The 226,183-nt window shown below is 50.5% G+C and overlaps 20 protein-coding genes, 1 long non-coding RNA gene and 1 other non-coding gene across 31 annotated transcripts; 11 read left to right on the forward strand and 11 right to left on the reverse strand.

Moving 5' to 3' along the window:
* Positions 1–5,294: 5,294 nt before the first annotated feature.
* Kirrel2 (kirre like nephrin family adhesion molecule 2) lies at positions 5,295–13,288 on the forward strand. Its single transcript, XM_042667772.1, has 15 exons — positions 5,295–5,346; positions 5,529–5,678; positions 6,486–6,635; positions 6,822–6,982; positions 7,458–7,608; positions 8,379–8,484; positions 8,587–8,735; positions 9,022–9,149; positions 9,230–9,362; positions 9,882–9,982; positions 10,117–10,336; positions 11,204–11,302; positions 11,592–11,692; positions 11,978–12,043; positions 12,943–13,288. Exons 1-15 carry the CDS (start codon positions 5,295–5,297, stop codon positions 13,276–13,278), a joined length of 2,103 nt encoding a protein of 700 aa, XP_042523706.1. The 3' UTR covers positions 13,279–13,288.
* Positions 13,289–16,284: 2,996 nt separating this feature from the next.
* Positions 16,285–27,414, forward strand: Aplp1 (amyloid beta precursor like protein 1). Of its 2 annotated transcripts, none has more exons than XM_042668001.1 (17): positions 16,285–16,420; positions 17,448–17,591; positions 19,182–19,314; positions 19,520–19,632; positions 19,908–20,041; positions 20,161–20,345; positions 20,958–21,088; positions 21,455–21,529; positions 23,203–23,361; positions 23,447–23,575; positions 24,089–24,188; positions 25,751–25,858; positions 26,033–26,059; positions 26,216–26,286; positions 26,524–26,586; positions 26,733–26,876; positions 26,989–27,414. In XM_042668001.1, exons 1-17 carry the CDS (start codon positions 16,298–16,300, stop codon positions 27,085–27,087), a joined length of 1,938 nt encoding a protein of 645 aa, XP_042523935.1. In that variant the 5' UTR covers positions 16,285–16,297; the 3' UTR covers positions 27,088–27,414. The 2 variants fall into 2 exon arrangements, with proteins under 2 accessions (XP_042523935.1, XP_042523936.1); XM_042668002.1 differs by having other exon boundaries at positions 26,036–26,059.
* A 3,103-nt stretch (positions 27,415–30,517) lies between these two features.
* On the reverse strand, positions 30,518–38,377 carry Nfkbid (NFKB inhibitor delta). The gene is made up of 12 exons (XM_042668039.1): positions 38,265–38,377; positions 36,387–36,487; positions 36,157–36,226; positions 35,633–35,847; positions 34,704–34,891; positions 34,501–34,606; positions 33,794–33,940; positions 33,618–33,669; positions 33,379–33,527; positions 32,281–32,397; positions 31,951–32,115; positions 30,518–31,116 (listed from the first exon to the last, which is right to left on the reverse strand). The coding sequence occupies exons 1-12, from the start codon at positions 38,281–38,283 to the stop codon at positions 31,039–31,041; spliced, it is 1,407 nt and encodes a 468-aa protein (XP_042523973.1). The 5' UTR covers positions 38,284–38,377; the 3' UTR covers positions 30,518–31,038.
* A 2,500-nt stretch (positions 38,378–40,877) lies between these two features.
* Positions 40,878–42,233, forward strand: Hcst (hematopoietic cell signal transducer). 2 transcript variants are annotated; one of them, XM_042668087.1, is made up of 4 exons: positions 40,878–40,969; positions 41,306–41,329; positions 41,753–41,887; positions 42,129–42,233. In XM_042668087.1, exons 1-4 carry the CDS (start codon positions 40,927–40,929, stop codon positions 42,167–42,169), a joined length of 243 nt encoding a protein of 80 aa, XP_042524021.1. In that variant the 5' UTR covers positions 40,878–40,926; the 3' UTR covers positions 42,170–42,233. The 2 variants fall into 2 exon arrangements, with proteins under 2 accessions (XP_042524021.1, XP_042524022.1); XM_042668088.1 differs by having other exon boundaries at positions 42,132–42,233.
* A 181-nt stretch (positions 42,234–42,414) lies between these two features.
* On the reverse strand, positions 42,415–43,595 carry LOC122097519 (transmembrane immune signaling adaptor TYROBP). Its single transcript, XM_042668079.1, has 5 exons — positions 43,454–43,595; positions 43,101–43,127; positions 42,817–42,951; positions 42,681–42,724; positions 42,415–42,597 (listed from the first exon to the last, which is right to left on the reverse strand). The coding sequence occupies exons 1-5, from the start codon at positions 43,512–43,514 to the stop codon at positions 42,532–42,534; spliced, it is 333 nt and encodes a 110-aa protein (XP_042524013.1). The 5' UTR covers positions 43,515–43,595; the 3' UTR covers positions 42,415–42,531.
* A 14,998-nt stretch (positions 43,596–58,593) lies between these two features.
* On the forward strand, positions 58,594–67,081 carry Lrfn3 (leucine rich repeat and fibronectin type III domain containing 3). The gene is made up of 3 exons (XM_042668010.1): positions 58,594–59,694; positions 61,031–62,461; positions 66,446–67,081. Exons 2-3 carry the CDS (start codon positions 61,047–61,049, stop codon positions 66,909–66,911), a joined length of 1,881 nt encoding a protein of 626 aa, XP_042523944.1. The 5' UTR covers positions 58,594–59,694; positions 61,031–61,046; the 3' UTR covers positions 66,912–67,081.
* Positions 67,082–80,600: 13,519 nt separating this feature from the next.
* Positions 80,601–84,471, forward strand: Sdhaf1 (succinate dehydrogenase complex assembly factor 1). Of its 3 annotated transcripts, none has more exons than XR_006145539.1 (3): positions 80,601–81,079; positions 81,870–82,007; positions 84,211–84,471. XR_006145539.1 is itself a non-coding variant. In XM_042668075.1 (2 exons), the coding sequence occupies exon 1, from the start codon at positions 80,653–80,655 to the stop codon at positions 81,040–81,042; it is 390 nt and encodes a 129-aa protein (XP_042524009.1). In that variant the 5' UTR covers positions 80,601–80,652; the 3' UTR covers positions 81,043–81,079; positions 84,211–84,471. The 3 variants fall into 3 exon arrangements, 1 of the variants encoding a protein (XP_042524009.1); XR_006145538.1 differs by having other exon boundaries at positions 81,906–82,007; XM_042668075.1 differs by lacking the exon at positions 81,870–82,007.
* A 1,585-nt stretch (positions 84,472–86,056) lies between these two features.
* On the reverse strand, positions 86,057–89,556 carry Syne4 (spectrin repeat containing nuclear envelope family member 4). Its single transcript, XM_042667773.1, has 8 exons — positions 89,412–89,556; positions 89,127–89,319; positions 88,378–88,521; positions 87,990–88,184; positions 87,668–87,916; positions 86,897–87,010; positions 86,322–86,380; positions 86,057–86,228 (listed from the first exon to the last, which is right to left on the reverse strand). Exons 1-8 carry the CDS (start codon positions 89,537–89,539, stop codon positions 86,057–86,059), a joined length of 1,254 nt encoding a protein of 417 aa, XP_042523707.1. The 5' UTR covers positions 89,540–89,556.
* Positions 89,557–90,928: 1,372 nt separating this feature from the next.
* Positions 90,929–95,890, reverse strand: Alkbh6 (alkB homolog 6). Of its 6 annotated transcripts, none has more exons than XM_042668063.1 (7): positions 95,830–95,890; positions 95,192–95,251; positions 94,799–94,867; positions 93,193–93,253; positions 92,752–92,903; positions 92,467–92,583; positions 90,929–91,278 (listed from the first exon to the last, which is right to left on the reverse strand). In XM_042668063.1, the coding sequence occupies exons 2-7, from the start codon at positions 95,240–95,242 to the stop codon at positions 91,009–91,011; spliced, it is 720 nt and encodes a 239-aa protein (XP_042523997.1). In that variant the 5' UTR covers positions 95,243–95,251; positions 95,830–95,890; the 3' UTR covers positions 90,929–91,008. The 6 variants fall into 6 exon arrangements, with proteins under 6 accessions (XP_042523997.1, XP_042523999.1, XP_042523996.1 ...); XM_042668065.1 differs by having other exon boundaries at positions 95,770–95,890; XM_042668062.1 differs by having other exon boundaries at positions 95,661–95,890.
* An 803-nt stretch (positions 95,891–96,693) lies between these two features.
* Positions 96,694–113,544, reverse strand: Clip3 (CAP-Gly domain containing linker protein 3). Its single transcript, XM_042668022.1, has 14 exons — positions 113,484–113,544; positions 112,922–113,101; positions 108,706–108,845; positions 108,526–108,619; positions 108,197–108,358; positions 107,328–107,446; positions 106,234–106,470; positions 104,711–104,846; positions 104,436–104,564; positions 100,215–100,358; positions 100,007–100,130; positions 99,751–99,815; positions 98,960–99,032; positions 96,694–97,918 (listed from the first exon to the last, which is right to left on the reverse strand). Exons 2-14 carry the CDS (start codon positions 113,085–113,087, stop codon positions 97,864–97,866), a joined length of 1,644 nt encoding a protein of 547 aa, XP_042523956.1. The 5' UTR covers positions 113,088–113,101; positions 113,484–113,544; the 3' UTR covers positions 96,694–97,863.
* A 2,273-nt stretch (positions 113,545–115,817) lies between these two features.
* On the reverse strand, positions 115,818–121,675 carry Thap8 (THAP domain containing 8). The gene is given in 8 exon segments (XM_042667774.1): positions 115,818–115,844; positions 115,954–116,109; positions 116,111–116,176; positions 118,243–118,297; positions 118,629–118,747; positions 118,894–119,009; positions 119,012–119,049; positions 121,593–121,675. Coding segments are annotated over 8 exon segments (660 nt in total).
* A 700-nt stretch (positions 121,676–122,375) lies between these two features.
* Wdr62 (WD repeat domain 62) lies at positions 122,376–155,046 on the forward strand. The gene is made up of 31 exons (XM_042668090.1): positions 122,376–122,591; positions 125,499–125,590; positions 126,114–126,176; positions 126,466–126,523; positions 127,277–127,447; positions 128,213–128,350; positions 128,648–128,830; positions 130,241–130,401; positions 132,543–132,732; positions 133,448–133,588; positions 135,037–135,215; positions 135,958–136,049; positions 138,682–138,807; positions 140,312–140,379; positions 140,459–140,580; positions 141,583–141,658; positions 143,085–143,196; positions 143,297–143,360; positions 144,379–144,510; positions 145,174–145,325; positions 147,735–147,787; positions 148,417–148,638; positions 149,678–149,805; positions 150,018–150,121; positions 151,200–151,334; positions 151,823–151,937; positions 152,043–152,181; positions 152,258–152,309; positions 152,464–153,087; positions 154,485–154,642; positions 154,729–155,046. The coding sequence occupies exons 1-31, from the start codon at positions 122,415–122,417 to the stop codon at positions 154,984–154,986; spliced, it is 4,485 nt and encodes a 1,494-aa protein (XP_042524024.1). The 5' UTR covers positions 122,376–122,414; the 3' UTR covers positions 154,987–155,046.
* A 3,944-nt stretch (positions 155,047–158,990) lies between these two features.
* Positions 158,991–161,798, forward strand: Ovol3 (ovo like zinc finger 3). Its single transcript, XM_042668073.1, has 4 exons — positions 158,991–159,084; positions 159,163–159,227; positions 160,588–160,789; positions 161,531–161,798. Exons 1-4 carry the CDS (start codon positions 158,991–158,993, stop codon positions 161,734–161,736), a joined length of 567 nt encoding a protein of 188 aa, XP_042524007.1. The 3' UTR covers positions 161,737–161,798.
* On the reverse strand, positions 161,772–163,228 carry Polr2i (RNA polymerase II subunit I). Its single transcript, XM_042668076.1, has 6 exons — positions 163,119–163,228; positions 162,986–163,040; positions 162,650–162,723; positions 162,482–162,556; positions 162,327–162,378; positions 161,772–161,889 (listed from the first exon to the last, which is right to left on the reverse strand). Exons 1-6 carry the CDS (start codon positions 163,175–163,177, stop codon positions 161,827–161,829), a joined length of 378 nt encoding a protein of 125 aa, XP_042524010.1. The 5' UTR covers positions 163,178–163,228; the 3' UTR covers positions 161,772–161,826.
* A 74-nt stretch (positions 163,229–163,302) lies between these two features.
* Tbcb (tubulin folding cofactor B) lies at positions 163,303–167,553 on the forward strand. The gene is made up of 6 exons (XM_042668061.1): positions 163,303–163,961; positions 164,302–164,445; positions 165,163–165,259; positions 165,657–165,848; positions 167,066–167,138; positions 167,275–167,553. The coding sequence occupies exons 1-6, from the start codon at positions 163,848–163,850 to the stop codon at positions 167,387–167,389; spliced, it is 735 nt and encodes a 244-aa protein (XP_042523995.1). The 5' UTR covers positions 163,303–163,847; the 3' UTR covers positions 167,390–167,553.
* Positions 167,554–171,782: 4,229 nt separating this feature from the next.
* Positions 171,783–180,523, forward strand: Capns1 (calpain small subunit 1). The gene is made up of 11 exons (XM_042668052.1): positions 171,783–171,867; positions 172,872–173,113; positions 174,717–174,750; positions 175,031–175,120; positions 175,532–175,589; positions 175,695–175,759; positions 178,969–179,037; positions 179,135–179,213; positions 179,312–179,428; positions 179,812–179,870; positions 180,011–180,523. Exons 2-11 carry the CDS (start codon positions 172,890–172,892, stop codon positions 180,035–180,037), a joined length of 822 nt encoding a protein of 273 aa, XP_042523986.1. The 5' UTR covers positions 171,783–171,867; positions 172,872–172,889; the 3' UTR covers positions 180,038–180,523.
* A 5,851-nt stretch (positions 180,524–186,374) lies between these two features.
* Positions 186,375–188,328, reverse strand: LOC122097524 (cytochrome c oxidase subunit 7A1, mitochondrial). The gene is made up of 4 exons (XM_042668086.1): positions 187,634–188,328; positions 187,157–187,246; positions 186,886–186,970; positions 186,375–186,482 (listed from the first exon to the last, which is right to left on the reverse strand). Exons 1-4 carry the CDS (start codon positions 187,646–187,648, stop codon positions 186,427–186,429), a joined length of 246 nt encoding a protein of 81 aa, XP_042524020.1. The 5' UTR covers positions 187,649–188,328; the 3' UTR covers positions 186,375–186,426.
* Positions 188,329–188,419: 91 nt separating this feature from the next.
* Positions 188,420–198,201, reverse strand: Znf565 (zinc finger protein 565). Its single transcript, XM_042668032.1, has 5 exons — positions 198,153–198,201; positions 194,743–194,814; positions 192,740–192,866; positions 191,659–191,754; positions 188,420–189,762 (listed from the first exon to the last, which is right to left on the reverse strand). The coding sequence occupies exons 2-5, from the start codon at positions 194,752–194,754 to the stop codon at positions 188,510–188,512; spliced, it is 1,488 nt and encodes a 495-aa protein (XP_042523966.1). The 5' UTR covers positions 194,755–194,814; positions 198,153–198,201; the 3' UTR covers positions 188,420–188,509.
* A 417-nt stretch (positions 198,202–198,618) lies between these two features.
* Positions 198,619–209,406, forward strand: LOC122097530. Its single transcript, XR_006145540.1, has 3 exons — positions 198,619–198,720; positions 201,478–201,685; positions 208,907–209,406. It is a non-coding gene; the product is annotated as an uncharacterized LOC122097530 (long non-coding RNA).
* On the reverse strand, positions 205,198–205,299 carry LOC122097632. The gene has a single exon (XR_006145553.1). It is a non-coding gene; the product is annotated as a U6 spliceosomal RNA (small nuclear RNA).
* Positions 209,407–209,982: 576 nt separating the features above from the next.
* Znf146 (zinc finger protein 146) lies at positions 209,983–212,252 on the forward strand. The gene has a single exon (XM_042668049.1). It carries the CDS (start codon positions 210,678–210,680, stop codon positions 211,551–211,553), a length of 876 nt encoding a protein of 291 aa, XP_042523983.1. The 5' UTR covers positions 209,983–210,677; the 3' UTR covers positions 211,554–212,252.
* Positions 212,253–217,752: 5,500 nt separating this feature from the next.
* Znf567 (zinc finger protein 567) lies at positions 217,753–225,457 on the reverse strand. Its single transcript, XM_042668003.1, has 4 exons — positions 225,383–225,457; positions 223,873–223,999; positions 222,153–222,239; positions 217,753–219,524 (listed from the first exon to the last, which is right to left on the reverse strand). Exons 1-4 carry the CDS (start codon positions 225,389–225,391, stop codon positions 217,831–217,833), a joined length of 1,917 nt encoding a protein of 638 aa, XP_042523937.1. The 5' UTR covers positions 225,392–225,457; the 3' UTR covers positions 217,753–217,830.
* Between the last annotated feature and the right edge of the window lie 726 nt (positions 225,458–226,183).

The raw sequence follows: 226,183 nt of genomic DNA on the forward strand, positions 1-226,183 counted from the left end.
TCTGCTTCTCTTCTCTGACTTTCTCCTTTCTTTCTCTCTCCCCCCCCCCACTTTCCTCTGGCCCCCAGGAATGTTTCTTTGTCTTTCTCTCCCTCCCAGTTTATCTACCTGTGAATCCCTTTCTATTCTTTCCCCGAGGCTCTTTCTGTCTGAGCATCTACCTTGGTCCCCACCCCTCCCCTCTCTCCTATAACCTCTTTCTGCACGCCTGTCACCCCCTGCCCCCGCTCCTGTCTTACCACCCTGAGCTGCCTCAAAGGAAAACCACTTGCCAAGAGTGCAGCAGGCCACAAAAACCCAGGAGAGAAGAGGCTGATGTGGTCCGTGGCAAGCCTTGAGCCAATCCTCAGACCCAGCTTGAGTTCACCCTCGGTCTACCGCCTCCCCCAGATCCCTCCTGCAGCTCCAGCCCCACCTCTGCCCAGCAGGCTCCTCCCCACCCAGCTGGAGTCTGAAATCCCCTGTCAGCACATGCCAGGCACATTCCTGGGTGCCTCCCCAGTCCCCAGGACCTCAAGGGCCCCCAGGGTGGAGGTGGGGAGCCCAGTCTCCCCCCCCCCAGGCCTATCTCCAAGCTCAGCTTGCGGACCAGCAACCTGGGCCTCTGCGGGCAAGAAGGGCCTCCCCTGGTCCTCTCAACCCAAATGTAAGACATTTGGCAAGTCCCTCCCTTCCCTCAGTGATGGAGGACAGCGCTTCAGGAGAGTGTGCAAGGCTGGGTGTGAAACTGGAAGGGTACAGGCAGCTATCAGTGTGTGTGAGAGCAGGTGTAAGCTGTAAACGCTCACATCTGTTATCCTTAGCTACTCAGGAGGCTGAGATCTGAGGATCAGGGTTCAAAGCCAGCCTGGCCAGGAAGGTCTGTGAGACCCACATCTCCAATGAAGCACAGTCAATCAATCAATCAATCAAGTTGTGGCTCAACAGGTAGAGCACCAGCTTTGAGCAAATAAGCTAAGGGACAATGCCAATGCCTGAGCCCTGAGTTCAAATCCCAGCACCAACACAAAAACAACACAATTTCTACAAAGAGGCTTGGCATGAGTGTCCATACGAGGCAGGCACTGGGAGGATCAAAGTTTTTGAGGGAAAAAGTTGATGAGATCCCATCTCAATACAGTCAGCAGGGTGGCACCCACCTATAATCCAAGCTACTTGAGTAGTATAGGTAGGAGGCTCTACTATCCAGTCTGGCCCTGCCCAACAAAGAGCTAAAGTAATCAGGGCTGGAGGCATGGCTTAGGTGATTCAATACTTGCCTTGCAAGCCTGTGGCCCTGAGTCCAAATGCCAGAACTGCAAAGCCAAGGGAAGGAGGGAAGGAAGGGAGGGAGGGATGGAGGGAGGGAGGAGGAAGGAAAAGCGGAATAGTTGGAGTGTGTACGAGAGTCTTCAGTGAGAGGGTGCAGGTTATGAGACAGGCACGGGTAGGAGTGAAAAACAGGGCCCAAGCTCTCCAGCCCTCATGTGTATATAATGGTGAGTCCAGCATGGAGGTCCATTAGTAAAAGCCTCTCTCATTGTTTCTACCATCTTCCATTCTTATATGTCTGTCCCCTTTCCATCTACCCAGCATCAACCAACCTGACTTATCTTTCTATACTTCTCCATCTCTTTTTGGCCTCTCTCATCTCTGTGCATTACATGTTTGAACCTCAGCCAGCCTTTCGCTAGTTCTCTCTCTCTCTCTCCCTCTCTCTCTCTCTCTGTCAATCATGGGCTTGAGGTCTGGGCCTGGGCACTGTCCCTGAGCTCTTCATCTCAAGGCTAGTGCTCTACCACTTGAGCCACAGCACCACTGCTAGTTTTCTGGTGGTTCATTGGAGATAAGAGTCTCACAGACTTTTCTGCCCAGGCTGGCTTTGAACCACAATCCTCAGATTTCAGTCTCCTGAGTAGCTAGGATTACAGGCATGAGCCACCTCTCCCTCTTTGTACACATAGCTCTGCTCTTTCTTAAAAGTTTTTATTTATTTATTTATTGGCCAGTCCTGAGGCTTGAACTCTGTCCCCGAGCTTCTTTTGCTCAAGGCTACCATTTGAACCACAACACCACTTCTGGTTTTGTTTTGTTTTTATTTTATTATTTTAATTTATTAGAGATAAGAGTCTTACCAACTTTCCTGCCTGGGCTGGCTTCAAAACGTGAGTAGCTAGGATTACAGGTGTGAGCCATCAGCATCCAGCTGCTTTTCAAATTTTGGGGGTCTCTTTTCATTTCTCTCACTCCTGCTACCTCACCTTCTGTCTCTCATATACCCGGAGATCAATAAATATTCATTTCTCAGTCATCCTCTGCCTGTGTCTTTTTCTCATTAGTTTCTCTAGCTCTGAATCCTGACTCTGATCCCTGAATTTTAGAACCATATGCTGGCTGGCCTCCTCATCCCAGTGTGTGTACATGCACACACACACACACACACACACATTCACATGGGATAAGCTCTTTGGGCCTGCTTATCTCCTGTGGGACTTGCACCTGTTCATTTGCTCCCCCTTTCCTGCTGTCCCCCCACCTGGTCTTTCTCCCTCAACGTCCATTATTAACTTCTTAGGGCCCCCCCCCATATTTCCTTTCCCAAATGTTCTGCCCAACTCTTGGGAAATGGGCGGATACAGACCTGGGGAAAGAGAGTGTTTGTCATGGGGCCTGAACCAGATGGTGTCTCTGGGGAGCAGGGTGTAAAGCTGCGGTTGCTGAGACCTTTAATTAGCACAAACCTATTCTCTACCTTGGCTGTTTTCCTGCTCAGCATGCTCCTGGGACCACAGGCTCTCTCTTTCTCTCTCTCTTTTTCCATACCCCTGGCCCCAGAGAGCAGGAAGGGGAAGTCTGTCAGGTATCTGGAAAAACAACTCCATCACCTGACTTCCTCCCCCAAACCCAGGAGTCTTAAACCCATGGCCATCTTATTTATTTATTTATTTTCAGTCATGGGGCTTGAACTCAGGGCCTGGGCGCTGTCCCTGAACTTTTTCACTCAAGGCTAGTACTCTACTACTCTGAGTCACAGACCACTTCTGATTTTCTGGGGAGTAATTAGAGATAAAGAGTCTTGTGTCCTTTCTTTTTTTTTTTTTTTTCTGCCGTTCCTGGGGTGTGAACTCAGGGCCTGGGCATGGTCCTTAAGCTTCTGTTGCTCAAAGACAGCACTCTGCCACTTGAACCACAGCTCCCTTTCTGGCTTTTTCTGTGTGTGTGGTACTGAGGAATCAAACACAGGGCTTCATGCATGTGAGGCAAGCACTCTACCACTAAAAGATATTCCCAGCCCCTAGCCCTTCTCTTTAGAGACCCAGATCTTGAGCTGGGCACCAGTGGCTCACACCTCACACCTGTCATCCTAGATACTCAGGAGACTGAGATCTGAGGATTGCAGTTCAAAGCCAACCCCAGTCAGGAAAGTCCATGAGACTCTTATGTCCAATTAACCACACAATACACACACACATACACACACACACACACACACACACACACACACACACACACACACACACAGCCAGAAGTAGAGGTATGACTCAGGTGGTAGAAGGTCAGTTTTGATGGAAAGGCCCAAGGGAGAGTAACCAGGCCCTGAATTCAAGCCCCTGAATAGCAGCACACACAAAAGAAGAAGAAGAAGAAGAAGAAGAGAGAGAGAGAGAGACCCAGATCTCCAATCCTCTCCCTTCCTCCCACTGGATTTAGGGCAGATGTTCACTGTTTGTTGATTTTTCAAATCCTCCTGGGTCTGTGTGGGGGTGGGAGGGAGATTGGTGATTAAATCCACTAATACTTAAGACTAGATTTTCTAACCCTTTTCCAACTGGACTAGAGGCAGCCCTTCCAGGCACCCAGACTTGAGGTGATCACAGCCAGCAGAGATCTCTCTGAACCTCCAGTATTTCACAATCCTGGAAAGCCAATCCTCTGAGAATTAGGGATGCACAAGTCTGAACCCAAGAACTACTGAAAGTCTTGAGTGTGGACCCACAATCCTTACAGGTCCAGGAATGCCAGACCGAGGGTGCCAACTCCCTATCCCCACCGCCCCTTTTCAAGAAACTCAGCATCCCTCCCACCTGCTTGGCCAGCTGCTGTTGCTGCTGCTGCGTGGGAACCGCCCCGGCTGGAGCCGTCAGAACAAGCTGCCAGGTTCCCAGCCTCCCGGCCTGAGCCCTGAACTCCAACGCTGCCGCCTCCCAGCCGTCGCTGGGCAACCATGGGATGGGACGAGGGGCCCCAGCCGGCAGAATGGGGAGAGGGGCTGAGGGGGTCCTGGGAAAGGGAAAGGCTGGGGGTGGGGGCTGGGAAGGGGCCTGGATTCGTAGATCTTAGGACGTGATCGAGCAAAAAACAGAAAGAAGGAAGGAAGGAAGGAAAGAAAGAAAAAGAGAGAAAGAAAGAAAGAAAAAGAGAAAGAATGAAAGAAAGAAAAAGAGGAAGAAAGAAAGAAAGGAAGGAAGGAAGGAGCTGTAGGGAGCTGAGTCCCTTTTTTTCTTTTTAGGACTCTTAGCTGATGGCTGGGGTTACTCAGATGCCCTCTCCCCGACCCTGCCAGACCCGGGGGAGTGCTGGGCCCCGCCTCCCCAGGGCAAGGAAGCTGGTGAGGCCCCAAGGACTCCCATTTATAGCTTGGTTTCCACTCAGTGCCAATCCCTCCAGGACCTGAGCTGAGCAAGTTTCTTCCACTCTCTTTCCTCCTCCTCTGCCTCCTCCTCCATCTCCTCCTTTTCTTCTTCTTCTTCCTCCTCCTCCTCCTCCTTCTTCTCCTCCCTTATCTCTTCTTCCTCCTTCATCTATTTTCTTCTCCTTCTCCCCCCCCTCGCCCCAGCAGGGTGCAGGTGTCCAACCCAGACGAGACCCGCCCCACACCCCCTCTCTAGACCCAGGTGTTGCAACTCCCACACCCCCAATTGGGCTGAGGGGGCGCGCCCGCTGCGAAGACCCAGGGCCTTTGTGGCCCTCATTCATTCGGGCCGTGGGAGTTTCTCAATGGGAAAGGGGCGTGTCTTGAGGGAAGTGGGGCGTGTCCCGAGCTGTTGGTGGGCGTGGCTATTATAATCAGACCACGCCCGGCGCCCCTAGCCAACCTGCTGGAGTTTCAAAGCATCACCGGAGCTGCAGAGAAGCAGACTCGGAGGACTTCAAGCCACAGACAAGGGGTGCTTCCAGGACTGAAGAGTGGGTGGGGGGCGTAATGAAAGGGGGTTCTGCTCTCACGTGGTGAGCAGTGTGCTGCCAAGAGCAGTTGGAGCGAAGCCAGAACCACCGCAGAGTTTGGGAACCTTGGGGGTTCCCACACATTCAGCATGCTGGTCCCTGTCTTCCTTGTCCTTCTCTTCTGCTTCCAGGGGCACACAGGTACCTGAGGGGGATGTGTGTGTGTGTGGGGGGGGGGGGGGTTGATGGCTAGTTACCGCTTTACTGGGGAAAAGGAGATTGAAAGGGCTTGGATGGGAACTCCAGAAGCCTTGAGTTTCTGGGGTCCTGAATAAAGGATTTCTCAGCTCTGCTCTTCTCTCCCCGACTCCTTATTCTCCTAGGCCCTGCTCCCCATTTCGTGCAACAGCCGGAGGACCTGGTGGTGGTGCTGGGAGAGGAAGCCCGGCTGCCCTGTGCGCTGGGCGCATACAGGGGGCTTGTTCAGTGGACTAAGGATGGGCTGGCTCTTGGGGGTGAAAGGGATCTTCCAGGTGAGGTTACCTACCCGGCCCCCCCACCACCCCCGCGGCTCCCCAGCGGAGGGGCTGGGCACTGGAATGGGGCTGCTAACTGTCTTGTCTCCGAAGTTTCTCTGGGCGACATTTTCAACTTCTGAGAATTGGTGGATGCAGAAACTTTGAAAGTGACTCCATTTGAGGATTATTACTTTTATTGTAAAATAGTCTCTGCCTAAAGCATAGTAAACATACAAGTGGACAAGTAATTATAAAGTAGAGCGCTAGGTGGTTGGTGGGGCTCGCTCCTATAATCCTAGCTACTCAGGAGACTGAGATCTGAGGGTGCAGATGGGAGCTACTCAGGAGACTGAGATCTGAGGGTGCAGATGGGAAGTCAGCGAGAGCAGAAAAATCCATTAGACACTTCTCTCTAATTAACCAGCAAATTGCCAGAAGTGGAAGTGTGGCTCAAGTGGTAGAGCCATGAGAAAATGAGGCCCCAAGTTCAAGCTTCAGTACTTGGCACAAAAATAACAAAGTAACCAATACTCAGGTCATTGTTAACTTTCCAGAATCCTCAGTTGCCTCCATTCCACCCCTAACCTCATAACCAGGAGGTTAGTATCTAACCTATGTTATGACAGTCATTTTTTTATTATCCTTTCTGACTTTATCAACCCAAGTTTGTAGTGACTCTATATTGGACCTGGCATATGTTTCATAATGATGTCTTATTATAGAATGAATGAATGGACCCGTTTTCTAGTTCTGGATGTCAGGAATGAAGACTCGAAGCCAGGAACTCACAGCTATGTTGTGACTTCTTTTCCTTGGCTCTAGGGTGGTCTCGATACTGGATTTCAGGGAAAACCACCATGGGTCAGCATGACCTCCACATCAGGCCAGTGGAGCTAGAGGATGAAGCATCATATGAATGTCAGGCTACACAAGCCGGCCTCCGATCACGGCCAGCCCGACTGCACATATTGGGTGAGGACTTAATCTACTTGTCTCTTGTTAGCCCAAGGTAGGGGATTGTGGGGGGGGGGGGACAGTTTACAGCCAGCATGAGCTTGGAATATCAGAGACCACAGAGCCCAAGGGAGTGGTTGGTTGGTTCTGAAATCAGGGTCTCGGCACTCAGAATTTACTTCTGATCCAAGATCTACCTTGCAGTACCCCCAGAAGCTCCCCAGGTACTGGGAGGCCCCTCAGTGTCTCTGGTGGCTGGAGTTCCTGCAAATCTGACCTGTCGGAGCCGTGGGAATGCCCGTCCCACCCCTGAGCTGCTGTGGTTTCGAGATGGGATCCGGCTGGATGGGACCCCCTTACACCAGGTCAGGATAGTATACCTTTGTCAGTCCTTAACCATTCAGTGGGGTCCAGTCTAATCACAGGCTCAGCTAGAGAAGAGACAAGGAGGTGGGAGGGGAGGTTGAGCATTGGGACCCTTAGAATGGGATCCAGGATAAAGACTCCAGGGCCAGACCACCTGGGTTCCCATCTTGGCTCAATCTATTTGTGAATTGATCTTAAGGATTCTATTTCACTTCTGTCCCTCGGGGAACACGTATTCCCCCATTCACTCAGGATGTAAACCTCCTGAGTGCTTCTCCTTAGTTGTCCCCATTTCCCCATCCAGGCCCTTTTCATCCATTAGATCTCTCACTGGCCATATCACCCCCTGTCTGTCACAGGTTAAGAAGTCAATGGGGGTAATGGTGGACTGAACAATACATATAATGTTTAGGAGAGTGTCTAACTACTGGATCTATGGAGCTGATGGAGTCATTAGTGTGCTATGTCCCTCAGACGTTGTTGAAGGAAGAGACCACTGGGTTTGTGGAGAGCACCCTATTCCTGACCCCTTCTAGCCATGATGATGGAGCCACTTTGATCTGCAGAGCCCGGAGCCAGGCTCTGCCTACAGGGAGGGACACGGCTGTCACACTGAATCTGCAGTGTGAGTACAGTTGGTCCTGGGGTGGGGTGGGGAGGAAAATGGGGCAGCAGGGGTAGGGGGGGAGGGAGCCCAGATTCTTAGGTCTAAGAAAGGAGGGATGCTCCTAAGTAGTGCAGAAGCTGGAGCTGGGACTCCTGGATTTGAAAAATGGGTTACTTGCCAGGCACTAGTGGCTCACGCCTGTAATCCTAGCTACTCAGGAGGCTGAGATCTGAGGATTGAGGTTCAAAGCCAGCTCAGGCAGGAAAGTCCGTGAAACTCTTATCTCTAATAAACCACCCGAAAACCAGAAGTGGCACTGTAGCTCAAGTGGTAGAGCGCTCGCCTTGAGCTGAAAAGCTGAGGGACAGTGTTCAGGCCCAGAGTTCAAGGCCCAAGACTGACCAAAAAAAAGAAAAATGGGTTACTTGAGGAATTAGGAAGATAGGAATAGTAAACCCAGACTCCCTGGCTCAAAGAGAGGAGGGAGTTGGGCACAAGTGGCTCATGCCTATAATTCTATCTACTCAAAAGGCTGAGATCTGAAGATCATGGTTTAAAGCCAGTCCTGGCAAGAAAGTGTGTGAGACTTTCAATTAAACCAACCAAAAAGCCCAAAGTGGAGGTGTGGCTCAAGTTGATAGAGCACTAGCTTTGAGCAAAAATGCCCAACGGCAGTGCCCAGGCCCTGAGTTCAAGCCCTTGGAGGAGAACTGGAGATCAGGTTCCTAGAGACTCTGAATGAAGGTGTTCAGATCTTGCCCATGCTAACAATTACCTCACCCCTACAGACCCCCCAGTGGTGACTCTCTCTGTTGAGCCCCAGACCGTGCAGGAGGGAGAGAAAGTAGCGTTCCTGTGTCAGGCCACGGCCCAGCCTCCTGTCACTGGCTACAGGTGAGAAGGAAAGTCACCTTTCTCCAGCCAAGAAAGGAGCAGCCATGACCTTGGTTAGGGAGGATTGGGATCACATTAACAACACCACCTATACTTTTGCAGGTGGGCAAAGGGGGGCTCCCCGGTGCTCGGGGCTCGTGGGCCGAGATTAGAAGTCGTGGCAGATGCCTCGTTCCTGACTGAGCCTGTGTCCTGCGAAGTTAGCAACGACGTGGGCAATGCCAACCGCAGCACCGTGCTGGAAGTGCTGTGTGAGCAGGGGTGGGGCGGTGGGCGGGGCTGGCGTGGGCGTGACCGGCGTGGGCGTGGCTTTTGTGGGCTTGGCTTCTTGCCCAGGGGAAGGAGGTGGGGCCCCAATAGAATGTACAGGCAAAGTTTGGCGGTGCCAAAATGGGTCTAAGGTGTAGTGGACCCAGTGTTGTGGACTGGGATCCTGTACCTACCCCCCACACACTTGGAAAATGTTTCTGAGAGGCTGATGGCGGGGTGGTGGAGGGGAAGGGGTGATTCATGTGAGCCCTTCTCTCCATCCTCCAGTTGGACCCATTCTCCAGGCAAAGCCAGAGTCCATGTCGGTGGATGTAGGGGAAGATGCCTTCTTCAGCTGTGCCTGGCGTGGGAATCCATCCCCACGGATAACTTGGATCCATCGGGGTGGGACACAGGTGAAGCTTACTCTGGGGCCTGTAGCCATCGCTGGTATAGCTTCCAGAATCCCACTGCTGATGTCCTTTCTCTGTCCTAGGTGCTGAGCTCAGGACCCACACTGCGTCTTCGGTCGGTGGGACCCGAGGATGCAGGCGACTATGTGTGCAGGGCTGAGCCTGGGCGCTCAGGTCTGGGAGGTGGCATGGCAGAAGCTAGGCTGACAGTGAATGGTGAGAAAATGGGGTTTTGCAGAGTAGGTAGAGGGCAGAAGATGGGAGTGGCAAGGGTTGAAAAGAACCCCTGTGTGTGTGTGTGTGTGTGTGTGTGTGTGTGTGTGTGTGTGTACATGTGTCAGTTCTGGGGCTTGAACTCAAGGCCTGGGCACTGTCTCTAAGCTTCTTCACTCAAGGCTGGTGCTCTACCATTTGAGCCATGCTTGACTTTTGGCATTTTAGTGGTTCATTGGAGATAAGAGGCTCATGGACTTTCCTGCCTGGGTTAGCTTTGAACCTTGATCCTCAGATCCCAGCTTCTTGAGTAGGTAGGATTACAAGCATGAGCCACCTGCGCCAGGCTTCAAAAGGAACTTTATAGAGAGTGGGTTTGGTGATTGGAGCAAAACTTGTTAAAACAAGGGTGTGGCCTGGTTGATTGGAGTCCACAGAGTGTTGCCAGGTTTGGCCTGTCTTTATCCAAACCGCCTTTGTAGAGGTCAAGACCTCCCCTGAGTGGCCACAATCTCCATCCAGCTCCCCCAATAGTGACTGCCCTGCACTCCGCGCCTGCCTTGCTGAGGGGACCCGCCAGTCTTCAGTGTCTAGTGTTGGCCTCACCTCCTCCAGAAGCAGTGGTAAGTAAAAGTCCCCTCTACCATGACCCCCCTAATGGAGATCTCTGACCTCTAACCTGGACCCCTGAAATCGTAACTTCTTGCCTCTTCCACTCTCCACATTGATATCCCACCTTCTTTCTTCTTGCTCTCAGGTCTGGTCTTGGGATGAAGGCTTCCTGGAAACAGGGTCCCAAGGCAGGTTCCTGGTGGAGACTTTCCCAGCTCCTGAGGTCCATGGGGGACAGAGTCCAGGCCTGATCTCTGTGCTACACATTTCGGGGACCCAGGAGTCTGACTTCAACAGAGGCTTCAACTGCAGTGCCCGGAACCGATTGGGTGAAGGAGGCACCCGGATCCTTCTGGGCCGTAGAGGTGAGATACTGGACCAAACACCCCAAATCTGAAGATTTTCAAACCCCACAAACCCAGGAATTCCTAGATTGAAATTGATTAACTTTAAGGCTCTCAAATGCAAGACACCCCCACCCCCAAGCAAACCCTTGGCTCCTTAAATCGTAAACTATGGGCTCCTTAAATCGCAACACATACCCCCAAACAATAAATTCCCTCAGATAAAAAAAACTAAACTGCTCACACATCAGAAAGAAACACAAATATGGAAAATTGTAGAGCAAAAGACCTTCAAAAACTTATTCTCAAAACTAAACTTCAGCCGGGTGCCAGTGGCTCCTAGCTACTCAGGAGGCTGAGATCTGAGGATCACAGTTCAAAGCTAGCCCGGGCAGGAAAGTCCATGAGACTCTTATCTCCAGTAAACCACCAGAAAACCGGAAGTGAGCTGTGGCTCACCTTGAGCTGAAGAACTGAGGGGCAGTGCGCAGGCCCAGAGTTCAAGCCCCACGACCAACAAAAAACAAAAACAAAAACATAAAAACAACTAAACTCCATGGGCTGGGGAAGTGGCCTAGTGGTACAGTGTTTGCCTAGCATGCACAAAGCCCTGGGTTCGATTCCTCAGTACCATAAACACAGAAAAATACGGAAGTGGCTCTGTGGCCCAAGTGGTAGAGTGCTAGCTAGAGTGCTAGAAGCTCAGGGACAGTGCACAGGCTCTGAGTTCAAGACCTAGGACTGGCAAAAACCAAAACAAAACAAAAAAACCTAAACTAGAAGACTACAAATCTTTGGAATTCCCCCAACTTGGTGATCTTTGAACCCAGGAATCCCAAACCCTAATCCCCTAGTTCCACAGTTGGTCCTCCTCTCTACTCCCTGCAGACTTGCTGCCCACTCTGCGGATTGTGGCTGGAATAGTGGCCTCTGTCACGACTGTCCTTATGGTCATCATTGGTGTGGCCCTTTGCTGCTGGCGTCACAGCAAGGGTCAGTGCTTTGAGCCCCACCTCAGCCTCTGAACTCCTATCCTCCTTCCTCCGCCCCACCTCCACCCCCATGCCCAGTTCATATCTATGGCCTCGGACCGGACTCGGTCCCCAGTCTGGTCTCCAATCCTGAGCAGAAACCACGCCCTTCCTATGCGAAGATTCTCATTGGTTCTTAGCCTCCCCATCTTCCCTCTTTCCAATTGGTCTCCACAAACGGAGGCCCCGCCCACCACTTAATCCCACCTCCCACTGACCCCCGCCCCACTGACCCCGCCCCTTAGCCTCTTTCTCCAAGCAAAAGAACCTGGTGCGGATCCCTGGAAGCAGCGATGGCTCCAGTTCTCGAGGCCCTGAGGAGGAGACGGGCAGTAGCGAGGATCGGGTAAGATGCCAGGGTCCCTAGATGCAACTGTGCCTCAAGATTCAAGTAACCTAGTCACACTTTAATATTGCCCCATCCTAACAGTGACACCAGATTCAAATGTCTCCCCTACCCGCATACATATCCCTTACCCAATCATGTTCCCACCCCTCTTTCATTGTACTCAGTACAAGGACCTCACTTCTAGGTGCTCCCAGGCCATCCCTCCTGCCTGAAAGTCAGGGTGCAGGGGGTGGGGGGCGATTATTCCCTGGCCACCCCCTCTCACTTTACTTCCTGCCCTAGGGTCCCATGATACACACCAACTGCAGTGATCTAATTCTGGATAAGAAAGGGGCTTTGGACACTAAAGTAAGTGTTGAGTCTCCAACTCCTGGCTGTCTCCTCCGTTTTCATCCTGTCCTTCCTCCCTAGACCTGAGACCTACCCCAGCCTCCTGGGCCATCTGACCCAGCACTACAGCCTTTTTTCATCTCCAGTTGTGTCCATAAATGGGTCTCGGCCTTGGGTTCCAGCTGGAGTCCTTGGCCCAGCATTCTTCCTCCATCCATGTATGTCCTAGGCCTCCTGGTGCTTCTTCTTGGTTGTCCCCTGCACCCCAGCCATGAGCCCTCCCCTTTCTGTCCTCTTGTTTTGTGGCTGTCCTGGGGCTTGAACTCAGGGACTCAGCACTATCCCTGAGCTTCTTTTTGCTCAAGGCTAGCACTCGACCAAGTACTTGAGCCCCAGCTCCACTTCAGGCCTTTTTTTTTTTGGGGGGGGGGGTTAATTGGAGATGAAATTCTCACAAACTTTCTTGCCCAGGCTGTTTTGGAACCACAGTCTTCAGATCTCAGCCTCCTGAGTAATTAGGATTATTGGTGTGAGTCACCTGGCTCTGTCTTGTCTTTTTTTGTGTGTATTTTGGTCCGTTGTGGGGCTTGAAATCAGAGCCTGGTTGCTGTGCCTGAGCTTTTTTTCACTCAAGGTTAGCCGTCTACGACTTTGAGCCACAACTCCACTTCTGGTTTTCTGGTGGTTCATTGGAGATGAGTTTCACAGTTTTTTCTGCCCAGCCTGGCTACAGACTTCAGTCCTCAGATCTCAGCCTCCTGAGTAGCTAGGATTACAGGCAAGAGCCACCAGCACCCAGCTTATTTTGCCTTTAAATGTTGTTGTCATTTTCTAGGTCTATCATAATGCATCTCTCCACCCATGATCCTCACCTTTGCCCATTCACATACCTTACCAAGTTCCATTTGTCCCCTCAGGACCCAACCAATGGTTACTACAAGGTGCGAGGGGTCAGTGTGAGCCTGAGCCTCGGTGAAGCCCCTGGAGGAGGCCTTTTCCTACCACCCTCCTCCCCACTTGGACTTCCAGGGACCCCAACCTACTACGACTTCAACCCCCAGCTGGACATGATCCCCCCATGCAGACTGTACAGAGCCCGGGCAGGTTATCTCACCACCCCTCATCCTCGAGCCTTTACCAGCTACATCAAACCGACATCCTTCGGACACCCAGACTTGGGTCCTGGGACGCCTCCTTTCTCCTATGCTGCCTTCTCTGCACCTAGTCACCAACGGCTCCAGACTCATGTGTGACATCTCTCTGGCTGAAGAGTCCTGGGGTCTTCATAAAAGGTTGTCCAGGTTTCTGAGGAATCAGAACAAGATAACAACCTTGCTTCTCCCAGACTGGACACCGAAGGAGAGAACAAGAATTAACAATTGTCAGGATTGTTTACATATATACATATACATATATATACACATCTATACACACACGTATAGATGTGTATATATATAGTCAATTTAGCCAAGTGGGAGCAATATGGTCTCTATGCCCACCTATTCTCCTGTATAAAAGGTATTCAAGATGGCAGATAGGCCCCATTGCGAGGGATGAAGACAAGAGGTGATGGGGGTAAGAGGTGGAAGTAATTACTAGCCAACTGAGTAAAGGTATTTCAAGATGAACCACCATCATCTTGACAAAGGGAATATAGAGAAAAATCAAGATGAAAGACCTGTCAGGCACAGGTGGCTCACACCTGTAACCCTAGCTACTCAGAAGGCTGAGATCTGAGGATGGAGGTTCAAGGCCAGCTCAGGCACTAAAGTCCATGAACTCTTATGTCCAAAGTGGAGCTGTGGCTCAAGTGGTAGAGTACTAGCCTTGAGAAAAAAAAAACTCAGGGGCAGCACCCAGGCCCTGAGTTCAAGCCCCAGGACGAACACACACACACACACACACACACACACACACACACACACACACACACACAAGATGAAAGGAAGAACAGGCCCCACCCTGTTTTGTCTTTGAGATGCTCCATGGCTAATGGAAGTGCAGCCAAGATGCCTGTTCACTCCCTGGGAACAGAGATGGCCACCATCTTGATTCCTTCAACCTTCTTAAGATACTCAAAAGAATTGGACCCATGGAGTGTGGATGGGATTGGAACTATCACTGTGGAGGTAAAAGGGAGTATGTTGATAAGAATATTTATGTTTAATAATAATAATAAAAGCCAAAGAGGCAAATATACCTTGGGGATTCATCTGGCATTATTTGGGAGCAGTGTGGTTTTGAACACAGGGCTTCAGACTTGGCTTCCCACTTGAGCCACATCTCCAGCCCTTTTTGCTTTAGTTTAGTTTTCACATAGGGTTTCTTGCCTTTTTTTTTTTTTTTCCCTCAGGTCCTGGGGCTTTCACTCAGGGCCAAGGTACTGTTCCTGAGCTCTTTCTTTTTGCTCAAAGCTCTGGCTCCTGCTCTACCACTTAAGCCACTTCTCAACATCCAGGTTTTTTTCTGTGATTAATTGGAGATAAGAGTCTCACAGACTTTCCTGCCCAAGCTGGCTTGAAAACGATCCTTAGATCCCAGCTTCCTGAGTAGCTAGGATTACAGGTGTGAGCCACTGGTGCCTGGCAGTTTCCTGCCTTTTTTCCCAGTGCCTCAGAATGAGACCCTTCTACCTTTGCCTCCTCAGTAGCTGGGATTCTAGGCATGAACCTACTTAACCATCTTCCTTAACCTTTGAGGTACAGTAGAGGCAAAGCACTAGTCTACCTCTTTGCCCCTTGCTACTTGTTTAGCACATTCTGCACATATGTACACACAGTTAAAAACAAGCATAGACGTGTACACACAAGACACATATGGAAGTTTGTACAGATTTACACATAGGGCAGAGGTATACCAGTTGGCTAGGGAAAATAGAATTGAATATTCTTATTATTCTTATTAGAGGAGACAAACCAGTGAGCACTAAAGGAGAAGAGAGACTTGGCGTAGCCTTTAATCTTTAGTCAGAATGGGGATTCAGCGCCCCCCCCTCTTGCCACTGGGGCTTGAACTTGGAGCCTGAGTGCTGCCCTTAGCTTTGTCACTCAAGGGTGGCTCTCTTAATACTTGAGCCACAGCTTCACTTCCAACTTTTTTGCTGATCAACTGGACGTAAGGGTCTTGTGGACTTTCCTGTCCAGGCTGGCCTCGAAACTTGAGCCTCAGATCTTAGCTTCCTGAGTAGGTAGGATTATAAGTGTGAGCCACCAGCACCTGGATAGACTTTGGTCTTGAGGGTAAGATAGTGAGCCATTCTTAAAAAGAAAGGGAGGAGGGCAAAGGGGGAGGATTTGATTTCTGGATCCTTACACTAGGGAGTTAAAAGTCCAGAAAGGACAAGAATACTTGAATGCTAGATCTGAGAGAAAAAGCGTATGTGTGTGTGTGTGTGTGTGTGTGTGTGTGCACACGCACATGATCTCGTGCAGGGGAGGGGTGTGTGCCTTGGTTTCTGCTTCTGAGAGCAGGGGTCTGAAGCTCAGGCTACTATAGCTGATCGAGAAAGGACGGGAGGGGGGAAATGTATCTCCAATGTCAAATTCCTGATTATGAGGAAAATCTGGAGAAAGAAACTTACTAAGAAGGATCCCCCCCAAATGTTGGTCCCTACCCCCACCATCTCCCCACTTCCTGGCCTGGCCAGGAAGACAAAGCTAATTGTGTGGCTCTGTCCCAGCTTTGATGCAGCCAAGTTCCCAAAGGGAAGATTGGAAATCCAAGCCCTGTCCCTAATAGAGTCTTGGAGAGAGGGTGGGCAGAGGGTTGGATATCTAGGTGGATCCTAGGAGGTACAGGAGCAGGTGATTCATATACTAAAGTTCGCCCCTCCCCATCCCTACACACACACACACACACACTCGGCCCTTAGCATGGGGATGGGAGGCCTGGCATCTCCAGGAGAGGAGTGGAGGGGGCTGGAATTGGGGGCGGGGGTCCTGGCCCAGGCTCTACCCCCTCCATGCCCCCTCCCCGTGGGTGCCCAAGCCGCCGCGCGCTCTCTGGCTCTGGCCGTCTCGCTCGCTCGCTCGCTCTGCGCAGAGCTCCGCGCTATTGTCCTGGCGCGGGGCGGGGCCGGCGCGGGGCGGGGCCGGCGCGGGGCGGGGCCGGGGCGGGGCGGGGCCGGCGGCCTCGGCGGCGGCGGCGGTGGTGGCGGCGGTGGTGGCGCCGGGAGCTCCTGTCACCGCTGGGGCTGGGGCTGGGCCCGGACCAAGCCAGGGGCGGGGTGGGGTGGAGAGTGCTGGGGACCTGACGGGAGGTGAGGGCCGGGATATGGGGCCCTGCAACCCCGTGGATCGCGGTCGGGGCCCGCCGCCACCTTTACCTCTGCTGCTGTCTCTCTTGCTGCTCCTCCTGCGCGCGCAGCTGGCCATCGGGAGCCCCGGTGGGGCCGAGGTGAGGCCTGGGGGGGAGGGCGCGGGTGGGGGAAGGGACGGGGGAGAAGGGGATGGGGAAGGGGTGGGACCTGACCTCTGGACACCCTCCTCTCCCTATTCCCGGACTTGTCCAAGGGCAGAAAGCACAGGTGTTGTTGTTGTTTATAATGATTATTTTTCCAGACAGATGTGTTATTTGTGAAACCACCCCCCTCCCCAAGATTTCAGGCCTCAGTCCTTCCATCATCTGTCTGTCAGTTCCCCGGGCCTTCTTATCGGTTGCAATGTTAGGGATTGGTCTTCAGCAACCCTCCCCGCCTCCAGACCCTCTCTCCAGACCCCAGCCCCTCAACACCTGAACATACGATTCACCCCTCTTTCCCTCCACCCCCTCCCCCCACCAGCAGCCAGGGTACACGGATCCCAGAATCCAGGCCAGGATCTTACACCCTCTCCATCCCTAGTCCAGCTTCTAGAACCCAGTGATCCAGGCCTCCCAACAGTACTCCCAACCCCCAACCTTCAACCGGGAGGGAGCTTTCTGGTCGGCAAAGGCCTGTTATGCAGGCCTCCGGGAGAACCAGGCCCTGTGTGTCATCTTTGCACCCCTCTGCTATGGGAGCCTGATCTAGGGATGGAAGGAGGAGGAGGGGGCCGGGACACCTGGGTTCTGGGGCCTCCTCCCCCACCCCCATCGCACGATTCAGATTTAACCCCTTCCTGAGGGGGAGGTGCTCCAGATCCGCTGCTCTGGGGGTGGAGGTGGAGCCTGTCTCCGCAGCAACAAGGCCGCAAGAAACCCGGGAGAGGGGGGGAGGGAGGGAGGAAGGGGGACCTGGGTTGCCATAGCAACGGGAGAGCCGGGGGCGCCCCCGCCCTAAAGAGAGCTGTTTCCCCGGGAACGAACCCTTCACCCAGGTCCTTAGAGGAAGAGGGCTCTGGTGCTGATGGGCAGAGGTCTGAATATCTGGGGCCTCGGGGGTACAAGAGCAGGTGCTTCACTTGCCTCACTGGGTCCTCAATGCCCTGTCTGCCTCCACTTCCAGGCTCCAGGGTCTGCCCAGGTGGCTGGATTATGTGGGCACCTAACCCTTCACCGAGATCTGCGCACGGGCCGCTGGGAACCAGATTCTCAGCACTCACAGCGCTGTCTCCGGGACCCCCAGCGTGCGCTGGAGTACTGCAGACAGGTGGGTGGGGACAGATCAGCGGCCGGGGTGGGGGGGAGTGGCGGCTGGTCAGCGGTTAAGCGGGACCCAAATGCGACGAGAAGCTAGACGGGCAAAAGGCAGCAGGGTCTGGCTGGAGATGTTAAGAAGGCTGGGGAACTAAGGGGAGGGGAAGGGGGTGTGTGGCTCCAGGAGCAGCTAAGCCAAAACTATTTGGATAAACAATCTGGAGAGAAGAGAAGGGAGCAAAGATGTCAGCTAATCAAGACAATTAGTTAAGTGGTGGTGGGGGGGGGGGTGGAGAGGGTTGAAAGCTAGTGGGATTTGTAAAAGATTGAAAGTGGGCGTGGCCAAAGGAGAGGTGGGGCTAAGACAAAAAAGAGGCTAGTGGACCTGCAAAGTGGGGGTGGGGGGAGTGATAGAGGCCAGTGAGAGATTGGCTAGCTGGGAGGCGTGGCCAGGAATGGACAGGTCTAATGCAAAATGAGCAAGGACTCAGAGGCCAGAGAAAGGGGAGGGGCATGAAAGAGCATGATGGGGTCCAGGGTAGATGGTAGGGGACACTTGTCTCCTGACCGGTGGCCTTAGATTAGTTTATGGACAGGTAAAAGAGAAAGATGCTGAACAGGAGACTGAGGTGTGGCTCAAGGGCAAAGAGCACAAGCCTAGCAAACTAGAGGCGGCCCTGTGATGAAACCCCAGGACCAGCCAGGCACTGGTGGCTGATGCCTGTAATCCAAGCTACTCAGGAGGCTGAAATATGATGATTGAGGTTTGAAGCCAGCCTGAGCAGAAAAGTGTGAGACTTTTGTGTCTAATTAACTATTGAAAAGTTGGAATTGAGCCAGGCGCCTGTGGCTCATGCTTGTCATTCTAGCTATTCAGGAGGCTGAGATCTGAGGATGGCAGTTCAGAGCCAGCCAAGGCAGGAAAGTCTGTGAGACTCTTATCTCCAGTGAAGCACCAGAAAGCTGGAAATGGCACTGTAGCTCAAAGTGGTATAGCACTAGCCTTGAACACAAAAGCTCAAGGACAGTCCCCAGACCCTGAATTCAAGCCCCATCACAAACAAAAACAAAAAATAAGCTGGAAGTGGAGGTGTGACTCGAGTTGATAGGGCAACTAGACAAGCCTATACTGGACAAGATGAAGGAACTTTTTTTGTTGTTGTTGTTAGGCGTGGGGCTTGAACTCTGGGCCTGGGCACTGTCCCTGAGCTCTTCAGCTCAAGATGAGTACTCTATCACTTAAGCCACAGCGCCACTTCTGGTTTTCTGGTGGTCAATTGGAGACAAGAGTCTCATGGAGTTTCTTGCCTGGGCTGGCTTTGAATCATGATCTTCAGAACTCAGCCTCCTGAGTAGCTAGGATTACAAGCATGAGCCACTGGCACCTGGCTAAGATGAAGGAACTTTTAAGAGGGTGGGGTGGAAGGGTGTCCAGTGAGTACCAAGGCTTAGATATCTAAGGATGGTTCAATGGAGAAGCAAGGCCCAAAGGATGGAGAAGTTCTTTGGAATACAGAACCTAGAAAAGGAAACAGCCAGTGAAGAGCTCGAATGACTAGCAAGCAAGGGTAGTGGGCTGATCTCCCCTTTCTGATATCTGCAGATGTATCCGGAGCTACACATTGCTCGTGTGGAGCAGGCTGAACAGGCTATCCCCATGGAAAGCTGGTGCGGGGGCACCCGGGACGGCCGCTGTGCCCACCCCCATCCCCACGTTGTGCCCTTCCTCTGCCTGCGTGAGTCACAGACTGGGGGTGGGGACCTGAGACCAGGTTCGGAGTCTCTCTCTCTGTCTCTGGCCCACATTAGAGGGCCAAGTGGCCTGCATTTCTGGTCAGGCAGAGGCGCCTGAGGATAAGCTATTTGAATTCTGAGGAGGGCGGACTTGTAGCCTGTGGGTGCATCTCATTCCGGTACCTTCCACATACCCACATTCCCCAGCTGGTGAATTTGTCAGCGAGGCCCTGCTAGTGCCAGAAGGCTGCCGGTTCCTGCACCAGGAGCGCATGGACCAGTGTGAGAGTTCAACTCGGAGACATCAGGAGGCTCAAGAGGTCAGAACCCTGCTCCACCTACCCCTGCATCCCCTCCACACACCACGGACCAGAGCCCAAAGCCCTTGACCACCTTTTTCACCAGAAAGCAGGAGTTTTGGCCAACAACCCTGCTTTTCCCACTAACATATAGGAATTCCATCCCTCAGCCCCCTCCATACCCCATCCCCCCCCCAAATAAAACCAGAAAACCAGCCCAAGACCCAGTTATCAGACTCTCCATTTATCCCCTTCCTGCTTCACAATCTTGGCCTCTGGGCCTCTTTTTCCCACAGGCCTGCGCCTCCCAGGGCTTCATCCTCCACGGCTCGGGCATGCTTTTGCCCTGTGGTGCAGATCGGTTCCGAGGTGTGGAGTATGTCTGCTGTCCTCCTCCAGCCACCCCCGATCCTTCTAGGACAGCAGTTGGGTGAGTGGGCTGGGAACACTCCCTTCCCACCCCCCTCCCCAACCCCACCCCCCTCTCCCACCAAGAGGTACCAAGAGGTAAAGGATGGATCTTACTTCCTGAGTCTTCTGCTTTCTCAGTGACCCTTCTACCCGGTCCTGGCCCCTGAGTGCCAAAACAGAAGGGGGTGAGAATGAAGAAGAGGAGGAGTCTCTCCTACAACCAGTGGATGATTACTTCGTAGAGCCGCCCCAAGCTGAAGAGGAAGAGGAGGAAGAAAGAGGCCCACCCCCAAGTTCCCATACCCCAGGATTGACCAGCAAAGGTGAGGGCAGAAGTAGCCATCTTCCTAGTCCTCTTTCACCATGTGAGGGAGGCCCAATGGAGGTGATGTAAGAGAAAGGAGTAGCTTTGGAAGCACTAGCCTGCAATAAATGCAGAGGGACTGGTAGGTTTGGAGGCACTAGGAAGTGGAGAAACCATTTGATAGGTCCCCGGGGTCATTGGAAATAAAGATGGTATTAAAGGATTTTGTGCCAGGTGCCAATGGCTCACACCTGTCATCCTAGCTACTCAGGAGGTTGAGATCTGAGGTTCGTGGTTCAAAACCAGCCCCAGAAAGTAAAGTCCATGAGCCTCTTATGTCCAATGAACCACCAAAAAGCTGGACATGGAGCTGTGGCACAAGTAGTGGTAGAGTGCTTAGCCTTGGGGGGGGGGCGCGGGGGAGCTCAGGGACAGCACTCAGTCCTTGAGTTCAACCTCTAAGACCAGAACAAAAAAAAGGGGGGGGAGGCGTTCTGAGCTTTGTGAATAGAGGCAAGGGGCCAGAAATACATTTCCACAGTGCCAGCTTGGTAATTGCTGTGGTTGAACTGCATGGGTGATGGTCGTACTCAAGGACATGATTCTTCAGCCTGATCCTTGGTTTTTGCAGTCACCCCCACCCCCAGGCCCACCGACGGTGTGGATGTTTACTTCGGCATGCCTGGGGAAGTCAGTGAGCATGAAGGCTTCCTGAGAGCCAAGATGGACTTGGAGGAGCGCAGAATGCGCCAGATTAATGAGGTGACAGCCCCCCATCCTATAACAACCACAGAGCCCCCCCAAATACCAAGAACACATGGAGATTACCTTCAAACGCTACCCCAGCCTCCTTCAACCCTAAAAACCCTCAACATCACTTCCAAAGCTTCCACTCCCCCACCTGGAGACCCACTGAGATGCCACCACATGCTATGGAAACTCTGGTCCATGGCACTGTCCCCTCTGAATTCTTTTTGGGTGTTCTCTCTTTGGGAAGCCAAAAGCAAGTAAGACTAAGAATTTTAGATCCTCCCGTGTTTTTGAATGATTGGCTCACTCACCATGTGAATGTGGAGTGGGGGACGGGGGTGGATTCCTGGATCCAAAAGCTCCCCTTCCCCCTCCCAGGTGATGCGTGAATGGGCCATGGCTGACAACCAGTCCAAGAACCTGCCTAAGGCCGACAGGCAGGCCCTGAATGAGGTAGGTCAGCATCCCATGATCCTTTTCATGTCCACCTCCCCTATCCTGTACATTCTCTCAGCCTAGACCTGCCCCCATGTTTTTCCTAATTTCCCTTGGCCTTTGCAGGCCCCACCCCCTTGACCTGTCATTGCTCTCTTCTGATTGGCCATCTATAGCCCTATTTACATTGACTCCTCCCCCCATCTCTGGCGTCTTCACACAAGCCAAGCCCCAAGACCCTTTTAGACCCTGGCCCCTGGCTCTGGCCCCGCCCCTCTGATCTCACTGAGTTGATTCAGTTCCACCCCAGCAAGCTGCGCCATCTAACTCTGGATCCACTTCCTTCATCCTGGCCTTGGTGCAGCCCTATCCCATGCACACCCCACTCATGTCAGCCTCCAACTCAACCCTGGGTCCCCGCCATGACTATCATGAAGACCTGTATGACGGCCCTGCCTTCTCTGCAAGACTTGGTTCCCATCATATTAACATTGATCCATTCTGGTCTCAGATGGTTTCCACCCTAAGATTGGCTCCCAGCAGGCTGAGCCCTTACTCCCACTTTACCTGGCCTTATAAGCCCACCCTTTCCAGCCAAGACCCACTTGTACCATAGCCCTGCCTATCCAGACTCCCTTTAACTTAATTTTCACTTTTTGTTATTTACTTTTTGTTTTGTTTTGTTTTGTGATGGTACTAGGGCTTAAACTCAGACCCTGGTCACACTGTCCCTTTGCTTTTTTGCTCAAAGCTGATGCTCTACCATTTGAGCCAAAGCTCCACTTCCTGTTTTTGGGTGGCTAATTGTCGATAAGAGTCTCCAAGAGCCCAGAGCTGGCTGAGATCTTAGTATCAAGGTTCAAAGCCAGCCTAGACAGGAAAGTCCAGGAGACTTTTTTTTTTTTTTTTTTTGTCGGTCGTGGGGCTTGAACTCTGGGCCTGGGCGCTGTCCCTCAGCTCTTCAGCTCAAAGCGAGCGCTCTACCACTTGAACTACAGTGCCACTTCTGATTTTCTGGTGGTTTATTGGAGATAGGAGTTTCACGGTCTCTTCTGCCCGGGCTGGCTTTGAACTGCGATCCTCAGATCTCAGCCTCCTGAGTAGCTAGGATTACAGGCGTGAGCCACCAGCGCCCGGCTCCAGGAGACTTTTATCTCCAGTTAACCACCGGAAAACTGGAAGGGGCTCAACATGGTAGAGTGCTATCCTTGAGCAAAAGGAGCTCAGGTACAATGCCCAGGCTCTGAGTTCAAGCCCTATGACCAACTCAACAAAAAGAAAGTCTCCTAGACGATCCTGTCCCAGGGCTGCTTTTAAAGCAGGATTCTCAGATCTCTCCTTAGTTGCTGGGATTACAAACATGAACCACCAACTTCCTGGGCTCTTTCAACTCTTTTTTTTTCTTTTTTTGTCAGTTGTGGGGCTTGAACTCTGGGCCTGGGCACTGTCCCTGAGCTCTTCAGCTCAAGGCTAGCACTCTACCACTTTGAGCCACAGCACCACTTCTGGTTTTCTGGTGGTTCATTGGAGATAAGAGTCTCATGGACTTTCCTGCCCGGGCTGGCTTGGAACTGCGATCCTCAGATCTCCGCCTTCTGAGTAGCTAGGATTACAGGCATGAGCCACTGGTATCCTGCTTAACTCATTTTGAGTCCCCCATTCCTGTTCTCAACCCCCTCCCCCACCACCAGCACTTCCAGTCCATTCTTCAGACCCTGGAGGAGCAGGTGTCTGGTGAGCGCCAACGTCTGGTGGAGACCCATGCCACCCGGGTCATCGCTCTTATCAATGACCAGCGCCGAGCTGCCCTGGAGGGCTTCCTGGCAGCACTACAGGGAGATCCACCTCAGGTATGGCGGTGATGGGGGGGGGGGACAGAGAGTAGAAGGTGACAAGGGTTAGGGTAGGCCTTGGCAGCCTTCATCCTTCCCACAGGCAGAGCGTGTACTGATGGCCCTGCGGCGCTACCTGCGTGCTGAGCAGAAGGAGCAAAGGCACACATTGCGCCACTACCAGCATGTAGCCGCTGTGGATCCGGAGAAGGCCCAGCAGATGCGTTTCCAGGTGCTCACACACCTCCAGACCTTAGCTGTCCTGTTCACCCCACCCCTCAGACCTCTCTTCCTTCTCTTTTCTTTTTCTCTTGGCTGTGGGGCTGGAACTCAGGGTCTGGGCCCTGTCCCTAAGCTCTTCAGCTCAAGGCAAGTGCTCTACCACTTAAGCCACAGCACCACTTCCATTTTTTTTTTCTGGTGGTTAATTGGAAATCAGAGTCTCATGGACTTTCCTGCCCAGGCTGGCTTTGAGCCTTGATCTTCAGATCTGAGCTCTTGAGTAGCCAGGATGACAGATATGAGCCACTGGCACCCAGCTTCTCCCTTCTCTTTGTATCCTGTTTCTTCTGCACTTCCTTTATCCTGTGGCTGTTCCTGACCTTTTATATCCTACATTCTCTCTGTGGTGGACTGGATGAGCTTTTTCCTTGCAATCTGTTGAAATTCCCCCTTCATCTTGACTCACTTTCTTCTTCTCAGGCCTGTATGGCCCAGTTCAGCCTTTATTTTCTATTATCCACAGGTACAGACACACCTTCAGGTAATTGAGGAAAGGATGAATCAAAGCCTGGGGCTGCTGGACCAGAACCCACACCTAGCTCAGGAGCTGCGACCCCAGATCCGTGAGTGCCCCTTCGGCCCCCATTCCAGATCTCTGAAGGGAGACCTTGAACCCCAGCCCTCAACACCTCCCTCCTCCCCCCTACATACACACATGCCTTTTCAATGATCTAGGCTTTGTAGCCCTAGAATTTAGTGGTGCAATTCAACAGCCCTGTTTCTTCATTCATGATAGTGCCATGTGGTCTGGGTTGGGTAGAGTGGTTCTTCCAGTGGTCTTGCCAATAGTCAGGTGTGCAGCTGTAGTTAAACTGGTGGATCATTTGGAGGCTGGGACTGTGGCAAAAGTGCCTCTTTCCCTCTCCAAGTAGGGCATCTCTTTCCATGGAGCCTCTTCATGTGGTCTCCAGCAGGATAGCCATGAACTCAGGGCCTGGGCACTGTCCCTGAACTTTTTTGCTCAAGGTGGGTGCTCTACCACTTGAGCTACATTCCACTTCTGTCTTTTTGGTGATTCATTGGAGATAAGAATCTAATGGAAGCCGAGCGCTAGTGGCTTACACCTGTAATTCTAGCTACTCAGGAAGCTGAGATTTGAGGATCTCGGTTCAAAGCCAGCCTGGGCAGGAAACTCATGAGACTCTTATGTCCAATTAACCACCAGAAAGCTGGAAGTGGTGCTGTGGCTTAAGTGATAGAGTGTTTGCCATGAGTTGAAGAGCTGAGGGACAGTGCCCAGGCCCAGAGTTCAGGCCCCATGACTGACCAAAAAAAAAAAAAGGAATCTCATGGACTTTGCTGCAGGTTCTGTTTTGAAACATGATTGTCAGATCTCAGCCTCCTGAGTAGCTAGGGTGACTAGCACCCACCGATTTTTGTTTGGCTGGGCTTTTTGTTTTGTTTTCAGTGCTCAGGATAGAACCTGGGGACTTGCATGCTTTAGGCAAATGCTTTACCACTGAGCTACATCATCAGCTCCTCTCAGTCTTCTTAAGGATTGGGCTTATGTTCCCTTAGTTAGAACAAGTGATAAAATGCAAGGGGAGGAGCCTACATAAAAGCACGAATCCAGCCAGGTACTGGTGGCTCACGCCTGTAATCCTAGCTACTCAGGAGGCTGAGATCTGAGAATTGTGGTTCAAAGACAGCCTGGGCAGAAAACTCTGTGAGACTCTTATCTCCAATTAACCACCAGAAAGCAGGAAGTGGCACTGTGGCTCAAGTGGTAGAGCGCTTGCCTTGAGCTGAAGAGCTGAGTGACAATACCCAAGCCCAGAGTTCAAGCCCCTCGTCTGACCAAAAAAAAAAAAAGCACAAATCCCAGAAAGCATGACCTTACACAGCCCCCAGATCAATTGTGCCCTCCTCCTAGATGTCCCACGCCTGACCCCAAATCTCCTGATATTTAAGTAAGTCAGACTCTTGAAACTTCATCCTCCATCCTGCCTGCCAAAGGGATGCCCCATCCACCTCCCCACTTTTCCATGTCACAGTGCTAACACCACACTTGATCTCTCTACCACTGGACAAAGAGGGCACTATTCACTCACCCCATTTTGTTTGTGGAATCCCTATACTCAGCCACCCCTCTACATGTTCCCACCTTCCCCCACCCCTTCCACAGAGGAACTCCTCCACTCTGAACACCTGGGCCCCAATGAATTGGAAGCCACTGTGCCTGGGAGCAGCATTGAGGATAAGGATGGGCCTCAGCCATCAGATCCAAAGGACGGTGAGTGAGTCTAAGAGAGACGACCCCAGACTTCAGGGGATAAGCCCTCAGTCTCATTCCTGATCTCCCCAAAGTCTGCTGGTTATCAGCCCGGGGAAGAAGTTTCTCCACTATTTCTATGACAATGGCCTCCTCTCTTTACTCTTCCTCCTGCCTTGTCCCTCCGGCTGCCAGCAGACAGCCCCAAGACCCTTCCAAAAGGTGAGTGTCAACCAGAGCAGACCCCAGCCACTAAAGCCTACTGAATTCTAAACCCCAAACGGAGAAGGGTCCATAACTTGGGAACCCCAGGCTTCCAGGGGGTGAAATCCACCACTGGACCCTCAAGAGTGAGATGGAACTTGGGGGGAGGGGTAGGGTCCACAGAACAAGATGTTCCATCCCCTGGGAAAGAGAAGATACTCCCCTTGGAGCAGAATGAGCAGAAGGTAAGCATGTTGGGCCTGGGCGGGGAGGGGGGCTAAAGGGGAGGCATCTGAGGGAAGGTGGGAAGGAGGGGCCTGGACTCCTGGTCCTGAGAGAGGGAGGTGCTATAGGTTCCTAAGACCAGGGCTGGAGGGCATGGACTTCTGGGTACTGGGAAAGGAGAGGGATCCCTCCTAAGCTGGGATGAGGGGGGGGCATGTTAGGTCCTATGACTCTTCCTGTTCTCCCTTCCGCCCCAGGTCAATGCGTCTGCCCCAAGGGGTTTTCCATTCCACTCTTCAGAGATCCAGAGAGATGAACTGGTAAGAGACAGACGCAGGGGACATTTAGGGGAAGGTTAGAGGTTAGTCTGTTTAGTGAGACCTCAAAGCACACACAGAATCCAAGGTGAGCCTCAAAGATGCCTTTGCCTCCCTTCCCCCCCCCCCCATCCTTCTCTTCCCCACAGGCACCGGCTGGGACAGGCGTGTCCCGCGAAGCTGTGTCTGGTCTGCTGATTGTGGGAGCTGGAGGGGGCTCCCTCATCGTCCTGTCCCTGCTGCTCCTGCGCAGGAAGAAGCCCTATGGGACTATCAGCCACGGAGTGGTGGAGGTGAGGAGAGGGGGATGTGGTATGGGCATGGATGGACCACCAGCTCCCGGAGCTCAAAGCATGACACCCTCCTTCCATTCCTCTTCCCCGCCCACCCCCATCCTTGCTGTAGGTGGACCCCATGCTAACCCTGGAGGAGCAGCAGCTTCGAGCACTGCAGCAGCATGGCTATGAAAATCCCACCTATCGCTTCCTGGAGGAACGACCCTGAACCTGCCCCCTTGCCACTGTCAGACCACCCCTCTAGGTCCTGGATCCCCTAAGACCGCCCCCCCCCAACTCCCAGCCTAGGGGTGGGGGAGGGAAGTCCCGACAAGTTCATTCTTCTTTCCCCTTTCCCAGTTCCAAAATTCCATCCCTAAAAAAAATAAAATCCCCAGGTATCCCCAGCTGCTGCCCTTTCCCCCTTGGGACAACTCCGCTTCCCTCACCTTAATTTATTTTAAGTTAATTTATTGCTTCTTAAGGTGACCACTACTTTGGTCCCAGTGTCTGTGGCCTCCCTGGATTTCCTCTTCCCACGTTTGTCCAACTAACATACCAATAAAGTCCTCTTCCCCCACTAGACCATCTTGTGTCTCTCTGGGAGGATCGGGGTGTAAGGACAGTTAGCACAGCTGCTTGTGCGGTTGCACCCGCACCTCCCTTCCCCCCTTCCCCCCCCCCCAGCCCCTCATCGCCTCCTTTAAGTCTTTGACTGGTTAATGGCCCTTTAAATGTGGGCGGGGCTATGGGAGGGGTGCTAGTGCTTGCGGAGGGGCGTGGTCTTGGTTGGACGTTCTGCGCCGGCGCAGGAGCTTTCTATGGTGCTGAACCGCGGAGTCTCCCACGTGTGTCTGCCAGATCCCCAAGTCCGGGGTCCCAGAGAGGGTCATGGCAGGTCTACAGGGGCCTGTTGAGAGATGGCCCCTGCACGTGTCCGGCTGTGTAACCTTTGGGGTTAACCTTCTCCAGATGTTGCTGCCTGCCCCAAGATAAGTTATTAGGAGAACTGAGAGGGTTGGTGTTGGCCCATAGAAACGGAACTCATCTAACCCCATCTACGTAGATTAGGAGATGGAGGCCGAGAGAAGTTACAGCGTGAACCTAAGGTTGCATCTGGGCATAGTGGGAATAGGAATTCAGCCCAGGAAGGTTGTCTCCCAGCATGTAGATGCTTGACCATTTTGCTAAGCTGTTGGCTAATTCACTACAGAATTCAACTTGTGCACTGTAGGCCGAGTGTGGTTGACGCATGACTGTAATCCTTCCCATACTGGAGGCAAAGGGGAGGAGGTCTCAGTTTCAAGGCCAGCCTGAGGATAAATAAGGAGAGGAAAGAAAGAGAGAGAGAGAAAGAAAGAAAGAAAGGGAGGGAGGGAGAGAGAAAGAAAGAGAAAAAGAAAAGAAAAGAAAGACGGATACTGGTGGCTCATGCCTGTAATCCTAGCTACTTAGGAAGATGAGAAATGAGGATTGCAGTTCAAAGCCAGCCTGGGCAGAAAAGTCCATGAGACATCTCTAGAAAAATCCGGACGTGGTGCTGTGGCTCAAGTAGTAGATTGCTAATAAGCTTTGAACAAAAAAAGCTCAGGGACAGTGCTCAAACCCTGAGTTCAAACTCCAGGACCTGCAAATTAATTAATTAAATACATTTTCTTTTCTTTTCTTTTTTTGCCAGTCCTGGGGCTTGAACTCAGGGCCTGGGCACTGTCCCTGAGCTTCTTTTGCTCAAGGCTAGCACTCTACCACTTGAGCCATAGCACCACTTCTGGCTTTTTCTGTTTTTGTGATACTGAGGAATCGAACCCAAGGCTTCATATGTGTTAAGCAAGCACTCTACCACTAAACCACACTCTTCAGCCCCTTATTTTCAAATTTTTAATTTAATTTTTTCAGTCAAGGGGCCTGAACTCTGGACCTGGGCGCTGTCCCTCAGCTCTTCAGTTCAAGACTAACACTCTACCACTTGAGCCACAGTGCCACTTCCAGCTTTTTCTGTTTATGTGGCACTCAGGAATCAAACCTAGGGCCTCATGCGTGCAAGGCAAGCACTCTACCACTGAGCCACCTTCCCAGCCTCTCAAATATTTGAAGAAAAAAAAAAGTTAAGGCCAGGTGCCTGTAATCCTAGCTACTCAGGAGGCTGAGATCTGAGGATGATCACGGTTCAAAGCCAGCCCAGGCAAGAAACTCCATGAGACTCTTATCTCCAATAAACAACTCAGAAGACTGAAGTGGCACTGTGGCTCAAGTGGTAGAGTGCTTGACTTGGGCTGAAGAGCTGAGGGACAGCACCCAGGCCCAGAGTTCAAGCCCCATAACCAAAAAAAAAAAAAAAAAAAATGTTGAGGTGCCAGTGGCTCACATCTGTAATCCTAGTTACTCAGGAGCCTGTGATCTGAGGATTACAGTTCAAAGCCAGCCTGAACAGAGAAGTACATGGTCCTTATCTCTAATTAACTATCAAAAAGCCAGAATTGGAGGTGTGGCTCAACTGGTAGAGCACTAGTCTTGAGTGAAAAAGCTAAAGGACAGCAGCTAGGCCCTGAATTCAAGCTCCAGGTCCTCACATAAACAGATAAAAGCCCTTTACACTAGACATGGTAGATTTGCCCCTTTTTAAAAATCACAATGGGCCAGCAGATGGCAGTATCTTGCCACAGTCTAACATAATTAAAATCACCATTTTTCCAACAGATGGTTTGGGGAGGGAGGACTGGATTTCTATCTCTCCCAAAGGGCCCATGAGCTGATAAAAGCTCTTCATAATATACCCATGTAAACACAGGTCATGTATATTAAACACACACCTGGAAGGCAGAAGATGCTTTGTAATACAAGGTGGAGACAGTGTGAATAGTTCTCTAAGGATGCCTGGGCTTGTGACCATTGGTTCTATTTTCAGTTGTCCTGAGCCTTCCACTAATGCCACAGGTCAGAGGAAAGCTACCTCTGTGCTTCCATGGCCGTGAGACAGCTACAGACTAACAGGTAAGGACTTTCCAGCCGTGAGACTAGAAATAAAGCACCTCTTTTTCTCAATAGAATCAGTGTGCGATTCCTTAATGAAGTATTCCTTAACAAATGCGGTGATTTGGTAATGAACTATGGGCACTTTAACTAGAACAATGTGTTTTTTAAATGCTGCTATTACTAAAACATTATTTTGCCATTGTTTACTTAATACCCTTTTGCTCCCAATTGCTCTTTTTCCTTTTTTTTTTTTAATCTCTGGGCCTCTTGAAATAGATCTGATTTTTCCATTCGTGACAGGCTTTCTTTATAACTCGAATCATGCCTCTAGTTCTAGTTTGTTGCCCCTTCCTTGGAGATAAGAGTCTCCAGAACATTCCTGCCTAGGTCCTCTGATCTTAGCCTATGGAGTAGCTAGACTCACAGGCATGAGCCACCGGTACCTGCCCTGAAAAAAGCCACAAAAGGAAGGCAGCCATCTGCCAACCTGGAAAAGGCCCACAGCAGACAGGAGGCTCTGGGAATCCCTTGCTCTTGAACTTCCCAGCCCGCAAGAAGCAAAATTTGACAAGAGCTGGCTGTAAAGAGTGTCCCTTGTGTCAGCTACATGCACCATCCAAGCCACATGTGGGGTACTGCAGCTACCTCCCACAACCAACACCCCCAAAGACAAGATGACAACATCACTGGCTCTCACAAGAGTTTAATAGGGAGACTCAGGATGGACTAGCAGAGGGTTTGTTGGGGTCTCTGCAGTCTGGGGCAGGGACTCCCTAGCTCTCTGTGTAGGAAAGGTCTTGACACCTCAGGGGTGTAGGTCTAGGGTCATCAGAAGAAACCCACTGGGCTAGAATCATGATTCTCTGAGTCCCAGGAAAGGGGCTTATATTTAAGGTGTTTGGATATGAAGGGCTGTTAGGGCAAGAATCCTGAAGGATCCAAGTAGATGGAAGGTTCCATGGTTCCGGGGTGTTTCACAGAAACAATCAAGGGGCCTCGATTTCACAGAAATCATTAAAAAATAGCCTTTGTGAGGGAAGGAGGGATCACACCACCCCAAATATTGGGGACTGTTCACCCCCCCACCCCCAGCAGCCACTTGGGGGTTTTAATGTAAGACCCCAATGGCAAGACACTCCACACACATCACGGATCTGCAACATTAGCATACGCTGGCTGTCCCACGGGACGGTGGGGACTGGAAAAATCAGTCCAGGTTCTGGGTTTGAGTCCTAAGAGGACAAACCTGGGGGGCCACACGGCTCCTCTTCAACAGCTGCCGGAGCTGTGGACAAACAGGAGAGGTGAGAAGGGGAAATGAGGGAGTTTGCCATGCTCAGTTAAAGACTGACTGGTTGAAGCTCAGTCAAAATCTGAGGTTGGGGCTGGGTGCTGCAGCTCACACCTATAAGCCCAGCTACTCCAGAAGTGAGGACAATGGCCGTTGAAGCACAAGCTGGACAAATACATTAGCAAGATTCCAATCTCAACCACCAAGTAGGCGTGGTGGTGCATACCTGTCATCCCACCTACATGGAAGGAAGGGGCAGGAGGATGGAGTCAGCCCAGGGGGAACCCTATCTGAAAATTAAGTTAAAGCCATGGAGGCCTGGCTCAAGGGGTTGAGCACTTGTGCTTACTACCCAGTGCAAGGCCCTGAGTCCAGACCCTAGAACTGCAAACAAATAAATAAAGACTAGGCCAGGGGCCGGTGGCTCACGCCTTTAATCCTGGCTACTCAGGAGCTGAGATCTGAGGATCACCAGTTTGAAGCCAGCCAGGCAGGAAAATCCATGAGACTCTTATATCCAATTAAGTATTTAAAAAAAAAAAAAAGCTGGGAATGGAGCTGTGGCTCAAGTGGTAGAATGGCCCCAGGGACAGTGCCTAGGTCCTGAGTTCAAGCCCCAGGAGTAACACTTAAAATGGAAAAAAAAATCTGGGATTAGAAGTATTCAAGATATGAGTTTGACCACTGAGCAAAAGTCTGAAGCCAGAATGGAGAGAATGATGGACTGACAGGAGTGGGGGCCAACCACATCCACATCCACACACACACACACACACACACTTAGCTCGGAAGCCACGCCCCCTCCATCCGCCCAGGTACAATGCTCACCCCTTCAGGGCCCGGACCAGGCCGCAGCAAGTGGATAGGCTGCTCGTTCTCCAGGTTACGCAGTGTTGGGTCAGCACCAGCTGCCAACAGGTGCCGCACAATGGCCTCCTGGGGGGGTCCAGGGGGCAGGGCAGCCGCCATGTGGAGGGCTGTGTTCCCATGAGCCTGCAACAGGGGTCATGGTGTGCTGGGCCCCGCTGTCCTGGCCCTACGGCCCTCTGCCTCTGCATTCTCCCCATCTCTCCCCACCCCATACCTCTCTGTGCCCAGCCCCACTGCCCTAGGCTACCCCCATCTCACACCATCTGCCCGGTCCCAGCCAGGCCACACCTTCATGTTGACGAAGGCTTGCAGGTCTACCCTTGGCAGTGCCAGCAGCAGCTGAACCAAGGTGGGATTGGCAGCCTGCACGGCCAGGTGCAGAGCGGTCTTGTTGCTCTTGATCTCCTGTGGGAAGAGGTGGTGAGTCAGGAGGGTCCTGCACTCCAACCCCCAACTCCAAAAAACTAGGACCAAGCTGGTAGCTCAGCCCTGTAATCCCTAGCTTCTCAGGAGGTTGAGATCTGAGGATCCTAGGTCAAAGCAAGCCAAAATAGGAAAGTCCCTGAGAATCTTATCTCCAATTACCCAGCAAAAAGTTGGAAGTGGCTGGGTACCAGTGGCTCACGCCTATAATCCTAGCTACTCAGGAGGCTGAGATCTTGAGGATCACGGGTTCCAAGCCAGCCTGAGTAGAATAATCCTTGAGACTCTTCTATGAACCACCAAAAAGCTGAAAATGGCTTGGAGCTGGTGGCTCACACCTGTAATCCTAGCTACTCAGGAGGCTGAAATCTGAGGATCGTGGTTCAAAGCCAGCGTGGACAGGAAACTCCTTGAGACTCTTATCTCCAATAAACCATCAGAAAACCGGAAGTGGTACTGTGGCTCAGGTGGTAGAGCATTAGCCCTGAGCTGAAGAGCTGAGGGACAGCGTCCAGGCCCAGAGTTCAAGCCCCACAACCGGAAAAAAAAAAAAAGCTGGAAATGGAACTGTGGCTCAAATGATAGAACACAAAAGCTAAGGGACAGTGACCTGAGTTCAAGCCTTTGGACTAGCAAAAAAACAGTTGGAAGTGGAGGTATGGCTCAAGTGGTAGAGCACCAGCCTTGAGGGAAAAAAGAAGAACTCTAAAGAACCATCCCAAGCCCTGAATTCAAGTCCCAATGAGGATGTGTGTGTGTGTACATGTGTATGTGTGTGCACGCGCGTGTGTGTGAAATCTAAAAAACTCAGTGCCTGCTGAATCAAAACTAAGATCAATAATACTGCTCCAGGTTGAAAAGACGCTGAACAGATAAGGAAAGTAATGTGCTCAAAGCCACACAGCTCGGAAGAACAAAGTCTGTGTTTGAACATCCAGGAGGCCCCAGCTCCCACAGCCTTACCTGGCTGGCATGGTTGGCACCCATGTGAAGCAACATCTGGACACAGGTCAACCTGTCCCGGGCCTGGGCACTCAGCACCCGAGGACAGAGGCTGGGTGGACGCATAGCAGCATTGAGAGCCAGGACAGCTGTGTGGAGGGGGGTGAGGCCTGCAGAGTGGAGATAGTGAGGGGCTCACTGGGGATCCCCAAATCCACCCCATCTGCCTGCCACACCAGTCCTGCCCAGACTCAACTTACCCTCAAAATCTCTGGCTTCCAGGTCCACCTGCACGCCTGACTTAAACACAGCCTGGAAGGGGGTGAAAGAGGAGAAAAATATGTCCTATCGAAGTCTCTCGCAAAAATCTCATCATAGAAACCACAATCCAGGCAACCCATCTACCCCAGACAGCCCGCCTGCCCATTGGGCATACCGAAAGGACTCCTGGGAGTCCATACGTAGCAGCCACATGCAAGACAGAACGGCCCTGGTAGTCAGCAGCATTAGGCCCGGCTCCCAGGTTCAAGAGATCCTCCACAATCAGAGGCTGATTGGCAGCAGCAGCCACAAGGAGAGGAGTCTGCAGGGGACAGAAAATATCAGCCTTGGGGCTGGGGATGTGGCTTAGTGGTAGAGTGCTTGCCTCACATGCAGGAAGCCCTGGGTTCAATTCCTCAGTACCACAAAAACAGAAAAAGCCAGAAGTGGCACTGTGGCTCAAGTGGAAGAGTGTTAGCCTTGAGCAAAAGAAGCTCAGGACCATGCCCAGGCCCTGAGTTCAAGCCCTAGGACTGGCAAAAAAAAAAGAGAGAGAGAAAGAAAGAATGAAAGAGAGAAAGAAGGAAAGAAAGAAAGAAAATATCACTTTCCTAGCCCTCAGGAGGCTGAGGTCTGAGGATTGAGGTTCAAAGCCAGCCTGGGTAGGAAAGTCCAGGAGACTCTTTATCTTCAGTAAACTATCAAAAAGCTAGGAAGTGGAGGTGTGGCTCACATGCAAGACTGCTCACCTTGAGTGGAAAAAGCTAAGGGACAGTGCCTAGGTCCTGAGTTCAAACCCCAATACTGGCACAAAAGAAAACATTAGCCTGAAGAACCTCCCATACCACTCTGATGTCAAGGAGTCCAGACCCCCAGCCTCACCTTGCCCTTATGTTCCCGGATGTCGAGGTTCCTGTACATCTGGAAAATCTCTGCTGCAGCATAGGCTGCCCAGCGCAGGCCTCGAGCAGCAAACAGGTGCAGGAGTCTGAGGACAGGTTGGGGGAGGGGGGGCAGCCGTGAGAACAGGCCCTGGCAGGGCCCGAGCCTGCAAATCACCCCTATCCCCCTTTCTACAGACTCACGTGTCTCCCTCCTCATCCTGAGCCAGAAGCTGCTCAGGTCCCAAAGCCAGTAGGTGAGCTCGTGCGGTATCCAGGGAGGGCCCCGTGGAAGGGGGCAACTGTGGGGGTCCTGAGGGGAGCCCAGATACTCGCCAGGATCCTGCCTGTGGCAGGGAAGGTTCTGCATAGAGCCGAGTATCCAGGGGGTCCTGATAGATCCAAGTGAAGGGAAGAGAGATCATCAGCTGAGAGCCCCGCCCCCTTCCCAGCCTACCACGTATACTGTGTATTCGAATATACAAACACAGGCCAAGGATCCGGGGGTCTGGGAAACAAAGGGATTTTGAAGATATGGGCTTCAGTTTTAACAATCTGAGGGATGGAATCTTTTTTGGTTTATGTGCCAGTACTAGGACTTGAACTCAGGGCCTGGACACTATTCTTGAGCTTTTTTGCTCAAGGTTGATGCTCTACCACTTGAGCCATACTTCCATTTCCAGCTTTTTGATAACTTATTGAAGATAAGACTCTCATGGACTTTCCTACCCCAGGCTGGTTTGAACTGATTCTTGAATAGCTAGGATAACAGGAATGAGCCGTCTGTGCCTAGCTAAAAATTAAATCTGAACCCAGCCTGGAATCTAAGAATACTGCATAAGAATCATGAGGATATTTTTTTTTTTTTTTGGTCAGTAGTGAGGCCTGGGTACTGTCTCTGAACCCTTTTGCTCAAGGCTAGCACTCTTATTACTTTGAGCCACAGCTCTACTTCCAGTTTTCACTAGAAATATGAGTCTCACAAACTTTCCTACCCAGGGCTGGCTTTGAACCAAGATCCTCAGATCTCAGCCTCCGGAATAGCTAGGATGACAGATGTGAGCCACTGGTGCCTGGCATGTCATGGGGAATCTTTAGAAGCCCTCCAATAGCCTGTCCCCATTGTGTCTCACCTCCATCACCAGGGGAACTGGGCCTGGCCTTGCTGGGTCAGGTGGTGGGTAGAAATCAGACATCAGGAAGTTATCAGACGCAGAGTAAGAGCAGGAGCTGTCTGTGTAGGCCCCATGCATGGCAGTAGGGTCCCAGACTGGAAAGCCTGTAGAGGGAGCCAGGCTGCCAATTCCAGAATTCGCAGTTTCCTGGAAGGCTGGGAAGTGAGTAGGGCCTGTGTGGATGAGGAAGGGTGAGGACAAGCCTGGTTACCAGAGCTATTAAGGCTGGCACTCTACCACTTGAGCCACAGCTCCACTTCTAGCTTTTTGGTGGCTCACTGGAGATAAGTCTCATGGACTTTCCTGCTCAGGCTGGCTTTAATCCATGATCCTCAGATCTCAGCCTCCTGAGTAGCTAGGATGACAGGTGTGAGCCACCAGATCCTTGCTCCTCCCTCCTCCCCCCCCCCTCAATTCTGAGTTGAGATGTTTGAGTGCCTGAGGCTGGGAGCTGAGGAAAACAGGTGAATTTCCAGACTTACCAGCCTCAGCCTCATTCACTGCGTTCACGGCGGGGGTCAGGGGCTGGGCCAGGGGAGGAGAGAAAGGTCCCTACAGACATAAGCAAAAAGAACCAAGGTTACTCATGCATCTAGAAGATTCCTCAACAACCATTGCCCAGCTACGGGACACCAGAGTCAGCACCTCTGAGCGTCTCCTGCACCAGGTTGTACGAGGATCATTGCTTAACAGGGTTACCCCTGAACCTCACCTGTACCCCACCAGCATCAGGCTGCTGCTGGCGGCGCCTCTGTTCTTCCAGAAGCTTCTTTACTGTCTGGGTTGGGCAATGGCTGCGCTCATTCCGATTCACTGTGAGGGGGAGGAGGAAGGAAGGAAGTCATCACAGGTCCTTTAAGTCACCCAAGTACACCTCGGGGTGGGGGGGGGGGAGGAGAGGAAATGGGGGAGCAAGCGGAGGTGGGAGCCTTTCTTGCTCTCCCGCATGGAAAAAGTAGCACATCAATACTGCCTGAGAACCCCAAAACCAACAGCCAGATTTTAAGAGCAGGGCCCGCCTTTTTCCTTCCTTTGAGCGACTGAACTTTCCACCACTCTGATGGAAACTGAGGAAGAGTGTGTGTGTGGGGGGGGGTCCTGTGCCTCTCGACAGCAGCATCCCACCCACAGTCCTCTCAGTCCTGATTTCAGGGATGTTGGGGTGTATGAGAAGACGGGGTGTGGAGAGGGGGTGTCTCCTGAAGAAATCTATCCAGGGTCTCAACATCTCTGGGCTCAAGGTCTCTCTGGAGCTCCCAGCTGACCAGCCAGGTGTTCAAGTCCCAAGCCCTCCACGAGCTCATCAAAACTCCAGGGGTGCAGAACCCCTTCCCTCGCCCCCCTCTCCCACACACCCCACTCTCCAGATTTGGGAGCCCAGGACCCCCGGGGCCGGAAGGCACCTCAGCCCCCTCCTCTTTAGAACCTGCGAGTCCAAGTCTCCCCCTTTCCCACGGACCCAGCATCACCCCGACGGCTCCTCATCCTCATCCCCAAATTCTCAGTCTTGGGAGCCTGGCTTCCAGGCAAAAAGGGGTGAAGGGGAGGGGCTGCCGCAGGCGACGCGCTGACGTCACGGCGCGCGCTCGCTCACGCAAGGGAATCTTCCACCTCCGGCTTCCGCTGCCCCCCCCCCCAGCCCCGCGCTGCAGGTGTCCCGCTGCGGGGCGGGGCTCGCAGCCCCAGCGTGGAGCGCGTGGAATCCCCCGCAGGCGGGGGAATTCCCGCGCCGCCCGGGCACGTCAATCACGGCGGGAGGGAGGGGTGTGTCCCGGGAAGTCCCAGAGCTTGGGACAAGGTCACTCGTGGTCAGCGTGGGCCCTCGGGGTCCAGCCTCAGACGCTCTGCACCCTAGGAATGAAGGCACCCCGGGACCTCCAGATTCCAGATCCCCTGGGCCGGGAATCCAGGACCCCACCGCTCCTCTGTCTCGATCTGGATGGGGTGGGGGGGAGTGGGGCTCTCTGCTCCCCCCCTTCACAAATAGTGGGGTACCCTCACTTTCAGACCCCCCTTCACACTTGGTACTCCAATGCTGTTTCTCTGGGACCCAAAAGCCCAACCCTCCGCCTGTCATTAGTTTTCAAGAATTGGGCAGGAGCCGGGCGCGGGTTGCTCACGCCTGTCATCCTAGCTACCCAGGAGGCTGAGATCTGAGGATCGAGGTTCAAAGCCAGCCTGGGCAGGAGAGACCGTGAGACTCCTATCTCCAATAAACCACCAGAAAACCAGAAGTGGCGCTGTAGCTCAAGCGGTAGAGCGCTCGCCTTGAGCTGAAGAGCTGAGGGACAGCGCCCAGGCCCAGAGTTCAGGCCCCACGACCGACAGAAGAAGAAGAATGGGGCAGGAGCCCCGGCACTAGAGATCTCGTCTGTCATCCCAGCTACCGCGGGAGGCTGAGCTCTGGAGGATGACCGTTCGAAGCCAGCCTGGGCAGAAAGTCTGTGAGATACTTAATCCCCAAATTACCTCCCAAAAGGCAGAAGTGGCGCTGTGGCTCAAGTGGAAAAGCGCTCGCCTTGAACTAAAGAGAAGGGCTCTAAAAATTAAAGAGCAGACCCCCGCCTGGCCATCCCCGCTCCCCTCTTACCTCGGGGGTTCCTGGGCATGGACTGTGGGCCCCCAGGGCCACGGGCCCCCCGGCGCTGCGCCAGCCTCCTCGTGTCCTCCCCACCCTGGCCCCAGCAGAGCCGCCTCGCCGGGTCCCCGATCTAGGGGTTCGGGTTTCCCGGCCTTGAGTTTTTAAAAAATGAGGTGGTGGCCCCGCCCATCCGTGGGCCGGGTTCCGCCCACAGGCCTGGGAGTCCCCGCGCTCCGCTCCAGCGAATTCGGTGTCTGAATGAGCAGTGGGCGGGGCTCCCAGAAAGAGGAAGTTGGGGTGGGGGTAGGGGTGCGGGGAGGGGGGTCACAGTCTTTGGTTTTAGGGACCTAAGGTACCATCCTCCAGAAACCAGAGGGGGGGGGGGGAGGGGAGCCTGATGTTGCTGCTTAAGGGAGATGAGGCTAAAGGCCCTGAGTAAGGGTAGCAGCTTAACTGGGATCCTAGGAGAAAGAAGGGGACCCCAGGGGCCGAACCCCTGGCCTCTAGGGAGGAAAAAGACCCAAAAGTAAGGAAAGGTGCGGTAAGAGGTTCAGATCTCTCCTGCCATAACCCAGATCTTCTTTTCACATATTAAATTACTTTTCTTTTCGCAGGTGGGGCTTGAACTCAGGGCCTAGGCACTGTTCCTGAGCCTCTTTGTGCTCAAGACTAGTGCTCTACCACTTGAGCCACAGCACCACCTCTGGCTTTTTTCTGAGTGGTTTATTGGAGATAAGAGTCTCACAGACTTTTCTGCCCAGGCTGGCCTCAAACCCTGATCCTCAGATCTCAGCCTCCTGAGTAGCTAGGATGATAGGCATGAGCCACGGGCCCCAGGCTACCTTTCTTTCTTTTTAATTAATCCCTCTGTTCAGAGAGCCTTTTTTTTTTTTTTTTTTCATTTTTGCCAGTCCTGGAGTTTGAACTCATGGCTGAGGGCTGTTCCTGAGCTTTTGTGTTCAAGGCTAGTGCTCAACCACTTGAGTTACAGCTCCATTTCTTCTGGCTTTTTATAATTCATTGGAGATAAGAGTCTTATAGACTCTCAAACCCAGCCTGGCTTTGAACTGCAATCCTCAAATCACAGCCTCCTGAGTAGCTAGGATTACTGGTGTGAACCCCTGGTGCCTGACTGGACTTTGCTTTCCTTTTTTCTCTTTCTTTTCTTTTCTTGTTTTGTTTTTGTTTTTGATACCAGTCCTGGGATTTGAACTCAGGGCCTGCTTATTGTCTCTGAGCTTCTTTTGCTCAAGGCTAGCATTCTATCACTTGAGCCACAACTCCACTTCTAGTTTTTTGGTGGCTCATTGGAGATAAGAGTCTCATGGACTTTCCTGCTCAGGCTGGCCTTGAACCATGATCCTCAGATCTCCACCTCCTGAGTAGCTAAGATGATGCGCATGAGCCACCAGCACCTAGCATCTCTTTTTCACTCTTTTTCAGTCTTTTTCACTCGACTGGCATTCTACCACTTGTGCCACACCTCCTGGCTCTTTGCCGGTTAATTGAAGAGTTTCTTGGATCTGTTTTCCCTGACTTTGAATCTCAATCCTCAGATCTCAACTTCTTGAGTAGCTAGGGTTACAAGGAGTGAGCCACCAATGCCCAACACTGTTTATTTATCATTTAAAATAATCCGCATGCCAGGCACTGGTGGCTCATGCCTATAATCCTAGCTACTCAGGAGGCTGAGATCTGAGGATTGCCATTCAAAGCCAGCCTGGGGAAGAAAGTCTGTGAGACTCTCATCTCCAATAAACCACCAGAAAACCGGAAGTGGCGCTGTGGTTCAAGTGGTAGAGCCCTAACCTTGAACTGAAGAGCTGAGGGACAGAGTTCAAGCCCCACAGCTGACAAAAATAAAAATAAAATGAAATAATACACTGACTACTTTGCTGTGTGTTATGGGGAACGGCTGGTAGGAATTCCCAGCCCCAAAGCAGGGTGGTTCTCTGTTCCTATTTGGTGACCTTCCTCAGCACTAACTTTCCAGCCCACATTGCTCTTGGGTCAAAACTTTCCCAGGTCTCCTCCTTCACTGACTGCTTCCTCCTCTTTTCTGAGTGTGTGTGTGTGTGTGTGTACGCGCACATGCGCGTGCGTGCGTATGCACATGTGTACGCACATTGCCCATGCAAAAATGGAATGTCCTCTGTACACACTTCTTTGATGATCACACCCAGTCTTTTGGCTTTAGGTACCAGCCTTAAGCCGTCAGCCCTCGGATTTGCATCTGAGGATGGCAGTTCGAAGCCAGCCGGGGCAGGAAAGTCTACGAGACTCTTATCTCCAGTGAACCAGCAAAAAGCCAGAAGTAGATCTATGGCTTAAGTGGTCAGTAAAGCATGCCAGCCTTGAGTGACAAAGCAAAGGACCGCACCCAGGCTCTGAGTTCAAGCCCAAGAACTGGCACAAAATTAAAAAGGAAAGCAAGCAGGCAGGCAGGCAGGCAGGAAGGGAGGGAGGGAGGGAAAGGAAAAGAAGGAAGGAACTCCAGCATCTTCCTGGTGCCATACCCTGGCCCTGTCAACTTCTACCCAGATAATCACAGTGTCCCTGGGTGTCATAAGACACCACACACACACCGGAAATAGGTGGCCTTACCCCTTCTAGGGTGACATATGCTTAGTTCTGACTTCTGGACCACAGGTTCTTCAGGCCGCAGCCCACCATGGTGTATCGGGGCTACTTCTTGCTCCTGTTTTTGCTCCCAGGTAAAGCCAGTGGGATGAGGGTGTCGGGCTAGGGATGTGTGGGGGGGGAAGGGGTGTCCTCTGAAGGCTTGGGGTGCTAAGGGTTAGTCCTTCCCCGCTGGGGTCCTTCCCCTTCTTGAGGATCCATTGGGCCTGGGCTTTGAGGGGTGTGGGAGGGGAGCCGTGGAGCCCTGTCTCCCAAGCCAGTCATGACTGGGTCACAGCCCCACTTCCTGTTTTCTACTCACTCCTGTGTCCCTGGGAGCGTCCCATCTCATGTCACCTGGCCCCCTCTATGCTGCCAGCTGTGGGGACCACCTCCTCCCTCACCCCCCCTTTTCTTGTGTCTTCCCACAGTGGCTGCAGCTCAGACACCCCCAGGTAAGAGACGCTGGTGTCCTTCCTTCAGGACTTTGCCTTTCATCCAGGTACTATTCCCATCCCTAAGGCCGCCGTGAAGGGCCCAGAGCACCCCAGATGTCACGGCTCACCTCCTGTCCATCAGTCAAAGCCCCCAGAGGACCTACATCTCTTCCCACTTCCCATCTGGCCATCTGTGGGCCCATACTGCCCGTACCCCCCATTTGCTCAGTGCCTAGTGTCCCCCCTCCCCCTGGAGTTTGCTGACACCTCCAGAATCTCCCAGGATCCATCTCTCCTTTCATTCCCCAATCCTAGAAAACCTAGGTTCCATCGGTCTCCCAGGGAGATGGCCCACCCCAGCCCTCTCCCTCTCCCAGGAGACAACTCCCCCCCTCAGCGGCTCCTGGCTTGGTTCCCCCCCCTTTACCCCCCCTCCCTCAGGCTCCTGCTCCGGATGTGGTCCCCTGTCCCTGCCGCTGCTGGCCAGCCTCGTGGCTGCAGAGGCCGCCATGTCCCTGGTCATGGTGGGGGTGGTGTTTGCCTGCGCTCGCTCACCTCGCCGCGGTTCCCCCCAAGGTGAGGGGAGGGGTGGGGTGAGGCCTGAAGAACAGATGGTGTCCCTTGGGAGGAGGAGGTGGGGTCCCGATGGAGGGAGACCCTGGGGGAAGCCCTGGAGGAGGGACTGGGGAAACCCTTAAGGAGGTGCCTGGGGAACTTCCCACCTCACGCTGAGGAAGCCCCTGAAGCAGGGGGTCCCCGCAGCAAGGCGGAGAGTGGGTGGTGGTCAGGCTTTATGCTTTTGTTCCCCACACGCCAGGAGATGGCACCGTCTACATCAACATGCCTAGCCGGGGATGATCAACCTCTGACCTCTGATCTCTGACCTTCTCATCCTGGACCACAGAGCTGGCCTAAGAACATACAACACACACACACACACACACACACACACACACACACACTTCTTTTGCATTGAAATAAAGCAATGAAAATATCTCTTATTTTCTTCTTCGCCAAGATTCCCATCCACGTAGCTGTTTTAGGTTCAAGACTTCTCTCTTAAGAACTCACACATCCCCAATTCCTCATCCCAGGAGACAATACTTTTTGCGATCCATTGTTTATTTGGGCACCCAATGGAGCCATAGGTGTAGGAAGGCTTTGCTGGGTGGATGGGCGTCGGGGATGGCTGGATCCAGGCATCAGGGTGTGGATTATGCTCATTTGTAATACTGCCTCTGTGTGTTGAGATCGCTGTAGACATCTGGCCTCTGACCTTGAAGCTCCTAAAGGGGAAAAATCATCAGAGGAAGGAGCTCACCAAATGGAATGTAGTGCCTTAAGGTGACAGAGAGTTGGGTTTTCTTACCTGATAAGGTGACTCAGTCTCAGCCATGCGCTGTTTGCGGGATGCTGCAGGGGAGGATGCAAAATGGATGAAGCTAGGTGATTATGCCCCCCCCACCTCCCACCTTCTCCTCCCTCCTCCCAGCCAGCTCACTCACGGTCTGCAGCCCCTCGTCCCCGAGGGACCAGGCGACCCAGGGAATACACGGCCAGGGCGATGAGCAAGGTCAGCACTAGGTCCCCCAACACAATGCCAGCCAGCACGCCGGGGCTCACGGGAGAACAGTTGCATTCTGGGAATGGGTACAGGAGTCAGGGGAGACCAGTGGAAGCCAGAGGGGAGGATTTGGGGAAGCAAGGAGGGAGCGGAAGTTGAGGCGGGGAGAGAAAGTTGTAGGGGGTAGGAAGATCTTTGGGAGGTCTTTATAGGATCTATACCTACCACTCTGGGCTTGGACAGGAATGAGACCTAAGGAGAGAGAAAGAGGTAAACTGAGGCACAGAGCTCTGACTGGAGGTAAGTAAAGATGCAGGGGAAGGTGGAGAGACCTAGGAAGCTGGCACTGAGGCTGTGTGACTCCTATACTTGCTTGTGGGGTGAAGGACACCCCTATGTGTCCCGTTGGCCTGCTTCGTCCAGGAGCCAAGTCTTGGGGGCGCCTCAGGATTGGGGGGGAACCTGCTCTGTAGCCCAGCCCTTCCCTCTGGTTTTCTGTTCTTACTCCATATCCTGACGCAACCCCTAACCGAACCCAAGGGATCCAGGGGGACTACGGTAGAAGCCCCCCAACTCACCATCCATAGTCAGAAGGACAGAAAGGCACAAGAGCCACCAGGAGGGTTTGGAGGCCTCCATGTTGTCGGGGCGCTGCTGGACACCCCAGTCCAGGGACCAGTGGGATGTAACGTGGCGTCGAAGGAGAAGGAGGAAGTCTGAGATGGGTGGTGGCAGGAGGAGGAGGGGACGGGCCTGGAGGAGGAGGGACAGACAGACACCATCAGAATCAGACCTGCGAGGTGCCCCGTGGCTCACTCCTGTCATCCTAGCTACTCAGGAGGCTGAGATTTGATGATCACGGTTCAAAACCAGCCCAAGCAGGAAAGCCCACGAGACTCTCATCTCTAATACCAGAAGTGGCGCTGTGGCTCAAGTGGTAGAGTGCTAGCCTTGAGCACAAATAGGCTCAGGGACAGAGTCCAGGCCCTGAGTTCTAGAGTTAGGGGACCAGAAAAAAAATCAGATCCAGAGGGCCTAATGGCTAGAAAGGTTAGAGGTCAAATATATTAATGTTCCTAGCATGTGGTCTGCTATTTGTCAGCTTTTTCAAAGAATCTGCTGTAATTATTGGTGTGTGTGTGTGTGTGTGTGTGTGTGTGTGTGTGTGTGTGTGTGTGTGTGTGTGTGTGTGTGTGTGTTGGTATACTAGGGTTTGAACTCAAAATCTTAAGCTCTCAGTTGGCTTTTTCTGCTCAAGGCTGGTGCTCTACCACCTGAGCCACAGCTCCACGGTTGGCTTTTTGCTGGTTCACTGGAAATAATAGTCTCATGAACTTTCCTTCCCAGGCTGGCTTTCAACTACAACCCTCAGATCACAGCCTCCTAGTAGCTAGGATGACAAGTGTGAGCCACCAGCGTGTTACAATAATCATCCTTCTGTAATCAAAAACTTTGTGATATCCATGGCTCCTGAGGGAACCATCGGCTTGGGGCATCACATGCCAGATGCTGCCCCAAATATTAAATCACATCATCCCCAAACCTTCATCTGAGGTAGATGCTCTTATTCCCAGTTAACAGAGAGGTAAAGACACTTACCCAAGGTCACACAGCAAATGAAGGTAGAAATGGAACCCAGACCCCCCACCCCGAAAAAAATAATAAAAAAAAACCACCAGATGTTTAATTCTTAGAAAGAAAGCAAGGAAGATAGAAGAGAAAATGGAGGAGAAGAGGGTGGTGAGAGTTTAGCTTCACACAAGATCCCTCCTCCCCTGCAGAGAGGCCAGGGCAGTGTGGGTGACCCCTGGGCAGGGGTGGGATGGGCAGGGCGGGGCTGCCAGATGAGGAAGCAGCTGGGAGGAGACAAGGACGCCTCACCCCAATGGCTGCCTAGGCCCAGGCTGGAGAAGGAGGAACCTGAGGTCAGGGTGCAGGCGGAGAGCCAGCTGCAGGAAGCCCCTCCCCCATCCGCCCCATCACAGCCCCCTCCCCCATCCGCCCCATCACAGCCCCCTCCCCCAGCCCCAGCTCCGGAGACAAAGGGGAAGTTGGACACTGGTCACAGGACAGCAGAAGTGGGGTGTCAGCGGGGAAAGGGAGGGCTGTGAGGTCTGCAAGGAGCCTCAGAGCCAGGCTTCTCCCGCAATGTGGACAGTCCTAACTTTGGGCAACATGAGAACCCAAGGTCCTGAGTTCAAGCCCCAGTATCTACTCCTGTGGGCCTCCAAGGCCTCTCCAGCAACCCAGAACAGAGCCTCTACCAGGGATGGCCACTCAGGCCAGGACCTGACAGGTGTTCACAGGTATCAGGTAAGGCGAGTCTCATGGACTATCCTGCCTGGGCTGGCTTTGAACCTGTGACCTGCAGCTCTCTGAGCAGCTAGGATGACAGGTATGACTCACCAATTCCCATTAGAAGTGACACGTTTGACTTTTTTTTTTTTTTTGGTTGGTTGTGGAGGCTGAACTCTGGGCCTGGGCGCTGTCCCTCAGCTCTTCAGCTCAAGGCTAGCGCTCTACCACTTGAGCCACAGCGCCACTTCCTGCTTTTTCTGCTCATGTGGTGCTGAGGAATCGAACCCAGGGCCTCATGCATGCAAGGCAAGCACTCTACCACTGAGCCACCTTCCCAGCCCATGTTTGGCTTTTATAACTGATAAAACTGATAGTTGGGACCACAGAAGAAAGGCCTGAGCTATTCTTTGGTCCAGTGTGTGTGTGTGTGTGTGTGTGTGTGTGTGTGTGTGTGTGTGTGTGTGTGTGTGTGCGTGTGCGAGCAACACACAGCCTTTGGATGAAGGAAAAGGATGAAAAGGAGGAACCTAGGTTGTTCCAGGTTGGGCCCTCCACAGGAGACTTGCAAAATACCTCAGCCTCTCCCTGCCACAGGCCAAGGGCTGGGCTGGGGTGAGGCAGTGTGGAAGGGTGACAAAGCTGGCTCATAGTAGCTGCACCCACCAGCAACCTAAAGAAACTCTTTTAAAAAAGAAAGAAAGAAAAGAGAAGAAAAAGAACAAACCTCAGCCAGCCAAGTTTGGATCTCACGCTTGTAAGTAATCCTAACTACTAAGGAGGCTGAGTTCTGGAGGATCAAGGTTTGAAGCCAGCCTTGGAAGGAAACTCTGTGAGACTCTTATCTCCAATTAACCAGCAAAAACAGCCAGAAGTGGAGGCCTGGCTTAAGAGGCAGAGCACCAGTCTTTAGAAAAAAAAAAACAAAAAAACAAAACAAAATAAGGGGGCAGGGGCTGGGAAGGTGGCTCAGTGGTAGAGCACTTGCCTTGCATGCATGAGGCCCTGGGTTTGATTCCTCAGCACCACATAAGCAAAGAGAAAAAAGCCGGAAGTGGCGCTGTGGCTCAAGTGGTAGAGCGCTAGCCTTGAGCTGAAGAGCTGAGGGACAGCGCCCAGGCCCAGAGTTCAGGTCCCACACCCCCCCAAAAAAAAAACAACAACAACAATAAAACAATAAAACAAAAAACCAAATGAGATCCTGAGGCTGTGAGTTCAAGCCCCACCCAAAGTAGATCCCCTTCTAAAAGAAAAAAAAATCCAGACAAATAGCTGCTGGGGATGTAATTCAGAGATAAAACATTCACCTAAGATGTGCAAGGCCCCGGACTGAACTCTAGCACTGCAAAAACTAAAAGTGAAATAGATAGCAGATGAATAACCTAATTTTTAAAATGGTCATGGGATTTGAGAGCAGACACTATGCAAAAGAGACGCTAATGGTCGATAATAAGCATGTGAAGGTATTTTCAACACTATTAGTCATTAGGGAAATATAAGCCACAATGAAATACCACTACATACCCACCATAGCCACTGAAATTAAAAGGCTGACCCCAGCCAGGGACAGGTGGTTCACACCTGTAATCCTAGCTACTCAGGAAGCTGAAACCAAGAAGATTGTGGTTTGAAGCCAGCCTGGGCAGGAAAGTCCGTACAACTCTTAACTCTTTAGTAACCATCAAAAAGCCAGAAGTGGAGTGTGGCTCAAGTGGTCAAGAGCCAGACTTGAGCAAAATAAGGTAAGCAAGACCCCAAGGCCCTGAGTTCAAGCCCCCAGTAGTTAGGATTACAAGAATGAGCTACCAGCACCTGCTTTTGGGGTTTCTTTAGTTAATAATAGCTAGTTATTTTCCTTACTTAAGACACTCCATGAAGGGGGTCTGGTGGTCAGGGTAAAAATGGCTCTGATTTTTTCACCCCTCCCTGCTTCCTTGTCTTTTGCCATCAGACTTCATAATTATCCTCGCTAAAGGGAAGATTCAGCCGGGTGACAACTGTCATCCTAGCTACTCAGGAGGCTAAGCTCTGAGGTTCGTGGTTCAAAGCCAGCTCAGGCAGGAAAGTCCATGATCTCCAATGAACCATCAGAAAACCGGAAGTGATGGCTCAATGAGGTAGAGCGCTAGCCTTGAGCAAAAGAGCTCAGGGACAGCACCCAGGTCCTGGCCCCCATGTCAGCAAGGAAAAAGAAAAGTTTCCCCACAATCAAGATGGCTTGGAGGGATTGAGAGAGCTATTCACCATGACTGGGAGGGAAATAGGAATGAACTTTCTAGAAAGGACTAGGCAGTCTGACTATTAACCCAAACTGCTGATCCAAGCATATGTTTCCAGGAAGTTAAACTCTGGAATTGATCCAGCAAGTAGGAAAACATTTCACTCCCAGGATCATCACGATAGCATTTTTGAACACTAGCAAAGAAAATAAAAGTCCAAAAGGAAATTGGTAATTACCAGGCATGCTACCAGCATTTGAAAAGATCCATGGCATGTTAATGGGTCCTTGAAGATAAAAGAGCTCTTAGCTAAATGAAATGGGAGGAAAGCGGGCGGTAATTAGGTTAGAGACGCTGATGGAACTTTCATTTACAGAGCTTCAGCCCACAACAAAGAAGGAACTTTCTAGCTGAGTGTCTTTCCTCCTGTCTGTCATCTCAGCTACTCAGGAGGCTGAAATCTGAGGACTGAAGTTCAAAGCCAGGCAGAAAAGTCTGAAAAGACTCTATTTTATTCTGTTTTTTGTCAATTGTGGGGCTTGAACTCTGGGCCTGGGTGCTGTTCCTCAGCTCTTCAGCTCAAGGAGAGTACTCTACCACTTGAGCCACAGCACCACTTCCAGCTTTCTGGTATTTAGTACAGACTTTCCCACCCAGGCTGGCTTTGAACCACAATCCTCAGATCTCAGCCTCTTGAATAGCTAGGATTACAGGCGTGAGCCACCAGTGCCCTGCTTGTAAGACTCGTATCCCCTATGAACCACCAAAAAGCTGGAAGTGAAGGTGTGGCTCAAGTGGTAGGGTGCTAGCCTTGAGTGAAAAAGCTCAGGGTCAGCACCCAAGCTGAGTTCAAGCTCCAGTATTGGCACTTTAAGAAAAAGAAGGAAGGCTGGGAAGGTGGCTCAGTGGTAGAGTGAGGCTCTGGGTTTGATTCCTCAGCAGAAAAAGCTGGAAGTGGTGCTGTTGCTCCAGTGGTAGAGCGCTAGCCTTGAGCTGAAGAGCTGAGGAATAGCGCCCAGGCCCTGAGTTGAGGCCCCATAACAGAAGGAAAGAAAGAAAGAAGGAAAGAGAGAAAGAAAGAAAGAAAGAGGGGCTGGGAAGTTGGCCCAGTGGTAGAGCTCTTGCCTTGTATGCCTGAGGCCCTGGGTTCGATTCCTCAGCACCACATAAGCAAAAAGAAAAAAGCCGGAAGTGGTGCTGTGGCTCAAGTGGTAGAGTGCTAGCCTTGAGCTGAAAGAGCTGAGGGACAGCGCCCAGGCCCAGAGTTCAGGCCCCACAACCGGACCAAAAAAAAAAAAAGAAGAAGAAAGAAAGAAAAAGGAGGGGAGGGGAGGGGAAGGAAAGGGAAGGGAAGAAAAGAAAAGAGAAGGAAAAGGGCACCAGTGGCTCATGCCTGTAGCCTAGCTACTCAGGAGGAGGAGATTTGAGGATTGTGGTTCAAAGCCAGCCAGGGCAGGAAGTATGTGAGATTCTTATCTCCAATTAACTACTCAAAAAAAGCCAAAAGTGGCACTGAGGCTTAAGTGATGCAGTACTAGCCTTGAGTGAAAAGAAACTCAGGGACACTGCCCTAGGCACTGAGTTCAAGCCCAGAACTGGCCAAAAAAAGTGTGTGTGGGGGGGAGAACCTTTTACACCTTAATTTCTGGCTTGATTTAGTTAAGAAAGTTGTCTCCCTGAGCTATTGGCAAATTCCCACCATTCCTTGTATCTCATTCTTTTAGCCAAATCCAGTCCCAAGACTCACTCAGATTCTAAAGAAATGGAGTCTTCCATTTGTTTGTTTGGTTATTTTTATTTTTATTTTATTTTATTTTTTTGTCGGCCGTGGGGCTTGAACTCTGGGCCTGGGCGCTGTCCCTCAGCTCTTCAGCTCCAGGCGAGCACTCTACCACTTGAGCTAAGCGCCACTTCCGGTTTTCTGGTGGTTTATTGGAGATAGGAGTCTCACGGTCTCTCCTGCCCGGGCTGGCTTTGAACCGCGATCCTCAGATCTCAGCCTCCTGAGTAGCTAGGATTACAGGCGTGAGTCACCAGTGCCCGGCTTGGTTAGTTTTATTTTAATGGAAGTTGGTACTGGAATTTGAACTTAGAGCTTTATGCACAGGCCCTTTGAAAGCTCAAGGTGCATTTTCTACTTGAATGCCTCTCTATGCACAGTCAAGTGTCCTATAGCCAGCGGCATGACCGGGGGCTGCCACACTGGGCAGCATTGGGCAGCACTGGAATGGAAGCTTCAACCCAGGACCTATACATTGAGGATGGAGACTTGTTTCTGAGTTTAGTGACAAGGATGAGCTTTAGTTTCATTTCTAGCCAGGCACCCGCTGTTCACGCCTGTCATCCTGGCTGCTCAGGAAGCTGAGATCTGAGGGTCGTGGTTCAAAGCCAGCCTGGGCAGAAAAGTCCATGAAACGCTGATCTCCAATGAATCACTGAAAAGCTAGAAATGGAGCTGGGCCTTGGATGGAAAAAGCCAAGTGAGTTCAAGCACCAGGACTGGTGCGTGTGCACACGCGCATGTACACACACACATACACACACATACACGAAATTTCATTTCTATGAAGCAAAGACCCTAAGGAGAGTCTGTAGACCTTTCCTTCCTGAAGTTTGACTGGTTGGTTTTTTTTGGGGGGGGGAGGATGGTGTGTGTGTGTGTGTGTGTGTGTGTGTGTGTGTGTGTGTGTGTGTGTGTGTGTAAAAGCCAAGGGCCCTCGCTTGGCTTTTTCTACTCAGAGTTGGTGCTCTACCACTTGAGATATAACTCCAGTCTGGCCTTTTGCTGGCTAAATGGAGAAAAGAATCTCCCAGACTTTTCTGCTTAGGCTGATTTCTGGCCAGATCTGTTTCCTGACTATCTAGGATTATAAGCATGAGCCATGGCACCAGGGTTGACTGTGGTTTTTGTGAACCATGAGGTAAGCAGATGAGCTTCAGAGCTAACATTGGATGTTACAATCCAGACAGCATTGTCCCTCCTGATAGATGACTATCTGGATCCTCATTTGACAAGAGTTATAAAGGACATTTATTGGACAATCAGGGAAATTTGGAGAGAGGTTTGTGGTTTGAGACAAGGTTTCTCTATGTAGACCTTTGAACTTCCCATCTTCCTGCCTCAGCTTCCAGAGCAATATTAGGTTCTATTAAGGAATTATGGTTAGTGTCTAGATCATTACATGTTTTTTAAGAATGCACTATTTTAGAGATACATATTTATGGATGAAATCATAGGATGTCTGGGATTTGCTTTAAACTAATTCGGGGAAAGGCAGAATAAATAAAACAAGATTGGTCATATGTTGGCACTAATTGAAGCTGGGTGATGGGTACTTGGAGGATCATTATGTAATTCTATTTTTGTGGATGGCTAAACAGCACCCTAAGAAGATTTTAAAGTAGGAAAGAGGATTTTCCTTTTCCTTTTTTTTTTTTTTCTCCTTTCAAGATCTGAACTCCATGAACGGATGGGCAGCTGCTCTTCTCACTCTGTCAGTCTCATTTTTGCTTGAATAATAAAGGAAAGCCTTGCCGGGCGCTGGTGGCTCCCGCCTGTCACCCTAGCTACTCAGGAGGCTGAGATCTGAGGATCATGGTTCAAAGCTGGACCGGGCAGGAAAGTCCCTGAGACTCTTACCTTCAATTAACCACCAGAAAAACCAGAAAGTGGCTCAAAGTGGTATAGTGCTCACCTTGAGCAAAAGAGCTCAGGAACAGTGCCCACGTCCCGAATTCAAGCTCCACAACCGACAAAATAAATAAGTAAAAATAAAAAAAAAAAAAGGGGGGGGGGGCGGAATGTGGCTCAGTGATAGAGTGCTCCCTTAGCATGCATGAAGCATGGGTTCGATTCCTCAGTACCACATACACAGAAAAAGCTGGAAGTGGCGCTGTGGCTCAAGTGGTAGAGTGCTAGCCTTGAGCAAAAGAAGGTCTGGGACAGTGCCCAGTACCTGAGGCAAGCCCCAGGACTGGCAATAAAATAAACAAACAAAGGGGAGCCATTAGCCTCTTCCTTATCCCTTCCCTGCAGGGGAAGTGGCCACAGCGCCACTTGCGGCTTTTTCTGCTTCTGTGGTGCTGAGGAATCCAACCCAGGGCCTCATTCATTGCAAGACAAGCGCTCTACCACTGAGCCACCTTTCCAGCCCCTTCCCTGCAGTTCTGACAAGCTGCAGACCCCAGACCTGAACACACCAGTCCCTGCCTGTACAGCTAAGAATCAGGAAACTAACAAGCCTCCTGCGCATGCGCAGCACCTCCCTCCTCCCAAAACTGAGTTCGTCTCTACATCCTATTACCCCCCCCCCCCCCCCCCCACACACACACCCCCTACTCGATGCATACTGAGAGCATACTGAGAGGGGCAAAAGCCCTCTGCCTTCCAACCAGAGCAAGGCGAGGCTAAGGGTGTTGCGTGGCTTTCTGGGAAATGCAGTTCTCTCATCAGGCCGAAGCCACCGCTTTCTCAGCCATTAAGAACTACATCCCCCACAAAGCACCGTAAAGGCCTCGGCTCTGCGGTGTGTTGCTGCCCCCAAGTGGCGGAGGAAGGACTAGTCCATGGTTTGAGAATTGTGCAGTGAAGCGTGTGGGCGGGGTGGAATGGGGTGGGATGGCCTGGGTTTGCTAGGACCTCCGAGGGTGGCCTTGGATCTCCAGAAAGCTATTTCAGAGGTTGAGGCTTCCAGCCTGGGCCATCGAAGAGTAATGAAATTGGAGGAAGGCCCAATAGTAAGGATTAGATGAAATCAGGACAGTAGCTGTTGGCTGCCTAGTTATTACATCTAGTACTTAGACTAAGCACTTCCTGGCTCCCAGGGCTTTATATGCATTAGCTCATTTAATCCTCTCAGCACTCATTTGAGTTATAATCAAACCCTTTCTTAGGAATGAAATTGAAACCCACAGAAGGGGACTAACACCTAAAGTCATTCCAGCTGGTCAATGGCCTAGGTGGGATTTGAACTTGGATTCTGCTTTCTTTCTTTCTTTCTTTTTTAAACTCTTAATATCACCCTTTAAAATGGTCTTGGGGTGGCAATTAGCACATGAATCAACTCAAGGTGAACCTCTCTGAGTGGGTGATTATCAGTTGTCTGTTCCTTTTCAAATTAGTGATTTTGCCCTGCTCCTGGACAAAGTTTACAATCAACATGGGCTTATAATTAGTACATGAATCAGCTCATGTTTCTGTTCACAGGGATTAGATTTCTGATTAGCACTTGAGTCACCAGTGGTTTGTGTCAGGAGCTGGAGTCTGGGATTTTGGTTCCCAACAGAATCAGCACACAATTTTAGTCTGGCCTAAAGGGCCTATTCTTTCATGATCCAGAATGCTGAACTGAACCAGGCACCTATGAATCACGCCTGTCCTCCTAGCTACTGAGGGAAACGGAGATCTGAGGATTGAAGTTGGGAGCCAGTTTGGGCAGGAAAGTCTGTGAGACTTTTATCTACAAAAACAAAACAAAAAGCAACAACAACTACTACTACTACCAAAAAGCCTGAAGTGGAGCTGTGGGCTTAAGTGGTAGAACACCAGCCTTGAGGGGGAAAAAAACCTCAGGGACAGTACCCATAGTATCTAGGCACTGAGTTCAAGCCCCAGGACTGGCATAAAAAGACAGACAAACAGACAGATTACCAAATCAAGCCAGGTTCACTTGGCCCTCAAAGTGATCAAATTTGTGGTCAATGACTCTAATGGCATGAGCTCAGAGTAATTGAATGAGTGGTCAGGATGGTTCCATGAACTTCTTTCTGAAGCAGGATTTGATGTAGTAGATAAAAGACCAACCCACACTTCTCCCAGGTCACAGAAGCGGTTGTGGCTAGTGCTAGGACCATAATAATTCATATTCCCTTTGTGTAGCTGTGGCTGGAAGGGAGCTGCCAGCCTAGGAATATATTCTCAGCCTCCTAGGAGACTAGATAATGATACAACTAGTTGTCTCTGATTTGAACAGAAGGGTTGGATGCCAGTGGCTCACACTTTGTAATCCTAGCTACTTGATAGGCTGAGATCTGAGGATCGTGGTTCAAAGCCAGCCTGGGCAGGAAAATCTGTGCGACTCTAATCTCCAATTAACTACCAGAAAACTGGAAGTGGCACTCAATGGGTGCAATGGAGCACAGAAAGGAAGTCAGTAGAGCCACTTCTGGAATTTATTTTTTATTTTTATTTTTGCCAGTCCTGGGGCTTGAAATCAGGGTCTGGGCACTGTCCCTGAGCTTCTTTTGCTCAAGGCTACCACTCTACCACTTAACCACAGCACCACTTCTAGATTTTCCTGTTTTTGTGGTACTGAGGAATCGAACCCAGGGCTTCATGCATGCTAGACAAGCACTCTACCACTAAGCCATATTCCTGAACTACTTTTCATAAGAAGAAAGTAAATCTCCATCCTACTCTCCCTATTTGATCGGCAGAGCCGATAATCCTGAGCCCCAGGAAACAACAGACTGACAATATTAATAAATCTGGTGTGTGAATCACCAGATGCAAGGTCAGTTGCCAACCAACTAGGACACCTGTGAGAAATAAAAGCCTGTTTGAAGTCCTTGAAATCCAGGGAGGGGGCATAGTTGTTACAGCAGCTGGCATTATGCTAATACGTGGATGTTGCTCTTTGGGCAGATGCTAACCAGAAGGCTGGAGCAGAGGTCTGTCTATGAAATGAGCCTCTAATCTCCAGTTGTGGCATGTGAGCTTTTACACGGCAGGTTTGTACAGTGTCCCAAAGCCTCTTCGATTGCTAGTTTAAAAGTCTTAGCATCTCCAGGCACTAGTAGCTCATGCCTATCATTCTAGCTACTCAGGAGGCTGAGATCTGAGGATCAAGATTCAAAGCCAGCCTGGGCAGGAATGTCCATTTGACTCTTATCTCCAGTTAACTACTGAAGTCTTAACGTGTTCCTTCCTTCCGTGTGTGTGTGTGTGTGTGTGTGTGTGTGTGTGTGTGTGTGTGTGTGTGTGACCTTGGGGCTTGAACTCAGGACCTGAGCACTGTCCCTGAGTTCTTTTGCTTAAGGCTAGTGCTCTACCACTTTGAGCCACAGTTCCACTTTTGTTTTTTCCTGGTGACTCTTTAGAAATAGTTTCATAGACTTTCTTGCCCAGGCTGGCTTTGAACCATGAGCCTCCGATCTCAGTTTCCTGAGTAGCTGGGATTATACACAGGAGCCACTGATGTGGGCTGAGGTTTTTGTTGTTAGTCTATCAGAGAGGTCTCAAACATTTACCTGGTTTAAGCTTAGATCTATATCTTCCTATCTCTGAGTAGCTGAGTTGGACTAAAGTGACCCCCTTTTTTACTTCATTTATTTGGTACACCTGCATATATGTATATGCATAGGCTTGTCTGTGTGCACATGGGGTCCGCATCTCTGTGAGTGTTTGAAACGAATCTTGTTTCTTGTACAGGGGTAGGGGGTACAAAGAGGAGCTGCATGGAAAGCATTGCTTCCATAGATATGATCACTCATGCCTGGTGCCATGTTTCAGAGGTGTGTCCCTGTCCCTGCCTACGAGTCCTCGTGCCCTTGTGTGCATGCCCGTGTGTGTGCAAAGGAGCCGTCTTCTTCTCCACAAGGCCTTCTCAGCTCTCAGACAGTTTAACCTCATTCTTTCTGTGGTTTCCATTGCTTCTGTCCTCCTCGCCAGATGTTGCAATTAAGCAAATGCAGCAATTAAGCTGAGTCCTACAGCTATCCCACCAGGACCCTTTCCAAGAGCTAATGAGGAGTTCTGGCATCTGCAGGGCCACATAGCACAGTCCAGGCACGCAGGGACCCCTGGCGGCACAGTGCTGAATGCAGGAAGCCTGGGCAAGTTACCCATGAGGAGCCTAGGGGCCTTGGTGCACCTGCTCACCCCTCCTCTCCTTCAGGTCTCAGCATCTCTACTCCAGAAAGCTTCCCAAACTCAGGGCAGAGACTGTACCTGGGGAGGGGAGTTTTTGGCCCTTTGCTGCCTCCATCAAAGTTGGGACCACCCTGGCTTTATTGTCACAGACCTGTTTTGCGTTTGATTCGTTTTGTGCTGGATGGTATTGGGACTTAAACTCAGGACCTGGATGTTGGCCCTTAGCTTTTTCACTCGAGGCTGATGCTCTACCATTTGAACCACAACTCCACTTCTGGCTTTTTTGTTGCTGGTGGTGATGGTGGCAGGACCTGGACCTGGACACTATCCCCTGGGTATTTTTGCTCAAGACAAGCGCTTTACCACTTTGAGCCACAACACCACTTCTGGTTTTCTGGTGGTTCATTGGAGAAAAGACTCACAGACATTATCTTGCATGAGTTGGCTTTGAACCATGATTCTCAGATCTCAGCCTCCTGAGTAGCTAGAAAGACAAGCGTGAGCCACCAGTGCCTGGTTATCTACTTCTGGCTCTTTCCACTAGTTCATTGGAGATTCAGAGTCTCACAGACTTTGCTGCCTCGGCTGGCTTTGAACCGTGATTCTCAGATCTTGGCCTCCTGAGTAGCTAGGATGACAGATACGAGCTATCAGTGCCTGGGCTTAAAGTACTTACTTTTACTTGAGTCCATGAATTAACAAAAGGCAGGATAGAATCTAATCGTTCCTACCTCCATTTTGTATCGATGCCTCTGTGGCTAGCACTGTGCAGCCATCTTGGAAGTCAGGAAGACCCAAATCACCAGCCAAGTGTCAATCCTGAGACATTGAGCTGTCAGACCACACGTGACTGGGACTGTTTTAACTCAGCAGGCCTCTGTCCCCAGTCCTTTGTCTATTTAAACCTACAGTTCATGTCTGTACCCTGAAGATGGCTGAAGATGTACTGAAGTGCTATCTTCCCATGGCTGCTATGGAATGAATCTCCTTTCTCTGCCCTTTACCATTCTCGTCCTCCCCATCCCCACCCCACCCCCCCCCCCTTTTTTTTTTTTTTGCCAGTCCTGGGGCTTGGACTCAAGGCCTGAGCACCGTCTCTAAATCTCTTTTTGCTTAAGGCTAGCACTTTATCACTTGAACCACAGTGCCACTTCTGGTCTTTTCTGTGTATGTGGTACTGAGGAATTGGACCCAGGGCTTCATGCATGCTAGGCGAGCATGCTACCACTAAGCCACATTCCCAGTCCTAGCTGCAATTTTTCAATACACACAAGTGGGAAGAGCCTAAAGTTTATTTTGGAAGTTTCAGCAAAGCTAGGGAGATGCCAGCCAGGGTGATGCATGTCCCCACCCTCACCCCCAGGTGGGATTCCTGGGGGAAAGGGGGGCTCCAGGATCCCTAGGGTTAGAGGAATAGGGCTCTGCCCACACAGGCCACCCTTGCCAAGACTCCCAGAAGATTGCTGCTCCAAGTTCTCAAGCCAGAGGTGTAACCATCACCACGGTCCTTTCTGTGTGTGTGTGTGTGTGTGTGTGTGTGTGTGTTCTGATACTGGGACTTGATCTCAAGCCTTGAGCTCTTGTTTGGATTTTTCAAGCCACACCTCCACTTGGGCTTTTTGGTGGTTAGCTGGGATAATAGTCTCTCTCCCAGACTTTCCTGCCCCAGGGCTGGCTTCAAAGGGATCCTCTTGAGTAGCTAGGATTAGGCATGAGCTACTGGCCTAACTTACCCCACCTCTTCTGAGACACACGCGCACGCGCGCACACACACACACGCGCGCACACACACACACAAACACACACACACGTCATGGTCAGTTGTGGGGTTTGAACTCAGGGCCTAGGCCTTGTCCTTGAGCTCTTTTGATCAAAGCTAGTGCTCTACCACCTTGAGCTACAGTATCACTTCCAGTTTCCTGGTGGTTCATTTGAGATTAGAGTTGTGGACTTTCTTGCCCAGGCTGGCTTTGAACTGTGATCCTCAGATCTCAGCCTCCTGAGTAGCTAGATGACAGGTGTGAGCCACCAGCACCTAGCTCTGATGATTCCTGTCTTAACACAATTCAAATCACAGTCTTAGGTGGACAGACAATGGGGCTGTCAGGGGCAGGGGTGGGGGGAGAGACAAGAACACACTGAGACCACCTGACTCCTTATCTTCCCTCCCCACCCTTGGACACCTGAAGTGTGTCCCGAGGTCTGTCCCTCATCCCACAGTGAACAGGGGCTTGGAGCCAATGTTTCCCCATGGCAGCCAGGGGAAAAGAATCCCTCTCACCTAAAAGGTCAGGCCTGTTGCGGGACAGAGCCCAGGTAGGAAGACTTCCCCTGTGGGCAGGACCCCCCCCCCAAGGAGGACGGGCTGAGATACAAGGGCAAGAGACTGAGAAAAAAGGGACACCATAGGCTCACACTTGTCATCCCACCTACTCAGGAGGCTGAGACCTGAGGATCGCTGTTCAAAGCCAGGCCAGACAGGAAAGTCCATGACACTCTTATCTCCAATGGAGCACCAAAAAGCCAGAAGTGGAGCTGTGGTTCAAGTGGTAGAGCGCCCACCTTGTGGGGGGGGAATCACAGGGACAAAGACCCAGGCCCTGAGTTGAAGCCCTAGGACTGGCAGAGAGGAGGGGAGGGGGAAAGGGGGGGAGCTGGATGCAGAGTATTATTTGGAGTACCCCAAGTACTGTGTCTCCATGTGTGCCTCTGAGCCGCCCTGCCTGTGGTCTCGCTCAGAGGCTCTCTCTGTCTCTGTCTTCCGGTCTCTCTCTGCATCTCTGTCCCCATCTGTCTCTCGATCTAGGCCCACCTTTTTCCCTTTTCTTTTTTTGTCTCTGTCTCTTTGTCTCAGTCTCTCTGGATCTGCAGGGATCCAGGCTCAGCCCAGTGCCAGGGCGATTGCAGGGGGGATCGGGGTGAGGAGTGGAGCCAGGGCGCCGCCTTTCCGAGGGAAGAGGGTGGGTGGTGGGGGCGGCGGCCGCGGCCGCCTGCGCCTTTAAGCGCGGGCGCGCGCTCCGGAGCCGGCGCCTTTAAGCGCGGGCGCGCGCGCCGGCGCGGCGCGTGCGCGCACGCGCGTGGCCCAGGGTTCCCGGCGAGGAGGCCGCGGGAGCACCGGCGCCCGGTCCGCCCGCCCCGGCTCCCGGCCCGCCCCGGCTTCCCCGCCCCGGCCCCGGCGGGGGAGGGGTCTCCGCGCGCGGCCCCTCCCCCTGCGCCCCCCCCCCCCCCGCCCCGCCGGCCCCACCTGCGCTGCGGTGCCCCCATCCCGCCCGCGTGTGCGTGTCTGACAGTCCGTCTGTCCATCCATCCATCCTTCCGTCCGTCCGTCCGTCCTTCCATCCGTCCATCCATCCATCCACCCGCGCCCAGGCCTCGCCCCACCCGGGCCTGGCGCCGGCCCGTGTGCCCTTCCCTCTGCCCACCGCCGCCTCGGATCCCCCCTCTCCTCCTTTCTGAGCTAGGCCCCTCCTCCGCCACGGCCAGGGAAGCCAGCCGCGTTGGGCCTTGCACCTCGACATCAGGGTCTTGCACCCCGAGATTGGATGAAGAGATCTGGACCAGCCTGAGAAGCCTGACCCGAGACCAGCCAAGCCACCCTGAGATCCTGCTGTTGGGACCCTCCCTCCCCACCAAGACCCGGACCCTGAACCCCAGTCAGTGTCTGGGGTTAGAATCTCGACATCAGCCCATAGGACTCCCTCTACCCTGCCCCCTCCCCAAGATTTGGCAACCGAATTCCATTATTGACAGCGTGGACCCCAAGATTTGGAGCTGGAACCCCAGGATTTGATGATACCTGAGTTGACCCCCTACCCAGATTTGGAGCTGAACTCTGAATTCTCAGCCTGGCTTGGCACCTTGGAATCTGGGACTTGATTTCCAAATCTATACCCTGGAAACCCACTCTTTGGCAACTGAACCCTGAGATTTAGGCCTCAGATTCCAAGATCTGAATGCAGGACTTCCAAGGGGGCCTTCACCTAAATGTGGACCAGAGAAGTCCTAGCTGCAGACCCAAATCTGCAGCTAGAGACCTCCACATTTTGATTGAGCACCCCAATATCTGAACGCAGAGTCCCAATTATCAAATCGCAGGATTGGACTTGGGACTCATACCTTCAATTTCCCTTTTTTGGTTTCTGGACATTGCAAGACTGAAGCTGGGGAGATTTGACCCTGAATAACCCAAACTAGGACCTGGCTATCTCAAACTGGACCCTTAGAGGATCCCACAGTTGGAAGCCTGGAACCCTAAGTATCAGAATCTGGAGACTCCGTGACCACAGATTTTTAAGCAAGACACTACACTCCCTCCGCAGAGGCTTTGGGGATGAGGAAGGGCGGTTCTGATGTCCCCGGCTGGCCACAGAGCCCTGACCTCTGACCCCCTCGGAGCCTGAGGACTCTGCTCCCCCCAGGGTGGCTTCCAACTCAGGTAAGGCCATTGTGAGACCTCCATGGAGGTGGGGAGGGGTTGGGGAGGAGCTTTGCGGCTGGGGGTGGAGGTGAAGGTAAGATGAGGGCCAGGTTCTCTTCGGCACTCTTGGGGTTTCCCCTAGAAAAAGACACTCCCCAAGGGGCGTGCCTCTAGCCCTTGGGATAGGTGGCCGGCTCGGGCTTTCTCTGACCTCTTCAATCTCCCACTTCATGTCCTCTCCAGGTCTCTGACACCACCACCCCTTGCTGCTTCTTGCCATCCATCCCCTCAGTCATCGCTCTCGTCCACCCCTGTCCTCTGCTGCCCTTTTCCCACCTTCCCCTCCCTGCCGCCGTCTCTGTCCACATTCTCCCTCTTAGAACATCTTCCACCTTCCGTCTCTGTTGCCCTCCTTTTACCCCTGTCCACAGCCATCTGACCGTCTCCAGCCTTTCCTCTCCTCTGGCTCATTGTTCTTCTGATCGCTTCTGCCGTTTCTCCTTCTCTCCACACCCTGTATCCTCCCCAGCTGTCCTGATCTCTCAGTGCTTCTCATATTGTCTTTTCTCTTGACCAGGTCTGGCCACCTCTTTTTTTTTTTTCCTTTTGTTTTCAATACTGGGGCTTGAACTCAGGGCCTGGTCACTGTCCTCTAGCTTTTTTGCTTAAGGCTGGCACTCTACCACTTGAGCCACACCTCTTCTGGCTTTTTTTCTTTTCTTTGTGGATCATCGGAGATAATCCCAGTCTGTGAGCAGACTAGGCTGGCTTGGAACTGCAATCAACCAGATCTCAGCCTCCTGAGTAGCTAGGATGACAGGTGTGAGCCACCAGGGCCCACCCGGACAGCCCTTCTATTTTCTGCCCATCTGTGCCCATCTTTAGCTACTTCCCTTCCCACTTACTGGCTCATTCTGTTCCCTCTGGGACTTCATGACACATCTGAGTATTAGATTATCTTCTCTGAGCCAGGCACCAGTGGCTCACGCCTGTCATCCTAGCTACTCAGGAGGCTGAGATCTGAAGATCACAGCTCAAAGCCAGCCTGAGCAATACAGTCTGTGAGACTCATATCTCCAAATAACCACTCAAAAGCCAGAAGTGGAGCTGTGGCTCAAGTGGGAGAACATTTGCCTTGAGAAGAAAAGCTCAGGGGTAGCGCCCAGGCCCTGAGTTCAAGCCCCAGGAACAGTACCAAAGCAAAATCCATATGTGACCACCTCTCCTCTCCTGACTTCAGACAGGGCCTTCTGTCCTTAGCATCTTTTCACAGGGTCTCAGGCCACCCGAACCTTCTATGGGGCCTCCCTCTCTGGCCTCAACCAGCCCTAAACACCTTCCCTCTTCCCTGTAGGCCACCCCTGCCCGCGATGGCCGTCTTTCCATTGCTTCTTTGCCTGCTCCCGCTGGCCCCTGCCTCAGCTCCACCTCAGCCAGCCACATCCAGCCCGTGTCCCCGCCGCTGCCGTTGCCAGACCCAGTCGCTGCCCTTAAGCGTGCTGTGTCCAGGGGCAGGCCTCCTGTTCGTGCCTCCCACCCTGGATCGCCGGGCAGCCGAGCTGCGCCTAGCGGACAACTTCATCGCCTCAGTCCGGCGCCGAGATTTGGCCAACATGACGGGCCTGCTCCACCTGAGCCTGTCCCGAAACACCATCCGCCATGTGGCAGCCGGTGCCTTCGCCGATCTCCGGGCCCTGCGCGCTCTGCACTTAGATGGGAACCGGCTGACCTCGCTGGGCGAGGGGCAGCTGCGTGGCCTGGTTAACTTGCGCCACCTCATCCTGAGCAACAATCAGTTGGCAGCCCTGGCGGCTGGTGCCTTGGACGACTGCGCTGAGACGCTGGAGGATCTCGATCTTTCTTACAACAACCTGGAACAGCTACCTTGGGAGGCTTTGGGCCGCCTGGGCAACGTCAATACGTTGGGCCTCGATCATAATCTGTTGGCTTCCGTGCCTGCTGGAGCCTTTTCCCGCCTCCACAAGCTGGCCCGGCTGGACATGACCTCTAATCGTTTGACCACCATCCCGCCGGATCCTCTCTTCTCACGTCTACCCTTGCTGGCCAGGCCCCGGGGTTCACCGGCCTCGGCCCTAGTGCTGGCCTTTGGTGGCAACCCTCTCCACTGCAATTGTGAGTTGGTGTGGCTGCGGCGCCTGGCCCGGGAGGACGATCTCGAAGCTTGTGCCTCGCCCCCGGCTCTGGGAGGCCGCTACTTCTGGGCAGTGGGAGAGGAAGAATTTGTATGTGAACCCCCCGTAGTGACCCACCGATCGCCCCCTCTGGCTGTACCCGCAGGCCGGCCAGCTGCCCTGCGCTGCCGGGCAGTTGGGGATCCAGAGCCCCGAGTACGATGGGTGTCACCCCAAGGCCGCTTGCTGGGCAACTCCAGCCGGGCCCGGGCCTTCCCTAATGGAACGCTGGAGCTGCTAGTCACCGAACCGGGCGATGGCGGTGTGTTCACCTGCATTGCTGCCAATGCGGCTGGTGAGGCCACAGCGGCTGTGGAGCTGACCGTGGGGCCCCCTCCACCCCCTCAGCTAGCCAATAGCACCAGCTGCGACCCCCCGCGGGACGGGGATCCTGATGCCCTCACCCCGCCGTCCGCCGCCTCTGCCTCGGCGAAGGTGGCCGACACCGTGCCGCCTACTGACCGCGGCGTCCAGGTGACTGAGCACGGGGCCACCGCGGCTCTAGTGCAGTGGCCGGATCAGAGGCCCATCCCGGGCATCCGCATGTATCAGATCCAGTACAACAGCTCGGCGGATGACATCCTTGTCTACAGGTGCGGAGGGCAGGGGTGGGGGTGGGGTAGCTCGGAGGGGAAGTCAAGTAGCAAAGGGCTGGGGGTACACCTGTGAACTCCCCAGACCCGAAGCACAGCTGAGAAAGGTCAGGGAGTGCCAACGAAATCAAACCACACAGGTTAACAAACAAAGTCAGGCAGGGCTGGGAATGTAGTTTAGTGGTAGAGTGCTTGCCTAATATTCATGAAGCCCTGGGTTCGAAAAATGGTACTGTAGCCCAAATGGTAGAGTGCTAGCCTTGAGCAAAAGCAGCTCAGAGACAGTGCCCAAGCCCTGAGTTCAAGCCTTAAGACTGGCAAAAAAAATTAAAAAATGAACAGGCAAGCCAGGTGCTGGTGGCTCATCCTAGCTACTCAGAAGGCTGAGATATGAGGAACATAGTTCAAAGCCGAGCCCAGGCAGGAAAGTCCATCAGACTCTTAACTCCAATTAACCACTATAATACTGGAAGTGGAGTTGTGGCTCAAAGTGGTAGAGCACTATCCTTGAGCAAAAGAGCTTAGGGACAGTGCCAGGCCCTGAGTTCAAGCCCCACAATCCCCTCCGCTCCAAAAAAAAAATCCAAGCCCTAAGTTCAAGCCCCAGGACCAGCACAGAAAAGAAAGAAATCGAAGTGATACTGTGGCACAAAGTGGTAGAACACTAGCCTTGAGCCCTGAGTTCAGGCTCCACAATTGACGAGAAAGAAAGAAAGAAAGAGAGAGAGAGAGGAGAGAGGGGAGAGAGAGAGAGAGAGAGAGAGGAAGGAAGGAAAGGAAGGAAGGAAGGAAGGAAGAGAGGGAGGGAGGGAGGGAGGGAAGGATAGCCAGAGGTGGACAGAATGGATTAAAAATACCTGATAGCCAAGGTAAAAAGAAATCAAGATGTGTGCTCGTGGCTCACACCTGTAATCTTAGCTACTCAGGCACCTGAGATCTAGGGATCCCAGTTCAAAGCCAGCCCAGTCAGAAAAGTGTGTGAAACTGTTTTATCTTCAATTGTTCACCAAAAAAAAAAAAAAAAACAGAAGTGGAGCTGTGGCTCAAGTAGCACAGTGCCAGCCTTGAGTGAAAAAGTTTAGCAGTAGTGCCCAGGCTCTGAATTCAAGCCCCAGGACCAGCACTAAAAATAAAATAAAATAGAAGTAGAAATAGAAATAGAAAAAAAGGGGCTGGGAAGGTAGCTCAGTGGTAGAGTGCTTGCCTTGCATGCATGAGGCCCTGGGTTCGATTCCTCAGCACCACATAAGCAGAAAAAGCCCGAAGTGGTGCTGTGTCTCAAGTTGAAGAGCTAAGAGACAGCGCCCAAGTCCAGAGTTCAGGCCCCACAAGGAAGGAAGGAAGGAAGGAAGGGAGGGAGAGAGGGAGGGATGGAGGGAGGGAGGGAGAAAAAGAGGAAAAATCCCAACAAACAGATTCTAAAACAAGTTAAATCTCCAGTGCACCAGAAGGAAATCTGGTGGGAGTAACAGGAAAAGTTAGGATAAATAGAAACCGGGGTAACAAAGATAAAAAGGGAATTACATGACTGAGCTGGAAAGAAATAAGGTAACAGAGAGAAAGAAATCCTCAGTGGTGATTCAGATGGCAGAATTTGCTGGAGAAACAAGACTACAGAGATGATAATATTAAGGCAATGAGACAAGAGGGAAATACATTGGCAGGTTAGAGGGAAATCAGACTACTGGGAAAGGGGAATTGGGTGGTTAGATTAGAGAATTCTAGCTGTACACTAAAGGAGAATCAGCCTGCTGGACAAGGGAAATTAAAAGTCTGGAAAGGAGTCAAATGGGATCCAGAGGGAAATTGGGAGAAAGATTGGAAGTGAGATTACAAACTGCTTGGTTGAGGGTTAGGAATGTGGCTTAGTGGTAGAATGCTTGCCTAGCATGCATGAAACCCTGGGTTCGATTCCTCAGTACCACATACACAGAAAAAGCTGGAACTGGCGCTGTGGTTCAAGTGATAGCCTTGAGCAAAAGAAGCTCAGGGACAGCACCCAGGCCTTGAGTACACAAGTCCCAGGACTACCACAAGAAAGAAGAGAGAGGGGCTGGGAAGATGGCTCAGTGGTAGAGCGCTTGCCTTGCATGCATGAGGCCCTGGGTTTGATTCCTCAGCACCACATTAGCAAAAAGAAAAAAAGCCGGAAGTGGTGCTGTGGCTCAAGTGATAGAGCGCTAGCCCTGAGCTGAAGAGCTGAGGGACAGTGCCCAGGCCCAGAGTTCAGGCCCACGACCAGACCAAAAAAAAAAAAAGAGAGAGACAGAGAGAGGGAGAGGAGGAGGGAGAGGGAGAGAGAGAGAGAGAAGGAAAAAAACTGCTTGGAAGGGATGTGGGTAGAATAGGAGGAACAGAGACAAGGGTTAAGGAGGAGTCAGACAGGCCTACAGCAAAATTGGACAGAAAGAGTTGGACCATGGTGGTACACCATGCAATCCCAGCTTCTCAGGAGGTGGAAGTAGGAGGATCACTGTTCTGAGCCAGCTTGGGCAAGAGCACAAAATACTGTTTCCAAAACAAGCTAGAAAAGCTGGGTGCTGCAGAACCAGGTGCTGGTGGCTCATGCTTGTAATCCTAGCTACTCAGGAGGCTGAGATCTGAGGATTGCAGTTCAAAGCCAGCTTGGGCAGTAAAGTCTGTGAGACTCTTATCTCCAATAAACCACTCAGAAAACCAGAAGTGGCGCTGTGGCTCAAGTGGTAAAGTGCTTACCTTGAGCAAAAAAAGCTCAGGGGACACTACCCAAGCCAAGTTCAAGCCCCAGGACTGGCAAAAATACAAAAAAAAAAAAAAAAAAATAGGTGCTGGTGGCTCACAACTGCTAGCTTTTAGTGAAAGAGCTCAGGGACTCATTACCAAAAACATATAAAATTTAAAATTGAGGCTGGGCACTGGGGGCTCACACCTCTAATGCTAGCTACTCAGTAAGCTGAGATCTGGAGACTGTGGTTTGAAACCAGCCTAAGTAAGAAAGTCTGAGAGAATCCAATGAATCACCAAAAAAAACAGAAGTAGAGATGTGGTAGAGGTGGTGCTCAAGTAGTGGAGCACCAGACTTAAACAAAAAAGCTAAGGACAGTACTCAGACCCTGAATTCAAGCCCCAGTATCAGCACACACACTAAAATGGCGGGGGGGGGGGGGGGGGGGGGAGGGGTGGAATGGAGATAGGCAGTTGGGGACAAATAAATAAAACATGAGTAGAAGGACACAGGAAGTGCTACAGAGAAAGGAAGCATCTGAGCCGGGCTCTGGTAATCCTAGCTATTCAGGAGGCTGAAATCTGAGGATCAAGGTTCAAAGCCAGCCCAGGCAGGAAAGTCTACGAAATTCTTTTTTTTTTTTTGGGTCCGGTCGTGGGGTCTGAACTCTGGGCCTGGGCGTTGTTCCTCAGCTCTTCAGCTCAAGGCTAGCGCTCTACCACTTGAGCCATAGCGCCACTTCCGGCTTTTTTCATTTTGCTTATGTGGTGTTGAAGAATCGAACCCAGGGCCTCAGGCATGCAAAGCAAGCACTCTACCACTGAGCCACCTTCCCAGCCCCAAGTTTATGAAATTCTTATCTCCAATAAGCCACTCAGAAAATTGGCTCAAAAAACCGACTCAGAAAACCGGTGCTGTGGCTCAAGTGGTAGAGCACTATCCTTGAGCTGAAGTGCTGAGGGACAGCACCCAGGCCCAGTGTTCAAATCCCACAACCAACAAAATGGAAAAAAAGGAAGGAAGCATCTGGCCCACTGGAGTCTTTGGTAGCAAGCTGGGGCCGAAGAGAAGTTAGAGCTAGAGTGGAGTTAGCTCACAGACCTGAGGGGCATCTGTCAGGTGGCTGGAGGGGTGTCCAAACAAAGGAAATTGGGGAGCTGGCTGGTGGGCACTCAGTGGGCTGGCAGGAATCTGGGCCTGTGGGGTGTTGGGTAGGGGAGCAGAAGGTGGGTGCTGGACACCTTGGAGATCTGACCCCTCCCCCCTTGCTTGTCTTCTAGGATGATCCCAGCGGACAGCCGCTCCTTTTTGCTGACTGACTTGGCGTCAGGCCGGACCTATGATTTGTGTGTATTAGCAGTGTATGAGGACGGAGCCACTGGGCTGACGGCCACGCGGCCCGTGGGCTGTGCCCGCTTCTCCACCGAGCCTGCTCTACGGCCCTGCGGGGCCCCACACGCGCCTTTCTTGGGGGGCACCATGATCATCGCCTTGGGGGGCGTCATCGTGGCCTCTGTCCTGGTCTTCATCTTCGTGCTGCTCATGCGCTACAAGGTGCACGGGGGCCAGCCCCCCGGCAAGGCCAAGACCACCGCACCGGTCAGCAGTGTTTGCTCACAGACCAATGGCGCCCTAGGCCCCACGCCAGCGGTGCCCACTTCTGAGCCCACTGCACCCAGGGCCCACACGGTGGTCCAGCTGGATTGCGAGCCCTGGGGGTCCAGCCAGGAACCTGCGGGACCCTAGCTGGGCAGCCATCTCTGCTGGCTGGCTTTGGCCCCCACACGGACAGCAGGACTCGGATCCCACGAGGGACCTAGCCTCAGACTCACCAAAATTGCTCACGGTTTTTAAAAACTCGGATGGGGAGGGCTTCCGGGGCACCAGGGCACAACAAGAAAGTCCTATTTTTCTAAGCTTGGGCCTAGGCCTTGTCTCTTTTGTCTGTCGGGTTTGGGGAGTGGTACAGGGGTCTGGGGTCTGGGACTGGTTTCTCTGAGAAGAGACCACCCCTCAGTCTCTGGGGTGAAAGATGAAGATGGTCATCAGACTTTCCTAGTGTGGCCACCTGGGCATGCGCTGTGCTGGGCACCTCTGCAGTGACCCTGTGAGTGACAGTCAGGTCTTCAGATAGTGATACCCAGAGAGGACAGAGACACAGTCATGGAGGAAACCTCGGGGACTGTAGGGCAGGCCCAGTCAGGGAAGACTCCCTGGAAGAAGAAGAGGAGCCACCTGGTTTAAGATAATTAGGCAAAGAGCAGAGAGCTGTTCCAGGTCCTGGAGAGGGGGTTGTTATGGTACAGATGAAGTGAGGGGAAAAGGGGAAGCATCCTGTACCTCCAAGCTAAGGAGTTCAGACTCTGGCTATGGTGAATTCTCTGCAGGGAAAGGTGAGGGTCAGGTTTGGGCTGTTAGGAAGATCTCCTCTATGGCTGTTTGAGAAAGTTGGATGAGAGAAGGAGACTGAAGTTGAAAAGCCCTAGGAGAGGCCAGGGCTGCAGGAGTGGGGAAGATGCCCTTGGATCTGTGCAAGGCTGAGGGGAAGAAAGAAGGGAGCAGGTGACATATTCAGGAAGCTGGCTAGACCAGCTATGGAGTTGCAGGGCCAATGAGTGAACCTCACCGGGGGTCCCAAGTCCCAACCACTGGGACTTGGAAGCAAAAGCTCCTAGAATCCAGGTTCTGGTGGCTCACACCTGTCATCCTAGCTATCCAGGAGGCTGAGATCGGAGGATCACAGTTCAAAGCCAGATGGGGTAAGAAAGTCCGTGAGCCTCATCTCCAACAAATCACTAGAAAACCAGAAATGGAGCTATGGCCCAAAGTGGTAGAGTGCTAGCCTTGAGCAAAAGAGCTCAGGGACAGCTACCAAAAAAAAAAAAGACAAACAGCAGCACAAAAGGGGAAGGAGGAGGAAAGACACCAAGCAATTTAGACCCAGTAATTATGGTGCTACATAGTCTGAACAGTGTAATTTCCCCAGCAAGAATAGTAGTATAGTAGTCCACGGGGACAGAGTCACAGTCAGATAATTTGTGAGTAATAAAGTGTGGACAGGCAGCCAACTGTGGTGGCTCACACCTGTAATCCCAGTTACTCAGGAGGCACAGATGGGAGGATCATTGTTTGAGCCCAACCCCTACCCGCCCCCCCCCCAAAAAAAAGTGAAACTCTTTCTTCCCCAAAATTAAATCCTGAGCTGGGTGTGACAGCCATCAGCTGTAACCCCTGCTACTTGGGAGGCAAAGACAGGAGGATCATGGCCCAAGGCAGGCCTGGGAAAAAAGCACAAGACCCTATCTGAAAAATAAACCAGAGCCAAAAGGGTTGGAGATGTGGCTGAAGTGACAGAGCGCCTTGCCTAGTATAGGCAAGGCCCTAAATTCAAACCTCAATACTAGACAGGGACCATGGGCCCTGTGGCTCAAGCCTGGTTCAGACCCTTGTCTTGGAAATGTTAGAGTTCCAGGAAAATGATCGGGAATCTTACAACTTTGAGCTTCTATGGTGTCAGATCCAACTGGCATTGAGGGAAAGGGAGGGGTACCTGGGGGTTGTCAGCACCCGGGGTTGATGCTGGGGTGAGGAGCAGAATGAAGAGTGCCCAAGACCAGACTGGCTATTCTTCACTATTCACACACATACCCCTTGTCCTGGTGGGATGTCAGGTCCTAGATTCTGCCAGGTTTTATGGTGACTCGTGGCCTTGGAAATGTACAGTCAGAGACTCAGAGGTATGGTCTGGCTCTCCAGCCCCCAGCAGCTTATATGGTTGGTACCTATGGGTGGCTGAGCTCACGTGAGGTGGTCAGGGACTTGGGAAATGAGATCTAAGAAGTGGGAGCTATCGAGGGAGCTACAACCTACCAATTGCTACTCATGCCTGTCATCCTAGCTGCTCAAGAGACTGAGATCTGAGGATCATGGTTCAAAGCCAGGCCAGGCAGGAAAGTCTCTGAGACTCTCCAATTATCCACCAGAAAACTGGTAGTGGAGCTGCTAACTTTGACCACAAAAGCTCAGGGATGGTGCCTAGGCCCTGAGTTCAAGAAACACACACACACACACACACACACGAGTGAGCAGGCTCAAAAACAACCTTAAATGCTTGGGGACAAACATCTTTAAGTACAGGACCTTGATGAGGGTTTTCCCAATACAAAGGGATGAATTTAAGAGTTTTCTTCATTTTGTTGTTGGTGGTGGTGGTCCTGGGGTTCAAACTCTGGGCCTGGGTGCTCTCCCTGAGCTCCTTTTAGCTCAAGGCTGGTGCTCTACCACTTGAGCCACAGCACCACTTCCAGCTTTTTTCTGTGCTTGATCAAAGATAAGAGTCTCATGGACTTTCCTGCCCAGGCTGGCTTTGAACTGCGATCCTCAGATCTCAGCCTCCTGAATAGCTAGGATAACATGTGTGAGCTACCAGCGCATGGCAAGAGTTTTATTTGCATCTTGAGAATTTTCTCTGTGGAGGTGGGGGTGGGGAAGAGAAGAGGCCAGAAAGGCAGCTTACCAGATGTCAGGGGTAAGTACTTGAAAAATCTTTTCCTGTGAGAACTTGCGAACATAGGCTGCTGGAGGTGAATGCCAATGTGGCAAGAATTCAGGGTATAAAATGTGAGACTTCAAAGGATTTTCTTGTGGATTTCTTCTGGCTTCTACTCAGGAGAACCCCTGGGGTACACTTCACACTCCCCAGCCCTCTGGATACAACAACAAATTCTGTGTGAGAAGTTCCTTTCCAGCTTCTGGCCCCAAGGTTAAGATCGGATCCCCTCTTCCTTCTCTACTTGCTTCCTACTTGCTCTTGATACCTCAGTTTCCCTCTTCTGCTCCTGTCTCCCAACTGGGATTCCCTAAGGATCCCCTCCTCTCAGATCCCAGTTCAGAGGACCCCCTCCAGGCTGCTGCAAAGGCCCCTCAAACCCTTTGCTCTCTTTTCTGGCCCCTCCTCATCCAGTGGTGGCCTCTGACAGTCATGTGGGTTATTGTGCGAGCCCATCTCTAGGTTCCTGACTCAGTTTCTCCTCTAGTCCCAAATCTTCCTAAAGTCAGACCTGGCCCTCCTCTGCACAGGAATTCCCAAGGATTCCCCAGGGCTTCAGGAACTGACTCTGAGTTCATCAGCTTAGCATTTCCAAGCCCTTGTTTTCCCCCTGGACCATCTCCACCTCCATCTGGAAGGAACTCCTAACTACTCCCAGAAGGCCAAGGGATCATCTTGTCTTCCTTCCCAAGCTCTCATTTATCCAGCCAAGGACATAAGGGCAAGCCACAAATGAGGCTGTGGAATGAAAACTGAGTTTCTTTCTATCTTTTCTTTCTTTTCCTTCCTTCCTTCCTTCCTTTCTTTTTATTTTCTTCTGTGGGGCTTGAACTCAGGGCCTCATGCTTTTGCTTGGCTTTTTCACTCAAGGCTGGGTGTTCTACCACTTGAGCCACACCTCCACTTTCAGCTTTTGGCTGGTTAATTGGAACTAAGAATCTCACAGTTTCTTTTTCCTGTCTAGGCTGGCTTTGACCCATGATCCTCAGATCTCAACCTCCTGAGTAGCTGGGATTATAGGCATGCGCCCCAGGTCTCCAGCAGAAAGCTAGGTTTCTTCTTGAGTTCTCCCCCAACCTGCTGTCCCCACTGGAAGCAAGGGCTCTAGGGGAGAAGGAGTGCAAACTACCAGAACCTGAAGAAGGCAGTTAGAAACTAATTCAGGGTCCCTCATCTCTTTCTTTCTGGAGATGCGGCCTTGCCCTCCCATCCTGGATCCTCCATTGCAAAGGAACTGTGTCCGATTAGCCTTCCCTTGTGTGGGGGCAAACCCAGGGGGCAAATGGCCCAATGGAAGCCACCAGTTCCCATAGCTCTGTGAACGAATAACTTCTTTTCCAGATGAGGCAACTGAGGCCCAGCAACACCCTAGGACCAGTTCCTGGGTTTCTACAGCTAGCACATAACAGGATGAGGATTAAAACCTGACTTGAGCCAGGCATTGATGGCTCATGTCTGTTATCCTAGCTACTCAAGATGCTGAGATCTGAAGATCATGGTCCAAGGCCAGGCCAGGCAGGAAGACTGTGAGACTCTTATCTCCAATGAACCGCCAAAAATCTGAGCACTCGCGCAAGGCATCTGAGAAGCATTTCCTGGCATCCTCACTAGCACTGCTGCTGTCGGGGAGGGCCACACACACACACACACACACACACACACACACACACACCCGGCAGTGGTGACACAGACACCCGGAAGGCAAGCTTGTCAGCACCTCTGTTTTCCAAGAAAGCTGTGAAGAATCCGCGGCCCTAGAAAACCCACAAACGCAGCTGTTAAGTCTGGGGGAAGCAAGCCTAGAGGAAGTCAGAGCTGGTGGATTGAGCGTGCATGTGTGTGCGTGTGTGCGTGTGTGTGTGTGATGCATGCACGTGCAAGGCCTGGATGAACTTAGGGCCTGGATGAAAGTTCCTTAGCATTTTCATCAAGGCTGTTGCTCTATCACTTAAGCCACATCCCCACTTCCAGCTTTTTGCTGGTTCGTTGGAGATAAGAGTCTCACAGATTTCCTGCCTGGGCTGGCTTCAAACCATGATCCTCAGATCTCAGCCTCCTGAGCAGCTAGGATGACAGGCATGAGCTACCGGCACCTGGATGAACCACTTTTCCCCCCATAGTGGTGTAGCAGGGTGTGAGTGTCTATTTGTACCGACTCAAGAAGACTTACAAACAGTCCAGGCTTTTTGAGTTCAGTGGTAAGTGCTTTTATATATAATGTAAGCACATTATATAATATATTCCTCAGTCACCCTGGAGGCAGATCTTTTTATTATCCCCATTTTATAGAGAAGGCGATTGAAGGTTAAAGGCGTTAAATCATCGCCCAGAGCTGCACTTGGAGCAGGTGGTTTTCTGGTACCCAAAGCTCGCTAGGGCTGCTGGGAAATCAGTGCATTGCCTGGGGCTTGGCAGAGCTTTGCGCAGGCTCGCGGGGTTGGATGCTGTCCATGGTTCTGAATGCACCGTGCTCTGGGACTCGGGATTTTCCTTTGGAATTATGGAGCTTCCATTTCACCTCAAGTCCTGTCAAACAGCAGGAAGCCAAGGAGAGGAGAGAAAATTGAAGAAAGGCTCAGAGAGAAGCTGGCTTGCCTCAGAAGCAAAGAAGTGAACTTCAACTTATTTATTCATTTATTAGAATTGGGCTCTGGAACCAGGATACTCTATTCTGCTCTGAGCTATGTGGCCTTGCACAAGTCATGTCATCTCTCTAGCCCTCTGTATCCTTCTATGTCTTCTGTGGAGCTGAGATCACAGACATAGACCACTATACCTTGCTTCTTGGTTGTGATGGGGTCTCACTAACTTTTATATAATGTTTATTGAGATTTAGTGATTACATATATTACACAAATTTCACAGTATTGTGGGATAGTGATACTTCAAGTCACAAACACATTTTAACCTTCACAAGGCAAATGATCATTATCATAGTCTATAAAGTTTGTGAATTCTATGAGCTTTGACAAAACAACTATTTCACTAACTTTTTGCCTGAGCTGGCCTCAAACTGTGATTCATTTGACTTCCATCCCTTGTCACTGGTGTGGCAAGTGTGAGTCCATGTGCATAGCTTATATTCCTTCCTGATATTTAAAAATATTCAAAACTTGCTGGGTGCCAGTGGCTCATGCCTGTAATCCTAGCTACTCAGGAGGCTGAGATCTGAGGATCGAGGTTCAAAGCCAGCCTGAGCTGGAAAGCCCAGGAGACTCTTATCTCCAATAAACCATCAGGAAACCAGAAGTGGTGCTGTGGCTCAAGTGGTAGAGCACTTGCCCTGAGCTGAAGAGCTGAGGGACAGCGCCCAGTCCCAGAGTTCAAGCCCCAGGGATGACAAAAATAAAAAATAAATAAAAAAATAAATTCAAAACTCGGGCTGGAAACGTGTCTTAGTGATAGAGTGCTTGCCTAGAATGCATGAAGCTCTGGGTTTGATTCCTCAGTACCACATACACAGAGAAAACCAGAAGTAGTGCTGTGGCTCAAGGGTTAGAGTGCTAAAAGAAGCAAAAGAAGCTCAGGGATCAGGGACAGTGCCCTGACCCTAAGTTCAAGCCCCAGGATTGGCCATATATATATGCCAAGCTCCACCAAACAAACAAGAATATCCATTAAAGGTTCAATTTGGAAGGTGCTAACCTCATTTTTTTTCTTTTCTTTTTTTTCTGTCAGTTGTGGGACTTGAGTTCTGGGGCACTGTCCCTCAGCTCTTCAGCTCAAGGCTAGCACTTACCACTTGAGCCACAACACTACTTCTGGTTTTCTGACTGGTTTATTGGAGATAAGAGTCTCATGGCCTTTCCTGGCCAGGCTGGCTTTGAACCTCGATCCTCAAATCTCAGCCTCCTGAGTAGCTAGGATTACAGGTGTGAGCCACCAGTGCCTGGCTTAACCTCATATCCTTACAGTCATGAAAAAAATCAGTGTCCTTCCCTGGGTAGAAGGAAGGGATATAGCCAGACATTAGTAACTCATGCTTATAATCCTAGTTACTCAGGAGGCTATTTAAGAGTCACAATTCAAAGCCAATCTAGGCAGGACAATCTGTGAGACTCTTTAATGCATTACTAAAAACCTAAAGTGGGAATGTGGCTTAGTGGTAGTGTGCTTGCCTAGCATGCATGAAGTCCTGGGTTCGATCCCTCAGTACCACATACACAGAAAAAGCCAGAAGTGGCACTGTGGCTCAAGTAGTAGAGTGCTAGCCTTGAGCAAAAGAAGCTCAGGGACAGTGTCTAGGCCCATAGTTCAAGCCCCAGGATTGGCAAAACACACACACACACATACACACACACAAACCCAAAGTGGAGCTGTGATTCAAGTGATAGAGAGCAAGCTTTGAGTGAAAAAGTTAAAGGACAGCAGCCAGACCCTGGGTTTAAGCCCCAGTAATGGTACATGTGTGTGCACTCATGCACACACACACACACACAAATTGGGCACCAATGGCTCACACCTGAAATCCCAGCTACTCAGGAGGCTGAGATCTGATAATGGCAGTTTGAAGCCAGCCTGGGCAGTAAGTCCATGATACTATTATCTCCAATAAACTACTCAGAAAAGCCTGGAAGTGATGCTGTGGCTCAAAGTGGTAGACCACTAGCCTTGAGCAAAAGAAGCTCAGGAACAGCACCCAGGACCAGAGTTCAAGACCCAGGACAAGCAAAAAAAAAAAAAAAGGAAAGGAAGTGATAGTTCTCAAATTCCCTCACAAAAGAATACAGGTGAGTTAACCCATAAATTGTGTTTGGAGTGACTTGCAGGAGGACTGTGTGTGCATGCATGTGTGTGTGTGCATATGTGTGCATGCATCTGCTCTGGGGTTAAACCCAGGGCCTCATGCATGCATGCTAAGTATGCTCTCAGCCTCTGAGCTGTATGCACCCCAGCACCAGGGATTTTTAAGCAATTGAATCTGGCTCTGTTTACACAGAGCCTGTGTGCTCCAGCCCACTGCAGTCTTGTTCTATCTCTAGGTGAAGCTGCTCATTTTTGTACTGTTCCCTCAGCCCTACCCTTTTCTGCCTGCATATGATCAGGCCTGCTTCACTGTAGAATGGGAATCCTACCAGCTTGAATTGTTGAATTTGCAGAGAACTTGGAGGTAGAGGTGGGAAAACCCGATGCCAGGGTCCAATTCTAGTGTGTGTATATGCGTGTGCATATGCGTGCGCGTGTGTGTGTGTGTGTGTGTGTGAGAGAGAGAGAGAGAGAGAGAGAGAGAGAGAGAGAGAGAGAGAGAGAGAGAAAAGGGCTTGAACGCAAGTTCTGGGTGCTGTCCCTGAGATTTTCCTCTCAGTGCTAGCACTCTACCACTTGAGCTGGAGCTCCACTTCTGGCTTTTTGCTGGTCCATTGGAGATAAGAGTCTCACAGACTGCCCAGGCTAGCTTTGAACCACAGTCCTCAGATCTCAGCCTCCTTCCTGAGTAGCTAGGATTACAGGTGTGATACACCAGTGGCTGTTTCTTATTGCTAAAGTTCACCCTTGTCACTAAACTCAGGAACAAGTCTCCATCTTCAGTATATGTGTCCGTCCTGCAGTAAGAGCTCCAATAAAATAAAACGAGAAGAGAAATCTGAGCAATCTGTTTTCTCAGTCTGGCTCTTTCCTCTCTTCCTTCTTTCTGTTAACTGTTCTCAAGCGGAGTCTCCCTCCTTCTTGTGGTATGGGCAAGGTTCAGCAACTTCAAACTGTCTATCTTGCCAGCCCACACTCCTCCCAGCTCCAAACCCTGACACCCTTTCCCCATTGGTTGATTCCCCTAAGCTTTGCTGGCAAATCATGCTGGCCCAGAGGAAGACAGAATAATCTGATTGGCCAGCACTGAGGCTTGTACTTACTTCTGCCTGGAACCTGGTTTTGGAATCAGCCCCCTCTACATATTGGAGAGCTGAGCATGGTGATCTATGCCTGTAATCGCAGCACTCTCAGGAGGATGGAGAGTTCAAGGGCTGCATAGCCAAACCTTGTCTCTTAATTTATTCATTAAGAGGATGGAGACTGGAGCTGGAGTTCAATAGCAGAGCACACAAAGCACAATGTCTTGGGATTGCAGCAGGAGGAAAAAGAAGGAAGGAAGGAAGAAAAAAAGAAGAGGCTGGAAATGTGGCTCAGAGGTAGAGTGCTTGAAGCCCTGGGTTCGATTCCTCAGTACCACATACACAGAAAAGGCCAGAAACAATGTTTTGGCTCAAGTGGTAGAGTGCTAACCTTGAGCAAAAGAAGCTCAGAGGCGGTGCCAAGATGCTGAGTTCAACCCCCAGGACTGGCAGAAGAAGAAGGAGAAGGAGAAGGAGAAGGAGAAGGAAATTGGAAGGAGCTGGGTGCCTACTTACTCAAAATGCTGATTCAGAGGCTTGTGGTTCAAAGGCAGCAGGCAGGATACAATTTCCAAAATAACCAGCAAAAAGTCAGGCTGGGGCCAGGAAGGTGGCTCAGTGGTAGAGTGCTTGCCTTGCACACATGAGGCCCTGGATTCAATTCCTCAGCACTACATATGCAGAAAAAACTAGAAGTGGAGCTCCAGCTCAAGTGGTAGAACACTAGCCTTGAGCTGAAGAACTGAGGGACAGCGCCCAGACCCAGAGTTCAGGCCCCACAACCAGAAAAAAAGAAAAGAAAGGCTGGCTAAGTGCTTGTGGCTCACGCCTATAATCCTAGGTACTCAGGAGGCTGAGATCTGAGGATCAGAGTTCAAAGCCAGCCCGGGCAGGAAAGTCCACGAGGCTCTTATCTCCCATTAACCACCAGAAAACCACAAGTGGCGCTGTGGCTCAAGTGCTAGAGCTCTCACTTTGAGCTGAAGAGCTGAGGGACAGCGCCCAGGCTCATAGTTCCAAGCCCCACCACTGACAAAAAAAAAAAAAGTCAGGCTGGAAATGTGGGTCAAGTAATAGGACACTAGTTGAATAAGTGAGAGGCCTTCAGTTTAAACCTCTTATTGCCAAAAATAAAAAAGAAGAGTGCTTGTGGCTCATGCATGTAATCCCAGCTACTCAGGAGGCTGAGATCTGAGGATTGAGGTTCAAAGCCAGCCCTGGCAGGAAAGTCAGTGAGACTCAGTGAGAATTAACCACCAGAAAACCAGAAGTGGTTCTGTGGCTAAAGTGATAGAGCGTTCACCTTGAGCTGAAGAGCTGAGGGACAGCACCCAAACCCGGAGTAGTTCAAGCCCCATGACCAACAAAAAAGAAAAAGAAAGAGGAGGAGGAGGAGCAGGAGCAGGAGGAGCAGGAGCAGGAGGAGGAGGAGGAGGAGCAGGAGGAGGAGGAGGAGGGAGGAGAAGGAAGGGAGGGAGAAAGGGAGGAAGAAAAAGAGAAGACTGTGTATTTATGTGTGTGGCATCACACATCTGTAATCCCAACTACTCAGGAGCCAGAGACAGGAGGATGGTGAATTTGAGGATTGTGTGAGGTATTCAAGACCTTGTCTGAAAATCAAAATAAAACCAAAAAGGCTGAGAGGTGTGGCTTAAATGGTAGAGCAGTTGTGTAATATGGGAGAGGCCCTGTGTTTACTCCCCAGTACAGTTATGACAAAACAAGTTTTGTGGAAATATAACTATGAAATCAGCTAGACACTGGTGGCTCATGCCTGTAATCCTAGCTACTCAGGAGGCTGAGATCTAAGGATCACAACAAAGCCAGTCCAGACAGGAAAGTCTGTGAAACTCTTATCTCCAATTCACCACCAGAAAACCAGAAGTAGAGCTGTGGCTCAAGTGGTAGAGTGCTATCCTTGAGCTGAAGAGCTGAAGGACAGTGCCCAAGCCCAGAGTTCAAGCCCCATGACCAAAAAAAGAAAAGAACAGATGGACTCTGAGCAGGAGAAATAGTTTTGCAGCCCCTTTAATCCATTGGAGGATAAAGACCTTCATGTCTTGGAGATAAAGGCCCACTTGGTAGGAAAAACATGGACGATGAAACCCAGAAGGGAGAGGGAGAGATGGCCACATCAAGAGAAAGAGGTCAGAAGAGCAATATATCTGCCATCACTGGAATTGACAATATTGACAGGTCTTGAGAACTCTTAGAGCTCAGTTCTAGATCAAAAAAGCCTCTAGATAATCACTATTTAAAAAATAGAGCCAGGCACTGGTGGCTCACACCTATAATCCTAGCTACTCAGAAGGCTGAGATCTAAGGATTGTGGTTCAAAGCCAGCCCAGGTGGGAAAGTCCATGAGACTCTTATCTCCGATTAACCACCAGAAAACTGAAAGTGGCGCTGTGCCTCAAGTGATAGAGCACTTGCCTTAAGCTGAAGAGCTCAGGGACAGCGCCCAGGCCCAGAGTTCAAGAGTCATGACTGACAAAAAAAAAAGGAAGAAAGAAGAAAAGAAGGAAGGAAAGAAGGAAGGAAGGAAGGAAGGAAGGAAGGAAGGAAGGAAGGAAGGAAGGAAGGAAGGAAGGAAGGAAGGAAGGAAGGAAGGAAGGGAAAGGAAAGGAAAGGAAAGGAAAGGAAAGTTAAGTTTTGGGCTGGGAAGGTGGCTTAGTGGAGGAGTGCTTGCCTTGTATGCATGAAGCCCTGGGTTCGATTCCTCAGTACCACATAAACAGAAAAAGCCAGAAGTGGTGCTGTGGTTCAAGTGGTAGAGCACTAGCCTTGAGCACAAGGAGGCTCAGGGACAGCGCTCAGGCCATGAGTTCAAGCCCCAGGACAGGCAAAAAAAATGTATAGATTTTCATGCCAGGCTTACGCCTGTAATCCTAGCTACTCAGCAGGCTGAGATCTGAGGATCATGATACAAAGCCAGCCTGGGCAGAAAAGTCCCAGTGAGACTCATGTTTCCAATGAATCACCAGAAAACCAGAAGTGGAGCTGTGGCTCAAAGTGGTAGAGTGTTACTCTTGAGCAAACGAGCTCAAAGACAGGCTCTGAGTTCTAGCCCTACAACTGACAGACAAAAGAAATCAATCAGGCATTGTGGTTCACACCTGTAATCTCAGCACTCAAGTTCTAGGCTGAGGCATGAAATAGAGAACAATGTTTTGAAACCTTATGAACTCATCCCAGTTACAGATATTCTTACCTTTCTCACCCCCCCTCCTTTTTTTGTATGTTGATCCTAGGGCTTGAACTTGGGGCTTAGGCACATCTCTTGAGTTTTTTTTTTTTTTTGGCTTGAGGTTAGTGCTCTACTCCTTGAGTCACAGCTCCACTTCTAGCTTTTGGTTGGTTAATTGGAGATAAGAGTCTCTTGGACTTCTCTGCCAGGGCTGGCTTCAAACTGTGATCCTCCAAATCTCAGCCTCTTGAGTAGTTAGGATGGCACACATGGGTCACCACATTTGACTTTTGCCATTCTTGATTTAGATATCATTCTTCCAGTTATCGTTTATTATTATTGTTAATTTTATTGTATTGGGAATTCAACTTGTCTTACTGGAGCCCCTATGTGGATTTTTATTAATTTATTTTGTTGGTCATGGGGCTTGAACTCTGGGCCTGGGTGCTGTCCCTCAGCTTTTCAGCTCAAGGTGAGAGCTCTACCATTTGAGTCACAGTGCCACTTCTGGTTTTCTGATGGTTAAATGGAGATAAGAGTCTCATGGACTTGTTGGACTGGCTTTGAACCATGATCCTCAGATTTCAGCTCCTGAGTAGCTAGGATTACAGGCGTGAGCCACCACAGTCCAGCTCCCTATGTAGATTGTTTGACTCTGTGGTCCCTGACAGGTGCCTAGCGTGGCTGTCCATTCAGTTATGCAAAGATGCGTTTGTGTTCTAGTCAGAGGGCTCCAAGGTTATCCAACACAGATGCTAATGGTACACGAGCATCCTGGGCCCCCATAGTGCTACCAGGACTCCTCCAGCCAACTTTCAGGAACCATTTGATGCTCCCAATAGACCTTAAGTGTGTCAATGAAACCGACATATTTAGGGCTTGCTGGACTCCAAAAAAGCTTCTGCTTCTGTCCCAGGATTTGACTCCCACTGGCAGAGGGCGAGTCCTGACAGTCATAAATAACCACACACGCCTGTGTGGCTTGTCTTTCTACAGCAGAAAGATGCTTGTCCAACTGGCCACAATCCAACATTTCACTCCATGACCACGTCCCTTTGCATGTCCCTAAGGGCCAGGATCCCGGTACAGCTCTACCCCAGGAGAGGGGATGCACAGAGCTTCCAGTGATGGTTTTTAATAACTGATGACAAAACTATACCTGCACCCTGGCGCTGGGACACATGTCTGAGTCCCAGCTACTCAGGAGGGCTGAGGCAAGGAAGGTCCGGAATCCTGGAGTTGGGAGACAGATTGGACAAGATAGGAGCTGTCTCCTTTAAAAATCAAAACAAAAGCCGGGCACTGGTGGCTCATGCCTTTAACTATGGCTACTGGGGAGGCTGAGATCTGCGGATCATGATTCAAAGTCAGCCTGGGCTGGAAAATCCACGAGTCTCTTATCTCCAAGGAATCAGCAAAAAGCTTGGAAGTAGAGCTGTGTGGCTCAAGTGGTAGAGCGGTAGCCTTGAGCAAAAGCAGCTCAGGCCCTGAGTTCAAACCCCGAGTCCGGCACAAAAAGAAAAATCAAATAAAAACAAAATCATTCTTGTTCCAGTCTTCTCTCTCCCAGTGCCCTTCGTGACCTTGGGGCCCAAAGGTCCGAACCCCTAGCTCTTCCTCTTCCCAGGACCTAAGTTATGATTTCTTATGCCCTCCTCCTCAGAGCCCCGAGAGCCCTACCGCCTAGACCCCAATCTCTCCGGACCCGGATGGATGTCACGGACCACAGTCCGCTCAAGGACAGAGATTGCCCTAGGAGAGGAACAACGTCAGTGACTCCGCCCCCTTTTCCCAGGCCGCCTTAACGCACGGCAGCCACAGCCCATCAAATGCGAGAGCACCGGAAACCGGAAGGGGAGGGGCGGGACTTTGGAAAGGCGCGGGACGGAAGTCGCCTGCGGTGGCGGCTCGGTAGCCGCCGTCATGAGTCGCCTGAGTCGGCTGCAGAAACAGATTCTGAGCTTGTACCGTGAGCTGCTGCGCGCTGGCCGCGGGAAACCGGGCGCGGAGGCGCGCATCCGGGCGGAGTTCCGGCAGCACGCCGCCCTCCCGCGGGCCGATGTGCTGCGCATCGAGTACCTGTACCGCCGCGGACGCCGGCAGCTGCAGCTGCTGCGCTCGGGCCACGCCACGGCCATGGGCGCCTTCGTGCGCCCGCGGGGCCCGGGCCAAGAGTCAGGCGACGCCGCCGCCGGAGCCCCGGGGACCCCACCTGACGAAAGGCACAGACCGAGGGAACCTCACGACCACACGGGGGCACCCGATGACCGGCGAAGGAGTCCCCCGGTCGGTGGCGCCCGGGGTGCGGCATGACAGTTTGGGGGAAGACCGGAAACTCACCTGATGGAAGGTGAGAGGTCCTGCGAACAGCTGCTGGCCTGTGCCTGGTAACGGGTCAGATCCTCCCGCCACCCCCAGACACACCGTCCTGTGTATGGCCTTGTAGCGGCCCGGGGCCTCCACAAGCAGGACAGTGTTAAACTGAGATCTACTGACCAAAAAAAAAAAAAAAAAAAAACCTTGGGGAGCCCAGACGTACCCCCCCATAACTCTGTGTGCATGCGTGTTCATACGTCCCATTCCTGGTGCTTGAATTCAGGGCTTTGGCGCTGTTCCTGAGCTTTTTTGTTCAAGGCTAGTTAGTACTGTTTTCTACCACTTGAGCCACAGTTCCACTTCCCAGCCTTTTTTGGTGATTGATTGGAGGTAAGAGTCTCATAGACTTATCTGGCCAGGCTGGCTTCAAACCAAGAATCCCAGAGCTCAGCCTCCTGACTTGCTAAGAATACAGGCACGAGCCACTGTCACCCAGCCTCAACATCTCTTTGTGTTTTGAGACAAGGTCTTACTAGGCAGCCCAAGCTGGACTCAAACTCTCGATCCTCCTTGCCGCAGCTTCCCAAGTGCTGGGATTATGGGTGTGTACCACCAGGACCCGCAAAGATAGGATTCCAAGTAAGAGGACTAGTGTAGGTAAAGGCCTGGTGGGAGCAAAGTGGGAAGATTATAGAGTTTCAGGTAGGTCCTGGAGTGTCCCAGAGCACAAGTCTGTGAAACTAGTATGTGGCATCTGCTTCGCTTTGTGTACTGTTAGACTTTAGCCACCTGTTTGTCTCTCAGCCCCTGTTTTGTTCATCCAGGTGTTCCTGACTTAGTAATGTTCATTTGTTTTGCAGTGCTGGGGATGGAAAAGGCCTTTCACATACACACTACCACTGAGCTATATCCCCATCCCCAAGGTGACCACCCTGTTAATGCTACGCTGGCTCCATTTCAAGGTAAAAGCCAAAGTTCTGAAAGTGGCTGATTGGGGTCCTACTCATGCAACCTCTGTTACATCTCTCAGTCTCATCTCCCACCTCTTCCTCGCCCCTGGCTCATCATCTTGAGTCCCAATTAGCTCCAGAATGTAGATTTTGAGCAAGGCTGCAGGCCAGGACAGACTTCTTGGGTCAGGTGCACATGCAGGTAGCTGTTCAAAAACAGTGGGCCCTATCAAGTAGAGGGGATGGGGAGGGGCACACAGGACAGTGGTACTTAAGAGCATAAACCCTAGAACTGGAATGCCAGCCTGGAGTCCTAGCCGCAGCCCTTATTGATTACATGTAATTACACTATCACGGGCAAGTGATTCCTGCCTCAAGTTCCTTACCAATGAAATGGGTGTGCTCATGCTGCCTTGGTCACATGGCTGTGATGATGACCCATTGAATTAAATATACATTGTCACAGCAGCTGATCATACTCGCCCGACTCCCATTCCCCTCTGCAAAAAAGCTAAGGGACAGCACACAGGCCCTGAGTTCAAGCCCTAGTACCAACACACAAAACTACAACAACTAAATAAATAAAAATTGACATAGGAAACAGTTTTTTTTTTTTTTTGGTGGGGGGGGGTCCAGTCATGGGGCCTGAACTCTGGGCCTGGGCGCTGTCCTTCAGCTCTTCAACTCTACCACTTGAGCCACAGCACCACTTCCGGCTTTTTTCTCTTTGCTTATGTGGTGCTGAGGAATCGAACCCAGGGCCTCATGCGTGCAAGGCAAGCGCTCTACCACTGAGCCACCTTCCCAGCCCCAGGAAACAGTTTTGTGGTGTGGAATTTTCCATTTGTGGCATCATGTCTGTTGTGCAGAAAGTTCTAGAACTTAAGACATTTCAGATTAGGGATGATCAGTATCTCACTTGTCATCTTTGTTTTTTTTGTGGGTCTTAGGGCTTGAACTCAAGGGCTGGGTGTTCTCGCTCAGCCTTTTTGTGCTCAAGGCTAGCGCTCTACCACTTGAGCCACAGTGCTGTTTCCTGCTTTTTTGAGTAGTTTATTGGAGATAAGGGACTTTTCTCTTCTGTCTAGCTTGGAACCATGATCCCGAGATCTCAGCCTCCTAAGTAGCTAGGATTACAGACTTGAGCCACTGGCACCCAGCTGCATCCTTATTTTTGTTTTTGTTTTTTTTTGGGTCCAGTCATGGGGCCTGAACTCTGGGCCTGGGCGCTGCCCCTCAGCTCTTCAGTTCAAGGCTAGCGCTCTACCACTTGGGCCACAGCACCACTTCCGGCTTTTTTCTTTTTGCTTATGTGGTGCTGAGGAATCGAACCCAGGGCTCATGCATTGCAAGGCAAGCACTCTACCACTGAGCCACCTTCCCAGCCTGCATCCTTATTTTTGAACTAGAGATCTTCACAGCACATTGTTACAAAAGCAAAACATTTATTTATGTAATGCTGGTATAGGGCCTAGAACTCTTTGCCTTGCACTTTCAGCTTTTTTACTTACAGCTGGCACTTTACTACTTGTTCCCAAAGCCTTTATTTTTTGAGACTTCATAAGTCTTTTTTTTTTTTTTTTGGTCAGTTTTGGGGCTTGAACTCAGGGCCCAGGGATTATCTCTGAGATCTTTTGCTAAAGGCTAGCACTCTACCACTGTGAGCCACAGCTACATTTCCTACATAAAAGTCTTAATGAGGGCTGGGAAGGTGGCTCAGTGGTAGAGCACTTGCCTTGCATGCATGAGGCCCTGGGTTCAATTCCCCGCACCACATAAGCAAAAAAGAAAAAAGCCGGAAGTGGCACTGTGGCTCAAGTGGTAGAGTGCTAGCCTTGAGCTGTGAAGAGCTGAGGGAGAGCGCCCCGCTAGCCTTGAGCTGTGAAGAAATGAGGGACAGCGCCCAGGCCCAGAGTTCAGGCCCCACGACCGGACCGGAAAAAAAAAAGTCTTAATGAGAAATTAGATAGCACACCTGTAGTAATTCCAGCACTGTGGAGGCAAACATGAGTGCAAGGTCAGCCTGAGCTGTATAGCAAGACCCTGTCTCAGAAGCAAACAGAAAACCTCTTATATATATTTCTTCAGAATTTGTAGTTGATTGGATACAATATCTATTTTCTGCTTTTTGGAAAAATAACATTTGGCCTTCCTTACAGATCTGATCACCCCACTGGAAAGCATAGAATATGTTCTGTCTTTTTCTCTCTCTAAGGTTTCACTGTGTAACTCAGACTGGTCTTGAACTCAGGACCTTCCTGCTTCCACCATCTGAGTGCTGGAATTATAGGCATGTACCACCACACCTGGCTGCCTGAATGCCTGAAGGCCACTTTAGCCACCATTAGACTTAAGAAGGAAACCAAAACAAGAACTGAAGTGGATATATCCTTCGTGGCCCTGGATCTAGTTGTGTCTGAAGTCCTAAACTTCTTAATTACTCATAGAAATAAACTCTCATTTCTTTTTAAAGTCAGTAAGGGCTGAGTTTCAGTCGTTTCCCCTGTGTGTCAGTTCTTTGTGTCTATTAGGGTGAGGACACAGTATTGGATAGTAGTAAGAATTCAGAGACCGAATCTGTGTGAAGTGGGCTGGGAAGGTGGCTCAGTGTTAGAGTGCTTGCCTTGCATGCCTGAGGCCCTGGGTTCGATTCCTCAGCACCACATAAGCAAAAAAGAAAAAGCAGAAGTGGTGCTGTGGCTCAAGTGGTAGAGCGCTAGCCTTGAGCTGAAGAGCTGAGGGACAGCGCCCAGGCCCAGAGTTCAAGCCCCACAACCGGACCAAAAAAAAAAAAAATCTGTGTGAAATGTACATCCAGGACACCACGATAGCACTCCTCTGTTGTTGAGTCTGATGCTGTTCCGACCTCTTCTCATACCTTAACTTCAAGACTGGAGTCCCCATCTCCAAGACTGAACCCTTTGTGTTGTCAAGACCCTGGAGAGGCCAGGAACCAATGGCTGATGCCTTTAATCCTAGCTACTCAGGAGGCTGCGATCTAAGGATCAAGATTTGAAATCAATCTGGACAGAAAAGTCTGAGAGACTATCTCCCATCAACCAGCAAAATACTGTATTGGAAGTGTGGGCCAAGTGGTAGAGAGCCAGACAGCCAGAAATTCAAATGAAAGCTCAGGGGCTGGGAAGGTGGCTCAGTGGTAGAGAGCTTGCCTTGCATGCATGAGGCCCTGGATTCGATTCCTCAGCACCACATAAGCAGAAAAAAAAAGCCAAAAGTGGCACTGTGGCTCAAGCTGAAGAGCTGAGGGACTGCACCCCGGCCCAGAGTTCAGGCCCCACGACCGGACCCAAAAAAAACCCCAAAAACAAAATCAAATGAAAGCTCAAAACCCTGAATTTAAGTCCTGGTACCAGCACATTTTCAAAAAGTAAAAAGGGATGGTGCCATGGCTCAAGTGGTAGAATGCCTGCCCATCAGTCATGAGGTCCTGAGTTCAATCCCCCAGTATGTAATAATGGTACAGAGCTCCTAGGTGGATGAAAATCCAACCTAGGCTGGTGCCAATGGCTGCTCACCCACATTACTTTGTTCTGGCTTCCTAGGACAGGCACCTGTTCTGCTTTGCCTGAAGGAGAGGGGCTTTCAAGGGGTTGGGGAGGCCAGAAGTGCTGGGGAATCCAGGCCTCCAGGGTCAGTCCTCAGTGACATATGGAGGCTGGTGTATCAATGCCACAACTTTATCTGTTGGGTGGAACAGCTTGGGAGTATGTTCCACATAGTTTCCTGGTAGCATCCAGTAGGATGGCACCCAGGTTCCCAGAACAGCAATCAGTTCATTAACCCACCCAGTTTTGGCTTTCTTCCCTGGCTCACATCCTCATTCCCTGCCATCCCCTCCTAGAGATCCCAAATCTGACTTGTGCTTGAATCTTTGTCTCCAGGTCTGGGGAAACCAAACCCAAGAGAGCTTATCCCCTGTGTCATGCTCAAAACAGGTCTACAAAAGGGTCTGGATCCCAGATTTCAGGTGATGGAGCACTCAGTACCTTCACACACCTTTTTGACAGTGACTGTTTATTCCCCATATCCTGGCCAGGTGCTCAGACTGGAGGGAGACCATTGACATAGCTTAGCACCAAGTAGGGAGTCCTGGCCAGTGGAGCATGAGAGCAGCAGGATCCCCCAGACATGGGCAAGAGCAACATGGTACCCACCAGAAAAAAGAGGAGAAGGAGCAAGGTCAGAGGCCACCTGGAAGCAGGAACAGGGACCCTAAGAAAGAAATGCACAATTACATACAGAGTGGGCCACTGCCATGAGCCCTGTCCCTCCACGCCATGCCCAGGTTCATCCCAAGCATCTTACCCAGGTTCCACCTCCAGCATCACATCCCGCATGCTGGGAGGGGCTCGCCTCTTCCTGTCCTGAGGTAGAGCAGCCCACAGAGGAATGGACAAATGTGACCCTCAGCATGCATTTGCCTTAGCACTGTAGACCTACACGGCGCTCTTATTCCTCTTCCTTTCCTGGCACCCCAGAGCTCCATAGGCACTTGATCTTTCTTCAGGTGTAGTGGATGTCTATACCTGCCCTCTATATCCATCCCATCTCCTTTCTTGCATGGTTCAACTTGGGTGAGGGGGGCAGAAGTCATTGTACTTCAGACTTGCAGGTGAAGGCAAAGCTTAACCTTCCCCATTTTCATGATTGGGCAGGAGACCTAGCTTTAGCCAATGGGAGTTTTGGAGCTCTCTGATTGTTTCAATAGCAGCCCATGACCCACACTTGGTAAGTAGAATCAGCCTAGGGTTTGGCTGCTTGCCAGTAGGTCCCAGGCACTTTCCTCCTGGGTAAAACAATGCCACTTAGCTGAGCAGGAAGCCACTTTGGGGAAGTAGAGCCTAAGTGATATTAGAAGTCCTTGATAAAGACAAACTCACCTGAGGCTTGTGGAGTAGAGAGTGTCTTTGGTGACCTGCTAAGTGTTTTTGGTGGCTTAGCCCCAGTGCCCGAATGTCCTGTGGGAGAGAAGAGATAAGGCTTTTGCAACCTGGCTGGGAAGGTCTTGGAAGGCAGGTGTCATGGGAGTGACATTCTGGGGAGCACACAGATCTCACAGGACACAGAGAGAGGCACAGAGCCGAAGAAACCAAGAAGAGAGAAATTATTTATTCATTTGCCCAACAAATACTTAATGAGTATCTATTTCAGTTCCAGCAGTAGGGGATGGAAGCTGGCAAAATCTTGCCCTTGGCAGAGCTTACATTCTAACTAGAGGCCAAAAATCAACAAGGTAAATGGTAATATCAAGTCTGCTAAGTGGAGTCAGGAAAACCATAGGAAGATAAGGAGCACTAAGCTGAGGGTCAGGTGACTCTGAAGAGATGGTATCTGGGGGGGAGATGGAATGAAGGTGAGCTGGGTGGACCCCTGGGGATCTCAGGTGATGAGTAAAGTTGGAGTCTTTTGCAGAAAGGTAGCAAGTGTGGCTGCTAGGGTGGAGGGTGCTGATCCAAGTCTGAATGGAAAAGAAAGAGAAAGGGAAATGGGAGATTCATGGAGACACAGATATGAGAAAGCCAGGAAATCACAAATACACCAAGAGTCAGACACCCAACACCTCAAAAGGGAAAGAAGCTTCTAGAAGACATAGAAGTTGCCTGTGGGTGCCCGTTTGAGTGCTAGAGTCCTTACGGAGGGGCTGATCTCACCTCAAGGCCTTGTCCGCTACCTTGGGGACCCCTGTGGCCACAAAGCTCACAGGGAGCCCTTGGTGTTGGGGCTGTTTTTTGCCCTGAAGGCCCGAGGCCTCCAACATCTCCAGCTGGGTCCCATTCCAGCTCCACAGGAGTAGGGAGGTTACTGGGTGTCCAGGGCCTCCAGGCCCCACCAGGTGCTGGCTCATCTGAGTCCCCCTCCACTTCCAAGTTCTGGTCCAGTGTGCTGGTTTTCTCCAATACCTGGATCAGAAGATAGCGGCCATGGAGCTGAGGCACCAGGGACTCGAATGGGGACCACCAGGGTGGGCCATACCAGGCTATAGCTGATTAGCTGGGCCTGCAGCTGCCAGAGGCGTCGGAAGATGGTGTCACGGTGAGCTCCCAGGGCCCTCAGAATCCGTTGCAGTGATGTCCAGGCCCTGGGCTCAGTCCTCTGGGCCAGCCCCTCACCAAATGCCAGAAGGGCGTCCACACGCTCAGCTGCACCTCGGAGCTCTGCCTGTAGTTTCTGGAACATATGGTTAGACATCCTCACCAGGGACTCCAGGAACCAGAGAGACCCAGAGCCTGGAGTTATCACTCCCCCATCTCCTCTCTGGAAACCTGGAATATGTAATAAGCCCTCTTCCCATAGGAAGTAGGACTCCACCTACTCCTGAGGCTACAACCACCCTCCCACACCCTAGTTTCCCATTTCCCACCTGCAGCTGGACCATCCTATTCTGGGCCAGTGTCCAGGGCCCAAGGCCTGGCTCCAGATCCTGCAGACGGAGGCCCAGTCCCAACAGGCATAGGTGGAGGCTGTCCTGCTCAGCCTCCAGTACCTCCAGACTAGAGATGGGGTGCTGGGAAACACAAGAGTTTGAATTAGGGCCAGTGGACAGGGTTAGGGGTGGGGGAGGCTTTCACTTGGAGTTAAGGGACTTCTAATTCAAGGTTCAGGCCAGCTGTGGTGGCTCGAGCTATACTCCTAGCTACTTTAGGAGGCAGAGAGAGGATGGCCATTCTAGGCCAGCCCAGACAAAATGTTAGCAAGACCTCATCTCAACCAATAAGCCAGGCATGGTGGCACACATTTGTGATTCCAGCTACACAGAAGTTATAAGTAGGAAGATCAAGGACTGAAGCTTGCCAAAGCTGGCTCAGAATTGAATATCTGCCTAGCAAAGCTACTACCACCAAAAAAAAAAAAAAAAAAGTAGATGTAGCTTTTGAATTTTCTTGGAAATTTGAGTATATGGAGGGAGCCTAGGACATGGCTGGTGGAGGAAAAATGGGGTAAATATTGAAATTCTACATTGATTGGTAAAGAAATACTGGTGAAGAATCTGGCTCTTCCCGCAGTTGGCCCCTACCCTTCCAGACTTTCCACCTTATCCCCAGACAGAGGCCAGTTCTGTGGACAGAGGGGAGGTGGGGCGGCACGCAGGGTCTGGCCACTAAAGCTTACCTCATGGTGTTTGTCCCCAGCTGGGTCCTCATGAGACGAGACTGTTGATGTTTGTGGGGGGCTGGTGATGTGCTCCGTGACCCTCAGCCCACCCTGGACATGGCCAGGAGCATCCGAAAATACCCGGGCCTGCACTGGCCTAGAGGTTAGGGTTGATAGGACCCTGGTTGAGCTGCTGTGCCTCAGTTTCCATCTTATCCCCCAGGTGACCACAGCACAGCACCCCTTACCCTGAAATGACCCCTGCCTCTGCCCCCACCTTAGGACCAAAGCCCCAGCTCCTACCTGCTTGTCTCCTCTCCAGGTGCAGGAAACATGGCACATTCATCAATGTCAGGCTCTCTAGGGGCTCCTGGAGGATGGTTGAGGGGCTCTGAGAAGAGTCTACGGCCCTGAGGTGGGCACCATGCCATAACTGGGGGCTGGGGACAAGATCAGTTGAGGACAACCCGGAAAAGCCTCTTCCTTGGTCCAGGCTGTCTCCAGGGCCCAGCAGGATTCACCCAGGCCCAGGGCAGCTGAGAGCTTAAGGCTGGGCCTGGCTCCACCCCTTCCTGGAGGGACTCACATTCTGGTAACCTGATGCCCATTGGAGGTGATAGTGTGCCACTTAACTCCTTCCTCCCTGGCAGAACCACTCCCATCCCACCGGAGTTTGAGATGGAAAACCTCCACCATCCCCTCCAGTGCCCTGGATCCTGGAGGACCCCAGTGGCTCACATCTGTAATCCTAGCTACTCAGGAGGCTGAGGATCTGAGGATCACTGTTCAAAGCCAGCCTGGCAGGGAAGTCCATGAGACTCTTTAAGAAACTACTCAAGGGGCTGGGAAGGTGGCTCAGTGGTAGAGCGCTTGCCTTGCATGCATGAGGCCCTGGGTTCGATTCCTCAGCACCACATAAGCAGGGGAAAAAAAGCCAGAAGTGGCGCTGTGGCTCAAGTGGTAGAACACCAGCCTTGAGCTGAAGAGCAGGCCCAGGACTGGACCCCCCCAAGAAACTACTCAAAAAAGTCATGACACTGTGGCTCAAGTGGTAGAACAACAGCCTTGAGCAAAAGAAGCTCAGAGACAGTGCCCAGGCCGAGTTCAAGCCTCAGGACCGATCTAGGAATGAGGCTGAGTGGTAGAGCTTGCCTAGGCTGCATGAAGCAGGATGAGGTTTTATTCTTTGCTACCACAAAAATACATAAAATAGGGGCTGGGAAGGTGGCTCAGTGGTAGAGTGCTTGCCTCGCATGCATGAGGCCCTGCCTCGCATGCATGAGGCCCTGGGTTCGATTCCTCAGCACCACATAAGCAGAAAAAGCTGGAAGTGGTACTGTGGCTCAAGTGGTAGAGCGCTAGCCTTGAGCTGAAGAGCTCAGGGACAGCGCCCAGGCCAGAGTTCAGGCCCATGACCAACCAAAAAAAAATAAAAATAAAAAAAAATCCAGAAGTGGAGTTAGATCTCTATCCTTGAACTAAAACAGGGAAAGACCCCAGGCCCTGAGTTCAAACCCCAGGAACACACACACACACACACACACACACACACACACACACACACACACACACACACACACACACACACACACACACACACACACACACACACACACACACACACACACACACACACCCTGGATCCTGACCCCGGTCTCCCCCATCCACACACACACACCCTCACACCCTCCCTGGATCCTGACCCTGGTCTCCCCACACACACCCTGGATCTCACACACACACACCCTGGATCCTGACCCCGGTCTACCCCATCCATTTAAGGTCCGTCTCCCCTAAAAAGAAAAAAATACCAAACCAAGAAAAGCTAGTGTTTCGTTTATTTGGAGTGGGGTCACCCCCGCGGCTCCTGAGGCCCAGGGGCGCCGCGGGGGCCGGGCGGTCACTTGCCGAGCAGGAGGCTGGCGCGCAGCACGCGGGGCACGCGGCGGATGGTGAGCGAGACGCGGGTGCCGCGCTCCAGGCGTGCTCCGGGCCGCGCGGAGGGGCAGGCGGCCGCGTTGGGCGGCAGCGCGGCGGGGTCGGGGCCCAGCAGGTCGGCGCGGGCCGGGGTGATGCCGTGCAGGAGGCGCGCGTACGCAGGGCCCCGCAGCACCAGGAGGCTGCGCCGCTCCAGCAGCAGCGAGGTGGCGGGGCGCGGCGGGGGCCGGGGCTGCGGGTGGGGCGGGAGCGCATTGAGTGTTCGGAGCAACCCGTGCATGGAAAGGGGGCCAGGGGACAAGGGCCAACGAGCCCTCCCAGGGGCAAAAGGGGGGGCTGAACTGCGTTGGGGGACCAGGGCTCCTGGGAAGGAAAGGGCTGATGCACCCCCCCCCACACACACACACAGTGTTTGGGGACACTGGAGCAGAGCCAAAGCCAGGTGGTGGGACAGGAAGGCCAGGGGCTCCGAGGGAGGGTGGCATCTAAGGACATCGGGATGTCACATGGTATTACAGGCAGGTGCCAGCAAAGGGAAGACAGATGAATGGTGTGTGTGTGTGTGTGTGTGTGTGTGTGTGTGTGTGTGTGTGTGTGTGTGTGTGTGTGTGTTTCTGTGAACTCTGGTAGGTGTCAGAACCATGTTGCTTATAAGCTGATGGTTCATGCCTATAATCCTAACTACTCAAAAGAGTAGTAGGAGGATCAAAGTTCGATGCCAGCCCAGGCAGGACAGTCCAGGAGACACTTTTTTTTGCGGGGTGGGGGGGTGGGGTTGTAAGGGTAGGGGGGAGTGTCTCTAAACTCTTTTGCTCAAGCCAAGCACTTTACCACTTTGAACCACAGCGCCACTTCCGTTTTTCTAGTGGTTCATTGGATAGAAGACTCATAGACTTTCCTGCCCAAGCTGGCTTTGAACTCAGATCTCAGCCTCCTGAGCAGCTAGGAATGACAGGTGTGAGCTGACACCCAGCCTGTGAGACCATATCTCCGACTAACCTACCAAAATCTGGAAGTGGAACTGTGGCTCAAGCTGTAGAGCACTAGCCTTGAGCAAAAGAAGAGCCCAAGCTGAGTTCAAGCCCCAGGCACAAAAAGACAGAGAATCTGTGTTGAGGTACTGGGAGCCCTGCGTGGGGTATATTTGAAACTCAGGCTATTCAAATACTATGTGAGGCCACAGGGTCTGTGGGGTGTTGGGGCCTCCACACACAAGCAGAGTGCTGGATAACTGAAAACCCTAGCATGTAGAATACCCAGTAAGCAAACTGGGTGTCTGAGAGGAAGAAGGTGTAGCCCACAAGGGAATAGAGAAAGGGGTCTGAGTTTTAAGAATAATCTCAAAGACAGGGATCAGGTCATCCTGGAGGATGGAGTATTAGGGTGCCCTGAGGGTTTAGGGCAGTGTCTCAGGCCCTACCTGTTCTATAGGGTTATCATCCTCCGGCTGCCGTGGTTCATAGAAGTCCAACACAGTGTGGGAGCCCAGGCTGATGGTGCTGACAGTCGGGTAGTACAGTGGTCCATCCTCGTGGGGCTGGGAAGGGGCACCAAAGCTAGGCAGGGAATCCAACCCCCCACCCTCTGGACCCAAAGAGGGCTCCCAGGCTGGGAAGGGAGGTGAATTGCCTAGCTGCTTAATGAGCAATGCTCTCTCTGAAAAAGGGGTGATAAGCGTGGGGTCAGAGCAGGGGTGTGTGGTTACCATAATGCCTTCCCCAGGCAGATATTGGTTCACAAGGACATGGTTGGCTGGGAGGCCCCCAAAAAGGCCGAGGTCAGATACTTTGTCCACGTAGCGCTGGAGCCATGGAGGTAGTTTCTCAGGGACCATCCCCCGAGGATGGGGAAGCCCACCTGCAGAGTGCAATGGGGGTCCTCAGGGCACCCAGCTACAAAGCCCTGGCACCCAGAGTGCCAGATTAGGGATATCCCAGTGGATGAAAACACCAGACCCCTGAGGATCCTCTACCCTTTGGAGATGGTCACTGGACCCCTCAAAAGGTTTTCTGCTTTCTCTGGACTACTGGGCCCTGTGAGATACTCCCAGCTCCTCAAGACTCCCACAGATACCCCTTAAAGAACCCCTCATTAGTGTTCTGAGACACATCTCAGTACCACTCATGCCTTAGCCAGGGACACTCACCCCAGTTCTGTAGCTTTCTCCCAGAGAGCTGGGTCCACTTTGGCTTTGGGGCATTGAATACCTAGGAGATGGGGAAGCAGTTTCAAAGAGCACCCTTCTGGGATTCTCCACCCAGGCCACATAGGGACCTTCACCTGGGGGAGGGGAGGGGGTGGAAATTAGGATAGTTCCCAGGATGCCATTGTCCGCTTTCTGTCTTGGGAAGGCCTTTGGCCCCAAAGCCCTCTATGACCACACCACAGTGTTCAATCCTGACCAGAATCTACTCAGAATGCAGGTAGGCCTAGGTTCTTGAAGCCCAGAAAGCAGTCTGTATCTCTTGATTCCTGGGTTATTGTGGGATAATCTCAATTCTAGAACCTCCTTGTTACTGTTGCACTGAGGAGTGAGTATGCTAAACTGGGCTATCACAGTACAGCAAGGAAAATACTTTAAAATCTGCCAAGATCCCTAGGGTCTAGAATGGACAATTTCAATCTAAGAAACCTATTGTTTGTTTGTTGGTTTCCTTCTCAGAATGGTTATAGGGCCGGCCTGGGGTATTTCAGTCCAGCTAAAATATATATATTATTTAATCCCCTAATCCAAAAGTCTGGAGCTATCTCAGCATAAGAGATTGACTGTTTTGTAGATGACTTGACCTTGAGACTCAAGGTGAAGCAGGCAAGCCTAACACAGGGAAAATTTGTGCTTTGTAACTCGAGGCTCTAAGATACAAAGAGCTATCTCAGTGTTGTAATTTAGAACTTTCTAAATTCTTCCTTTCTTTTTTTGTCTTTCTTTCTTTCTTTCTTTCTTTCTTTCTTTCTTTCTTTCTTTCTTTCTTTCTTTCTTTCTTTCTTGTCAGTCATAGGCTTGAACTCTGGGCTTGGGCGCTGTCCCTCAGCTCTTCAACTTTAGGCGAGTACCCTACCATGTGAGCCACAGTACCACTTCCGGTTTTCTGGTAGTTAATTGGAGATAAGAGTCTCACGGACTTTCCTTGCTCAGGCTGGCTTTGAACTGAGATCCTCAGATCTTACCATCCTGAGTAGCTAGGATTACAGGCATGAGCCACCAGTGCCCAGCTAAATTCTTTCTTAAACTTTAAGAACAGAATATGGACTGGCTATCTCAGTAATCTTGTTTCTAAGTCTGGGTCTTAGTACAGAAAAGTTTTCTCTGTAACACTAATTCCGGGTTTGTCTTGGCACAGTAAGCTTAATATTGAATCCTTCACTTTCCAATCTCAAGGATCTCAACTGGGCTATCTCAGTTTATACGGATAAGGGATACCTCAACATAAGGAGTAAGAGCTCTGTAACTCCCTTGTTCCCAAGGCTTTAGTCACATTGGACTGCACCAATGAATCTGTTATCAGTAACAGCCTCATTTTGGAGGCTGAATTGGGCTATCTCAGTACAGAGAGTCTGAACTGCATACTAAACACCTCCTTTTTAAGAATCAGTTTGGTTTAACCCTCTTGCTGGTTGGCCCTACATATTCTTAATTGTGTCTGGGGGGGGGGGTGTCTTTGTCTGAAACCCATGGGGCTTTCATATAGGGACTGGGTTGGAGAGAAATATGGGAAGAGGTAGGAAACAGTGGAGGAGAGTATTGGGGTCACCTGTCGAAGCAAATACTCCTCCTCTTCCTTGGAGATGAAGTCTGGGACATAGTAGATTACAGGTGGTGCCTATGGTGGAGAAAGTCTGACAATGTGGTCCTTTGACCCACACAGGGGACCTTTCATCTCTGAGCATCCCCTCTCTCTGGAACAGCTCAGGATGGCCCCAGGCAGGCCAGATTCTTAAGTGGAGGAAACCACGGCCATTTTAAGGGTGGAGTTGGGGATGGGAATGGACTATGAAGGTGAAAATGAATTTGGAGGAAGGAGGCAGTTCCAACCCAAGGACCCGGGAGTCAGCCTGGCCTATCCCACCTCGCTCCCATCTCCCTCTCTCTATCTAGCCGCCCCCCGCCCCTCCATTCACCCTCTGCACTCCCCAGTCCTGAGAACCTGTTCCACTCTGAATGGTTCCAGGGCTGGGACCCGGGCGTGCTCCTCCATGGCACAGTCCTGTGGAGAGGAAGGACAGACCGCAGTCGCTAAATCTCCCATCCTGTGATCCAGCCTTCTGATCCATTAAGGGCTCGGCTTCACCTCAGCTCTCCTAGGAGGACCCAGATCTCTCAAACACAGCGTCTCAAAAGCCCTGATCCCCCTCCCGCAAGGTCCTCCCTGGGGGCGGGTTCTAGTAGGCTCCTCCACATCTGTGTTCACTTAGAGCCACCAAAGTACACATCTGCCTTCTCCTCTCCTCTAGCCCGCCGCAGGGTGGCTTTCACAAAGTCTCCACATGCAAGCCCCCCACCTTAACCTGGGGACCCACTCTCGGCCTGCGGCCCTGCGCGCGGCTCTCAGAGCCCCTCTCCGACCCTCCCCCGAACTCGGCTCTGTCCGATCGCCTGCCCCAGCTGACCCCAACCTGAGCCTCTCCTCGGATCACCCCGCTCTGGACCCTTCAGGCGCCCGTCTGGGTCTGTGAGGATTTCACACAGAGCTCCCTCCGACTCCGACTCTGCGCTTCCCCAGACCCCAAATCTCAGCCCTCTTGGACACTCCTCTTTGCCCCTCGGTTACTCCCCCAAACTGACCGTCCACCGTCTCCCCTCCAATTTCCAGATTCAACACCCTTACTCCCACCCCACCTCCACTAGGAGGCACTTCCGCCCCATGTTACTGACGCAAGCGCGCAGGAACCAACCAGAACTCTCAGAAGCCGCAAGGATCCGCCTTCTGGCCAATCCACGTTCCCACTGAGTACCGTCCCGCCCCCTTATTTTAGCTAAGAGTTAAGCTGCACCTCCCAGTCTCCCAGCCATTAGGGATCCAGTAGGGGCGGGTCTTCGGCTAGATACACACCAATCAGAATTCCAGAGCCGAACCCGCCCCTATAGCAGCGTGGGCCCTGGTGGGACTTTCAACCCCAGAGACCGCAGGAGGAGTACCAAGAGTGAAAGATAGACTTCCCGCAATTAGGCCGTTCCACGTCCTTAACGTCCATGGCCCAGGACGGCGAGATTGAAGAAGGGCCTTCCTCTCTCATCCTCCTCCAACAATGGTACAGGTTCAAGGTCATCCCACCTCCAATGAACTGACACCGAGAGGCCATAGAAACGTCTTTATTGAAGAGGGCAGGGGTCATGCTGAGTTTGGGGACATGCAGTGAAGGGGCAGTCGTGAGCTGTCATTGGTGGTTAGGGCCCCAGGTCCACCCTGGACCCAGGGGGCCTCAGGCTGTTGGTCTGGCCCAAGTGCTGTGAGGAGGTCCTTTGGGGCCAATGACTTAGATTTAGTGTCTCAGACTTGGGACCGGAAGGTGGATTGAAAATGGGGGCTCCAAGACTTGGGATCCTCCCCCTCCCACCCCCCCGCCAGGAACTTAGGGCCCTCCACGTGTGAGAAATGGAGACTTTGGGATTTGGGGTTCCCTGCGGACTAGGGCTTTTTGAATTTGGGGTTCTTGAGATCCATGGACTCAGGGTATTGAAGTCCTCTAGATTACATCAGGGGGTGAGAACTCATGTTAGGGGTCTCCTGGTGCCTGCAAATAGGGCTTGAGGTGCCCCGGAAGACTGGAATGCATACCCTCACTGCAGCCGCCTCCATCCCAGGCACAAGGACCTCATGAGTGGAGTTACCTGAGGGGCTGGGATTGGTATTTTAAATTTGGGATTTCCCTGGGGATTTGAGGGATCTCTATGATTGAGGGTGTCCTGGAATATGAAATTTGGGGTATTCTAGGAGCTTCAGGGCTTTAGGTCCAGGAGAAATTGGGATATGTATACTCTGGAGTTTGGGATCTCCAGAGTCCAAGAATGGGGTCTTCAAATTTTAGGGTCCCCCAAAGGGGGAAGTCATTAAAAAATAGAAATTTCTGGGAGCCTGGCCAGCACAGAGGCCATGGGCCATTGTAAGTGGGCTTCATACAAGGCACTGGGGGTTTCTTGAGGGCATAGAGGGTAGGAAGACTTGGGGGTCCTGTAATTAGCACTTCCAGGACTCTTTTGGTGCCTATAAATTGGGGGTAACAGGGCTGGTTAAAGTGGGTCTCTTCTTGAGGGATAGGTATAGGGGGGGTCTTTGTTAATGGAGAGTCTCTGATAGGAGAATTGGAAAGCAAAGGTTTTGGGGTGACCATGGGGTCATGACATCTTGAGGGGACTGATGTTAAGTTGGGATAGTGACATGATCAATTACTCTGAAGGTGTGACCTATGTTCATTTCAAGGGGAACAGAGGCAGGGGGGTCTTTGTTAATGGGGATTTCTGGTCCACTGAATGACTCAAGAAGGTCCTGTTGTGGAACATTATGTGAACAGGGTCACCCTCACTTGGGTAAGAATGGAAATCTGTTAATGGGGGGAGGGGTGGGTGTCTGCTCAGAAGGGCTAGGGACAGGGACTAACCTGAAGGTGCTACTCAGGGAATTTCTGTCTGGATGACAGTATTGGGGAGTTATAATGGGGAACCTGTTAATAATGGGACCTCAGTGAGGAAGGGCTGGCTAATGGGGGGTCTCTATTCTGGATGTGTTAATGGGGGTCTCTATCTCAGGGTGACTGGGGGTAAGGGGCTCCTGGTGTCAGGAAACACTCGAGGAGACTGTGTCATTGGGAATCAGAGCCTCTAAGACTGCATCTCGGCCCGCAGCATCCACGGAAACCAGCAGCAGAAGAGCAACCTGAGGAGAAGAATGGGTCACACTGGTAAGGAGGTTCAGGGATAGCTGCCCTGAAACACCCCCCCTCCTCCATGTTTGGGATTCTGCCTCTGGCTGTGCATTCTGAGACAGTTCCTGCTACCTGCACCCTCTAAAACATTGGAGTCATCAGAATCAGCATTGGGTCTAACACCTGTTTCAGGATGTGCTTAGCCACCATGTCGTTTCTTTCTTTTTTTTTTGGGTGGGGGGGGGTCCGGTCGTGGGGCCTGAACTCAGGGCCTGGGCACTGTCCCTGAGCTTCTTTTGCTCAAGGTTAGCACTCTACCAATTGAGCCACAGCTCCACTTCTGGCTTTTCCCGTTTATGTGGTACTGAGGAATCGAACCCAGGGCTTCATGCATGGTAGGCAAGCACTCTACCCTAAGCTACCTTCCCACCATTTATTTTCTCTGTGTGTGTGTGTGTGTGTGTGTGTGTGTGTGTGTGTGTGTGTGTGAATGTGAACTCAGGGCCTGGGCATTGTCCCTACACGTGTTTTGCTCAAGATTGGCACTCTATGACTTGAGCCACAGCTCAAGTTCTGGCTTTTATCTGGTTTATTGAAGATAAAGTCTCATGGACATTTCTGCCTGGGCTGGCTTTGAACCAGCATCCTTAGATCTCAGCCTCTTGAGTAGTTAGGATTACAGGCATGAGCCATAAATGCTTAGCTTAGCCACGACTTTTCTTTATTTTATTTTTTGGGTTGGTCGTGGGCCTGAACTCTGGGCCTGGGCGCTGTCCCTCAGCTCTTCAGCTCAAGGCTAGCGCTCTACCACTTGAGCTACAGCGCCACTTCCTGTTTTTTTTTACTACTTATGTGGTGCTGAGGAATTGAACCCAGGGCCTCATGCATGCAAGGCAAGCGCTCTGCCACTGAGCCACTTTCCCAGCCCTTAGCCACAACTTTTCTTAGCTTCTATTTTCACCTCCAACTACAGCTTTAATCCCTGTGTCCAGTGGCCTTGGCCTTGCCTCTCCCTGATAACCACAAGACAGGGGACAGGGGTCACCACACACCTGGAGATAGAATTCTCTGATGCAATGTCCTTTGGGGTCCGGACTGTTGTGAAGGTGCGTTTGGGCTGCGTCACTGAAGAGAGGAAGGCAGGATCTCAGGTGAGGGGATAATAGATCCATTTTGTGTTTCCAACACCCACCTGGACTCTTTGTTCATTAATAACTTTCTATGTCGCCAGGACCCACCTAGATCCCTTATCATTCCCAATACCCCCCTGGACCTATTGTCAGTAATATTCATTGTGTTCCCCAATTCATATCTACCTGTGTTCTCAGCAGTCAATGTCCATCCCCAGTGTCTGCTCAGAGCCTTATTTTATTTTTTGTGCTGGACCTATGGCTTCAACTCAGGGCCTGGGTGGTGACCCTGAGCTTTTTTGCTCAAGGTTAACACTCTACCGCTTGAGCCACAGCTCCAACTCTCGATTTTTGGGTAGTTAATTGGAGATAAGAGGGTCAAGGCCTTCTTGCCCTAGCAATCCTCAGATCGCAGTCTCTTGAGTAGCTAGGGTTACAAGTGTGAGCCACTGGCACCTGGCTTTCAGATCCTTAATTTTTGTTTGAAACTCAGGGACTCATGTGTGCTAGGTTAGTGCCATACTCCAACCCTCAGGCCCTTGCTGTTCACGTCCCTTCTCTCAAAGCACCTTTCCTCTTTAGGACCCTGTCTCAGTTTTCTGGGCCCTGTGTCCCCAGTTATATCAGAAACGATCACCTGCATATACCTGAACGCCTACAACCCTTCTCTCATCTTGCCCTACGCGCCTCCCCACATCCCGGCCCCAACTCACTTGTTACTTGATGCACTTTTTTGGCTCCAGTACTGTCCCCAGGGGGATCAGTGGATCCACCAATCCTGGGGAGACACAGGGAGGAATCAAGAGTCACAAGAGACCAAAGTCTGCTGGGAGCTGCACCCCCCCAGACAGCCTGGAGGAAAGAGCTAGGATGGGGGTAGGAGGGCAACCACACCGATCAGTCAGTCTAGGGAGAGTGGACCAGGGCTCTGAGTTGCTTCCTGGATCAAAGGTCACAGTTTGGGCTCACCTCTGGATACGAGATGCTGGTGCAAAGACCCCATGCCGTGGGGGACAGGTGAAGTACCGGACGCCAAAGACAGAACCATCATGCTTGCCCGTGGGCTGATCCAGTTCAATGCCATACCAGTACCCTGAAGCAGCCACGGGGGGAGGCAGAGGGAGTGTCAGAATGCTCCACGACCCTGCCTGCCCCAGCCCAGAATCCTCAAACTCACCTGGGGCAAAGTCTGTCTTCCCATAGAAGCGCACGGTTCCCTGCTTCTGGCCTGCCACGAGGACCTGGTCTCCAACTTCAGCCTTGGCTCCATCGCGCTGCTGTAAACTGCCCAGAGATGGGGATGATGGAGATTTCTTCTTCCCTGGGAGTAGAGAGGAAAGGGTTGGGACCCCATTGCTAGCATTGGGGGAGTCCATGACATCCCAAAAGCCCCAAGACAGAAACTCTGTCCTTGTTTCAGTCAGAGGAACCCCGAGGCTTCTCTTCTCCAGAACTGGGGCAGGAGGAGATTGCTGGGGTCAAAAGAGAAACCACCCCAGATGCCAGAGAACTAGGATAGGGCCTCAGGTTTGAGGAAAAATGGACTCACCAAACCTGGAGAACCCCCAAATCCTTCTCATAGCTGAGGACATTTAAGCCCAAAGAGGCACAAGTTAGGAAACCTGTCCTTTCATATTTATTTGTTTACAGTACTAGGGATTGAACTCAGGACTTAGAAATTATTCTTTTCAAATAAAGAGGAGGGGCTGGGAATGTTGCTTAGTGGTAGAGTGCTTGCCTAGCATGCATGAAGCACTGGGTTTGATTCCTCAGTACCAAATAAAATAAGCCGGAAGTGGCACTGTGGCTCAGGTAGTAGAGTGCTAACCTTGAGCAAAAGAAGCTCAGGGATAGTGTCCAAGTCCCAGGACTGGCAATAAATAAATAAATGAAAAAATAAGGAGAGACAGGCACTGGTGGACTCATGCCTATAATTTTAGCTACTTAGGAGGCTGAGATCTGAGATGGTTCAAAGCCAGCTCAGGGAGGAAAGTCTGTGAGACTCTTAGTTAACAAGCAAAAAGCCAGAAATGGAGCTGTGGCTTTTACTCAAGACTAGAGCACTAGTCTTGAGTAAAAAAGTTAAGGGACAGTACCTAGAGTCTGAGTACAAGCTCCAGGACTGGTAACAATAAAAAGGCATCTGGCTTGCCATCAGTGATATGTCTTGCCTAGCATGTAAAAAGCCATCAGTCCATCTGTACCACTGCTAAACAAATAAAATGAAAGGGAGGAAGTAACACTGTAGTTCAAAGTGGTAGAACACTAGCCTTGAACAAAAAAGCTCAGGGACAGCACCCAGGCCCTGAGTTCAAGCCCCACAACTGACTAAAAAAAAACAAAACAAATCAAAACAAAACAAAAAACAGACTAAGCTAAGATCTGGAACCAACCCAGATGCCCCTCAGTAGATGAATGGATCAAGAAAATGTGGTATATATACAAAATGGAATTCTATGCCTCCATCAGAAAGAATGACGTTTCCCCATTTGTTAGGAAATGGAAAGGCTTGGAAAAAATTATATTAAGTGAAGTAAGCCAGGCCCAAAGAAACATAGGTCCCATGGTTTCCCTTATTTGCAATAACTAGTATATGTCTGAGTCGAGCAGAAAAGGTCAGATAAGTTGATGTTAGGGAAATGAACCCCCAAGATAATTATTCAAATGCTTTTTTCTTTCATGCCATTGTTTCTAACATATTTATAAGATTATTTCTTTATTGCTTTGTATATCCCTCCCCCATGGTATAATCCCTGCTTTCACTGTATTTGATGTTGGTATAATTTGTGGAGGGGAAGGAAAAAAAAACAAATCGTTTAAATAGGGATGAAGGTGGACCCATTGCAACAATGAGATGTACAAGTAGTTATGTTGAAAAACGAACTTTACAACTTTGGTTGGGGGGGGGAGGTGGGTGTGGAGGAGAGGATTGGGTAGGGGGGTGGGAGGGATGGGAAGGGATGGGAAGAGGAAACAAAGGAGGAGGCAACAATGCTTGATAAGAAATGTACTTAGGCTGGAAGGTGGCTCAGTGGTAGAGTGCTTGCTTTGCATGCATGAGGCCCTGGGTTCAATTCCTCAGCACCACATAAGCCAGAAGTGGCGCTGTAGGTCAAGTGGTAGGGCACTAGCCTTGAGCTAAAGAGCTGAGGAATAGCACTCAGGCCCAGAGTTCAGCCCCCATGACTGACCAAAAAAAAAAACAAAAACAAAAACAAAACAAAAAAAGAAATGTACTCATTATCTTACCCATGTAATTGTAACCCCTCTGTACAGTATTTTCACAATAAATTTTAAAAAAGACTAAAATGAAAGGGAACCAGATTTAGTAGCAACACCTTGTAAAACCTAGCACTCAGGCAGCTAAGGCAGGAGGATCATGATTCTAGGTGTTCAAGATCAGCCTAGGAGAAGTGGTGCTTTGGCTCAAAGTGGTAGAGAACCAGCTTTCAGCAAAAAAGAGCTCAGGATCCAGGTGCCTATGGCTCATACCTGTAATCCTAACTACTCAGGAGGCTAAGATCTGAGGATCGAGGTTCGAAGCCATCCCAGGCAGAAAAGTTCCCATGAGACTCTTATCTCCAACTAACGACTCGAAAACTGGAAGTGGCACTGTGATTCAAGTGGTAGAACACTGGCCTTGAGCTTAAGAGCTCATTGACAGTGCCCAGACCCAGAGTTCAAGCCCCATGACCGACAAAACAAAACAAACAACAACAAAAAACAATAAACACCTCTGCCTCAAAAAAGCCCAAAGTAGAGATCAAAGTGGTAGAGCACTGGCCTTGAGCAAACAGAGCCCTGGCCCTGATTTCAAGCCCCATGGCCGGCAAAAATAAATAAAATAAAATATAATAAAAAGGGTTGGAGGGGCTGGGAAGGTGGCTCAGTGGTAGAGCGCTTGCCTTGCATGTATGAGGCCCTGGGTTCGACTCCTCAGCACCACATAAGCAGAAAAAAAAAGCTGGAAGTGGTGCTGTGGCTCAAGTGGTAGAGCGCTAGCCTTGAGCTGAAAAGCTGAGGGACAGCGCCCAGGCCCAGAGTTAAGGCCCACGACCAGACCCCCCAAAAAAAAAAAAAGGGTTGGAAATATGGCTTAGTGGTATATTGCTTGCCTAGCACGCAGGAAGCCCTGGGTTCAATTCTTCAGTACTACATACACAGAAAAAGCCAGAAGTGGTGCTGTGGCTCAGGTGGTAGAGTGCAAGCCTTGAGCAAAAGAAGCTCAGGGACAGTGCCCAGGCCCTGAGTTCAACCACCAGGACTTAAATAAATAAATAGTTGGTTGGGCTCTGGTGACTCACACCTATCATCCTAGCTACTCAGAAGGCTGTCTGAGGACCATGGTTGAAAGCCAGCCCAGGCAGGAAAGTGTGTGAGACTCTTTCCCCTCTCCTCCCCTCAGAACTGAGGACTGAACTGAGGGCCTTGCACTTGCCAGGCAAGTGCTCTTCCACTAAGCTAAATCCCCAACCCCTCCATGAGACTCTTACCTCCAAAGTACCACCAGGAAACCAGAAGTGGTACTGTGGCTCAAGTGGTAGAGTGCTGACCGTGAGCTGAAAAGCTCAGGGACAGTGCCCAGACCCCATTCAAACACCATGACTGACAAAAATAAAGATAATTGCCAGGCACCGGTGGCTCACACCTGTAATCCTAGTTACTCAGGAGGCTGAGATCTGAGGATCAAGGTTCAAAGCCAGCCTGGGCAGGGCAGGAAAGTCCATGAGACTCTTAACCTCCAATGAACTACCAAAAAACTAGAAGTGGTGCTGGGCTCAAGTGGTAGAGTGCTTGCCTTGAGCTGATGAGCAAAGGACAGCGCCCAAGCCCAGAGTTCAAGCCCCACAACCAACAAAAATAAATAAATAATAAAAAAGGCAGATATAGGGTCTAAAGACGGGTAAATCAAGTTCCAACACAGGAACCTCTGGTAAGAGGAACACATTCTTTCTAGTAACAGATTCTTCCCTCACAATAGACCCTGAGTGGGAACTAAGGCCCCACAGATAGGAAACCTATAAGTCCTTCCAAGAACTAAGTAGGGTCAGTCTTTTTTTTTTTTGCCAGTCATGGTACCTGAACTCTGGGCCTGGGCACTATCCCTCAGCTCTTCAGCTCAAGGCTAGTGCTCTACCATTTGAGCCACAGCACCACTTCCAACTTTTTCTGCTTATGTGGTGCTGAGGAATCGAACCCAGGGCCTCATGCATGCATGCACCTTCCCAGCCCCAAAGTAGGGTCAGTCTTGAGCTAAAGGAGAAACAGTGAAAAAACTCAGAGCTTATCCTCCAAAACTAGGGTTTGGGCCTGAGGAAGAGTTTAAGGAGTGACAGAAACTGAGTTTCCCACACAAAATCCTAAGAATGGCTGTTTCCACCGCCCCACAGCCTCTAACCTTTGTGTTCCCTTCGGCCTTTGCCGGTGACACGAGAGAAGTCCATGCGGGGAGTCCGGGGTGTGGAGGTGACCGATGAGGGAGGTGCATCCACTGCCTTGGAGATCTTGGACACAGAGGCAAAGAGACCTGGGGGAAACAGAGTCTGGGCTAGGTATCATCCAAGCCTCTGCCCACCCCCTCCACCCCATCCCCCTTACCCACACAGCACCCTCAGAACAGCTGAGTGGAGCACCCCCACACATACACACCGGCCAGCCGCAGGTCCTACTGACCCTGTTTGGGAGGGCAGATGAAGTACCGGACGCCCCCAACACTGCCATCATTCTTGCCCTCTGGTTCGTCCAGCTCCACGCCCACCCACTGGCCACTGGCGAACTCTGTGGTGCCACAGAACCGCAGAGTTCCCGTCTGGAGAGAGAAGGGGAAATCCTGATTGGAAAAGGGTGCTGGGTCACTCACACACAGGAAGCAGAAGATTCACCAGCACTAGGAGTTTTTTTTTTCCTTTGCCTAGGGAGGCCCTGTACCTTTGATCCTCCTACCTATATTTTGCTAACCTTTTGCCCAGGCTGGTTGATCTCAGTCCTCCTGATCTGGGATTACAGTCATGTACCACTAACGTGACTGAAAGACCTTTTGTGTTATTTTGTGTGTGTGTGTGTGTGTATGTGTGTGTGCCATGGAGCTTGAACTTAGAGCCTGGACTCTGTCCCTGAGCTCTTTTGCTCAAGGTTAATACTCTATCACTTTGAGCCACAGCCCCACTTCTGGTTTTCTGGTGGTTAACTGGAGTTAGGAGTCTCATAGACTTTCCTGCCTGGGCTGGCTTTGAACCGTGATCCTCAGACCTCAGCCTCCTGAGTAGTTAGGATTACAGGCATGAGCTACTGGTGCCCAACCATTTTTCCCCCCAGTACTGGGGCTTGAACTCAGGGCCTCACACTTGCTAGTCAGGCACACTACCAGTTGAACCATGGCTTCAGCCCCTTGGTTATTTTCAAGGCAATATCTTGCTTTAGGTTCAGCCTGCCTGGGTTACAATCAGTCTTCTTGCATGTGGGGAACCACATCTCTGGGGTTGACAGGCACCTCACCCAGTGCCTATTAAGATGGAATCTCAAAACCTTTTTATATACAGACTGACTACCAACCAACTGCTGGGGATGGAACCTGAGCTTTGTGCATATCAGGCAACTGCTCTAGTACTGAGTTACACCCTCGATCCTTAATTCCTTGTTTAGGAGAGGGGCTAGCTGGAGTTGGGGGTGCAGTCCCAGTGGAGCTCTTTGAGAGCAGAAATAGGTCTGCAGAAATAGCTGTGTCCTTAAGAATAGCTTAGACTCAGCAGGAAGCTTGAAGGATACCAGGCAATAAATGAGAGCAGGTAGGCCTAGATGAAAGAAGATGCTCTTCACTCTTACATCAACTCCCCCTCCAGAGAGCCTTTCTCTTCCTAGGTCACTTCTCATCTTCAGGGGTGCTTCTCCATCACACCTGCAGGGTACTCAAAGTCCTGACCACTCCGAGTGTCCAGATAGAGACTGATTGATAAGCACAAGGCAGGGAGAAACCATAGGTAACCAGATCACCCTGTGGTATCTCAGCCATGATTGCCTGGGCTGTTACTGTTAGGGAGAATTCTTTCCCCTCTGGGCCAGAGCTCTGCACTGCCAGGAGGCAAAAAGGAAGCATCAGTGACTTGGAGGCAGGCAAAGACAGTCTCTATGAGCCCATAGACCCAGTTCCTAGGGTTGACAGAGCCATCTGCCCCCTTCCCACACCCCAAGTCCCTGACCTTCTGGCCATCCAGCAGCACACGGTCTCCCAGGCGCAGGCCCAGTGCGCTGAGCATGAGATTTCCTGGAACATTGTCATAGTTGGGGAGTGTGACCTTGGGGAGGGCACAAGACAGCGGCACAGCCTCCTCCAGCAGTGTTCGCAGCTCCTTGGCCACCAGCGCAGCCTCTGCTTTGTCAAGGGACATGTCCATGGGGTCCGGGACGACTTCAGCTGGCACCTGTCCCTTTCGGTTCTATAAGCCAATGGGAAGACAGCAAGCTGGGATTCAGTTGCCTAGGACACACCCCTATGGAGGCCCAACCCCATCATTCCCAGTCTAAGGGAAGCAGGGGCCACAACTAGATTATATCCTAAATCCACATGAGAGTTGGCCCCACAAGGGGGAGGGCATTATGGGACAACCCCTAGGGAAGGCCACCCATCCCTGTGAGCCTGGGCTAGAACAGGTCACAGAACTGACCTTGGGAATGGGAGTGGAACCAATAGAGGGCCATACCTGTAGGGTAAAGGTATGCCTACAATGGGTTAAGGTTAATAGGGGTGGAGTGAGCATCTAGAAAGTGTTGCTTTGCCAAGGTTCAGATTCAAACTCTGAACTAATGGGGAACAAGAAGAGGGCAGGCACTTGGGAGCATCAGCTACATCCCCCAAGATATACACGCCCCAGATGTTGAAGTCACTGGCATTGGGGATGGGACCCGGTAATGGAAAAATCAGAGTCAAAGATCAGTCTGAACACTCATACTCAACCCTGTCAATTACTGAAGGCCTAATTTTGCCTTCCTCATGGTTTCAAAACACTGTACACAGCCACCGGGGATACTCCTTGCTAGGTGACCCTGGGTAAATCCTCCATTTCTCTATTGTACAGCAGGGCTTATAATAAACTTCACCTGACATAGAATTGACGCTGAGTAAATATCAGCTATTATTTGTTAGATGTGCCGATGGGGTTTTGTGACATTTTAGAAGTTGAGATATGCTAGTGGTCCTTGTCCTCTCCTCTGTAGAGGCCAGCCGAAGGGAAGTGGAGGCCGGGGAGAAGGGGAAAGGGGAGGAGGAGAATAAATGGGGCCTGGGTGACTGTACCCTCAGTGCTGGATTGGCACCGTGCTCCAACAAACATTTGGCCGCACCCAGACACAGGTTCGAGGCAGCAATGTGCAGGGCTGAGCCATGGTTGAAGTCACTGCATGTAGAGTTCACCACTGGGGAGGATAAGAGGGGAAGAAGGTTTCGAAGTGTTCCACTACTGCAGAGTCTTGCCCCCTACCTCTACACCACGGCCCTCAAGTCTAAACCACGCCCCTTTCTTCCTAACCCCAATATTGGCCACGCCCCCTCACCTTGCTCCCACACCCACACTGGTTCACACCACTCATCTACAGATTATACCAGACTACTCTCATCCAAAGACCACGCCCCCCGTCAGCCCTCATGTCTAGACCACGCCCCCATCCTCACTTTGAGACCACACCCACCATCAGCTTTACTCTCTAGACCATGCCTTTTCTCTCCTCTCATCTTTAGACCACACCTCCTCATCCCACTCTCATGTCTAGGCTACGCCCCCACCCATCATCTCTAGACCACGCCCCAACCATTCACCATCTCTAGACCACGCCTCCTCGTCACACTCTAATCCTAACCACGCCCCTCCCAGCCTATCATCTCTAGACTCCGCTCACACCCATCCTCTCTAGACCATGCCCCTCCCTGCCATGCTCTCGAGACCACGCCCCCTCACCCAACCAAATGCGGGGGGCGGGGGTTGCCAGGCACCTCGCAGGCCTCCAGGTCCAGCTCCCCCTTTTCCTCGGATGCGGTCCCCTCTCCCAGCCAGGTTTCTGTCCTCACCCTCCTCATCCTCACCCCGATCTCCAGGTCTCCGCCTTACTCACCCAGGTTCTCAGCCCCCCCACACTGGGTGTCTTTCTCCTCCTTCCAACCCTGCTCACCCCGGGGCCTCGCGCCTTTCAGCAGCACGCGGACGAGGTCCGGGACATCGAAATAGGCCGCGTAGTGAAGCGCATTCATGTTGGTCCAGCGGCTTCGCAAGGTCACATCGGCGCCCAGGGCCAGCAGCTGCTGCGAGAGGCGCACAGCCGCTGCGGGGTCCCCTGCACAACAGCTGGGGTCAGCTTGGGAGCTGTGCCAAGCGCATGGGGAGGGATGAGGGCCAGATGGTGGTGGTGGTGGTGGTAATGTGGGGTCCAAGGGTCTGAGTTCTGGGTGGTTTTGAGGGTGTCAGGGTGGGAAGCCTAGGCTGTGGGGCTGGCGCCCTTACCAACTCCATGGGCCCCAGCTTTGCATGCATAGTGGAGCAGGGTCATGTCCGTGAGCCCATCACGATCGTTCACATGGCAGCCTCGACGCAGGATCTGGAAATACCAGGGAAGAGGGGAGGGTTACCCAAACAAGTGGAGACCAGAGTCCCCTCCATCCCTGGTCCCCCCAGGACTCCTACCTCATTGCCGATGACATCTATCTTGTGCTGGACTTGGGGTACCCACTGGCGAACAATGGCAAATAGTTCTGGGATGGTTGTCTGTGGGTCAAACAGAATCTCCTGGCATGCCGGGTCATTGGGATCGAAGAAGGTGAAGGCTGAGGTGGCGAGAGTTCTAAGGTCATTCCAGGCAAGCTTGGCCTTTGCCCCCACCCCCTACTTGCTTCCCCATCTAGCCTGAGGGTGAACTCTAGGTTTTTTCCTTTAAGAGCCTCTAATGCAAAGTTTCAAGCAGGTGGCACACAGGCAGTAGTCCACCCATAGGCATTTTCTATGTGTCCAGCAAGAGGTTTCCCTCCCCCCACCCTCCCTCCCTCCCTCCCTCCTCTCTTCTCTATCTTTTGTCAGTCCTGGGGCCTGAACTCTGGGCCTGGGCACTATCCCTCAGCTCTTCAGCTCAAGGCGAGTGCTCTACCACTTGAACCACAGTGGCACTTCCAGTTTTCCAAGTGGTTTATTGGAGATAAGAGTCTCATGGAGTTTCCTGCCTGGGCTGGCTTTGAACCGTGATCCTCAGATCTCAACCTCCTAAGTAGCTAGAATTAAAAGTGTGAGCCACCCAAACACAGCTCTTTTTAATTTTAATTAATTAATTAATTAATTTTTTTTGTCAGTCGTGGGGCCTGAACTCTGGGCCTGGGCGCTGTCCCTCAGCTCTTCAGCTCAAGGCTAGTGCACTACTACTTGAGCCATAGCACTACTTCCAGCCTTTTCTGCTTATGTAGTGCTGAGAAATCAAACCCAGGGCCTCATGCATGCAAGACAAGCACTCTACCACTAAGCCACCTTCCTAGCCTCTTTAATTTTTTTTTAAATAACAAAAAGCCAGTAGTCCTAGTTTTCAATACTGTTTTTAACTTATATAAGATATACCTATGAATAAGCAGGATCCAACCTACAGTCAGCCAGGCTGGTACCAGTTGCATTCTATCTCCCCTCAATTAGACTCTGATGAGAACTGCACTCTGTGGCAAAGTCAGTGCCCAGTAGGGGCCTGGCACGTGATAAAAACTAAGTAGTGTAAGGAAATGAGTAAATGAATGATCAGATCACACTGAGCCTAGGGTAGCACCACACAGAACCATGCATACTCTGGCCCGCTTGCTTTTTTGTCCTCTCCCTTACACTGGCCTATTTTTGTTCCTTTCAATGTGCCAGGCAAATTCCAGTCCCCTTTGCACTTGCTGTTTTTGCTCCTGGATAGTCTTCCCTCAGATCTGCCACAGTCTTGGCTCAAAAGTCACCTCCTCAATGAGGTCTCCCCGTAACACCAGGTCTAAATCAGCACCTCTGTCCTTCATTGGTTACTTAACATTGTGTGTGTGTGTGTGCACATGCACACACGTGCACACGCGCGCGCGCACACACACACACATACACACACACATACATATGTGGGGGTATCAGTCCTGAGGCTTGAACTCGGGGCCTAGGCTCTGTCTCTGAGCCTCTCTGTGCTAAACCCTAAGGCTATCACTCTATCACTTGAGCCACAGCACCATTGCTGGCTTTTTCTGAGTAGTTTATTAGAGATAAGAGTCTCACAGACTTTCCTGCCCGGGCTGGCTTTGAACTGTGATCCTCAGATCTCAGCCTCCTGAGAGACTAGGATTACAGGCATGAGCCACCAGTACCTAGTAACTGTCTCTTTAAAAAAAAAAATCAGGGCTGGGGGTTTAGCCCAGAGGAAGGGCGCCCACCCGGCGTGCGCAAGGCCCTGGGTTCAGTCCTCAGCCCTGGAAAAAAAAAATCAGATTGAAATGAACTTGTCTCTCTAATCTAGTCCTGGTAAAGGGTATGTCCACAGATGACATCTCTCCTGCCCTATCCAGCAATGCCAACTCTCTGACCCTACTGCTTACTTGCTGAACCTCCCAGCTGCAGAATTCCCAGCCAGCAATTTCTTAAAATCGTCCCTCTTGAATCCAGTTCTGGCTGCACTCCATCTCTCTACCCAGAAGCCAGAGGGAGCTTTTAAAATATAAATCAAGCCTGCCACTCTTATGCTTTTAGATCTGCATGCACACATGCACGCGTACACACACACACACACACACACACACACACACACACACACACACACACACACACACACTGCTCTCCTCTGTCACTTCTAGAATAAAGGTATTCAAAGTCTTCAATGTGGCCTGGAATTCTGTCCATTCCCTTAATTCAGCTCCATGCTCTTTCTACTCCAAGTTCAGTTCTGCCTCAGGCCCTTCACACTAGTCCTGGAACTCTTTCTCCATCTCTTCTCTGATTTCTTCCTAACGTTCTGGGTTTCAGCCTAAGTGCCGAGCCCCACCCTCACCCTGCTTAGTGTCAAGCAGGACTCCAGTTATTATCTGTTACATTCTTACCTTCTATTTTTTCATAGTACTCCCTCTGATCTGAACTCACCTAATTGTGTGTGTGTGTGTGTGTATACACACATGCGTGCACGTGCACATTCATGTGCCTGTACAGGGATTTGAACTCAAAGGCCTTGCATTCTTTTTTTTTTTCCTTTTCTTTTTTTTTTTTGCCAGTCCTGGGGCTTGAACTCAGGGTCTGAGCACTGTCCCTGAGCTTCTTTTTTGCTCAAGGCTAGCACTCTACCAGTTGAGCCACAGCATCACTTCTGGCTTTTTCTGTTCATGTGTTACTGAGGAATTGAACCCAGGGCTTCAAGCATGCAAGGCAAGCCGTCTTGCTTGGCTTTTTCCACTCATGGCTGTCACTCTACCATTTGAGCCACACCTCCAGCCCATCTTTTTTTTGACAATTAATTGGAGGTAAGAATCTCTCTCTGGGTGCTGGTAGCTCAGGCCTATAATCCTAGCTTCACAGGAGGCTGAGATCTGAGGGTCACAGTTTGAAGCCAGCCGGGGCAGAAAAGGTTGTGAAACTCTTATATACAATTAACCGTCAGAGGACTGGAAGTAAAGCTGTGGCTCAAGTGGTAGAGTGTCAGCCTTGCAAAAAACAAACAAACAAAAAACTCAGGAACTGTGCCCAGGCCCTGAGTTCAAGCCCCACAACCAAAAAAAAAAATTAAAATAAAATAAAAGTCTCTCAGATTTGTCTGCCTAGGCTGGCTTTGAATTGCTATTTCCGCTTCCTGAGTAGCTAGGATTACAGGTGAGAGCCGCTGGCACCCAGTTTCGTCTGATTCATTTGTTCACCCGTTCAGTTTTCCTCTCCTAAGTGCACAAAGCATGCCAGGATTGCTCACTGTTCATTCCTAGCAGGGAGCTGGTCATAGGGTATTAGCACTTGACAAATGATTAGACACTTTCAGTTTCCCTGACATTCCATTCTCACCTCCTTCCACCCACCCGCCCGCCCAGATCAGACCCTTTACTGCTGTGGTGACCAGACCTGGGTCCCCCTTTTCCAATCTTCCTTTAACTTGCCCTCAGGCCTCTTCCCTCCAGATGTCACCTCCCAAGGGGAACCACATCTGTCAGCACTGTGTTCTTGCAAACACAGTTCTCATCATGTCCTGGAATTATATATTTGTCTATTATGTTTATACTTAAAATGCCTGGCAATTATTGCAGCCTGTGAGTCCCCTCAAAGAAAAGACTGAGCCTGTGTTGCTCTGTGCTGTGGCCTCAGCTCCCAGTATACAGCTAGGGCCATAGTGGTTTGCAAGAAATGTTGGTTGGGTGCCAGGCACAGGTGGCTCATGCCCGTCATTTTAACTACTTAAGAGGCTGACTCTGAGGATCATGGTTCAAAGCTAGCGGGGGCAGGAAAATCCATAAGACTCTTAGCTCCAATTAACGACCAAAGAGCTGGATGTGGAGCTGTGGCTTAAGTGGCAGAGTGCTACCATTGAGTGAAAAAGCTAAGGGACAGCACTCAAGCCCTGAGTTCAAGCTCCAGTACCAACACACACACACACACACACACACACACACACATACACACACACACAGAAATGTTGGTTGAATGACTAAATGATTGAATGATGTGCCATGAATCAAAGGTTAGAATTATTCCCATTCCATTTTCCCATAGGTGAATGAAATTAATGAAAGGGGAGGGGCATGGTTTAAAGAGCTCTGCAGCTAAGACTCCTCTACCCTGCCTTCACAATCCCCCCCCCCCACCATCACCACCAGCAGAGCTGGGGCCAGGGGCACCCAAAGGCTTCAGGCCATACTCCAGGATGGGGGAGAGGAGTTACCGTAGTCCTTAGGTAGGGGGGCAGGTGCCGACGGGTGCACAACAGGCTTCTGCCGGCGCTCCTGGGTGGGGCTGGGGGCTTCGGGGATAGGCTCATCCTCTTCCTCTTCCTCTTCCTCCTCCCCTCGGGGTGGAGGACCCATTGGGGCAGGATCTGTCTTAGTCATGGCCCTAGGTGGCCCTGGAGGGGGGGGGGGCAAGTGCAAAGTTGGGGGTGGGGGGTGGGAGATGGCTTGCCAGCAAATCCTAGAGGCAGATATCGGCTAGCAAGGGTCCAGAATCTGAGCCCCTCAAAGCCGTCAGCGCCCCCAGAAGACCACACCACCCCCCACTCCAGATTATGGGAAAACCACAGGGACTCCCGTTATCCATCAAAGGGGCCTAAGGATATGTGCTCAGCTCCTGCCACCATCCCCCCCAAGGCCCAGCCCCCCATTCTTCTCCAAGCGGAGTCAGGGCCCTCTTTCTCAGCCGCCCCCCTCCCGAGAGGTTTGTTTATCTCGGGATGCAGGATGCTTCGCCCCTCCCCTTCTCCAGGGCCTTCCCCCATCTCCCCATCTTACCTGGCGTGGACCCGTTGAAGACTTTAAAGCGGAGGATGGAGGAGACCGCGGGAGTCAATGGGGTGTCAGCGTCTGGGGACGCGACGGTGGAGGAGAGGGAGACAGAGAGAAGGGGACGAGGCCCAGACGCTGCCGAAGATGAAGACGGGGATGGGGGAGGAGGGAGGGGCACGCACTGCGCATGCGCGGACGTGCCAGGCGCAGGGGTGGGGGGAGAGGGGTGGTGTGGCGGGAGGGAGGGCGCTCCAGACTTGGGAGGGAAGGAGGAAGGGAAAGGGGGGAAGGGAGGGAGGGAGGGAAAGGAGGGCCTGCCATTGCAGGAGAGAAGTGAGAGCCCATTCTGTCTATCCGTGCTGAGCTTCCCCCCCACCCCCAACCAGGACTGCAAATCAGACCAGTTAGGGCAGTGGTCTTTGAGCTCTTGTCCTATAATCGGGGTCCCACTGCAGTGGGTTAGGCTCATCATCATCCTAGCCCTTGGCATCATCATCCATTGATCACCCAGGGCTTATTCAGGCCCAGGGACAGGTTAAGATGCTCGCACAGAGAGAGCGCAGCAAGTAGGTGATAAAGCTAAAACTTTGAAATCTGGTAATCTGTTGAGTATGTTTTTGTTTGTGCAGGCACTGGACTTGAACTCAGGGCCTGGGTGCAATCCTTTAGCTTTTTTTTCCCCTTAAAGCTGGTGTTCTACTACTTGAGCCACAGCTCCACTTCCCAGTTTGGGGTGGTTTATTGGAGATAAGAGTCTCACAGACTTTCTTGCCCAAGTGGCTTTGAATGATGATCCTCAGATCTCAGCCTTCTGACTAGCCTGGATTACAGGTATGAACTACTGGCACCTGGTTGGTTTGACTGATTCTTTTTTTTTGACTGATTCCTTTTTTTCCCCCTTCCTTTCTTCCTTCCTTTCTTTTCTTTCTTTCGTTCTTTCTTTCTTCCTTTTCTTTCTCTTTTGACCATCTTGAGCCTTGAACTCAGGGCCTGGGTGCTGTCCCTGAGCCTCTTTGTGCTCAAGGCTAGCACTCTACCACTTGAGCCACAGCATCACTTCTGGCTCTTTCTGAGTAGATTGGAGATAAGAGTCCCAAATACTTTTCTTCCTGGGCTGACTTTGAACTGCAATCCTCATATCAGCCTCCTCAGTAGTTAGGGATTACAGGTGTGACTATGGTTCTTTAGCTTAAGGCAAGCGACTCTACCACTTGAGCCACAGCACCACATCTGGTTTTCTGATGGTTAATTGGAGTTAGGGGGGTCTCACGGACTTTGATGCCTGGGCTGGCTTTGAACCACTACCCTTGGATCTCAGGCTCCTGAGTAGCTAGGATCACAGGCGTGAGCCACCAGCACCTGGCATGACTATGGTTCTTAATCACCAAGTTACATAGCTGTCCAGAGGAGCCTCTTAACTGCCAGATCACATGACTGTGGCAGCATCTAGAGTACAGATCTGTCAGTGGATTCTGAGAACCTCTATCTCCCCCAGGAAGGCCTCCTGGAGCCTACCCAGGGCCTTAGCTCTACCTCATACCCCAGCCAGCTGTTGCCTGCTCTGTCTCAAATCTGGCCTGGTTGATCCAAATGTAGATTCAGTAGCTCCAAGATACTTCCAGAATTGCACCCCCTAACACACGAATTCCTGCCCATATTTCACCTCCCATTTGGTCTATCCAGTCTCATCAGGATCTGGCAAGGCCCCTGGTCTCCTCGGGGCCCTACTCTACTCAGAAGTATAGCTGGACATACAAGGCTTCTTGATGTTCCACACCCCAGGGCCTTTGCACTGGCTGTTCCCTTGCCTGGAAGCCCCCCCTCCCCTTCCTACCCCCAGATACCCATGCAGTTCCATCTCTCTTCTTTTGGGATTTTATTCATCACTGCCTTTTCAGGGACATCTCTACTCTCCCTAATGACAATGGTATGGCTGTCCCACCTCTCCCCTACTTTGTTTTTCCAGAACCATCGTGCCCTCCTGATTCAGACATCCTGCATCTTCTGCAGGGCTGGTTTTGTCCTGGGCCACTGACCCACATGGCCTCTGGCTCAGCGCCTTCTCTCGCCGTCCAGGACTCTGATCTCCTTACAGCCTCCCTCCAGTCTCCCTGTTACATCGTCACACCAGCTTCTAAAAGTACTTATTACAGTCTGCCATGATGTGCTTTATTCATTTACTAGTTTGCTATTTCGTGAGCCCTGTGTGGGCAGGGAGGAGTTTTCCACTGTGTTCAATGCCAGGTTCCCAACTGAACAGCAGGCCTGGCCCACAGCATCACCAGCTCTTCAGAACCAGGTCCAGGACTCCTCCAAGTGACCCTTGTTCAGCTCCTAAGGTCATTTTCCTGACTGCAAGGACTTGAGCTGGGGGTGATGACAGAGGGGTTAAATAAGGGGGTCTTTGATTCAGGTTTCCTGTGAAGATTCTAGGAATGGAACCCAGACTTTGGGAGAGCACTCCCCCCCCCCCCACCAGGATGGTGATGAGGTCAGGCTGTGCTCTAGCATGGTGATGTCTCTTCTTCCATCTTCGATCTTCAGTCCCTTGGCAAGGTCCATCCTGAACTTTATGCACTGAGAGTCTGGATGTGTGGAAGTTCAGACTAGCAGGTGCAGGGCCTTGGGCAAGGAACCACAGCTACATCAGGTCCTCCAAAGATGATGGTGAGGGTTCAGGAATCCTTGGGTTCAGGCAGCTGGGCCATCCAGGCATGAATTAGTAGAAATAGAAATGTGAGGTGTGAGGGGGTAGCACAGAGGGACAGGGAGGCAGGGGGTGTCAGGAAACAGAGGTGTGAGTAGAGAGAATATAGCATGACAGAAGCAGATGAGAAAGCAGGACATTCAGGAGAGGAAAGACATGCAGGGAAATGGATGTGGGTGGTGGCAATAGGAGGGTCAGCAGTGGGGGCAGGCATGAAGACAGGGAGATGGAGGACCCAGAAAGATGCAGATGAAGACACAGAGAGATGGGAGGCGGAGGAGATGGGTGGAAGGACAATGGCTGGAGATGGGAGACAGAATGAATGGAATGAAGGAGTGGGAGACAAGGATTGAATGGGGGGCGGGGACAGTGGAGAAGAGAAAAACAGTCAGCCCAGAGTCCCAGCTCCACTCTTCTGGGCCCTAGGGCACAGTCTCAACATCCTTTTTTCCTCCCCTTCACCTCCCCAGGCCACACTACTATTCTAGCTAGCTGCTCTTGTTACCTGATAATATGAACCCAAGGCTACTAGATATCTTGGGCTTTTAGAAAAGACCAGACATTACTTCAAAGCATTGTTGAAGCCAAACAAATCCTTTTTATTTATTTATTTATTTTTATTATTTATTTTTTTGCCTGTCCTGGGGCTTGAACTCAGGGCCTAGGCACTGTCTATGAGCTTCTTTTTCTCTCTTTTTTTTTTGGGGGGGGGGGGGTCCGGTCGTGGGGCCTGAACTCTGGGCTTGGGCACTGTCCCTCAGCTCTTCAGGTCAAGGCTAGCGCTCTACCACTTGAGACACAGCGCCACTTCCGGCTTTTTTCTTTTTGCTTATGTGGTGCTGAGGAATCGAACCCAGAGCCTCATGCATGCAAGGCAAGCACTCTACCACTGAGCCACCTTCCCAGCCCTGAGCTTCTTTTTCTCAAGGCTAGCACTCTACCACTTGAGCCACAGCACCACTTCTGGCTTTTTTCTGCTGAGGAATCAAACCCAAGGCTTCATGCATGCTAGGCAAGCACTCTACCACTGAGCCAAACAAATCTTATGTGTGGATCCCAACCAACCCAATGGCCATTAACAGAAAATACCTCAGATGGGGCTGGGAAGGTGGCTTAGTGGTAGAGCACTTGCCTTGCATGCCTGAGGCCCTGGGTTCGATTCCTCAGCACCACATAAGCAAAAAGAAAAAAGCCGGAAGTGGCGCTGTGGCTCAAGTGGTAGAGTGCTAGCCTTGAGCTGAAGAGAGCTGAGGGACAGCGCCCAGGCCCAGAGTTCAGGCCCCACAACCGGACCCAAAAACAATAAAGAAAGAAAATACCTCAGATACAGAGAGAGCACTGTAGGTGGGTCCTTTCTGAACCCAGTTGCAGAAGAGTCACACATCCATAGCTCTGCTGCGTTCAGGATGAGAGGCACTACGTTAGGGACCCCCAGTTCTACCCTGCTAAAAAGGCTTGGTCAAATTTGTTGTTGTTGTCAGTTGTGGGGCTTGAACTCAGGGCTTGGGCACTGTCCCTGAGCTTTTTTGCTCAAGGCTAGTGTTCTACCACTTTGAGCCAGAGCGCCAGTTTCGGTTTTCCGGTGGTTAACTGGAGATAAGAGTTACCAGTGTCCAGCTCAAATTTTGATTTTCACATTCCTTCTCCACTAAAACCAACCCCACAGTATAAAACGGGGGAAAGAGTTTTGGCTAGGGTCTGGGAAACCACAAACTTGAGCTGTGTAGGACCAGGCAGAGAGGCTCCAACAGAAGAACCCCATCTCCTTGGCAGGCCTCCCCCGCCCCACCTGTGTTTAATTCCTACCTGCAATTTATTGGCTGCCCTGTAATTGAGCGACTTACTGGGCAGGGCTTGAACTCAAGACCTGAACTTTTTTGCTTAAACCTGGAGTTCAACCACATGGGCCCCGGCTGCACTTCTGGCTTTTTGGTAGTTCATTGGAGATAAGAGGCTCAAGCACTTTCCTGCTCGGGCTGGCTTCGAACTGTGCTCCTCAGATCTCAGCCTCCTGAGTAGCTGGGATGACAGGCCGGCCCCCGGCTCGCCTGTCTTTACAATGGGGGGACAACGGCAGTATCGTGATCGGTCTGAATTAGCGAAAAGGTCCTGTCTGGCAGACAACAAGAGGTCTCTGCAAGTTACTTTTCCGAAGGGTCGTTATTCACGGTCATGGCCCCTTCCCACCAAAGGTGGTCTGGCCTGCGCTCTGCGGGTTTCTTTCCGCGGTGCTGGGGGATCGGCGCGTTGCCTGGTAAGCACTCCCGCCCGCGGCACACGCCGGGCCCAGGGGCCGCGAGGGGGTGTCCAGCAGCTGTGTGCAGGAAGAGACCTGCGCTCGCCCCCGTGCGGCGGACCCCGGTGCGCATGCGCACTCATTCCCGGGCCCCCCCCCCGTCCCCCGGCGCGCACGCGCACTCACCCGCGCGCGCTAGCAGTGCTACTGCCGCGCCCGCAGCTCCAGCGCCAACAGCTGCGTCCGGTGCCGCTCGTGGCGCCGCTGCAGCTTCTGCACCCGCCTCCTCCAGCCCGGCCCGTGGAGGCTGAGCCGACATCCCCGGGCCTGGCGCCGCGGGAGGAGGTGGGAGGGACCAGGGGGGTCAAGAGCACGGCGGCTTCGGGACCATGCGCTGCATCGGGTCAGAGGTCGTGCCCGGGGGAGGTGGGGCGCGTGCGTGCGCGCGTGTGCGTGTGTGCGCGCGCGCGCGCCCGGGGGAGGATGGTGGGCACCGCGTCGGGCCGCACGCCCCAGCACCACTGGAAGCAGGAGGGTGCCAAGTGCTCGCGGCCCCGGTGCTGGTGGCGGCCGGGCACCCAGTGCTCGCGGCCCAGGCCGGAAGCCGTGGGCCGCCCTTCAGTGGTAATCTGCAGTGTGGCTCCGTGGCCGGGTCAGCGCCCCCCCTCCCCACTGAGACCCCTGGGCTCCAAACCTGTGCCTCCTCTGGGCTTCAGGCCCAAGCCTTCCTATTTCAGATTCATCACATTGTTGGGCTCCAGCTGCTTAAATCAGCAGTGGCCCCTCTCCCAGTGGCCTCTTTGGCTGGCCTTTGCCCACAGCTCCTTCTGGGCTCCCGTGCCCACTCGCTCCCCACTTCTGTTGGCTTCTGAACGTGAAACCAGACATCTAGAATTTGAGAAAGCCTACAGTCCAAAAAACAAAAATGGGGAGGTAAAAGACAGGTGGAGTTATAGGTTGAGATTTGAGAACCATCAACATACAGACACAACAGAGAGCTGGTCTTGAATGAAAAAGAAACAGTGCCCAGGCCCTGAGTTCAAGCCAGTATTGGCACGCGTGCACACACACACACGGATCTTGACAGGTTGCCCTTAAATGCCACAAGTATTCTGAGCAGAGGAGGACATGTAACCACAAAAACCAGACTACCATAAAATGTAACCACAACTGCACTGCTGAGATGTGGCCCCAAACCAAGGAATGCCTGTGGCTACCAAATTGCAAAGGGCAAGGAAGATCTTCAGATTCCCATTCTTCCTGGTCCGTGAAAACTGATGTGAACTCTGGCCTCCAGAACTGAGAATATTTCTCCTGTCTTAAGCCACCACTTAATAACAGCAGCCATAGCAAGCAAATACCATAATCATTAGAGAAATAAGAACAATTGGCAGGCTGGGAAGGTGGCTCAGTGGTAGAGCGCTTGCCTGGCAAGCATGAGGCCCTGGGTTCAATTACTCAGTACCACATAAGCAGAAAAAGCTGGAAGTGGTGCTGTAGCTCAAGTGGTACAGTGCTAGCCTCGAGCTGAAGAATTGAGGGACGCGCCCAGGCCCAGAGTTCAGGTCCCATGACCAACCAAAAAAAAAAAAAAGATAAAAAAAGAACAGTTGGCTTATATTTGCATAAACTAACTATGGGAAAGACACCAGAAACTCACCAGGCTACTGGTATGCTAGATGTGGTGGATAGGATGCATATAGAAGGAGCAAAACTTCTCAAAGAGGGACAGCTGGTCAGCTAGGAGAGAAAGGCTTACTCAGAAAAGAGTGTGGCACACAGCCACATTGAACACATAGCCAGGGAGTCTGGGTGTCTCAGTCCCTTCAAAGCCTCTGGGATCCAAATGTCCTCATTAGCTCTATTGTTTCTGGACACAAACATTGGACTTATTGCCACAGCAATCCCTCCCCTTCTGCACCCACTCCTGAGCAGAGCCTGCCAACTGCCTACTCCATTATCCACTCTTGTTCCTTACTAATGTAACTTCAACATGTATGTGTTCTGGGGCTTGAACTCAGGACCTGGGCACTATCTTAGTGCCTTAGCTTGAGCAACAACTCTATTTGCAACTTTTTTTTTTTTTTGTTGGTCGTGGGGCCTGAACTCTGGGCCTGGGCACTGTTCCTCAGCTCTTCAGCTCAAGGCTAGCACTCTACCACTTGAGCCACAGTGCCACTTCTGGCTTATTTTGCTTATATGGTACTCAGGAATCGAACCCAGAGCCTCATGCATGCAAGGCAAGCACTCTACCAGAGCCACCTTCCCAGCCCCATCTACTTGCAACTTTTTGCTATTTAACTGGAGATCAGAGTCACAGATTTTTTTCCCTACCTGCTGGCCTCAAAATTCAATCCCCACATTTCAGCATCCTGAGTAGCTAGGATTACAGGTGTGAGTCACAGTCATCAAGGTAAATTATTACTATAAAATATTTTGTTAATTCTTAAACTGACCTTTTCTTTTTGTTACTCCCTTTTTTTTTTACAGTTCAAGCTAATTCTGATTTTTTTTTCAAGTGTAAAAGAACATAGAAAAGAATAAGGTTTTTATATTTAGCAACAGGAAAAGATGGAGCTAGCTGTGTACTAAGACAAGAAAGACTGAAAGGCTGGGGGCAGTCAAGGTGAGTTCAGTTTCATATCTTCTGAGTTTTGCATGGAGGTGGCAGTTGCGGATGGAACCTGGACTCATTTCACTTTCTTTCCTTTTTTTTTTTTTGTCGGTCGTGGGGCTTGAACTCTGGGCCTGGGCGCTGTCCCTCAGCTCTTCAGCTCAAGGCGAGCGCACCACCACTTGAGCCACAGTGCCACTTCCGGTTTTCTGGTGGTTTATCGGAGATAAGAGTTTCATGGACTTTCCTGCCCGGGCTGGCTTTGAACTGCGATCCTCAGTTTTCAGCCTCCTGAGTTGCTAGGATTACAGGAGTGAGCCACCGGTGCCCGGCTTAATTTCACTTTTTCTCTACATCCTTCTCATTCTTTCGATCATTCCTTTCACTACCTGTAGTTAGTCATCGAGATCCGCTGTTTGTCACACCTGCTCCTTTCCTACCGCACGAACTAAAACCCTGGTGCTGGACAGCTGCATTTGCCTCAGGCCCCGCCCTTTCCTGGGCCGCCCCGCTTAGGCCCCGCCCCTCAAAAAAGCCCCTCTCCGCGCATGCGCTCACTTGTAGACGCTCACAGGGCGGTCATCCGCGCCCACTGGGCTCGCAGTGTTGGAGCAGCTCGGGGCCACGCAGTGTTTGGGCATGGCGGTCCAACCCCCGGTGTGTTTTGCTCTATCCTCGTCGGGCTCCGCCGAATCCTAACCCACCCCGCCCGCGCACTATGCTGCCTGCCTCACGTGACGTCCGGGGGGGGTGTGTGTGGGAGGGAAGGGTTCGTCACGTGATGAGGAATGGCTGCCTGCGCCTGCGTGGTCCGATTCCTAACAACAGCTGCGTCCTTGTCACGTGGTGGCGGAGGGTTAAAGCGAATACCGCTGTGCAAAGCCGGCTCCACGCTACTCTCACTTTCATCATGTGTCGGGGGCGGGGTGAAGGGGCGAGGTGTCCTTCCTGCGCCTGCGCCAGCCCAGCCCACGGGCCCACAGTATCCTCCCGACTCCGCCCTACGCCTACAGCCAGGCGAGTGACACAGCGCAGATTGTCGCTCAGCGGCAGCAGAAGGCGTGGTGAGGATTCGTAAAAGTTTCCTAAAAGTCTCCTAAAAGCTAAAGCCTGTGGTCTCAGTGAATGAGGAAGACTAGGCGAGCAACTCCATGACACTTGGTGTAGCGCCCAATGGCCCACCCTCTACTTAGCCCCGCCTCCCCGCCCCTCCATTGGGCATAAGCGCACCCGGCAGCCCCGCGATTGGCCAGACGAGTGTTCCGCCGCATCCAATCGGCAGCGACACCGGCTTTCCCGCGGCCATTCGCTTATTCGAGTGGGTCGTGGTGGCTGCGGCGGTTAAGGCGTGTTAACGGTCGCCGGTTCTCCGGCTGCAGGATGGCAGCCTTAGGGTCCGGAGGCTACACGCGGAACGATGCGGTCGAAAAGCTGCCGTCTGTCATGGCGGGAGTTCCGGCGCGGAGAACCCAATCCTCCCCACCTCCCGCCCCACCGCTTTGCCTCCGGCGGCGGACGCGACTCGCGACGGCGCCCGAGGACACAGTGCAGAACCGGGTGAGGAGATGCTCGCCCGGCCTACCTGGTTCGGGGCAGGCCTCCCAGGGCCGCCCCTGGTCCCGCCCTCAGGTCCTTGGCCACGCCCACCCGCCCCTCCGTCCCCTCTGGTTGTTCCATGGCCCCGCCCCTTTGGCAAAGGCTCCTCCCACTTTCCCACCGCCCAGCTCCTCTCCGGGATTGTGCTTCCTTTCCGGTTCCATCCTGAGCATTGGAGCGTTCCCGGAGTTCTACCCCGTCGGAAAGCGCTTTGCTTTTGCAAATCTCTGCCCAGTCCCACCTTTAGACATTTCCCAAGTCCTTCCACTTTTTTTCTTTTTTCTTTTGGTCAGTCCTGGGCCTTGAACTCAAAGCCTGGGCTCTGTCCCTGACTCCTTTTTGCTCAAGGCAAACGCTCTACCATTTTTTTTGTTTTGTTTTGTTTTTTTGGGGGGGGGGGGCAGTCGTGGGGCCTGAACTCTGGGCCTGGGTGCTGTCCCTCGGCTCTTCAGCTCAAGGCTAGCGCTCTACCACTTGAGCCACAGCTCCACTTCCGGCTTTTTTTCTTTTTGCTTATATGGTGCTGAGGAATCGAACCCAGGGCCTCAGGCATGCAAGGCAAGCGCTCTACCCCTGAGCCACCTTCCCAGCCCCACGCTCTACCATTTTGAACCACAGCGCCACTTATACTTTTCTGGTGGTTCATTGACGATACGAGTCAAGGACTTTCCTGCTCAGGTTGGCTTTGAACCGCGATCCTTAGATCTCAATGTCCTGAGTAGCTGGGATTACAGGTGTGAGCCACCAGCGCCTGGCCCTCGTCTGTTTTTAAACAGTGGATAGAGCTGCACCGTGGGTGCTAAAGGGAGATGAAATTGTAACTGTACCCTTTCTGGTTCAGAGTCCAGATAAATGATGGCTACATGGTAGCTGCTAATGGGTTATGTTCCTGTTTGGTGGGTTTTGCGGCCTCTGATTGTATCGCTCACTCCTGGCTGCCGATCTCTGGACAAGAGGGTCTTTCACCTTTCGGGTTGTACCTTCCACGTCCTGCGTCTCACCAAGATTCAGTCATACTGGCCTGCTTTCTGTTTTCCTGAATTTTCTAGTGCTTTCTTTTCCCTCCTAGGCTTGGTGTTTGGTGAGTTCTCTGCCTGGGCATTTTGCTGCAGGCGACCTGGCTGGCTTCTTGCTATCCTTCAAGTCTTAGCCAGAATATTCCTGCTCAGAGAGGATTTGTTTTTTGAGCCTGTACTGGGCTTAAACTCAGGGACTGAGTGCTGTCCCTTAGCATTTCACTCAAGGCTATCATTCTATCACAGCTCCACTTCTGGCTTTTTGCTGGTTAATGGGAGATAAGAATCTCGGAGATTTGCCTGCCCACACTGGCTTTGAAACCACGATCCAGTTTCACTTTCATTATTATATCTGGGACAATGCCATTTGTTTATTTTTCTTGCTTAACTGCACAGAGATATAATCTAGATTGATTGAGTTACGTTTACTTATGCTTGGTAATGCAAATCGGCACATAAAACAGCCTGAGTACCATTGCTTGAATCTTACACTTAGGAATGAATAATCTTTCTAGGCCTCTATTTCTTCTGAAAAGTGGTGATGATATTGATATTGGTGATAATGATGATGAGATACTGATTGCATAGGGTTATTGTGAATATTGAGTAATTAATAGTTACTTCTGAGAAATGTACTATAAACATTAGGTCTTGTATGTTTATGTAATATATATATTACATGAATACTAACTTCTGTATGGCTTGCCTTTTAGTTGTGAGGTCAAAGTCTTGCTTGAGGATGGTTTACTACAATAATTAAGAATTCATCTATTTAAAATGTGAAGTGCCACAATTTTGTTTATCCATACTACATATAAGTTTTTACTTCTACCATGATGGATGTGGCATAATGTCCTGTGAGAGGTTTTAACTTCTTTATTTTGGTGCTGGTACTGGGGCTTGAACTTGGGGCCTGGGTGCTGTCCCTGAACTCTTTTGCTCAAGGCTAACACTCTACCACTTCAGCCACTGCTTCATGTTCAGCTTTTTTGTGATTAACTGGATATGAGAGCCTTTGTACTTTTCCTGCCCAGGCTGGCTCTGAACTCAGATCTCAGCCTCCTGAGTAACAAGTTTTTAAATGTGCCTATCTTTTTTTTCATATTGAATGCTCTAGACATGAATTTGATGCAGGAGCTGTATCTGTCTTTGCTCACTGTTATGTCTTCCCTGCAGGGCTTTTGCATCCTGACTGCCTGGGTTTGAAGCCAGCTTTGCTGCTCCCTAGGTGCAGGCCTCAGTGTCCTCATCTGTAAAGGGGGGTGATTACAATGCTTTCTTCCCAGAGATGTGGTGAGGATTCAAGTCTTCCATCCATTTGAATCCATTGATTTGAAGGTCACTTTCTTGCTGTGACATCTCATTCCTCTAAACTCTCTCTCTTTTTTTAAATGCCAGTCCTGGGACTTGAACTCAAGACCTGGGCCCTATCCCTGAGCTTCTTTTGCTAGCACTCTACACTTAAGCCACAGTGCCACTTCTGGCTTTTTCTGCTTATGTGGTACTGAAGAATTGAACCTAGGGCTTCATGCATGCTAGGCAAGCACTCTACCACTAAGCCTCAGTCCTAGCCCTACTTATTCTGATCCTTTTCTATGTTCTCTTCCCCCATCATTATCAGCATATGAGCTCCAGGAGGATGGGGATTTTTGCCTGTCTGCCCCACCGCACTGCTCTTCAGCTAGCACTATATATTTCTCAGAGGAATGCTGTCAAAGGAACAGGTATTAGCTGCTGGTGTGCAGCATGACTACTGACATCAAGGACTGAGTGTTGGATGAGCCAAAATAGCACAGATGACTGAAGTGACCTGCTGGGGTAGGCAGTTCTGACTTGGGCCTTTTATTTGCAGGTATCACTTGAGAAGGTGCTTGGGATCACAGCCCAGAATAGCAGTGGTCTAACCTGTGACCCTGGCACAGGCCATGTGGCCTACCTGGCAGGGTAAGCACATGGGCCTGGGCACCTAAGCATCATGGGAAAATTTAGAGCCTGAAGTCACTGGTGAATCTTAGTGGGCTTCAGCTGACCCATCTGTAGAATGCAGGTAGTGCTGTCGCCTCTGGGGGCTGGGCAGAGGATTCCAGGGTCAATCTGGATCTAGAATATGGTCTTGCATGTAGTGGGAGGTGGCAGAGGATTCTGGGAAACTCAGGTGATTAAAATTCACTCAAGTTGGGCACCAGTGGCTCACACCTGTAGGATTTACAGCTCCACTTCCAGCTTTTTTTTTTTTTTTTTTTTTTTGTGCTTAATTGGAGATAAGACTTTCACAGACTTTCCCTGCCTGGGCTGTCTGAACTTCAAACCACCATCCTCAGATGTTCAGATCGCAGCCTCCTGAGCAGCTAGGAAGACAGGTGTGAGCCACCCGAGCCTGGCTGATAGGGATTTTTGACACAGAATAATGCCCGGGCCCAGTAATCTCACGCTCTCTGACTTGACACACATTTTCCTTTCTCCCCAGCTGTGTGGTTGTGATTTTGAACCCCATAGAGAACAAGCAACAGCACATCTTTAATACTGCCAGGTAGGCTGGGTCTTAGGGAGTCCACATGTGCAGAGGGAAAAGCAGGGTCCTTGTACTATGCCCACCCCTTTGGATTTGGTGTTTAAGAAGGAAGGAGTCTTTCCTTTTACCCCATTTCCCTGAGTGCTGTGTGTGGCACTCAGGCTGGGCTGGCTGGTGAGGAGCTGCTTGCACTTGTCTCCGTGGTTCCTGCCCGGCTTGGGAGCCAGGAGCGGGCACAGTGCTGAGAGCACAGCCACCTTCAGTGGGACCAGTGACCAACTCTTTATTTTCTTTTTTTCCTCACCAGAAAGTCTCTGAGTGCTCTGGCCTTTTCCCCCGATGGGAAGTACATAGTGACCGGAGAGGTGAGTGGTGTTCACCTACTAAGCCAGTGGGGAGAGTCTTGGGCCATTCTCTTTGCTCCATCATTTCCAGGAGTCCCTGGAATGGCTTCTTCCTGTATCAGAAATGCCCTGTGGCTGACCAGATGCTGATGGCTCAGGCTTGTTATCCTATCTACTCAGGAGGCTGTGATCTAAGGATAGCAGTTTGAAGCCAGCTTGGACAGGAAAGTCCAGGAGACTTTTTTTTTTTTTTTTTGTCGGTCATGGGGCTTGAACTCTGGGCCTGGGCGCTGCCCCTCAGCTCTTCATCGCAAGGCTAGCACTCTACCACTTGAACCACAGCTCCACTTCCCGTTTTCTGGTGGTTTATTGGAGAGAAAAGGCTCATGGACTTTCCTGCCCAGGCTGGCTTTAAACCGCGATCCTCAGATCTCAGCCTCCTCAGTAGCTAGGATTACAGGCGTGAGCCACCGCACCCGGCTTCTATGAGGCTTTTTAGCTCCAATAACCACCAAAAAGCCAGAAGTAGAGCTGTGGCTCAAGGGGTAGAGCACCAGCCTTGAACCAAAAAGCTCAGGGACAGGGCCGGATCCCTGAGTTTAAAGCCCAGATTAAGAATGAAAAACAACAACAACAAACAAAGCAAAAACCCTGTGGCAAGTAGGGGAGGTAGTTTTGGGGTACACCCTTTGGCAATGCCAACTTCAGCCCTGACAGCCCCTCTAGCCCTGTGCCAGGCACAGATCCCAGCAGTAATGGCCCCACCTTCTCCAGAACGGGCACAGGCCTGCCGTGCGCATCTGGGATGTGGAGGAGAAAAGTCAGGTGGCGGAGATGCTGGGCCACAAGTATGGTGTGGCCTGTGTGGCCTTCTCACCCAACATGAAGCACATTGTGTCCATGGGCTACCAGCACGACATGGTCCTCAACGTCTGGGACTGGAAGGTGAGACCCAACCGGCACATGGCAGCACTTAATGAGCCTCGGGCCTGGGGGAGCCACACGAGACAAGTTGGTTAAATGTTTGCTTAGCTCATAGACATTTATTGAGCACCTATTAGTCCTTCCATCTTTCTATTGTTTTTTTTTGCCCCCTTACAAGCTATAAGACTTCTGTTCCTGAGGTTCCCTCATGGCTAAGATCAAGTTCACAGCTTAGTTGTCAAGTGGGAAGCAGGGCACCGTTTTTTGTGGGGTCTCTGATAGACTAGCATACTACCTAGTGGAGTTATCAGGATTGCTTTTTCATTGGCCAGCTGAATCCTTAGGTAACTTTAGTCTTTCTGTGCGTGTTTTCAAACCCATAAAATGGCTATAATCACATCTGCCTCATTGAGTTGTGGAAACTAGCAAGTCGTCACAGCCCTGGAGGGGGTTCTGTGGGTAATCCCCACCCCCCGGAAGTCTCAAGGCAGGAGCTGCCCCTGTGGCAGCCGGAAGTTCACTCCTTACTTCCAAGTTGTCCTTAGCCCCATGTGTGCACTGAAGAGTTTAGGGAGAGTTCTGGAGCTTACTCTCCTCTAGGACCTGTCCCTGTTGCCTGGTCTAGAGACGAGGAGTGACAGGAGTCACACCGGGTTTCCCCAGAGAGCCACTTTCCGCAGGGCCAAGGAAAACAGTGAGCCAGAGAGACGTGGGCAGAGAGCCAAGGCACAAAGAGTCCCACGGGGCGAGCTACTGGCCTGAGCAACTCTGTACCGATTCTTCCAGAAAGATATCGTGGTGGCCTCCAACAAAGTATCATGCAGGGTCATCGCCCTCTCTTTCTCTGAGGACAGCAGCTATTTTGTCACTGTGGGGAACCGGCATGTGAGATTCTGGTTTTTGGAAGCCTCTACTGAAGCAAAGGTGAGTTTCTGTCCCCTGCCACCCCATCCAGGCACTGGGGGAAGTGACCATCAGCAATAGCATGGTAACTGTTTCAACCTGACCTGGGGGGGGGGGTCTGGGCAATATCAGCCCCTCCTTTGCCCCTGAACCCTGACCTCATTCTCCTCCTCCCCCTGCTTTCCAGCCCTTGTGTCCAGAAACACCTTTTGTTATGCCTTCCTTCTCCACTAGGGGGAGTCTCAGTGTCTTCCCAATTAGCCTACCAATGAGGCGCTAGACTGGACAGCATCTCACCATGCCCTGTTCTGCTCCCAGGTCACAGGCACCGTGCCCCTGGTCGGGCGCTCAGGCATCCTGGGAGAGCTACACAACAACATCTTCTGTGGTGTGGCCTGTGGCCGGGGCCGAATGGCAGGCAATACCTTTTGCGTGTCCTACTCGGGCCTCCTCTGCCAGTTCAGTGAGAAGAGAGTGCTGGAGAAGTGGATCAACCTGAAGGTGCATCCCCAGCCCCACCAGCAGTTGGGGAGCCGCTCTTCCTGTACCTGTGTCCCTGGGGTGCCCTGCAGTGTCCCTGCTGAGGTTGGCCCCACGTGGCTGGGTGTGACCCTGAGCAAGGGCCTCCTCATCTCAGTTGATGAGAAAATCACCAGAGATGAGATAGAAATGTGGCTTGGTGGTAGAGCGCTTGCCTAGCATGCAGGAAGCCCTGGGTTCAATTCCTCAGTACCACATAGAAAAACCAGAAGTAGTGCTGTGGCTCAAGTGGTAGAGTGCTAGCCTTGAGCAAAAGAAGCTCAGGGACAGTGCCCAGGCCCTGAGTTCAAGCCCCAGGAATGGCAAAAAACAAGGGGGCTGGGAAGGTGGCTCAGTGGTAGAGCGCTTGCCTTGCATGCCTGAGGCCCTGGGTTCGATTCCTCAGCACCACATAAGAAAAAAAACCGGAAGTGGCACTGTGGCTCAAGTGGTAGAGTGCTAGCCTTGAGCTGAAGAGCTGAGGGACAGCGCCCAGGCCCAGAGTTCAGGCCTCACAATCAGACACCCCCCTAAAAAAAAAAAAAGGAATCTAATTTGGACTGGGAAGGTGGCTCAGTGGTAGAGTGCTTGCCTTGCATGCCAGAGGCCCTGGGTTTGATTCCTCAGCACCACATAAGCAAAAAGAAAAAAGCCGGAAGTGGCTCTGTGCCTCAAGTGGTAGAGCACTAGCCTTGAGCTGAAGAGCTGAGGGACAGCTCCCAGGCCCAGAGTTCAGGCCCCACAACCGGACCCAAAAAAAAACAAAAACAAAAAAAAAACAAAAACAAGTCACCTGAGATGATTAGCTTATATTAGGGGGATTCCATTGATACATTTCCACATTTACAATATATTCTAATCACTCTCACCCTTTCTATGAGTCTCCCTGCATTTTTTATTTTTGGCTAGTTGTGGGGCTTGAACTCAAGGCCTGAGTACTGTCCCTGAGTTTCTTTTTTTTTTGGGGGGGGGGCAGGAGGGTCTGGTCATGGGGCCTGAACTTTGGGCCTGGGCGCTGTCCCTCAGCTCTTCAGCTCAAGGCTAGCACTCTACCATTTGAGCCACAGTGCCACTTCCGGCTTTTTTTTTTCTGCTTATGTGGTGCTGAGGAATCGAACCCAAGGCGTCATGCATGCAAGGCAAGCGCTCTACCACTGAGCCACCTTCCCAGCCCCTGTCCCTGAGTTTTTTTACTCAAGGCTAGCACTTGGGATAGTGCTTTGAGTTCAAGCCTCTGGATTGGTGCAAAAAACAAAAGTGCCAAAATGGGCACCTTAGACCCAGAGAATTTTAAGTTCTGTCTGGAAGGCAAGGCCACTGTGCTCCATCCTTTCTGGGCCAGACCACAGGAGGCTCCAGATCCACCAGACCAGCCAGCCCCTGTCTCCCCAGGTCTCCCTGTCCTCCTGTCTCTGTGTCAGTGAAGAGCTCATCTTTTGTGGCTGCACAGACGGGATCGTCCGAATCTTCCAGGCCCACAGCCTGCACTACCTTGCCAACTTACCCAAGCCACACTACCTTGGCGTGGATGTAGCCCAGGGCCTGGAGCCCAGGTATTGCCCTGTGGGGAAGGAAAAAGGGGAGGGTCCCGCCAGAGTCAGCCCACCACCATCTGCGCATGCTTCCAAATCCATCTGCCCATTGAGTCTTCCTACACTACTGATGACTCTTGGTCTTAGGTGTTACAGAGTGCATAGAGAAAGGTCCTACCTTCCCCAGGCCAGGTCCAGACTGAGAAGCAAGGCAGAGTAGGGTGAAGAACACAAGCATAAAGAAAGGAATTTAAGATAGTGTTAAGTTCTGACAAGGAATTTGGAGTAAGCTTGCATGTGATGGAATGTGCTCCTCTATGTGGCTAACTTTTCTGTGTATGTGTGTGTGTGAGAGAGAGAGAGAGAGACAGAGAGAGAGAGAAAGAGCATGCCTATGCATATACCGGTACTGGGGCTTGAACGTAGGGCCTTCCCCCTTGATCAGAGCTTTTTTGCTCATATCTGACATTCTACCACATGAGGCACACCTCCACTTCTGGCTTTGTGCTGGTTAATTAGAGATAAGAGTCCTTACAGATTTTTTTTTTTTTTTTTGGTCCGGTCGTGGGGCCTGAACTCTGGGCCTGGGTGCTGTCCCTCAGCTCTTCAGCTCAAGGCTAGCGCTCTACCACTTGAGCCACAGTGCCACTTCCGGCTTTTTTTTCTTTTTGCTTATGTGGTGCTGAGGAATCGAACCCAGGGCCTCAGGCATGCAAGGCAAGCGCTCTACCACTGAGCCACCTTCCCAGCCCCTTACAGATTTTTTCTGACTGGCTTTGAACCATGATCCTCAGATCTCAGTTTCCTAAGTAGCTTGGATTACACTTGTGAGTCACCAGCACTCACCTGTAGTCTCTTCTGAGGTGGACGAGCAGCTCCTAGAGGCTATGCAACTAGGCCTTGTATGTTTGATCCATTGGCTGCTGTGTCCAGAATAGAAGCAAGGGCAAAGCTGTGGCCTATTGTCCCCTTTGTTGTAGGCCTCTTTTTTTCTTCTTTTTCTCTTTTTGGTGCCAGTCCTAGGGCTTGAACTCTGGGCTTGGGCGCTTCCTTCAGCTCTTCAGCTCAGGGTGAGTGCTCTACCACTTGAGCCACAGCACCACTTCCAGTTTTATGGTGGTTAATTGGAGATAAGAGTCTCATGGGCCGGGCGCTGGTGGCTCATGCCTGTAATCCTAGCTACTCAGGAGGCTGAGATCTGAGGATCGCAGTTCAAAGCCAGCCCAGGCAGGAGAGACCGTGAGACTCCTATCTCCAATAAACCACCAGAAAACCGGAAGTGTCGCTGTAGCTCAAGTGGTAGAGCGCTCACCTTGAGCTGAAGAGCTGAGGGACAGCGCTCAGGCCCAGAGTTCAAGTCCCACGACTGACAAAAAATAAAAAAAATAAAGAGTCTCATGGACTTTCCTGCCTAGGCTGGCTTTGAACTGTTATCCTCAGATCTCAGCCTCTTGAATAGCTAGGATTACAGGCGTGAAACACCAGTGCCTGGCTTCCCTGAGCTTTTTGTTCAAGGCTAGCATTATACCATTTGAGCCAGAACTCTACTTCCAGCTTTTTTTTTTTTTTTTAACCAGTCCTGGGGCTTGAATTCAGAGCCTGGGCACTGTCCCTAAGCTTCTTTTGCTCAAGACTAGCACTGTACCACTTGAACCACAGCTCCACTTCCAGCTTTTTCTGTTTATGTGGTACTGAGGAATCAAACCCAGGCTTCATGCATGCTAGGTAAGCACTCTACTACTAAGTCACATTCCCAGTCTTCCAGCTTTCTTGACAACTAATTAGAGATAAGAGTGTTACCCTGTCTTGCCCAGGCTGACTTTGAACTGCACTTCTGAGATTGCCTTCTGAGTAGCTAGGATTACAGGTGAGAGCCACTAGTACCAGGCTGTTGTCTTTTATGAAGTGAGGGAGGGTACTGGACTAGAGAATGCTGGATGCTCAAAATGTTCTCAGTCAGGTAGGAACTTCCAGCTTGCAATTTCGACAAGAAGCCAAGGAGGAGAGAAAGCAGAGAGAGAAGCGGAGTTGAAGTAGGAAAGATGAGCAGTAGCAAATACCACTAGGGATGGCACTGCCAGAAGCAGCTCTCGTGTCGCCAGAAGTGGCTCTTACTACTCACAGTGATTGAGAATGACTGATCTCCCATGTGGCCTTGTCAGCTTCCTCTTCCACAGGAAGGCAGAAGCAGTCTACCCTGATACTGTGGCACTGACCTTTGACCCTGTCCACCAGTGGCTGTCCTGTGTGTATAAGGACCACAGCATCTACATCTGGGATGTGAAGGACATCAACAAAGTGAGCAAGATGTGGTCCGAGCTCTTCCACAGCTCCTACGTCTGGAACGTGGAGGTGAGCTCCTCTCTCAGGCCTGAGCCACAGGTAGCACATGGACGCTGGGAGAGGATTTTATGTCTTCCTTTCCACTGGTTTATTTATTTATTGTCGGTTGTGGGAGTTGAACTCTGGGCTTGGGCGCTAACCCTGCGCTCTTCAGCTCAAGGAGAGCACTCTACCGCTTGAGCCACAGCACCACTTCCGGTTTTCTGGTGGTTTATTGGAGATAAGAGTCTCATGGACTTTTCTGCCCGGGCTGGCTTTGAACCATGATTCTCAGATCTCAGCCTCCTCAGTAGCTAGGATTACAGGCATGAGCCACCAGCGCCCAGCTATTTTATTTTTAATTACTTTTTTGGTGGGGCTTGAACTCAGGGCCTGGGCACTGGGCTGCTTTTGCTCAAGGTTAGTGCTCTACCATTTGAGCCATGGCTCTACTTCTGTTTTTTTGGTGTTTATCTGGAGATACGAGTCTTACAGATTTTCCAACCCAGGCTGGCTTTGAACTGCGATCCTCAGATCTCAGCCTCCTGAGCAGCTAGGATGACAGGCGTGAGCCTGTTACAGTTAACGTGGAAAGCCTTGCACCTTGCACCATGCCTATTTGTCTTCATTTTGCTTTGTGTCACCAAAATGTAGCTGTATAGCACAGCCACGCCATCATGGGGGGGGGGGGGGGTTGGAAGGAGGCATGAGGAGCTACCCTTGGCCTTGTTCTTTGGAACTGTAGGTTTATCCTGAATTTGAAGATCAGCGGGCTTGTTTGCCATCCGGGTCTTTTCTGACTTGTTCCTCGGACAACACCATCCGCTTCTGGAACATGAACAGCGGCGGCTCCAGCTCTCAATGGCAGAGGAATATCTTCAGCAACGTGAGTGGCTTCATGGCGACCTCTCCGACTTCATTTAGGCCAGTACACAGAAGCAGACAGGAGTCTTGGGGAACCTGGATATGGGTCTTCCCTGGTCAGGGGGCCACAACCAGGAACTGGGGCAGTGTTCTTCCTCAGTGTCTGTCTCTCCTTTGGTCTTCTTTCCTGGGCTGCCATGGTCTGTCTGCTCTGGGTCTCTGGGTCTGGGGATGGGGGTGGGGTGTGGATGCAGCCACTCCATGTAGGTCAGCACATGCAATAAAGATGAAGTTGCTCCCCAAGTCTCAAATGGGAACGGCCTGATAGGGAATACCCCATGGGTGAAGTCAAGGGGACCTTCCCTGTCCAGCCAGCCCTCTGTGTGTGCTTCTGCTGAGAGCCTGGCACTGGCTGACAGGAAACAGGTTGCTTCCCAGCCCCTTGCCAGACTCATCTCCATTGATCTACTGAAAAGAGAAAAGTGGAGATGTGGCTCAAGTTGTAAAGCACTAAAAAAAACCTCAGGGACAGTGTCCAGGCCCAGCGTTCAGGCCCCACAACTGACAAAAAAAGAAAAAGGAGTCTGGAGGAAACTAGTTCAAACTATTTGGCAGCTCTCCAGGAAGCCCCTAGAAACCTAAAGTCCTTCTATCTTTCTATCCTGTTATTTGAGGGAGTGGCTCTCATCCTCATGATCTAATATGGTTGCTGAAGCTCCAGTAATTGCATTAGATGTTCCAAAAGCAAGATGAGAGGAAGGCAGTGGACGGGTTCTCACTTGTTACATCTTATTGCACAGAGTTTACTCACAGACATCTTTTTTTTTTTTTGTCAGTCATGGGGCCTGAACTCTGGGCCTGGGCGCTGTCCCTCAGCTCTGCAGCTCAAGGCTAGCGCTCTACCACTTGAGCCTCAGCCCCACTTCTGGCTTTATGTGGTGCTGAGAAATCAAACCCAGGGCCTCATGCATGCAAGGCAAGCACTCTACCACTGAGCCACTTTCCCAGCCCCTCACAGACATCTTTTTTTCTTTTCTTTTTTTTTTTTTGGTCGGTCGTGGGGCTTGAACGCTGTGCCTGGGCACTGTTCCTGTGCTCTTCAGCTCAAGGTGAGCTCTCTACCACTTGAGCCACAGCGCCACTTCCAGTTTTCTAGTGGTTTATTGGAGATAAGGGTCACACGGACTTTCCTGCCTGGGCTGGCTTTGAACCACGATCCTCAGATCTCAGCCTTCTTAGTAGCTAGGATTACAGGCGTGAGCCACCAGTGCCAGGCCCTCACAGACACCTTATTGTACAGAGTTTACCTGCTGTCAGGTAGAGTGGAAAACAGTTATTATTCCAAGTGGTGAAGTTTCTGGCTCAAAGCTGGAGTTGTGTTACTGATGAAGAGGGGTGTCTGGCCATGGGGTGGCCAGTGGTGCTTCTGTGTGCGGTGGAGCAGTAACCCCCGCTGTCTCCTTCCCACAGACTCTGCTGAAGGTAGTGTATGTGGAGAACGATATCCAGCACTTGCAGGACACCTCCCACTTCCCTGACCGGGGCAGCGAGAACGGGACTCCTGTGGATGTAAGAGCTGGCGTGCGCGTCATGCAAGTCAGCCCTGATGGCCAGCACTTGGCTTCAGGTGACCGAAGTGGCAATCTGAGGCAAGTGTGCACCTCCTGGCTCTCCTGGGGGTCCTCAGGCCGCAGGGAGGAGCTGCCATGGGAATGACTGACATGACCTTGGTTAGCAATCCTGTAGGCAGCTACTCTGGGGGCCTTAAGCTGGGAAGGGACTCCTAGATAGGAAGGCTCAAGTGAGGGTCACTATTTTTTTTGTTTTTTGGTGCCAGTCCTGAGTCTTGAACTCGGGCCCTGGGCACTGCCCATGAGCTTTTGTGCTCAAGGCTAGCATGCTACCACTTGAGCCATAGCTCTACTTCAGGCTTTTTGGTGGTTGATTGGACATAAAAGTCTCAGGGAAGCTGGGTGCTGGTGGCTCATGCCTGTAATCCTAGCTACTCAGGAGGTTGAGATCTGAGGATCATGGTTCAAAGCCAGCCCAGGCAGGAAAGTCCGTGAGCTGCTTCTCTTCAGTAAACTATCAGAAAACCAGAAGTGGCACTGTGGTTCAAGTGATAGAGCGCTCACCTTGAGCTGAAGAGCTGAGGGATAGCGCCCAGGCCCAGAGTTCAACCCCTGTGACGGACAAAAAGAAAAAAAAAATAGAGTCTCGTGGACTTTCCTGCTTGGGCTGGCTTTCAACCATGATCCTCAGATCTCAGCCTTCTGCTAGGATGACACTGGCACCCGGCCCATCCTGGCCTTTTCTAGCAGGATACCCGGCAGGTGGGTGCAGGGGAGGAGGTAGGGGCACAGTACAGTGGACAGTGTGTCTGTTCCCCAGGATCCATGAGCTGCATTTCATGGATGAGCTGGTCAAGGTGGAGGCCCATGATGCTGAGGTGCTGTGCCTGGAGTACTCCAAGCCTGAGACAGGTAAGTCTGGGACTGGGCAGAAGCACGGACAGGGGTAACCTGAGGGACTGGGAATGCCGTCCAGGAGCCCTGGGCTGCCTGGAACCTCACAAACAAGACACGTGCAGGAGGCAGGGCTTTGCGCAGGTAGATCATGTTGACCTCCAACCCCAACAAGGCCCACACTGAGGAGTGAGTGGACATGAGGAGAGAACAAGAGCCCAAATGAGGCCAGCCTCTCCTGGAGAAGAGTGTGAAGGTTAGACAATAGTTTGTGCAAATTTGAGGCTATCAGAGTAATTGCAAGATTATTATTTTTTTTTTGGGGGGGGGTCTGGTCGTGGGGCCTGAGCTCTGGGCCTGGGGACTGTCCCTCAGCTCTTCAGCTCAAGGCTAGCGCTCTACCACTTGAGCCACAGTGCCACTTCCGGCTTTTTTCTTTTTGCTTATGTGGTGCTGAGGAATCGAACCCAGGGCCTCAGGCATGCAAGGCAAGCGCTCTACCACTGAGCCACCTTCCCAGCCCTGCAAGATTATTATAGATCAATATGTGCCTATCTTCACCCAGCATCTGGCTCTTTTTTTTCCGCCAGTCCTGAGACTTGAACTCAGGGCCAGGCGCTGTCCCTCAGCTCTTCAGCTCAAGACCAGCACTCTATCACTTGAGTCACAGCACCACTTCCAGCTTTTTCTGTTTATGTGATACTGAGGAATTGAACCTGGGGCTTCATGCATGCAAGGCAAGCACTCTACCACTGAGCCACATTCCCAGCCCTCTTTTTTTTTTTTTTTTGGTTCTGGGGATTGAACTCTGGCCCTGGGCGCTGTCCCTGAGCTCTTCAGCTCAAGGCTAGCACTCTATTGCTTGAGCCACAGCACCACTTCTGGTTTTCAAGTGGTTAATTGGAGATAAGAATCTCATGGACTTTCCTGCCTGGGCTGACTTTGAACTGTAATCCTCAGATCTCAGCCTCCTGAGTAGTTAGAGAGGGCCCGGCCCTCTTTTTTTTTTTATGGTACTGGGGACCTCGTACTTGCTAATTAAGCACTCTATTACTTGAGTCACACCTCAGAGCCAAGTGCTGGTAGCTCACACTTTAGTCCTAGCTACTTGAGAATCCTAGCTACTTAAGGATTATGGTCTGAAGCAGAGCTCAGGCAGGAAAGTCTGTGAGACTTTTTTCTGTTTTTTGTTTTTTTTTTGCCATTCCTTAGCCTTGAACTCTGGGCCTGGGTACTCTCTCTCAGCTCCTTTTCCTCAAGGCTAGCACTCTACCACTTGAGCTACAGAAACACTTCTGGCTTTTTTTTATGATTAATTGGAGATAAGAGTCTCATGATCGGGCTGGGAAGGTGGCTCAGTGGTAGAGCGCTTGCCTTGCATGCCTGAGGCCCTGAGTTCGATTCCTCAGCACCACATAAGCAAAAAGAGAAAAAAAAAAAGCCGGAAGTGGTGCTGTGGCTCAAGTGGTAGAGCACTAGCCTTGAGCTGAAGAGCTGAGGGACAGTGCCCAGGCCCAGAGTTCAGGCCCCACGACTGGACCAAAAAAAAAGTCTCATGATCCTCAGATCTCAGTCTCTTGAGTAGTGACTAGGATTTTTTTTTTTTTTTTTTTTTTTTTTTAGTCGGTCGTGGGCTTGAACTCTGGGCCTGGGCAAAATCCCTGCACTCTTCAGCTCAAGGCTAGTGCTCTACCCCTTGAGCTACAGCACCACTTCTGGTTTTCTGGTGATTTATTGGAGATAAGAGTCTCACGGACTTTCCTGCCTGGGCTGGCTTTGAACCGCGATCCTCAGATCTCAGCCTCCTGCATAGCTAGGATGACAGGCGTGAGCCAGCAGCGCCCACCGTGACTAGGATTTTATAGGGGTGAGCCACTAGTGTCTGGCATCAGTCAGACTCTTTTTTGTTGTTGTTGTTTTTTGTTTTTTGTTTTTGGGTCCAGTCGTGGGGCCTGAACTCTGGGCCTGGGTGCTGTCCCTCAGCTCTTCAGCTCAAGACTAGCGCTCTACCACTTGATCCACAGCGCCACTTCCGGCTTTTTTCTTTTTGCTTATGTGGTGCTGAGGAATCGAACCCAGGGCCTCAGGCATGCAAGGCAAGCGCTCTGCCACTGAGCCACCTTCCCAGCCCTCAGTCAGACTCTTATCTCTAGTTAATTACCAGAAAACCAGAAGTGGAGCTTTGGCTCAAACTGGTAGCGTGCTAACTTTGAACACACAAACTCAGGGACACCATCCAGTTCCTGAGTTGAAGCCCCAGGACATACACATACACACACACATACACACACACTGGATTTCACCTTCATATTGGGCTGCCTCTATCCCATAATCCTTATTCACATTTTACTAGTTGTCCCAATACTGTCCCTTAAAGCACCATGTTTTTCTAATTCAGGCTCACATTTGAGTTTTCTTGGCTTTTATTTATTTATTTATTTGCCCTTATTCTGAACATTTCCACAGTCTTGACTTGGCTTTGGCTTTTTGCATAACATAAGCCAGTTATGTGGATGAATTTCCCTTGGCCCCAACTCTGGAAGCAAAGCCCTGCTTCTGCAAGAATGGAGAGCAAAGTCATGCTGCTGCTTTGAGGCGCCACGGCAGCCAGGCCTCCATTCGGAAGCAGGTTGCTTCTCTCCACTCACAGGACTAACCTTGCTGGCCTCGGCTAGTCGCGACCGACTGATCCACGTGCTGAACGTGGAGAAGAACTACAACCTGGAGCAGACCCTGGACGACCACTCCTCCTCCATCACAGCCATTAAGTTTGCTGGTGAGTGCCTTCCTTCTCCTGCCCTGCGTTTTGTTCAGTGATTCTCTTGTAAGAAACAACAAGAAGCCAGGCACAGTGGCTCATGCCTATAGCCCCAGCTACTCAGAAGGCTATGATCTAAGGATCGCAATTGAAAGCCAATCCCAGCAGAAAAGCCCATGAAACTATATCTCCTGTTAACCAGCAAAAAGCCATCAGTGGAGCTGTGGTTCAATGGTAGACTGCTGGCCTTGAGCAAGAAAAGCTCAAGGATAGTATATCCATATCCTGAGTTTAAGCCCCAAGACCAGCACAAAAAAAAGGGGGGGGAGGGGAATTGGGTGAGGGAAAGGGAGAAAAATGAAGGAGGAGGTAACAAGTTAGACAAGAAATATGCTCACTACCTTACTGATGTAACTGTAACTCCTCTGTATATCACCTTGACAATAACATTAAAGCTAAAAAAAAAAGAATTCCCTGAACCTTAACTGGAAGGGACAGCTAAGCTTGGCATTCAGACTCAGCTGGATCCAAAGACTGGATGTTTTCGTGTTTTGTTTATGAAAATTAATGGCCATAGATTTTACTTACAAAGTGAATAGGAGCTGGGCACTGGTAGGTAGCTCATGCCTATAATCTATAACCAGGAGGCTGGGATCTGAGACTCAAGGTTTGAAGCCAGTCCAGGTAGATAAATCTGAGACTCTATCTCCAGTTAACTAGCAAAAAGCCACAGTAGAGCTGTGACTCAAACGGCAGAGCACCAGCTATAGGTGAGAGCTCCAGGCTCAGAGTTCAAGCTTCACTATTGGCACATCTAACATTTTGTGTGTGTGTGTGTGTGTTGTGTGTGTGCGCACGCACGCGCGCGCACACATGCACGCTGTGGTACTAGGGCTTGAACTCAGGGTCTAGGTGCTGTCCCTTACCTTTTTTTTTTTTTCCTGCAGTTATGAGTCTTGAATTGAGGGCCTGGGCACAGTCTCTGAGCTCTTCTGCTCAAGGCTAGCACTCTTCTGCTTTGAGCCACAGTCTACTGGTTTTTGAGTGGTTCATTAGAGATAAAAGTCTCACAGGGATTTTTCTACCCAGGCTAGCTTGGCACTGTGATCCTCAGATCTCCGCCTCCTGAATAGGTAGGATGATAGGTGTGAGCCACCAGCTGTCTTGATTGTTCTAGATGGTCCCTGCTGGTCCCTGTTATTCTCACCTCCCTTCTGCTGCTCGAGCCGCTCACCCCTGAACTCCACATTGAAGACAGTGTCTCGCTGTGTCCCACCTGTGTGCCTGGCCCTGTGTTGCTTGTTTAGCAGACCTGCCTGGCCTATCGCTCCATTTGTGTCCCTCTCACACAGCTCCTGTCCCCCACTCCCACAGACCCTCCCATCTCACCACCTCCACGAAGGCTTTCTCATCCTGGCAAGGTTGACAGGTGGCCCTGCAGTGTATCACCTGGCTGGAATCCCCCCTTTCCTACCTCACCCACACAGCGTAGCCTGTCTGACCCACAGCCCTTTTCTCACAGGCACGAGAGACATCCAGATGATCAGCTGTGGGGCGGACAAGAGCATCTACTTCCGCAGCGCCCAGCGGGTAGGGTGAGGTCTCCTTGAGGGCCGGGGGTCTGGAGTTTCTTGGGGAAGTCCTCTGAAGGTCTGCTCTGCCCTGCCAGGCCTCGGATGGACTGCATTTCATCCGTACCCACCACGTGGCAGAGAAAACCACCTTGTACGACATGGATATTGACATCACACAGAAGTACGTGGCCGTGGCCTGCCAGGACCGTAATGTGAGGTGAGGGGCTGCGCTGTACCCTTGTTCACCTGGCCCCGGCAGGTTTGCAGACAGGTCTGTCTGGGATCTGTCCCTGAAGTCTGGCCTTCTCCCTATCTCTCTGCTTTCCTCCCCTGCTTCTGTGATCCCTGAGAAACTGGGGCAAAGGGATTCAGAGGGGTGCTGGGGGTGGGTAGGGATCCAGCAGTGCTTCTCAGAAGTTAGGTTTCCCCAGGCTTAGCCACCAAGTCACAGAAGATTTCTTCCTGCCTCTCTTGGGATCCTATGTGGGAGCCTAGAAGGTCACAGACTCATCCACCTGCCATCCATCCCCAGGGCCTATCTGGGCTGTAGAGTACTGGGGTCACCACAGTGGCAGGGGCAGCCGGGGTCCTCCTTCATGAAGCTCAGTGCAGAGGAGGAGGGCAGTACCACCTCACCAGTCAGTGACAATACAGAGTGGGCAGGGAGGGGAAGAGGCCAGTTCTAGGGGCCATGGAGACCCTAGAGAGACCTCTGACCCTGTCTGGGATCACTCACTTCCTAGAGGAAGGGACCTCAGCACTAAGCTTACTGGGGAGCAAGGGAGGGGAGAGGGACACTAGATCAATGAATGCTCCATGCACAACCTCTTTATCACCTCACTCAGGACAGGGCTTCTGTTCAGGCATACATTGGAGACAAGAGAAGGGAAAAGAAAATGGCAGAACCAGCCACCCGTGGCTCACACCAGTCATCCTGGGTACTCAGGAGGCTGAGATCTGAGGCTCACAGTTCAAAACCAGGCGGGGCAGGAAAGCCTGAGACTCTTTTCTCCAATGAACCACCAGAAAACAAGAAGTGGTGCTGTGGCTCAAAGTGGTAGAGCACTAGCTTTGAGCAAGAGCTCTGGGACACTACCCAGGCCCTGAGTTCAAGACCCATGACTGATTAAAAAAAAAAGAGGGTGACAGGAGCCAGGGGAAGTGGGTCAGGGTGCGAGGACCCTCTAAACCCTACACTGTTCCCCTGCTCTTCTCCCAGGGTCTACAACACAGTGAATGGCAAGCAGAAGAAGTGCTACAAGGGCTCCCAGGGTGATGAAGGATCCCTGCTGAAGGTGGGTGGAGCCCCACATAGACACCCAGACACAGGGCCCTCCTGTCCTCGCCCTGACCAGTCTGCACCCACTCACACCTGAGCTCCAGCTCCGGGGCAGCAGGGTCTGAGGCGAGCACAGAGAAGCCAGGTCGAGTCTCTGACTTCCCCACACCAGACACAGCACAAGGTCAGGACTTGTCAGCGCTTCTGGCCCCGAGAGTTGTTCTGAGTTCAGGCTCCAGCTCAGCCTTAGGCTATGTGCCCTTGTGTAGGCTCCATCCTAACTCCTTCCTGCTTTTGGCTTCTGTCCAGGGATGGCTTTGTTTTTGTTTTGTCGGTCATGGGGCTTGAACTCTGGGCCTGGGCGCTGTCCCTCAGCTCTTCAGCTCAAGGCGAGCGCTCTACCACTTGAGCTACAGCGCCACTTCCGGTTTTCTGGTGGTTTTATTGGAGATAGGAGTCTCACGGTCTCTCCTGCCCGGGCTGGCTTTGAACCGCGATCCTCAGATCTCAGCCTCCTGAGTAGCTAGGATTACAGGCGTGAGCCACCAGCGCCCGGCTTGTCCAGGGATGGCTTTGTGGAGAGATAACGTTTGTTCACATTCCATGTTTAGCCCTTGGCCTGAGGTGCTGGTTGTAAATTTTTTCACATGAAAAATAGGGGTGTAAATTTCTTCATATGAAAAATGGAAGCTGAAGTTCATGTTCTGCTGGTTGTGTGTGTGTGTGTGTGTGTGTGTGTGTTTGTGTGTGTGTGTGTTTGTGTGTGTGTGTGTTTGTGTGTGTGTGTATGTGTGTATGTATGTGTGTGTGATTAAGGACCCATTACCATTGCCAAATATCTATCATAAAAGGAGTTGTACAGGGCGCTGGTGGCTCATACCTGTAATCCAAGCTACTGAGGAGGCTGAGATCTGAGGATTGACTTTCAAAGCCAACCTGGGCAGAAAAGTCTATGAGAGTCGGGTGTCGGTGGCTCACGCCTGTAATCCTAGCTATTCAGGAGGCTGAGATCTGAGAATCACGGTTCAAAGCCAGCCCAGGAAAGAAAGTCCGTGAGACTCTTATCTCCAATAAACCACCAGAAAACTGGAAGTGTTGCTGTAGCTCAAGCGGTAGAGAGCTCACCTTGAGCTGAAGAGCACAGGGACAGCGCCCAGGCCGAGTTCAAGCCCCACGACTGACAAAAAGACAAAAGGAAAAAGTCTATGAGTCTTCTCTCCAATAAACTACCTCACAAAAGCCAGAAATAGAGCTGTGGCTCAAGTAGTAGAGTGCTACCCTTGAGCAAAAAAGCTATAGGACAGCACTCCAGCCCTGAGGTCAAGCCCAGGGCCAGCACAAAAATAGGGGAGCAAGGTTGTTAGGAGGGCTGGGCTGCTTGGCCCACGGCTTGGAAGTCGGGTGGCGTAGGCAGCTTGAGTGGTATGTGCATTCTTCCTCAGGTCCAGGTGGATCCATCAGGCACTTTCCTGGCCACAAGCTGCTCAGACAAGAGCATCTCGGTAATAGACTTTTACTCGGGCGAGTGTGTCGCCAAGATGTTTGGCCATTCAGGTAGGTGTGCCTCACTGCCAGGCCCTGGCATGACCTCCCGGGTGCCCAGCATCTCTCTGACTCAGAGGCAAGAGTGGCTTCTTCTCTGCTTTGCTTGCAGAAATCATCACAGGCATGAAGTTCACCTATGACTGTCGTCACTTGATCACTGTATCCGGAGACAGGTGGGACAGCCAGGGGTTAAGGGAGGGCCACATTGGCTGGGCTTCTCTGTGGGTATGGGGCTCAGCACACTGTGCTTACAGCGTGCCTGTGAGTGGAATGCACTTTACCAACTCATACCCAGTTTGCCTAGGGATCACTTAGGTGGCATGCCCGCCTGAGTTCCATCTCACACCTGACATTTATTTTGTTTCTCTTCTCTGAGCCTTACTTAGCTGAAAAAGAGATCACACTGTCTCTATCTTGGCAACTCAGATAAGCTTTATAAGCCCTGAGAAAGATGATTTATGTAACTTCTTTTTTTATTTTGGTGCCAGTCCTGGGGCTTGAACTCAGGACCTGGGCACTGTCCTGAGTTTTTTTGCTCAAGTCTAGTGTTCTGCCATTTGAGCCACACCTCCATTTCTGGCTTTTTTGGGGGATAGTTTATTGGAGATGAGTCTCACAGACTGGCTTTGGAGCACAATCCACAGACTGCAGCCTCCTGATTAATTAGGATTATAGGCATGAGCCACCAGTGCCTTCCATGATTCATGTAAAATTCTTTTTCTGGTTGGTTAGGGCCTGGGTCCTGTGCCTGGGCTTTTTTGCTCGAGGCTGGCCTTCTACCATTTGAGCCACAGCTCCACTTCAGGGTTCCTGGTGGCTCATTGGAGATAAGAGTCTCATGGATTTTCTTGCCCAGGCTGACTTTGAACCACTATTAGATCTCAGCTAGGATTACAGGTGTGAGCCACCGGCACCTAGCATTATGTAAAATTCTGGTAGCCCATGCTGGGTGCTTTGCCCTTCCCTTTAATTTCCCATACTCTTCCCTCAAAGCCCTGTTCCTCAAGTCTCAAGACTCCAGAACAGACGCTGGGCTGACTGGCCTGTCAGCCAGGGAGTAGATCTAAGCCCAAAGCCCTTGCATTCAGCTCTAGAGGGTCTAGAGATGGGGTCTTGGGCGTGGCAGCTAGGTGGCCCTAGACATAGGCATGGTGGTGATTGCTACGTTTCTTCTCCTTATGGCCCCTGCAGCTGCGTGTTCATCTGGCACCTGGGCCCAGAGATCACCACCTGCATGAAGCAGCACCTGCTGGAGATCAACCACCAGGAGCAGCGACGACAGCAGCAGCAGCCCAAGGACAGGACGTGGGGTGACCACCCAAGGTCCTGGCAGCCACCCATTCCCCAGGGGTACAAGTGCATCTGCTGCCTGGCTGCACAGGCACATTTTTTTTTTTTTTTTTTGGTCGGTCGTGGGGCCTGACTCTGGGCCTGGGTGCTGTCCCTCAGCTCTTCAGCTCAAGGCTAGCGCTCTACCACTTGAGCCATGGCGCCACTTTGTGGACTTTTTCTGCTTATGTGGTGCTGAGGAATGGAACCCAGGGCCTGATGCATGCAAGGCAAGCGCTCTACCACTGAGCCACCTTCCCAGCCCTATAGGCAGATTTTGTAAACAAAGCTCCCGTGACTCTCCGTGGGGCTCTGAGCAGGCTCTGAGCACCGGGCCATCTTACTCAACATGTCTCAATCTCCCATAGTCCCCAAAGCTTTTTTCCTCTACCCAAGGGGGATTTGACTGACTGCTCTGCCCCCTGTCCCATCACTGTGCCCTTGAAGAACGGCTTACTGTTGGCCTTTATCACCCTTGCTGTGTCTCATTTTCTAGATGTGGAGAAGGTCAAGTGAGAGGCCTCCCCCTCCATCTGAGTGGCCAAGACTGTCCCTTTGGAGCTTGGCACAGGGCCCGGCTCTAGGCAAGTCCTCCCCGCTTCTCCCCCTCCCCCCCACTTATCTGTATTTCCTTTCTGTCATCCATCTTGGGGTTAGGCAGGAGACCTACACATCCATGCCCAGCGAGATCCGATCCCTCAGCCCTGGAGAGCAGACAGAGGATGAGACAGAGGAGGAGTGTGAGCCAGAAGAGCTGGTGAAGACCCCATCCAAGGATAGTTTGGATTCAGGTCTGGAAGGGGGCCCAGGTAAGGGTCCCTAGATGGTTTTGAAGTGTCAGCATGGAGAGTCATGGCTGGATCATGCCTACTACCTCAGTTTTCAGCTCATCATGTCAGCCAGCTCTTTCAGTGTAATGATAATCATACTCTTCATTGGCTTAAACTGGATGGAGAAATTTTTTTTGGTTGATGTTACTGAATACTCAAGAAGATTGGCTTTGCCAGGCACCAGTGGCTCATGCCTGTAATCCTAGCTACTCAGGAGGCTGAGATCTGAGGGTCACGGTTCAAAGCCAGCCAGGCAGGAAAGTCTGAGAGACTCTGATCTCCAATAAACCACTAGAAAACCGGAAGTGGCGCTGTGGCTCAAGCAGTAGAGCGCTCTCCTTGAGCTGAATTGCTGAGGGATAGTGCCCAAGCCCTGAATTCAAGCCCCACAACCGACCAAAAAAGAATATTGGCTTTAGGCATGGCTGAGTCCATATTAAAAGGAAGCTATTTGAGAAAAAAGCCGGAAGTGGTGCTGTGGCTCAGTGGTAGAACACTAGCCTTGAGCTGAAGAGCTGAGGGACAGTGCCCAGGCTCAGAGTTCAGGCCCCACAACTGACAAAAAAAATTAAAAAATAAAAAAGGAAGCTATTTGGTTGGGTGCCAGAGCTGAAGCCTGTCATCCTAGCTACTTAGGAGGCTGAGATCTAAGGATCACACTTCAAACCCAGCCCAGGCATGAAAGTCTGTGAGACTTCTTATCTCCAATAAATCACCAGAAAACCGGAATTGGTGCTGTGGCTCAAGTGGTAGAGTGCTAGCCTTGACATTTTCTATCTCAAACAGTGATTGGGTATAGTAGTAGTATATGCCTCTGTCCCATCTTTGGGGGAAGCCCAATCCTGAGGCCCGGTCACTTCCAGCATGGTAGGGAGAACAAGTGGGAGGATCCCAGTCCAGGCTGACTTGGGTATAGAGTAAGATCCATCTCAAAAACAACCAATACACACAAGGTAAAGGAAACTATCTTTCTCCATCTTTTGGTTCTGCTTTTCATCATGCTGGCTTTATTCTCTGCAGATTTTCCCTTTACTGGGGGGAAAGATGCCCTGCAGATTTATAAAGCAAATGAAAGGTTTACTGAGCTCAGGAGAAGTGAGTCTTCTTTCCTAAACACTCACCCCAAGTTCTGGGTGTGAATCATGGCTTTTGTCAGCCCCAGCCAAAGGTGGGGATACATGGTGGTCAGGGAGGTCATGGGAAGTTAATGCAACAATGGGTGTTTTTCCCAGAAGATAACAGACTGTTGCTCAGGCAAAAGAGGCCACTGGCAAGTAGTGCAAGAGCTTTTTAAGTGAATTCCTTTTTGTGTATGTGTGCTGGTCCTGGGACTTGAACTCAGAGCCTGGGCGCTGTCCTTGAGCTTTTTCATTTAAGGCTAGTGCTCTACCACTTGAGCTAAAGTGCCACTTCTGGTTTTCTGGCAGTTCATTGGAGATTAGAATCTCATGGACCTTCCTGCCCAGGCTGGCTTTGAACCCTGATCCTCAGGTCTCAGCCTCTTGAGTAGCTAGGATGACAGGTGTGAACCACCAATGGCCAACTTAGCTTTTTTTTTTTTTTGCTAGTTCTGAGGCTTGAACTCAGGGCCTGGCCACTGTCTCTGGGCTTTTTTTGTTCAAGGCTAGCTCTCTACCACTCTAGCCATAGCACCATTTCTGGCTCTTTCTGTTTATGTGGTACTGAGGAATCGAACTCAGGGCTTCATGCATGCTAGATAAGCACTCTACCACTAAGCCACATTCCCAGACCCTAGCTGAATTTTTTTGTTGTTGTTGTCAGTCGTGGGGCTTGAACTCTGTGACTGGGTGCTGTCCCTCAGCTCTTCAGCTCAAGAGAAGCGTTCTACCACTTGAGTCACAGCGCCACTTCTGGTTTGCTGAGCAGTTTATTGGAGATAAGAGTCTCATGGACTTTCCTGCTCAGGCTGGCTTTGTTTTTTGTTTTGTTTTGTTTTTTGGTGGGTTGTGGGGCTTGAACTCTGGGCCTAGGCGCTGTCCCTCAGCTCTTCAGCTCAAGGCGAGCGCTCTACCACTTGAGCTACAGCGCCACTTCCGGTTTTCTGGTGGTTTATTGGAGATAGGAGTCTCACGGTCTCTCCTGCCCGGGCTGGCTTTGAACCGTGATCTTCAGATCTCAGCCTCCTGAGTAGCTAGGATTACAGGCATGAGCCACCAGCGCCTGGCTTCAGGCTGGCTTTGAATCATGATCCTTAGCTTTCAGCCTCCTGAGTAGCTAGGATTACAGGCGTGAGCCACCGGTGCCCGGCCCAGCTGAACTTTCAATGTATAGGTTCCTGTGTTGTGAGTCACCTAGGAAAATGTTCATTTGTTCAGCCCATGCATCTCTCAGGTGTTCCTTTGTCACGGATCCTATATGTCTCCTCAGATCCCCAGTGCCTGCTGACCAATGGCAAGCTGCCGCTCTGGGCAAAGCGGTTGGTAAGTCTTCCAAGACAGTAGGTTGGCAAAGGAGGGGTCCTGCCTACACTCTTCTTCCTTTGGGGAGCCCTTTTCCCTTTCCAGATGTTTTCTCTCCCTGAAGAACCCCATTATTCAGGGTCAGGTCAGACAACCCTTCATTCACAATCCCCTACACCCCATGCCAGGGGCTGTTCTAGACATTGGGGTTACAGCAATGAGCCCGTGACAGGCTCATTTGCTAGTGTGGGAGTCGGACAGTAGCCATGGTGAATAAATGAGCGAAATCATGTCATGTGTTAGGAGTTGAAACCTGCTGTAGAGGAAGACAGGAAGGAAAGAGGGAGTGCCAATGACAATGTAAGTTAAGAAGAAAAGGCCTCACAGACTAGCTGCTTAGAGCAGCTAGGATTACAGGCGTGAGCCACCAGCGCCTGTCTGTCCATGAGATTCTTATCTGCAGTTAACTACCAAAAAGCTGGAAGGGGGGCTAGGGTTCAAGTGGTAGAGCACTACCCTTGAACAGAAAAGCTCAGAACAGTGTCCATGCCCTGCATTCAAGCTCCAAGAAAAGAGAGAAGGGGGAGGAGTTTCTGGAGAGACTCGGTCATTGGAGTTGCTGACTGCCTGACCGTCCCCTGTCCCTCAAGCTAGGGGACGATGACGTGACAGATGGCCCTGCCTTCCATGCCAAGCGCAGCAGCTACCAGCCACATGGCCGCTGGGCAGAGCGGGCTGACCAGGAGCCTCTGAAGACCATCCTGGATGCTCGGGCCCTGGATTGCTACTTTACACCCATGAAACCTGAGCATCTGGAGGACTCAGTTGTGGACACAGTGGAACCGCAGAACCTGGAGGATCTGCTGGGTGAAGTATGTCCTACACACACAGCCTGGCCTGCCACCCCACCCCCATTGCATCTGCCCACCCAGGACAAGGGGACCTCAACATTCTCACTCTGAAATAGGGCTTCAGGGTATGGTGACCTCCCAGGCCAAACAAGGAATCTGCAAGTGGATGACAAAGGATTTAAGAGCTTAATCCCAGAGTCAGAGGGAACGTGTGTGTGTGTGTGTGTGTGTGTGTGTGTCTGTGTGTCTGTGTGTCTGTGTGTCTGTGTCTTTGTCCGTGTGTATGTGTGTGTGTGTGTGTGTGTGTGTGTACTACCCCTGAGCTTTTGTGCTCAAAGCTAGAGCTCTCTCAGTTGAGTCGCTTCCCCACTTCCCGCTTTTTTAGTGTTTAATGAACTTTCCTTCCCAGCCTGGCTTTGATCTGTGATCCTCAGATGGCAGCCTCCTGAGTAGGTAGGATTACAAGTGTGAGCTACCAGCACCTGGCCAGGGGGAACTTTTGAATAGAAAGATCCCTGGCTTAATTCTCCTAAGGCTGTGTGTCCTGAAATGAGAGATTTGCCTCTCTGGACCTTCCTTTTCCAAAAAAATGGCATAATGATCTCTGTCTCATGACTTTTTTTTTCACTTTTAAAAGTTGTTATTATAAAGTGGTGTACAAAGGTGTTATAGTTCTATAGGTCAGGTTATGAGTACAATACTTTTTGGTCAATATTACCCTTTCCTTCATTCTCCCCCATTTCCCCCCTTCCTTCCCTACACTCATTACTTTTTTTTTTTTTTTATGGACTCAAACTCAGTACTTGGCGCTTTCTCTCAATGGCTGGTGCTCTACCAACTGAGCCATGCCTCCAACCCCTGCACAAGTTATATGCTTCATTTTGCCTCATGATTTATCTCCACAGAGACCACAGTGCAGGCTGACTATAGGCCAGGGCATGGGTCCTGTCTTTGTTCCCACAGCCAGCGCTGTGTGCCATCATTCCTGCTCCACCCCCATCATTGTCACAGCCATTGGCCTGTGAGGGCCTAAAGAGTGGTTCTGCTCTTTACCCTCTAGGCAGAGAGTCCCCAGGAGGATGGCCATGGGCATCCCTCCTTTCTGTCCCTGCAGAGAGAGTCATCTGAGGCCAGCAAGCTCCTTGTCTACTCCCTCGATAGAGAAGTAACAGTCACAGGGACCGCCAGGTGAGTGTCATGGCTACTGCTGGAAGAGCTGCCTCTGCTTCCCCAGAGGCCTGTGTGCATGCGCACAGAGGACCCCCAGCCTCAGCTGCAGCCTGTTTCCATGGTCCTCAACGGGGAGAGCCATACAGAGGGGGAGCATTTGGAGGAGCCAGGGATTCTGGGCAGGAGGCTGCTTGTTAACTAGAATAACCCCAGCTCTACTGGCATTGCAGCCAGTACTATGAGAAGGAGGCCAGGGCGGGGCCTGGAGAGCCACAGGCTGAGGCCTACCTCAAGGCGTCCTCCGTCAGCTTGAAGAACCAGAGCCCACCTGAGGGTGAGTGGGGCAGGCACCCTGGGATGGGCCCTTCGTGCACAATCCTTGCAAACCATATGCTCGGACCCACCCATTAAGGGCTCCAAGTGGTGGGCTACTCACCACAGCTCTGTTCTTTGCAACTCAGGGGAAGCTGACTTAGACCGCCCCTTTGCTGCCCCTCATTTCTCTGCTCCACGGCCTGACCTGGACTCTCGGCTCACCATGACCATTCCCCACGAGCCAGGTAAGCCAGACACAGAGGAGGACATGTATGAGCCCAGCTGAATGTGGTCACATAGTCAATGACTGAGTGGGGACCAGAGGCTCACACCTATTATCCTAGCTACCCAGGAGGCTGAGATGTGAGGATCACCATTTGAAGCTGGCTGGGCAGGAAAGTCCATGAGATTTTTTTTTTATATCCAGTTAACCACCAGAAAACTGGAACAGGCACACTGCTCAGGCCCTGGGTTCAAGCCCCATGACCCACACACAAAAAAAATTGTATAGTTTTATTTATTTTTGTTTATGTGGTACTGAGGAATCAAACCCAGGGCCTCAGAGAGCTAGGCAAGCACTTTACCCACTAAGCCACATTGCCAACCCCCAAAAATTGTAGGAATATGTGTGTATGTGTGTGTATAAAATAACTAAGGGAGCCAGGCACTGGTGGCTCACGCCTGTAATCCTAGCTACTCAGGAGGCTGAGATCTGAGGATCATGGTTCAAAGCCAGCCCAGGCAACAAAGTCTGTGAGACTCTTATGTCCAGTAAACCACTAGAAAACTGGAAGTAATGCTAGTAATGCTGTGGCTCAAGTGATAGAAGGCTTGCCTTTAGCTGAAGAGCTGAGAGACAGCGCCCAGGCCCAGAGTTCAAGTCCTACGACCAAAAACAAACAAACAAACCTAATGGGGCTAAGACCCCCATCGGCCCTAAATCCCAGTTTCCTGGCCTAGAAAGTTGGCCTTCTCTGTCAGGTGGCATCAGGGCGTGTGACAGGTATATCCAGCTTTCTCCATGGTCGAGTGGCATCCTCCATGACTCACCATGTTGAAAGCTTCTGTCTCCCCACCCTTCTCCTGCCTCTCTCCAGGATGCCTGGGTATGGCAGAAGAACCGCCCCGGCCTGAGGGGCCAGGCCCAGCCAATAGCTCCGTTCCCCAGACTCCTGAGCAGGAGAAGTTCCTCCGTCACCACTTTGAGACGCTTACCGATGCCCCCTCTGAAGGTAGGGCCTGGCCCTGTACCATACTGAACCTTCCTAGGTTGTCTGGGAAGCAGCGTGGGGCCCAGAGTAGGTTTTTTTTGTTTGTTTTTTGTGCTGGTTCTGGGGCTTGAACTCAGGACCTAGGTGCTGTCCCTGAGCACTCTTTTTGCTCAAGGGTGGTGCTCTACCACTTTGAGCTCCATTTCCAGCTTTTTGGGGTAGTTAATGGAGATACGAGTTTCTTGGACTTTTTCTGCCTGTTTTGGCTTTGAACTGTGATCCTCAGATCTCAGCCTCTTGAGTAGCTGGGATTACAGGCATGAGCCACGCTACACTTCTCTTAAGGACAGTTCTGCTTGCTCCTCCTCCCCCTGGTCCCTTCACTCCTGAGGTCAGGTGTGCAGTGCCTGCTGGTGGGAGTTCTGGGGACCTACCTGCTGCTGTGGGTCTCGCTGCGCAGGCCTTCTTGTCTGGGAGGGCTCTGAGGACTCCACAACACTGTCCCCCAGAGCTCTTTCAAGGGTCCCTGGAGGACGTGAAGGTCTCAGAGGCTGAGGACTTCTTCTTCAACCCCCGGCTGAGCATCTCCACACAGTTTCTGTCACGCCTGCAGAAGGCATCCAGGTAGATGCTGGTTACCTCACCCCTGCCTCGCTGTCCTTCACCCTGATGGGCCTGGGTCCGTCAGATACCCACAGGCAGAATGGCAGTGCCACTGTCCCACCCCAGGTTCACCCATACCTTCTCACCCCTGCTGCCTCTGCACCTGGTGAAATCTCCGGAGGTCAAGCTTCGCCACCGGGGAAGCCAGCCCCGAGCAGAGCCCCCGAGAGCAGGTACTGGCTACACCTCCCCAGACGGGACCAATGTGAGTATTGGGGTCATCTCCCCCAGGGCCCAGGGCTGAGAACCAAGAGGCCTTGTCCTCAGAGCTGTCCTTGCAGGTCCTTTTGGGGGGAAAGGCTGAGGAGCCCCTGGAGCCCCTGTGCCCACTGAGTGAGTACCTCAAGTTACAGATGACTAGCCCTGTGTGTTCCAGCTGAGCTGGGAGGGGGGCCGGGGGGAGTCTGTTTATACTGTGAATTCCTCCCTGGGCAGAGCCTGTCCACTCAGTGACAGGGTTGGAGTGAGCCACCTGCTTCCTTTACAGCCCCCCACCTTACAGGCCTGGCACCCTGTGTCCCTTCCTCCTCAGTGCTGCCCACAGACAGGAAGCCTTCAACACCCACATCTGAACCAGGCCTGGATCCGGGCGTCTGTACCCCCTCTACCTGCTCCTCCATGGAATCTACCACCAGCTCCCGAGCCAAGATGTCATGTGAGGATCCCATCCTCGCTGAGCTGGCCGGCCCCCTCCACAGACCCTCATCTGTTGAGGAACTGGATGCTCTGGGCCAGGAGCTCCCGGCCCTTGTCACAGCAGAACCCAGCTCTGGAAACGAGGACCAAGAACCTTCCCTGCCCTCCTGGGGCAACCACGAGGCCCGAGCCAGCCTAAGACTCACCCTGTCAAGTGTCTGTGACGGGCTGAAGCCACCCACCACGTGTGTCTGGTCCCAGGAGTCCGTGGACATGAGGCCTGGTGTAACAGCCAGCTCGCTAGCCACCAGCCCTATGGATGGAAGCACCCCAAGGCTCCACAGCTCTGCCTTTCTTCCAAAGCTCCCAAGCCCCCCCTCCCTGTCCCCGTCTCCCCACTCCAACAGCCCCCCACTTCCAGAAGTTAGGCCTGAAGTCCCTGGTAGCACTTCCTCCCTTCCGGAGCCCAGCCCTGGTAAGCATCACCTTGGCACAGGACTGGATCTTCAGCCTATCCCCTGTCCTAGCTGGCTCCGCTCCCAAGCTGGACACTTCAGCTAGCCACAGGGGCTGTGGGATTCATTCATTCACTCACTTAAATATTTAATAAGCACTTTTGTTCCAGGCCTTTGGACACTTGGTAAACAACAGGGTGGAGAGTTGATATCATGTGTGTGTGTGTGTGTGTGTGTGTGTGTGTGTGTGTGTGTGTGTGTGTAAGAGAGAGAGAAGTATGCCAGAGGTGGTACTTGAATCAGGGCCTAGGTGCTGACCTTTAGCTTTTTAACCCAAGCCTGGTGCCCTAACATTTAAGCAACAGCCCCACTTCTGCCTTTTTGGTGGTTAAGGGGAGATTAGAGTCCTACAAAGCCTGAACTGGCTTTGAATCTCAATCCTTGGTTCTCAGCTTTCTGAGTAGTTAAGATGACAGGCTTGAGCCACCAGTACCTGGCCATATACCACTTTTAATACATCAGACACTTTTCTTTATAGATTTTGCTTGGGAATCTGTCCCTAACATGTAAATTCTCAGCTGGGCACCAGTGTCTCACACCTGTCATCCTAGCTACTCAGGAGACTGAGATCTGAGAATCACAGTTCTGAGCCAGCCTGGACAGACCAATCTGAGAGACTATCTCCATTTATCAGCAAAATGAAGGTGTGACTCAAGTGGTAAAGATCCAGTTGTGAGCAAAAAAAAAAAAAAAAAAAAGGCCAGTTGAGGGCTGGGAAGGTGGCTCAGTGGTAGAGTGCTTGCCTTGCATGTATGAGGCCCTGAGTTCAATTCCTCAGCACTACATAAGCAGAAAAAAGCCAGAAGTGGCGCTGTAGCTCAAGTGGTAGAGCACTAGCCTTAAGCTGAAGAGCTGAGGGACAGCGCCCAGGCCCAGAGTTCAGACCCCATGACCTAACAACACCAAAAAGACAAAAACCAATTGGAACTGAAGGCCTTGAGTTCAACCCAGAGTAGGGGAAAAAAAAGTATTATGTGCTAAGGAGAGAAGGGAAGGAGGGAGTCAGCAGTGGAAAAGGATGATGAGAAAATCCTTTGAGAGCCAGCGCTGGTGGCTCACGCCTGTAATCCTAGCTACTCAGAAGGCTGAGATCTGAGGATCGCGGTTCAAAGCCAGCCCGGGCAGGAGAGACCGTGAGACTCCTATCTCCAATAAACCACCAGAAAACCGGAAGTGGCGCTGTAGCTCAAGTGGTAGAGCGCTCGCCTTGAGCTGAAGAGCTGAGGGACAGCGCCCAGGCCCAGAGTTCAAGCCCCATGACCGACAAAAAAAAAATCCTTTGAGACCAGCCAAGGCAGCCCTGGGGATTATTGAGATCAGCGCAGCCTCTAGGCTCATTTCCTTGTCTCTGCCCCAGGTGTACCCAGTCCTGTCCCAGGGAGCTCTGGACACTGGAGGGAGCTCGGGCTACCGGCTGCTGGCCTACCCCCCACACCCCTCTACCTACATGATGTGACGAGCATCTTGCACAGGCTGCAGACTGCCTTCCAAGAAGCCCTTGACCTTTACCACACAGTAAGCTGGTGACCCCGGGGTTAGGGGAAAGGTTGAGGGGCTCCGTGGGCCTGGAGAAACCCTGATCAGTTTGCCATCCCTTGCAGTTAGGCTCCAGTAGCTGGCTGGGCACTGACCAGCAGCAAGCACAGACCCTGCTGGCCTCCACCTTCCTTTGGATCCACAGCCAGCTGGAAGCCAGCGACTGGCTGGTTGGAGATGACTTGGCTCCTGCCCAGTCTGTGCCAAGCCCACATCCTCCGTCCTCACCCACACTGGGCTCCTTGGCCAGCCCAGACTTGCAGGCCCTTTTGGAACACTACTCAGAACTGCTGGTTCAGGCTGTGCGGAGGAAGGCGCAGTGAGACCGAGGCCTTACTGCCACCATCACTTGCTGCTCTGGAAAAGCAGGTTATTTTGAGCAAATAAAGTGGCAGCTTAAAACCATAGTCCTGGTACTTGCCCTTGCCTGTATGCCATGGCCTCTCCAGGTGGATGTCGAGAGGCTGGGAATGGGAGGGTGGGGGGCGGGGGGGGGGGGTTCACAGCCACGGGAACATGGCAGACCAGCCTGGGACTCTGCATTTGTGCCAGTCCCAGCTGCAGCCAGGGGTAGGAGCAGAGCTTTTGTGGTCACTAGGCCTGACCACATCACACTGGCTCCTGCAAGCTCCAGGCTGCTATGTCCTTCTGCAACAGAGGAAACTGAGGAAAGATAAACAATGAGAACCAAGTTACCCAGCAGCTGGGACATGTAGTTCCTTCCCCAGCATCACTGTCCTAGGAGCCATCAGCCCCTCCAGGCAGCAGGCATCTGCTACAGGGGATGTCTGCTGAGAAGCCAATTTGACAGCATAAGTATGCCCACTGACCCGGTAAGGAAGCCAGCAGGGGGGGACCTTCTAAAGCAGAGCACCACCATGTGACCTGCCATGGCCTCTGAGCTCTTCTGAGCTCTGCTGGGTAGTCTTAGCCCCAGAAACAAACACAGAGACCCAGCAGGGGATGCTTAGTCTGAGATCCAATCCAAGTAGGGATGATGGCAGGGCTGGACCCATCAACATGACGACATAACGTGTGTTACACACGAGACCAGCCAGGCAGTTGTTCAGACCAGACCCCCAGTGCCTGTCACTGCCCTGTATCTGTGTGAGAGTGGGGGACAGCAGAATGAGGGCATAGGGTGGGAGAAAAAGGAATTACCTACAAACTAACCCGAGTGGGGCTGCTGTTCTCAGCGAAGGCCTTTTCCTAGTGGCAGCTGAGGCTTGACAAGGGGACATTTAAGGAACATACCCCGGCAGACAACAGCCAGGCCAAAGGCCCTGTGGGAGGCTCCCATAAGGGTGTGGCGGGAATAGTGGCAAGGCTAGGAAAGTTGGGTGGAGTGGGAGAGGAGGAGAGAGGTGGGAGGCATAGTGGTAAAGGGCTTTGTGGTGGTGGTTTATTACTTGTGGCTCCTTCCCCCTGCCTCAGTGAACCAGGTGACCCAGAGCTTGTAGGCAGGCTTGACTTCTGCCTAGAGGCTGGCTCCTAGCACACAGACTGCCGGTGTGTGTGTATGGGGGGGGGGGGGGGCAGCGCTGTCGATCAGGTGACCCACTTGCTTCATTTGACCATTGCCAGAGCAGACTCCTGAGGCAAGATTTGGTGTGTAGGGAGTTGCCAGTTCTCCCACTCTGGATCATGGTAAAGGTTTCTTTTCTTTTTTTGGCGGGGGGGGGGGGGGGGGGGGGTCCGGTTGTGGAGCCTGAACTCTGGGCCTGGGCGCTGTCGCTCAGCTTTTCAGCTCAAGGCTACCACTCTACCACTTGAGCTACAGCGCCACTTCCGGCTTTTTTTTCTTTTTGCTTATGTGGTGCTGGGGAATCGAACCCAGGGCCTCATGCATGCAAGGCAAGCGCTCTACCACTGAGCCACCTTCCCAGCCCCATGGTAAAGGTTTCAATGCCAAGTAAACACCTGGCTTTCAGGGACCCAAGACTTGGGGATATCTGTTACTCTGGATGTCATCTTGGGCCTGGCCTCCTGCTCTCTCACCTGCCCTGCTCCAGCCCCATCCCCACCCCCACCCCCAGTCCATTTCACCCTCCAGCTTTGGACCTCACAATTGCAACCTGTCTGCTGTGAACATGGACAAAAAACCCATTCATCCAATCAGGAGCAAAAGCATGAAGCTAGGCAGGTACTGGGGAGCAGGAAAGAAATGTAACTAACTTTCTCTTCACATCAGTCAAGGCAACCACAGTGGAGGTTGCTAGGACCATCTCCCCCTTCCTGGACCTGTTGCTATGGAAACAAAATTGGGTTCTCAACACAGAAGGATGGGCTACTAATTAGGACCCACCATGTGTCTGCCACTCCCCTCTCCCAAATGCCAAGCAATTAAACCCTGGGAGGATCAGACTGGACATGCTGTGATCCCACAGCATCCTGGCAGCTGCTTATGGGATAGTCTAAAGAGTCCTTTAATAAGGGCCATTGGCAAAGGACCAGACGGACTGGGGAACTACCAGGACTGGCCCAGAAATTGTGCCAAAGGGAAGTTTTTACATCCACAAGACACAATGAACAAGAAACCAGGAGAAGCTGGGCCCTGGTGGCTCATGCCTGTAATCCTAGCTACTCAGGAGGCTGAGATTTGAGGATCAAGGTATGAAGTCAGCATGGGTAAGGAAGTCCATGAGACTTACCTCCATTTAACCACCAAAAAGCCCGAGTAGAGGTGTAGCTCAAGTGGTAGAGTACTAACCTTTTTTATTTACTTATTTTTTTTTTTGGGTCCAGTCGTGGGGCCTGAACTCTGGGCCTAGGTGCTGTCCTTCACCTCTTCAGCTCAAGGCTAGCGCTCTACCACTTGAGCCACAGTGCCACTTCCGGCTTTTTTTTCTTTTTTCTTATGTGGTGCTGAGGAATCGAACCCAGGGCCTCTTGCATGAAAGGCAAGCGCTCTACCACTGAGCCACCTTCCCAGCCCCACAAAACTTTTTTTTGTAGTTCTGGGGTTTGAATTCCTAGCCTCCTGTTTGATAGCCATACCCTTCCAACCCTCCCCCACTTCTGAAAAATCTGTGTGTGCAACCCTACACCCTGTAAGGAGGCTGAGATCTGTAGTGTCGGTTTTCCTGGTTCTGTTTTCAGGTACTGGGGCTTGAACTAAAAGCCTAGGTGCTATCCTTTAACTTTTACACTTAAGGTTAGTACTCTAGGGCTGGGAAGGTGGCTCAGTGGTAGAGCGCTTGCCTTGCATGCCAGAGGCCCTGGGTTCGATTCCTCAGCACCACATAAGCAAAAAGAAAAAAAGCCATAAGTGGCACTGTGGCTCAAGTGGTAGAGCGCTAGCTTTGAGCTGAAGAGCTGAGGGACAGCGCCCAGGCCCAGAGTTCAGGTCCCATGACCGGACCCAAAAAAAAAATTTTTGTTTATGCCAGTCCTGGGGCTTGAACCTAGCTAGGGCCTGGACACTGTCCTAGAGCAATTTTGCTCAAGCCTAGCGATCTACCACTTTGAGCCACAGCGCCACTTCTGGTCTTCTGGTGGTTAGTTGGAGTTAAGAGCCTCAGACTTTCCTGCCCTGGCTGGCTTCAAATCATGATCCTCAAATCTCAGCCACCTGAGCAGCTAGGATTACAGGCATGAGCCATCTGTGCCCAGCTGCTCTGATGTTTTAGTTTTACTTCCTGGTTCTGTTTTAATATTTATGATGTTACATTTTCCTGCCTCTTTACCTATCTTGCTTCAGTTCCATTTGCTGGTTGGAGAAATTGAGGCTTGGTGAGCAATGACACCCCAGATCCCGGCACCCAGCTTGGATCTTTATTTTTGCTCTTACTTAAGGACTGGTGTCCTTCCTACACCTGTGGGAGGACAATCACAGCTGCCCCTCCCTACTTCCTCGGACAGCTGTGATTTGAATAACCACGCAGGCTGTGGACAACCGGTGGTGACTGATTTGCCTGGCAAACGGAATTTTCAAGTTCTTGCCCTGCCAGTGCTCAGACTACGTTTCTTTCCTCTCTCCAAACCCAAGAGCGACCTGGGCTCTTCCTACATTTTGAGCCTTTCTGGGGGGTCCTGTCTGTCTGTCCCTAGCAGCTGGCACTGGACAGAGTTTCTACAGGAACCTGGCTTAGCAGAAGGATGCTCAGAGGCAGAGCTAATGGCAGGAGGTAAAGCTGTTCCTGAGGCTTGTGGACAAATTTGCATGGAAAGAATGAGATCCATTCCTCCCCCCACCACACACACTTTCCAGGGCTCCCGCTCCCTTCCCACCTGGGATTGTGGTCCTGAGACTGAGGTCTGACAGCAGGTAGAGGACGTTTCAATCTGTGTGAGGAGCCATCTCACCATCCCCACCATTGCCGAGGTGATGCCCCGTGTCTTTTTGGTCAGGAGTCGACGTCCACAGCCACCCAACTGGGGCCACCTGCCTGACCAGCTCCGGGGAGATGCCTACATCCCAGGTGGGCTCCTCACTGGCCCTGGATCTGAGGGGCAGGGGAGACAAAGAACATCACCATGCCTCTGGCTTCTCTCCTCAGATTGCAGCAGCCAAGGGAGGCCGGCAGCACACCAGACTTCTGGCCTCAGGAACTCGTGGGCAATGGTGAGTCAGGAGCTGGCTAAGACGGCCGGCTTCACCCCTGCTGGCTCTCACCCCCAACAGAAGCTCTACTACTTGAGCCACGACCTTAGGCTTTTTTTTTTTTTTTTGCTTTAGTTATTTTTCAGATAGGTCTTTTTTGTTGTTGTTGTTATTTGGTTTGTTTTGCCCAGGTTTATCTCAAACAGTGATCTTTCTACCTCTGTCTCCTGAGTGTAACTGGGATGACAGGTGTGAGCCACCACACCCAGCTGGTGGATGATTTCTGAGACAACTGACAAAGTGGCAAGGATGGAAGGCTCCATGTGCACTAGAAGAAGGAAAGAGGTTATTTGTGAGCCACACACAGCTCTAAATGCTAGGTAGTTAGCAGGAACAAAACAAAGATCCTTTCCCTTTATTGGAGCTTATGTCTGGTAAGGTCTGTGGACAGACAGTAACCTTAGGAAAAGCATGTTTCAAGAGAGTACTTGCAGGGCTGGGAAGGTGGCTTAGTGGTAGAGTGCTTGCCTAACATGCATGAAGCCCTGGGTTCAATTCCTTAGTACCACATAAACAGAAAAAGCCCAACATGGTGCTGTGGCTCAAGTGGTAGAGTGCTAGCCTTGAGCAATAGAATTTCAAGGACAGTGCCCAGACCTGAGTTCAAGCCCCGGGACTAGCAAAAAAAAAAAAAGTATTTGAAGCTGGGCATTGGTGGTTCATGACTGTAATCCTGGCTAGTTAGGACTGAGATTTGAGGATCAAGGTTTGAAGCTAGCCTGGGCAGAAAGCTGGAATTGGAGCTGTGGCTCAAGTGGTAGAGTGTTAACCCTGAGCAAAAAAAACCCTCAGAGACAGGGCCCTGGATTGGCACAAGGCAGGGAGAGAGTACTTACTGTGGAGACTTAAAAAGCAAAGTATACAAAGCAAGGTAAGAGTGATAGAGTTTGAGCAGGATGCTGGTGGTCCATGCCTGTAATCTGAGCTAGCTACTCAGGAGGCTGAAACCTGAGGATTGTAGTTGAAAGTCAGCCCAGGCAGAAAAGTCCCCATGAGATTCTGATCTCCAATTAAACACTCAAAAACCAGAAGTAGAGCTGTGCCCCAAGAGTGGTAGAGTGCTAGCCTTGAGCAAAAGAGCTCAAGGATGGTGCTCAGGCTGAATTCAAGCCCCACAACTGACAAAACAAAAACAACCAAAAACCAAAAAGTGATGAGGTTTAGCTAGTGGAAAGTCTTCGAAGGTAGCACATCCTATACTAGGCAGATGCCGGCCTTCCTAGTTTTCCTTAGCTCTGGGTACTCTGTAAATACTGTTTGTTGAGTAAGAAATGGGGACAAGGCCCAGCTGGCAGGGCTAACACCTGCATCCCTCTGGCAGCCCACACAGGGAACCCTGGCATCCACTCCCAGGGGTCCTGGGACACTTGGCTGCCCCTTGTGCCCCAAGGCCTTCCCCCTGCAGCGCATGCTGACTCGGCACCTTAAGTGCCACACCCCTGCACGCCGCCACGTGTGCCGCTGCTGTGGCAAAGGCTTTCACGATGCCTTCGATCTCAAGCGCCACATGAGGACTCACACTGGTGAGCAAGGGCATGGATGAGCACGGGTTGCTGGTCTCAAGGCCAGGAAGGCGATGGAATGAAATGGTGATCGGGGCTGGGCACTGGTGATTCACGCCTGTAATCCTAGCTACTCAGGAGACTGAGATCTGAGGATGGCAGTTAGAAGCCAGCCCAGGCAGGAAAGTCCCCATGAGACTCTAATCTCCCATTAACCACTCAAAAACCAGAAGAAGTAGAGCTGTGGCTCAAGTGGCAGAGCACTAGCCTTGAGCACAGAGAGAGGCTCAGGGACAGCGCCCAGGCCCTGAGTCCCAGCCCCACAACCAAAAAAAAAAAAAAAAAAAACAAGAAAAGAAAAAAAGAAAAAGTAATGGTGATTGGACACAGATTGGGTTCACAGGCAACAGAATCACCATGCACCTCAGACCCCAAACTTGAAACCCAGTAGGTGGGTGAAAAGGTGTCCTTCTCTAGGTAGGAGCCTGGCAAAGAGTGAAACAAGTTATTAATTAAAAAACTCAGTCCATCACACCCTAAAAGAACAGTCAAGCACATTCTCTCCCTGTCCCCCAGGGGAAAGAATTTCCTGGTGCAGGGAGGAGTGGGGGTGGTGGGCCCAGGGATCTGGTCCATGTTTGCACTGAGTGGGGGTCAGACCCAGAAGAGTCCGAAGAGTTTGCAACAGTGAGAGGAGCTGCTCCATGCTGGAGAGTACAGGGGCCGTAGTCCTCATAGTCATGCCTCCTCTCTGCACTTCAGGGATCCGGCCTTTCCGCTGTGGAGCCTGTGGGAAAGCTTTCACGCAGCGCTGTTCCCTGGAAGCGCATCTCGCCAAGGTGCATGGACAGCCGGCTAGCTACGCCTACCGCGAGCGCCGCGAGAAGCTGCATGTTTGTGAGGACTGCGGCTTCACAAGCGCCCGGCCGGATGCTTACGCCCAGCACCGCACCCTGCATCACGCCTGAGCCCCCGTCCCACCCGCCAGGCCCAGGCGAATAAACACGGGAAATATGGGCACAGAATCTGGTGTTTATTACAGGGGGAGTTAGGGATGCTCACTCGGTCCAGCGGTGGCCACAGTGTGGGGCAGTGCAAACATAGTACAGGCGCATGGCATCCTGGTGGAGAGGATGCATGGTTAGAAAGGTTCAGGACTGAGAGAGAGTCCACCCACCCCAAAAACACAATCAACGAAACTTTCCCAACTAGCAAGGGACCAGCCTAAGATTCTGGGAACAGTGGGGTCACTTTAGTTTTTATTGTCCACCCTCCCCAACTCAGGGCCTGAGTGCTGTCCCTGAGCTTTTCTGCTCAAGACTTTGCCTCTTTCAGTCAGAGCAACACTTCTGGTTTTCTGGTGGTTCATTGGTGATAAAGAGTCTCACAGACTTACCTGCCCCAGCTGGCTTCGAACTGCGATCCCCAGATCTCAGCCTCCTAAGCAGCTAGGATTATATACATAAACCACCGGCATAGGGCTCTAATCTTGGTATTTCTGCCCTCTCTGGGAATAGGACCAAGCCCCAAGCACGCAGGGAGCAATCCAGCCACTCACCTCAGCCCGGGCACTGTGTGACTGGAAGAACACTGCCTCCTTGTGGCCACACCTGAGGAGAGGCTTCTGTCACTCAAAAGTTTTGATATCCTACCCACCACCCAGCCCCGATTCTTCAACCCCAGAAAACGCGCTACCCTCTCCCCAGCGCTCACTTCTGGCACGGGTGGTCTTCGGTCCGCGGCAAAGTGGGGTCCTGGGACACGTCAGCGATGATCTGGGTCAGCTCGCTGCAGGGATGTGTGTGTGTGTGAGCAATTACGCTTAGCTGGGGTGCTCCCAAGACAGAGCCCATCACCCCAAACCCTGGTCCTGCCACTCACTCCACTTCGTGCGTGATTTTGTTGACGTAGATGCAGCTGTTGTCCGCTTCCTGCTGGTAGTCACAGTTCCGGCACTGCGAGGGGGCGAGCGGGGGGGGGGGGGGGGGAAGGGGGTGTGGGTGGGTCACAAAAACGTCTACGGGGTCAGGAAAGGGGGATCCCAGAAAGGAAGATGAAGTCACCGCGGGGATGGGCGAGACAGGGGAGCGGGGTCACTGGGGTAATTGGTCAAGAGCAAAGGCCACCAGGGCCCGTCGGGAGCACACAGTCTGTGGGTCACAGACGCGGGGTACGGCGGGGACAGCTGACGGGGCCGCCCCGCGGACTCGCGCTCACCGCGTACAGCAGGATGCGGTTCTCCTTGTCTTCCTTGGGGTACAGCATGTTGTTACTGCGGGTCGGGGAAAGTCGGAGGTCAGGCGTGGGGTCGCCCCCTTGCGCCCCTCTCACGCTCACTTCCCCCTCTTACCATTCCTGGCAGAAGCGAATACCCACAAAGCCCGGCTCGTAGGTGCCATCGGGTTCCATAGTTACGCACTGACCGCGCAGCCTCCCGCGCGTGCGCAGACCGCGCTACGGGTCGCGCGAAGGGTCAGACCTAGGCGCTGCGCCCACAAGGGGCGGAGCCTCCTACAGGAACCTGGTCCCTTGGGCGCGGAGCTTGGCTTGTTGCTCGCCTGGGCCTTTTGACAGCCCGTAGTAATCGCTTCTAATTTGGGGACCTTGCCGCCCTGGCTTACAGAAGGGGAATAGACCGAGTATAACAACCGAGACTATGAGGCGCAATGCAACACGCCAGGCGCGGAGCGTAAGTAGAAGACGCCATCGCGCTTCCCTTGGACCAGTGCACATGCGCAGTGTGAACTTTTCGCGGACCGAGATTTCTCCTGCCAGTCCTTTCTCCTGGCTTCACCCGCCGGCCCAGACCATTTCCTGTATGGCTATTGGAAGAACAAGCGAGCTCTGGAAAGCCTCTCAGGATTGGTTGGGCCTACCTAAGAGTAAGGGAGAGCCTACTTCCGGGCCATGGAGAAAGAATGGCAACGATTGGCTGAGCCTTCCAGCGGGAGCCTTCTGATTGGTCCTGCTCAGGAGCGGGCGGGGCGGGACCTCTATCCCTGAAGCGGCGGCGGCGCTGTCTGCGGAACCGCTGTGAGGCGGCCGAGCTGCGCTGTGGCGTGCGGCAGGGCGCGGCAGGATGGAGGTGACGGGGTTGTCGGCGCCCACCGTGAACGTTTTCATCAGCAGCTCCCTCAACAGTTTCCGCTCCGAAAAGCGGTATAGTCGCAACCTCACTATTGCTGAATTCAAGGTGCGGCCTTGGAGGTGGTGCCCTAGGGGTGTGGCAAATAAAGGGTTGGGGGTGGTCCTAAGGTTATGTGTGGATGCCCCGGACTACGGGATTCGGCCTTGGGTGAATTGGGAGAACCTGAGATCCCTGAGGGTAGGGGCGGGGCCGGGGAGAAAATAGAATCAGATGCTCCTGGGAGCCTGTGGCCGAGCAGAGGGGATGGGGGACTGGAAGAAGCAGAGGTCTGATGGGCGTTGAGTGATGGTTACTTAGGTGGGGTGATGGAGACCAGAGGTGGAACCTTGAGGGAGTGGATGGGGCCACTGACAGTCTTTCTCCACCCTCTTCCGTCTCCCCGCAGTGCAAGCTGGAACTGGTGGTGGGCAGCCCTGCTTCCTGCATGGAATTGGAGCTGTATGGAGCTGATGATAAGTTCTACAGCAAGTTAGATCAGGAAGACGCTTTGCTGGGCTCCTATCCCGTAGACAACGGTTGCCGAATCCATGTGAGGCCACCGTCGCTGGGACTCTGTCCATTCCTTTATTGATCAGATGCTTGCCATGAAAGCAAGTGTATGATGACCAACATACATAAGCCCTACCCTTATGGAACCGCCCTCCCCCCCCCCAGTCCAGCATGATGAGAAATGTCCATATCACTGTACAGTGACAGCCTAGAGTGATCTGGGACCGATGATTCAAACTCAGGGAACTGGGGGCATCTAGAAATGGTAATTGCCTCCCTCTGGGAACTAAAGAAAGAGCTTCCGAGCCAGGTACCAGTGGCTCATGCCTGTAACCCTAGCTACTCAGGAAGCTGAGATCTGAGGACTGATTTTAAGCCAGCCTGGGCAGGAAAGTCTGTGAGACTCTTATCTCCATTTAACTCCCCCCCTCCCCTGCCAAAGGAAAAAAAAAAAAAAACCCGAAGTAGATATGGGTCTAAGTGGTAGACACTAGCTTTGAACAAAAAACAGTTCAGAGAAGGTGCCCAGGCCTTGAGTTCAAGCCTCAGTAATTACACACACACACATATGGGGGGGGGGAGGGGAATGGGACACTGTCCCTTCTGCTCTGTTCAGGAGGGAGAAATGGCTGGGATAAAGGGTGGGGAGAGGAGGAACTTGGTTTCTCCCAAATGAGGAGACTTGAGTCTACAGGATGGTCCAAGTGCATGTGTACCCCAGCATCCCAGGTTACACCCCCCCCCCACTCTCCCACAGGTCATTGACCACAGTGGTGCCCGCCTTGGGGAGTATGAGGATGTATCCAAGGTGGAGAAATACAAGATCTCACAAGAGGCCTATGAACAGAGGCAAGGTACAGAATGTGAATGTGGGGTTGGGTGGCGAGTGAGGAGTGGGCAGTGCAGGCAGAAGGCTTAGAGGGGATCAGGACAGATGGTGCTTGGGAAGGTAGAGAGGAGGTTGGGGACAGCAGTGAGAGTCACTTGGCAGCCTGAGGTGGGGCAGGCAGGACACGTGGCAGTGTCATCATCTGTAAGCATCTTAGCATAGTAGTGGGAAAGATGGGCTTGATTGGAGCAGAGACTGAGGGGCAGGGGGAAGATGGGCCATGCAAGGCCTGGACATATGTGACAGCGTTCCAGTCCCTGGAATAGAAGAGTGACTGCAGGAATGTTGGCCCTGGGGGGTGGGACAGACACACAGCCCAGCCATTGAGTCCAATTGTCTCCCCCACCCTACCCGATCCACAGACTCAGTCCGATCCTTTTTGAAGCGAAGCAAACTTGGCCCTTACAATGAAGAACAGAAGGCACAGCAAGAGGCTGAGGCAGCCCAGCGCCTTGCGGAGGAGAAAGCCCAAGCCAGTGCCATCTCCGTGGGTAGCCGCTGTGAGGTGCGGCCACTGGGGCAGTCCCCACGCCGGGGCACCGTCATGTATGTAGGTATGTAGTAGTAGCCCAGGGATTGCTGGATCCTAAGGCCGAGCAGAATGCCATTCATTCTGTCAGTAGTCCCTGAAACCTGCTCTGTCCAGAGGCCTGGGACTTGGCCTTCAAGGAGAGCCTAGCTTTTTTTTTTTTTTTTGCCAGTTCGGGGGCTTGAACTCAGGGCCTGGGCACTGTCCCTTAGCATTTTTCACTCCAGGCTGGTGCTCTACCACTTCAGCTATAGTGCCATTTCTGGCTTTTTGGTGGTTAATTGGAGATCAGAATCTCATGGGTTTGTCTTCCTGGGCTGGCTTTGGACTGTGATCCTCAGATATCAGCCTCCTGAGTAGCTAAGATTATGTGTGTGAGCCACTGGCACCCAGCTTACTGATATTTCTTACATTATCTTCACACATACATGCAATATGTTTTAATATTATTCACCCTCAGGGGTTTCCCTTTTTCCCTAAGATAGCTTTGGATTTTGAACTTCCCAAGTAGCTGAGATTACAAGTGTGAGTTAGGGTGCCTAGCTGAATTGTTTCTCTTCTTGTTGTTGGGTGAGCACTAGTTTGCTAGGGCTCCTCCAATGAAGTACCACACATAGGGAATTAAAAGAACAGAAATGTAGCCGGGCGCTGGTGGCTCACGCCTGTCATCCTAGCTACTCAGGAGGCTGAGATCTGAGGATCGTGGTTTAAAGCCAGCCCCAGCAGGAAAGATTATGAGATTCTTATCTCCAATAAACTACAGCTGTGGCTCAAGTGGTAGAGCACTCGCCTTGAGCTGAAGAGCTGAGGGACAGTGCCCAGGCCCAGAGTTCAAGCCCATGACTGACAAAAAAAAAAAAAAAAGAACAGAAATGGATTTCTCACTGTTCTGGAGGCTGCAAGTCCAAGGTCAAGCTGTGGGCAGGTTTGCTTTATTCATTGCCATGTTGCTACAGAGGCCTTTGGTGTGAACGCTAGTCTGTATGTGAATGCAGGAATCTGTGCTCTCTGTGGCAGTGGAACTATGCTGCCCCCTTTTGTTTTGGCTGGGGCTGAGTGAATGGGCAGGGGTGGGATCATGGAGAGCAATCAGTGAAGAGGCTCTGTCTCCGTGCTGGTGGTCCTGGAGGAGCCAGTGTCCTAGGGGAAGAGAGTGTGGGTAGTAAGGAGTGGTTTTCTCCAGCACAGGCTTTCAGTGGGGGAGCCCTGTGCACAGATTTCACCAGGTTTCTCCCCTGGCAGGACTCACAGATTTCAAGCCTGGCTACTGGATTGGTGTCCGCTATGATGAGCCACTAGGGAAAAATGACGGCAGGTAGGCATGTTCCCACTGAGGGGGATGCATATACGTGCACATGCTTGTGTGCAAATCCAGGCACCGCTGGGCGAGCCTTCTCATCTGTGGAAGCCACACCGGTGCTCTAATCACTGCCTCCCATCATGCCTTGCAGTGTGAATGGGAAGCGCTACTTTGAGTGTCAGGACAAGTACGGAGCCTTCGTCAAGCCATCAGTTGTAACAGTGGGGGACTTCCCAGAGGAAGACTATGGATTGGATGAGATGTGACACCCAAGGAAGGGTGTCTCCCTGCTCCAGCTCCTGACTCCCTTCATCGTCCCTCCCTATATGTACGCCCATGCCCTCTTCACTGACCCATCTCTGTTTCCTTTACCTTCCACCTGCTGTGGATTTGTAACACTCATAAATTAAATTCCTCAGAAACTGGGGAAGTATGTGAGGGCCTCTGATTTGGGGAGCGGCTGAGGAAAGCTGGAGGGGGGTGGTGTATAGAACAGGAACCTGAGCAAAGCGGTAGGACTAGTTGGAGGCCTGTAGATTGTTCTTTGTCCTTTGCTACTTGATGTAATGTTCTGTTGCTGTAATTGATAGGCCCAAAAAGATAATAGCTTAAGCAGGATGAACGTTAATTCTTTTTCAATCACCAAGAGCCTGGTCTGACCCCTGTGTCAGCAGCCAGTGTCCGTCTCTGTACATCGTGGTGCTTCCCCCATCCATTTCCTCATGCTCCAGCTGCCAGTTTTATATGGGAATTTTTCAGTCCTGAGAAAACAAGAGAAACCATCTATTTTTGGGGGGTGGGGGTGGGGGTGGGTCCGGTCGTGGGGCCTGAACTCTGGGCCTGGGCGCTGTCCCTCAGCTCCTCAGCTCAAGGCTAGAGCTCTACTTGAGCCACAGCGCCACTTCCTGTTTTTTTTTTTCTTTTTGCTTATGTGGTGCTGAGGAATCGAACCCAGGGCCTCAGGCATGCAAGGTAAGTGCTCTACCACTGAGCCACCTTCCCAGACCCTCTTTTTCTTTTTGGCCAGTCCTGGAGCTTGAACTCAGGGCCTGGGCACTGTCCTTGAGATTCTTTTGCTCAAGGCTAGCACTCTACCATTTGAGCCACAGTGCCACTTCTGGCTTTTTCTGTGTATGTGAAGAATCTAATCCAAGGCTTCATGCATGAGCACTCTACCACTAAGCCACATTTCCAGCCCAAGAAGCCATCTTTTTTTTTTTTTTCTCGGTCGTGGGGCTTGAACTCTGGGCCTGGGTGCTGTCCCTCAGCTCTTCAGCTCAAGGCTAGCGCTCTACCACTTGAGCCACGGTACCACATCCCGTTTTCTGGTGGTTCATTGGAGATAAATGTCTCACGGACTTTCCTGCCGGGGCTGGCTTTAAACCTCCATCCTCAGATCTCAGCCTCCTGGGTAGCTTGGATTACCATTGCCTGGCAGCTGGATTTCTTACCCAGTTCCCTTTCCTTGATCCTCCCTAGTCTCGGTCATAATTGTTAAGTAGCCACCTGGGGGCAGCAGCACACCGCCCAGCTGCCGCGAGCCCGGGAGTGAGTCGTTCCAGTTGCTCTCCCTGCGACTCCGGCTTTGCAAGAGGACTTCATTTCCCAGATAGCCATGCGACATGCTCCACTTTTTCTCTCTCTCTCTCTCTCCCCCCCTCCCTCTCTCTCTCTCCCCCTTCCCTGTCCCTTTCCCCTCCTCTCTCCCTCCTCTGCCCCCTCCCCCTCTCCTTGGTCTAGCTATCATCCTGTGACACAAGGAATTATAGGAAATGGAGGTGGCTGAATGCTTGGCAGTGGGCGGTACTGCAATTGGATGACAGCCGTGATTGTGTGGGCCGGGAGCGCTGTGGAAACCACAACAGGGTTTTTTGTTTTATTGTTGGGACAGAGCCTCATTGTGCGGCCCAGCCTGGCCTTGCACTCGTAATTCTCTCGCCTCAGCCTCCTGAGTGCTGGCATTTAAGCCTGTGCCACCATGTCAGACTACAAGCTATATATAATTAATTCAACAAACAGTTTTGAGAGTACCAATCAGGCAGCCTCTTGATGAGTGTGGTTACAGGACAGGACTTCCTAAGAGACTGGGAGCCCGGCGCTGGTGGCTCACACCTGCCATCCTAGCTACTCAGGAGGCTGAGATCTGAGGATCGAGGTTCAAAGCCAGCTGGGCAGGAAACTCTGTGAGACTCTTATCTCCAATAAACCACTAGAAAACCGGAAGTGGCACTGTGGCTCAAGCAGTAGAGCACTTGCCTTGAGCTGAAGAGTGCAAGGACAGCGCCCAGGCCCAGAGTTCAAGCCCCATGACTGACCAAAAAAAAAAAAAAAAGAGACTCAGGAGTCTACACTCAAGTCTGAGTAGATGAAGGCAAAAAATTTTAAAAAGTAAAGCCAGGCATTGGTGGGCTCTTGATTTTAATCCTAGCTACTGAGGAGGCTGAGATCTGGTAATCACAGTTCAAAGCCAACCTGGGTACAAACATCTGTGAGACTTTTTTTTTTTTTTTTTGTCGGTCTGGGGGCTTGAATTCTGGGCCTGGGCACTGTCCCTCAACTCTTCAGCTCAAGGCAAATGCTCTACCACTTGAGCTACAGCGCCACTTCCAGTTTTCTAGTGGTTTATTGGAGATAGGAGTCTCACGGTCTTTCCTTCCCGGGTTGGCTTTGAACCACAATCCTCAGATCTCAGCCTCCTGGGTAGCTATATTACAGGCGTGAACCACCTGGCACCTAGCTTCCATGAGACTCTTATCTCCAGTTAACCACCAGAAAACCGGAAGTGAGAATTGGGAATGGCCTGGTGGTAGAGTGCTTGCCTAACATACATGAAGCCCAGGATTCAATTCCTCAGTACCACATAAACAAAAAAAACTGGAAATGGCACTCTGGCTCAAGTGGTAGAGGGCTTGCCTCGAGCTGAAGAGCTGAGGGACAGTATCTAGGCCCAGAGTTCAAACCCCACAACCGACAAAAAAAATTAAAAAATAAAAGTGCTTTAGACAGAGGTCACAGCTTAGGCAAATGCCTGAGGATGAGCCACAAGACAAACTTCTCTGTGTGGCAGGAAAGGGTGTGGCAAGAAGGGAATCCGGGTTAGTCATCATCAAATAAATTCTCACTAGCCAAGCCCAGGTTCTGACCTGTTCCTGCCATTCTCTATGACCCTGCCTTTCAGAGCCTCCCTTTTCTGTCCTATTACACCTGGATTTCTACATAGGCATATAAAGCAGTTGCCTGGCATGGCCCCAGCAAGCCCTGGGGATACACTAGCTGCAATTGTACAGTCTGCATTTATCTTGTTATTTGAACTATTGTAATTATCATATCAATTATATTATGAAAAATCACTGCATAAGAATAGTTGGTTAAAGGGACTGACTAGGGAGTCTGGCTGCCTGGCTTCACTTCCATTTTTTACCTACAAACAGATGATAAAGAGCACCCAATAGGGTACCAGTGGCTCACACCTGTAATACTAGCTAAAATCTGAGGATTGAGGTTCGAAACCAACCCTGGGCAGGAAAGACTGTAAGAACCTTATTATCTCCAATAAACCAGCAAAAAGCCAGAAATGGTGGTGTGGCTTAAGTAGTAGAGCCCCAACCTTGACCTGAAAAAGGTTGACAGTGAGTGGCCAGGCCCTAAGTTCAGGCCCCAGTACCATTATCAAAATAAACAGCACCCATTCCACAGGGCTGTTATGGAAACAAATGCTGTGATCTGTGGGACATGCACAGGAAAAGAAGGCAATATTATGTGAGGATGCCTAAGTCAACCCCCCTGAGGAGTTTAGGTGGGCCCTGAGAACAGCTTTGGTTTACTAAGCATGTATTACCTAATTCTAAGTGATAAGGCATACTAAGTGGAGGAGCAAGCCACGGGAATATTATTGCTCAAGTTACTGTTTTGGGGTCAGAGCCAGGATTCAGCCTGAAGCCTGTGCTCCCCAAGGAGACCCACCAAAGACGAGGCCAGGAAAAGAACTGGGAGCACAAAGATTGCACGTCCAAATTGGAAGGCAAAGGCAACTGCGTTGTCCTGGTGCTTGCTTCTGGGACCTTGGGATGTCTGGGCCAAGGGACTTTTCGTGTATCCCAGGCTCTCTTTGGAGTGTGGAAGACCCCACACCTGGAGGCCCAGCGAGAATGGGGGTAGGGAGAACGTGGCATAGGAAGGCCTCCCTAAGCTTCCATCCAGATCCTGCAGAGGACAGGGAGACCGTGTCCTTGTCAAAAATGCATCCCCCCACCCCCACCTCCCCGGCCTGGAAAACAAACGGAAATGGGTGCCCGAGGTACTGTGTGTCTCTATACGGCAAGGAAGAAGAGGCCGCTTACTGAGTCCCTTGTAGGGCGGCCGGTAAACCGCCACCTTAGGCAGGTGGAGACAACCACAGGGTGACACTTCACAGGGAGGCACCAGAAGTGTGTCTTCGCAGCTCTAGTTTCCCAAGCCTGGCCATTTACGCCAGGGTGGTAAAGCAAAGGTGGAACGAAGCCGAGCGGGATTCGACCCACCAACCTGGGAATGGTTCAGACAGTCCTAGTCTCCCAATTCCGTGATGGGGGCGGGGCCGCCGCGCGCAGGCGCAGTCCCGGGGGCCGGCGCTAGGACCGAGCGGAGCCCCGGGCCGAGGCCGGGTGTGACCCCGCCGCCGCGGCCGCCGCCGGGCCTGACTCACGGCCCCGCCCTCCAGGACCGGACGCTGCGGGAGGCCCCGGAGCCGCGGATCCACGGACGGGTGAGGCGCTGACCCCGGCCCAGAACCCCCCCACACTCCCTTGCACCCCTCAATCTGATGCTCGACAGACCCAGAAGTAGCAGGACCCGAGGCCTCGTGGAGGGGTGGGGAGGTGCCTCAGATCCGAGCCCCCAGGCCTGTGCGAGCCTCGTTACCCCGCCCCGGGGCGCCCCCTCCTTCCTCCCTTCTATCTCGTCCAAAATCAAATCCAGTTCTTGGACCGATCTAAAATATAAACCTAGCGATGGGGAGATCTAATTAGTTGCGTCTTCCCCCCCCCCCCCCCCCGTGCCCAGGGGCCCCGAGCTGCGGTCCTGGGGCTGCATTTAGTCATTCGGGTGGGGGCCCCGTTACCCCGAGCCACCCGTCCGGCTGTCACCCGTACTAGGAATTTCCTGAACCCCACCCCGGGGAGAAACTGACCCGCGACCCCCTCCGGCCCCAGACCTCTAAATGGAGCGGTTTCTGTGCGTGTGCACGGGTCCCGGAGCCGGAACTCGGGGCCTGGGCGCTGCCCCTCGGCCCCTTCCACTCGCGCCGCTTCCGTCCTTTTCTGTGGTTTATTGGAGATCCGAGTCTCACGGACCTTCCTGCCCAGGCTGGGTTAGAACCGTGATCCTCAGATCTCAGCCTCCTACGTAGCTGGGATGACAGGCGTGAGCCACGGCGCCCCTAAGTCCAACTGGGGTGTTGGTGGTGTCTGGGTTTTAGATTTGAGCTCCCAGACCCGCCAGGTACACCTTACGCAAAATGTGGGGGCTTCCCCGCTCTACCTCCCCATCCCCACCCAACTAGGACTGTTTGCCCTTTTCTATCCCGGTGGGTTTCAAACCTGATCCTTCCCCTCCCACCCATCCGAGGACCACCAACCCTCGTCACCAGCCTGAACCCGGGCCGCGGGTCCCCCCCTCTCCCGCGCCCCATCCAGCTTCCGAAACATTTCTGCAGGAGGGGCGGGCTCCGGCGCGAGGCTGCGGCCCTGACGCCCTTTCTCTTCTCCTTAGGAGTCTTGAGTCGCTGCCATGTTCCTGGTTAACTCGTTCCTGAAGGGCGGCGGCGGCGGCGGCGGCGGGGGCCTGGGCGGCGGTCTGGGGAATGTGTTGGGGGGTCTGATCAGCGGGGCGGGGGGCGGCGGGGGTGGCGGCGGCGGCGGAGGAATGGGCCTGGGCGGCGGCGGCGGCGGCGGCGGCGGCGGCGGCGGGGGCACCGCCATGCGCATCCTGGGCGGAGTCATTAGCGCCATCAGGTGAGGCGGAGCAAAATGTGGGCGTGGCATCCACGGGGCGTGGTCGGGATGGGCGTGGTCAAGTATGTAAAGTGGGATTTACCTGGAGACTGACTGGGGCTCCTTAAAACGTTCTAGTCTCTGCCTGGAGACTACCCTTAAGGAGAAAGGGCTCGCGGAGAGCCTGACAGCTCACGGCTGTCATCCTAGCTACTCGCCAGGTTCAAACCTAGTCTTGGGCAGAAATGGCCTTGAGACTCTTACCTCCAATTAATCACTAACAAGCGGGTGGTGGCTCTTGTGGTAGGGAGATAGCCTTGAGCAAAACAGTCTTAGGGACAGCACCCAGGACCAGAGTTCAAGCCCCAGTACCAGCATTAGGAAAAAAAAGAAGCTGACCGGGTGCCGTAGCTCACGCCTGTAATCCTAGCTACTCAGGAAGCTGAGATCTGAGGATCACGGTTCAAAGCCAGCCGGGGCAGGAAAGCCCATGAACCTCTTCTGTCCAATAAACCACCAGAGGGCTGGGAAGGTGGCTCAGTGGTAGAGTGCTTGCCTTGCATGCATGAGGCTCTGGGTTCGATTCCTCAGTACCACATAAGCAGAGGAAGCCGAAAGTGGTAGAGTGCTAGCCTTGAGCTGAAGAGCTGAGAGACAGTGCCCAAGCCCAGAGTTCAAGCCCCATGACTGACAAAAAGAAAAAGGAAAAAAAAAAACTAATCTCAGTTCAAGGGGACAGGCCAAGGGTGGTGCTTGCCTGAGTAAGTCAATAATGTTGACCCTGAAGGAATTCATGTGGGTATTTTTGGGGGGGAAGTGGTGGTAATGAACTTAACAGGACTGGTTGTGTCCCTCATTAGCTAACGTGTGTGTGTGTGTGTGTGTGTGTGTGTGCTGGTCCCAGGGCTTGAACTCAGGGCCTTGGGGCTCTTTCCCTTAACTTTTCCACCTCAAGGCTGGCGCTCTACCCCAACTCTATTTCATTAAAAAGAGCTAAGCCAATGAATCTGGGTGATCTCCAGGGGTGCAGGACTTAGTGTAGATGATTAATGAGGAGATGGGCCCAGAAGAGGCCGGGGCCTAAAGTGATAGGGGATGAAATACACCAGAAAAAGCTGAGTATGGGTAAGAACGTGTATATGTGTGTGAGGGAGATGGAGGGTGGGGGGGTTAATGGAGAAGATATGCCCTGCAGGTTGTTCCTTGGCCTTGGGCCTTGGTCACTAAGCAGTCATCCCCCAAAGGGGCAGGGCCTAATAGAGCCAAAGAAGGATGTAGGAAAGATAGACATTCAGAAAGACATTCCTGGGGCAGCTAGGGCCCAAGGAAGATGCGGCCCAAGGGGGGGGCGGGGGAACAGCCTTTAAGAAGGGAGTCCTTAAAGAGCTCATTGTTATATCTGGGTGAGGTTTGGGGTTGTTGATTGGGGCCAAGATAACTTGAGGTCTGCCTGGGATGATGGGATTAGAGTCTACAGCTAGATGAAGGGCGGGGACTACCGGCCAGTGTGGATGGGGTCCCTTGAAGGGTGGAGGTCTGGAATCTGAGGGGTGGGGGCTGGCCATTCTGCGGCTGCCCGTTGGCGGCCCCGCCCCCCGACGCTAACCCCCTCGTCTCTTCTCAGCGAGGCAGCTGCGCAGTACAATCCGGAGCCCCCGGTAAGCCCCCCTCCACATCCCTGGGCTGGTGTCAGACCCCCCTCCCTGTACCTACAGAGAAGCAGCCTCTACAGGAATTCCCCTTTGAGGGAACTTCTTGGCTATTAACTCTTTCCCTCTGTCAAATCCCCAAACTCAACCACGGGTGCCAGCCACATCCTGTGCCATGCTCCCTGGCCATTTATTACCACCCTGACTTTCCTACCTTGGGTGCTTGGGGGCGGGGGAGCCAGGGTGGCGGACGCCATTTCTCCTCTGAAGATGTCCTTTCCCTCCACAGCCCCCACGCACCCATTACTCCAACATTGAGGCCAACGAGAGTGAGGAGGTCCGCCAGTTCCGGAGACTCTTTGCCCAGCTGGCTGGAGATGTAAGGAATCCCGGGCCACTGGTCCTGTCCTAGTTCCTCCCGGGCCTTTCTTTTTTTGAAGGGAGGGGGGGCTTGAACTCGGGCCTGGGCACTGTCTCCCTCAGCTCTTCTGCTCACGGCGAGCGCTCTACCACTTGAGCCACAGGGCCACTTCCGGTTTTCTGGTGGTTCATTGGAGATAAGAATCTCAGGGACTTTCCCACCTAGGCTGGCTTTGAACTGCTATCCTCAGATCTCAGCCTCCTGAGTAGCTAGGATGACAGGCGTGAGCCACCAGCACCTGGGTCTCCCAGGCCTTCTTGTACACACATACTTGACAGTGACAATCCCCTCCCTCTAATTCCCATTCCTCATGACATATCCAGACCCCTTTCAGTCTCCCCTGACCCGCCTCTAAACTTGGGCCCACAGGACATGGAGGTCAGTGCCACCGAACTCATGAACATTCTCAACAAGGTGGTGACCAGACGTGAGTGACCAGGGTCAAGGCATGGGGAATGTTTAGAGACATGGGGGGCTGGGGTAGCTATGATCTTTAAACTTTGACCTTCAACTTTTCCCTTTCCCCCCACAGATCCTGATTTGAAAACTGATGGCTTTGGCCTTGATACCTGCCGCAGCATGGTGGCTGTGATGGATGTATCCTTTGGGAAGATGAGATAGGTATTGGGGCTCTGGGTGAAGAGGGAACTTTTTTTTTGGGGGGGGGGTCAGTTGTGAGGCTTGAATTCTGGACTTGGGCTCAGCTCTTCAGCTCAAGGTGAGTGCTCTACCTCTTGAACCACAGCACCACTTCTGGTTTTCTAGTGGTTTATTGGAGATGAGTCTCACAGACTTTCCTGCCCAGGCTGGCTTTGAACCGTGATCCTCAGATCTCAACCTCCTGAGTAGCTAGGATGACAGGCATGAGCCACCAGCGCCCTGCTGAAGAGGGAACTTTTTGAGCATATGTTTAGGACAGCAAAGGTGTTGTTTTCATACTCAAAAACATAAACATAGAGACTTGTGATAAGTAATGATACCAGCCAAGCACCAGTGGCTCATGCCTATAATCCTAGCTAGTCAGGAGGCTGTGAAATCTAGAGAATTCAGGTTCAAAGACAGCTCAGGGAAAAAAAAAAGTTTGCTAGCCTCATCTCCAAAATAACCAGCAAAAAGCAGAACTTGCAGGCATGGCTCAAGTGGTAGAATGCCAGCCTGGCATTCACAAGGTCTTGAGTTTAAACCCAATTACTGCCAAGAAAAAAAAAAAAAGACAGCAGCTGTGACACCTTGCACTTTATTTAGAATAATAGATGGAACTTTCATAGATACCCTGACATATACTCTAACGCAACTGTTCTATATTTTGTCGGTGAGGAAGGAGGCTCAGAGAGTTCTTTGAAATTTTAATTAAGGATAAATAGAGCTGGGAATGTGGCTTAGTGGAAGAGTGCTTGCTTAGCATGCATGAAGCCCTGGGTTCAATTCCTCAGTACCACCTAAACCGAAAAAGCCAGAAGTGGAGCTGTGTCTCAAGTGGTAGAGTGCTAGCCTTGAGCAAAAAGAAGCCCAGGGACAGTGCCCAGGCTCTGAGTTCAAGCCCCAGGCTTGGCAAAAAAAAAAGAGAGAGAGAGAGAATAAGTAATAAGAGGCTGGAGGTGTGGCTCAGGTGGTAGAATGCCAGCAAAAGAGTGAAAGCTTCAAATACTCTAATCTTTTAGGCTTGAGAATCTAAGCTGCTAACACTCATGCATGCACACACATGCGCACACACACACACACACACACACTACACACACACACACACACACATGTTCATACATATAGTGTGTGAAGGAATGTATTCATAAAAACTGAGTATATTTGCACATAGTCCAGTCATAAGCTAATCTTGGATATGTGCACACATAAATATGTCATGTGATCACACATGAATTATACAGGGTGAAGTCCCAACTGTGCTCCTTTAGTGAGATTACTGACTCTGTGCCTCAGTTTGCCTATCTCTGACACTGACCAAACTGAAGCTATGTGCAAAAGGTTTACCATCTCATTTTCTTTTTTCTTTTCGTTTTTTGTCAGTCATGGGGCTTGAACTCTGGGCTTGTGTGCTGTCCCTGAGCTCTTCAACTCAAGGCAAGTGCTCTACCGCTTGAGCCACAGCACCACTTCCTGTGCAAAAGGTTTAATACTGTTGTAGTCTGCACACATTAACTCTTACTGTGATTTTTTTTTTTTTGTCATGAGGCTTGAACTCATGGCCTGGGCGCTATCCCTGAGCTCCTTTTCTCAAGGCTAGCACTCTACCACTTTGAGCCACTTCTGGTTTTTGAGTGGCTAATTGAAGATAAGAGCCTCACAGGGCTGGAAAGGTGGCTCGTTGGTGGAGTGCTTGCTTGCATGCATGAGGCCCTGGGTTTGACTTCTCAGCATAAGCAGAAAAAGCCGGAAGTGGCGCTAGGGCTCAAGTGGTAGAACGCTAGCCTTGAGCTGAAAAGCTGAGGGAGAGTGCCCAGGCCCAGACAGAGTTCAGGCCCCATAACCAACAACAACAAAAAAAAAAACAGAGTCTCACAGACTTTCCTGCCCAGGCTGGCTTTGAACTGAGATCCTCAGATCTCAGCCTCCTGAGTAGCTAGGATTACAGGCGCCCAGCTGTTAAGATACTTTTAATAGGTTTGTGTGTATGTATGTGTATATGTGTGTGTGGTAGTAGGGTAATTTAAACTTAGGGCTTGAACTCAGGGTCTAGAGCTTGCTGTGCAGATTTTCTAGCATTAAGCCATGCCCATAACCCTGTTACTTTGATCTTGAGATCTTCTAATTGTGTGTGCAAGTTCTGGGAGATTGAACTAAGGTGCTGGGCCAAGGCTGTTACTCTACCAATTGAGCCACAGCTATACTTCCAGCTTTTGGTGGTTAATTAGCGGTTAATTGGTTAATTAATTGGTTAACTGGGTTTCACAGACTTTCCTGGCTTTGAACCAAGACCTTCAGATCTTGCCTCGTGACTTATTAGGATTATAGATGTGAGTGACCAACACCTGGCAGATTTTCCAGTTTTGAATCTGTCTCCTCTCCAGCCATTAAAGTGAGAGGAAACTGAGATTTGCTGCCTGGACTCACTTCAAACCTTGATCCCTCAGATCTTAGCTTCTTGAGTAGCTAGGATTTCTTGTCTCTCTGGCTCTCTTTTTCCCTCAGCTCTTCAGCTCAAGGCTAGCACTCTACCACTTGAGCCACAGAGCCACTTCCGGCTTTTTTCTTTTAGCTTATGTGGTACTGAGGAATCGAACCCAGGGCCTCAGGCATACAAGGCAAGTGCTCTACCGCTGAGCTACCTTCCCAGCCCTCCTCTCTGTTTTTATCAGTCCTAGGGCTTGAACTCTGGACCCAGGTGCTGTCCATGAGCTTCTTTTTGCTCTTTGCTAGCACTCTACCACAGCACCAGTTCTGGCCTTTTTGAATAGTTTATTGGAGGTAAGAGTCTCACAAACTTTCCTGCCCAGGCTGGCTTTGTACCACAATCCTCAGATCTCAGCCTCCTGGGTACCTAGGTGTGCAGGTGTAAGCCATCCATATCCTGTCTTCATCTTTCTCTTTCTTCTCTGGTGGTACTGGGGTCTGGACTAGGTCCTCTCATGTGCCAGGCTGAGGCTCTACCACTTGAGCCACACCCTTAGCCCTGTCCCATTGTTCTTTTTTTTTTTTTTTTTTTTGCCGTGAGCCATAGCTCCATTTCCGGCCTTTTCTGCTTATGTGGTGCTGAGGAATCGAACCCAGGGCCTCATGCATGCAGGGCAAGCACTCTACCATTGAGCCACCTTCCCAGCCCTGTCTCATTGTTCTTAACAACCTCCTGCCAGAGCGATACCACAGGCAAGCTGGGCTTTGAAGAATTCAAGTATCTATGGAACAACATCAAGAAGTGGCAGGTGTGTGACAGCCTCAGGACCCGTATTCCGCCACCCCAGCCATGGAGATTATTTTATACCTTGATGCTTAGATGGACCCTGCCCTCTATCTCCGCAGATGATATACAAACAGTTCGATGTGGACAGATCCGGGACTATCAGCAGCAGGGAGCTCCCAGGGGCCTTTGAGGCAGCAGGTGGGGATGAGAGATAAGAGATGGGTAAGGAGAGCTGGCGGTGGGTGGGGCTTCAAGGTGGGCGGGGTCCAGATCCAAGGGCGTCAACCATTTCCCAGGCTTCCACCTGAATGAGCATCTGTACAACATGATTATCCGGCGCTACTCCGATGAGAATGGGAGCATGGATTTTGACAACTTTATCAGCTGCTTGGTCAGACTGGATGCCATGTTCCGTGAGTGATGCCTGAGTTCTCTTCTTGGGTGGGGATTTGTTCAGCCATCACTGACCACCATTGGTGATCTAAAGGTAGGGACACAGTGGTGACCTGATGAACCGCTCTCACAGTGCTCAGGATGCAGAGGTGTTTGTCCACTGGCAGCTACCCCATGGGGATTGAGGGGACACTCAAGAGTGGGACTAGATTAGGCAGCCCAGAAGGTCAAGGAGGGCTCCCTGGAAGAGGGTGTATATGAGCTGGAATCTGAAAGGATGAGGAGGAGAGCCTAGAGAAATGGTAGGGAAGGGTATCCAAGGCAGAGGGATCAGCCTGTACGAGCCTTAAAAGGAAAACAAGCCAGCCACAGCCCTACCCCCAAACTTGCCTTTCATCTCCAGGTGCCTTCAAATCTCTTGATAAAGATGGCAGTGGACAAATTCGAGTGAACATCCAGGAGGTACGAAGTGCCAGCCTGTGGTGTGGGTGCTCAGCTCAGAGTTCTGGCCCCCTCCACCCTATTTTCCCAACAGCTCCTGGGTGAGGTGCTCAGTGCCCAGGGGTTCCTTGCTCCTCACTTGTATATTTTTCTCTCTCCAGTGGCTGCAGCTGACAATGTATTCCTGAGTGGGATCCCCTGCCATTTAGCCCCTCACCTCCTCACTGTGGCGCTGTCTCATACCTGGATGTTACCCAGGGCTGATCTGTCTTCGGGCATAGTGTCATAGCACATCCTGTTATCCACAGGCCTTTCCTTCCGCAGCCCTTGGCACCCAGCGGCCCCTACACCAGCCAGAACCCAACATGTCCCATCTTGCCATACCCTGTGTCATCCCTGGCCTTAAGATACCCTCTGCCCACAGGTCACCGCACCCCACCACACCCTCTCCATTACCTATCCTGTACCTGTGCCAAACCCCACACTTCCATGTCCCCAGGGCCCTATCTCAGTTCTGAGATGATCACTCCAGTCCCGACACACCCTGGCTTAGTTACCACCCAGGCAGCCAAAGAAGCTCCAGGTTGCTGCAGGCTCACACACCCCAGTGCCTTTGCCTGTACCCTGCTCCCAGCCTGCCAGGCCCAAGGAGGAAATAAACGCTGTCCAGTTGCTGCTTCCTGTGGGATTTGCCTCCTGTTCTGCGAGTTGAGTTGGGGCTCAGGCTTCCAGGAAGAGGGAGCTGAGATTCTGGGGAATAAGATGTGGTGCCTGCTGCCAGGCACCGGTGTCTCATGCCTGTAATCCTAGCTACTCAAGAGGCTGAGATCTGAGGATCATGGATCAAAGCCAGCCTGGGCAGGAAAGTCCATGAAACTCTTACCTCCAATCAACCACCAGAAAACCGGAAGTGGCACTATGGCTCCAGTGGTAGAGTGCTAGCCTTGAGCTGAAGAGCTGAAGGACAGCGCCCAGGCTCAGAGTTCAAGCCTCACGACTGGCAAAAAAAAAAAAAAAAGTCACTGCTGCCTCCTCTCTTAGGAGCTGAATTGGCTTTTCTCTATTTCTGTCCTGCATCTTTTTTTTTTCTTTATACCAGGTTCCAGTTGAAGAGGTTCCAGTTGAGCTGCAGCCTGGTTGGTTTGGTTTAGTTTTGGTAGTACTAGGTTATGAACTCACGGCCTCATATTTCCTAGACAGACACTCTGCTATTTGAACCATATCTCCAGCCTTTTTTGCTCTAGTTATAAGTGTGTGTATGTTTGTTTGTTTGGTGATGAGGCTTGAACTCAGGGCCTGGGCACTGTCCCTGAGCTTTTTTTCTGCTCAAGGCTAGTACTCCTCTACAACTTTGAGTCATAGCACCACTTCCTGTTTTCTGGGGGTTAATTGGAAATAAAAGCTCAAGAAGTTTCCTGCTTGGGCTGGCTTTGAACTACAATCCTCAAATCTCAGCCTCCTGAGTAGTTAGAATTACAGGTTTCAGCACCCAGCTTCTAGTTATGTTTTTCAGGTAGTGTCTAGCATTTTATACATGGACTGTGATCCTCCTCACACTTTGCTGTAGCTAGGCTGATAGCCACTACCATGTGTGTTGAGATGAGATCTCACTGACTTGCCCCAGTTAACATTGAAACTGGATCCTCTTGATCTCCACCTCCTGAGTAGCAGGATTACAGCCATCATGCCCAGGCTGTAGTCTGGTTCTTGCTGAGATCCCAAACAGGTCCTTGGGGGGTTCAGAGTACTGCTGCTTCCACAGTCTGGGTTAACAGGAGGTTTCTATGCCACCCGATACCTCTTTCAGCTTGTTGGTGTTGGCATCTCTTTCAGCTTGTCGGAACCTATGCCATTCTTGTGTCATGGATGCTTTGGCATCCTTCTACCTTTGGCCCACCGTAGGGGGAGGATATTAAGGCCCTGCCCACTGCTGGATACCACTCCAGGCCCCAGGCCCAGGGGGGAGCATTGCCATCCTCCCTGAGTTAAGAGGCTGCTGCATTCAAGGGCTAGGGCAATGGACCCACCCCAAGCCAGACATCCCAGGCTGGTGGGGCACACGTCACAGCTGGGCAGAGTTACCAAGAAACCAGAATGTTTATTAATATTTGTCAAGTTTGGGCTGAGAAGGTGGCTCAGTGGTAGAGCACTTCCTTGCATGCATGAGGCCCTGGATTTGATTCCTCAGCACCACATAAGCAAAAAGAAAAAAGCCAGAAGTGGCGCTGTGGCTCAAGTGGTAGAGCGCTAGCCTTGAGCTGAAGAGCTAAGGGACAGCGCCCAGGCACAGAGTTCAGGCCCCATGACCAGACCAAAAAAAAAAAATTTTTTTGTCAAGTGTCCAGACCCTCCAAGTGTCTTGGTGTCCCTTCTGGGAGAAGGCAGCCCAGGCAAGGAAACACAGGCTGTAGGCAGTGCCTAGGAAGGGGAAGCAAGGGGAATAGAGTGAAAGCTCAGTTCTACCGTTCACCATCTATGGCCCTTCTTCCTGCTCTCACTTAGCAGCCTGGTTCCCAGCTCTGTCTCCAGGTTAGACTCCAGGTGGGGATCCACTGGTATTTTAATCAGGGTCTGGGTAGGAGCTTTACCTTCAACTCCTGCCTAAGTCCCAGACCCACCCGTAACCAGCCCAGCTTCCCCAGGTCCTAGGGAGCCTTGTCTTTAAATGCCGGTCTCCAATCCAGGCAATTCAGGGTCCCACTGTCTAAGCAATAATACCAAGCCAAACCCTAGGGCCAATGGCCTCACATCCATTCGCCCATGCAGCCCAGCCCATAATTTGAAGCAATATACTCACCTCCCAGCGTCAGCACCTTAGGTTATATAGGATGGTGTCCGTTTTCCCCTTCAAGTACACCAGGAAGTCATTGTCTGCCTAGCTGTCAGCAGGTGGAATGAGAAGCGAGTGTGGGCTATTCCTTAGACCTCGCCCTTGGGACTGGGCTCAGAGACACCACCCCACCCGCGGCTCAGGCCCACCACCCCTCCTCAACCCCGCCCTTCCCACTGCATAGCCACACCCACCAGCACCGCCCCCAGCACGCAATCACAGCCACGGTGGCTCCACCCACCACGCAAGCCACGCCCACAGCACCATGCCCTCCACTGCGGGCCCCTGCCTACCGCACAGCCGCCTGGGAAAGCACAGCGGTCCCAAAGTGGTTCCTCCGCTCTGCAGAAAGAGCTGATCAGCTCCTGCGAGACCCGCGGGGTAGGAGGCAGCTGTCCCCACGTGGGTCCGGCCGGGGCTGCCTTCCGAGGATGGTACGTGGGACCATTCCCCACCACACACACAAGTGCCAGCCGCCGGCCAGGCCAGGCTCTGAGGTTGGGGAGCTATCTAGAGGGTCCTGGTGGGCAAGGACCCAGAAAGGAAGATTACTGTTCCTGGAGCCTAAGTCTTGGGGTGATTTAGTGAGGTAGGGGAAGCCCTTCGTTCACCACGGAAGGAAACCGCACCTTGAGAAAGTCAAGACTGGATTTGAGGACTCTGGGCAGGTGCAGGGCTGCGTAAGGAGCCCCGGGGCAGCTGCAGGGGTGTCAGGGAGCCCTGGAAGAAGGGAGGAGGTTTAAACTCCTGGCTCTGGGATCCATTAGAGGTTACCCACCAAGTCTCAGAAAGTTGGGGTCCAGGGAAAGATTCCAGCCTGTGCAGAAAGGGAGCCCCAGGCTCTAAAGGGGCTTGGTTCCACAACCTGGGGTGTTCAGGTGGTCGCGTTAGAGTGAGACTGAGTGGAGGGGGTCTCACCCGCAGGACCCTCATTCTGGGTCTTCTGAATTGTCAACTGCTTACCGATACCCAGGCCACGCCCACCTCACGGGACTTGACAGTTGGGGGGGATCTGGGCTTCATCCGATTGGGACAGGGGTTGGGGGTGAGCCCAGCAAATCGTTTTATCCAATAGGTGCGTGGCTCACGCGCTCCCATCAGGTTTCTCATGAGATGCAGTGGGTTCAGGCGGACAGGTGAGTCTCTCCTTACCAGGAAGCACAGGCTGGGGTGATTTCTGTCGCCTAGAGCAAGTGGTACTATAGGGTTAATAGGTTTAGAACCTTGTTGTAGCTACAGTGAGTGGTTGCAACCTTAAAAGTAAGTGTGTGTGTGTGTATGTGTATGCAGGTACTGGGTAGTATTTGAACTCAGGACACTCCAGTAGCATTTTGCTCATGACTAGTAGTGTTCTACCATTTGATTCACACCTCCCTTCTGGCTTATTTTGCTGGTTCATGGACTTTTTTTGGGAGGGTGGGGTCCAGCCGTGAGGCCTGAACTCGGCCTGGGCGCTGTCCCTCGCTCTTCAGCTCAAGGCGAGCACTCTACCACTTGAGCCACAGCACCACTTCCAGCTTTTTTCTTTTTGCTTATGTCGTGCTGAGGAATCAAACCCAGGGCCTCAGGCATGCAATGCAAGCACTCTACCACTGAGCCACCTTCTCAGCCCTGGTTCATGGACTTTTAAGCCTCAGATCTCAGCCTCCTATGTAGCTGGGACATAAGATTTGTCACCAGCCCAGTTTAGAGCCTAATTCATTTTTCCTCCTCAAAAGTACTACTCTACCATCTGAGTCACAGCTCCACTTTCTGCTTTTTGTTGGTTAATTGGAGATAAGAGTCTCATAGACTTTCCTTCCCAAGCTGGCTTTGAACCTCTATCATATCTCAGTCTTCTGAGTAGCTAGAATTATAGGCCTGAGCCACTGTTATCGATTAAAACTAAATTTTTGTGTCATTTTGCTGCCACCATGTGGTAAGGAACAAAACTCTACCCTTCCCACATGGACTTTCCCTTTTTCCTCATTTCTGTGATGTTTTAGGAGATATTTTTGGTAAATTTTCTTTTCTTTTTTTTAGGGTGGGGGTGGGGGTCCAGTCATGGGGCCTGAACTCAGCCTGGACGCTGTCTCAGCTCTTCAGCTCAAGGCTAGCGCTCTACCACTTGAGCCACAGCACCACTTCTGGCTTTTTTCTTTTTTCTTATGTGATGCTGAGGAATCGAACCAAGGCCTCATGCATGCAAGGTAAGCGCTCTACCACTGAGCCACCTTCCCAGCCCGGTAAATTTTCTTTTTTTGAGACAAGATTTGAGCTCATAATCCTGCCTATGCCTCCCCAGTATGGGATTATAAAGCATGTGTCACCTTGCCAGGCTCCTGACTTGTCTTTGTCTTTTTTATTTTTGGCAGTACCAGGATTTGAACTCAAGGTCTCTCATACTTGCCTGGTCGATGCTCTATTACTGAGCCACACTCTCTTTATTTTTAGGTAGGCCTTTTTTTTTTTTACTTCATTAAGTGTATATTAATTGTATGAAGATGATTTGTTGTACTGTTTCCATACATAAATCTTCATTCTTTATTTTTTTTGGGGGGGGGGGTCGGTGGTGGGGCCTAAACTCTGGGCCTGGGCTCTGTCCCTCAGCTCTTCAGCTCAAGGTTAGTGCTTCTGTAACTTGAGCACAGTGCCACTTCCGGCTTTTTCTGCTTATGTGGTGCTAAAGAATCGAACCCAGGGCCTCATGCATTTAAGGCAAGCACTCTACCACTGAGCCACCTTCCCAACTCCTCCCCCCCACCCCCCACCCCCACTCCCCAGCTCTTATGTCAAAGAAGACATCTCTGCCTAGCCCTTGTTCAAGTTAGGCCAGAAGAGGATGAGTGGCTTTTATTGACCTCCAAACTTAACACAATCAAGAGCTCTGTACCCAAGTACTTTAGAAGACTTTGACCTTGTAATCACTATGTTCACTGAAGTCAGTTTATTTCTATTTCTGGAGCCTCACCTTCTGTTTTCTGAGAAGCTAAGAGGACTTCATGCGCTCGTTTCCTTCGCAGTCTCTCAGCATTTGTTGTAATCATCATAGGATGCAGAGGGAAAAAACCAGAAAGACCGAGAAGTTTCTCCATAGGTTTAGAGAGTTGAGCCCCTCAGCCAATCCAATGCCGGATCCTGTCCAGATTGAGAGCAACGAGCTTTTCTCCATGGCTATTGGGCAGCGGGTCATTGGAGCTCAACTGCTCCACGAAACGGCTGTCCGGAGGACATTTGTTGTGAGCAACCGCCGAGAGCAAGGCAGATGGTTAGGTGACCCCCCGCGGAAGTTCTTGCAGAGAAGAGTAACATGGTGTGGCGAGGGGGGCGGGCGGGCAGTCGGCATGCTCCCAAGATCAGCTCCACCACCTCACAAGAACCCAGGTTCCTGAAGGTAGGCCTTTTCTATCTGGCCCTTCATCCTCCTACTTACACTTCCCTATAACTGGGCCCAGCCCAGCTTCTGTGTTGAGATGGGATCTCACTTTTTGCCCCAGCGAACCTTGGAACTGGATCCTCCTGATCACCGCCTCCGGAGTAGATGGGATTACAGGCATCAGGCTCAGGCCATAGCCTGGCTCCTGCTGAGGCCCCACACAGGTCCCTGGCGTTCAGGGTGATCCTGCCCCCACAGTGTGTACTCTCTCTCCCTGTCGTGCCGCACCCACCTTACACACAGAGAGAAACCACATCTGGGTAGAGGTCCAAAGAAACCAGCACTTTTTATTAGTGTTTGTCAAAATCCTAGCCATTTCAAATCTCTTGGTCTCACTTCTTGTGGGGGCAGGCAGCCCAGGCCAGGAAGTATAGGCTGTAGGCAGTGCCTAGGAAGGAAGGGGAAGTGAGGGATCCTCAATGAGACCCTAATCCCACCTTTAAACTCCATCTGAGTGTGTACGGCCCTCTGTAGTTTCTCTAGCCATCAGCTGAGTTCCCAGCTCCCTCCCAACTGGACTCCTGATGGGGAGCCCCTGGTGTTAGTCAGGCCAGAGTAGCTTTGTCCTCTACTCCTACCAAAGTCCCAGGCCCACCATAACTAGCTTAGTTTCTCCTAGGAACATAAGCCCAAGTCCTCAAGGGAGTCCTAGCTCCAGTCCCCAGTGCGGTCAGCTCAAGACTCACCACCTCTTTAAATAATAAGCCCAGCCAAAGCAATAGGCCGTAGGGTCCCCCCCTGATCCCCATCCCAAGTAACTCAGGCCAAGGGTGAGAAGTCCCCACACTTACCCCCCATAGTCAGTACCATAGTCACCAAATACAGGATGTTGTCGTTTCTTCCACCTTTCAAATAAACTGGGAGGCCATTGTCCTCCTAAGTGTGGGATGAAAAGGGGCTCAGAGACCAGGGCTTCACTTATCCTTCCCACCACCTGGGTCCCCCAAAACACAGCCGCACCCCCAACCCGTGGCCACGCCCCCAAGCTACACCCACACCCGTCCCCTCCACTCCCAGCCACCAAGCCACACCCACCACGAGTCCCGCCCACTGCGCAGCCACCTGGAAAATCTTCTGTTTCTCAGGCACCCGGTTCTCCACACGGTTCCGCTGCGCCGTCGAACAGAAGGAGCGGATCAGCGCCTGGGAGACCTGCGGGGTAGGAAGTGGCTGGGTAGGAGGCAGCTGTTCCCGCGTGGGTCCGACGCCGGGACGTGGGGCCAGCGTCTCCTGGCGGCCCAGTGCCAGCCGCCGGTGGGGTGCGCGCCCAGAGGTCGGGCTCTGAGGTTGGGGAGCTGTGTAGGGTCCTGGTAGGAGAGGACCCGGAAGAGAGACGGATGCTCCTGGAGTCCAGGTCCTGGGTGGCGTGGGGGCAGCGGGAGGAAGGATGAGGGGAGGAGTTCAACCCCCAGGCCCTGGGACACACGGGGCAGAGCGTCTCGGGTTCCACAGCTGGGATGTTTTTGGGGTCTCATTAGGGTGAGGCTTCTGGGTTTGGGGGGAGGGGGTCCCCAGTCAACCCGTCGATTGAAGCCTCACCCGCAGAGCCCTCATTCTGAGTCCTCAGCGACTGAAGTCACCACCAGAGACACAGCACCCCACCTCTCCTGCCGGTCCACCAGACGACAGTTGGGGCGCCTAGATCTCTGTTGGGTTGGGTGGAGAGCGCCCGCAAATCGAATCAGTCCAGTGGGCGCGTGGCCAAGCTGCTGCTGCCAGGTCCCGCGCGCAGGTGCAGAGGCCACAGCGCCGCCACCTGTTCCTCCCCTGGGAGGCAGAAAGGTGGGCCGTGCGTTCCCTATCAGGGAAGGCAGTCTGGGGCCAGTGCAATTTCCCCCCTCGTCTCTCTCTACTTGGCTGGGACCTGGGGGATAGTGAAGAATGAGGGAAACCAGAACTTGTACTCCTTGTTCTAGCTACACAGAGAGTCGGTTTCACCTTTGAACCTTAGCTTCTGTATTTGTAAGGTGAAGGTCAAAGTCTGGATTATTTTTTGCGCTTAATTTTCATTTTATCAAGAAGTTCCAAAATAGTCAAAAGCAACGAGAAAGGTCCAATGAATCCCTTTCTTTGACCCATCACCTACACCAACAATGATCAGCATTATAGTGTTTATCATTGACCATTTTCATTTATTCTACCTCCACTCAACAAACATTTAGGTGGTGTTGGGGGGCTTGAACTCAGGGCATCTAGCTCTAGCTTGGCTCTTATGTGCCAGTACTAGGGCTTGAACTGTGGGTACTGTCCCTTAGCTTTTTTGCTCAAAGCTGGTGCTCTATCACTTGAGCCATAGCTCCACCTCTGGCTTTCTGGTGGTTCATAGGAGATAAAGAGTCTCATGGACTTTCCTGCCTAGGCTGGCATTGAACAGCAATCCTCAAGCTCTCTGCCTCCTCAGTTACTAGAGGCTGTCTAACCAGTATGAATTCTGTAGTGGTCAATGAGCTGGGAGCCAAGAACGAAGGCCTGCCCACACTCTCTACATTCATAAGGTTTGATACCCGGGTGAATTCTCTGATGTTCAGTAAGTTGTGAACTACGAATAAAGGCCATGCCACATTCTCGGCAAGCATAGGGTTTCTCACAGGTATGTGTTCGCTGATGGTGAGTCAGTTGGGAAACACGAATAAATGCTTTCCCACATTCCTTACATTTGTAAGGTTTGTCACCAGTGTGAATTCGTTGATGCTGAATTAGGTATGAGCTGCGACTAAAGGCCTTCCCACAGTCCTTGCATTTGTGGGGTCGGTCACCAGTATGAACTCTCTGATGTCGAGAGCGCTGGGAAAGCTGTCGGAAGGCCTTCCCGCACTCCTGACATTCATAGGGCTTCTCCCCAGAATGGATCCGCTGATGGCGAGTGACTTCTGAGCTATGAAAAAAGCTCTTCCCGCATTCCTTACATTGGTAGGGCTTCTCTCCGGTGTGGATTCGCTGGTGCACACTGAGCTGTGAGTGCTGGCGAAAGGCTTTCCCGCATTCTTTACACTGGTAGGGGCGTGCACCTGTATGGATTCTCTGATGTACGGTCAGCTGGGAGCTCTGGATGAAAGCCTTTCCGCAGTCTTTACACCCATAGGGCTTCTCACCTGTGTGTGTTCTCTGATGCAGCACCAATTGGGAATGTTGCCGAAAGCTCTTCCCACATTCTTTGCATCCATAGGGTTTGACACCAGTATGAAGTCTCTGATGGAGACTAAGTTCTGAGCTCCGGCTGAAGGCCTTGCCACACTCCATACAGCCATATGGTCTCTGGCCTGTGTGGATTCTCTGATGTTGAACAAGGTGTGAGGCACGACTGAAGGTCTTCCCACACTGTGGACACTCAAAGGGCTTTACACCAGTGTGAGTTTTCTGGTGCTGAGTAAGGTGTGAGCTGCGGCTAAATGCTTTCCCACATTCTGTGCATTTGATCACTTTCTTACAGGTCTCATTGGGCTGCTGTAGGGTGACAGTGGGGGGATGCTTGAAAGTAGGCACATTTTCATTCATGGGTTCCACTTGCTGGGAGCAGCATTGCTTTCTGATTTGCTGCACCTCCAATGGGCCTCTGCATTCCCAGCCTCCAAGGAAATGGTAGTCAAGGCTGTCTACTGCTCCCCAATCTAGTGACCCCATTTCCAACAGACCTTTGGCTGGAAATGTCTCACACCTGGACTCCAAGTCTGAAAAATAAGAGAAGTAAATGCAATGTCTTTTCAATGAGACATTAAAAAAAAAAAAAAAACTACAGTGCCAATGATGCTGGTGGCTCTGGCTGTAATCCTATCAACTCAGGAGGCTGAGCTCTAAGGATAGAGGTTTCAGGCCAGCTTAGACAGACAAATCTGTATTCTGTTATCTTCAATGAGTCAGTGAAAAGTGGGAAGTGGATCTGTGGCTCAAATGGTAAAGTGTCAGCCTTAAGGTAAAAAGCCAAGGGACAATACCTAGGCTCTGAGTTCAAGCCCAAGTAATGGAATTTTAAAAAATTGGTCTAAATACCAAATTACTTCCAGAAGGACATGAAAGCACAAATGTGATGAGTTCATATTTTGCCAGAGGGATTAATTTGATATGGGTCAAAATCACCTAGGAAGCCAAGAAAACAGTATGAAATACCTGTTAATAGTACAATGTTCAGCCAGGTGCTGATAGCTCACACTTATAATCCTAGCTACTCAGGAGTCTGAGATCTGAGGATTGTGGTTCAAAGCCAGCCCAAGCAGGAAAGTCGTTGAGACTCTTATCTCCAATTAACCAACAGAAAACAGGAAGTGGCACTGTGGCTCAAGTGGTAGAGCACTAACCTTGTGCTGAAGAGCTCAGGGATATCGCCCAGGCCCAGAGTTCAAGCCCCATGATCGACCAAAAAAAAAAAAAAGTATAGATGTTCAAACATCACCCCGACTGAATAAAAGCATACAAGATCAGGACCATGGGGCTGGGAAGATGGCTCAGTGGTAGAGCGCTTGCTTTGCATGCATGAGGCCCTGGGTTCGATTCCTCAGCACCACATAAGAAAAAAGCCGGAAGTGCGCTGTGGCTCAAGTGGTAGAGCCCTAGCCTTGAGCTGAAGAGCTGAGGGACAGCGCCCAGGCCCAGAGTTCAGGCCCCACGACCGGACCAAAAAAAAAAAAAAAGATCAGGACCATAATGTGTGTGTATAATCTATTTAATATATCCATCTATTTCCCTGTTTGTTTCTTTTTGCAAGTCCTGGAAATTGAACTCAGGGCTAGGCTCTATTCTTGAGCATGATAGGAAATGTACTCATTACTCATGTAACTGTAACTCTTCTGTATTTTTACAATAAAAAAATGTATAAAAAAAAGCAACTGGGAAAGAAAAGGACACATTATCTCTTTGAGATAGAAAAGAGGGTATGAGAACTGGGCCCTGGTGGCTCACCCCTGTAATCCTAGCTACTCAGGAAGCTGAGATCTGAAGATAACAGTTCAATGTCAGCCTGGGAAGAAAAGTTCCCATGAGATTCTTTTTTTTTTTTTTGGGGGGTCCGGTCGTGGGGCCTGAACTCTGGGCTTGGGCACTGTCCCTCAGCTCTTCAGCTCAAGGCTAGCGCTCTACCACTTGAGCCACAGCGCCACTTCCGGCTTTTTTCTTATGTGGTGCTGAGGAATCGAACCCAGGGCCTCAGGCATGTAAGGCAAGCGCTCTACCACTGAGCCAACTTCCCAGCCCTCCCATGAGATTCTTATCTCTAATTAACCATCAGAAAACCGGAAGTAGAGCTGTGGTTCAAAGTAGTAGAGTGCTAGCCTTCAGCAAAAAAGCTCAGGGACAGCATCCAGGCCCTGAGTTCAAGCCCCACAACCAACAACAACAACAACAAAAAAGAGGGTGTGAGAGAAGAAAGGTCAGGCAGGAACTTAGCAGAGGGCAAGTCTCCTTTGGGAGCTGATGCTGACAAGGTGTTTGCTGTTTATATCTTCATTTCTTGGTCTTCATCCTACAGCAGGGCTTTGGGGAGCTTCCTGGCTATAATTCAAGCTGTAGGTAACAGCTGACTCTTACTGGGCTATTAGCCACATTACCTGCTGCACCAATCAGTGCTCACTAACCTGGATACCACAGTCTTTCCGTATCATCTGCAATTATCCAGGGCTCTCTCCCTTGCTCCAATAAGGAGATGACATCAGGCTTAGAAATAGAAAGACCTGTTGAGGGAAAACAGAGGAGGACCTGATCTTACTTCCAAAATTCAAAGCCACTTCCTTGGTCAGCAAGGAATCCAGGCGATTGTAAGAGAGGTGTGAAGGTTATCCAAAGGATGGGAATTGAATGACTCATTTCCAATTCCACAAAGCCCTGAACAATTTTCTTGGGACCAGAGACCAGAAATTCAATCAGAAACTTGTGCCCTAAAGATAGATAAATAGAAATTCCAGAGGGATATTCCTGAATTATTGGCAGTAGCTAACTAAGGTAATTTCATTCCATTTAACTCTCTCCTTCCCCTCCAATTCATTCCTTCATATTGGCCATGCTCTGTGTCAGGATTATTATAATCCAGAGAGCCTATCTATGAGGGAATGTATTATTTCTGACCTGTGCTTTGGCATTGGGTTTTGGTTGATGAAAGCATGAGCAGAAGTCAGATGCTGGTGACTCACATCTGTAATTCTAGATACTCAAAAGGCTGAGATCTAACGCTCACAATTTCAAGCCAGTCCATGAAGGAAAGTCTGTGAGACTCTTATTTCCAACTAACTACTAATACAGCTAGAAGTGGAACTGTGGCTCAAGTTGTAGAGTGCTAGCCTTGAGCAAAGAAGCTCAAGGAAAAGCGCCAGGCCCCGAGTTCAAGCCCCAGGACTGGCACACACACACTAAAAGCACAATCAGGTCAGTGGGTCAATTAGGAAGATGAATGTTGGGCTGTTTCTTACTGCCTTCTTCTAGTCCTCCCTTCCTCCCTCTTTCCCCTTTCCCTCCATTCCTTTCCCTTTCTCCTGACTTGGGAGTTCTAGAAGTAGCTATATAGTTGCTGCTGGCTGGGCTATTCTCTGTGGCTGTAGTTTTCAACATCTCTAGTGTCACTGGTTCCTCTCTGCTCTCTTGGACCAGAGGTGGCAACAGCTGGCTCTCACTCACCTTGGGTGTTCATTTTCTGTCTGTCCCTGTGTGATACAGGAGCCTTACCTACAGAGACCAAATGACTGAAGGTCTCCAAAGTCACATTCCTGTACAGGTTCCTCTGGGCCGGTTCTAGGCACTTCCATTCTTCCTGAGAAAACACTATGACCACATCCCTGAAGGTCACCAGTCTCTGAAACAATAAACCCACCCAGTACTAGTAAATTCAAAGACTTGTTTTTTTTCCACTTTTTCAATAGTCAAAGAATAGTATGATGATGCCCACAAATAATCATTGTTTTAGAATTATATCTACAAATTACTTTCTATCATTTTTACTTATTTACATAAACACATATATGTAGCTTTATACATGCTACATACAAGCAATCTACTACTGAGCTCTACCCCCTGGTCTTCTAACTTTTCTACTTGATGTATTTTGAGGCAATGTCACATAGTTTTTCTGTCAGTCCTGGGGCCTGAACTCTGAACTCCTCAGCAGTTCAGCTCAAGGCTAGCACTCTACCCTTGAGCCACAGCGCCACTCCCGGCTTTTTTTCCTCTGCTTATGTGGTGCTAAGGAATCGAACCCTGGGCCTCATGCATGCAAGGCAAGCACTCTACCATTGAGCCACTTTCCCGGCCCCTAGATTAAAGAAAACAAAACAAAAAAAGAAAAACACATAAGAATGTCATTACACTTAACAGTAATTCTCTCTTGCGGTTTGCTGTGGTTTGCTGGTGGTTAACTGGAGGCAAAAGTCTCAGTTTTTCCTGTCCAGGCCAACTGTGAACCATGATCCACAGATCTTGGCCTCTTGAGTACCTCTCAATTCACAGCTCCAGGTCTGGTTTGTTTGTTTTTTCCTGGATAATTGGACATAAGGGTGCCTTGGATTTGTTTGGGTTGGCTTTGAACCACAATCCTCAGATCTCAGCCTCCTGAGACTGTTAAGATTATAGGAATCATGCTGGGATTACAGGTGCGTGATACCATACCCAGACAGAACTGTGTACTTATATGGGTGAATTTTAGTATGTCAATTCTATATACAAAAATCTGAGGGCTGGGAAGGTGAGTCAGTGGTAGAGTGCTTGCCTTGCATGCATGAGGCCCTGAGTTTGATTCCTTAGCACCACATAAGCAGAAAAAGCTGGAAGTGGTGCTGTGGCTCCAGTGGTAGAGTGCTAGCCTTGAGCTGAGGGATAGCACCCAGGCCCAAAGCTACCTTCCCAGAGTTCAGGCCCCATGACTGACAAAGAAAAAAAAATCTGTTTGGTAGAGCACTAAGGCTCTGGATTCTGTCCCAGCATTGGAGGGGAAAAAAAAACAACCAAAAAAAAAAAATTAAAAGTGAGGAAGCAGCCAATATATGCCTGTGATTCTAGCAGTTCAGAGGCTAAGGTAGTCATACGTAGTAAAACTATATACATATAACAGGACTACAAGCATGATACTGAAAGTTTGGGGTTTTGTTTTTTCCTGCGTGCCAGTCCTGGGGCTTGAACTCAGGCATAGGCGCTGACCTTGAGCTTTTTTACTCAAAGCTGGTGCCCTACCATTTGGACCACATCTCCACTTCTGGCTTTTGGATGGTTCATTGGAGGTGAGTCTCACAGAGTTTTTTGCTTAGGCTGGCTTGGAACTAGGATCCTAATATCTCAGTCACCTGAATAGATAAGGTAACAGCTGTTGACCACCATGCTCTGCAGGAAATACTTCATATTTTAAGATGGGGAAACAATGAAGAAAGAAAGGAAGTTATCCAGGTCAATAGGAAGGATCAAACTACCTCATCCTTGGCCCCACTTGTGGTTATGATAAAGGAAGTGCTCCTGGTTCTCTTGAGTTCACTGCACCAGTGGCGCTCAGTGCGAGCACTCCTCATATAAGTGAGGAATGCTGGAAAAGAGTTTGCCATCAGGAAGCAGGGCCCTAGCACTTGTTCCCTAGGGTGGAGAGACTGTATGGGCTGCAGAGATGTTTTAGGATAGGGATCACAGATGTTCCTATGATCTGGAGGGAAGGCACATCATCTTAAAGGATAGTATAAGGTACAACTTACCTGTAGGGCCATGGCTTCCAGAATAATCTAGCCTGCTAAGTCTGGATTCCTTCTCTTTGCAAGTGCAGAGTCCTGGAGAAGCAAAGTAGGGGGAAAAGGAGGACATTTCTGAGAAGCTGACTGTGCTTCAGCACTCACAAATCAATGCACTTAGAATAACTGGATTCTACTCTCCCTGCTCCACTTCCTTTGTTTTCCCCTTGTCCTACTACACAAACAAAATTATGAAAGGTTGAGAATGTGGCTTAGTGGTAGAGTGCTTGCTTAGCATGCATAAAGCCCTGATGAGTTGGATTCCTCAGTACTACATACACCAAAAAAGCCAGAAGTGGCACTGTGGTAGATCGCTAGCCTTGAGCAAAAGAGGCTTAATGACAGTGCCCAGGTCATAAGTTCAAGCCCCAGGATTGGCCAAAACAAAACAATTATGAACAACAGAGTTCAACCAGGTGTGGATGGCTCCAGCCTGTAATCACAGTTACTCAAGAGGATCCCAGTTCAAAGCCAGCTGGGGAAGCCAAATTGGAGAGACACATCTCCAATTAACCAGCAAAATTCTACAAGTGGAGGTGTGGCTTGTATAGTAAAATCCAATAAATCCAGCTGGTAAGAAACAGAAGCCACCTTTTTTAGAGATTGAATTGAGAGTCTTTATTAAAAGGTTGGCACCTGGGTTGGGAAGGTGGCTCAGTGGTAGAGTGCTTGCCTTGTATGCATGAAGCCCTGGGTTTGATTCCTCAGCACCACATAAGCAGAAACAGATGGAAGTGGTGCTGTGGTCAAGTAGTAGAGCGCCAGCCTTGAGCTGAAGAGCTGAGGGACAGCGCCCAGGTCCAGAGTTCAGGCCCCAGGACCGGCAAAAAAAAAAAAAAAGAAAAAGGTTGACTTCAGTACCCCAAAGAGAGCTTACACAAAGTTGTTTTTTTGTTTCTTGATCTGTTGTGAGGCCAAACTCTGGGCCCCACAACAACAACAACAACAACAAAAAAAAAAAACACCAAAAAGCAAACAAAAAAACTCCCACATACTTGGAGTGGAGGCACTTAAGCAGAACTTATATGGACATACTCAGGTATAAGCTCAGGTCCCAGGAGAACTTTTCCATCTAGGGAAGATAGGCCTCAACCTTCCTTATAGGACTATATTTAGAGGCTTCTCCAAAGGTGGGTGATTTAAGCCATTTAGGGAGGTAATCAAGGCAGAATCAGAGCATTCTCCATGCAAAATTTTCCTAAGGCTGACATCTGCCTTTCTTAGAAGCAGAATTTGCCTCACTCACTTTGAGCTAGGTATCTGCATTCAATGAATGGCCTCTCTCACCCCTAGGCTTTTCAGTACTGGGTGGAGCTCCCTCTACCCAGCAAGAGGTACCAAACTTACTGTGAGAGGTTACTTAGACTCAGCCTCCTCACTTCGGGCTCGAGTGGCAAGAGTGCCATCCTTTATTGAAAAAGCTAAGGGAGAGTGAGAGGCCCTGAGTTCAAGCGCCAGTAACCCCTTCCTCACAATGAAAGTTTCAAAAGGAAAGAAATGCATGCCCCAAAGTAAGAGCTGCAGAAAAAGAATAAAGCCTGATGCACTATGAATTGGCTTTCAGCTGTTGCAATTGCAATTTTTTCCTCTTGAACACTTTTTACTGGAAGGGTTAAGAACACATAATCACTGCTGACCAGGAACCAGGGAATCCTAACCCTTTCCCCATCCGAGTCACTGCACCAAATGTAAGGGTTGCTGGAAGGAAATTCGCACGCAGTTCAGGGGAAGAGGGTTTATTGAAAGAGAGAAAGACACCAAGCTGCTGCCACACAACATGGAGGCATGAAGGGCAAGAAAGCTTATGGCAGGAGGAGAAAGATTATATAGGGGAGGGTGAGGAAGGGGGTGTGGCCACAGCCGATGGGGGAAATAACCTCAGAGGATGGGGAAATCAAGAGTCTGGGAGACCTCCCCTTGCCCCCAGGCATGCAGTTGCCTGGGTTACAGGTGCTGGCCAGGGACTTCTAGTGTTCACAGGGCTTTCCCGTGCACGAAGGGAAGGGGCCAGTTCTCATGGACAGACCGAACAATCTCCATAGCACATAGAAAGGTCAAAACTGTAAGGAAACGCCCCCCTCGCAGACGTAATCTCCGCCCTCCTGAGCAGTAGGCAAGGCACCGCCCACTTCTGCCCCCTCCCCCCCATATAAAAGGGGTCTGCAAGGCGCCCGGGGCACCATTTTCTCCCTTTCCTCAACTTGGCCTTGTCAGTTCTGCTAGCAATAAATCTTTCTCCTACTTCTGTGCATGGTCTTTTGGGTTACTTTCTTTGGGGTTACTTCCTACCGAAGTTTACATTTTCTCCTTCAAGAACAAGCTGCAATTTTAGGGGCCACCGTGAGTACACAACTGTCCAGAGACAGAAACGTTCTAACTTCACAGGTCCTATAGAGGTCAGCACAATGAAGTCACTAGCACTCTCACACCAGCACTCCGGACACTGCGCAAGGTGTCACATCACCCTAACAGAACCAAACATCCGCTCATGAGATGCCTGAGGATACAGCACCATAATCACAACCACACCGTGAGACACAATTACCTCATCACCATAACACAGGCTCTCCACACCAACGTTCCCAAATGCCCTGCACGATCCCACTGGTACACTAGGGGCACACAGAACCACTTCATTAACTGAGGAGCATTCACTAGGCAGAGTGAAATAAGGATAGAGTCTAAATAACATCACCTGGTCTTGATGGGTGGTGGGAGCTTTTCACCTAGGTCTAAGAGGTAAAATAGGCCATTCTTTAAATTGCAGGTCCATCACTCTGTTTAGCCCCAGGAAAGCTCAGCTCCAGAGAATATGCAGATGTGTCAAGCTGTTTAGCCCAAGGAAATTTTGCTCCAGAGAATACTTGATCCTGATGGTTTCCCAAGACAGTTTGCTTTGTTGGGTATAACACTTTTGGTGAGCTTGGTTCCCCATCCCAATCGTGTGGCTTTTTCCTTTAAGCTTTGTGCTACCTGCAAGTCTTTGGGACGGGAATCCACCTGCAGTCACTAGCTTTTGAATAAAGACTCCCAGTTGGACCTCTCAAAATGTGGCTTCTCTGTATCTCGCAACTGAATTACTGTGTAACACACACACAAAAAAAATCTAACACTGGCAAAGTCCACACAACCATCATCCCGGAAACAAGGAGATCACACGCAGTACCACGCCCACAGTCCCAAGAAACACAAAACACAACATTACACGTGGTTACACAGAACCACACACACTCTGGAGACCGGTGATTTACAAAGTCACGGGTAGCCACATCCCGCCACAGAGACACAAGCAAAAACACACTCAGAATGGTCCAGCCATTCGGCATCACACGGCCGGAACACGCCCCGTCCTGCCCCAGACTCACAGGCCCCCTCACCTTCACCCTGCACTTCTTGGTCCAGATCCTTGAGAAGCTAAGGCTCTCGCCCCGACGCTGACACGACGTCAGGACGCGGTGGACTCTGGGAAACGTAGTTCAGCGCCACACCAGCCACGATCAAGATGGCGCGTCTTGTAAATCCGGGCTAGGCCCGTTCAGAGACTGCGCAGGAGCTATCAGAGGACGATCACTCTAGACATCCCTATACCGATTATTTAATCCCAAGGAAGGGCATTTGCCTCAACAATTGCAAATTCATGGGGGGAGACGGACATTTGGAGGGGAGGGGAGGTAGGGGGAAATAAAGAGACTACAGATCCGCGATACCTTACGGGAAATGTAGTCCCATCGAGCGGCGGCAAAGGCTAGGGGCGGGGAACGGCGTTGTTAGTCACAGAACGATTGGGCCTGGCCTACGTGAAGGAGTCCTGCCGCGTCGCGGTGGCTTCTGGGAGTGCCCGCTCGCCTTCAGCAGTGCGCAGGCGCAGCGCACCGGGAGTGGACATTTTGGTCTTTGTCCGCGGGTCAGTACGGCCTCTGGGTCCACGTGGCGCGAAAGTAGGAGGTGGGATCTGGGCGTTTTGGGTCGGTCGGGTCGGGGAGGTTGAAGGGAGGGTTCCCGGTCGCTCCGCGGCGCGGCGCGGGATCGAGGAACAAGGGTTAAGCGATGGTGGCCTTCGGGGAGGAGGCGGGACGGGGGAGGGGGAGGGCGGGCTCTGAGCTCGGGTGACCCTGGATTTGACCGCCAAGTTTGACCTGTCAACGGGGAACGGAGGAGTTCAGGGTGCGACCGCCAGCAGTCGGTGAGGAGGAGCCGCGGACTCGGGCGGCGTCGAGGTTTAAAGTCTCAGCCTCACTTCCGTTATCGGAAGTGCGGATAATGGGGAGGGGGCCATCTTTCAGGGAGCATCCGCTGGCCTGGGAGCTTGAAAAGGGTTGGAAGAGACGGAGTCAGTCACTCCCAGGAGATAGGAACTAATGATTTTTAAGATTTGTGCCAGTTTGGGGGCTGGTACTGAGCGCCTAGTTGGTGTCCTTGAGCTCCCCCCCCCACCCCGACCCCCAGTGCTAATGCTGTAACACTTGAGTCAAAGCCCCACTTGTAGCTTTTTATTGGCTAATTGGAGATAAGAGTCTCACGGACTTTCATGCACAAGTTGACTTCGAACCTGGGTCCTCAGATCTTGGCTACCTGAGTAGCTGGGATGACAGGCGTGAGCCACCGGTGGGTGCCCTGTTCGAGTTTTATTAATAGTAAATTTGGTGCGTGATGGTGGAGGGTTTCCATGTGATTTTTTTCATTAATGGTTAAGTTTGTACGTGAGAAAAGTGCACTGTTATGACGAAATGTGTATCTTTAAAACGTTGAAAAATAGGCTGGGAATGTATTTTAGTTGCTTGGCATGCATGATACCCTGGGTTCAATTCCTCAGTACCATATAAACAGAAAAAGCCAGAAGTGGTGCTATAGGTCAAGTGGTAGAGTGCTAGCCTTGAGCAAAAAAAGCTCAGGGACAGTGCCCAGGTCCTGAGTTCAAGCCCCAGGACTAGACGCCCCCCCCCCCCCCAAAAAAAAAAAAAAGTTGGAAAAATGTTTTTAAAACAGTTGTACACAAAAAAACTGCACTTATTTATTTAGTTTGCTGGTCCTGGGCTTGAACTCAGGGCCTTGGCTCTGTTCCTGAGCCTCTCTGTGCTCAAAGCTAGCACTCTACCACTTACTTGAGCCACAGCACCACTTCTGGCTTTTTCTGTTTATGTGGTACCCAGGGCTTCATGCATGCTAGGTAAGCACTTTAACACTAAGCCTCATTCCCAGCCCAAACACATTTATTTTTGAGGTAAAATATATATTACCTCTTTTATTTAAATGAGAGTAACTGATAGGAATTTTTTTGTTATGCAGTGCTTACTTCAGACTCAAATTTTTAATCTTCAAACTACTAAGTCCTCAGATGTCAGCTTCTGAAGTGGCTATGATTGATTACAGGCATGGGCCAGTAATGCCCAGCTCTAACTTCTTAATGAGTCCCAAGTTTTCTTAGATTGTGTGAATTTTCTTACATAAGAAGAAAATTACTTCAGTCACCTCTCAGACCCCTTTCACATACCTTTAAGGATTAAGTGATAATTGGGTACCAAATTAAGATATGCAAATCAATAGCCTTTGACTTTACCAACAGCCAATTTAGGAGATATAGTTGAAGAAAACTAGTTCTTACAATAACAATACATTGATGAAAGCTAGGCACAAGTGGCTCACACCTGTAATCTTAGCTACCCAGGGGGCTGAGATGCAGGATCCTCAGTGGCATAAGCCACTGGTGCCCAGCTCCCTGAGCTTTTTTGTTCAAGGACAGCACTCTACCACTTGGTTCACACCTCCACTTCCATTTTCTTTTTTCTTTTTTTTTTTTGGGGGGGGGGTCCGGTCGTGGGGCCTGAACTCTGGGCCTGGGCGCTGTCCCTCAGCTCTTCAGCTCAAGGCTAGCGCTCTACCACTTGAGCCACAGCACCACTTCCGGCTTTTTTCTTTTTTGCTTGTGTGGTACTGAGGAATCAAACCCAGGGCCTCGTGCATGCAAGGCAAGCACTCTACCACTGAGCCACCTTCCCATCCCGGAAACTTTTTTTTTTTTTTGGTCAGCTGTGTGGTTTGAACTCTGTGCCTGAACGCTGACCTTGAGCTCTTCAGCTCAAGGAAAGTGCTCTACCACTTGAGCTACAGCGCCACTTCTAACTTCCAGTTTTCTTTGGTAGATAATTGGAGACATGCATCTTATGGACTTTTCTTTCCCCAGGCTGGCTTAGAACTACAATCTTCAGATCTCAGTCTCCTGAGTAGATAGGGTCATAGGTGTGAGCCATCAGCACCCAGCTTTGAATTTATCTATGTGACTAAAATTATGGAATTTAATTCTCTCTCCATTTCTAGATGTAGGGAGACTTAACATTTCTTAGTATTAGTATTATTATTTTTTATTTTTGTTGGTCGTGGGAATTAAACTCTGGGCCTGGGCGCTGTTCCTCAGCTCTTCAGCTCAAGGCTAGCACTCTACCACTTCAGCTGCAGCACCACTTCTGGTTTTCTGGTGGTTCATTGGAGATAAGAGACTCACACACTTTATTGCCCAGGCTGGCTTTGAACCACAATCCTCAGATCAGCCTCCTGAGTAGCTAGGATAACAGGCGTGAGCCACCAGTGCCCGGCTTTCTTAGTATTATTGAAATGTGGGATTCAAAAAGTTCCAGAGGCTTTGGTCAAATGCTTGTGTTCTTTAGTCTCGAAGGCAAAAAGTCATTATTTTGTTCTATTTCACAGCCTGACTCCTTTGCATCTCTGAAAAGGACTTTTTCCTCCTCCTCAGAAGCCCCAGAGGCCCCTGGGCTTCACCTGAAACCTACAATGGTACTTCTGCCCTGGCATTAACATTTTAGTGCTGTGCCATTTTCCCAAAAGCAGATTATAAAGAGGCCAAACTATCTGAATCCTGCATTCATGGAGAAAAGTGGAAAGGAAGTCTGTTCAGGTGAGTAATGACAACCAGACCTGCATAGTTCAGTCAACATTGAAATATTTGGAAACTATTTTCTTTTTTTTTTTTTTGGTCGGTGGTAGGGCTTGAACTCTTGGCTTGGGCACTGTCCCTGTGCTCTTAAGCTCAAGGTGAGCGCTCTACTGCTTCAGCCACAGCGCCACTTCTGGTTTTCTGGTGGTTTATTGGAGATAAGAGTCTCATGTACTTTCTTACCTGGGCTGGCTTTGAATCATGATCCTCAGATCTCAACCTCCTGAGTAGCTAGGATTACAGGTGTGAGCCACTGGCGCCCGGCAAGACATTTTCTTGTAGGACTTAGCCGTGGGATATCACTTGCTATGAGTTCCCTATGTATCAGGGTAACATTTCCAGATTCTAGGGGACCAGGTTCCCATTTTATTTCGGATATCAGCACTTTATACTTTAAAATCTTTAATTTTTCCTACCAGTACTGGAGACTTTGTGATTAAGTAGGTAATCTACCACTAAATGTTCCTTCAGTCTTACTTTTTTTTTTTGGTTGGTCATGGGGCTTGAACTCTGGGCCTGAGCGCTGTCCCTCAGCTCTTCGGCTCAAGGCTTGCGCTCTACCACTTGAACTACAGCGCCACTTCCTGTTTTCTGGTGGTTTATTGGAGATAAGAGTTTCACTGACTTTTTTGCCCAGGCTGACTTTGAACCGTGAAACTCAGATTTCAGCCTCCTGAGTAGCTAGGATTACAGGCATGAGCCACTGGCACCCGGCTTTAGTCTTACTTTGTACTAATTATTTTTGGGATGATGTCTCACCTGCTCAGGCATATTCCTTCACCACAGTCCACCTATGTAGGCTTCCTGTTGGGTGGAGTCTTTTAAGTCTTTTATGCCCAGGCTGGCTTAGCACTATGATCTGCCTCATCTCTGCCTTCCATACAGCTAAGATAACAGAAGCATGTCACCACCGCCATCTATCCGTTTGTGTTGTGGTCTTTTGTATTCCTGGTCTATAATCACTAAACTCCTGTTCTTAGCCTTTTTAGTAGCTTGGATTTACAACAGGAGCAATGCCCAGTTTTATACTTTGTGTTTGCCATCTTTGTTGTGAACTCTAAAGTTTCATATCCAGTTCATATTCTCCTATGTGTATAGATACATTTCCTTAGGCATTATGCTTTACAGGTTTGTTTGTTTTTTACCAGTCATAGGGCCTGAACTCTGGGCCTGGGCACTGTCCCTCAGCTCTTCAGCTCAAGGCTAGTGCTCTACCACTGGAGCCATAGCACCATTTCCAGCTTTTTCTGTTTATGTGGTGCTGAGGAATTGAACCCAGGGTCTCCTGCATGCAAGACAAGCGCTCTACCACTGAGCCAACTTCCCAGCCCCTTTACAGGTTGTGTTTACACATCATCTGATACTTACTTTCCTTCTTTACTACCACTTCCTTCTCTCTCCCTTTTTTTAAAATCAGTTTTTCTTTTTCTTTTTTTGGTTGTGGGGCTTGGACTCTGGGCCTGAGCGCTGTCCCTCAGCTCTTCAGCTCAAGGCTTGCGCTCTACCACTTGAGCTACAGCGCCACTTCCGGTTTTCTAGTGGTTTATTGGAGATAAGAGTTTCACGGACTTTCCTGCCCAGGCTGGCTTTGAACCGCGATCCTCAAATTTCAGCCTCCTGAGTAGCTAGGATTACAGGCGTGAGCCACTGGCGCCCGGCTTCTTTTTTCTTTTTTGTCAGTCGTGGGCCTTGAACTCTGGGCCTGGGCATTGTCCCTCAGCTTTTTAGCTCAAGGCTGGTGCTCTACCACTTGTGCCACAGTGCCACTTCCAGTTTTCTGGTGGTTTATTGGAGATAAGAGTCTCACAGACTTTCCTGCTGGCTTGGAACTGCAATCCTCAGATCTCAGCCTCCTGACTAGCTAGGATTACAGGCGTGAGCCACTGCCCCTGGCTCACTTCTCATTCTTTCAGTGGTCAAATGTCTCAGGATTATATTTCACATGTGTATCCCTACTTCCCATTGTCTGTTGTTTTTGTTTTTGGCAGTACTGTGGATTGAATTTATAGTTGGTTTTTGTTTTATTTTGTGCAAGTACTGGAGTAGAAGGTCAGCCAGGACAACATTAGCATGAGTGTCTCAAAACAAAATATGAGTCAAAGGGCTGAGAGTATTGCTCAAATGGTAGACTACTTAGGGATTTGAGAGGCCCTTTGTTCAGTGTTCCATCCTTTATTTATTTATTTATTTTTGGTCCGGTCATGGGGCCTGAACTCTGGGCCTGGGGGCTGTCCCTCAGCTCTTCAGCTCAAGGCTAGCTAGCATTCTACCACTTGAGCCACAGTGCCACTTCTGGCTTTTTTTTTTAATCTGCTTATGTGGTGCTGAGGAATCGAACCCAGGGCCTCATGCATGCAAGACAAGCACTCTACCACTGAGCCACCTTCCCAGCCCCAAAGTTAGACATTTCAAATACATTATTGTACATTGCTTATTTGGGAGACACTGGTTTATTAAGTTATGCAAATGTTTCAGAAATTGACATATCATTATACATTATAGAAGCATGTTAACATCACCAGTCACATTATGGACGATACACAATTTTGAAATTTTGATTTTTGTATTAAAACCTCAAATTTTATCATTGACAGCATGCAGTATCAAAGTGATTCTTTTTTAAAAATTTTTTTTTATTGTGAAAATACCGTACAGAGGGGTTACAATTACATGGGCAAGGTAATGAGTACATTTCTTTTTTTCTTTTCTTTTTTTTTTTGGGTCCGGTCATGGGGCCTGAACTCTGGGCCTGGGTGCTGTCCCTCAGCTCTTCAGCTCAAGGCTAGTGCTCTAACACTTGAGCCACAGCGCCACTTCTGGCTTTTTTCTTTTTGCTTATGTGGTGCTGAGGAATTGGACCCAGGGCCTCGAGCATGCAAGGCAAGCGCTCTACCACTGAGCCACCTTCCCAGCCATGAATACATTTCTTATCAAGCATTGTTGCCTCCTCCTTTGTCCTGTCCCCCTCTCCCTCCCAAAGTTGTAAAGTTCGTTTTTTGACATAACGTCTTGTACATCTCATTGTTGCAGTGAGTCAATCTGTATCCCTATTTACACAATTTGTTTTTTCCCTTCCCCTCCACAAATTACACCAACATCAAATACAGTGGAAACAGGGGTTATACCGTGGGGGAGGGACATACAAAGCAACAAAGAAATCATCTTATATCTATGTTAGAAACATTCTCAAGAAATTAAAAACAGGGGCTGGGAAGGTGGCTCAGTGGTAGAGCGCTTGCCTTGCATGCCTGAGGCCCTGGGTTCGATTCTTCAGCACCACATAAGCAAAAAGAAAAAAGCCAGAAGTGGCGCCATGGCTCAAGTGGTAGAGCGCTAGCCTTGAGCTGAAGAGCTGAGGGACAGCGCCCAGGCCCAGAGTTCAGGCCCTACGACCGGACCCCAAAAAAAAAAAGAAAGAATGAAAAAACATTTGAATCCTTATCTTGGGGTTTATTTTGCCAAACATCAACTTAAAAAATATGGAACGCTTCATGAATTTGCGTGTCATCATTGTGCAGGAGCCATGCTAATCTCTATCATTCCAATTTTAGTATATGTGCTGTCAAAGCGAGCATGCAGAGTGGTTTTTCTTGAAATGACTTTCACCTATTTGAAGAAAATACTTTATAAGAAAAGTCAAGTCTGAGTAACTGAGACTGTACTTTCAGGGATCATTTTTATAGTTTGTTACAAGTCTGAGTAACCATAGCATATAAGTTAATTTTCTTCCAAGTAAAATGGATGGCCTATGAAAACTTGTTGTTTACAATTTGACTAGTTACAACTTAAATGGAGTGTTTATGTTTACTTTGTATACAACAGAGGTGGTTTTTTTTTTTGGAGGAGGGGGGGTCTGGTCGTGGAGCCTGAACTCTGGGCCTGGGCGCTGTCCCTCAAGGCAAGCGCTCTACCACTGAGCCACTTTCCCAGCCCACAACAGAGGTGTTTGTATAGAATTTTTTTTTTTGTCAGTATGGGGCTTGAACTCATGGCCTGAGTGCTGTCCCTGAGCTTTTATGCTCAAGACTAGCACTTAACCACTTTGAGCTACAGCACCATTTCTGATTTTCTGGTATTTCCTTGGAGCTAAGAGTCTCACAGACTTTCCTGTCCGGCCCGGACTTGTAACTTGATCCTCAGATCACAGCCTTCTGAGTAGCTTAGGCTTACAGACATGAGCCACCAGCACTCTCTCTCTCTCTCTCTTTCTTTTTTTTTTTTTTTTTTTTGGGTCCGGTCGTGGAGCCTGAACTCTGGGCCTGGGCGCTGTCCCTCAGCTCTTCAGCTCAAGGCTAGCGCTCTACCACTTGAGCCACAGTGCCACTTCTGGCTTTTTTCTTTTTGCTTATGTGGTGCTGAGGAATCGAACCCAGAGCCTCATGCATGCAAGGCAAGCGCTCTACCACTGAGCCACCTTTCTAGCCCCTTTCTTTCTTTTTTTAATTCATTTGTTTCCTATACAGATACTATTTGCTATTCTTTTGTGAGACAGAGTCTTACTATGTAACCCTGGCCTGCTGGGACTTACATAGTCTTCCTTGCCTTAGCCTTCTAATTGTTGTGTGGTGGTTTCATATATTTTTCATAAAATCTCTTATAATTTGCTTGGTTGGTTTATTTTCCATAAATTCCCTTATAATTTCCCCAGAAGGGTCAATCCTTCTCAGAGAGAGTTTTTCTTAAGTCTCAGACATTGTGCAAATTTCTTCTCTCTCTCTTTCTCCTTCCTTCCTTTCTTTTTTTTCTTTCCTTCCTTCCTTCTTTTTTTTTTTTTTTTTGTGGGGGGGTCGAGTCATGGGGCCTGAACTCTGGGCCTGGGCGCTGTCCCTCAGCTCTTCAGCTCAAGGCTAGCGCTCTACCACTTGAGCCACAGTGCCACTTCTGGCTTTTTTCTTTTTGCTTATGTGGTGCTGAGGAATCAAACCCAGGGCCTCAGGCATGCAAGGCAAGCGCTCTATCACTGAGCCACCTTCCAAGCCCTCTTCCTTCCTTCCTTCCTTCCTTCCTTCCTTCCTTCCTTCCTTCCTTCCTTCCTTCCTTCCTTTCTTTCTTTCTTTCTGTCTTTCTTCCTTCCTTCCTTCCTTCCTTCCTTCCTTCCTTCCTTCCTTTCTTTCTTTCTTTCTTTCTTTCTTTCTTTCTTTCTTTCTTTCTTTCTTTCTTTCTTTCTTTCTTTCTTTCTTTCTTTCTTTCTGCCATGGAGTTTGAATTTGGGGCTTGGGTACTATCCTTGAGGTCTTTTGCTCAAGGCTGGTGCTCCACCACTTTGAGCCACTGCCCTACTTTGGATTTTCTGGTGGTTAATTAGAGATAAGTTTCTTTTGCTTTCTTGACAAGGCTGGTTTGAAACAGATCCTCAGCTCTCAGCCTCCTGAGTAAATAGAATTAAAGGCATGAGCCACTGATATCTGGCCTGGTTGCATTTTTGGTTCTTTTTTCCTACTTTTTTTGGGGAGAGTGGGTCATGGGGCTTGCACTCTGGGCCTGGGTGCTGTCCCTTAGCTCTTCAGCTCAAGGCTATAGCCCTCACACAATACTACTTCAGTTTTCTGATGGTTAATTGGAAATAGAGAGTCTCATGGACTTTCCTGCCCAGATTGGCTTTGAACTGTAATCCTCACATCTCAGCCTCCTGAGTAGCTAATACTACAGGTGTGAGCTACTGGCTCCTGGCTTTCCTACATATTTTGATCTTTCACCTTAGTGATATTCCTTAAATGTGTATGGAATATTTGCTGCACAAGCTTTTAATGCTGATGCACCAAAAACAGACTGTAAGCTCTTCTTGCATGGGAAGCTTTAATGGTTAACCATAGAATGCTCACAGAAGGCCAGTCATCTCCCTGTAGAAGGATTATACTGTCTTACTCTACAAAGTGAACTCTGCCAGACTCAGGTCATCTATTTTGGCTATGAAATATGAATACAAATGACATCTGTGTTGGGGGGGGGCATTGGAATTCAGTTTTTATGTGCCTTTTAGTTTCTCCATATCCTTTAATACCTCATAGGTATGTATGCCTCAGTGCCCACATATTTTTTGGCTTTATAGCTGTGGAATGGAGTTGGCATCATACAAATCTATTTACTGGTGTTAATTTCATGTAACTCTTCCCCACCTTTCATTTACTAGGCGACCCTGGGTTTGGAGTGCCTCTAATTAAATTTCTTTCTTTTTTTTTTTTTTTTTGGGTCCGGTCGTGGGGCCTGAACTCTGGGCCTGGGCGCTGTCGCTCAGCTCTTCAGCTCAAGGCTAGTGCTCTACCACTTGAGCCACAGCGCCACTTCTGGCTTTTTTCTTTTTTTTTCTTTTTTTTTTTTTTTGGGTCCAGTCATGGGGCCTGAACTCTGGGCCTGGGCACTGTCCCTCAGCTCTTCAGCTCAAGGCTAGCGCTCTACCACTTGAGCCACAGCGCCACTTCCGGCTTTTTTCTTATGTGGTGCTGAGGAATCGAACCCAGGGCCTCAGGCATGCAAGGCAAGCGCTTTAACCACTGAGCCACCTTCTCAGCCCCCTGGCTTTTTTCTTTTTGCTTATGTGGTGCTGAGGAATCAAACCCAGGGCCTTGAGCATGCAAGGCAAGCGCTCTACCACTGAGCCACCTTCCCAGCCCCCCTCTAATTAAATTTCTATGGACAATACATTTTCATTTCATATGAAGGAGTGGTCCTTTACATTTCTCTAAACTCAGAAATACCATGTTTACTCAGATATCTATAAGAATTCTCTTCAAATTTATTCAGAAATATTGGTCATAGGCATTGTTTCATTCTGGGAGATGAGCTGCCAGTTGATTATCCTAAAATAGTCTATTTTCACTGCTGGTAATGGGGAATTTCCACAAATTATAGTGTTGATAAGCCAGGTGATGGTAGCTTACGCATATACTCCTAGCTACTCAGGAGGCTGAGATCTGTGGATCGTGATTCAGAGCCAGCCTGGGCAAGGGAGTCTGTGAGACACTCATCTTCAATGAACCACCAAAAAAAACCAGAAGTGGTGCTGTGGCTCAAAGTGGTAGAGTGCTAGCCTTGATCTGAAGAGTTCAGGGACAGTGCCCTGGACTTACGTTCAAGCCCATGACAAAAAGATAACATCAAAGTAGTTGAATAGTTAAAATGTGCCATCTGTAGTATTGAGCACTTACAACTAATTTCTTTATTGTTCTTTGCGTTCTATTTCAGAAGAAGCCTGAGAAGATGATGAGCAGTTAGAGATACATCAGAACTTGGAGACAAATTGCATCCATCATCAATAAAGCACAGACTGAGGAAAGGAGCACTGCATATAAGGCAATTGTAAAATAATCCTTCTGCTCACAGGCCTTATTTTATTTTTTGTTCTAGTTCTGGGTCTTAAACTCAGGGCCTGAGTACTGTCCCTCAACTTTTTTAAAAGCTCAAGATGACAATTTGAGTTGCAGCCCACTTCTGGATTTTTTCCCCCCATAGTTAATTGGGGCTAAATATCTCATTGCAATAAGAGCCTTGTAGACTTTATTGCCTAGGCTGGCTTCAAACTGTGATCCTCAGATCTCAGCCTCCTGAGTAGTTAGGATTATAGGCGTGAGTCACCAGGGCCTGGCATAGTGCTGCTTCATTTTTGTCCATTTTTGGGCTTGAACTCAGGGCCTAAGTGCGGTCCCTGAGCTCTTTTGCTCAAGGCTAGTGCTCTACCACTGTGAGCTACAGCTCTACTTTTGGGTTTTCAGTGGTTCATTGGATATAAAAGTCTTACCAGGACTTTAATAACTGGGCTGGCTTTGAACTGTAATCCTCAGATCTCAGCCTCCTGAGAAGCTAAGATTAAAGGTGTTAGCCACCAGCACCCAGCTTTTTTTTTTTTTCCCTCTCTTTCTCTTTGTCGGTCGTGGGGCTGGAACTCTGGGCCTTGGTGCTGTCCCTGCGCTCTTCAGCTCAAGGCGAGCAGTCTACGGCTTGAGCCACGGTGCCACTTCCAGTTTTCTAGTGGTTTATTGAAGATAAGAGTCTCACAGACTTTCCTGTCCAGGCTGGCTTTGAATCTCCATCCTCAGATCTCTGCCTCCTGAGTAGCTAGGATTACAGGAGTAAGCCACCAGCGCCCGGCTCCAGCTTTTTTTTTTTTTTTTTATTTTTAGTCTGGTTGTGGGGCCTGAACTCTGGGCCTGGGCACTATCCCTCAGCTCTTCAGCTCAAGGCTAGCACTCTACCACTTGCCATAGTGCTGCTTCTGGCTTTTTTTTTTCTGCTTATGTGGTGCTGAGGAATCAAACCCAGGGCCTCATGCATGCAAGGCAAGTGCTCTACCACTGAGCACCTTCCCAGCCCTCCAGCTATTTTTTTTAAAGCAACACTTTTTCGATGTTTGAGTTTGAGGCACATTTTAACCATAAATAGGCAAGAAGGTATAGGAAAGAATCAGCAGTATTATTAGTTTGGAAATCCTCTACCACAGCCTACTTCTTAGGGTAGTAACCTCTTTGTAAGGATAAAGGAGCATGGAAATGACATAGTTTTAGTTTAAAAACTTTGTGTCCCATCTGCTAACAGAGCATTCCCACTAGTGAAAAATCCTATGAATTTTCCACACACAGGAAGTCTTGTACTCAGGTATCTCATCTTACTGAGTGTTGAAGTCATGCTGAGGCCAAGCCCTGTGCTTCTAAGGATTAGTGAAAAGCCCTCAGCTAGATGACAGTTCTCACTGAGTGGCAGAAAACACGTGCTGGAGAGAAACCAGTGACTCTGGCAAAATTTGATTGAATAGTAAGAAACTTGTACTCTAGAGACAGGTTGGAATATACTCTTTTATAAGTCTCTCAAACCTTATCCATTACTATGTAGCTGAGAGGTCAGACATAGCCTTTATAAATGTAAGAAATGTGGAAATACCTTCAGCCAAGAGTAAATCTTTGTTCATCAAAAAAATCCTATTGTACACAACACTTGTGACTTTGTAAGAGCCTCCTTTCAGATGTCCCGCTCCAGTCAGAGAATCTGTAGCGGGGAGCACCCCTATGCCTGTAAGGTATGTGGGAAAAATTTCAGCCACAAGTCAAGTCTCACTGAGCATGAGCATTTTCATAATAGAGAGAAACCATTCGAGTGTAATGAATGTGGGAAAGCCTTTAGCCAAAAGCAGTATGTCATTAAGCACCAGAACACTCATACTGGAGAGAAGCTTTTTGAATGTAACGATTGTGGGAAGTCCTTTAGTCAAAAAGAAAACCTGCTTACCCATCAAAAAATTCACACTGGAGAGAAACCTTTCCAGTGCAAAGACTGTGGGAAAGCTTTCATTCAGAAATCAAATCTCATCAGACACCAGAGAACTCATACAGGAGAGAAGCCGTTCATATGTAAGGAGTGTGGGAAAACCTTTAGTGGCAAGTCAAACCTTACCGAGCATGAGAAAATTCATATTGGAGAGAAACCCTTTAAATGTAATGAGTGTGGAACAGCTTTTGGCCAGAAGAAGTACCTCATAAAGCATCAGAACATTCACACTGGAGAGAAGCCCTATGAATGTAATGAGTGTGGAAAAGCCTTCTCACAGCGAACATCACTCATCGTGCATGTGAGAATCCATTCAGGGGACAAACCTTATGAATGCAATGTTTGTGGCAAAGCCTTCTCCCAGAGCTCCTCTCTTACTGTGCATGTGAGAAGCCATACAGGTGAGAAACCCTACGGGTGTAATGAGTGTGGGAAAGCCTTCTCTCAGTTCTCTACTCTAGCTCTGCACTTGAGAATACACACAGGTAAGAAGCCATACCAATGTAGTGAGTGTGGCAAGGCTTTCAGCCAGAAGTCACACCACATTAGACATCAGAAAATTCATACTCATTAAAGAACTCTCTTGAGTGTATTCAAAATGCAAAAGTAATGGCCAGGAGCTTACACTTCACAGCGCATCATAAAAAGTCATCTTAGTTGTAAAGCAGTTGTAAAGTCAGGTGAACATTAGCAAATGCTAAAATTATGGGACAGCAGAGAAATACTGAGGAGAAAGGCATCGGTATGATTTAAAAGCCTGTGCCCAACGAGTAAAGCCTACAGGGAGCAGAAGAGGTAATGTTTGAAACCTGAGGCACATTTCCACTAAAACACAAACCAGAAAATATCCCTGTTGTTGCTATCCGCATACATCTGGAGTTCTTTTCTAGTGTTGTATAGGAAAAATAAGCTGTATTGGAAGGGGAGAGACAAAAATATGGTCTATAAATCATAAAAAATTCTTGTATTGATAGAATAGGGCAGAAAAGATTGCAGAAAAAGACCCATGCATTTATGAGAACTTAGCATATGAAAGAAATGGTTTTGGGGAGATGAAATACCCAAAATGTTTGATTAGTGGAGGTAATATTTTTTTCTAGTAGGGGGAGGGGAGATAGATCATGATCTATACATAAAAGTCAAATCCATGGAGATTAACAACCGAAATAGGACCTTGGAAGTAGAAATAACTCCTTGTAACATTTAAAAATATCATTGCTAGCCAGGCGCTGGTGGCTCATGCCTGTAATCCTAGCTACTAGGAAGGCTGAGATCTGAGGATCACGGTTCAAAGCCAGCCCAGGCAGGAAAGTCCTGAGACAAGTTATCTCTAATAAACCACCAGAAAACTGGAAGTGGTGCTGTGGCTCATGTGGTAGAGTGCTAGCTTTGAGCTGAAGAGCTGAGGGACAGCACCCAGGCCGAGTTCAATCCCCACAACCAAAAGTTTATCTTTGCAGTTCCTTTTGTATGCTCAGGAAATTTATATCCCAGAAAACATGATGTGGCTTGACTTTACATGGTAGATAAATAGGAGAAACAACTGAAATGTCATCAGGATGAAATACACATCTGTCAAATGCAACAAATGACATCCATATGTCTAGGAGCAAAGGCATCTGAAATGATGTTGCAAAATGACATATATACAGTGACTTTGTAAATTTGAATTATATGTTCCTTTATGAAATCTAGTTCTTTATATTGGTAATCGATTCATGTATGTATGTATGTATGTATGTAAAAGTGAGATGAATTGGAAGGATACAGCCAAGCTTGTGACGGCCTGTGAAGGAGTGTGGGAAGTTGGGTGGGGAGGGACTTCAGTTTTCATAGACTCATTCATTTCTCTTTAAAGACTGCAAGTAAATATACAACCATACTGGCTCATTCTGGATTATGGTATATGGATAATCTTGTCTTATTTTTTGTACTTTTCTGTATTTTTAAATTTTCTCAAAAAGGGGTTGAGGGTGGGAACTGTACTTGTAGAAATGATATAACTCATTAATTCCCAGTCAGATACTAAACTTTTTATAGAAAATATTTCTAAAATTTTATCAACAATGAGTGGATGACTTGCTCTATGTAACATGAAATTATCTATTTTATTAAAATTAAAAACAATGCCAAATGTGCTTCTTTCCTTTTAACGTATGCACTATAATATTTATGTCCTGGGAGTTCTTAACATTTTACAACATTGAGCTTAAAAAATTTAGTTCTCATTAAACATTAGGGTACACAGCAAACTTCATTTTGTGTGTGTGTGTGTGTGTGTGTGTATAATTTTTTTTGGGGGGGCGGGGGGTCGGCCTGGGCGCTGTCTCTGAGCTCTTCAGCTCAAGGCGAGCCCTCTACCACTTGAGCCACAACGCCACTTCCGGTTTCTGTTGGTTAATTGGAGATGAGCATCATGGACTTTTCTGCCTGGGCTGGCTTTGAACCTTTTCTCAGATATCTGCTTCCTGAGTAGCTAGGATTACAGGCGTGACTCACCGGCGCCTGGTGCAAATGTTTTATGTTTGCAGTTGCATTCCAAGTATTTTGAAAATTTTTATTATTTTGTGCCAGTTTTTGGCCTAGACACTGTCCAAGGCTAGCCTTTCGCGAAAATAAACACTCAGGGGCAGCTTTCAGACCCTGTGTTAAACCTGGCACTAAATACAATAGTTGTCAGTAACCAAGCCATTAAAAGGCAATGAGGAAATTCATATTAAGGAAATTGTTCTGGAAAGGCTGTGTATGATTCCACATTGTAGGAAAGGTAAAAGTATGAGGTGTCACACCGAAGAATGCATCCAACAATTTGACAGTGACTGAAGGGCTTCGGTAGCAACAAACTGTTAAGGTGGGAATTTGGAGAGCTTTCACTGACAAAATTCCATCCAGCTACAGGTTTTGGACTTCGGTTCATGGCAGGGACTACACTCCCCAGCAGCCCTTGCGGCTCACGTTAACGGGCGTTCTGGACTACATTTCCCAGTATTAACCACGCAGTAACAGTTTCTTCAGGACAACATTTCTCAGGGAGAAGGACGACCTGGTAGTTCACGGTTTCCCTCTCTGGCTGGAGGCTGGCACTCGGGGAAAGTCTTTGCCTTGGTTGGCTTTGCTGCCCCAAGTCTCTTGAAATCGCTCCTTCAGTTGCCTGGTTTGGAGCTGAACACGTGGTGCTGCCTCGCAGCCGGTAGTTCCGGAGCCGCTCTTCCAGGCCTGGGACTCCAGAGCAGCCTCGGTGGGCTGCACCGGTCCAGGCAGCGGGCGGCCCGCGCGTGCAGCTCGTGTCCGGTGGGGTCGGCGGAGGTGGAACCGGAGTGGAGGCCCGAGAGACGGTGAGGGTGCGGGCCGGAGGGGACCATCTGCGACGCGGTGAGCGGTGTTTGAGACCGTTCCAGGCCGGTGCCCCACACGGAGGCGGGGCCTGGGTACGTTTGTGACGACACAGCTGGGTCAGAGTGCTTGTGACGTGTGTGGTGAGTTGGAGGGGGTGAGACCTCTTCAGTTCTGTGTCTGGGTTTGGTGTTGGTGGTAGTATTCTGTGGACCTTTGACTCTGCCTGCCCGTGTAGGAGTGGGTAGGACTTGAGCTGTGATGGGGTGGCGTGGGGAGGTGTCCGTTCAATGTTCCTAGGGTCTCGAACATTGGTCTTGTGACTGTGCAATGTTGCTTCCATGTGGTTACTATTTGTTAATGGATGTCGTTCAGGGGTGTGTGTGTGTGTGTGTGTCTGTGTGTGTGTGTGTGTGTGTGTGTCTCTGTGTGTGTGTCTGTGTTGTCGTCCCATTGGTGTTGCCCTTTCTGTAGCTGGATCTTTGAGCCGAGTGTGACAAGTGTCCACTGGACATTGTGCGGACTGTAGAAGTATAACTAACAAAGAAGAGTGGTCCAGAATCTTATTTCTGTGTTTTTGTTTTGTTTTTGCCAGTCCTGGGACTTGAACTCAGGACTTGGGCACTGTCCCTGAGCTGCTTTTTGCTCAAGGCTAGCACTCTACCACTTGAGCCACAGCGCCACAGTTATGACCTGAAAACAGCGAGACAATCCATCAAGGCACGGTTAAAGATAACAAATTTACACCGGAAAGGGGGCCTGCCTTGTCCTGGGCTAGATACCCAGAACCAAGAGCAGCCTCGACCACCAAACCTCCAAGCCCTGCCTTTATTAGTCGGTCTTCAAACCTCCAAACCTTAGGCCTCCAGAACTCCAAGCCTCCAAACTTCCAAATGGGAAGGCTTTTCTTTTTCTTTCCTTCCTCCTCCCCTGCAGACCTCTCCACAGGACTGTCCTGCTCTGCCTCTTGCCTGCCTTCTCCTCCTGCTCTCACTCTCTCTCTGCGCTCTCTCTACACTCCCCCCCTACTCTCACAGGACTGACGGTTTTCCCCCTAACGGTTTCCAACTTCCATTCATGCTCCTTCCCCAAGCTGCCCACTGTCCAATCACTTCTTGACAGCTCAGCATGTGGGGTTTGACGTGCCACCCCTCCAGCACACCACGCCCCTTTCAGCGCCCTTCCAGCAGTAAGTCCTGTGGCGCAGTGACATCAGCCCCTTGATGCTCCACTCCCTCCAGTCAGCCGGGCCACAGGGCCCTGTGATAATTGGGCCCTGCTGATTACCGGGGAGCCCCCATGGGTTATTACACCACTTCCAGCTTTTTCTGTTTATATGGTATTGAAACATTGAACCCAGGTCTACATTCATGCTAGGCACTCTATCACTGAGCCAAAATCCCATCCCCCAAGGTTTCATTTTAATGAGAATTTGCCAGTTTGAGTAACTGCTACCTTTCTGTACTGATTTCATTAAGAACTTTCTCTCTAGGATGGGTGCTGTTAAGAAAGGTCTGAGATGCTTGACAGTATCTTCCATCCCTGAAAAGATTTACATGCTTGGATAGAAAAATCCCAGTGTTTGATATTAAGTCAATAGAAATACATATGCATATACTAAAACACCTGAGCCAGAAAATATACAGCAGTATTTTTTATTACACAAAACTATAAAAAATACAAATATCCACCAACAGGATAAATAGAAGTATATTCTTAAAATGGAATAGTACAAAATGAAAATACACTACTGCCACATGCAATAATGTACAAATCTTTGAAATGTTGTGAAACAGCACAAAAATCCTAATGTATGATAAAAATACCTAACAAAGTTTAAAAGCATGCAAAACTTTATAAACCAGAGAAATGGGATCTTTGGGGCTATAATGAACTATAGTGTTTTGGGTTTTTTTGTTGTTGTTGTCGGTTGTGGGGCTTGAACTCTGGGCCTGGGCTCTGCCGTGAGCTCTTCAGCTCAAAGTGAGAGCCACAGTGCCACTTTCGGTTTGGTTTTCTCTTGTTTAATTGGAGATTAGAGTTCAGACTTTCCTGCGCAGGCTGGCTTTGAACGGAGATCCTCAGATCTCAGCCTCCTGAGTAGCTCGATTACAGGCGTGAGCCACCCTCGTTGGGCCCAACTACAGTTTTTTGTTTTGTTTTGTCCCTTGTGAGGCTTGAACTTGGCCTGAGTGGTGTCCCTGCGCTCTTTTGCTCAAAGCTAGTGTTCTAACTTTGAGCCACAGCTCCACTTCTGGTTGTTGAGTGGTAACTCGGAGATGAGTCTCACCGGGAGTTTTTCTGCCTGGGCTAGCTTTGAACTGTGATCCTCAGATCTCATCCAAAGTAGCTAGCATTACAGGCATGAGGCACTGGCACAACTACTGTAACACTGGCACCACCTGCACAACTACTGTTTATTATACAAAATGCAATGAGAAGTTGATTGTCAGGCATCAGTGGCTCATACCTGTAATCCTAGCTTCTCAGAAGTTTGAAATCCAAGTATCATGGTTTGAAGCAATATCAGAGAGACTCCTCATTTAACAACATTTAACAACCAAAAAAAGGCAGAAGTGGAGCTGTGGCTCAAGTGATACCAGCCTTGCTCACAAAAGTTCAAGGACAGGCTCTGAGTTCATGACAGGCACAAAAAAAAGAAAAAAAAACCAAACAGTTGATTGGGTGTTCAGTGGCTCATGCCTATACTCTTAGGATTAGATATAAAAGTGGTTCAGAGCCAGCCCTAGCATCAGAGACTATCTTCAATGACACTCTATCTTCAATGAGACTATTTTCAATGAACCACCAAAAAGGTGCAAGCAGAGCTGTGGATCAAGTGGTAGAATGAAAAAGCTAAGGGATAGTGCTCAGAGCCTGAATTCAAACCCCAGTACTAGCACATACACAGACCAAAACAAGATGTTTTAAAAAATGTGGGAATACTGATTATCATTTCAAAATATGTTATATGTTTTTTTTCTTTTTACACTGGAGCCATGCCTTCAGCCCTTTGTTTTGCTTTCTTTTTTTTTTTTTTAACTGCCAATGGGATTGAACTCAGCTCAGGGTTTCCAACTTGCTAGGAAGGTGCTCATATATTTACATATATGTTTTTTTAAGCGAAGCAATTGAATTAGTAGGAACAGTTAAAAGTAAGCTTTGGGCTGGAAAGGTGGCTCTGGTAGAGTGCTTGCCTTAAATGCATGAGGCCTTGGCTTTGATTCCTCAGCACCACATAATCAGAGAAAGCCAGAAGTGGTGCTGTGGCTCAAGTGGTAGAACACTAGCCTTGAGCTGAAGAGCTGAAAGACAGTGCCCATGCCCAGTGTTCAAGCCCACAACTGACCCCCCCAAAAATAAAAAATAAGCATCATAAGTGATCAACTTCAATTAATTTTATATGTTAGCAATCAGTAGTTAAATGATATGGAACATGATTAAATTACATTAACATGTTTAATCATTATCTATTGAAAACTAAAGGTTTACAGTCATCTTAGACTTCACACAAAAGATCATTCATTGATTTCCACATCTTCCCCGTTATGAGCTTTCTGATGGACCGTGAGGTTTCTCTTATAGCTGAAGGACCTGGCACACTCACTGCACACATAGGGCTTCTCACCTGTGTGAGTTCTTTGATGGACAATGAGGTTTGTCTTCTGCCGAAAGCACTTTCCACATTCATTACATTTATATGGTTTCTCTCCTGTGTGAGTTCTTTGATGATGAATGAGGTAGGACTTCCTGCTGAAGGCTTTTCCACAGTGAGGACATTCATAGGACTTCTGGCCTGTATGTATTTTCTGATGTACAGTGAGGGTTGCCTTCTGGCGAAAGGACTTCCCACATTCATTACAGATATAGGGTTTCTCTCCTGTATGAATTCTCTGGTGCAGATTGAGATTTGTCTTCTGACTGAATGATTTCCCACAATCATTACATTCATATGGCTTTTCTCCTGTGTGAGTTCGGTGATGATCAATGAGGTAGGATTTCATTCTAAAGGCTTTCCCACAGTGAGGACATTCGTAAGACTTCTCCCCTGTATGTGTTCTCTGATGTGCCACCAGGGTTGTCTTCTGGCGGAAGGACTTTCCACATTCACTACAAATATAGGGTTTCTCCTCATTGTGGGTCTTTTCATGAAGAGCAAGGGTTGTCTTCTGAGAGAAAGCTTTCCCACATTCATTACAAATGTAGGGCTTTTCCCCTGTATGGATCCTCTGGTGTACAGTAAGGTTTGCCTTTTGGTGAAAGGACTTCCCACATTCTTTACAGATATAAGGTTTCTCCCCAGTGTGAATCCTCTGATGTAAAGACAGGGTTGTCTTTTGGCGGAAGGATTTCCCACAGTCATGGCACTCATATGGTTTCTCTCCTGTGTGTGTTCTCTGGTGACGAATGAGGTGTGATTTCAATCTGAAAGCATTTGTACACTGTGGACATTCATATGACTTCTCCCCTGTGTGTGTTCTTTGATGATCTGTGAGGGCTGTCTTTAGGCGGAAGGATTTACCACAATCATTACAGACAAAGGGTTTCTCTCCTGTGTGAGTTCTCTGGTGGTCAATGAGGTAGGCTTTCCTTCTGAATGAATTTCCACACTGATGACACCGATAAGGCTTTTCTTCTGTGTGAATTCCCTGATGGAGAATCAATACTGACTTCCTGCAAAAGGATTTCCCACATTGAGTGCACATATGTTTTCTTTCAATATTGGTTGCTCTTCTCTCTCTATTATATAGTCTGTTATGTGGGTGTAAACCTCCCTTTTTAAGGAATGTTTTCTCACAGTCATATGCAAATGACTGGGCCACTGTCATTTTCTTCTGATACTGTGGAAACGTGTCATTATGACAAAAAGCCCTGCCACTATGATTATGAGACTTGACTTCAGAATGAGTTATCTCTCCCTTAGTATAAATGGATGATTTCCCATACCTGTTAGACTCAGTAAACCTCTTTCTTTCAGGACTTAGGTTGCTGATTAGTTCTGAGACATTTTCCAGAATCTTTCCATGAGAGGTAAATTCTGGAGGTAGAGCTTTTGAATGGGCAGGCTTTCCCACTAGAGGAAAGGTCTTTTCATATATGTTACTCTTGTCCTTCATCATTCTTTTGTGGTTAATGCATATAACTGATCTAGAATAGTTATGTTGGTGTTCCTTGAATTCCATTAAAAAGTCTTCAGCTTTCCAGTTTTCTTCTAGGGAAAGACAAACAAAACCTCTGTCCTTTAATATGAAAAGAATAAAAATAAGCAATGACTACTACCGATACTTCTGTACCCACCAAATTTCACAGAGAAATAAACCAAGAAGTTATAGAATAGTGGAAGATGGATGATTGGAAAAGCAGATTCAGAAACAATGAACTGACTCTGGCAAGTCCATTAAACTGTGAATTAAGAGGACAAAAAAAAATTAGAAGAGGGCTGGGAAGGTGGCTTAGCGGTAGAGCGCTTGCCTTGTATGCATGAGGCCCTGGGTTCAATTCCTCAGCACCACATAAGCAAAAAAAAAAAAAAAAGCCGAAAGTAGCACTGTGGCTCAAGTGGTAGAGCACTAGCCTTGAGGTGAAGAGCTGAGGGACAGCGCCCAGGCCCAGAGTTCAGGACCACGACCGGACCCCCCCCCAAAAAAAAAAATTAGAAGACATGTTTATTCAGAGAAATATTTGAGGCAGAAAGGAGATCATCTATGTTTTTTGTTTTTGTTTTTTGGTCGGTCATGGGGCTTGAACTCTGGGCCTGAACGCTGTCCCTCAGCTCTTCAGCTCAAGGCTAGCACTCTACCACTTGAGCCACAGCACCACTTCCAGTTTTCTAATGGTTTATTGAAGATAAGAGTCTCATGGACTTTCCTGCCTAGGCTGGCTTTGAACTGTGATCCTCAGATCTCAGCCTCCTGAGTAGCTAGGATTACAGGCGTGAGCCACAAGCGCCTAGCTAAAGATCATCTATAATTCTACTCCTGTGTCCTTACTCTGGGAAAGCACAGGTATGCTATTCCAAACACCTCCCTTTTCCATTCAGCCATTGCTGGCCAACTAGTCTTTTAAGTACCAATTTCCTGGAATTTAGGAGTACAATTCTATGTTCTAGCTTCTTCTGATCTACCAAGTAGCTAGAGATTACTTTCTCATACAGTGGGAAAACTAGCAAAATACTTCTAATGGGAACTTTAGAATATAAATATACATATAAATATGTATTTCGGTGGTCCAGGGGTTTGAACTCAGACCTTGTGTTTGCTAGGCAAAGTCTCTTAGCATTCTTATTGTTTGAACTATTATCCCCACTCCTCTTGCTTTAGTTATTTCTCAAATGGGGTTTCAAGGTTTTGCCTTGGTGGAGCCTGGACTGTTGGGAGCCCTAAAGGGAGTCTATCTGCATGATAGGCTTGACTGTCTCACTGGAACATCAGGAGGCTGTTCACAGAATCTGGTCTTTTCATCCTGCCCCAAACAAAGACCAGGTAGCTGCTATCGACCACCTTTTCACACTGCCCTAAGCAAACATCCTACAGCTGCTACGGCCAATGAAAAAGCTTCCTTATTCTAAGCATATAAATACCCCTGTGTGAAAAATAAAAATTGGCAGCTTGATCAGAATCCTTGTCTTGCTGTCATTCTTCGTGTCTCTTGTCCCTTCATTCCTTCTCGCTTAGGTTCATTGCCCTGGTTGGAGTCCTGCGGGTCGGGACACTGGACCACAGTCCTATTTATGATTTCTGTGAAGCTGGAATGAGAAGTGTGCATCTACAGTTGAGATGGGGTCTTGTGAAGATTGGACTTGTACTTCAGTCATTCTGATTTCTGCTTCTCAAGTTGCTAGGATTACAGTTGTGAACTACCATACCCAGCTATTATGCCTTTGGAGTAGATGAGAGAGATTATTTTCCCTATAATTCTATGCATAATTAGTGAAGTAATGATGGAACACCTAAAACTAGTTTCATAAAGAGGATATTCAGAGGATCTTATCTTGGGGGAGAAAATCTTTTGTGTGTGTGTGTGTGTGTGTGTGTGTGTGTGTGTGTAGGTCATAGGATTTGAACTCTGAGCTTAGGCGCTGTCCCTGAGCTCTTCAGCTCAAGGCCAGCGCTCTACCACTTGAGCCACAGCGCTACTTTGGTTTCGAGTGGTTTATTGAAGATAAGAGTCTCATGGACTTTCCTGACCAGGACGGCTTTGGCTTTGAACCATGATCCTTAGATCTCAGCCTCCTGAGTAGCTAGGATTACAGGCATGAGCCACTGGCGCCAGCTTTTGGAGGAGAAAATCTTTAAGTATAAACTATATATAATCAAGTATAAACTATATATAATCAAGTATAAACTATATATAATCAGGCATCAGCTGGGTGCTGGTGGCTCATGCCTGTAATCCTAGCTACTCAGGGGGCTGAGATCTGAGGACCTCGGTTCAAAGCCATCCCATCCGGGGCAGGAAAGTCCGTGAGACTATCATCTCCAATAAGCCATTAGAAAACCGTGAGTGGCTCTGTGGCTCAAGCACTAGAGTGCTTGCCTTGAGCTGAAGAGTGCAGGGACAGTGCCCAAGCCCAGAGTTCAAGCCCCACAACCGGCCAAAACAACAACAACAACAAAAAAATCAGGCATCAAATTCTATGAACATATCCAAGAACTCTGTGTATGCGTATGCATACACTACTGCCAATAGATAGCAAGGAGTTGAGAAAAAAAGATTCAAGGAAAAGTTCATAGAAAATAAATCTTGAGAGTAAAAGGAAGAACACTACATAACGTGAAACATCTTTGTAGGAAAACACTACAAAAAAGCATGAATCCATTTTTACATGAAAGAAACTTACCTAAGCTGGCATGACCTGTAAATGTTGTCCATGGCTCTTCCCCTCGCTCTAGTTTGAGGATCACATCAGGTTTGGTCAGGTCACACCCTGATAAGGGATAAGAAGACTTTTTAGCTGGTTAAGGTTCAATATCTCAAAGATGGCCAGGTATTGGTGGTTCCTGCCTGTAATCTTAGCTACTGAGGAGTCTGAGATCTGAGGATTGTGGTTTGAAGCCAACCCCAGCAGGAAAGTTTGTGAGATTCTTCAGGTAACCAGAAAGAAGCTGGAACTGAAGCTGTGGCTCAAATGCTGCCCCTTAAGTAAAAAATAAGGGACAGAAGTCAGGCCTAACTTCAAGCTCCAGTACTAGCACTCTCCCTCCCTCCAAAAAAAAAAAATCTGAAAGATAAGTAGATGTAGCTGGGATATAGCTAATCAGAAGAGTTAGCAGAGATGGAGTTAGATGTTTGGGTAATGTAGATGATGGTTTTCATTTGTTATAAAAATAAACTCAGGCCGGGTGCTGGTGGCTCACGCCTGTCATCCTAGCTACTCAGGAGGCTAAATATGAGGATCATGGTTCAAAGCCAGCCAAGGCAGGAAAGTACTTGAGACTCTTATCTCCAATAAAACACTAGAAAGCCGGAAGTGAGGTCTGGGAAGGTTTGCTCAGTGGTAGAGTGCTCGCCTTGCATGCTTGAGGCCCTGGGTTCGATTCCTCAGCACCACATAAGCAGGGAAAAAAAAGCCGGAAATGGCACTGTGGCTCAAGTGGTAAGAGTGCTAGCCTTGAGCTGAAGAGCTGAGGGACAGCACCCAGGCCCAGAGTTCAGGCCCCATGATTGGACCCAGAAAAAAAAAAAAAGAAAGAAAGAAAACCAGAAGTGGCACTATAGCTCAAGGGGTAGAGCACTTGCCTTGAGCTGAAGAGCGCAGGGACAGCACCCAAGCCCAGAGTTCAAGTCCCACCAACGAAAAATAAACAAACAAACAAACAAACTCAGGACTGGGAATGTGGTGTAGTGGTACAGTGCTTGCTTAGCATGCATGAAGCCCTGGGTTTGATTCTTCAGTACCACATAAACAGAAAAGGCTGGAAGAGGCACTATGGCTCAAGTGGTAGAGTGGTAGCCTTGAGCAAAAGAAGCTCAGGGACAGTGCACAGGCCCTAAGTTCAAGCCCCAGGTCTGGCAAAAAAAATAAAATAAAAAGTAAACTCAGCACCAGGTAAGTGAAGACAATCATCCTTTTTAACTGAAAGGAACGTATCACTTTTTCACCTCTGAAACTCAAATCATACTAGGAGAGAGAATGAATGCTGAAAGAGTAATCAAGAGAATCTCTCACCAGGTGTGGTGGTAATATCTGTTGCCCTAGCTATCAGGACGTATAGGAGGAGAGAGCTGGAAAACTGAGTGTTTGCGACCAGTCTGAGAAAAATAGTAAGACCCCATTTCAAAACAAAGTACAAATAACAGGACTGGTGTGTTCAAGTATTAGGAAGGTTTGCCTAGCCTGTGTTAGACCCTGATCCCAAGTTCCACACACACAAATAAAAACACTTTTCTGCCTGGGAAGAAAGTCCCTTTGAGACTCATCTCCAATTACCACTCAAGATCTGGAAGTGGTACTGTGGCTCAAGTGGGAGAGTGCCAGCCTTCAGCACAAAGAGGTTCAGAGACAGCTCCTAGGCCCTGAGTTCTGGCACCACAATCAACAAGAACAACAAATTTCTTACCCACAGAGATGAGGTGGCAATAGTTTTCCAACATCACCTCCATGTATAGAGTCTTCTGAGCAGAATCTAAGTGCTGCCACTCCTCCTGAGTAAAGTCCACAGTCACATCCTTAAAGGACAGGGGTCTCTGTAGTGCAGGATTAGAATTGAAGATAGAACAGGGTGACTACACTTTGGGGACCACTCTTGGCCTGCTAGTTGGAGACATTTGATGAAAACTTGTATAGGAAGCCTGGCGTAGGTGGCTCACGCCTATAATCCTAGCTTGTAAGGAGGCTGAGATCTGAGGATCAGAGTTCAAAGCCAACCCAGGTAAGAAAGTCCCTGAGACTCATCTCCAGTAAACCACCAGAAAACCAGAAGTGGTGCTGTGTATCAAGTGGTAGTGCGCTAGCCTTGAGCTGAAGAGCTGAGAGACAGCACTCAGGCCCAGAGTTCAAGCCCCACGACTGACAAAAATAAATAAATAAAAGCCATAGATGCAAAGAGGTTAAAAGGACAGGAAAAGACACAATTTTCTACTTAGCATTGGAAAGCTGGGGTGGGTAGAGATATGTTAGCACAGACTTTGAGATTGTGGATGTAGCTCAGTGTAGAGTGCTTTACTTAGTTATGAATCAAGAAAATATAATTGCTGAAATGTTGAGTGAACTCCTAGATAGTATCCTGCAAACCCTCTAGTTAAATAGATTAGGAAAAACAGCAGTATATAAAAAAGATCAACAGTACATCCTACATATACTAGATAACAAGGACATATAAAAAACTTAAAGATTAACTGAAACCTCTTTGTACAACTAAACAATAAAATAAATGAAGATAACAAATTAAGACAGTGAAGCAGCGCTGGTGGCTCATGTTTGTAATCCTAGCTATTCATGGGCTGAGCAGAAAAGTTCACAATTATCAACCATCAAAATGAAGGTGTGGCTCAAATAGTTTGTTAGCTGAAAGTACAAAGGCCATGGCAAGGGCTTGAGGCCCTAGTTCAAACCCTAGAACCAAATACAAAATTAAATGAAATAAAAACCTAGGAACAAATCTGTAATACAATCAATGTACCAGGAAAGATGGAACTGGAAGGCCACAGATTTTTAGGAACTATGACTAAGACTAAAGGAGCACAACTAGGATTAGAGTAGAACTAGGAGTAGAACTAGGATTCTCGTGTCTTTGTGCAAGTTAAGGCCTCAAAGCCTGGAGCATTAGCTAATAGCACTCCAAGTTTTACCTCCATCTTCACTGAGATCTGTTGCTAAGACAAAGGCCCATGTCTTTTTACATTTTATTTGCATAAAACAGGTAAATTTGCTAATTTATTTTTATCAATTCAAGGAAATATATTTTTATCCTAGCATAGTTTTTGGAAGAGACTGAGTAAGGAAAAAATGAAGACCAGTTTTCTGAACGGGAAGATTGCTGAGGATTTAGGACAAGAAAAGCAAATACCCAAATTGCCTTTAACAAAACAAAACCAAGAATCTTTCACAAAGGATAACTATCACCTTACCTGAGCCATCGTTTTGAGATCTGCAAGAGATGACCAGCCTTGCCTTTGGGCTCCTCTTTAGAAAAGGGGCAGTTCCTACAAGGGCAAAGCCAAACCAGGAGAGAAACCACATGAGACTACAAGCACCTTATGCCTTTCTTGTGACTTACAGTTAACCTCAGTTTAAATTACCTCTGCTGGGGGCGCTGGGGGCTCACGCCTGTAATCCTAGCTACTCAGGAGGCTGAGATCTGAGGATCGCAGTTCAAAGCCAGCCTGGGCAGGAAAATCTGTGAGACTCATCTCCAATAAACCACTCAGAAAAGCGAAGTGGCGCGCTGTGGCTCAAGTGGTAGAGTGCTAGCCTTGAGCTGAAGAGCTGAGGGACAGCACCCGGGCCCAGAGTTCAAGCCCCATGACCGACAAAAAAAACCTGTCCCTGGGCTGGGAATGTGGCTTAGTGGTACAGTGCTTGCCTAGCATGCATGAAGCCCTGGGTTTGATTCCTCAGTACCATATAAACAGAAAAAGCTAGAAGTGGCTCTGTGTCTCAAGTAGTAGAGTGGTAGCCTTGAGCAAAAGAAGCTCAGGGATAGTGCCCAAGCCCTGAGTTCAAGCCCTACCACTGGCCAAAGAAACAAAAAAACCTGCCTCTCCCTCAATGAGAAACATTACTGACATGAACATTTTTCTGTTTGCCTAATAGATATAAATTGTGATTCTAATTTTTAGTTTTCTAAGATAAGATAGCATCTTGTCTCTAGTTTTTTTTTTTTGTTTTTTTTTGGGGGTCCGGTTGTGGGGCCTGAACTCTGGGCCTGG

This window comes from Dipodomys spectabilis, unplaced genomic scaffold, assembly GCF_019054845.1.
Source record: "Dipodomys spectabilis isolate Male_0828 unplaced genomic scaffold, ASM1905484v1 ptg000422l, whole genome shotgun sequence".
Classification (NCBI taxonomy): Eukaryota; Metazoa; Chordata; class Mammalia; order Rodentia; family Heteromyidae; genus Dipodomys; species Dipodomys spectabilis.

What these genes read in the sequence shown, in the direction of transcription:
- Kirrel2 (XM_042667772.1), top strand. Translation starts at nt 5,295, where the DNA reads ATGCTGGTCCCTGTCTTCCTTGTCCTTCTCTTCTGCTTCCAGGGGCAC. An exon ending in CACCGTGCTGGAAGTGCTGT is followed by an intron (nt 8,736 to 9,021) that starts GTGAGCAGGGGT and finishes TCCATCCTCCAG; the next exon opens with TTGGACCCATTCTCCAGGCA. An exon ending in GATCCTTCTGGGCCGTAGAG is followed by an intron (nt 10,337 to 11,203) that starts GTGAGATACTGG and finishes TACTCCCTGCAG; the next exon opens with ACTTGCTGCCCACTCTGCGG.
- Aplp1 (XM_042668001.1), top strand. Translation starts at nt 16,298, where the DNA reads ATGGGGCCCTGCAACCCCGTGGATCGCGGTCGGGGCCCGCCGCCACCT. An exon ending in GCCATCAGATCCAAAGGACG is followed by an intron (nt 25,859 to 26,032) that starts GTGAGTGAGTCT and finishes TCCGGCTGCCAG; the next exon opens with CAGACAGCCCCAAGACCCTT. An exon ending in CCCCAAGACCCTTCCAAAAG is followed by an intron (nt 26,060 to 26,215) that starts GTGAGTGTCAAC and finishes GGGGAGGGGTAG; the next exon opens with GGTCCACAGAACAAGATGTT.
- Nfkbid (XM_042668039.1), bottom strand. An exon ending in AGTGAATGAGGCTGAGGCTG is followed by an intron (nt 35,848 to 36,156) that starts GTAAGTCTGGAA and finishes TCATCCACACAG; the next exon opens with GCCCTACTCACTTCCCAGCC. An exon ending in GACTCCCAGGAGTCCTTTCG is followed by an intron (nt 33,670 to 33,793) that starts GTATGCCCAATG and finishes ACCCCCTTCCAG; the next exon opens with GCTGTGTTTAAGTCAGGCGT.
- Hcst (XM_042668087.1), top strand. Translation starts at nt 40,927, where the DNA reads ATGGTGTATCGGGGCTACTTCTTGCTCCTGTTTTTGCTCCCAG. An exon ending in GCTCCTGTTTTTGCTCCCAG is followed by an intron (nt 40,970 to 41,305) that starts GTAAAGCCAGTG and finishes GTCTTCCCACAG; the next exon opens with TGGCTGCAGCTCAGACACCC. An exon ending in TGCAGCTCAGACACCCCCAG is followed by an intron (nt 41,330 to 41,752) that starts GTAAGAGACGCT and finishes CCCCTCCCTCAG; the next exon opens with GCTCCTGCTCCGGATGTGGT.
- LOC122097519 (XM_042668079.1), bottom strand. Translation starts at nt 43,514, where the DNA reads ATGGAGGCCTCCAAACCCTCCTGGTGGCTCTTGTGCCTTTCTGTCCTT. An exon ending in GGGACGAGGGGCTGCAGACC is followed by an intron (nt 42,725 to 42,816) that starts GTGAGTGAGCTG and finishes CCTCCCCTGCAG; the next exon opens with CATCCCGCAAACAGCGCATG. An exon ending in AGACTGAGTCACCTTATCAG is followed by an intron (nt 42,598 to 42,680) that starts GTAAGAAAACCC and finishes TTTCCCCTTTAG; the next exon opens with GAGCTTCAAGGTCAGAGGCC.
- Lrfn3 (XM_042668010.1), top strand. Translation starts at nt 61,047, where the DNA reads ATGGCCGTCTTTCCATTGCTTCTTTGCCTGCTCCCGCTGGCCCCTGCC. An exon ending in GATGACATCCTTGTCTACAG is followed by an intron (nt 62,462 to 66,445) that starts GTGCGGAGGGCA and finishes CTTGTCTTCTAG; the next exon opens with GATGATCCCAGCGGACAGCC.
- Sdhaf1 (XM_042668075.1), top strand. Translation starts at nt 80,653, where the DNA reads ATGAGTCGCCTGAGTCGGCTGCAGAAACAGATTCTGAGCTTGTACCGT.
- Syne4 (XM_042667773.1), bottom strand. Translation starts at nt 89,539, where the DNA reads ATGGCATGGTGCCCACCTCAGGGCCGTAGACTCTTCTCAGAGCCCCTC. An exon ending in CCTGGAGAGGAGACAAGCAG is followed by an intron (nt 89,320 to 89,411) that starts GTAGGAGCTGGG and finishes CTGGGGGATAAG; the next exon opens with ATGGAAACTGAGGCACAGCA. An exon ending in CTCTACTCCACAAGCCTCAG is followed by an intron (nt 86,381 to 86,896) that starts GTGAGTTTGTCT and finishes GCTCTACCTCAG; the next exon opens with GACAGGAAGAGGCGAGCCCC.
- Alkbh6 (XM_042668063.1), bottom strand. Translation starts at nt 95,242, where the DNA reads ATGGAGGAGCACGCCCGGGTCCCAGCCCTGGAACCATTCAGAGTGGAA. An exon ending in AGGAGTATTTGCTTCGACAG is followed by an intron (nt 93,254 to 94,798) that starts GTGACCCCAATA and finishes CCCATCTCCTAG; the next exon opens with GTATTCAATGCCCCAAAGCC. An exon ending in ATGATAACCCTATAGAACAG is followed by an intron (nt 91,279 to 92,466) that starts GTAGGGCCTGAG and finishes CCCCACCCGCAG; the next exon opens with CCCCGGCCCCCGCCGCGCCC.
- Clip3 (XM_042668022.1), bottom strand. Translation starts at nt 113,087, where the DNA reads ATGACTAAGACAGATCCTGCCCCAATGGGTCCTCCACCCCGAGGGGAG. An exon ending in GAAGACAGACTTTGCCCCAG is followed by an intron (nt 100,131 to 100,214) that starts GTGAGTTTGAGG and finishes TGGCTGCTTCAG; the next exon opens with GGTACTGGTATGGCATTGAA. An exon ending in AAAAGTGCATCAAGTAACAA is followed by an intron (nt 99,033 to 99,750) that starts GTGAGTTGGGGC and finishes TCCTCTCTTCAG; the next exon opens with TGACGCAGCCCAAACGCACC.
- Wdr62 (XM_042668090.1), top strand. Translation starts at nt 122,415, where the DNA reads ATGGCAGCCTTAGGGTCCGGAGGCTACACGCGGAACGATGCGGTCGAA. An exon ending in CCTACGTCTGGAACGTGGAG is followed by an intron (nt 132,733 to 133,447) that starts GTGAGCTCCTCT and finishes TTGGAACTGTAG; the next exon opens with GTTTATCCTGAATTTGAAGA. An exon ending in CACAGCCATTAAGTTTGCTG is followed by an intron (nt 138,808 to 140,311) that starts GTGAGTGCCTTC and finishes CTTTTCTCACAG; the next exon opens with GCACGAGAGACATCCAGATG.
- Ovol3 (XM_042668073.1), top strand. Translation starts at nt 158,991, where the DNA reads ATGCCCCGTGTCTTTTTGGTCAGGAGTCGACGTCCACAGCCACCCAAC. An exon ending in TCAGGAACTCGTGGGCAATG is followed by an intron (nt 159,228 to 160,587) that starts GTGAGTCAGGAG and finishes TCCCTCTGGCAG; the next exon opens with CCCACACAGGGAACCCTGGC. An exon ending in CCACATGAGGACTCACACTG is followed by an intron (nt 160,790 to 161,530) that starts GTGAGCAAGGGC and finishes TCTGCACTTCAG; the next exon opens with GGATCCGGCCTTTCCGCTGT.
- Polr2i (XM_042668076.1), bottom strand. Translation starts at nt 163,177, where the DNA reads ATGGAACCCGATGGCACCTACGAGCCGGGCTTTGTGGGTATTCGCTTC. An exon ending in ATTCGCTTCTGCCAGGAATG is followed by an intron (nt 163,041 to 163,118) that starts GTAAGAGGGGGA and finishes CCCGACCCGCAG; the next exon opens with TAACAACATGCTGTACCCCA. An exon ending in AAAATCACGCACGAAGTGGA is followed by an intron (nt 162,557 to 162,649) that starts GTGAGTGGCAGG and finishes ACATCCCTGCAG; the next exon opens with CGAGCTGACCCAGATCATCG.
- Tbcb (XM_042668061.1), top strand. Translation starts at nt 163,848, where the DNA reads ATGGAGGTGACGGGGTTGTCGGCGCCCACCGTGAACGTTTTCATCAGC. An exon ending in GGCCTATGAACAGAGGCAAG is followed by an intron (nt 165,260 to 165,656) that starts GTACAGAATGTG and finishes CCCGATCCACAG; the next exon opens with ACTCAGTCCGATCCTTTTTG. An exon ending in GGGCACCGTCATGTATGTAG is followed by an intron (nt 165,849 to 167,065) that starts GTATGTAGTAGT and finishes CTCCCCTGGCAG; the next exon opens with GACTCACAGATTTCAAGCCT.
- Capns1 (XM_042668052.1), top strand. Translation starts at nt 172,890, where the DNA reads ATGTTCCTGGTTAACTCGTTCCTGAAGGGCGGCGGCGGCGGCGGCGGC. An exon ending in CAACAAGGTGGTGACCAGAC is followed by an intron (nt 175,590 to 175,694) that starts GTGAGTGACCAG and finishes TTCCCCCCACAG; the next exon opens with ATCCTGATTTGAAAACTGAT. An exon ending in CAGACTGGATGCCATGTTCC is followed by an intron (nt 179,429 to 179,811) that starts GTGAGTGATGCC and finishes TTTCATCTCCAG; the next exon opens with GTGCCTTCAAATCTCTTGAT.
- LOC122097524 (XM_042668086.1), bottom strand. An exon ending in AGAAACAGAAGATTTTCCAG is followed by an intron (nt 186,971 to 187,156) that starts GTGGCTGCGCAG and finishes TCCCACACTTAG; the next exon opens with GAGGACAATGGCCTCCCAGT. An exon ending in TATGGTACTGACTATGGGGG is followed by an intron (nt 186,483 to 186,885) that starts GTAAGTGTGGGG and finishes CTTCCTTCCTAG; the next exon opens with GCACTGCCTACAGCCTATAC.
- Znf565 (XM_042668032.1), bottom strand. An exon ending in CAGTCATTTGGTCTCTGTAG is followed by an intron (nt 191,755 to 192,739) that starts GTAAGGCTCCTG and finishes TTCCCTCAACAG; the next exon opens with GTCTTTCTATTTCTAAGCCT. An exon ending in GGAAAGACTGTGGTATCCAG is followed by an intron (nt 189,763 to 191,658) that starts GTTAGTGAGCAC and finishes CTTATTTTTCAG; the next exon opens with ACTTGGAGTCCAGGTGTGAG.
- Znf146 (XM_042668049.1), top strand. Translation starts at nt 210,678, where the DNA reads ATGTCCCGCTCCAGTCAGAGAATCTGTAGCGGGGAGCACCCCTATGCC.
- Znf567 (XM_042668003.1), bottom strand. An exon ending in TTGCCACCTCATCTCTGTGG is followed by an intron (nt 222,240 to 223,872) that starts GTAAGAAATTTG and finishes ATCCCTTATCAG; the next exon opens with GGTGTGACCTGACCAAACCT. An exon ending in TACAGGTCATGCCAGCTTAG is followed by an intron (nt 219,525 to 222,152) that starts GTAAGTTTCTTT and finishes GTCTTTCCCTAG; the next exon opens with AAGAAAACTGGAAAGCTGAA.